Source organism: Bufo gargarizans, chromosome 3 (assembly GCF_014858855.1).
Source record: "Bufo gargarizans isolate SCDJY-AF-19 chromosome 3, ASM1485885v1, whole genome shotgun sequence".
NCBI lineage: Eukaryota > Metazoa > Chordata > Amphibia > Anura > Bufonidae > Bufo > Bufo gargarizans.
This window is the reverse complement of record NC_058082.1, coordinates 123,758,614-124,046,971: the sequence shown is the minus strand read 5'-3', so window position 1 is coordinate 124,046,971 and position 288,358 is coordinate 123,758,614. Positions and strand designations below refer to the sequence as shown.

Here is a 288,358-nt window from a genome sequence, read left to right as displayed (position 1 = left end):
GAAACGACACCATCTAGTTGCGACTTGATTTCTCTTGTTATTCTGAATGGGTTAAATTATATCTGACCTTGCTTCTCTACCATAAACTGTAGGATGATGTAATAGAAATAGCTAAAAAACAAGATAAAGAATGAAAGAAAAACAGAGCAGGAAGTGAGAACACTTAACATAGTCCTTCCCAAGGGAATCCATATCCTGCTCTCTATGGTTTCATGTGTTTTGCTGTTCGGTAAGAAGAGGCATGACAGCTATGCCTATACATAGTCACACATCAAACACAACGTCTACTTCCGTCACACTGTTGGAAAAATACAGGAACCACTACACAAAGCAGACACGTTTTATGTACTAAGAGCGGCCCCCCTACCACGTGCTCTGGTGAAATAAATTGTATTGTCCATAAGATAACAGGAAGAGTACACACAAAACAGTTCATGTGTATTCTCTTATGAAATTATTTCTGTTCAGCAATTTATAATACTGACATTTAAACTTTTTGCTGCCAGGGGGTTTGCCCATTTTGTACCTCTAATAGCCAGGACAAATTTCCCAGTTTTCACATGTACAAAGAAAACTTAAATTAAAAAAATAACATTCCTACTAACTCCACATACCCATATATTTTTTGAAAGTAGAAACCCGCCACATTGTCAACATGTCAGTCGGCACTTTAAACACACATACACTTTCATGCAATTTTACTTCAAAATTAACTTCAGTTGTATTCAATAAAAAAAAAAAAATAATAAAAAAAAATAATAATATATATATATATATATACAGACGTGGACAAAATTGTTGGTACCCTTTGGTCAATGAAAGAAAAAGTCACAATGGTCACAGAAATAACTTTAATCTGACAAAAGTAATAATAAATTAAAATTCTATAAATGTTAACCAATGAAAGTCAGACATTGTTTTTCAACCATGCTTCAACAGAATTATGTAAAAAAATAAACTCATGAAACAGGCATGGACAAAAATGATGGTACCCCTAGAAAACACAGAACATAATGTGACCAAAGGGACATGTTAATTCAAGGTGTGTCCACTAATTAGCATCACAGGTGTCTACAACCTTGTAATCAGCCATTGGGCCTATATATATGGCTCCAGGTAATCACTGTGTTGTTTGGTGATATGGTGTGTACCACACTCGACATGGACCAGAGGAAGCAAAGGAAAGAGCTGTCTCAAGAGATCAGAAAGAAAATTATAGACAAGCATGTTAAAGGTAAAGGCTATAAGACCATCTCCAAGCAACTAGATGTTCCTGTGAGTACAGTTGCACATATTATTCATAAGTTTAAGATCCATGGGACTGTAGCCAACCTCCCTGGACGTGGCCGCAGGAGGAAAATTGATGACAAATCTAAGAGACGGATAATCCGAATGGTAACAAAAGAGCCTAGAAAGACTTCTAAAGAGATTCAAGGTGAACTTCATGCTCAAGGAACATCAGTGTCAGATCGCACCATCCGTCGTTGTTTGAGCCAAAGTGGACTACATGGGAGACGACCAAGGAGGACACCATTGTTGAAAACGAATCATAAAAAAGCAAGACTGGAATATGCCAAACTACATGTTGACAAGCCACAAAGCTTCTGGGAGAATGTCCTGTGGACAGATGAGACAAAAATCGAAGTTTTTGCCAAGGCACATCAGCTGTATGTTCACAGACGAAAAAATGAAGCATATCAAGAAAAGAACACTGTCCCTACTGTGAAACATGGAGGAGGCTCTGTTATGTTCTGGGGCTGCTTTGCTGCGTCTGGCACAGGGTGTCTTGAATCTGTGCAGGGTACAATGAAATCTCAAGACTATCAAGGAATTCTAGAGAGAAATGTACTAGCCAGTGTCAGAAAGCTTGGTCTCAGTCGCAGGTCATGGGTCTTGCAACAGGACAATGACCCAAAACACACCGCTAAAAACACCCAAGAATGGCTAAGAGGAAAAAATTGGACTATTCTAAAGTGGCCTTCTATGAGCCCTGACCTCAATCCTATTGAGCATCTTTGGAAGGAGCTGAAACATGCAGTCTGGAAAAGGCACCCTTCAAACCGGACACAACTGGAGCAGTTTGCTCATGAGGAGTGGGCCAAAATACCTGCTGAGAGGTGCAGATGTCTCATTGACAGTTACAGGAAGCGTTTGATTGCAGTGATTGCCTCAAAAGGTTGCGCAACAAAATATTAAGTTAGGGGTACCATCATTTTTGTCCATGCCTGTTTCATGAGTTTATTTTTTTACATAATTCTGTTGAAGCATGGTTGAAAAACAATGTCTGACTTTCATTGGTTAACATTTATAGAATTTTAATTTATTATTACTTTTGTCAGATTAAAGTTATTTCTGTGACCATTGTGACTTTTTCTTTCATTGACCAAAGGGTACCAACAATTTTGTCCACGTCTGTATATATATATATATATAATATACATACTAGTAGGTAAAAGTGTGACCCAAGTAGAAAGTTATATGTAATAAACCTCCTAAGTTCAACATTAGTAGAGTTCATGCATAGACCTAAAGTTTCTTGCACGTCATCATAAAATCACCACAACTGAAAATACCAAAAATAATCTGGAGATTTTAAAAAGTAACAAACTATAAAATACAGGGATAATAGTCCTTGAAAAGGGCATCTCCAAAATCTACTATATTTCATGAAAGCTAAAAATATAATTATATCCACCTTCAGGTAACTTTGTTGCAAAATGCAAACTAATTGTATTAAGAAATGTACAAAAACAAACATTTGCACCTAAATTCACATCTAAAACAATGTAAATATAATGTATTAAAGGGGTTGCGCAATCTTCACCCCTCCGGCCCCTCTGATATGAGCATCGGAGCATTTCATGCTCCGACGTTCTCCCTTGCCCTGTGCTGAATCGTGCAGGGCAAGGGCTTTTGTGTTTACATTAGCACATAGGTAGATGGAGGCTTCCATCCAGCAGTGTTCCCGATGACGTCAACGGCTCTGATGGGCGGCCTTTAGCGCTGCTCTAGCCGTTTTACAGGCTAGGGCAGCGCTAAAACCCGCACATCACCGGGCTCACTGCTAGGTGGAAGCGTCCGCCTAGCAGTCCCCATGGAGAGCCCGGTATATCACCGGATCTCCAAAAAATGCCTTTGCCCTGTTCGATTCAGCACAGGGAAAAGAAGAGCATCAGAGCATGAAAAGTTCCGATGCTCATATCAGGGGGACCGGAGAGGTGAAGATGGGGATATGTCCGGGTTTTAGTTCTGAACCTGGACAACCCCTTTAACTACTTAACTGTTTTGCCCGAGTCCAGCTCTGGCAGTGGGAAAAGTAGCTAACTGTTCTGCCCAGGCAGAAAATGGAGGGGGGGGGCCTGCTTTAGATGCTGCTATCTTCTTAATGGCAGCATCAAGAAACATGCAACTGGTCTTGTTTGAAAGCTAATTCTATCAGTGATATCTTCACCTATACTAAACATATTGCTGTCATTCTGGTATTGTCTAAAAGCTTGGAATGTCAGCTTTCAAACAATACAAAGCCTATATCTCAATCTGGTACCAAACCAGAGATATGAGCTCCCCCCCCCCCCCCCCCCCCCCTCCCTGTCAGTCTGCAGGAGAATGGGGGAGCAGTTGCAGAGCTGACAGGCTGCAGGAGGAGATAAAAAAACAGTAAAAATGTGACATTATCATCATTGTAGTGATCCAAATAATAAAATTATATTATTTTTACCACACAGTGATCACCATAAATTCCACAAAATAATGTAAAAATTGTTGTTTTTTGATGTTTCCCCTAAAAATAAAATAATAAAAGTTATTTAATACGCAATACATACCCCAAAATGGTTCCTAAAAAAAAAACCTACAACTAATCCTGCAAAATAAAAATAAAAAACATTTAGAAGAGAAAATTAAAAAGTTATGACTGCTAGAACACAAAGGGTGGAAATATTATTGGTCCGTAAGGCTAAAATTATTTATGTCACTAAGAGGTTAAAAATGCAACATTTCGCTCAATGCTTCATCAGGGGGTAGTGCTACCCCTGATGAAGCATTCAGCGAAACGCTCGTCGGGACGCGGAAGTTACAAATTTTACTTGTAGGTCAACCTATGTGACCATGTGGGGATCTAGGAGGTCAGGATTATCTATCCATTCGTGGTGAGGCGCTTGGCACTTTATGTGAAGATTTACTGAAACTCTATGTGGTGACTTTATATCCTATTTATGTATGACTGTTTGTTATCTCCTGTGAGGGCAATTTACTGCCTTATGTGCGTTTGCATCACCAACTGATTTTAAGCTGTATTTTATGAAGTATGTACTAATAAAGGTATTTATTATTTTCTATCCGGATTGGCCTCTTTTGTGTAAAATATTTATATGTAGCTAAAATATGTGCATGTTGAATTAACCATTTCATTGTGATTGGCATAGTTTTTCTGCAGTATGATATGTATAATGGTGATTGGATACTTTTTGTATAATGTTTTTATAAAATAAACAGGTCGTGAGCTGTTATATAGAGAAGCTTATTGAGAAGGTCTCAGATGGGTATAATATGGGTAATTTATTCCTCTGGTATTATGGACATAATACCTGAACCTTTTGCGGTTTATGAGACAATAAATTAGAGCGCCCTAATTTTGGTTCTGATGAACCACAGGAGGTCCATGTGTTGCATCCATGATATGGGCACAAAAGACCACTTGTATTACACCCGTCAACATGTAGCCATAAAGTTTTTTTTTTCTAAAACTAATTGGAAACAATTATTTAAGGCATGTTTTAGAAAGCTTTTTGTGCTAATTTAATTATTGATCTAAGTTTCTCCACTGTTTATCATCAGCAGACTAACCCTCAGAAAGCGTGAACTAGATATTAGAGCAATACCTCTGTTATTATAAGTGATGAGCGGCAGGGGCAATATTCGAATTTGCGATTATTTTCTTGAATGCGAAAATCGGCACTGTTATATGCACGTAATGCGTGCGCAATACAGGCGTGAGTCACTTTTGCTACATTTTTCAAGCTGCTAGAGGTTTCCTGAGACTGTAGGAAATGGTTGGCACGGCAGAACATTGCAATAGCTTTATATGCAGAGTGCTCCAATATATTCGCGATTGTGCAAATCGGCAATTAATGATGCGCATATTTTTGCGCAATATGTGCAACTTCACGTTTTAGCAGGTCTGACTACATATTACTGATTGGTGCATTAAGTATTGTTGTGAACTTGTGACATCACAGAACTATGTCTGTAGCATGTATGTATGGACAGCAGAACCTATCGCACTACCTAACACCCTGCAATGGAACCTGTCAGCTACACTATATCAGAATATAACCTACACTGACTATCTCCCACTAACTATCTGTATTATATATATATATATATATATATATATATATATATAAAAGCTAACTAACTATCTAATGTTATTACACAGCAAAGCACAGAGCACATCAATGTCACTGCTGTCTCTCTCAGAACTGCAAAATATTGCAGAAAATGGCTGCTGGGGAGGTTCTTATTTAGTAAGGAGTAGGCTAGGGATGTTGCTAAGCTCAGACAAAAACATTGCAGCCTTCTTATTGGCCCACAAGCAAGAAACAGGGAGGGATCATGGGTTCAGATGAAAAAAAAAATATATATAAAAATTTAGAATATTTGCGAATACGAATATATAGCACTATATTCTACATCTTTGCAAATTCTCAAAGTGGGGATATTCGCGATTAAAATTTGTGATTCGAATATTCGCTATCAACACTAGTTATTATGTCTCAGAATTACAAGATGAATGGTCTGAGTTTCTGCTGTGGGCAATGTGTGCCTATAATAATTCATGTTATGCATCCACTTAATGTCTCTCTTTTCTTCTGTAATTATAGTTTTCATGCCAAAGCATCTTCATTTACTGGTAGTGTGGGTTTTGAAATTCTGTTGCTCAGACTAAGGATCAAAATGCTAAAGTCAGTGTGGAGTAAGGTCAATGGGGCTATGGGCTCAGCTGCTCTTTGTTCTAAACGCAAGTCCAATCTCCACCACAGGCCGCATACATTCCAAGTGGCAGATAGTGTAATTGTCTATTAAGAACATCCGTCTGAGGCAACCATGTGGCAAGTTGGATCCCAGGTTCATTGGTCTAAGATACTAAGACAAATAACACCAGCCTCATTTATATAGGCTTTTCCTTAATAAACCCAGGATTAAAGGGAACCTGTCACCAGTTTTATGGTGTCTTAACTAAGGGCAACATAAATAAGTGACTGATTCTCTTAGCAAAATGCTGGGTCACTTTCTTTAATTGACCCAGTCAATCTGTCAACATCTTGTATTGAAAAGCTCCAGCTGATAATGATGAGTCATTAATATTTATGAGCTCCTGACTCTCCCCGCCCACCTGCTGCTGAGTAACAGTTTTTTTCCATCTGAATCAGCAGCAGGTGGGCAGGGGAGTGGCTATATCTCTGAATTAAATAAACGCTGGACTCACTGACATCACGCTGGACTCAAATCAGCTCATTAGCATGCGGCATGTTGCATCTTTGTGTGTATATTATGAGGTAACCATCTGTCACACCAGTAAGTGAATAAATCTAAGGCACTTTTTAGTAATGATTGTATATAATTAGTTAGATTATAATCAAATATCCACATGACAGGTTCCCTTTAAGAACTCTTCTTCCCTCCCTGAAAGGGGAAAAGGGGGGGGGGGGGGATGATGTGACAAGCAACAGGGATTTCCATGCTGCATCACCCTTACCTGTTTACCAGTATTGTTTGATACAGTTTCTATGAAATTTCTTTGCATCAGAGTCTGGATCAGGTTATTGCCTAGCTTGGTTTGGTTAATTTAGTCTGGAGTTATTGATTGGTTAGCCTTCCTTTATATGTTTATGTTTTGTATAGGTGCTAGGTATAGTGTGGGCTTTGTGCATTTATATTCAGAATCTTTGTATGTCTAGTATCCTGGTCTAGTCTATGTGTTTTTGTCAGTGTGTCTTGTGATCTGTAGTCCTTCTGCCTTTCTTTGCTAACTCCATTGAGGTGTGTTGTTTGTTGTCTTCCTGTGGTTTCTGTTTGCTGAGTTTGCGTTTTGATTTGCCTGTGGCAGTCCTGCTGGGTTATATTGCTATTCTGTTGGAGCCTTTATTTTTGTTCACCATCAATCATCTACTTTTAACATATATACCAGCGACATCTGCCTACTCCTTCATTCATTTCTTGTTATCTCTTGTGAGTTTACTTCTGTATACTTCTTGTGCTGTGGTGCCAATATTTCATGTAAACATGGTTTAACACTTTAAAGAGGACCTTTCATCGGTCCAAACATTGTGAATGTGTCATGATCTGTACAGCGGCGCCCAGGGTTTTCACTGCACGTACTATTGTATGTACTAATATCCCTGGGTGCTGCTTCGTTCTCCTGCTATGCCCTCCGGTATGTTCGGTCAGTTGGTTATAGTAGGCAGAGACTGCCCTTGTTCTCCTGGGCGTCTCCTTCTCCCAGGCTGTGAGCTCTGCGTTTCGATTGGCCAGCGCTACAGCCTGGGAGAAGGAGACGCCCAGGAGAACAAGGGCAGTCTCCTCCTACTATAACCAAGTCCCCGAAGATACCGGAGGACACAGCGGGCGAACTGAGCGGCACCCAGGGATAATAGTAAGTGCAGTGAGATCCCTGGGTGCCGCTGTATATATCATGATACTTAGTTCACAATGTTTGGACCAATGAAAGGTCCTCTTTAAGTTATTCTGGAATCAGTTTAGAAATGTAGTCCCATGTTGCTAACCCCCTATTATTCTATACTTAAACTGTGGGGCAGTCCAACTCACTGTCAACGATCACTATTGAGTAATCCAAGTCAGACCAAATATATGGTAGCTGTAACAGAATTTCCAGCTGAGTATTAGAACCCTTAAAAATAGAGATAATAGTGTAATAGTAGAGTGACTAATATTAGTCTACAGCGTGTAGATGTCATCTGTCTCATAAACAGTGTGTAGATGTCATCTGTCTCATAAACTCATCAGAATAAAATATGAAGGGAGTCTGTCACCTCCTTAAATCAATATTAACTGCAGTACCACATGAGTAGTACTGCTGACACTGACTCTGGATCACTATACTCCCCCCAATTTTCCTGTTTATCCACCGTAATACATTAGGAGGACTTATTAGGTTGCACTCAGGATGTCTTCCCCATTATGTGCACTTAGTTTGATTTAAAAACTATAATTTTAGCATCTTCTAATTAGATTGCCTAGCATACAAATCGGAACAAATAATGCAATACCTTATGAATGACTCTGTATGTGGTTTGCCCTTAATTTAACATCACACAAACAACAATAGTCAGTTCTTGATTGCTTAGCCTTTATAAAGCCAGTTTTTTTGACTGGTTGCTGGAGGTAGCGCATGCTCTGTGCATTTGTTTCCAGATTCTTAGTATCTTGTTCTAGTCCACTTTATTGTGTCAGTGTATCCTGGGACCTGTGATCTCATAGCCTTTCATTGCTATCAGCATATTTGTTGTTTATTATTTCCCTGTGCTTCTGTTATTGTCTGTTTGCCGAGTTGGATTTTTTGTCTTGGCTGTCTTGCTGGGTTGTACTTCAAAGTAGGATCAGTTTAATGTATCTTTCTTTTTGTTCATTGTCATTCATTCACTTTCAACCTGTGTGCTATGACTTGTCTACTCAATTGCCAGTCTCCCATCTCCTTCATCCGGCCATGAATATTCAGTTCTTGTCTTCTATTGGTTGGTTTATTTCAGTACATTCTTGTCTGCCAGTTTTGATATGTGTTCCTTGGAATTGTCCAGAAATGTTGTCCTACTGTCAATTCTGAAAGGGCTGGGGGTGCCAGGAGGCATGTTAATTTTTAGGGAAAGGTTCAGTCATGCTGTCTTGTTCAGTCCTGCTGTCTTGTGAACTATCCTCATCCTTGCGCTGTGAGGACCAAAGATTTACCGGGCCGGGATCAGAAATTTGTCAAATCCTGTGGTTTGAACAGGAGTTAGGGTGTCATTAGACAGCCAAACACACACTCTGGGATCGCACAGGTCATCCATACTGGACTTTTACAATAGTGACATAAAACATGGCAGTGTAGAATAGGGCCCCTTAATGACCACTGTAAAATGCATTTTTTAATCATTAAAGGCCTAATACAACTGAAATGAACAATGATTTATTATTTGCAAAAAAGAAAGAAATTGACAGTTGTCAACCATGTGAGGCTATCAGGTTATGTTACACGGTCTTGTGACATGATGCCTGGGGTTGGCTACTTTCTGGTTACTATTGAACACTGTATATTGAGCCTGTGTTGATATTATTAAGGTTTTGTCAAGTTGGCCTCATAGGGCTTAGGAGTTCAGCATGGCTGAAGGGGGATCCCTCAAAAAGTACAGTTGACATAACTGCTGGGACACCTGTTGAATTTTGAAAAAGGTGCTGTTTTGTAGAGACAGGGACACTGTGGAACTATTTTCAATCCTTATAGCAGGGTTGTATATGGACATGATGGTGTGGACCTAGTCTGACATGTCATGTTGTATTTTTAAACTTTTGCAAACTTAGCCTTAGGGCTCACAATATTTAGTGTATGTTTTAGCTTTTCAGATGGCACTCAATTTTCAACAAGTGTTGTGTTTTCCTTCCCATCTATAGATTGTTTATTCTACCCTTTACCCTTACACACTGAAACTTGTCATATTCATATTATTCACACTGAACACAAATTGTGAAATGTAAAAACTATAGATGGAGTTTAAGATTCATCAGAAACGGGTTTTGTTTTGATCGCGATCCCTATGCGGTAAAACTAACCTGTTACCTTTATTCTCTGAGTAAATGGAATTACAGCGATACTACATTTATATTGTTTTTTTTTATGTTTTACTGACCCCCATAACATACAGAGCTGTGTGGGAGCTCATTTTTTGCAGAGTGGTCTGTAGTTTTTATTGATACTATTTGGAGTGTTTATGACTTTTTGATAACTTTTTATTCAATTTTTGTGGGGGAGGTAAAGTGATGGAAAAATTATGAATTGGTCATTTTGAGGGGCTGTTTCTGCGGGTGATTTCTTACTGTACAATTGAGTTACAACCACAATATCATTTTAAAGCTGACAATCTAAGCTTTAAAATGAGATCAGGGTCATGGTGTTAGTTGCCCCCAAAAAATAAAACGGAGATACTGGTGATAGAAATGGGTCCTTGTGAGAGCTGTGTAAACCTGCATCTCTCACTCTTGACCCAATTTCTGAAGACTGCATCTTGGGTTTATGGCAGCCTGATATTAAAGGCTATGTACTACTTCGAAGGCAATTTTTTTCTGATAGCATTTTATTCATTTTGGGTTAAAAAATCTTTTTTTTCAATTGGTCTTAAGTGTTAAAAATATTGAGCCATTCTGTCACAATTAACTGTCTAGCTGTGTGAATCATACTTTTTACTTTCACTTTGTTTCAGTCATCTAACAACCCTCATCTCTAATTTACTAAGAGGTCAGAAACCCTTATTTAAGCCACATTCTTATCAGTAAGATAAGAACGGAGCTATAATGAGTGTTTATAATGTCAGAGAGCAGAGATAAGGAGTCCATCAGATGAGTTGGCTGACAGAAAAGAGAGAAAATTCAGATCCCTCTATTGAAGGATCTCAGCTCCTTACAGAAAAAGGGGCTCCATGTTTGTAATAAAGACCAATTTAAATTGTACATTTTTTTTCCGTTCAATTTTAGTTCAAAATGAGTACAATGGAATAATTTTAAAAAAAATTGCCCAGAAAGGTGTACATAGCTTTTAAAAGTTAAAACAGCCCTACCCACATCAGTGATCTCAGCTAGCATGGAAGAGGAGAAGGAGGGCCAGAGGGGGACATGCTGACAGGCTGCAGGGAGGAGAGGCATAGATTCTTTCTCCATGTATAATTGTAAATGTCATCAGGGGAGCATAACATGGATACAGAGCATCTGTAATGACCTGTACGACAAACAATACATTATTTATTGGTCACAGAAAACACAGTAAACAAAAAGGAAAAACAAAACTTGAATTGCTGTTTTCTTCTAATCTAACATACTAAAGAAAATAAAAGGCAATCAAAAATATTACTTATGAAAACTACAAATCGTCCCGTTAAAACCAATACCTAATATAATTACACAAGAATAAAAATCAATATAAGTTTTTGGATGCAGCACCACGAAAACTGATTATTGTGTAAGTAGTATATCATAAACGCTATGTACATTTAGCCCCTTCATAATCGTACTGACCAAAATAATAAAGTTAACATATTATTATAACACACAGTGAATACTATGAAATAAATACCAATAAACAATGTTGAAATTCCCTCAAATAAATTAATGAATGTTATTTAATACATTATATGAACCCCAAAATGGTTCTTATAAAAACTACAATTTGTCCCGTATAATTCAAGGTCTGTAACTAAATTAGAAAACTAAATTAAAGAAAAAAAATCAAGAATGTATGACCAGTAGAACACAGAGGGGGAAACATGTTACTGGTTCTTAAAGGCGTTATCCAACCCCTATAACCCCCCCCCCCAATACCCGGCCCCTCGTATACATTATGCTTACCTGCTCCCCGTCACACGCGTTGCTTTGAATCCATGCATTGCTCCTGCTGCATATCCCTGTCGCGTGGATCAAAACATCTGGCAACCGGGGGAGTAGCCAATAGCAGATTATGTTGTTTTGGAGTTGAGCTGTATCCGCCTCCCTTCAGGTGCACTGGGTGGGGTCGTTTGTATGAGTTTAAATTACACCCCTTCCCAGTGTCCTGTGCGGGTTATAGCTTCTATCTTGCTCAGTGGAAGGAAGGAAAGAAGGATTTGCTGTATCTGCTCTGTGACAAGATAAGTTGGTTTTGTTTTCTTGTGTGTGTTCTGTCTAGGCTGTTAGAGAGACCCCTGCCTCCTCCAGGTCTGAGGAAGCAAGCTGTCTATTTCCCCCTGTCACCATCTTAGGGATTTTAGGGAATCTTCAGCCTTAGGCACGGGGGCATGTTTATTTCCACCTCTAGGGTCTGAACGTGGGCACAGAAGTCTAGGGAGAGCTGGTAGGAATTTCTAAGGAGGTGACCTTTATCCCCAGCTTCTGGCCTAGACACTTGTTTGTGGATTTATGTTGTATTTTGTCCAGCGTAACAGCTCCCTAGCATCGTAAGCATAATGTATATGAGGGGCCTGGACATTGGGAGGGTCATTATAGGGTTTGGATCAACCCTTTAAGACTAAAATTAGTTACATCACTAAGGGGTAAAAATGCACTTTTGCCTCCTGACTTGTGCACCAATTTATAGTTATAATTGAGATATAAGTTAAAAATCTACAATGAAAAAGGGACATTTTTGGGAGGGCTTTTCCAATTTTAATATTACTGTCAGGTGGTTAAAATTGGACTGTCACGTTCCAGAGGCCAGGGCAGACCTCCGGAATGTCTTGCAAACAGGAGACAGGTAATATACAGACCAGGGACCAACAGAGTACTTTATTCAACATGTAATAAAAGAACATGACAGCAACATTTGCAGGTTAGGCAATAGCGGTAGCACTACCACAGAACCAAGTGCACCGGCAGACCAGAGGCAAAACCCAGAGGGCGAAGAGCCAGTGAGCCCCGTTCTTCACAGAGCCCCTGGTGATGGGGATGAACTGGGCCGAGGGCTCACTGGTCGCACCTCCAGGATTGCCCCAGTACACCAGAATTGCCCCTACCTGCAAAGAACCACAGACAACAGAACTGAAACCCAAGCAACCACAGGAGATGGATCAGATGACAAACGGGAACCAGCACACAAGCAGATGCCTGGACCCCATGCGGAATGGAAACATGGCGGTCACAGACAGAGCTGCACACAGACTAAAGATCCTCTGGAAAACCCAGGGGCCCTCTCATGAAGGCAGGACATACACAGGAACAGAAGCAGTAAGGCACTGCAGGACAGACATGGAAGAGACTGGATCAGAAGCAGTAGGTACTGCCAGGCTAGACATGGAACAGACTGGATCAGAAGCAGTAGGTACTGCCAGGCTAGACATAGAACAGACAGGATCAGAAGCAGTAGGCACTGCCAGGCTGAACATGGAACAGGCAGGATCGGAAGCAGTTTAGCACCGCCAAGCTATCAGACGTAGTTAGAGAATTGCTAGGCTAAACATGGAACAGAGTGGACCCAGACACAGAACAGGTACAGAAGATCAGGCAAGGCAAGGCAAGGACAATGATAAACAACATCAACAACAACATCACTTTACCAGGCAACACCACACAGAAGGGCAGATGGCAAAAACCCACTGGGTCAGCAGCAAAGGGCTACACCCAGTAAGACACAAGACAGATTGACCTCAAGCCCCACAGCTCACAAATAGAAATAGCTGCATAAAGAGGGCACCTGATAAAACACACGCAGGAACAGTTCAGGGAATGTTAACCCCACCAGAACCAGGAGTAACCAGAGCCAAAGAACAAACAATACAAGTGTCAGTTCACACCAGTCACAGAATGCTGTATGACAACCAGCATACACAGGATAACTGTAGCCAGTACGAGGTTACAGGCAGCCAGCCTACACAACCACTAGGAGTGACAGAACTGCACAGAAACAAAACGCATCCATACTCAAGTCCATGTTCACACACAAGGCCGCAGCCAGCACTCATCACAGAACCAGCATACATGGGAACACCCACAGCCAGTACACAAAGTGCATGCAGCTAGCCTGCACGGCAACAGTGACAGGAGCCACAGAGATATGGACGTGGGGAGACACAAACATAGGCAACAGTTTACACACAACACCACAGTCAGCATGCAGCCCCAAGCAACCAACATACACAGGTGTCAGCCTGCAGCCAGTACGTGAGAGAGCATGCAGCCAGCCTACAGGCCACAACTGTCACTGTGAACTGCACCGTGACATGAACTCTCAGATAATTTGCCTGTTTGGAACCGTTTTTTCCATACACCGTTTCCTTCATGAGTATCTCCATGATGTTTTTGGGAGGTCTATCAAGACACACTGGTGAGCAGGCTCAGAAGACCGTAGCTTATATCTGGTGCACTATATAAAAGATAAACCTGTCTACCCTTTGTGTATTTCCTTTTTGCCAGGTTTATTTTATGCAGTGCTTTACATTGCATTGAGTGCTTTTATCAGATACATCAACCTGTATGATGATAATAAGGATTATTGAATGTAATTGTTGTTGGGGAGGTTTTACAAAAGATGACGCAGGAGAATCTGTAATCATCAGAACTAAGCAATTGTTTTCATGGCATTTTCAAAAGTTACATTAGATTGATGGAAATGAATGACTGGACTTGCTATTATTATCCTAGAACATATTTATTTTTAATGGGTTCCAAGCAAGAGCTGAGCTGACTGCCTGTGAGCCCTGTATAGACATACTCAGCAATTTCAAGAAATAAATGTTTGATTGGAAATTAACTGACATGTTTGTATCAATACAACAACAAAAATATTTATTTCTACCGGTGGGGTGGGTGGGGGGGAATTTTTAAGGTCAACTTTGCAGGAGCCTTTATTGCCATAATTTGGTGTATATTTAAATGGTTGTGCCACTAATGACGCTTATTCCCTATCCACAGGACGTATTTAATTGCTGGGGGTCCTACTGCTCGGACCCTCAGTGATCATGAAAATGTGTCCGCAAGTGCCACTGAACTTCCCATTGAGAATTGAGCTCCTGTGCTAGGTCCACTGCTCCACTCATTTCTATGGGACTTCTTGGAGACCTGTCCCACAGAAGTAAATGGAGCAGTGTACATAGCACAGCTCCATTTTCATGGTGCAGTTCGGCAGTGCCTGTGGACCTCTGTTTTTGTGATTGCTGGTGATCCCAGGGATCAGACCCCAACTGATCAAGCACTTATTGCCTATGTGTTGGTTAGGGAATAAAGCCAGATTTACACAGCACAATTGTTGGGCCAATTATCGGGAACGAATGTTACTATGAACACTTGTTGCCTGTAATAGGCCCATGTAAATGTGCTGCCAATTATCGGGAACGAGCGTTACTATGAACACTTGTTGCTTGTAATAGGCCCAATGAACGAACAAAACACTTGTTCATTGGGTGAATTTCAATGTGAAAGTAGCCTTATGCAGCACAATAAATCATTGTTTCTGGGCAGCAGATCATGCTTTGTAAACAGTGATCTGTTGCCCAGAAATAATGAATTTCTACGAGGACAAATGAAAGTATAGTCCCTTCCTGATCAATGTCTGCTCAGTCTGAAATGTACATCTGCCATAACACTTGTTTTGACATGTGACTCCACTCTTTATGATTTCCTGATGCAATGTTGGAAGCTAAAGCCAGGAGTGAATTAACAAAAAAAAAAAAGAGAAAAAAGTGGTATCTGTACTACTTCCTTTCCTTTTATGACTTACATCTGAGAGTGTGGCCATACCCTAAGAATGAGACAATTTTTAAGTCTCAATTGACAAATCTGGATGAAATCATTTTAATCTTGCCAACTTTTCAAACCTGGAGTGGAGTAAACAAAAAAGACACAGAAGTTTTGAACAAATAAGTCCAAAATGTCACCAAGCCCTAGTTTGATCATTTCTGAAGCTAGAATTTTGGAGTGCAGAGCTTGATAAACTGCCATAATATAGTGTACAATGAAGTATGTCAAGATTAACCTAACCCTCACAGAAATCTATAGAAACTGTATTTTCCTAAGGTTATGTTCACACACGCGTTGGACTTGCACACAGATGGTGTGGATTCCATGCCTAAATCTGCATTAAAATTGTAGCACAATCCATATCCCATCCATGCAAGTGGAATATTTTCAGTGTGGATTTTTGGTGCTACCATGGAAAAAACATTAAGCAGAGGTTCAGCCCAATAATAACGGACAATGGTGCTAATCCTGGTGCATATCCACTGCAAAATAATTTTAATCTGAAGTGTGAACATGCCCTAATACACATTTTGTTTCCAGGGCACAATAGAAAAAAATTCACATTGCCATTCTACATTATCAATATTGAATAAAGAATTGCTTTATGTTCTTCATGTGAATATTATCTTCTGACTCTTTAACCAGTATTGGTGGCCTTTGCTTAGGGGAATACAGTTAGTGACTTCTGGAATTAAAAGCTAAGAATGAGTGGTGTCTGTGTCTATAACATGCCATTGTAGTATTGTCAGTGTCTGACTACGACTTATCATGTGCTTGGCTGCCTCAGCTCCAGAGGGAAACACAAAGCACCCACTGTTCTTGTGTCCTTAAACCCAATGGAGAGGAAGAGGGGGTAATAATAAAAACGCTTCAACTTTACTATCCATATCACGAGTCTCTTTGTTCTTCAGCTGCTCATAGACTTTTTTTTTTTTTTTTTTTTAAGAATTACAGGGTATTTTCCTATTCGCACTGCACTACTGCAGTAGGAGGCTTGAGGGACCTTGACACGTGGCAGATTTTGTTACAGAAATTTCTGCTACTGAAAACCAGTTCCATTCAATTTGTTGTGGAGTCAAGAGCATGAATTTCAGCAGACCCCATTCAGATGAATAGAACTGGTTATCAGTAGCAGAAATGTCTGCAACAAAATCTGCTGCATGCTAAGAAGTGACAAGGATTGTGTCAGGATCTGTTCAATGAAAAACTGATGGTTTTGGACGCAATTTGAATCCGTTATGTCTGCGACTGCGTTCAGTTTTTTGTTTTTTTTCCGTCAGGATTCCATGAGCCAGCTCACCATCCGGATCCTTTCTGTTTTGTGAATGGACAACATCTGGACTGAACCCTGACCCATTAACCACTTCCCGAAATCTGCCATACATGTGCAGCAGGCTAATGTCCACAACTGGCGATGAACATCACATAAAAGGAAATTGCTGTGGTCAGCTTATCTCCATGGCTGCTGCCATATCAAAAAGGGTTGTCTGTAGATGACAGTGGAGTAAGTAATACAAATGTGAATATCCAGTGTAGAAGACAGAGTACTTGCAGTCCCCTGAGTTTATTCACAAAACGGCGATAAAACCATGACAAAGACATATTACTTGCAACTTGGCACAAATTCTTTAAGACCTCCAACAGAGAAACCTGTAGTAGATTAGGTCTGGATGAGGGCGACTTTGATGACTTACAAACCCTCACAGACCTTAGTAGTGAGCATAATCGGATTACAGGTTCTGGACCATTTACGACACTGAGGCCCAAGAGCAAAAGAATGCCACCGCTGGCAAATTATGAACATGTCGACATCTTTTTACAGATGGTCATCAGCGACATGGAACGACTGGAACAGCTGGGTCCAAAGTCCCTTAACCTCTCCCTGACGGAGATGCAGGCGCTTACGTCATTGGAAAAGGATCGTAGTATTATAATTAAACCATCCGACAAAGGGGGTAACCTTGTTATCCTAGACTGCGATTCCTATGTCCGTATGTGCCTGGATCTCTTGAAGGATAAAGATGGATACAGGATCCTATCCGCTAATCCCACCCAGTCGTTCTTGCTTAACCTGAAACAGATTCTCGTGGATGGTCTGCAAAACAAGGTGATTAGTACCTCAGAATTTGAGTTTTTACTACCAGCAAAACCCACCATAGCCACATTCTACGGACTTCCCAAAATTCACAAAAGGGACAACCCCCTTGAAGGGTCGCCCGATCGTATCGGGGATTAACTCCTTGACCCAGAATTGTGGGGTGTATCTGGACCGGGTGTTGAGGGAGTTCGTTGTGTCCCTCCCAGCATATACGAGGGACACAATGGACTTCCTCAATAAGATTGATGCCTTGAACCTGGAACCAGACTGTATCTTGGGAAGTATTGACGTAGAGTCACTTTATAGCTCGATTCCTCACCAACACGGGCTCTCGGCCATAGGATATTATCTCCGCACGAGAGGGATACAATATAACATACACAATGAGTTTATATTACAGCTAATGGAGTTTACCTTGACCCATAACTACTTTCTATATAACTCGAGATTCTACCACCAGCTCAGGGGGACGGCTATGGGCAGTCCCTGTGCCCCAACCTATGCGAACCTCTTCCTGGGCTGGTGGGAGGATATGCATGTATTCCCGGATGTCGATGTTTGGTGGTCCAGTAACATACAGTTCTGGACCCGATACATTGACGACATATTTATCGTGTGGAAAGGTGGGCCGACAGACTTCAAAAGGTTCTTAGGTGATCTGAACATAAACGAGATAGGCTTGCGGTTCACCTCTGAACACGACCCATCCACCATTACATTCCTGGACGTTAAAGTAAGTAGGGTGGGGGATAGACTGTCGACTAATATATACAGGAAGACGACAGCTACCAACTCCCTATTACACTGGAGGAGCTACCATCCAACCCCCCTGAAACGGGGGATCCCTAGAGGTCAATACCTCAGGGTTAGAAGAAATTGCTCCAATGATGAGGCGTTTTACAATGAGGCGAGGGCCTTACAGTCTAGATTTAAAGACAGAGGGTATCCACAGTCAGTACCTAAAGATGCATTCCAACACGCAGTGACCAAAAACCGAAATGACCTGCTAGTCCCTAAAGACAAAATAACAACTGAGTCACAACCACTAAGGATCATCTCAAACTTTGATACAGCAAATGACGATATAAAACAAATCCTTAGGAAATATTGGCCAATTCTTAGAATGGACCCTGACCTCGCGGAGATAACCACTGAACACCCAGCTGTCTCATATAGACGGGGCAGAAGCTTGAGAGACCGCCTGGTTACCAGTCACTTTGTACCACCTGTTAAAACTGGTACCTGGCTGGATAGAAAACCGGTGGGTATCTTCAGATGCGGTAGTTGCAAAGCCTGTGAGTTTCTCTCAACGGCCAAAACGATCACCTGCTCAGTGACAGGTCGGTCATTCTATATCCGGGATTTCATCAACTGTAGATCAAAAGGTGTGGTCTATATCTGTCAGTGTTCCTGCCCCATGGATTACGTGGGCAAGACAATTAGGGAGCTGAGGAAAAGGATTTTGGAACACGTCAATGACATTAAAAACAGTGAGGCGACACCTGTCGCCACCCATGTTAACACCGTACATGGGGGCGACTCGAGGTCACTACGGTTTTCTGTCCTTGAGGTGATCCCTCCACCTCCACGTGGGGGTGACTGGGACAGAAGGATCCTGCAAAAAGAGAGTCAATGGATCCATAGATTTCGGTCCCAGTCCCCCGGTGGACTTAACGAAAGGTTGACCTTTTCCTGCTTCCTTTGACCCTCTCAATCAAAAGGTGCCACTAGACCCTCAATACATGAGCGCCTATGTCGTACGCATATAACTGCCCACCCGTACTTAAATCACTGACCTTCATACACACTCTTGGTACGTCCCTAATCTGTGGTTTCCCCTTTCCCCTGCCACTTTCCCTTTCCCTTTATGTATGTGTATGTATATCCCTTTTAGCGCTTGAGGCTCTGGTGATCCGAGTTGTCCCTTTAACTGGACCTGGTGCGAAAAGCGCCGAAATTTGATTATCAAAAACACAGGATTGTTAATGGATTCACTGTGTATATTTTTGTTTCCCCTGATGCATCTTCACAGGGTTAAACTGACACATAATTATATTGATATCATCACATACATAACTGTATGCCCTTACCCTATCCCTTTGTTCCCCTAAATACCCAGCGAGTATATGACCTTGATAAATATATATACGGGTGTAGTCACTATGTACTACTTACTTAATGTTCTCCAGATTTTCATATGTGGTAATATATATAATCAATAATAAAATGGAGATCAACCTTATCCTGTATGTAAGGGATGTTGCATTATAAACAAACTGACCCTGGTATATGAAAATATCAATATCAATCCCTGCTTTATCTGTAGTTTGAGGTAGCAGGCTAATGTCCTGTAACATATACATCTATTCTCACATCAGTGGAGAGCGAGCCGGATGCGGTCCATTCACCGGAAGCATCTTGCGCTCCACATGTATTAAGAGTGACGAATACAAACCGGAAGTAGTCATGTAAATGGGCGGATGTACGCGTGCGTTCCACTGTGGAACGCACGCGCATATCACATTATCCACCCTCTAAACATGAGCGGAAGCTGCGACGGCGGGATGCATTCCATGCTGAAACGCATGCCCACACCGCCATCTGCAGTAATCAAGGACACCTTTAACTCCATTAGAGGGAACTAGTAGGCCCCTATAAAGAGGGGATGGGACAGCTAGATATTGAATCTGGACCCCACTAGGAAATACAAGGGAGGACCTGACATCATGACCACCTAAATGTGAGTAACCATCCTAGCTTGCTTATAAACCGGCTTAAGATATACGGGTACATCTGGGTTGATCTTCGAATATCTCTAATGCCTAGGTCCCATTAGCCATATCTGCGGGCTCAGACCTACACAATCAAGGACCTATCCAAGGTAGTAAGGCATTTATATGAGAGGCATATGAGGGTGGTCTCCTAGATTGTTTGGAGACATTTAAACAAATCTGTATATCTATATGTCTCACTTTGCAGCTCTATGTCATACGTGGACGCTTGTCCCATATGACAATCTGTGCCTGGCTGACATTTAATATATCGCTTAAGGACCGACATCTAAATACCTGGACTGAGTGAGTTACCCATTATTACTGTGTGACTAGCGCGGTGGTGGGTACACAATTACCAGGTGATGGGTTAATGCCGAATACAACCATACATATATATTTTTTGTATTCTTTTTTGCTTTCTTTTCACAGAAACCCATCTTGAAGTCATACACCCGTGTATTTAATGACCGTATATAAGCGATAGAAAATATCTGATGCTCCTTTCAAACCTTCCTAATAATACTATTGCGTAAAATCAAGGGTCCAGTTCAAACTACTGCCTCTGTGGTAACAGACATCATCACACAGATGAGGATGTGAAACATTCACTGATAGAGTGGCCTCTTGATTTGGGCCTCTACTCTCTCAGTGTCACACATCGGCTACACGCTGCCGAATTGTTGCAGCCTGTTTATATTACACTATCTAATTAAATTGAGATATTCATTCACCCCCTGATGATCCCACACCGTGGGGGAAACGCGTTGGGGTTCTAAGTGTATTGGTTTGGTCCATATATCTGGGTGACCACAAACATCCTTATCACAGGGTGTTTCTTAAAAAGTTAGTCCGGTGCGGCGTGTACCTTCTGATGTTTTTATATCACTAGGGCTGTATACATGACGCACCTAATTTATGTCTGTTTTGTGTTGCTGTCCATGTAGGTCCCTCACTATATAGGCTATCCCTAACAGCGAGGGTTATATAGGAGCTGTTAGCGTTAGGCTCGAGGACAGGGAGTCCCCACCATTAGGGGCCGTCCCTGGGCATAGGGTTTTAGTACAGGGTTCATAATAGGGACACTGTCCCCGCCCATGACTAAACCTACCTAGCCACACGTGTAATGGTACCTACCATGGACATTCAGTATATGTATTGAGATATGTAAATAAATAAAATATCTAAGTAACTGTTAAACATAAGGGTTAATTCTTTAGCTGGACCATACAACTTGCAGGATAGCAGGCTGAACTGGATGGGCAGACAGGGCTGTGGAGTCGGTAGATAAATGCTCAGACTCCTCAGTTTTTTGTACTTCCGACTCCGACTCCCCGACTCCGACTCCTCTGTATTTAATATGCGAATGTATTTTATACATTCCTTGAAGGAAAGAAAGAAGTTCTTCTAAGCTCTTCTAGCACAGAGAGGTAGTTGGGCAGAAGCTGCTGCCTTCTCCTTTGTGTGCTGATCTTCTGCTGAAGATAGGGCAGTGGGAGGATCCAGGAAGGGACATTTATTTTAAAACATGATTTCCCTAGAAGAATCCCATAGTCATGTTTAAAGTTTAAGATAACAATCTGAGTTTACACGTTTTATAGCCTTAGCTGAATGACAGCAGTTTTTCCAATGGTTTACAGCTTCAGTCTTGAACTATTGACCCTCCATTCCCTTCACTTATACAAATGTCTCTAGTCCTGAAAAACACATATTTACTTAATCCCTTATCAGTGAGAGGCTAGGTAAACCATGGGCATTGTGTTCCCTGTAACATCAGAACACAACACAATGGAAAGTATATGTATTGCCACTCCTAATTGTGCATTGCGTGCCATATAGTGAAGCATATGAAAAGCATGCTTCTTCACATCACTGAACGCGTTTGTTTTGCGGTTACGTGAGGCACTGCATGCATTGGCCTTTATTCTTACAGTAGAGAAGTCATTAATTATAACTGTTTATGAATTCGGACATTTTTTGCCGACTCCGACTCCGACTCCAGGTACCCAAAATTGACTCCGACTCCACAGCCCTGTGGGCAGATGTGTTTTTTTCAGTCTTATATAAACTATGTTACTATCAATTAAATAGGGCCCTTTTACATGGACCAAGCACCAAGGCAATTATCTGGGAAAAGTTACAGATCACGCCATAACAGCACCTCTCTGACAGATTTGAAGGAAAAGCAGAAAGAACAGTCTACAGAAAGTTTGAAAACGGAAGGCTGTAAAGGACAAACAACTGAACATTTTTTTATAAAGACCAATTGGAAACCTTTCTTTTAAGGTACCGGTAATTAAATGCATTTGTGTTCGGATCGGCTATCAGAAAGGTGTCCCTAACCTATCTAACCCTATCTTCAACAAGCAGTAGAATTGTGCCGTAACTGCTGCTGTAGGGCAGCCTAAAGGGGGCCACCCCTATATGAAGTGATTGTAAGATGGCGTGGGTGGGTGGGTGAAATCAGCTGAACCGTCGTCAGCCTAGGCCTACAGGAGCCTATAAATAGCCTAGTACCCACCCAGCCTGGCCTCACAGGTGCAAGTAAGTAGCCATGTAATCAGCCTCTCCTCTCACAAATACAGCAAAATACTAGTATTTTACTTACACTTGTGTTCGGATCGGCTATCAGAAAGGTGTCCCTAACCTATCTAACCCTATCTTCAACAAGCAGTAGAATTGTGCCGTAACTGCTGCTGTAGGGCAGCCTAAAGGGGCCAAAAAGGATGGACCTTATTTAGCGTAAATATATACATACCATTACGATGCCCGCTTTGAACGCCGAAAACTCTGCTCGATGAAGGTGCGGAATATACCGTACATATCAGCGATTTCTATACACCTTACCTCTCTGTCACGTGCCGTTGTTTTAGGAGGTAGCTAAAGTTGATGTTTTGAAAGAGCGGACGGTAGTCAGAAACGATTTACCCCTATGTTGACGATCATATGAACATATTGCAAGAAGGTCTGAACCCGGGAGCTGCGGACTGAAATAACAATGGTGAATGTGATAGAAGAGTTAATGAAGTCCAACCATTCGCTAAGGGCCCTGCTCGGACACCAACTATTGCTGGTAGCAAATACTACACCTATACTTATCCCTCAGGCCACTGCTTAAATTCTTTCTTATTATTAATAAAGGACCCAAAAACTTAGAGGACCCAAAAACTTAGAAGACGTCACGTCTTCAGGCAATCACGAAATCCTGTCACGTCTACAGGTTAATAAGTCCTGTCGCGATTACGTCCCGATCCATTATCAGAGTTAAGCGGCTTATGCCATCCTCTAAGTTTTTGGGTCCTTTATTAATAATAAGAAAGAATTAAAGGCCTTATTAACCTGTAGACGTGACAGGATTTCGTAATTGCCTGAAGACGTGACAGGACTTATTAACCTGTAGACGTGACAGGATTTCGTAATTGCCTGAAGACGTGACAGGACTTATTAACCTGTAGACGTGACAGGATTTCGTAATTGCCTGAAGACGTGACAGGACTTATTAACCTGTAGACGTGACAGGATTTCGTAATTGCCTGAAGACGTGACAGGACTTATTAACCTGTAGACGTGACAGGATTTCGTAATCGCCTGTAGTCGTGACAGGACTTATTAACTGCCAGGCGCGAGAGACCCTAATGGCGGGGCCAGGCGTCTGCGAGGGAAGAAATGTAACCTGAAGGAAAGCAGCTATGTTCATTAGGAGAACGGTATCAGAGCGGTGTACTGACTGCCCCCGAAAAAATACTGAGTAACCATGATGTAGCAATGAAAAGAAAATGCGGCCTTAAGTGGAAGCCGAAGTGATGTATGAACAGGTGGGAGAATGCAGCTCTGGATGTGAGTAGTGCCTGAAACATGGTATGGGCCCAGCCGTGAGCATGAAAAGCACTGTATAACGCAGCTGTGAATGCAATCTGAGATAACAGGGGATCAATGTTATGCAACAGCAACTCATGAACGCAGCTCTAGTGGTGAACAGAGCATAAATTGTAAATGCAGACACATGGACATAGCTATGAAGGTAACACCCCCACATAATGCTTGCAGGCTTTTTTTTTTCTTTTTTCCGGGATGGTCACCACAGCACCACCAAAAAAGGGAAACAAAAACAAAACATAAACGTGTATGAACATGAACCTTGAAGCAACGACAATAAGGCAACATATAATGCACCTATACCCCAGCGCAGAACCGCTGACACATGCGTGCCCATAACATACAGTTTATAGATAAACCACTCTTACCTATAGGAGCATCAGAACTCAAATGCGGGCGCCTCGACTGATCTGCGTGGGTCCCCACATGCAGACCCCTGGTATACATACCCCAACTCCTTGCATGTTTGGCATTAGCTACGGATGTGCCCCTGCATGTTAAAACACACATTATTATTTTTTTTTTTAATAGAGGAAACCTGCGACCATACCTACACCAGGCGCCTGCTAGGCCAACAACTATAAGCAATGACCCCCAACAAGCCCCTAGACAGCCGAGCATTCCCTAGACCGTTAGCACCCCGCTCTGCTTTGAACCAGAGTACTGCGCATCGCATGCCGCCCTGTAGGCACCATGCCATCAAATGCAACACCACAGCATTTTTTTTTTTTTTTTTTCCTTACCAAAAACACAGCATGCATGACTTGAACCAACTAACAACCCTCATACAACCGTTTAGCGCCCGACTTTGCTACATCTCAGAGCGCTACATGTCGCGGACCGCAGCGTTGGTCCCGTGCAAACCACTCCGATCCTACCGTGAATACCAGCGCCCTGCTAAGACATTCTGCCATCGCCCAGCCGTAAGGAGCCTCCACACCATGCTGCTGTATCCTAGAGCTGACTCACAGGTAGTGAAATCAGCTGAACCGTCGTCAGCCTAGGCCTACAGGAGCCTATAAATAGCCTAGTACCCACCCAGCCTGGCCTCACAGGTGCAAGTAAGTAGCCATGTAATCAGCCTCTCCTCTCACAAATACAGCAAAATACTAGTATTTTACTTACACTAATAAAGAAATGCCCCCAAAGATGTCAATAGCCTTTAAACATCAAATTAGAGGACCCCTTGGTGCAAGAGACCAGAAGAAAACAACATAGTAGAGTAGATCTTCTTGTTTATTCAAAGCAGTAAATTCAACAACGCATTTCAGTTGCTTAAGTCTACTTTCACACTGGCGTTTTGGCTTTCCGTTTGGGAGATCCGTACAGGGCTCTCACAAGCGGTCCAAAACAGTTCAGTTTGCATTCTAATGCATGGCAATACATGCCATATATGTGCCAAATACATAAATATTATCTAAAGCAGAAACACCTAACAATAATAAACACCACAAACCCAGAGAGTGGAGGTAAATGGCCATGGCCTGTTTATTAGCCGAAATAACAAATTTAACTTTAAACTCACAACATGAGCCTAGTCATAAACTCAAACTTTTTTTTTACATATAAACTTTTTTTTTACATATAAACTATATGTTTAACAAAACCAACAACCTGAGGGTTGGCGGGCGGGTCACGAATTATCCAGCTCCACGGGCAGGATGTAGATAACAGGCACCCTGACCCGTGAAGCATGACTTCTTATAGCCTAGACCCCTCCCGACCAACCAATCATAATATTGTCTCCAGGGTTCGGGCAAACTTACCCGGACCCTGGGGATAAAATAGGCCAGATAAACTGACTAATCAAACAGCCGATCACCGGGCAGAGCAAATTCTGCCCAGAGATCTTGAAAACGGCAAGAAGAATTTCCCTTCAAAACGTCAGGCTAATAATAGCCAGACCGTCACTGGGCAGAAAAACCTTCTCACCCAGTGAAGGTCAAAAGGAGGTCAGCAGGCAATGTCAGTATTGCCATGTTTCCCCCTACTAAATGTCTGGGGGCTATTCATGGCAATACATGCCATATATGTGCCAAATACATAAATATTATCTAAAGCAGAAACACATAACAATAATAAAAAACACACACCCAGAGAGTGGAGGTAAATGGCCATGGCCTGTTTATTAAATGAAATAACGACTTTAACTTTAAACTCACAACATGAGCCTAGTCATAAACTCAGACCCCACTAGATATTAACTGTACATCCGAGTCCATCCCATCACAGGATGACTATTAAAATCACCCACCAGTCCCGAGCCACTTCAACAAAGAGGCAAGGGCCCCACCCCACCTACAGCTAATTCCACCATAGCCTGTAGGTTCAAATTAAAAATGTAATAACCGACATCTGATAAATGCACATCATCACAAAAAAATAGCCCAGCCTCTCCACTCTCTAGGTCAACGTGCCTGAAGGAAAAATCCCATAACGAAGGCATAAAACATGCCATAGTACGGTTAATGCGTTTTCTAACTTTGTCCTTAAAGGGAACCTGTCACCGGGATTTTGTGTATAGAGCTGAGGTCATAGGTTGCTAGATGGCCACTAGCAAATCCGCAATACCCAGTCCCCATAGCTCTGTGTGCTTTTATCAAAAAACCGATTAGATACATATGCTAATTAAAATCATCTCACATACAGGACTCATCTCAGGTTAATTTGCATATGTATCAAATCATTTTTTTGACACAATAAAAGCACACAGAGCTATGGGGACTGGGTATTGCGGCTGTGCTAGCGGCCATCTAGCAGCCCATGTCCTCAGCTCTATACACAAAATCCAGGTGTCAGGTTCCCTTTAAATCTCTGGACCGGAGACAACTTCCAACACCTCCTAGAAATTATCTCCGAAAAAAATCTATTTCGTGTGGGAAAAAAACTATCTCAACTCCACCACTGAATTCTTCATACGAAAAAATCAACTGCATGGTATCCTCCCGATCTATATCGTTGCCAGTGATGGCCAGTTCACAGTGTTCGCTGACGAACACATGTGATCTGCCATCTTTATTCCAAAGCCTGGCGATGCAGAGGTAAGTCCTTACCTGTGCCTGCGCCGCGAGCCGCTCTGAAACACATGCGGTCACCGGGAGCAGGCAGTTCCGAGAACAGCCTTCATCGGGCTGTTTTCGGAACTGCCTGCTTCCGGTGACCGGATGTGTTTCAGAGCGTCTCGCGGCGCAGGCACAGGTAAGGACTTACCTCTGCATCGCCAGGCTTGGGAATAAAGATGGCAGATCGCATGTGTTCGTCGGCGAACACTGGGAACTGGCCATCACTGATCGTTGCCACCTAGATAAACTATTATAATATCCGGGGAAGAAAGAAAATCATGCAATTGAAGTACCAGATCTAACAAACCTGACCACTGAAGACCTCGCACTCCGGCCCAATGAATCTTGACAGCTCCTTCGGGTAGTGATAAGTTTAGTCCATAACAACGCTCTGCAGCACTCCTATTTTCCCAGTGTACAAAGGAGTGACCCAGAAATCAGACCGAATAACCTGCAATGACTAATAAAAAGAAACATTAATCAATTAGCAACTGTGGTCTCACATACAGCAGGTATCTCTTAGAAGATCATCTACCAATGTGCTTGATTACAGACTAATGCAGGCCCGCTTGAGCATCTGCCGTCTCTGCCCCAATTCGAAATTTCATCCTTTTAAACCCCTAGATAACACTGCTCTAAATTGAAATTGAGATAAAAGGAGATAAATCTCGATGCACCAGAAAAAAGGAATCATTCCCTCTTGGACGACACGCTAAATAGCTCCTCACGGCATTGACAGGGCAGATACCTTTTTCTGAAATAGAACCAATTTTCAAATGACAACCAACCCCAAATTGATCCATTTTCGACTTATTTATGAAAATGAACACTGAAGACTTTTTAAATAAAACATTCTTAAATGCTAAACCTGCATCCTTACCGCGGGACCGGGGTAATAACTCACCAATTCTTAAGGCTGCAAAAAACATAACAATAAAAGCTGTCACATAACAGTGATTCAAACTGATTAAAACAAACCGAACCTGTGACGCTACATAACTTGAATAATAGATCCAGAGAAATAGGACATCTACCATCTGGCAAATACCCCACAGATTTGTAGCCCTTTAACAGCTGTCTGATCAAGAACAATTCAGATGACGATCTTGAACCAAACAATTTAAGAAAAAATGAGACACCAGCTAAAATCCTACACACTGAGCTGTATGCCAGCTTCTCCTCAAACAAACTTGAACAAAAGGCTAGCGCCACAGAATCATTAACCACCAAAGGAGATAATGGCAGATTACACACAAAACGATCCCAACGTAGCCATGATGCCATTTAGCTCTTCCAGGTAGATACTTCAACCGAACGACTCAGCAGATCCAGAGCTACGTCCAAATTAACCTCCACAGGTGTTCCGGACAAGGACTCCTGCAAACATCTGCCGACGGAACCAAGCTGTGAAAGCGGCGCATCTGTAAGCGGGATAAGGCATCAGCGACATCATTATAAATTCCTGGAATATGCACTACCTTAATCTAAATGTTCAATTTCAAGCACATTTAAATCAGATGTCTTAAAGCTTTACCACTAATGGATTCTTAGATGAAAAACAATTGATTGCGAACATAACGCCCTTATTATCCGTGTGTAAGTGAATACGTTTATTCTGAAAGAATCGACCCCATAGAGCTAAAGCGACTACAACCGGAAAAAGTTCTAATAACATCATATTAGACAAAACTGCATTATTAACCCATGATTCATGCCAGGCCTCTGCGCACCAATGCCCATTCCAAAAAGCACCAAAACCAACACTTCCAGCTGCATCAGTAAACAAATTCAACTGGGGAGCATCTACAAAGTCCTCCTGCCACAGTGACCGACCATTAAAATCTTTTAAGAAGTCCAGCCAAACTAACAAATCATCTTTTATATCCTTATCTAAAGCAACATGAAAGCTAGGATTACGGAAACCAGCAATTTTTAGGCTACTTTCACACTTGCGTTCGGAGCGGATCCGTCTGGTGTCTGCACAGACGGATCTGCTCCTATAATGCAGACGATGGGATCAGAACGGATCCGTCTGCATTATATTTCAGAAAAAATTCTAAGTGTGAAAGTTAGTCAGACGGATCCGTCCAGACTTTACATTGAAAGTCAATGGGGGACGGATCAGTTTGAAATTGAGCCATATTGTGTCAACTTCAAACGGATCCGTCCCCATTGACTTACATTGTAAGTCTGGACGGATCCGTTTGGCTCCGCACGGCAAGGCGGACACCCGAACGCTGCAAGCAGCGTTCGGGTGTCCGCCTGCTGAGCAGAGGCCAAACGGTGCCAGACTGAGGCATTCTGAGCAGATTCGCAATCCACTCAGAATGCATTGAGGCCGTACGGATGCGTTCGGGGCCGCTTAAGAGAGCCTTCAAACGGAAATCACAAGCGGAGCCCCAAACGCAAGTGTGACAGTAGCCTTAGCGACAACTGCCTACAAAATATGCATCCCATAGGCATAACTCTACAACAGAACGTCAATAAACCTAATAATGACTGAATCTCCTTAACAGTAACCGAACGACTAGACAAAAACCCATTTATCAAACCAACTGCTCTCTGAATCTTCTCCACAGGTAACCTAACTTCCCCACCCTAGAATAAATAATAATACCTAAATATTCAATACAACACGTAGGGAAAACTGTTTTTTCAATGGCCATAGGAACGCCAAACTCAGAACAAACGGAAAAGAAACCTGCCAACACATCAAAACAAGCTGAATCCTCTGCAGGACCAAAAAACAAGTCGTCGTCCAAATAATAAACGATACCCCCTTTCATAACACTCACGGATACAACCCATTCCAAAAAGGTTGAAAATGCTTCAAAATAGAAACAAGAAATTGAACACCCCATGGGAAGACATTTATCAAAATAAAAACGGTTTTGAAAATGAAAACCCAATGAGTTAAAAGCCACCGGGTGTATGGGCAGAAGCCGAAATGCTGACTTGATGTCTGCTTTCGCCATCAAAGCCCCCACACCAAAGGATTTCATCAAAGAGATTGCCGAGTCAAATGTAGAGTAACACACCCTAGACAGAGAAGTATCAATCTCATCATTTAACGAATTTCCAAAAGGATAAGACAGATGATGTAGAAACATAGAATGTGTCGGCAGATAAGAACCATTTGGCCCATCTAGTCTGCCCAATATATCTGAATCCTATGAATAGTCCCTGGCCCTATCTTATATGAAGGATAGCCTTATGCCTATCCCATGCATGCTTAAACTCCTTCACAGGCATCCTCAAACTGTGGCACTCCAGCTGTTGTAAAACTACAACTCCCACAATGCCCTGCTGTAGGCTGATAACTGTAGGCTGTTCGGGCATGCTGGGAGTTGTAGTTTTGCAACAGCTGGAGGGCCGCAGTTTGAGGATGCCTGTCCTAAAGGAATTAGGTTCCTTTTTAGGCACCACCCCCAGAGGAGACAAATGGAAATTCTGAAAGGGTGGCTCCTCAAATGGACCAGCCACTCTACCTGGAGTAATTTCAGCATTCTACTTGTCAGCTACTACTTGAGGAAACTGACTCACTGACAGCAAATTCTTTACCTTCATGCAACCTTGACCTGAAAATGGCGGTAAAATAAAACCTTCGGAAAAAACTGAAATTAACAGATCAGCTATCTGACAATTTAGAAACCTGCCTAACCAAGGCAGCATTTTCATTAGTCTTACCGGCATCAATGCTTTTAGGAAGAAACTCCTTAGCCGTCCGTTGAGACGGCAAGCTAGCCTTCTTAAAGCATTCTAACATAGGGTGGCTCGCCCCACAAAAAGCACACTCATGCTTGTATTTACAGCTGGCGGGCCATTTACAATGCGATTCATTAAATGCAAAACATAAACCGCGTTTCATCAAACCAGTACTGGAGGATCCCTTTTGACTAACCGCCGGCGACTTTTGGGGAACCAACAGATGGAGTCATAAGCCCACATCCTTAGTACCCCACCGCAACTGAGGATACACTGCCATTTTTTGTCTAAAGTTCTCATCATATTGGTACCATCCGAAATCTCCAAAACTTTTGTAAGCCTCCAACACAATATCTACATGTTGAAACAAACCGGAACATTTCTCCGGCTGCTTCTCTCCCAACACTCTGGCAACCCTCCGATTTCTTCTCCCTGCGCTCCATCTTAGAAACAAACTCCTTAGAGGCAGGGAGGAGAGATACAATATCTATAAATTCACCATTCCATATCTTTTCCCTAATGGCAGCAGACAGGTGGAAACCAAGAGGAGAAAAAGCACATGGCAACACTTCCTTAAAGCAGCTTTCTGCTATACCCTTTGATCTACTCAATACAGGCATAGACAAAGGTTCTATTACATTGTCAGCCTCACCAGCCACCAAACCGTCATCTGCAAGCCAAGCAGAAGAAACATTAGGGACCAAGGGCTCACAAACTGCAGCTTGAGGAGGGGGAAGGGGAGGGGGTTGAGAGATTAGACCCTCAAGAGAGGATAGAACTTTAGAGAGAGAGGAAATGACAGGGACAAGCTGGGAAACAGACCACTCACCAGACTGTTGACCGGATGTAGGTAAGGGTGCTGCAGCAGCTTTGGTGATGTTCTCCGACGATCCTGCAGTGGTTTCTTCAGCCCAGCCAGGGGAAGGCTGGCAATGTAGCGGTCCTCCAGCAGGTCCCTCCGCACCCCGAGACCCACGCCCATGGGGGAGTTAGAAACCTGCATCGCCGCACTGCTTGATCTGGCCGAACCAGGAACATGTCGCCTCCTAGATGACGTTGATGCCTCTTTCCTCCTCGCGATATCCGGGGCCGAACTCCCGTTCCCGTGAGAATTCAGCCGCGCCTGCACAGAGGGAAAAAAACGATTTTTCTGTCTTCTGTTCCTCTCACGAGAACCCGACTCCAGCGCTGCATCGTCTGCTCCCAGATGATGAGGAACTTCAGCCATCGCTCCCACAGATGCGCCACCAATGAACTTTTGGGCCTCCGCTGACACAGTCACACTCGAGGGGGGCTCCGAGACAGCTGGCAGGACCGGACCACAGACGCGCAGTAGGCAATCTCTAATCCAGGATGGGGCCCCTTCTTCCGCGGCACGGGTGGCTAATTCTTTCAGCAAAGCTTTCATCTCAGGTACGGACCCAGGTTCCATAGATTCCGGCACTAATTATCCAGCTCCACGGGGAGGATGTAGATAACAGGCACCCTGACCCGTGGAGCATGACTTCTTATAGCCTAGACCCCTCCCGACCAGCCAATCATAATATTGTCTCCAGGGTTCTGGCAAACTTACCCGGACCCTGGGGATAAAATAGGCCAGATAAACTGAGTAATCAAACAGCCGATCACCGGACAGAGCAAATTCTTGAAAAAAGGTCTGGAAGAATTTCCCTCCAAAACGTCAGGCTAATAATAGCCAGACCGTCACTGGGCAGAAAAACCTTCTCACCCAGTGAGGGTCAAAAGGAGGTCAGCAGGCAATGTCAGTATTGCCATGTTTCCCTCTCCTCAATGTCCGGGGGCTATTCATTCTGAACGGAAAAGGATCTGCTCAGAATGCAGTTTGTATCAGTTCAGTCTCCATTCCGCTTTGGAGATGGACACCAAAACACTGCTTGTCCGTCTTATGAAACTGATCCGTCTTGAACACCATTGAACGTCAATGGAGGACGGCTCCATTTTCTCTTGTGCCAGATTGTGTCATTGAAAACAGATCCGTCCCTAATGACTTACATTGTGTGCCAGGATGGATCAGTTTTCACTGACACAATCTGGCACAATAGAAAACGGAGCCGTCCTCTATTGACTTTCAATGGTGTTCAAGACGGATCTGTCTTGGCTATGTTAAAGATAATACAAACTGATCCATTCTGAACAGATGGAGATGGTGATCCATGACGGATCTGCACAAAATGCGAGTGTGAAAGTAGCCTAACAAGCAGTGGAATGATACAAATATATATACACAAAAGATACACAAAAAAAAAACAAGACTCAAGGGGGGTGAAGGTGAGAACAACTGAAGGAGAGAACACCCCCTGGACAATGGATGATGTGGATAAAACCAGAAAAACTTGATGGCTGATGATTTGTGCCAATGCTGGAAAAAGGAGGACATAATAGAAGTTATAGAGAGTTAGAAAATGAGAAATGCAGCAGAGATAAGTAAAAGCAAAGGGGGTACTACATGATCACATTAATATGTCATGTGGTCTGGTCAGGTGCTTGAGTTAGCCAAGGCCATCAGCTGGGCCGTTGCGACGGCAACAGGAAGTTCTGCCCATAGTTGAGCCCGGCTTGCCATTGCTTGGTGACGGCGCCGGGTCAATTGACCACGCCTGGGGCCATTACCATAGCAACAGTAAGCTATACTCGGTCACGTGATCACAGAGGGAGTCACGTGATTGGGAGGAGTGTGGCCAGGACCGGAGGTGCAGTTGGGTTTCCATAAAAACCAGACACTGATACAACCACTGCTGTAAAGTAAATGAATGAAGGGGCGGATTCCTTTAAGAAAGACACTTACATAAGGAAGGATATGTATGTCTACATATAAGCATATATATACACATACATACAAAAATAAAAGCAAATTTAGAAAAAGTGTGTATGCGGGTTGTATAAGATCATAAATGCTAAAAGCCAATCATAGAAACAGGATGGGGAAGGAGGGGGACCCTGAGGTCAGAGATTGATTTTGAATACCTCATTAAGACCATATGGATTCTGAGAATTATGTCTGGAAATCCAGTACATTTCACATCTTCTTATATTTTGTACAGATCGGTTCAGTAGGTTGGACCCTAACTCCAGAAAAACACCCGTCATGGTGATTGACGGCATGTCTGGAAATATTATGATGTAGACATATTTTCTTAACCTTTGATCTGTGTTTGGGGAGTCTAATTCTCAAAATCTGTATGGTGCGCCCACATGCTGGAGGCCACATGAGCATTTTAAAATTTAAATAATGTTGGCTGAGCCGCAATCAACTCTGTTTTTGATGTGAAAAACCTCCCCACCCCATTGCGGTTGTTTTTGAAGGTGGTGGTTACTCGAATAGTTTGGCAACATAGACATTTGGGTAGACGACATCTGAAACTACCATGTGGTTGTTGTTCGTTCGCCAGGAACAAAAAGGAGGTAGGGTTTTGCCGGGGAAAAGGCTTTTATTTGCTTGGGGCCAATATGTGTTTTTTTTGTTTGGGAAGGATTTTGCCCAAAATTGGATCCTTTTTGAGGATATGCCAATGTTTGGACAGGACAGTTCTCACAATGTTATGGTTGCTACTGTAGGTAGCAATTCAATTTAGGCCATACGGTTTTTCCTTATTTGTCGTCGTTTTTTTTGGGTAGGAGACAGCCGGCCAAGGTAAGGTCTTTGGCCTTTTTAAAGGCTCCATTTATCACTCCTTGAGGGTAACCTTTCTCTTGAAATCTGGACCATAGAATATTGCCTTATTCCAGAAAATCCTGATCTGATCAGCAATTCTGCCTTACTCTTCTAAATGGACCATAGGGAATGTTTAAAGAAAACAGAAGTATTGAGCAGCTCTCACCTGCCAGGGATTCCACTGGTATAGCACGGAAAAGCTCCTTCACCCGAATCAGGAGAAATACGGAAGTATAGAGGAAAAGAGATTTTGTCCAGCTTGTACTTGTGGTAATCCAAGGCTTCTTTATTGAAAATTCAGTATAAAATCCAGGTACAGAAAGCAGAGTCTACATGTTTCGGGCACAATGCAATCTTAGCCCTTACTCATGACTGTTTCAGATACACTGTGAGTTACTTTTGTAGAGAGGAGGGGGAGGGTCTCTCACCTGAGATAATCAGGCTGAAAATTCAGCTGAAAATTCAACCCCTCCCTTCTACAAATGTGTACATAGGTAAAAACATGCCAAAAAGACAATTCATATGGTCCACAAAATAATACATATAAGGCTACTTTCACACTAGCGCTTGATCGGATTCGTTCTAAGCGGATCCGATCATATCAATGCGGACGGAGGCTCCGTTCAGTACGGATCCGTCTGCATTAATAACTTAGAAAAATTTCTAAGTGCGCAAGATGCCTGAGCGGATCCGTTCAGACTCCCAACGCAAAGCCAATGGGGGACGGATCCGCCCGAAGACTGAGCCATATGGTGTCATCCTCAAGCGGATCCGCCCCCACCGACCTACACTGCAAGTCCGAACGGATCCGCTCGCCTCCGCACGGCCAGGCGGACAGCCGAACGCTGCAAGCAGCAGAATTTTCAGCAGAATTTTCAGCCTGATTATCTCAGGTGAGAGACCCTCCCCCTCCTCTCTACAAAAGTAACTCACAGTGTATCTGAAACAGTCATGAGTAAGGGCTAAGACTGCATTGTGCCCGAAACATGTAGACTCTGCTTTCTGTACCTGGATTTTATACTGAATTTTCAATAAAGAAGCCTTGGATTACCACAAGTGCAAGCTGGACAAAATCTCTTTTCCTCTATAGGGAATGTTTAGTTTCCACAGTTTGTGGTGTGAGCTAGCATAATCCAAATAGCTATTGCAGTCTACTTAAAAAAATAAAATAAATGTTCCAATTTGGAAATCTCAAGATCTAAATATTCAATCTTGTGATTATTAGAAGTACCGGTAAAGCTAATGCCCCAATCATTCTGATTCAAATGGTTAATAAAGTTGTCAATAAATGAAGTGTCTCCTTTCCAGATGAAAATAAGATCATCTATATATCGACGATAGAAAACAATGTTGTTGGCCCAGTATTCGGATTGGTAGATAAAATTATCCTCATACCTTCCCATAAACAGATTTGCAAAACTGGGCGAAAAATGTATGCCCATAGTGGTCCCCCCTGTTTGAAGGTATAGTTAGTCTTGAAATGTGTAAAGATTTTGTGACAGGATGAATCTGATACTATTTAGGATGAATTCCCTTTGTTCAGGGGATCTTCTTATAAAAAGTGCGAGGTGCGCTCTGCCAAGATTATGTCCGGTATTGTAATATAATGCTGTAACATCAAGTGTGAGCCAGTAGTAGTTGTCTTTCCATTCCAGATCTTTGAGGGCCTATACAGGGAGTGCAGAATTATTAGGCAAATAAGTATTTTGACCACATCATCCTCTTTATGCATGTTGTCTTACTCCAAGCTGTATAGGCTCGAAAGCCTACTACCAATTAAGCATACTAGGTGATGTGCATCTCTGTAATGAGAAGGGGTGTGGTCTAATGACATCAACACCCTATATCAGGTGTGCATAATTATTAGGCAACTTCCTTTCCTTTGGCAAAATGGGTCAAAAGAAGGACTTGACAGGCTCAGAAAAGTCAAAAATAGTGAGATATCTTGCAGAGGGATGCAGCACTCTTAAAATTGCAAAGCTTCTGAAGCGTGATCATCGAACAATCAAGCGTTTCATTCAAAATAGTCAACAGGGTCGCAAGAAGCGTGTGGAAAATCTAAGGCGCAAAATAACTGCCCATGAACTGAGAAAAGTCAAGCGTGCAGCTGCCAAGATGCCACTTGCCACCAGTTTGGCCATATTTCAGAGCTGCAACATCACTGGAGTGCCCAAAAGCACAAGGTGTGCAATACTCAGAGACATGGCCAAGGTAAGAAAGGCTGAAAGACGACCACCACTGAACAAGATACACAAGCTGAAACGTCAAGACTGGGCCAAGAAATATCTCAAGACTGATTTTTCTAAGGTTTTATGGACTGATGAAATGAGAGTGAGTCTTGATGGGCCAGATGGATGGGCCCGTGGCTGGATTGGTAAAGGGCAGAGAGCTCCAGTCCGACTCAGACGCCAGCAAGGTGGAGGTGGAGTACTGGTTTGGGCTGGTATCATCAAAGATGAGCTTGTGGGGCCTTTTCGGGTTGAGGATGGAGTCAAGCTCAACTCCCAGTCCTACTGCCAGTTTCTGGAAGACACCTTCTTCAAGCAGTGGTACAGGAAGAAGTCTGCATCCTTCAAGAAAAACATGATTTTCATGCAGGACAATGCTCCATCACACGCGTCCAAGTACTCCACAGCGTGGCTGGCAAGAAAGGGTATAAAAGAAGAAAATCTAATGACATGGCCTCCTTGTTCACCTGATCTGAACCCCATTGAGAACCTGTGGTCCATCATCAAATGTGAGATTTACAAGGAGGGAAAACAGTACACCTCTCTGAACAGTGTCTGGGAGGCTGTGGTTGCTGCTGCACGCAATGTTGATGGTGAACAGATCAAAACACTGACAGAATCCATGGATGGCAGGCTTTTGAGTGTCCTTGCAAAGAAAGGTGGCTATATTGGTCACTGATTTGTTTTTGTTTTGTTTTTGAATGCCAGAAATGTATATTTGTGAATGTTGAGATGTTATATTGGTTTCACTGGTAAAAATAAATAATTGAAATGGGTATATATTTGTTTTTTGTTAAGTTGCCTAATAATTATGCACAGTAATAGTCACCTGCACACACAGATATCCCCCTAAAATAGCTAAAACTAAAAACAAACTAAAAACTACTTCCAAAAATATTCAGCTTTGATATTAATGAGTTTTTTGGGTTCATTGAGAACATGGTTGTTGTTCAATAATAAAATTAATCCTCAAAAATACAACTTGCCTAATAATTCTGCACTCCCTGTATGAGAGATGTAGAGTCCCTCAAATGTGATGGTAAACACAAAACATATTTCTGTAACAGGATGTTGATGTCGCCTTAACACCTTATTGTGCCGGGATGAGATGGCTCGTCCTCAAACGCCCGCACTTAGCGCTCTCGTCCTGGAGTCGTTCCTCCCCCCGCGTGCGGTCCCCCCGGTCAGCAGCAGAGATCCGGCGGTTACTGACCGCCAGATCCCTGCTGCATCCACCAACATCGGCGATAACGCCGATGCCGGTGGATTAACCCCTCATATGCCGCGGTCAGCGTTGACCGCGGCATATGGGAGGTTTGCGCTCCCTCACCTGATGCATCATGTCCCCGCTGTGCTGTGGCGGGGACTTGATCGTTGCCATAGCAGCCCCAAGCCATTCCGAGGCTTGGGGCCTGTTATCTACGGAAGCCTAAGAGGCCCAGCCCCCAGGCTGGGTCTCCTAGGCAACTGTTAGCGTCTTACAGTGTAAGACACTAACAGTTCAATACAGAACAATACAGATGTATTGTGCTGTATTGAAACAAGGATCAGACCCTGTCCCATAGTGCAATGTTTCCCAACCAGTGTGCCTCCAGCTGTTACAAAACTACAACTCCCAGCATGCCCTCACAGCCAAATGCTGTCCGGGCATGCTGGGAGTTGTGGTTTTGCAACAGGCACACTGGTTGGGAAACACTGCCATAGTGGGACAAAAAATAAAGTGAAAGAAAAAAAGCGTCATTTTCCAAAAAAAAGTAAAAAAATGGCAAAAAAAAAAGTAGGGAAAAGAAATATAGACATATTAGGTATAGTTGCGTCCGTATGGACCAGCTCTATAAACATATCACATGACCTAATCCCTCAGATGAACACCGTAAAAAATAAAAACTGTGCTAAATAAACAATTTTTTGGTCACCTTACATCACAAAAAGTACAACAGCAAGCAATCAAAAAGGCGTACGCCCATCAAAATAGTACCAATTTAACAGTCACCTCATCCCGCAAAAAATGAGCCCCTACTTGAGACAATCGCCTAAAAATCTAAAAAAATATGGCTCAGAATATGGAAACACTAAAACATTTTTTTTTTGTTTTAAAAAAGCTGTTATTGTGTAAAACTTCCATAAATAAAAACAAGTGTACATATTAGGTATCGCCGCGTCCGTATCGACCGGCTCTAAAAATATCACATGACCTAACCCATGACCTAAAATATAGAATAAAATTCACACATCTTTAACACAACTCCAGGCAGATAATATCAACCGCATGGTATGAAGTGTGAGTCCAGACTAAATAGGGTAGCAATAATGACCACAAGCTGCACCTGGGACAAGAGGTGTGGTCATTACTAACAACATTGCAACAAGTGAAAACAGAGAGACTGTCAGATAACCTCACGTGCTGCCACTCTCTCAGATCTTCTAACCTCTGCCATAGGAGGGACCGTGACATTAGCATACAGGGTGGCAAAAGTTAACAGCGGGGGAACGGAGCAGCCGTTCTGAAAAAAAAAAATAACCCCAAAAACAGCTTGACATCTACTAATCATGCCCTACACTGCCAGGTAGTAATTTTGGAACATCAAGACTGGTGAAAGGTCTTTTTAAGGCTATTTAAACTCAGCTCAGAGTCTCATAGCCATTGCCTAGTGTTCAAGGTACAACCCCTTACTGGCTCCTATCCATTTGCTATTGTGCATTATACTGATATTGTCTCCTGGCCTCGTGTTTATTCTGCCCAGTACTTCTTGTGCTCCCTGACTTTGCTCCTATTTTAGCTCGCCTGGCACTGTTGTGCTCATCCAGCCCTAACCCGTGGCTTACCTGTGACAATGTTTCAGGATTATCCCTAGGCCTGACAACCCCTGCCCACCTTCCTGTTTACAAACCAGGGCTAGTTCCTGACCTCACTACTGTCTCAGAACCATAATGGATAATCAGAGACTACTCCACAGTCTGTGACCTGGTGATTCTTTACAGCAATCCCTATACCAGGGTTAAAGGATGAATACCAGGGAATCCCTTAGACTCCACACCTCAGTTGAGCCAGTGCCAATCAGATTGTGAAGTTAAGGTCCACTGCCACTACTATCCAGTCCGTCAACTATAAGAAGACACCAGTATTATAAATGGTAAGCTTAGGTAGGGGTCTGTTACAGATTTTGCATTTGAGTGGAGTGATAGAAACTTATTCGCTAGAAACTAATTTTGAATTCAATATTATATGGCTCCCTCTACTGGTAAAAACTATTACATGTGAGCAACTAATAATTTTTTTTATAGAAAGAGAATCTGTCATGGAGGTACAAGCTGCAGAATTTACGTAGCTTGTACCTCAGTGACTTGGGAGTTGTGGTCTAGACTACAATTGCACTTGCGCATGTTGGCACGCTGAACATTTAGAGCGCAGTGCACAAGTCCAGTGGTGAAGGCACTTTAACAATGGTGTAATCATTTCCAGGCAGGAAATGTCATACTTGGATTTTTAGGGGGAGCAGCATATCCTCAGTCATGGAGGGACAAGCTGCATGACTATTTGTTTCCTGCACATGTGCCCTGAATTTCTACTCAAAATTACTTAGGGGGTTTTCAAGACTCCGTAGATTTATCTGGAAAGATGGCATGGCAAGAATTAATACATCACCCCCATAGACATAAAAGTATTACGAATATTAAAGGGGTTGTCAAGGTTAAATAAAAATGTGCCCGTACCACTAAATGCTAAAAAAAAAGTTAATACTGTATACTCATGTGTTCCTCCTCCACTGTTTTCTGCGCTGCAGCTCCGATCCCCCTCTTGTTTGTATACAAGGTTGCAGCAGTGACATAAAAGTATGCTTCAGTTGATGCTGCAGTTAATCACTGGCCTCAGCTGTTTTTTGCCATATACCACTGAGGACAGTGATTGGCTGCAGTGGTCACATGCTGTGTACCTCTATGTCAGCGTTGGTTGCAGCTTTGCATGCAAACACCAGGAGGAGGACCAAAGCTGCTACCCTGAGAACAGCGGAGGAGGAACAGATGAAAATATGATGATTTAAGAGAAACCGGTGAGTATATGATAATTTTTTCATATGATAACATTTAGTGGCATGTGGGAAATTCTGTGAAATACAGTATTCATCCAAGTATGCCACTATGCATTATGGGGATGTGAAGAGGGATAGTTGGCGGTTTAATTTAAACTCGGCAATCATATGTTGCTTGACATTCTACTTGCTCATACGTCTCAATAATAACTTTGGCGCTGCTTTTATGATAATTGAACCACCCTCCCCTCCTGTTCTACAAGCCTATTGTACCCTTTGGATGATGTTCCTGTCCATAATGTTGCTTCAAATGGAGAGACATGCATCTACAACATAACCATACCTCCTCCTCTGAAACACAGTGTGCCCATCAGGTTAATGGCTACAACTGCGCGTGGTGGTTTAAGGTCAGTAATGGGCACATGACTTGGTGATTACAGTCTCTTAAGCTTACAGAGCGAGTCTCAGGAACAGTTCACATAAGGCCTCATGCTTGGCACTCTCTCGGTCTCTGATAACACTCTCAGGATGGCAGACCCAATTAACATCAGCAGTCCAGTTCAGGTTCAGACTGAAAATGGTCTGCAACCAAACAGGGCCCAACGCCTTGCAATAGATCTCTGCTCACAGCTAGTGTCAGCCCCGTGTGCAACTGTCTTGCACTTTACAGCACCCTCTTCTCCCGGCAAAGAAGCGGTGCTCTCTTTTACTTTTACTGCTGTCCTTCGGTGTCAGCTGCAGACTCCTCACAGCCCTCACTCTCTTGCTTATGTCCTGGCATCAGAAACTGCACACGCAGTAGGTGCACACCCAACATGGCTCTGCTCTGTGATGCCAAAACACTGCTATCTACAAAATCAGCTCCTCCCTACATGTGAAACTAAGCCACACACTTCACTAATGATCCTATAGAAATTAATGAGATTGCTGCGCCACTCACAAGAAATCCAGCAGTGTGGTATTTCTATTGACTGGCACGGCGGTCCCATTCATTTCAACTGAATCATCGCTACTCTGCAATCCTGCCATGTAGCTGTACCCTAAGGACCTGCTAATCTAGTCATGTGACAGGTCCTACACACAGGTACCATAACAGCATCAAAATAGTAAGGTCCATAAATATTGGGACATCGACACAATTCTAACATTTTTGGCTCTATAAACCACAATGGATTTGAAATGAAACGAACAAGATGTGCTTTAACCGCAGACTGTCAGCTTTAATTTGAGGTATTTACATCCAAATCAGGTGTAGGAACGGTGTAGGAATTACATATGTGCCTCCCACTTGTTAAGGGACCAAAAGAAATGGGGCAATTGGATTCTCAGCTGTTCCATGGCCAGGTGTGTGTTATTCCCTCATTATCCCAATTACAATGAGCAGATAAAAGGTCCAGAGTTCATTTCAAGTCTGCTATTTGCATTTGGAATCTGTTGCTGTCAACTCTCAAGATGAGATCCAAAGAGCTGTCTCTATCAGTGAAGCAAGCCATCATTAGGCTGAAAAAACGAAACAAACCCATCAGAGAGATAGCAAAAACATTTGGAATGCACCGATGATCTCAGCAACACCAAAAGACCTGGAAGACCACTAAAAACAACTGTGGTGGATGACCGAAGAATTCTTTCCCTGGTCAAGAAAACACCTTTCACAACAGTGGGCCAGATCAAGAACACTCCCCAGGAGGTAGGTGTATGTGTGTCAAAGTCAACAATCAAGAGAAGACTTCAGCAGAGTGAATATAGTGGCGTCACCACAAGATGTAAACCATTGGTGAGCCTCAAAAACAGGAAGACCAGATTAGAGTTTGCCAAACGACATCTAAAAAAGCCTTCACAGTTCTGGAACAACATCCTATGGACAGATGAGACCAAGATCAACTTGTACCATAGTGATGGGAAAAAAAGAGTATGGAGAAGGAAAGGAACTGCTCATGATCCTAAGCATACCACCTCATCAATGAAGCATGGTGGTGGTAGTGTCATGGCGTGGGCATGTATGGCTGCCAATGGAACTAGTTCTCTTGCATTTATTGATGATGTGACTGCTGACAAAAGCAGCAGGATGAATTCTGAAGTATTTTGGGCAATATTATCTGCTGATATTCAGCCAAATGCTTCAGAACTCATTGGAAGGCGCTTCACAGTGCAGATGGACAATGACCCAACGCATACTGCAAAAGCAACCAAAGAGTTTTTTAAGGGAAAGAAGTGGAATGTTATGCAATGGCCAAGTCAATCACCTGACCTGAATCCGATTGAGCATGCATTTCACTTACTGAAGGCAAAACTGAAGGGAAAATGCCCCAAGAACAATCAGGAACTGAAGATAGCTGCAGTAGAGGCCTGGCAGAGCATCACCAGGGATGAAACTCAGCGTCTGGTGATGTCTATGCGTTCCAGACTTCAGGCTGCAATTGACTGCAAAGGATTTCCAACCAAATATTAAAAAATGAAAGTTTGAGTTATGATTATTATTCTGTCCCATTACTTTTGGTTCCTTAACTTAAGTGGGAGGCACATATGCAAACTGTTGTAATTCCTACACCATTCACCTGATTTAGATGTAAATGCCCTCAAATTAAAGCTGACAGTCTGCAGTTAAAGCATATCTTGTTCATTCCATTTTAAATTCATTGTGGTGGTGTATACAGCCAAAAATGATAGAATTGTGTTGATGTCCCAATATTTATGGACCCAACTGTAATTCACACAATGCAAGACAACCAGGTGGAAAGCAGCTCAGTCCAGTGCTGGCAGTTATCATCACACCCTGATACGTACAGTAAGCTTCACTGGTGTATCAAACAGTGAACAGAAATAAGGGTCATATGACGGGTGTTGTCAATGCCTTACTACAGGGATGCATAACTTTCGGTGCATAGGTGTCATGCCATCTGATAATAGACTTGATAATAGACTTAAAAAGTGAAAAAAACATTTAAAAAATAAAGTTTCCCCCCAAAAACTTAAGTTTCAAGTATAAATAAACAAAAACGTCATTTTCCCCAAATAAAGTAAAAAAATTTGTAAAAAAAAAAAAGAAAAAAAAAAAGACATATTAGGAATCGCCGTGTGCGTATCGACCGGCTCTATAAACATATCACATGACCTAACCCCTCAGATGAACACCGTAAAAAATAAAAACGGTGCTAAATAAACAATTTTTTTGTCACCTTACATCACAAAAAGTAGAACAGCAAGCCATCAAAAAGGCGTATGCCTACCAAAATAGTACCAATCTAACCGTCACCTCACCCCGCAAAAAATGAGCCCCTACCTAAGACAATCGCACAAAAAACTATGGCTCAGAATATGGAGACATTAAAACATCATTTTTTTTGTTTTAAAAAAGCTGTCATTGTGTAAAAGTTACATAAATAAAAAGAATACATATTAGGTATCGCTCTATAAAAATATCATATGACCTAACCCCTCAGGTGAACACCGTAAAAAAAAAAAAAGGTGTAAAAAAAGCTATTTTTTTGTCACCTTACATCATAAAAAGTGTAATAGCAAGCGATCAAAAAGTCATATGTACCCCAAAATAGTGCCAATCAAACCGTCATCTCATTCTGCAAAAAATTAGACCCTACAGGTCCTTCTCAAAAAATTAGCATATTGTGATAAAGTTCATTATTTTCTGTAATGTGTGCGATAAACATTAGACTTTCATATATTTTAGATTCATTACACACAACTGAAGTAGTTCAAGCCTTTTATTGTTTTAATATTGATGATTTTGGCATACAGCTCATGAAAACCCCAAATTCCTATCTAAAAAAATTAGCATATTTCATCCGACCAATAAAAGAAAAGTGTTTTTAATACAAAAAAAGTCAACCTTCAAATAATTATGTTCAGTTATGCACTCAATACTTCGGGAATCACCCTGTGGTACTGCTGAGGTGTTATGGAGGCCCAGGAAGCTTCGATAGCGGCCTTAAGCTCATCCAGAGTGTTGGGTCTTGCATCTCTCAACTTTCTCTTCCCAATATCCCACAGATTCTCTATGGGGTTCAGGTCAGGAGAGTTGGCAGGCCAATTGAGCACAGTAATATCATGGTCAGTAAACCATTTACCAGTTTTGGCACTGTGAGCAGGTGCCAGGTCGTGCTGAAAAATGAAATCTTCATCTCCATAAAGCTTTTCAGCAGATGGAAGCATGAAGTGCTCCAAAATCTCCTGATAGCTAGCTGCATTGACCCTGCCCTTGATAAAACACAGTGGACCAGCAGCTGACATGGCACCCCAGACCATCACTGACTGTGGGTACTTGACACTGGACTTCAGGCATTTTGGCATTTCCCTCTCCCCAGTCTTCCTCCAGACTCTGGCACCTTGATTTCCGAATGACATGCAAAATTTGCTTTCATCCGAAAAAAGTACTTTGGACCACTGAGCAACAGTCCAGTGCTGCTTCTCTGTAGCCCAGGTCAGGCACTTCTGCCGCTGTTTCTGGTTCAAAAGTGGCTTGACCTGGGGAATGCGGCACCTGTAGCCCATTTCCTGCACACGCCTGTACACGGTGGCTCTGGATGTATCGACTCCAGACTCAGTCCACTGCTTCCGCAGGTCCCCCAAGGTCTGGAATCGGTCCTTCTCCACAATCTTCCTCAGGGTCCGGTCACCTCTTCTCGTTGTGCAGCGTTTTCTGCCACACTTTTTCCTTCCCACAGACTTCCCACTGAGGTGCCATGATACAGCACTCTGGGAACACCCTATTCGTTCAGAAATTTCTTTCTGTGTCTTACCCTCTTGCTTGAGGGTGTCAATGATGGCCTTCTGGACAGCAGTCAGGTCGGCAGTCTTACCCATGATTGCGGTTTTGAGTAATGAACCAGGCTGGGAGTTTTTAAAAGCCTCAGGAATCTTTTGCAGGTGTTTACAGTTAGTTAGTTGATTCAGATGATTAGGTTAATAGCTCGTTTAGAGAACCTTTTCATGATATGCTAATTTTTTGAGATAGGAATTTTGGGTTTTCATGAGCTGTATGCCAAAATCATCAATATTAAAACAATAAAAGGCTTGAACTACTTCAGTTGTGTGTAATGAATCTAAAATATATGAAAGTCTAATGTTTATCAGTACATTACAGAAAATAATGAACTTTATCACAATATGCTAATTTTTTTAGAAGGACCTGTACCTAAGATAATCGCCTAAAGACTGAAAAAACTATGGCTCTCAGAATATGGAGACACTAAAACATGTTTTTTTGCTTTTTTTTAATGAAATTATTGTGTAAAACTTACATAAATAAAAAAATGTATACATATTAGGTATCGCCGCGTCCGTAATAACCTGCTCTATAAAAATATCACATGACCTAACCTGTCAGAAGAATGTTGTAAACAACAAAAAATAAAAACAGTGCCAAAACAGCTATTTCTTGTTACCTTGCCTCACAAAAAGTGTAATATAGAACAACCAAAAATCATATGTACCCTAAACTAGTACCAACAAAATCCACCCTATCCCGAAGTTTCTAAAATGGGGTCACTTTTTGGGAGTTTCTACTCTAGGTGTACATAAGGGGGGCCTTCAAATAGGACATGGTGTCAAAAAACCAGTCCAGCAAAATCTGCCTTCCAAAAACCGTTTCGTTCTGCGCTCTGCCGTGTGCCTGTACAGCGGTTTACAACCACATATGGGGTGTTTCTGTAAACAACAGAATCAGGGCCATAAATATTGAGTTTTGTTTGGCTGTTAACCCTTGCTTTGTAACTGGAAAAAAATTATAAAAATGGAAAATCCGCCCAAAAAGTGAAATTTTGAAATTGTATCTCTATTTTCCATCGATTCTTGTGGAACACCTAAAGGGTTAACGTTTGTAAAATCAGTTTTGAATACCTTGAGGGGTGTAGTTTCTAGAATGGGGTCATTTTTTGGTGGTTTCTATTATGTAAACCTCACAAAGTAACTTCAGACCTGAACTGGTCTTTAACCACCTCAGCCCCCCTAGCTTAAACACCCTTAATGACCAGACCACTTTTTACAATTCTGCACTACACTACATTCACCGTTTATTGCTCGGTCATGCAACTTACCACCCAAATGAATTTTACCACCTTTTCTTCTCACTAATAGAGCTTTCATTTGGTGGTATTTCATTGCTGCTGACATTTTTACTTTTTTTGTTATTAATCGACATCTATATATAAATTTTTCTCTAAATGTATTGTTCTACATGTCTTTGATTTAAAAAAAATGTTTAGGTTAAAAAATGAAATGGTTTGGGTAAACGTTATAGCGTTTACAAACTATGGTACAAAAATGTGAATTTCCGCTTTTTGAAGCAGCTCTGACTTTCTGAGCACCTGTCATGTTTCCTGAGGTTCTACAATGCCCAGACAGTAGAAAAAACCCACAAATGACCCCATTTCGGAAAGTAGATACCATTCGCTGATGGGCATAGTGAGTTCATAGAACTTTTTATTTTTTGTCACAAGTTAGCGGAAAATGATGATGATTTTTTTTTTTCCTTACAAAGTCTCATATTCCACTAACTTGTGACAAAATATAAACTTCCATAAACTCACTATGCCCATCACGAAATACCTTGGGGTATCTTCTTTCCAAAATGGGGTCACTTGTGGGGTAGTTATACTGCCCTGGCATTTTAGGGGCCCTAATGTGTGAGAAGTAGTTTGAAATCAAAATGTGTAAAAAATGCCCTGTGAAATCCTAAAGGTGCTCTTTGGAATGTGGGCCCCTTTGCCCACCTAGGCTGCAAAAAAGTGTCACACATGTGGTATCGCCGTACTAAGGAGAAGTTGGGCAATGTGTTTTGGGGTGTCATTTTACATATACCCATGCTGGGTGAGATAAATATCTCAGTCAAATGCCAACTTTGTATAAAAAAAAAAAAGGGAAAAGTTGTCTTTTGCCGAAATATTTCTCTCACTCAGCATGGGTATATGTAAAATGACACTCCAAAACACATTGCCCAACTTCTCCTTAGTACGGCGATACCACATGTGTGACACTTTTTTGCAGCCTAGGTGGGCAAAGGGGCCCACATTCCAAAGAGCACCTTTAGGATTTCACAGGGCATTTTTTACACATTTTGATTTCAAACTACGTCTCACGCATTAGGGCCCCTAAAAAGCCAGGGCAGTATAACACATTTTTCCCCTATAAGACGCACCGGCCCATAAGACGCACCTAGGTTTTTGGGGAGGAAAATAAGAAAAAATAAATTTCTAACCAAAAGGTGTGCTTTTGGTGGGTTTGGAACTAATGGTGGTCTGTGGATGGCACTATTACTGGGGATCTGTGAAGGACACTGTTATGGGGGGGATCTGTGGATGACGGACACTGTTATGGGGGGATCTGCGGATGACGGACACTGTTATGGGGGGATCTGTGGATGACGGACACTGTTATGGGGGGATCTGTGGATGACGGACACTGTTATGGGGGGATCTGTGGATGACGGACACTGTTATGGGGGATCTGTGGATGACGGACACTGTTATGGGGGGATATGTGGATGACGGACACTGTTACGGGTGGGATCTGTGGATGACGGACACTGTTACAGGGGGGATCTGTGGATGATGGACACTGTTACAGGGGGGATCTGAGGCCGGCGGACACTGTTACAGGGGGGATCTGTGGCTGGCCGACACTGTTACAGGGGGGGATCTGTGGCTGGCCGACACTGTTACAGGGGGGGATCTGTGGCTGGCACTGTTACAGGGGGGATCTGTGGCTGGCACTGTTACAGGGGGGATCTGTGGCTGGCACTGTTACAGGGGGGATCTGTGGCTGGCACTGTTACGGGGGGGATCTGTGGCTGGCACTGTTACAGGGGTGGATCTGTGGATGGCACTGTTACAGGGGGGATCTGTGGATTGCACTGTTACAGGGGGGATCTGTGGATGGGACTGTTATATATGTGCCATCCACAGACCCCCCAGCCCATAACAGTGCCATCCACAGACCTCCCCCCCTTAACTGTGTCATCCACGGATCAGCCCCCCCAGTATACAAATATAAAATGTCTTATTCAATTAAAATTTATTACATATGCCCCCTCACTCCTAAATTCCTAATAGTACCTTACATCCTATTCCTAATAGGTTCTGTACAATGCCGGGAGGCAGGCCGGGCGGCTGGCGCGTCACTCACTGACGTCACTGGCTTGTGCCGCCTGCTTCATTCATAAAGTAGGCGGCGCAGGCACGTGACATCAGGGAGTCACGCTGCCGCCCGCCCGGCCTGCCTGCTTTCTACAGAACCTATTAGGAATAGGATGTAAGGTACTATTAGGAATTTAGGAGTGAGGGGGCATATGTAATAAATTTTTTATTGAATAAGACATTTTATATTACTATACTGAAGCGGCAGGGCGGGGCTATAGTACACTGACTGCACCGCCCCGCCGCTATTCCCGGCCCCCAGCTCCTCCTCCCAGTCCCTCCCCAGTCCCCGCTCGCTCATACATCGCATCCAGCTATGTTAAACTGTTAGCATTCGCCCCATAAGACGCAGGGGCATTTCCCCCCCATTTTTTTGGGGGGGAAAGTGCGTCTTATGGGGCGAAAAATACGGTACCCCACAAGTGACCCCATTTTGGAAAGAAGACACCCCAAGGTATTCCGTGAGGGGCATGGCGAGTTCCTAGAATTTTTTTGGGTCAAAAGTTAGTGGAATATGAAACTTTGTAAGAAAAAAAAAATCATCATTTTCCGCTAACTTGTGACAAAAAATAAAAAATTCTAGGAACTCGCCATGCCCCTCACGGAATACCTTGGGGTGTCTTCTTTCCAAAATGGGGTCACTTGTGGGGTAGTTATACTTCCCTGGCTTTTTAGGGGCCCTAATGCGTGAGAAGTAGTTTGAAATCAAAATGTGTAAAAAATGCCCTGTGAAATCCTAAAGGTGCTCTTTGGAATGTGGGCCCCTTTGCGCATGTAGGCTGCAAAAAAGTGTCACACATCTGGTATCGCTGTACTCAGGAGAAGTTGGGGAATGTGTTTTGGGGTGTCATTTTACATATACCCATGCTGGGTGAGAGAAATATCTCGGCAAAAGACAACTTTTCCCATTTTTTTTATACAAAGTTGGCATTTGACCAAGATATTTATCTCACCCAGCATGGGTATATGTAAAAAGACACCCCAAAACACATTGCCCTACTTCTCCTGAGTACGGCGATACCACATGTGTGACACTTTTTTGCAGCCTACATGCGCAAAGGGGCCCAAATTCCTTTCAGGAGGGCATTTTTAGACATTTGGATTCCAGACTTCTTCTCATGCTTTAGGGCCCCTAAAATGCCAGGGCAGTATAAATACCCCACATGTGACCTCATTTTGGAAAGAAGACACCCCAAGGTATTCAATGAGGGGCATGGCGAGTTCATAGAAGATTTTTTTTTGGGCACAAGTTAGCGGAAATTGATTTTTATTTTGTTTTTTCTCACAAAGTCTCCCTTTCCGCTAACTTGGGACAAAAAGTTAAATCTTTCATGGACTCAATATGCCCCTCAGCGAATACCTTGGGGTGTCTTCTTTCCGAAATGGGGTCACATGTGGGGTGCCTGGCATTTTAGGGGCCCTAAAGCGTGAGAAGAAGTCTGGAATATAAATGTCTAAAAAATTTAAGCATTTGGATTCCGTGAGGGGTATGATGAGTTCATGTGAGATTTTATTTTTTTGACACAAGTTAGTGGAATATGAGACTTTGTAAGAAAAAACAAAAACCAAAAAAATCTATTTCCGCTAACTTGTGCCAAAAAAATTTCTAAATGGAGCCTTACAGGGGGGTGATCAATGACAGGGGGCTGGATCAGGGAGTCTATATGGGGTGATCACCCCCCTGTAAGGCTCCATTAAGACGTCCGTATGTGTTTTGCGGATCCGATCCATGGATCCGTAAAACACATACGGACGTCTGAATGGAGCCTTACAGGGGGGTGATCAATGACAGGGGGTGAGCAATGACGGGGGGTGATCAGGGAGTCTATATGGGGTGATCACCCCCCCTGTCATTGATCACCCCCCGTAAGGCTCCATTCAGACGTCCGTATGTGTTTTGCGGATCCGATCCATGGATCCGTAAAACACATACGGACGTCTGAATAGAGCCTAACAGGGGGGGGTGATCAATGACAGGGGGGTGATCAGGGAGTCTATATGGGGTGATCAGGGGTTAATAAGTGACGGGGGGGGGGTGTAGCGTAGTGTGGTGCTTGGTGCTACTTTACTGAGCTGCCTGTGTCCTCTGGTGGTCGATCCAAGCAAAAGGGACCACCAGAGGACCAGGTAGCAGGTATATTAGACGCTGTTATCAAAACAGCGTCTAATATACCTGTTAAGGGTTAGAAAAATCGCATCTACAGCATGCCAGAGAACGATCGCCGCTGGCAGGCTGTAGATCCACTCTCTTACCTTCCGATCCTGTGAACGTGTGCGCGCGTTCACAGGAAGTCTCGCGAGATGACGCATAGATGCGTCACTCTGCCTGGGACAGCCGCCTCCAGGACCGCGATCCTGCGTTAGGCGGTCCGGAGGCGGTTAAAAAGTTGGTTTTTGAAAATTTCGGAGAAATTTCAAGATTTACTTCTAAACTTCTAAGCCTTGTAACGTCCCCCAAAAAAAATGTCTTTCCCCAAATGATCCTAACATGAAGTAGCCATATGGGGAATGTAAAGTAATAACTATTTCTGTAGGTATTACTATGTATTATAGAATTTGAGAAATTGAAACTAATTTTTTTTTGCAAATTTGGTATTTTTCTTATAGATAAAAAATATTTTTTTTTACTCCATTTTACCAGTGTCATGAAGTACAATATGTGACGAAAAAAAAAATATATATATTTGCAGGGTCCTGAAGGGGTTAAGGTTTATTTTTGGACCTTGGGATTGCTTCCGTCTGACAATGTGGCCCCCAGGGTACACCAAAGGTTGTGTACCTCTGCCTTAGTCAGTCCATGCTGCTTGGATGTATAGCACAAGACCAGTGATTGCCATGTAAATTTACGCGAAGTCATCAGTGTAGGACAAGTAGATACTCAGTTGTTAGCACCGATGCCTTCCAGCACTGGGATCCTGGGTTCAAATCCGTCTAAGGGCAACATTGTCATGATGATTCTATGGTTGTGTGGGTTTCCCCATACCTCCAAAAATATGCTAATTGGCTTCTTTTGAAATTGAGCCTAGTGGGTTAGGCCTACATGGCAGCCACTGACCTCCCTGCGCCTTTAGTCCCTAAGCGTATTACAAACGGCTGCCGTTTTTTTTTATTTGCTACTGTCAGGGTACAACCACGCTGCATGGTCGTCCTGTGGTTATGACGTGGCTTTACAAGCTGCAGCGGGTTCTAATTAAATTAATGAGGGCTGCACTGTTTAGTGCAGTCCTAATTGGTGTAAAGGGATTTTCCGAAACTTGAAATACTGATGACCAATCCTCTGGTCCGGTCATCAGTACCTGATCGGTAGGAGTTCAACAACCGGAATCCCCACCGATCAGCTGTTTGAGATGGCAGGGTCACTCGCAGAAGTGCCATAGCCTTCTCTTAGCTTTTCCTAGGACAAGTGACATCACGCTCATCAGTCACGTGGCCTAGGCGCAGATCAGCTTCAATAAAGTGAATGGGGCTGAGCGCGATACCAAGCACAGTCGCAATACAATGTACGGTGCAGTGCTTAGTAAGCAGAGAGAAGGCCGTGGTGCTCACAGGAGTGCCGGTGCCTTCTCAAACAACTGATTGGCGGGGCCCCGGGTATGAGATCCCCCCACCAATCAGATACAAAGGATAGGTCATCAGTCGTAAAATCTCAGAAAACACTTTTTACAAACATGGCATCCGCTGTTTCAAAAAGCAGACACCCGCGAATAATGACTGTGACCGGCAATAATGCCGATTGCGGTCATTAAAGTCTTTAGATGCTGTGATAAGTGAGATCTCGTCATCTAAAGGGTGAAAAATCCAGAAGCCCTCACTTCCAGACTTCTAATTATTTCAATGCGCTGGGTATCACTGAAGAGACCCAGGGCATTTAAACCGCAATTCTTATTTTGGCCAGAAGGTGGCAGGCCAATATGAGAAATGAGCAATTCTGAACAATTATTGGATATAAAAAATCCATGATTGTTTAGAATGAAAAAAAAATTAGATTTTGTAGGCTCAAATACGAGCTTCAAAATCATATAAAAAGTAAAAAATAAATAAAAATATATATAAAAAAATTAAAAATAATATAAAAGTTTAAATCACCACCCTTTTTGTAGAATGAAAAAAAGAAATACATAAATAACATAAAATATAAACATCATGGGTATCACCGCGACCGCAAATAACCGTATTATTAAAGTATAAAAATATTTTTCCAATACGTCGGATGGCATAACTGAAAAATGGGTCAAAATGGCCAATTTGCCATTTCTTCATAGCTTCTCTTACCCCCAAAAATGTCATAAAATGTGATCAAAAGTCACACACTCCAAAATAGTATCAATAAAAACTACAGATTGACCTGCAAAAAATGAACCCCCACACAGCTCATTAGATATGACTATAAAAAGTTATGAGGGTCAGAATTTGGTGATGTAAAAAAAAAAAAAATTTTCTCAAAATTTACATTTATTTTACACTACTTAGACATAAAATCCTATACATATGTGGTATCGTTACTAGGGATGAGCGAATAACGGATCTGTCCAGTTTACGTTATGCAGGGCAGACCTCTCCTGCATAACATAAACTGGACGGATCAGTCATGCAGGCCATAGACTTCTATTATGACGGAATGAATAAGGAAATGCCTCTAAAGGCATTCTGTTATGAAATTGCGTTATGGTCCGTGTTATCGCAATCCATAGCGCAATTCTGTAAATACCACAACACGAACCCGCACACCAACTTCAAAATATGAAATTCGCACATCCCTTAGGCTGGGTTCACACCTGAGCGCTTCTCAAACGCGCGTTTTACGCGCGTTTTTATGCGCGTTTTTTGTAATAGTAAACGCGCGTTTGTGTGATTGACTGCAGTGTCCTATGGCCACAAACGCGCGTCAAAACACCCCAAAGAAGCTCAAGTACTTGATTATGCGTCGGGCGTTTTACAGCGCGAGCGTACGCGCTGTAAAACGCCCAGGTGAGAACCATTCCCATAGGGAAGCATTGGTTTTCATGTGTTGAGCGTTTTACAGTGCGTTTGAACGCGCTGTAAAACGCTCAGGTGTGAACCCAGCCTAATCGTTGTAATTGGGGATGAGCGAATCGACTTCAGATGAAACATCCAAAGTCGATTCGCATAATACTCCGTACAGTATTAGAATGTATTGTCTCAGATGAGCTGAAGCTATTACTTTTGGGAATTCTCGTGAGACTTTGCATAATAACTTCATAAATCAATTTCTACTGTAAAAAAAGATTTCCCTGAACTCGGGTTCAGTTCCAAGGTAGTAGGTACCACCAAGGAACCTGAGTTCGGGAAATGTTTTTTACAGTAGACATTAATTTATGAAGTTATTATGCAAAGTCTCGTGAGAATTCCAAACAGTAATAACTTCGGCTCATTTGAGCCAATACATTCTAATATTTTACGGAGCGCTCGATCCATACAGTATTTAAAAGAAGTATTATGCAAATCGACTTTGGACGTTTCATCCGAAGTCGATTCGCTCATCCCTAGTTCTAATCATACTGACCCAGAGAATAAAGGGCACATATCAGTTTTGCCGCAAACGGAACACCGTGGGAACAAAACCCGTAAAACGGTGGAGGAATTGAGTTTTTTTTTTCCAATTTTACCCCATTTGGAAATTTTTCTTCCCACTACATTGTATGCCATAATAAATGGTGGTATTAGAAAGTACAACTCATACAGCTATGTGAAGAAAAATAAAAAAGTTATGGCTCAAGGAAAATAGGAAAGAAAAATGAAAACTAAAAAACCTCCGGTATCCTAAGGGTTAAAGGGGTTGTCTCACTTCAGCAAGTGGCATTTATCATGTAGAAAAAGTTAATACAAGGCACTTACTAATGTGTTGTTATTACCCATATTGCTTTCTTTGCTTGGCTGGATTAATTTTTCTATCACATTATACACTGCTTGTATCCATGGTTACAGACCACCCTGCAGTCCATCAATCAGTGGTGGTCGTGCTTGCACACTATAAATGCAACTTACTGAAGTGAGACAACTTCTTTAAAGGGGTTGTCCAGGTTCACAGCTGAACCCGGACATCATACCCTTATTTTCACCCAGGCAGTCCCCCTGAGGCTAGCATCGGAGCATCTCATGCTCCAATGCTCTCCCTTGCCCTGCGCTAGATCGCGCCGGGCACCGGCTCTTTTGTTTTCAATAACACACTGCCAGGCGGAAACTTCCACCCGGCAGTGTGTTCGGTGACGTCACCGGCTCTGAGGGGCGGGCTTTAGCTCTGCCCTAGCCGTTTTACTGGCCAGGGCACCGCTAAATCCCGCCCATCAGTGCCGGTGACGTCACCGGGCTTCCTGTCAGCCCCATGGACAGCCCTGGTACGTCACCGGATCTCCAAAAAATGCCTTTTTCCTGCGCGATTTAGCGTAGGGCAAAGGAGAGCATCGGAGCAAGAACTGCTCCAATGCTCCTGTCTGGGGGGCTGCCGGGGTGAAAATGGAGGTAAGTCCGGGTTCAGATAACCCCTTTAAGTAGTGCCCACGGCAGCCCTTATCGCTGTGTCACAACTGCACCCTGTGGCCATACTATTATGGTAATCTCACCCAGTCTATCAGTTTTCTCCCTCCTTACAAGCCCTGCACCCATGTCTCCTGGAACAGTTATTTTTGCCTCTGAGGTTCCATTTTACTGACAGCAAGCAGAGCTCTTAGAAAGGTGAGAAATAATGAACACACTGCACTCGTGGTTATGGCTCTCCGCTACCACACAGATATCAGCTGAGCAACCTCCGCCCCTGCCTTCCAGGGTTCCAGCATCTCCACGGAGCAAAAGTCAGTTACAGACGTGATGACGTCACTCGTGACGCTGCCGTTTTACTTACGTCGGTCCCGGAAGTGATGTCGGGCAGAGTGTGTCTGGTTAACAGCAGCTCGCAGTGACCGGGGGGAACGGGCCGGCTGTTATCGGTGACCCTCGCCCTCACTTCGGAGCCGCCTGGCTGGGTAAGGGTGACCCACCCATATGTGATGTACACCGGGCCACCGTCGTACGTTACATGGAGCGGTACCGTGTGCAGGAGCTTGTGCTGACACCATGGCTGATGACAGTCCCTGCCTTCTCATGTATGAGTCATAGGAATCCGGGATCTCCTGACCGGGGCCTGAGCTATAATGCCACAGATATAGGGACCAGATCCCAACCTGTGGAGGTGATGCCAGGGCAGCCAGTCACATGGTAGCTTCAGGCTCTAGGGCACCCTTCTGCAGATGCTGTGGAACTGCAACTCCCAGCATGCACTTTTACCTGGCTGTTCCAGTAACTCATATAGAAGTAGGATTCTGGGAGTTGTCTGGGGGGCTAGAAGTTGCTAATCTTTTGCTCTAACACAGGGGTCAGCAACCTTTTGGTGCTCCAGCTGTTGTGAAACTACAACTTCCAGCATGCTCCATTTATTTGTGTGAGAATTCTGAGAAGAGCAAAGGAAGTATGCATGCTGGGAGTTGTAGTTTCACATACTTGATAGGTATTGTGCTGCCCCTTAGCAGCCACTGTCTTATTGTTCCTGTGGTTCAGAAGTGACATTTGATGAACTGTCCTGGATATAATGGCCGGCTATTATAGCATGTTATTATATTATATATATTGTTATTGGGCACTGGTGGCGAACCTATGGCATGATGCCAGGGGCAGCACTCACAGCCCTTTCTGTGGGCACCCGCACCCTGGATAAAGTCTATGGTGTACCAACGTGCCTTAGACTTCTCCTGCCATTCTTCAGCGCAGGCGCACTATGGACAGCGCAGGCAGCGCACTGAATGCAGGCAGGCTATTATAGCTAAGTGATAAAATACATGGAGGATATACTATACTGGACTGTAGTATTCAGGTTACGTTGCCGTGTTGGCACTTTGCGATAAATATGTGGGTTTTGGGTTACGGTTTGGGCACTCGGTCTATAAAAGGTTTGCCATCACTGTTAGGGCTCATGCACACGACCGTTGTTGTTTTGCGGTCCGTTTTTAACGGATCTGTTGTTCCATATCTAAGTTCCGAAAAATATGTATGACATACGGATGTGTTCCGTGTGCGTTCGGTATTTTTTTGCGGACCCATTGACTTGAATGGGGCCTCGGGCCGTGATTTGCGGACAATAAAAGGACATGCACTACTTTTTTGCGGAACAGAAATACGGAAACGGAATGTACATGGAGTAACTTCCGTTGTTTTTGCAGACCCCTTGTAGTGAACAGTTCCGCATACGGTCCGCAAAAAGAGCGGAAGCGGAAAGAAAGTATGTTCGTGTGCTTGATCCCTTATAGGGTGTTATGTCGTCACAGTATGTTAACCTATATGATATAGCAGAGTTGTTCCTGCGTCGCCTCCAATTATAACCAATAATCTCTCGCCTGCTGCTGCCATGTGACTGTAGCAGTGATGTGGATGACATGTAAGGCTACACTTGAAGGCCGTTTCCCAGTTTTGGCTCCAAAAAACTATAGGGTAAGAGTTATGAGACTCTATAAAGAAAAACTGTCTTTGTTGCCAATAGCAACTAATCCCAGCACTGCTTTCATTTGTTATTGTATAGGAGCTGCGTCGTCATTGGTTGCTATGGGCAAGAAAGTTTTTCTTTTAGACAGTTTTCACGGGCAGGAACGAGCATTTGCAGGAACGTTTGCCCTGTCTAAATCCACTTTAAGATTATTGATTGATTGTCAACAGCACATCACACGGTGTAAACATGGAACTGTATGGAAACGAAGAATCACAATAGCGATCATTCATCCCCATACAGAGGGGATGGTTAACTAAAGCTGAACAGGCGGCAATGATCAGGAATAGGGATGAGCGAATCGACTTCGGATGAAACATCCGAAGCAGGAGCTCCGTACAGTATTAGAATGTATTGGCTCCGATGAGCTGAAGTTATTGCTTCGTGAAGTCGTGCGAGACTTTGCACAATAACTTCATTAATTTGTTCTGTAAAATGGTTTGTGAATTGTTTTTACATTATACAAATTAATTTATGAAGTTATTGCGCGTAGTACTTTGAGTCTTCGCGAAGCAATAACTTTGGCTCATCTGAGCCAATACTTTCTAATACTGTACTGAGCTCCTGCTCCGTACAGTATTAGGCCTCATGCACATGACCGTTTTTTTTTTTAAGGTCCGCAAAAACGGGGCCAGTAGGTCCGTGATCCGTGACCGTTTTTTCATCCGTGGGTCTTCCTTGTTTTTTGGAGGATCCACGGACATGAAAAATGAAAAAAAAAATCGAAGTCAAGTTTGCCATTGAAATGATAGGAAAAAACGGACACAGATCACGGACACGGATGACAATCTTGTGTGCATCCGTGACTTTTCACGGACCCATTGACTTGAATTGGTCCGTGAACCGTTGGCCGTGAAAAAAATAGGACAGGTCATATTTTTTTCACGGCCAGGAAACACGGATCACGGATGCGGCTGCCAAACGGTGCATTTTACGATTTTTCCACGGACCCATTGAAAGTCAATGGGTCCGCGAAAATAAACGGAAAACGGCACAACGGCCACGGATGCACACAACGGTCGTGTGCATCAGGCCTTAGAACAAAGTTTTACGCGAATCGGATGTTTCATCTGATTTGCTTACCCCTAATCAGGAACAAACTCCTTCATTCCTGATCAGTGCCTGCTAGTGTGCAATGCATTGTGAAGTAAAGACACATGACAAGATGGTAAACTGAATGTTGTCCTATCTGTATGGGGGTTTGACAGTTTCTGCATTGTGGTCATGAGGGAAAGCAGTCCTTGCTCTTTTAGGCCTCATGCACACGACCGTTGTTGTGGTCCGCATCCAAGCCGCAGTATTTGCTTCCTGGATGCGGACCCATTCACTCCAATGGAGCTGCAAAAGATGCGGCCAGCACTCTGTATGCTGTCCGCATCCGTTGCTCCGTTCCGTGGTCCGCCCAAAAAAATATAACCTGTCCTATTCTTGTCCGTTTTGCGGACAAGAATAGGCAGTTATATTAATGGCTGTCCACGCCGTTCTGCACACAGACTCCATCCATGTTTTGCGGATCCGCAATTTGCGGACTGCAAAACACACAACTGTCGTGTGCATGAGGCCTTAGGCTGCGTTCACTTGTAGGTTTTTAGTGGTGTCTTTGATCATTAGGTGGCCTCTTATTGTCAAAGACATAGCCTACTTTAGCTCTTGGCATTATACACAGGAATTACTCCATAAAGGAGACACTAGGGGTGAGACACTGTGTGAAAAACATCCCAGAAAGGCCGAATGCACACGGCCGTGGTACCCCGGCCTGGCATCCTGCTGACAGCAGGAGCGCACGGCGTCATCGGTTGCTATGACGCAGTGCGCTTCATGCCGCCGCTGCAGTACAGTAATACACTCGTATGATCTATACGTGACAAAAACTGCTTGCGCTTATTCTGGCTTTTTTTTAATTTTTTAACCTGTAAACTAAATTCGGGTGTCGTTATGCAGATTATAAAACACATAGCCATTTATTGCCTATTTTAGGAAATCTGCAGAGATCTGAGTAAATTCCGTCCTGGAGCCATAATTCCCAGCCTCATAAGTCAGTAGGGGCTGCCATGTAGTCTCCATTGGCCTATGTGGATGGACTACTGCTCTGGTATAGGGAAATTATGCTGTTACAGTAGAGAGAAACCTGGGGGTGCAAACACCATTAACGGAATACACGTGCTATTTGCCGTAGATTGCGTTAGGTCGGTGTGATGGTGACAGTATATTGTGACCTGCACAGCTAGGGTTACACCATCTGTCTGTATAGGAAGTTGTGCAGTTAGTGAAGAGTCAATGCAGAATAAGGCTAGTGTTCGCTAGGCAAAAAGGGGCATACACACTGTTAGGGCTACTTTCACACTAGCGTTCGGGGCTCCGCTTGTGAGTTACGTTTAAAGGCTCTCACAAGCTGCCCCGAACGCATCCGTCCAGCCCTAATGCATTCTGAGTGGATGCGGATCTGCTCAGAATGCATCAGTCTGGCGGCGTTTGGGCTCCGCTCCGCTCAGCAGGCGGACACCCGAACGCTGCTTGCAGCGTTCAGGTGTCCGCCTGGCCGTGCGGAGGCAGACGGATCCGTCCAGACTTACAATGTAAGTCAATGGGGACGGATCCGTTTGAAGGTGACACAATATGGTGCAATTTTCAAACGGATCCGTCCCCCATTGACTTTCAATGTAAAGTCTGGACGGATCCGTCTGCGGCTACTTTCACACGTAGAATTTATTTAACAATATAATGCAGACGGATCCGCTCTGAACGAATCCATCGTCTGCATTATATGAGCGGATCCGTCTCAGATGGATCCGCTCTGAACGCAAGTGTGAAAGTAGCCTTAAATGTCACGTGACATTCCTGTCACACCAATGTCGCGTGCCATTTTTTTATAATGATAGTGAGTTTGCACTGCGGCGTGCAACATGGCGGTTATACAAAAATCCAACTTTGGATTTTTTGCTACTGTTGTGTCACAGTGGCAGCATGTCGCAATGCGACACAATTGACTGTCATAAAAAGTTGCACGACTTTTCTGCAACTAGAAGTACTAGCCCTATAGCCTAAATCTGTTGCCCTTTAATACAAATGTGGTGTTTTCATAGAAACATAGAATGTGTCGGCAGATGAGAACCATTTGGCCCATCTAGTCTGCCCAATATACTGAATACTATGGATAGCCCCTGGCCCTATCTTATATGAAGGATGGCCTTATGCCTATCCCATGCATGCTTAAACTCCTTCACTGTATTTGCAGCTACCACTTCTGCAGGAAGGCTATTCCATGCATCCACTACTCTCTCAGTAAAGTAATACTTCCTGATATTACTTTTAAACCTTTGCCCCTCTAATTTAAAACTATGTCCTCTTGTAGCAGTTTTTCTTCTTTAAAATAATCTCTCCTCTTTTACCTTGTTGATTCCCTTTTATGTATTTAAAAGTTTCTATCATATCCCCTCTGTCTCATCTTTCTTCCAAGCTATACATGTTAAGGTCCTTTAATCTTTCCTGGTAAGTTTTTATCCTGCAATCCATGTACCAGTTTAGTAGCTCTTCTCTGAACTCTCTCCAAAGTATCAATATCCTTCTGGAGATATGGTCTCCAGTACTGAGCACAATACTCCAAATGAGGTCTCACTAGTGCTCTGTAGAGCGGCATGAGCACCTCCCTCTTTCTACTGGTAATGCCTCTCCCTATACACCCAAGCATTCTGCTAGCATTTCCTGCTGCTCTATGACATTGTCTGCCTACCTTTTAAGTCTTCTGAAATAATGATCCCTAAATCCCGTTCCTCAGATACTGAGGTTAGGACTGAATCATTGATTTTATGTTCTGCTCTTGGGTTTTTACGTCCCATGTGCATTATTTTGCACTTATCAACATTACATTTTAGTTGCCAGATTTTTGACCATTCATCTAGTATTCCTAACTTTTCCATTTGGTGTATCCCTCCAGGAACATCAACCCTGTTACAAATCTTTGTGTCATCAGCAAAAAGACACACCTAACCATCGAGGCCTCCTGCAGTTTCGCTAATAAAGATATTAAACAATATGGGTCCCAGAACAGATCCCTGAGGTACCCCACTGGTAAAAAGACCATGGTCTGAATTAGAGTTGTTGCGATACCAATTTTTTGATTCGGTTTCGATACCATGAAAAAGTATTGCGATACTCGATACCATTCGATACCACGCGAAAAAAATAAACAAAAAAAGCCACGTGCATTCCTCATTTTTAAAAATGGCGAATCGCGCAGTTTTTATTTTATTTTTTCTGTTCCGGCGTTCACCACCTAGATTTTTTAATATATTTTAATAGTTTGGACTTTTCTGACGTGGCGATGTAATATGTTTATTATTTATATATTTTATATGTGAAATTGGGAAAAGGGGGTGATTTATACTTCATATTTTAGTGTTTTTTGTTTGTTTTTTTTTACACTTTTTATTTAATAACTATTTCCCCCTTAGGGGCTAGAACCTGGGATCTTTCATCCCTTTTCCTATTCAGCCTGATAGATCTCTATCAGGGTGAATAGGACTTCACACTGTCCCTGCTGCTCTGTGCCTTGTGCACACAGCATCAGGGATGTTACCATGGCAACCAGGGCTTCTGTAGCGTCCTGGCTGCCATGGTAACCGATCGGAGCCCCAGGCTTACACAGCTGGGGCTCCGATCAGAAGCTGCCACTGCACCACCAATGGCTAAAAACCACAAACATGGCTGAGGATCTGGTGGATATGCTGTGGACCCCCTTTTACTGAAGCGCTGCGGATTTTCCATTTGGATTTGCATACAAAAATATGCAGCTGATTATAGTAGGAGAAAGTGAGTAAGATTTATGCAAAGCCATCTGCATACATTTTTAAATCCACAGCCTGTCCATTTCTGACAGGATTGTTGCAGATTTTTCTCCATTAGAAGGGGTGGCACGTCACTAGGATATACAACCAATGTCCTCTGGAACGGGACCCCCAAAGAGAACTAGAGCGCACTGCGCGGCGTGCTCTCCGCTCTCTTCTGTGGGAGATCCAAGAACAGCAGAGTGCTCCAACCATGCCCATCTCCTCCGTTCACCTCTATAGGACTGCCGGAAATATTTTCGGAACTTCCACAGAAGTGAATCGAGGGTGGCTGCACCTGTCCGCTTCGCTTTCGTTCATTTTGTGAGCCCCGTTTTAGAAGTAGGTGGCATATCCTCAGCAATCCTAAAATGTTTCACATTTTGCTGAATTACCCATGCAGCCACAGCAAAAGTCCTAAATAAATAAAAATAGCTATACTGCCCTCCCTTCATCCCATGCCAGTCTCTGTACAACCTGATTTCCTGAGAGGACATTGCAGACAGCCTGGTTATACAAAGACTGGCACAGGACCTGGTACAGTATGTCAGGTAGTGACAGAGGAGGGGTATACTGCTTCATGTTCACCAGGAGCTGGAGCCGAAACCCAAAAGCAAATCTGCTCAATTTCCGCTGCTTTGGGCGCACTCAAGGGTAAGTCTGCTGTGAATCTTACTGCATTTCTGCAGCGAAACCCATGGAAACCGGCAGCAAAACCCACCGCTGATTTTACCATTTGCGCTGCAAAGTGTGAAATTCACAGCAGGGGGAGAGGGGCGGCAATGAGAAGAGAGGGGCGGCAATGAGAAGAGAGGGGCGGAGGAGGGGCGGGCGCACTGCGCCACCAATGATAGGATTATTTCCACACAGAGCGGCGCCCAGCTATGTCCCAGCACTCACCATTAGTCCTGGGCGCCGCTCCGTTCGCCTGCAGTGCTCCATTACTGTCTCCTGCTCCACATGCTGCTGATTACTATCGGAGTGATGGGAGGAGACATCAGATTCACTAGTGGGCGTTCCTTCTCCCTGGCTGTAGCGCTGTCCAATCGCAGCGCAGGGAGAAGGAACGCCCACTAGTGAAGCTGATGTCTCCTCCCATCGCTCCGATAGTAATCAGCAGCATGTGGAGCAGGAGAGGAGACAGTAATGGAGCACTGCAGGCGAACAGTGCGGCGCCCAGGACTAATGGTGAGTGCTGGGGCATCGCTGGGCGCCGCTCTGTGTGGAAATAATCCTATCATTGGTGGCGCAGTGCGCCCGCCCCTCCTCCGCCCCTCTCTTCTCATTGCCGCCCCTCCTCCGCCCCTCGCTTCTCATTGGTGGCAGCGGCAGCAGCACAGGGGCAGGGAGGACAGCTTCCTTCTCCCCGTGCTGCTGAGAGAGAACATGAGCGCGCCGATAGCAGCGCGCTCATGTTCAGAGATACTAGACTGCGCAGAAGCGCAGCCCAGTATCGAAAAAACGGAAATCCCGGTATCGTATCGATACCGGGACAAAAGTATCGATTGGGTATCGAAATTTCGATACCCGCAACAACCCTAGTCTGAATATACTCCATTGACTACAACCCTCTGTCTGTCCCTCAGCCACTGCCTAATCCATTCAACAATATGGGAGTCCAAGCACAAAGACTTAAATATATTGATAAGCCTTCTATGTGGGACAGTATCAAAAGCCTTACTAAAGTCTAGATAAGCAATGTCTACTGCACCTCCTCCATCTATTATTTTAGTCACCCGATCAAAAAAATCAATAAGATTAGTTTGACATGATCTCCCTGAAGTAAACCCATGTTGTTTTTCATCTTTCAATCCATGGGATTTAGATGTTCCACAATCCTCTCCTTAAGTATGGTTTCCATTAATTTCCCCACTATTGATGTCAGGCTTACTGGCCTATAGTTGCCCGATTCCTCCCTACTACCTTTCTTGTGAATGGGCACAACATTTGCTAATTTCCTATCTTTTGGGACGACTCCTGTTACCAGTGATTGGTTAAATAAATCTGTTAATGGTTTTGCTAATAGACCGCTAAGCTCTTTTAATTGCTTTAGGTGTATCTCATCAGGCCCCTGTGACTTATTTGTATTAATTTTAGACAGCTGAATTAGAACCTCTTCCTCTGTAAAGACACATGCATCAAAATATTCATTAGTCTTCCTCCCTAACTGAGGTCCTTTTCCTTCTTTTTTCTTTGTAAAAACTGAACAGAAGTATTCATTGAGGCAGTCAGCTAGTTCTTTATCTTCTTCCATATACCTTCCTTCTTTTGTTTTTAATTTGGTAATTCCTTGTTTTAGTTTCCTTTTTTCATTTATGTATCTGAAGAATGCCTTATCGCCTTTTTTCACTGACTGAGCTAATTTCTTTTCTGCCTGTGCTTTAGAAGCTCTTATAACTTGTTTGGCCTCTCTGCCTAATCTTATAAATTAGCCTGTCATCCTTTTTTTTTTTTTTTTTTTTTAATATTACTAAATGCTATATTTTAGTTTTTAATGATTTTTGCCACTTCTGCTGAGTACCACAGTGGTCTCTTCCTTTTTCTGCTTTTACTGACAAGCCTGATGCAATTATCTGTTGCCTTCAATAGTGCCACTTTTAAGTAGTCCCATTTCTCCTGGACTCCAATGAAACTGTTCCAATCTGATAAGGACTCGTATACCACTAAACTAATTTTAGAAAAGTAATTTTTTCTAAAATCTTAAACTTTTATTTTTGTGAGGTGTGAATCAGTCACTGTACTTATAGTAAATCACACTGACTGGTGATCACTAGATCCCAAGCTTTCCCCTACAGTAATATCAGATACCAAATTCCCATTTGTGAATACTAAATCTAAAATGGCCTCCATCCGGTTTGGCTCCTCAGACTACTTGCTGTAGAGATAATCCCAGTAGGGAATTTAGAATATCTGTACACCTGGCAGATACTCATCTAATTCTTTGACTTGGCCAGGTGGTCTGTATATCACACCTACACGAGTTACCTTATGATTATCAAGCTGTAACGTAACCCAAACTGACTCTAAATTGGTCTTGCTTACTTGTAAAGGAGTTTTGAATAGATCTAAATGTCTGCAAGGCTGTCAGTAAAATAACAAAGAATAATAATAATAAAAATACTTATATATATATATATATAATATTTAATCAGGACTAAAGGAATGCTGGGTGGCCAGACGTTAAAGAGCTTCTGCTCTATTTCTGGTTAGCATTTATGTTGTTGTGGACTGAATCTCCAGTGTAAGGGCTCTTTCACACCTGCGTTCTTTTCTTCCGGCATAGAGTTCCGTCGTCGGTGCTCTATGCCGGAAGAATCCTGATTCAGTTTTATCCTAATGCATTCTGAATGGAGTAAAATCCGTTCAGGATGTCTTCAGTTCAGGACCGGAACGTTTTTTGGCCGGAGAAAATACCGCAGCATGCTGCGCTTTTTGCTCCAGCCAAAAATCCTGAAGACTTGCTGCAAGGCCGGATCCGGAATTAATGCCCATTGAAAGGCATTGATCTGGATCCGACGTTTAGACTTTTCTGAATGGTTACCATGGCTGCCGGGACGCTAAAGTCTTGGCAGCCATGGTAAAGTGTAGTGGGGAGCGGGGGAGCAGTATACTTACCATCCGTGCGGCTCCCCGGGCGCTCCAGAGTGACGTCAGGGCGCCCCACGCACATGGATGACGTGATCGCATGGCACATCATCCATGCGCATGGGGCGCTCTGACGTCACTCTGGAGCGCCCCGGGAGCCGCACGGACTGTAAGTATACCGCTCCCTGCTCCTACTATGGCAACCAGGACTTTAATTGTGTCCTGGTTGCCATAGTAACACTGAAAGCATTTTGAAGACGGATCCGTCTTCAAAAGCTTTCAGTACACTTGCGTTTTTCCGGATCCGGCGTGTAATTCCGGCAAGTGGAGTACACGCCGGATCCGGACAACGCAAATGTGAAAGAGGCCTAAGCTGTGTAGATGTTCTTCTTACTAAGCTCTCTGAAACACAGCCAGAGAGTGGTGAACAGTGGGGGGCACCACCAGTATATCTTTATCCTGAGCACCTTGTTTAGGCAAGTGTGCATGTTCCCTTTCAGTATGCAACATCTCACCATTCATGGAGATAGTAAACAAGCTGGTCTTGCAAAACCAAAAGCCCTCATACAGCTTCGTCGAGTATAAAATAAAAAAGTTATGGCTTTTAGAAGATGTCACTGATATTTTTATTTTTTTCAATCAAGTATCTTGCTGATGATAACTTTCTGATTCTTGTTTGTCAGGCAGGATAAAAGGAGAACAATGACTGCAGTAACCTAGCATCCTTTGTGCCCCATTGATGGGACATAAATAAAAAGATGGAGAGGCAAATAAGAGCAGAGAGTCATGGACTTTCCACCCCAGGACACCCTCATTGCAATAAATCGCATGAAAGGGATGGCGCACACCTATCCAAACCAGGAAATAACTGTGGCCTTTCTGCTTCTGGAAATACAAGACATGCAGGTAAACACACTGGTGATGGCTCACCAGGCAACGAATCAGGGGTGTTTAGAAACCATCAGTTTGTTGTGCCTAAGCCTGGTTGCTTCCATGGTTCTGATGGAGCTCCACAACATAGTGAAGCGACTGGAGAGGTATGGACTAAAGAATTTTTCTCTGTTAAAGCATCTGGATACAATATAAGTGAAGACTTATGTGAAGGTCAAAACTCACCACAAGTTGCCACCTCTAGTGGTGAGTGTATTAGTAATAGTACTGGATCCGTTGGTGGCACATACTCCGATATTGGTGACCGTACCTGGAGTCAGAACTGCCACCATTTTTCTTGTTACCAGCAGCAGTCTTTGAATGAGGAAGGAGGCGAAGATGAATATTCTGGGAGACTAGCAGAGGATGATCCTTACAAAGGAGTAGGTGGAAGAAGAGGTCGTAGAGGAAAAACCCAGAACAGTTCAAGGGATAATTCTAAAAAGGATGGTCGACAAGCTCCTTTTAGCGGCAAGCACAAAGTAAATCGCAAGAAAAATCATGTGGATGGGAGACACCAGCTGAGATCCCTCATTCCTCAGCCATTGCTTCAGTTTTCAAACTATTGTATTCGCGTGCTCATCGATTTGGTGCTGTTTATTGGTGAATATGTGGAGTCGCTTGGCATGCTCTTGTATATCAGAGTTTGGCAACCTGCCCATGACGTGGGCAGTTTAAAAAGTCAATTCTTTGCCTTTGGAATCTGGGTTAAACACCGCACTAAAGATTTTTGGGTCCTTGTTTGCTATAGTGGAGCATGGATTTTCCGTGTGCTTAAGATGTTGTGCGCTCTGCTCTTCCTGCTGCTTATGCTTTCAGTGCGCTGGGCTCGACTTTGCTGGCAGTATATTAAGAAAAAGGTGGACAGAGTTGAAAAAGATAAAAATTGGAGATCTTGGATTTCTACTAACCTGCATACAATCTGGGCCTTAGTAACACAAAACAGGACCTGTAAACGTTTAGTCAGTCTGCTCAGAAGATGGACAGGAAAGTTATGGCCTTCCAGGTTAGCTACACAAAAAGAGTCTACATGGGCCTCCGCGGGATCACCTAGTACAGGAGGCCGCTTCCAGCCTAGGCATGAAGTGGAGCGATTGCTTTCTATGGTTGATATTCCAGAGGAGGATTTAAATCCATTTCACGTGTTGGGAGTGGACATGGGCGCTAGTGATGTAGAGCTTAAAAAAGCTTACCGGCAGTTGGCTGTATTGGTGAGTACTTACCTATGCTGTAGATTCCTTAAAGGGATTCTGTCACCTCGTTTTCGGTTATAGAGCTGCGGACATGCACGGCTAGATCGCCGCTAGCATGTCCGCAATATACCGGTCCTATAGGGCTGTGTCCTTTTATTTTGTTTAAAAAATGATTTGAGAGATATGTAAATGAGCCTTGTAAGGGGCTGTACGAACCTTCCTGGTGCCCAGCACCGCCTATGTCCTCCGAATCTCCTCCTCTAGTCACAGTTAGATTGCCGTAATCTCGCGATGCGCAAGTTCCTTCCCTAAAAGGACACAGCCCTATAGGACCGGTATATTGCGGACATGCTAGCGGCGATCTAGCCGTGCATGTCCGCAGCTCTGTAACCAAAACGAGGTGACAGAATCCCTTTAATGTGTGAGGACAGTGATAACTTTTGTTAAAGAGATATTTTAGCTTTTAAAGGGCATCTGTCAGTAGATTTGTACCTATGAAACTGGCTGACCTGTTAAATGTGCGCTTGGCAGCTGAAGGCATCTGTGTTGGTCCCATGTGCATATGTGCCGCATTGCTGAGAAAAAGTGCGTGAGGGCGTTGCCGTTACTCCAAGGGGCTCCGCTCTCTCTGCAACGGACGCCCACACTCTTCTTGGATTGACAGGGCCAGGCTGTGAAAGTCATTACGCCTGACCCTGTCAATCAAAATGGAGAGGGTGTGGCAGTTGCAGAGAGAGCAGAGCCTCTAGGAGTAATGGCAAAGCCCCAATTGCTGGTAAAACATCATTTTTCTCAGCAATGTAGACACATATGAACATGGCACCTACTTATATGCGCTCGGCTGCCAAGTGCACATGTAACAGATCAGCCAGTTTAATAAGTACAAATCTGCTGACAGATGCCCTTTAAAGAATCTGGCTCCAATTTTGACATTACCAACATGTCCTTACCTTTAGGGCTCATGCACACGACCGTATGGCTTTTTCAGTGTTTTGAGGTCAGTTTTTTACAGATCCGTTGTGTTTACTTTCCGTTTTTCCGTATGCCATATACAGTAATTACATGGAAAAAATTGGGCTGGGCATAACATTTTCAATACATGGTTCCGCAAAAACGGAACGGATACGGAAGATATACGGATGCATTTCCGTATGTGTTGCGTTTTTTTTTTTTTTTTTTTGAGGACCCATTGACTTGAATGGAGCCAAGCACTGTGATTTGCGGACAAGAATAGGACATGTTCTATCTTTTCACGGTACGGAAATACTGAAATGCGCACGGAGACACTTCAGTTTTTTTTGCTGAACCATTAAAATTCATGGTTCAGTATATGTACCGCATACTGAACGCAAAATACTGTCATGTGCATGAGCCCTAAGAGTATGGCATGCGGACACTGCGGGTTTGCCGTGGATTTTACGGGTGAAATCTGCAGTACAAATTCACATGCTGTGCATGTAAAATTCACACCACAAGTCAATTTACGCTTCAGATTTTTCATCGCTGTGTGGCTGAGATTTGCTAAAATTTCATCTACTTTGTTGGTACTGTAGTGCCCTGCTGATTTACCACCCGCAAATCCATGAACCCAAATCTGCAGCATGGATGTACCCGAAAATCTCACAGATCATCTTGTGGGCCCTTACTGGTGTCTGTGTTTACAATGGTTCAGCAATGACTTGTCAGATCACGAATGTGTAAATAGACAAACCATATTTAAAGGGGTTTTCCGCCATTAAACGTGTTGGCATATTGCTAGGAGATGCAGATCCAGGCCGGGGTCCCTTCCAGCCCTTTGAATGATTCTATAGATTTTCTCTGCACATCGGTGCTCCTGTGCTGCTGTGAAGGAAATGACAACTTGGCCTCATTCGCTTAAAGGGATTTTCGGGAGTTCAGTATTGATGGTCTATCCTCAGGCTAGATCATCAATAACTGATTGGTAGGTGTCTGAAACCCAGCACCTCCACCGTTCAGCTGTTTGAAAGGGCTGTGGCAGTCTGGTGGGCGCTGTAGCCTCCTCACAGCAAGGTATATTGGATATGCTTTGTATTGGAACCCAAGTCCATTTGCTTGAATGGGACTGAGCTAAACATAGACCATGTAACTGATGAACTTGACGTCACTGGCCTAGGAAGAGACAGCGGTGCTCACCGGATTGCTGCTGCCTTTTCAAGCAGCTGATCGTCGGGGGTGCCACTAGTTTGGCCACCAACAATCAGATATGAATGTCCTATCCTGAAAATAGGCCATTAATATTGAACTCCTGAAAAACTCCTTTAAATGTTGCTGTTCAGTTCCCAGTACAGTAGGGGGAAGGAGTGCTGCTGTGCAGAGATACATTAGGGGCCAGTGCTCTTTGTTCAGGTGCTAGTTGGGGGTCCTAGAAATCAGGCCCCCAACAATGATGATGCCTTATTGTAGAGAGGAGTGAATTAATTCTAATGACTAAATTCTTCTCATCAGCAGGACATCTTCATCTGTGGAAGCTGGCCCCTAGGTGAAGGAGTGCCCACCTCCCGCTAGATTGACAGAGCTGGACATGTAGCCCGGTCCTGATAATTCTCTGCGTGTGCCACTGCTCCGATTAGCAGAACAAGGGTAGATCCTCTGCTTTGGAGCTACGATGGTGCCTGCGCAGACGCTGCTCTGAACCAGAGCCTCGGGCTTTGCTCTGCATTTTGGAGCAGCAGCGCAGGCACAAAATTTGCAGGCAGCTGGGCGCTTCTTCAACTGCGGGCACAGCTTCCACTGGTGAAGAGGTCGTGAGACTGATGCCACTGTGAGTTTTGACTACTGCTTCCCTTCAAAACACCATTGATTCTAAACCATATGTGTAACCATCTAAACAGAAAACACCCAAAAAGCCAAACTACAGAAATGTAAATTATAATATTTATTGAATTCCATATAATGAAAAGTATAATACAATCACAGAGATACGGTTAAAACCAGATCCCATATAGCAGCATGTGGCAAGTCACACATAAAACATACAGCGATCTATGCTGATCAAAGAACACCACCTGTAAAAGCAGGGCTGTGGAGTCGGTAGATAAATGCTCCGACTCCTCAGTTTTTTGTACTTCCGACTCCGACTTTGACTCTCCGACTCCTCTGTATTTAATATGCGAATGTATTTTATACATTCCTTGAAGGAAAGAAAGAAGTTCTTCTAAGCTCTTCTAGCACAGAGAGGTAGTTGGGCAGAAGCTGCTGCCTTCTCCTTTGTGTGCTGATCTTCTGCTGAAGACAGGGCAGTGGGAGGATCCAGGAAGGGACATTTATTTTAAAACATGATTTCCCTAGAAGAATCCCATAGTCATGTTTAAAGTTTAAGATAACATTCTGAGTTTACACGTTTTATAGCCTTAGCTGAATGACAGCAGTTTTTCCAATGGTTTACAGCAGGGATGTCAAACTCGTGGCCCTCCAGCTGTTGCAAAACTACAACTCCCATCATGCCTGGGCATACTACAGCTATCAGGGAATGATAGGAGTTGTAGTTTTGCAACATCTGGAGGGCCATGAGTTTGACATCCAGTCTTGAACTATTGACCCTCCATTCCCTTCACTTATACAAGTGTCTCTAGTCCTGCAAAACACATATTTACTTAATCCCTTATCAGTGAGAGGCTAGGTAAACCATGGGCATTGTGTTCCCTGTAACATCAGAACACAACACAATGGAAAGTATATGTATTGCCACTCCTAATTGTGCATTGCGTGCCATATAGTGAAGCATATGAAAAGCATGCTTCTTCACATCACTGAACGCGTTTGTTTTGCGGTTACGTGAGACACTGCATGGATTTGCCCTATATTCTTACAGTAGAGAAGTAATTAATTATAACTGTTTATGAATTCGGACATTTAAACTTGCTTTTTTATTTTTTTATTCCAATTTAAATTTAGTAGGAGTCGGAGTCGGTTCATTTTTTGCCGACTCCGACTCCAGGTACCCAAAATTGACTCCTCGACTCCGACTCCACAGCCCTGTGTAAAAGTCCACTAATCAGAAGGGCCCATATCCATCAGTGCACTAATCCTGACCTCCAGCAACGCCCCCGACGTACGTTTCTCCCAACGGCTTCTTCCAGGGGCGTGCTCTGCTTCCCTTCAGTAGCAGAGACTATGCTGGAGCTTGTTCATGGATGTCAGAACCGGGATTGGGGATAGTTATTTATTACCTATGCTTAGGTTAGGGGATAAATGTTCTGTTCCTCCTCATAGTATGACCACATTAAGGACTAGTTCACACTTAAAAGTTTTGGTCAGTATTTGATCAGTGATTTCCATCAGTGATTGGGAGCCAAAAGCAGGAGTGGGTCAAGAACACAGAACAGGTGCAAATTTTGTCATTACACTTTCTCTGTGTGGGCTCCATTCCTGGTTTTGGCCGAGACCAAATCTGTGAATTGTAAACTAAACCGAAGGAGTTTAAATGGAGTAGTAGTCACAGCCTCTCCATTCAGTGTCCATACGGCTGAGTACACTTTGACTGTTTGTCTACCCATAGACAATGAATGGAGCTGCAGGGTGTTCCTCGACCACAATTTCATTCAGACTCCTAGCCAGTGTGTTCTGTGAGGCGGAACAACGGCTTGGGACCTCCATTTTAGTGATCATGGTGGTCCCAGCGGTGAGTTCTTTAACTAGCTTGTGATATGAACCACAGCACTTGTAGAAATTGGGACGTTTTTGTCATGGCATTAATTCAGGTCTAAATATTGTAATTGTACGTGTACTACACTAGTATGAAATCTCCTTTCATGTATCAATGGGTGTTTTAAAAAAAAAATCTTGACAGGTTCATCCAGACAAGAACAATCACCCTCGTGCAGAAGAAGCTTTTAAGGTTTTACGTGCTGCTTGGGATACTGTCAGTAACCCGGATAAAAGAAAAGAATATGAACTGTAAGTGATGATCTCTTACAAGACCTTTATAATAATGTGCTACCACTGCTTGATACATAGTGACTTTGATGTAAATGGTTTTGGTCTGACATCTGCCCTGCAGTAGGCAAACCATAAATTTAAATTAAATTCCGACACAATGGCGTTGGACACAAGGTTTGTGACTTTTTTACCCGGTACAAAAAGGCCCTATAATATGGTCTGTTACGGTATTACAGTCTGTCAGCGGGAGGCTGGGTGCTTTCAGCACCAAAAGAGACCTGCCTCCTGCTAACAGACTAAAAAAAAAAATTGACTTTTATCGGTATGCGGTACAATCTATATTGTAAGTGTGGATGTAAAAAAGCAATGTGTGACTTGTGTTTCACCTTGATCAGAAGTCCATGTGTATCCAGTACTGTATTGAGGGACTGGTCTCTGGAAACCTGCCCTAAATGTATTCATACACATACTAGCAATGTTGTTAAGATGCTAATGCTGTATTGTGTAGTGCTCGCCTCCTCAACGTGTTTCGCAGGTTCTGCGGCATCATCAGGGGAGTGGGACATAAGCAAAATATTGCGTATAAGGGGCTTCCAGGATTAAAATATTGATAACCTCTGCACAGGTCATCAATATTTCATTTGTAGGGGGTCGAATTCCTGGCCCCCTCACCACTGACTCTTCCTATGGCAGTGATGTCGCGTGCATATAAGTGTAGAAGATTGACGGCACAAAAAGATCTCCTGGTCCATCTAGTTTGCCCTTTATATTATTTCTTATCTTAGTATAGACGTGTTTATCCCTGGAACTACCCTTCCCTCCTAAATCTAATTTATACCTTTTCACATATTTAAAGGTGTCAGTCATGTCCCCCTTTCCCATGTTTCCTCAAAGCTATACATATTAAGTTCTTTAAGTCTATCCTGGTATGTTTTATGCTTAAATGGGTTGTCTCAGCATGGACAATGGGGGCATATTGCTAGGATATGCCCTCATTGTCTTATAGGTGCTGGTCCCACCGTTGGCACCCTCACCTATATCGAGAACGGAGCCCTGCAAAGTGGTGGCCGGAGGACTCCGGTCCAGCCACCACCAAGCCGGCCCCCTATAGAAGTGAATGGGAGTGTACCGCGCATGCGCTACCCCTGCTCCCATTCATTTCTATGGGGCCGACGGAAATAGCTGAGCCAGCGCTTGGCTATTTTCGCTGGCCCCATCGAAAGTGAATGTAGGGAGACTGCGCATGCGCAGTTCGCCGTCCTTCACACGCGGGGCTTCGTTCTCGATATAGATCTGGGTCCCAGCGGTGGGACCCACGCCTATAAGACAATGGGGGCATATCCTAGGGATATGCCCCCATTGTCCATGATGAGACAACCCCCTTTAAGACTCTTGAGAAGGAATAAGATTGCGCAGGCTAAGTGAATAAATATATTTATTAAGTGTGATTTAAACATAAGGTAAAACGGACAAATCACATACAGAGTAGTAAAAATTAAATAATCATCAGTGGCATACACATACAATATTGGGAAACTCTGAGTCTGCCATGTTGTAGCACATGGCCGACACCGACACCCCCAGGTGTTATAGATAAGGATATCAATTCATCCTACCTGGATGATTTCTTCAATGGAGTGCCGGTTAGATGTCTGTGTGCAGGCAAGTTTATATCCTTTCAGCCCTTCCTCCCAAAGTCCAGTGTGCAGCATGCATGTCTCTGAGATAACCACTCAGGAATCTGGCCTAGCACAACGGGGGTTGGGTATGCTATCTAACTATTATTACACAGAGTAAAAGTTCATATAAAAGGGGACAGAACCAATCGGTTCTTAAAGTACCCTTACAACACAGACCATCAACCATTTCTAGATCCTTCTCTTCTGAAGTCCTGCCAAAATGATAGTCAGATAGAGGGTTCTTTCTCCCCAAGTGCGTTATTTTACATTTGAACTGCAGTTTCTCTCTCGCTCTATAATATATATACTGTGTGTGTGTGTGTGTGTGTATATGTAATATATATATATATATATATATCTCTATATATATATCTCCTTATTACACAATTCAATAGGATGTCTATATGTACCTATATTGTAAGCAAAGAAAACATACTGTATTTTGCTGTACTCCAAGAACCCAACATAATTCAGCTAATGGAAAGATTTCCCCTAAATCTGACACCGGGCTATGAAAGGGTTTATCTTTGTTTCTTATGTTTCTTTCCAGGAAGCGAATGTCAGAAACGGAGTTGGCCAAGTCAATGAATGAATTTCTTACCAAGCTGCAAGACGATCTAAAAGAGGCAATGAACAGTATGATGTGCAGCAAGTGTCAGGGGAAGCACAGGTACCATGCAGTCAAGCTACTTAAAACGCATTTGGCTTGTAGGATTATTGCATTTTTTTTTTTTTCCATAACACAAGCTCAGATTCTTAGGATTTTTATTTATTTATTTTGGGGGGGGGGGGGGGCTTTCCCATGGGGCTTAAAAATGGCAGAAAAAAAAACCCATGCTATAAGTGTTAGAAAATAAAAGCCACCAACAGTGGCTGTCGTAAAAAAAATATTTTAGTCAAATTTTTTTGCTCATTTTTAAAAATGCTGAAAAAGTAGTAGTGTAGTGAGTGTGAATGTGCCTTTAAGTAGCTGCAAGGAATGTTTTTCTTCAGTTCACTAAGTACATAAAAAAAATGCAGAGTTGTTAGGATCTTCTTAAAGAGTAACAGAAGACCAAAATCTAAAGCCTTTCTAAAATATTTATAATGGAAAATATAAAACTGACATTGTCAGCTTTCCAACAAGGCCCGGGCCATATCTCTAGCTGCTACCCAGCCTGAGAAATGGAGCATTAAAGCAGCCCTCCCCCTTCAGCTAGCTGTGATTTCAGCCAGCCTGGACGAGAGGAGGGCAGTTGGGGAACTGACATCCTAAAAAAGGATACGTTTTGTATAGTCATAGTGACCCACCGAATAAAGTTATCGAGTTATAAATAACACAGTGAACACCGTAAAAATAAATCCAACAAAATCATCCTAAAATTGCTGTTTTTATCTTTATCCCTAAAAATGTTAATAATATATATACCTGAAAATGGTTCCTAAAAAAAAAAAATAACAACTCAAAATTCAAGAACTCATACTAAATTGAGGAATAAATAAAAAAAAGTTATGACTGCTGGAACACAGAAAATATTACTGGTCCTAAAATTACTTATGTCAATAAGTGGTTAAAAATACACTTGTGTCTCCTGAGCTGTGCACGAACTAGATTTACTTCAGACATAAATTCAAAATCTACAATTAAAAAGTGACATTTTTGGGAGTGTTTTTGCACTTTTAATGTGTCAGAGTTAAAGGGGTATTCCCATCACAGACAATGGGGACATATTGCTAGGATATGCCCCTATTGTCTGATAGGTGTGGGTCCCACCTCTGAGACTCACCTACAACGAGAACGGAGCGGAGAGAGTTGTGGCTGGAGGACCCCGGCCTCCACCAAGCACTGCTCCTATACAAGTGAATTGGAGCGCACCGCACATGCGCTGCCCCCGCTGCCATTCATTTCTATGGGGCCTACGGAAATGGCCGAGCCAGTGCTCTGCTATTTTCGGCGGCCCCATGGAAATGAATGGAGGTTGGCTAGGAATGCGCAGTGTGCCCTCCACAACTTTCCCCGCTTTGTTCTCCTAGCGATATGCCCCCATTGCCTGTGTTGGCAAAACCCCTTTAAAGTCCTTGCCGTAACATGAAAATGTCTCATATAGATGTGCTATATGTAAAAGCGCCTTGTCCTTGAGGACGGAGCTGATCAGGGTTTTTAAGATGGACTGGAAATCATTTAAGTTCCCACTTCATGTATCTTTCTGATGCAGGAGATTTGAAATGGACCGGGATGCTGCCAATGCCCGTTACTGTGCTGAATGTGGAAAAATGCATCCTGCAGAAGAGGGAGATTTCTGGGCAGAATCAAGTATGCTGGGACTCAAGATCACCTATTTTGCGATGATGCAGGGCAAAGTGTTTGATATAACGGGTAATGAAATGGAGAATGGTGATGCCATTGACATAGATTACATATTATTAACTTTCGCATAACTGGTGTCAAACTGGTTTATCAGTCCCTTTTCTCATTCTGTAAGTCACACGCAGCCACTGTGGTGAAGGCAATAGCTGTCCTAGGCCGATTACAGTACAGCTGTTAACATCACTCCTTTTCTCCTCATTTAGAGTGGGCGGGATGCCAACGTGTGGGAATCTCGCCAGACACTCATCGGGTTCCATATCACATTTCATTTGGTTCAAGAAATCCTCCAACCGCAGGACGACAAAGGTTTGGACTACATATATCTATATATTTTTTATGCCTTATTCACGCAGTCAGTGTTTGGTCAGTGATTTCCATCAGTGATTTTGAGCCAAAACCAAGTGCTGGTCCAAAACACACAACAGGTGCAGATCTTTCCCTTCTACCTTATGTCTGTGGAGGCTCCAATCCTTGTTTCGGCTCACAATCACTGATGGAAATCACTGACCAAAACACTGACGTATGAATAAGGTTTTAGAGTTATGGAGAGCAGCTAAAGCATCCAGTAGATGGTTTTAAAGGAAATCTGTCACATGGATTATCACTAATAAGGTAAAACAATTCCCATGTAGAACAAAACGCCTCCTCCGCTGTTGTACCTTCCATTCGGCAAAATCATCTTTGTATGATATGCAAATTAGGCAGTAAGGTGCCCAGAGGGGCGTTATTTTCTTTCAACGGTACTCAGGAACGCCCCATTCGAAAGGGCAGGCCCGCCCTCCAGCAGAGCCCAAGCAGGCCTTTCCTGGGCTGAGACTCCACGCCTCTATCAGCACTGTTGACGCGCCCCCCTTCCCTGGTACGTCACTGACGAGAGGTAACGCCGCCCACAATTGCCTTCAGCTTCTCAGAGACAGAAAATAATGCCCCTCTGGGCACCTTACTGCCTAATTTGCATATCATACAAAGATGATTTTTTTCCAAATGGAAGGTACATCAGCGGAGGAGGTGTTTTGTTCTACATGGCAATAATTTGACTTTATTAGTGATAATCCATGTGACAGATTTCCTTTAAGTCTGTGTGCAGAATCTGCCGCTGCTTCGCCAGCGGAAAAATTTTTGCCCTACATAATCTACATTCAAAACGGCATCAACTGCGTATAGTTCACTTCAGTGTAAAAAGCTTGACTGTGTGCACAGGGAGTTTCCACCACCAAAAAAGACATTTATTTAATCAGGTAATAATAACCTGTTTTAGTAGTGTTTTATAATGAGGGGGTTTCTGGGATTTCAGAGTAAATGTTTAATATACTTCGGCTACTTTAGGAGCCTAAAAAAAAAAAAAAAATCCATCACCCATTGACTTCCAATGTATTTAGCGACGGATCAGTTTTTTTTCCGTTTTGATTTCACCCAACCGCATCCATAACAGAACGGATGCATCCTGATGTGCAAAGTCATAACGGATCTGTTTAATTCCGTCATAGAGATCGTCTGCCGCATCTCAATACCGGAATGAACTATGCAAGTATGAAAGTAGCTTTAAGGGGGGATTGTGCTGAAGTGAGACAACCCCCTTTAAATTAAAATTTGGGCAGCCCTCTAATTAATTATATGCTGCTGTCATATAGGGCAATATATATTGTCAGCTAGGTTCACTTTAAAGGGGTTGGGCCAGGTATTAAAGTTGTCCCCAATCCACAGGATAGGGGATAACTAACTGATTACTGGGGGTTGTCCATGTGTCCTGCTCCTCCATTTATTCTTTATGGGACTGCTGGAGATGGCCACGCTTGGATATTTCCAGAAGTCCCATAGATTCATAATCAAAATGGTCACAATTTAATTTCTAAGATGCTTATCATTCCATCCACCAAACAGCGCTCACCTTCTTTTTATGTTGGAATACAGCTGCCATTTATGAACTTTCTGTCTTTCACTCTAGAGCTCCATCAGAAAGCACTCCGCCCTCTATGGCTGATGTACAGAATCTTTTGAACAGAATATTTCAAGGCTCTCCTGGTCAGATGCCCAATGGGAACATCTTCACACCGCCCCAACAGCCGCCGCAACAGGGAGCTCAGTCTCCTCCCGCACCATCTAAACCTGACACTGCATCTAAAAGCGAAACAAAGGCAAAGCGAAAGAAAAAAATGAGGCGCCCCGTACAGAGATGAGTCCAAACCCTAAATGTGTTGTCTGGGGTAAAGACATTAGGCGCACAACTTTCTTCAAACTATGAAGTGTCTAGTGTTTCAAGTCAGACTGCTGTACACTGACGGGAACCAAGCTGTCAAGGGCTTTACACAGCATTCAAATGAAAATGTCTTCTTTAATTTTTATTCTCCAGTTGCATTGGGGACCACAGAAGCTTTCCCTCCCTTTAACACGTCACAGATTTTATTTTATTTTTTTTTAAATAAAAATAAACATAATCTTCCCATCATACCAAAGATACCTGATGTAGACCTCTTTCTGGAGAGAGTGGGACATTGCTGTACGTGTAGTCTATGGGGGGGGAATGGACTCCCTGTAGAATGTGGGGGCGTACAGCTGTGCAAGAATCCCTAGCTCTTCTAGGTTTACACAGAGGAACTTGGACGCTACAGTGGTTTTGCTTTGGTTACCCTTTTGCCATGTTATCGAATTTGCTGTGAATTATATCAAACCCCATGAAAGCAAAGGAGCTGACACTTTTTTTTTTTTTTCTTTTCTTTTTTTCTTATCGACATGGAAGTTAATACAGGGGCAGACATTCTACCGATTTTCTCAATTTTCTTTTCCTGTAGTCTTTCTGTTCTGCTTTATTATGTAACCATTGCATTGGTCTGCTTGCTCCATTAGAACTCACATATGACCATACAGGTATAACAGAATTAAAGCACTTGAGGGAGTTTTCCGACATAAGGTTTTAGATCAATGGAGTGCTGCAATTAGGATGGGGGCTGGTCTTGAGAATGAGGGTATTCTATTCCTGCCTGTTATTCACTGGAGAGGAGCCCACGGGGCTTATTTGTATTCAGCGTGAGTTAAAGAAGTAATGCAGGATTTTGCTATTATTAGCTTATCTTCACATTAGGCCATCAATAATATATTGGTGGGTGTCCGACACCCTGTACCACCACTGATCAACTGTTCCTGAGTAGGTTTGGCACCGGAACTCCATTATACAGCTCCATCCTTCGTATAGTGGGGAGAGCTTGTTACTCCATCCACTGCACAATGGACGGAGCTCTATGTGGTTCCAGCTCAGACTTCTGCCACCCGAGCTACTCTGATACAGCTGATTGGCAGTGGTGAGGGTTGTCGCCTCTCTCCAATCTAATATTCATGGCTTATCCTGAGGAATACCAAAACCGCCTATGGATAACAGTGGAGAAAAAGCTGATATTTCTCGATCATATCATTGGGGGGGGGGGGGACACAGGACCGTGGGTATAGCTTGCTGCTGCCACTAGGAGGCGACACTAGGCTGAAAAGTGATAACTCCTCCCCTGCCGGCTATACCCCCCTCCAGCCTGGAGAGAGCATATACGTTTTTAGCTTGGTGTCGTAGGAGGCAGACCACCCTGCTTTATCAGGGCGAATAACTTTTCTTAGAATTTTTTCTTCTTTTTTTTTTTTTTATCTTTTTCCCTTTTAGGTAGGGGAAACGGAGGCGCCTACCCCTCTGCCTATCCCGAGAGCTAGACCGGTGTCGGAATCCCTCACCACTTGACCTCCTCAAGAAGCAAAAGTGGACCAGGGCAGCCCAGCTCCCCTGCTTCCCGCCAACCAAGGGGTCATCTGGATCCGGCGAGACCCACCGCCATTCCAGTCTCCTACCACTTCGGGTGCCAACTGCTGAAGAGGTGACCCTGTTGGTAATCTGAGGAGGGGTGAAGAGAAGAGGATGAAGATGGGGTTAGTAGTCCAGACTGGGTGAGTATCAGCCCTCTCCACTACGGTTTTTAGGAGCGAATACAGTGAGTGTTCTTTATGTGTAAAACTTTAAGGGTTATCCTATCTTGTTCCTTAGGCCCTGCGGCCTACGCCATTTTCCCTGAAGGGGTTAAGGGGTTAGTTCCAGGGGGGGGGGGGAGAAGAATCAGTTATTCGGACTCTGACATGAATCCGGTTCAATCTTCCAAGATTGCGTCCATGCTAGCCAGCAGTACTGGTTGTATGCATTACCCCCTTCCTTAGGCGGCATTTGCACTACTACTGGATACAGTACTTACCTTTATGTATTACCTCCTTCCATAGGAAGTGCCAGTCATAGGCGTTCACCCTTCTGTAGGTGGCGGAATTGCAGTTCCACTGGGTACAGTACTGTCCATATGCATTAGCCTCTTTCATAGGTGGCGTTATGGCATTATCACTGGTTGCAGTGTTTACCGTATGCATTACCCCCTTACATAGGTGGAGGAATTGCACTTCCCACCGGGTACAGGACTCGTCACATGCATTACCCCTTTCCGTAGGTGGTTTACTTGCACTACCTCGGGATACAGTACTTGCCATATATGTTTCTCCCCTTCATAGGTGGAGTGATTGCACTGCCACTGAGTGCAGTGATCACCGTAGGCATTACCCCCCTCCATAGGTGGTGCAATAACACTACCGTTGGATACGGTTCTGACTATCGCGCTACCCCTTCCTTAAATGGAGGATTGCACTACCATGCTTTCTGTGGCATTGCCCCCTTCCACAAGTGATCCGTTAACGGGGGAATCGCTAAGCATCTTTGCAAATCAGAATAATTTTTATTGATTATCAATAAAGTTATTAACAAAATAAAGATTTGTATACAATAACAAGATCCGATCAGTCTATCCATCAACTTCCCAACAACATAATGGACCCATCACTATAGTAACATTGGCGTAATATAAGTTACATAGACAGAAACTTGATATTATAAAGATACAGGACGTTACAAAAAAAATGATGCTAAATAAGTACTTAACATCCTACCAACCCCCCCCCCCCTTACTTGATCCTGCAGAGAGACAAATCATTATTATTTATTAATCATATCTCAAAAAGGCCGTTTCAATAAGAACTGATACTAAAGTGAGTATGCGACCTTCCCCAGTAGACTTTACATGCTATACGCCACGACACTAGATGCCTTTGCTTCCTTCACAGGTGGGCCATGGCAACAGTCGGTACCTGCTGGTACCTTGTACTCTTAATCTAGTGGTATATGGATACTGTCACTGAATACTGTGGCTACTTCCATATTGTATCCTTCTTTTGTTCCGGCGCTGGTTGGAGGTGCAAGTATGTCGACCTTTGTTCTCTCAGGGGGGTCACCCAGCAACACTTATGTGTCCTAGAGACCGCACATCCCCATGGGCCTCCACCGTTCAGGTCGGTCATGGTATTGGTCCTCGACAACATGCAGTGCTCATGCCATTACACAGAATATTGTGATTACGATCCAGCGAGCCGAATGTTGCACTAACTCTGTATTCTTTGTCCACCTCTCCTCCTTATCTAGGTGAGGGTGTTATGCTGGAACTCTGGATTAGCTACTACAGCGTGTTCTCCTCCACAGGGAAAGTTTTCACGCTAGGGCTACCCTGGCACTGCTTCGGCGGTTGCTCCTTTTCAGGTTGAGTGTTTAAGGTTAGCTCTACTTAACTGGGACAGCATGGTACCATGACTTCTACTGGATGTTCTCAGGCCTCCCCCTCAGTTTTACGCTGGCGGAGCATGCTGTAGTTCCTACAGTACAAGGGGTATTTGCGTCACCACTACATACTAGGGTTCCTACTGCACAGCTCCTTCGTCAGGTGACGGATTCTTCTAACACTGGTATCGGTGGCCTCTACGGTGTGGCCTCCTCCTCAGCTGGAGTATGGCGTTAGCATTACTCTTGTGGCTTCCATTGTATGGCCTACTCCTCGGGCGGAGTATTGCATTACCACTAGATTCTGTACAGCGCCAGTCTCAGATGGGAATGGGCTTTAGCCCTGGCCGCTTACTGGTTTACACTACCGATAATTGACCGTTGCTCTGACAACTGTTGTCCTTCTGTTGTCAACTCTGGCTTTGCGATGGCGTAATTGCCATAGCTGATCAGCACCTACCTTTTGGTGCGCTCTACTGGGTAGTTTAGTCCCTGCGGCACTCGTCTACCACTAGATTGCCGTTATAAGCGGGATTTGGGTGCTAATAGTTGATGCCATGACGCCATCGGTGCTACCTCTCTTCAGATATGAATAATATCTACGTCACCTCAAGCCGATGGTGGTCATTCCTCTCACTGCTCATTCTGGGGGTGGACTACGAGTCTCCCCACGCTGGGCAGAGCGGGTGTCTGTCACGCCTTGCCACCGCTGGTAGGGGTTTCGTTCCTGGAACGGAACACCCTTTTCTTTTTCTGTCCCTCCTCGAGCTGGATGGCTGACCACCTTCCCCTTCTGTCTAGCTGACCAGTAGCCATGGGTTGTATGGCTCTGGAATCCCATCTCAGTTTTTTCCACATGACCACGTCGTAATCGCACTCCACCCGGCAAGAGTATTTCTCTCATCTTGGTCCTACTTATCTGCCCTTCCAGGCAGGGTTGCCACATTGTCAATATATGGTCACTGATGGGGCTTCCCATCACCGGTGATGCCCACATCGGCTTTAATTCTACCTTTCTCCGAGGTATTGGTTCTATGGCCTGCAGTTGGGCATGCCTGGCTCAGGCTTTTTTGTGTTTTTTCAAGCAGCGTCTCTCGCTAGAAGTCTCACCGAAAGCCTCTACGGCTCTAGGGGCATTGGTCTACCAATTTACCGCTTCCTAGGGGTCATTTTCTTGACCAGAGGAGGATCCTGCGGACCTGGATCTTTGGTTCTGCTTCCACAGTTGCGGCCAGGAGCAGGCTTCGTCCAAACGACCTGTAGGTCGTTTGGCGTTTCAGTGAGGAACAGTTCCTCCCTCTGGGACGTCGTCTTCTCCTTTTTATTTCTGGGAAGACTGCATTCCGGGTGGCGGGATCATTCAACTGGCGTTTTTCGGAGTTGATAGCGCCTTCTTGTACGTACATTTGTCTTTTGTCATGAACATAAGGTAGTGCTCCGCCAAGTATCCTCTTTCTTTGCAGAAGGTAGTCGCCGCCTTCCACGTTATCACAGACATGTGTTTCTCTTCTTTCTCCCTCGCATTATAGAGAGCGAGCTCTCCATCAGCCATGTGATTTGGCCTCTGAGGTTTGCTTGTCCATGACTAGCGCTTACCGCCGTATGGACTTTTACCTTTCCTGGAGGTCCTTGTCAAAGCTTGACGGCCTCCAAGGGATGTTTTCCAGGTATATCTGTTTAACAGTTGCTTGGGCATTCCGCTCCCGGGGTAAGGCACCGCCCAGCGGAGTTATGGCACACCCGACCGGAGGTTGGCACTTCTCGGGCTCATCTCCTCCATGCATCAGCTTTCCAGTTGTAGAAGGCAGTGTCTTGGTCTTCCGGGCACACGTTCACCAAGTTTTACCGGGTGCCTTCCTAGGCATCGGCGGATGCTGCTTCGGGCAGCAAGGTCTTGCAGGAGGCAGTGGATTACACATCCTCGAGGGCGTTTTCTCCATTAGTGTGTGATTTCCCTTTTTTTTTTTTTTATTTCCATTTCCCTCCTCGTGGACTGCTTTAGGACGTCCCACGGTCCTGTGTCCCCCAATGATGCGAGCGAGAAAACTAGATTTTTGTGAACGCTCACCTGTAAAATCTCTATCTCGCTTAGTTCATTAGGGGAAACAGCTCCCACCCAGTGATTTCTGTTTGCCGCAAATGATGGCGGTTGGTGGGACAGAATGGTCCCCAGTTCTGGTTCGGTCCGACTGGCATTTGTCAGTTATTGGTTGTTTACCGTATGGTTTTTCTCCTACTCCTATTGTTTAGGCACAAACTGATATACTCTCTCCAGGCTGGAGGGGGTATAGCCGGCAGGGGAGGAGTTATCACTTTTCAGCCATTGTCGCCTCCTAGTGGCAGCAAGCAGCTATACCCACGGTCCTGTGTCCCCCAATGAACTAAGCGAGAAAGAGATATTACAGTTGAGTTCACAAAAATCTTGTTTTTACGCTCATCCTGAAGAAACCTCTTTTAAGGCCCCTTTCACACGAGTGAGTATTCCGCACGGGTGCAATGCATGATGCGAACGAATTGCGCCCGCACAGTATCCGGACCAATTCATTTCAATGGGTCTGTGTACATGAGCTTTGGTTTTCACGCATCACTTGTGCGTTGCGTGATAATTGCAGCATGTTCTGTATTCTGCAATTTGCACGGAACGCTATCCCCACAGAAGGGAATGGGGCTGTGTGAAAATCCCATCCGCAAGCAAGTGCGGATGCGATGCGTTTTTCACGGATGGTTGCTAAGAGATGTTTGTATACATTCAGTTTTTTATCACTCACTTGCAAAACACATTAAATCGCATTGCACCCGCGTGATAAAAACTGAACTCGATCGCATACAAAACTGAATGAACTTGCTTGCGAAATCGCGCATTTTTCATTGAACGCATCGGGATCTATTCCGCTCACTCTTGACTGCAAGGGGCCTAAGATCTTTTAACAGAAAACCTCCTTAAAGGGGTGCTCCAGGAATGATTTAAAATGTCTGCCAGCATCCTGTCCCAGAATGTGAGCAGAACCGGTTGCCACCACTTTCAGAGCTGCCTGTGGGGTGAGGAGGGGGGGGGGGGGGCTTCACTACACATTGGATACACTACATATTGGTGAGTTTTCCTGTTGGGCTGCCATGATGACATATCGTAGGCAGGATCACATCATTACCATCTATTGTAGAGCAGTGTAGTGAGGACCCCCTAGGCAGCTCTGCAAGTTGTGGCAACCAGTTGCTCACATTCTAGGACAGATTGCTGGCGGACATTTAAAAAAATTCTTTGAGAACCCCTCTAAAAGGAAAAATTGCAAATACTTTTGTAGCACAATATACCATGTAACATCCTTCCAGGATTCTGCTGGACAAAACCTCAACTTGAGGGTTTCTAGAGAACCCTTAAACGGTAAGAACCGATTACATATATAATAATAAGCAGTGATGAGCGGCAGGGGCTATATTTGTAGAATATTCGTCATATATTCGAGATTTAATTGAATGTGAAAAAACGGCGATGTAAAAATTGCGTAATGCGAATTCATAACGCGAAATAAAGGCGTGGGTCACTTTAGCTACATTTTCCAAGCTGCTAGAAGTCTCCTGAGACTGGAGGAAATGGTTGGCACGGCAGAACATTACAATAGCTTTATATGCAGATAGAGTCAAGTGCTCCAATATATTCGCGATTGCGCTAATCGGCAGTGATTAGAATATTTTCTCTCACTACGTGCAACTTCACATTTTAGCAGGTCTGACTACAGATCAATGATTGGTGCACTAAGTATTGTTGTGAACTTGACATTGCTTACTTCTCATTGGCCCACAAGCAAGAAAAAGGGAGGAATCGTGTTCAGATGGGAAAAAATTACAAATATTCGCTAAAACAAATATATATCACTATATTCTAAATATTCGCGAATTCTCGAAGTGGCGATATTCACGATAAATATTCGCTATTCGAATATTCGTGCTCAACACTACTAATAAGCAAGTAATAGTGTTTGGCATCTTTGCCATGACATGTCTACTGTAAGCTATCGTTTTGACAGTCACTTTTTTTATCTTCTGTTTTTGTTCTGTTAACTTAGGCACATCCAGTAAGAAAGCCGTCCCAAGCTCCATTGTAACAGTATTTAATGTTAGGGATACAATTTGTGGCTGCTCTGTCTTTTTATTTTCACCTGGGATAGCCATTCCTATATTGATCCCACTGTATAGCAAATTTCAGCAGGAACGGTTTATAGGACAATCAAATTTAACAGCTTTTTTTTTTTTTCTGAATATTTTAATATTTTCTGATTGTAAAAGTGTGATAACTCTCTGCCCAGAGGCTCATCCTAAGGCCTTATGCACACGACCGTTGTTTGGGTCCGCTATCGGCGGCTCGGATGTGGACCCATTCACTTCAATGGGGCCGCAAAAGATGCGGACAGCACGCCATGTGCTGTCTACATCCGTGGCTCTGCTAAAAAAAATATACCATGTCCTATTCTAGTCTGCGCTTTGTGGACAAGAATAGGCATTTATATTGCCGGCGCCCTTTCCGCAAATTGCAACACGGGCGGCTTCAGTTTTTTGCGGATCCGCGGTTTGCGGACCGCAAAAAAAGGAACGGTCGTGTGCATGAGGCCTAATACTGTAGGGATTGTGTTTTGTGGGACATAAGTAATTTTAGCACTGAGTTATAGTTCACTTGTTTTTCATCTGCTGCTGCTGCTGTTAAATTGTATATAGGCATTGTCTAACTCAGGATAATGTTATATGTTACTGTAATGGTTAAAGGGGTTGTCGAGGCTACAGATATTGGTTGCCTATCCTTAAGATAGGTCCTCAATATCACTTCGGTAGGGGTCCGGCCCTCCATGATCAGCTGTTTTCGGGCAGCCGCTGCATTGTGATGAGGTAATGCAACTCCATTCCCTTTTAAGTGAGTTGGATCTGGGCTGCGTCACGCTGGCGGCTGAAACTACAAAATGTACAACGCCTTCTGTTTCCGTCCGTACACTGTATAGTTTCCTGCACCATGGCTGCCCTGAAACAGCTGATTGGTGGGTGTAAGGACCACCGCTGATCTGATATTGAAGACCTATGCTGAGAATAAGTCATCCATATCTGTAGTTTCGGACAACCCATCTAAATAAAAAAGCATATATTAGAGGTATTTAACGCACCATTAAATCAGAGGTATAGAACATATATATGGATTTGCATTTACTCTTTATATTCCATGACTGAACGAGTGCAGCAAACCTGGCAGATATATGAAGTGGAGCAGTCGTCCATAGAAACCAATCCCATTCCAGATCTCGCTTCTGAAATTGAAAGGCTCAAAATGTGATACTATGGGTAACTCCTTCACATTTCCTGTGCACCAGTTTTGATTAACTATACCGGTTGAAATTGCCTACATTTATAACTTCATAGCCATTTCCTACTGCTCAATTGTGCTTTGAAACAAATAAGACCAGAATGTGCACCTTCTGCCAATCAAGAGTCCAGTTGCCACTTGGTTTTTCTCATCAATTTACGTTGGGGATTGAAACAGCCCGAGTGCTGCTAAGCTGCCTTTTTGTTAGGGCTCATGCACACCAACATGTGCAGCCCGTGCCCATATTGCTGCCCACATTCACTTGAATGGGTCCGTAATCCGCAAGATACAGAGCAGTGCGGAGTGCAGGCACTATGCACTATGGAGCGCCTTCAGCCTTCGGTCTGTGCTTCTGCACCGCTAAAAAATAGAAAATGTTTCTATTTCAGACTGAATCTTGGTTCCGCACACGGCCGGTACCTGTGCATTCTATATCGCTATTAGCGGTCTGCAGCACGGGTGTGGGGCGCACACGTTTGTGTGCATGAGCCCTAAAGCTACATTCACACAACCGTATCCGGCACTTTTGGCAGGCCCCATTGTAAAAATGCCTGTTCTTGTCCACAAAACGGACAAGAATAGGACATGTTCTGTAATTTGCGGCAAAGCTGCACGGATGTGGACCTAGAAATGGATGGGTCCGCGTGGGATCAGCCAAAAATATGGTTGTGCTAATGTAGCTTTAATTTGCTGTCGGCACAATCTGCCGGTCCAGCTTTGTTTTGCAGTTACATCTGACAGTCTGGTTCATAGGAATTAGGGCTCATACACACAAATGTATTTTCTTTCCGTATCGTTTTTTTATTGTGGACCGTATATGGAACCATTCATTTCAATGGTTCCGCAAAAAAAAAAAACGGAAGGTACTCCTTGTGCATTCCGTTTCCGTTCCGCAAAAAAATGTCCTATTATTGTCCACATTACGGACAAGGATAGTACCGTTCTATTAGGGTCCAGCTGTTCTGTTCCACAAAATACGTAATGCACTTAGACGTCATCCGTATTTTTTGCGGACTGCAAAATACATACGGTCGTGTGCATGAGGCTTTATACTGCATTACAACCAACTCTACTCAGGTCTTCTGCTAAAGGCTAAATTGCCACTTAACTGAGTGCACAGAAGGGGCAAAGTACCTTGGCGGCCTTCCTTATCTCTACTGCACTATTCCTCTGCAAAAAATTAATACATGTAGGCTGAGTACCTCTTTAGATCCTTGTAAAAAATCCGAAGAAAAAACCCATCCCTTAGAATGCAGCTTGTTCTCAGTGTGTTTACTTGTAGCTCCAAACAATGAAGGAACAGGTAATGTGTATCAGAAATGTGCAGTATGGGTTGACCTCCGGGATTGAGGGGTTAAAATGGTCTTGTATAATATTTTGTTAAATTAAAACTTTTATGCTTTGATGAATATTTGGCTTTGTTTCTTGATCTTGGTGACTTGCTGAGTGTGGGCTGGAAGACTTGTAGACTTGCATATTATATTTCTGCAGTTGGTCCAGTATGGCCCAGATCTACTAATGTATCTGCGCCAAAAAGCTGTCTAAGGGCTCTTTCACATCTGCGTTATTGTCTTCCGGCATAGAGTTCCGTCGTCGGGGCTCTATGCCGGAAGAATACTGATCAGGATTATCCTAATGCATTCTGAATGGACAGTCCGTCCTTCAGGATGCATCAGGATGTCTTCCGTTCCGGAACGGAACGTTTTTTGGCCGCAGCAAATAGCGCAGCATGCTGCGCTTTTTGCTCCGGCCAAAAATCCGGAACACTTGCCGCAAGGCCGGATCCGGAATGAATGCCCATTGAAAGGCATTGATCCGGATCCGGCCTTAAGCTAAACGTCGTTTCGGCGCATTGCCGGATGCAACGTTTAGCTTTTTCTCAATGGTTACCATGGCTGCCGGGACGCTAAAGTCCTGGCAGCCATGGTAAAGTGTAGTGGGGAGCGGGGAGCAGCATACTTACCATCCGTGCGGCTCCCGGGGCGCTCCAGAGTGACGTCTCATGGATCACATGATCCATGCGCATGGGGCGCCGCGCGGACTGTAAGTATGCCGCTCCCCACTACTACTATGGCAACCAGGACTTTAATAGCGTCCTGGGTGCCATAGTAACACTGAAAGCATTTTGAAGACGGATCCGTCTTCAAATGCTTTCAGTACACTTGCGTTTTTCTGGATCCGGCGTGTAATTCCGGCAAGTGGAGTACACGCCGGATCCGGACAACGCAAGTGTGAAAGAGGCCTAAAAAGTAGCACAAAATGGCATAGCTAAAGTTTCTACACTTTTTTTTTTTTTTTTTTTTTTTTTCTGTGATGCTTGAAAAAAAAAAGGTGTGGGACTTAACAGAAGTGGGCTGGATCCATCAGGAAAGAGGCGAGGCCTAAGATCCGCCATTTTGCACCAACATTTTGGCACAATTCTGGTGTAAAAATCTGTTGACAACCAATAGTTGTCATAGAAATGTGTCTGTCTCTGCATCACATTTATCATCCAGCCCGAGCCCCTGTGATAACTCTAGAGCAGGTCTAGATAGCCGCTCTAAACTTGCGCCATTTACAGACTTAGGCCTAGATTTACTATGTTCACATGCCTGTTGTTCTGCCGTTCCGTGCATTGGGGGGCGCAAATTAAAGCCCCCCCCCCCAATGCACGGAACAGCTGAACAATGGGACACTATCTGTGCGGCTGCCGCGATGGAACATGTTCTATTGTTTTGCAGTGCGGAGGCATGTACAGAAAAACCACGGAAGCACTAAAACTACAACTCCCACAATGCCCTGCTGTAGGCTGTCCAGGCATGCTGGGAGTTGTAGTTTTGCAACAGCTGGAGGGCCGCAGTTTGAGGATGCCTGCTGTAGTCCTTCCGTGGAGTTTCATGCCTCCGTTCCGCACCGACCTTCCGGATTCACTTGAATGGGTCCACATCCGTGATGCAGGGTGCACACGGCCGGTGCCCACATATTGCGCATGAGCCCTTAGGCTTCATTTTACCAGCTGTATTATGGATCTGAGCTGTAAACTTAAAGCCAAACGCCATCATGTAAAATCTTTACCAAAAGAGGTTTGGAAAAGAATTCACTGCCATAATAGGTAGTCCATTCCCATTTTTGTCCTAAATATTGCCTTAATACAGATGTATGAATGCAACCTTAGGTCTCATTGACCTGCCTGTAATGCCGCTCCAGCTTGGCAGCTATATTTTGGCTCCAGTTCAAATGAACCAAACATAATTTACCATAGAACCCTATGGTGATCTTCAGTTTACATTAAAGGGGGATTCCAGTTAGAAAAAAAACATATCCCCTATACACAGGATAGGGGATACCACTGGGGCACCCACTGATCATGAGAATGGGGGCCCCCCATACTCCATGGAGCCACCCCTGAAATGAACAGAGCAGCTGGTTGGAATGTACTCTGCTCTCCTATAGAAATGGATAGGGGACAATTGTTCTAACTGAAATACCCCTTTAACCACAGAAGGTGGATCTTGCAGCTATTATATAGGCATTAAGATGTGGTTGAATTATGGCGCTCTGTCTGCAACTCTGAAATCCACTTCCAATGATTAGGTGTCTTACATGGGGCTCGTAAAGCTCCCATTGTCTGTACTCGTCTGACTTTTGAATCTCATCCTTGAGATTGATGTTGCTACAGAGTGATCATAAGGGCTGGCTGCCTTTTTTTATTTTTGTAACACACACTTGTTACTAAGGCCTCCTACAGGTGCTTGCCCAGAAAGCACATAACGCCTCTTGTACACGACCATATCCATATTTCATGTGCAAAATGCAGAGGCGTTCAGTGTAGGGCTGCAGTAAACGATTATTTCAGGAATCAAGTATTCTACCGATTAATCGAGTACTCTAATAATAAAAAATGAATTAATAGACTCCCTGCCATCAGTCCCCAACACCCTTCATTCCCAGCCCAAGTGCATCAGCTCCACTATCCCCCAGCTTGCCCCAACCCCAGTACTTACCTTTCCTGTAGGGGGACCCCTCCATCTTCTTCTGCCCGCACCGGACTATAGTCCTGACGTCACACAGTGTCGGGTCATAGTGCACGCATATGTGCAATATGTCCTGACGATGTATCAGGGCTTAAAGTGCGGTGCCGGCCGGTGACCACGGAGCAGTAAGTAATAGCAAGTGCTTCACTCCTGCTCCGTGGCCACATGTGCTGTCCGCATCTTTTCCAGTCCGATTGTAGTGAATGCAATCTGTAGTTTTTGGTTGTGTGCATGAGCCCTTATAGGAACTCAGGTAAGCTGTTAGGACTGTGCCCCGTCTATACCCCCGATTTAGGTCATATGAGCATCATCGAGGAGGAGTCCTCCACTTGGGACCCCTGTGTGGTTGATAGTGGAAGCAAAAAAATCAAAAACTCAGTTGCACTAATTGGAATTTATTTGCCTACAATGTCCAAACATTATCTCTGACATATACATTATATACACATATAGATCAAGCCCTAGAAGTGATCATTGAAAAAGGAAAAACCATCGGTTATGTCACCTTCCCAAATCTAAGAGTAAGATATTGTAAGCATCATTAGCCACACTTTGCATGCATTGATCTCTGACATGCCTTGTTTCCACATATTATGCTCTTCCCATTTTATGTATCACGTTTGGTCAAATTAAGAGCCTGACATCATTCACATGGATACATTTACATTCCGAGTGTGGTCCCTATATATTTTTTTTTATTGCAGAGAGCTGATCCCATCAAAGACCAGTAGGAAAACCTGTCAACTGGAAAAAGCTTCCCTATCCCATTTTTAGCAAAAAAAAAAAAAATCCAGATCCTACACAAGCCAATAATAAAGGCCAGTGTCACACTCATGTGAAATGACCTGCACCTCTACTGAACTGGCCTCACCATAGGATTCTATGGAGATGCAGAACATCAATGCGCTGGCTCTCGTGCGTATCTTACTGTGTGATTCCAAACTAATTGATCAGGACGTGCTAAAAATTCAGGCTTGTACTATAATTCTCATTTGCTGATTTTCAGATATTCTCTCTTTCAAGTAAATGACTATCGCCACATTCAAGCCCCCTTATTGAATTGCCCATCTAGGAGCTATAATTTTCCCTAAAAAAAAAATAATTAAAAAGTGTGCATACAACCTGATAAGTCAAATATTTTGATCTAATTAGGACAATCAATTACACGACAGCAATGGGAAAGGCCAGGATTTTACTCCTGTATATTCATGTTGGTAATGTGTGTGCCATCACTGTACTGAATAGTGCTCCAGAACTTCTGTGTGATATGGTGAAGATAAATTACTGTTCTGTAGGCTTCATGCACACAGCCACATGCTCGCCGTCAGCGGCGGCACCGCATGCACTACTTTTTTTGTGGAGGCAGACAGATCCGTACTTCACCACACCTTCTGGATTGAGGCCCCATTCAAGTGAATAAGTAATACCATGCGCACAGGGCTGGTGATCGTATACTGTGGACACTGTTTGTGGGCTAAATATGGGAATGGACCTGCTACGGCCGTGTGCATGAGGCCTTAAAGAGGTTCTCTACTCAAAGATAAAGATTCTTTGGTTTATGCTATGAGCTGGAGATCTGATTATGGTCATTTTTTCAAGCCCGCACAAATGTCAATCATCGGTGATTTTACTCGGCCAGATTACTATGATCATTAGTTTCCCATTTAGTTTGGCTACTGTTCGGCAGCACATCCTGTCCACACGGTGTGTGCTAAACGACTATTTTTGCTGCTGCCTGAAAGATCTGACAAGCTCATTTTTCAGGAGACACATATACATAGGGCAGTGATTGGGAATGAGTAGCCCCAATCGTCAGCCTGAGGACAGGCTAGGGGACAAGCTGTCTCTGAAAACCGCATTAATAAGACTTGAGTAATTATGGACACAAATAGTTGAAAGACAGATTTTATACTTGACCATCATTCGAAAGTTATATGCAAACTATTGATTAGTTATATAGCTGACAGTAGACCACTGCCCTCCAATAATGTGATCTGTCAAGTCAAATTTTTTCCGGCTGAACCTACATTGGCTGATTGGACCCAATCATTTCCCACTTAGCACAAGACCGTTATGTTGGTTTAGATTTTATTTAAACTATCCTTCTGCTCTGCCAGTTAAAGGAAACCTGTCATCACCTTTATGCTGCCCATACTAACGGCAGCATAAAGTACAGACGGGCGAGTTGATTTCAGCGGTTTGTCATTGATAAGTTAAAAGTAAGTGGTTGCCGAGAACCAACATCACAATCATTGCATACTGGGCCTGGAAAAGAGTCACATCTCCTGAGAAGAGTCCTGGTTATTGAGTGACACACCGCTGAAATCAGCATTTCTGTCACTAATTTATGCTGCGCTCAAGTCAGCATAGAGTCGATGACAGGTTCCCTTTAAGTCTGCCATGTTGATGGTCCAACCGCACATGCATACAATTAGCCATATTCTACCAGATACTAATCTCATGAGTATGGCTGGCTTAAAGGGGTTATTCACAAATGCAAACAATATACGCACACCAGCCCAGTGAATCTTGTATCATGGTTACGGACCAATGAATGACTTGAATGGGTCCACAAGATACGGAGCAGAAGAGAGGGACGGATTGGAAGCACTTCCGTGGGCTTTTTGGTCTATGCCTCTGCACTGCAAAAAGATAGGCCCTATATTGCGGATCGCTGACCCATTCAAGTCAACGGGTCCACGCCGCAATGCGGGATTCACACGGCCAGTGCCCATGCATTGCAGACCACAGCACGGGTGGCCTACGGTCATGTGAATGGGCTCTTACACCTTTCTGTGTACAAGCTATTTAGGCTACACTGCAATGAGCTCTTGTTAACCCCTTCCTCCCCTGCATAGACAACAGATAGAGCCCCAGAGATACATATATGGTTTGTAATGCCCCCAGGTTCCTTCTCCACTCTCTAGAGAGTTATATTTTTATTTTAAATTTTGAAGTAGGAACAAATGAATGAAAGGTGAATGGACCACGTCACCTGCATCTCTATGAGATCACTACACATTGAGGTGAGGGGTACAGGGAAGCTACTGGGCATGTTGGTCTACCACTGAATGCAGGAGAAGGTGGACCAGAAGGAAAGACAGCAGGGGGTGCTACAAGAGAGTAAAATGTATTGTACATAAAGACTGAACACATGTCTAATGCAATAATACTTCTTTTGAAATGCCCGGTATTACTTTTTGCGAGATAACTCCTTTAAATCTAGCAACCAGAATGTGAGGATCCTATAAACCAGGGATGGCCAACCTGCAGCTCTCCAGCTGTTGCAAAACTACAACTCCCAGCGTGCTCAGCAGGGCATGGTGGAGGGAAACCGAAGCTAGAACCGATCCCATAGTTTTCTATGGGATTGTTCATATTCATCCGTTACATCACTGAAGAACCTGCATGTCAAATGGCGCCTGACAGAAAGATGCTACATGTAGCAGTCATATCTGTGCATATATATCAGTTGTGTCCAGCTCCCAGCCTGAAGTAGCTGGGCGGACACAGCCGATATATGTGAAAGGGCCATTATGGGCATGCTGAGGTACTGAATATCTGTAGAATGTATTAAAATATTCAAGGAAAGAGACCTGATCCTGATTTCTAGTATTGGGGGGAGGAAACAACAAAAAAAAAAAAAAAACTGAAGAGGTGGAAAACCTGGATAACGACTAAAATTCAGCTACAATATTGAAATACCGGCACGTGGTTTCACATGAGGTATATTTACTACTTAGTGATATACACTGAACAGGCTACTGTAGTGTCTAGGATTCCTTTGTTACTATTTCTATATGTAAAAGGTACTAACATTAGAAACTGCATATGGCTATCTAAGTGCTACACCGCTTCGTAGATCCCTATGTATACGTTTCTTATCTATGGACATTGCTACAGATTCTGTGGATAGGGGCCCTGACATCAGGCGCTACCTTATAAATAGCCAAGCATGCAATCTAAAATTTGCCATGACGTAGTTTCTAATAGGCAAGGTCAAAAGCCTAGTTTACAGGAATGTATGGATTTACGGTTTCCAATTTTCATTTTTTTTCCCTGTAAATCTCTGTACAACATGGTGGAAAATAATAATGTCAAACTAGTTCAACTTTAATGAAAATTAAAAGAGAAAACACATTTAATACTTAACATAAGGGGCTGTTGATTTCAACCTTAATTTATAGCAAATCATCTTTGTGTGTACAGCAAGCACTGCTGTATATCAGGCAGTTACTAAGCTCACTCATCTTACTTCAACGAAACCAAATAAATCCCCCCTCGTTATATCCAAAATGTCATTTTGCAGTAATAAGGTGTGTGTACGCTCATTTGATTATCCTTCTCTCTGAATCTTGAAGCATCACAGTATAAAACGTGTCAGACACAATATCATTCAGCCGGGTGTCCGCAGCTTCGTAATGAGAATAATGTCCCCGACTTATTTCATGCAGAACATGAATTGTGTGACAGGCAGCAGGTGGAGATTCCCATCAAACATCTTCAGTACTTGTTAATTCCAAAAATCCGTACTCCATGGAATTGGGGGAGCTTGGGAAGCAGGACGCTGAGCAACGATAAGGTGTTGATAAGGAAATGGACAGCATCATATTTGGTGTAAAAGCTGGCAAGAAGGTATCTGGTGGAAAGAAAGGACAGGGGTGGATTAATTCACTCATACATCTACATGTAAAAAAATAAAATTAAAATAAATAAATGCGGATACAATCAGCTTTGATGCATTTTTTCACACGTGTCAGAGGTCTCCCAATTTTTTTTTTCTGGAACAGTAAAAATACTCCTCTTACTATTTTTGAAGAGTATTTTTAGCCAATAAGGCGTACAAAAGCTGCAGTAATACAAATACATGATACGTAGGCCTACATAATGTTAAGGGCTTGTTCACATCTGCGTTGGAGGCTCTGTTCGATTCTACCATCACAGATTCTGTCAAAGAGACCGGACAAAAAAAGACTTGCATGCATGACTTTTTTTTCTTCTGGTAAAAAGACAAGATCCCAAACAATAACCAATAACGAAACTCTTTGCTGTACCAGCAACATCGCCGCGCCGCCTGTGCTTTTCACAGTGTGCCCTGCCATGATTGGCAGGGGAAAGTCTGACACGTATTGGTACGTGTCAGACTTTTTTCAGAGGGTAAAATGGCCTTAACAGGCGTCTACAAGCATTATTGGGACCTCTGTGCATGAAATAAAACTGAAGAATAACAACCATTCACTTATATGGAGCCAGAGCTGCGTGAAAAGTGCACACTATATAAGATCCTGTGATTTTTCCTGAATGCAGATATTACACGTGAAAAAGGTGTGCAAAGACCCATTTTTAATGAATGGGTTAGGATTCAGTCCAGATGCTGTGTATTCGTTACACGCATCATATCCGAGCGGAAAACTTGCTCATGGGAAATTAGCCTAAAAGGTCCTTGCACACATGCTCATTTATTAGTTTTTTAGAGCACCTAAGTTTTTTTTAGCGTTTTTTTTTTGTGTGGTGTCTTTCCTAAGTGGCTGTGTGAACTTATGGGGGTCTTTTAAAAGTAATTTTTAAGTTACTTTTCTTTCTGGTTTTGCACCAAAATCATGAATTGGTGCAGGCTGGGGTGAAATGTGGCTGTGGCTCTGTAAATGGCAGTAGGCCAAAGGGTTATCTGGCATTCTGTGCAACTAGCTCCAATAGTAAATACATAACAATCATGTACTTTCCACGCTCATTTTCAAAGTGGCATGAGGTGGTGTCGCTCACCAAAATTTGCAAGATTTAGCAGAAAAAGTTGCACATAATATATTATCTCTGGCGAAACAGTCTTAATAAATGTCCCCTATGCCCCCCCCCCATAGTAAAAGATTTAAAAATACCCGATTAAAAAAAAAAAAAAAATCCAATATGTTCCATTTTTAAAATGGTTTTCGGATCGGTGTTCTGTAGATTTTAATATTTTCCCTTATAACATGGTTATAAGATAAAATAATAGCATTCTTAATACAGAATGCTTAGCAAAATGTCCATTGAGGGGTTAAAAATAATAAACAAATTTAACTCACCCCATCCACTTGGTCGCGTAGCGGATCTCTTCTTTCTTCAGGACCTGGCTAAAGGACCTTTGATGACGTCACTGCGCTCATCACATGGTCCATCACCATGGTGATTTGACATCACTGCGCTCATCACATGGTCCATCACCATGGTGATTTGACATCACTGCGCTCATCACATGGTCCATCACCATGGTGATGGACCATGTGATGAGCGCAGTGAAGTCATCAAAAGGTCCTTTAGCCAGGTCCTGAAGAAAGTAGAAAGAAGAGATCCGCTACGCGACCAAGTGGAGGGGGTGAGTTAAATTTGTTTATTATTTTTAACCCCTCAATGGACATTTTACTAAGCATTCTATATTAAGAATGCTATTATTTTCCCTTATAACCATGTTATAAGGGAAAATAATAAAGATCAGGTCCACATCCCGATAGTCTCCTAGCAACCATGTGTGAAAATCGCACCGCATCCGCACTTGCTTGCGATTTTCACGCAGCCCCATTAATTTCTGCCATGTTTTCATCCGCGCACGGGGAGAAGCAGCAGCAGTGGCAGAGGGAGTCAGGCAAGTAGATTCAGTGTGAGGGGCCTGGGCATATGAGGGACATTTTTTAGTTTCAGTCTATCTGCAGAGCATCTTAAGGCCCCTTTACACAGGCCAATATTGCAGGAGATTTCCTGGGAAGGACGCTTTCCTTCCCAGCAATCGCCTGCTTGTCAGTGGAGGAGACTGCAGCATTTAGGCTACTTTCACACTAGCGTTCGATCGGATCCGTTCTGAACGGATCCGATCATATTAATGCAGACGGAGGCTCCGTTCAGTACGGATCCGCCTGCATTAATAACTTAGAAAAAATTCTAAGTGTGAAAGTAGCCTGAGCGGATCCGTTCAGACTTTCAATGTAAAGTCAATGGGGGACAGATCCGCTTGAAGATTGAGCCATATGGTGACATCTTCAAGCGGATCCGTTCCCATTGACTTACATTGTAAATCTGAACGGATCCGCTCGCCTCCGCACGGCCAGGCGGACAGCTGAACACTGCAAGCAGCGTTCAGCTGTCCGCCTGTCCGTGCGGAGGCGAGTGGAGCGGAGGCTGAACGCCGCCAGACTGATGCAGTCTGAGCGGATCCGCATCCATTCAGACTGCATCAGGGCTGGACGGAGGCGTTCGGGTCCGCTCGTGAGCTCCTTCAAACGGAGCTCACGAGCGGACCGACGAACGCTAGTGTGAAACTAGCCTTACACACAGTGACCTCCTCTACAGTATGAGAAGGAGTGATCACTAATACCATCATTCTTCCCCATACAGACTTATTGTTTGCCGGCAGCAGAGCATGTTTACACAGCGCCATCTGCAAACAATGATTCAGGTGACCGCATGAATTATGCGTTTCACTTGTTCATCGGGTAGTTGACAGCACCTTTACACCACCAGATAATCGCTAACGAGTGTTCCTTTACTTTCAGTTTCACAGTAAATCAAGATTGATTGAAATGTACCACATGATCAGCAGTGATCCAAAAGACAGATAAAACAAGGAGGGTTCAGAGTCCCAGTTGCCCAGGGAATGAAGTGTTTATGGACATTGTTCGCTGTCATAAATGCAGATGTTCAGAGGCCACGACTGAGAAGTATTCTGGGGCATTCGGTAAAAAGTGATCATTATAATGCTGTAGAATCAAAAGACAACATTGAGTCCACATATGGGTTTTACTGCAAATCTCTGTGGGTTTCAACTAGATTGTTAACCCCGTAAGGACTGCAACAAATCGTTTTGCGTTTTAGTTTTTACTTTCTACTATCGTTGAGTGAATCGGGTTCGGACTGCTCTATCTGAATCAGATTTGTTTCAAAACTTTGTTTATAATATGTGCTCTGTACCACAGTAAAATGTATGGGCTCTGCTGAGACCTTCTTCTAGCCACAAATAGAGTGAGACTTACTTAGTCTTGTGCCTGTGATGTTACAGTTCGGTTCTGTACATACATTACCGTTTCAAAATCCGAAGCCATCAGTATACTTATGGCTATACCAAAATTTGTATAGTTTTATTAGGATTTAACCATTTAAAAATAAAAGCTTTTCAAAGCATAAAAATTATCTTTGCATCGCCATATTCTGACATCTTTAACTTTTTTTTTTTATATTTCCACCGGTGTGAGGGCTTGTTTTATTTTTTGCAGGACAAGCTGTAGTTCTTGGTAACATTTTAGGGCGAGTACAACTTGTTGATCACTTTTTATTCAACTTTTCATTCGCTGTGCAGGAAAAATATTTAAATTTTTTTATTTCCAGACATGGTGATACCTTTTATATTTGTTTATTTTTTTTTTTTTATAAAACTGGGAAAGGGAACCATTTTTTTTTTTTATTTAGTCCCTTAGGGGACTTGTACATGCGATCTTCTGATCTCTTGTTCCATAGACTGCAATAGAATATTACTGTAGTCTACGGGGTTCCGACAGGCTGTCTGCAGGCAGTTTGCTATGACAGTCTTGTGAACCTTCACAGCACCCCATTCTGTCATAACAACTGATCCGTGCGATTTTGTTGTGGACTTGTGGGGTCTCTGATCAGAAGGAGCCCCCACCCTCTGTCTAACCCCACAGATGCCTTGGTTGCTACTGACAGCAGCATCTGAAGGGTTAAATGACCAGGATGATCATCATCTATTCAGATCACTGATAGTGGTTGCCAGCTGTATTATACAGCCATTTATGGAGTGAGCTCAGTGTGTGAGCCCGCTCCATGCATCCCCTGCAAGCTATGTACGGTATTAATTATTAAAGGAAATGTGTCACCAAAAATGTTATCTACCAGTTAAAACCAGATAGTAACACATTTCCTTTTATTTTCTAATTATAGGATTTCTTCATTCTATTTCCTGAGTATGATTATGGGGGGCAACCATCTTGCCTGAGCTGTTCTCAACAGCATTTAGGGGTCATTGTACAAGGCAAGAATAGATAAGCAATTACCTATTGTAAATGGTGGATCCTGTCTTATCTATACACAAAGGCGATATCAGTACAGGCAGGATTAGAATGACAGATAAGGAGGAAACTGCAGTAAAGTGATTTGTACAAACCAAGAAGTGGCACAATTTCTATTAAAGGGCAGTGCTCCAGACAAAAAATAAAGAAAAAATACCTAGTAGCCATTGGCTCCTGAACTGAAAAATTTAGGAGCCAAATCAAATTTTTAGTCGCCAAATCGAAACCAAAATTTTGGTATCGTGACAACGCTACACCGATCAGATCGGCATAGGGTTGTTTTGATACCAAAATTTTGATTCGCTTTCGTCACTATAAAAAAGTATTGCGATACTCAATACCGCGCAAAAAAATAAAAACAAAACAAACAACACCAAAAAAAAAAAGCTGCGTGCATTTCGCATTTTATGAAACATTCGACCCATAATAGAACAGTCCTATCCTATTTTTTGGGATGACAAGGTGACAAAAAAATGGCGAATGCTCACCGCATAGGATATATTTTTTTAATAATTTAATAGTTTGGACAGCGCTATGTAATATGTTTATTTATTTATTGTTTATATATTTTATATGTAATTGGAAAAGGGGGGATTTAAACTTAATATTTTAGGGTACTAGTGTTTTTCTTTTCCGGCACAGAGTTCAGTCCTAGGGGCTCAATATCGGAAAAGAACTGATCAGGCATATCCCCATGCATTCTGAATAGAGAGTAATCCGTTCAGGATGCATCAGGAGGTCTTCAGTTCAGTCATTTTGACCGATCAGGCAAAAGATAAAACCGCAGCATGCTACGGTTTTATCTCCGGCGAAAAAAACTGAAGATTTGCCTGAATGCCGGATCCAGCATTTTTTCCCATAGGAATGTATTAGTGCCGGATCTGGCATTCAAAATACCGGAACGCACCCGCACTAAATCCGGACCCATTCATTTCTATGGGGCTGTGCACATGAGGGGTGATTTTCACACATCACTTGTGCGTTGCATGAAAATCGCAGCATGCTCTATATTGTGCGTTTTTCACGCAACGCAGGCCCCATAGAAGTAATTGGGGCTGCGTGAAAATCGCAAGCAAGTGCGGATGCGGTGCGATTTTTACTCATGGTTGCTAGGATGAAATTATAACATGGTTCTAAGGGAAAACAATAGCATTCTTTAATACAGAATGCATAGTAGAAGGTCAATATAATTAACATTGATGGCACAGCGCGCTCCCCCCCCCCCCCCCCAGTATGATAAACATTGGTGGCGCAGTGCGCCCTCCCCCCCCCCAATGTAAGAAGCATTGGTGGCGCAGTGCGCCCCCAACACCCCAGTATAATAAACATCGGTGGTGCAGTGTGCCCCCCTCAATATAATAAACATTGGTGGTGCAGTGCGCAACCCCCCCCACCCAACACCCCAGTATAATAAAAATTGGGGGGGCGCAGTGTTACCCCCTCAATATAATAAACATTGGTGGCGCAGTGTGCACCCCCCAGTATAAAACATTGGTGGCGCAGTGTGCACCCCCCCAGTATAAAACATTGGTGGCACAGTGTGCACCCCCCCCAGTATAAAACATTGGTGGCGCAGTGTGCACCCCCCCAGTATAAAACATTGGTGGCGCAGTGTGCACCCCCCACAGTATAAAACATTGGTGGCGCAGTGTGCACCCCCCCAATATAATAAACATTGGTGGCGCAGTGGGCAGTGCCAATGAGGGTTAAAAAAAATAAAAAAAAATATTAACTCACCTCCTCCAATTGATCGTCTCCTGTTCTTTCTTCAGGACCTGTCAAAGGACCTGTGGTGACATCACTGTGCACATCACATGATACATCACATGATTCATCACCATGGTAATGGACCATGTGATGAGCTCAGTGACATCACCACAGGTCCTGAAGAAAGAACAGGAGACCGGCAGCTACGCGATCAACTGGAGGAGGAGAGTTAATTTTTTTAACCCTCATTGGCACTTCCCACTGAGCCACCAATGTTTCTTATACTGGGGGGGGGGGGGGGGGGCACTGTACAGGGAGTCTAAGAAAGAATCGAATGAGTCACTAAGTCAGATCTTTAGTTCTTTTCACCTTGTGACTCATTTGATTCTTTCTCCCTGTACTTGTCAGTGACTCAGAGCTGCTAGTGCTTGCCTCAGCTCTGATTGATTGGTTGGTGGGCGGGGAGGGGAGGGGCTAGCAGAAGCAGCTTCCACTCTAGGATCAGATTACACTGCTCCCGAGTCCCTCCCCTCCCTGCTGCCAGCGTCTCTGCTATTGTGTGCTCTGACCGAGCTGACTCAGGCTGAGAAGAACATCGGAGGCGGGCAGAGAACCATCATCTCCTGTGCCCGTCTCTGTTCAACTGCAGAGCTGCCGCGGAGGGTCTAGTCGCAAATGGCGACAAGACTAAAAAGTCTTGTCGCCATTTGTAAATTCTAAGTCGCATTGGCGACCATTTTGGTCGCCATCTGGAGCCCTGAAGGGGTTGTCCAAGTTAATTTTTTGTTCTTCGTATGTTTCTAACTAAGGCTACTTTCACACTTGCGTTCGCAATTCCGCTCGTGAGCTCCGTTTGAAGGAGCTCACGAGCGGACGCGAACGCCTCCGTCCAGCCCTGATGCAGTCTGAATGGAGCGGATCCGCTCAGACTGCATCAGTCTGGCGGCGTTCAGCCTCCGCTCCGCTCGCCTCCGCACGGACAGGCGGACAGCTGAACGCTGCTTGCAGCGTTCAGCTGTCCGCCTGGCCGTGCGGATCCGTTCAGACTTACAATGTAAGTCAATGGGAACGGATCCGCTTGAAGATGAGCCCATATGGCTCAATCTTCAAGCGGATTCGTCCCCCATTGAATTTACATTGAAAGTCTGAACGGATCCGCTCAGGCTACTTGCGAACTTAGAAATTTTTCTAAGTTATTAATGCAGACGGATCCGTACTGAACGGAGCCTCCGTCTGCATTAATATGATCAAGCGCAAGTGTGAAAGTAGCCTAAGCAAATGTGAGGGTTTTCAATTCACTTCCTTCATCTACAGTGGCCCTGTTCTCCTAGTTTGCTGAGGGTCACGTGACCTGTGATGTCAGCTTCTTCCCTGCTCTGATAACATTCCATGCACAAGCCTGAAGAGCAGGTCTGCCTGTGAAGGCTGTGCACGCCCCCTGCACTGCCCGACATGCTGGCCACGCCCCTGCACTGACAATCTGCTGGTTGAGCCGTCTTTCCTGCGTCTCCCCTCCCACTGGATTCTTCAGCAAGGTATAACCCCTTCTTCCATCAGCAGCACAGACTTAGTGCAGGAGGCTTTGCCTCAGGGTTTCCTCTTCTCCAGGCACTGAAGAGACAAATGCTGTGCACACGATCTTCCCTCCCTCCTCACCCTGCAAACACAGAGCTGACAAAGAACAGAAGAGTTCTCTCCTCTGTACTCTTCTGCTGGCTGTGAGGAAGTGTCTGCAGAACATTGCACAAAAACAGATAGGGGGAATCTGTGTATCAGCAATGTGATTGTACTGTACGGCTGGGACTTTTAGCCCCACACATATAACATGAGTATCCCAGCAGTAAGACTGCAGACAGGGCAGCAATTTTATTTACTCCCTTTTCAGAACAGGAGGAGGGGAAAGCAGTATGACACCCACAAATATTCATGAGGAAAACGTCAGATTGTTGTTATACGCCCCAACAGCTCTGCAACTGCATGTCAACAAAGGGCCAGAACAGAAGTAGGGAAATGAGGAAACTTGGCTTAGCTTATCTATATATTACTATTAGATTTGCAGTGCTTAACAGTTTACCACCAGTGAAAAATACGCTAAAAGCGGTTCATAACATGTTATGCCACTATATTTACTATTGTGTAACCTGCAAAACCAGCTCAAACCAAGACACAGGGCCAAAGCATAGTAGTACAAGCATTCCACATACTCCGCTCAGTGCTTCTCCAGAGGAGGACTACATCAATAGCAAATAAAAAAAATATGAATATATATATATATATATATTTTTCATATCTGTACTGTATAGTGACTGTGCTTGCTATTGCAGCTCAGCCCCATTCACTTCTATGCTCATAGGCCATGAACGTGACATCAAATGGCCTAGGGAAAACTGCGAGAAGGCTGCAGCGCTACTGCGAGCGCCAGTGCCTTCTCAAACAGCCGATTAGTGTAATCCATTCACATTACAATGGGAAAAAATCAATGTCAGATAGGGCAAACTGCGGTTTAGAAAAAACCACAGCATGCCCTCAAGGCCATTCATTTTTCTTCTTTGTAAGTCAGTAAGGTTTTACAAAACTGAAACACCCACATGCATTGTACTATATCTTATGAAGAGTTCCACCATGGATATCTGTAACCCAGTACAAACCTTGGGAATGTGACCATAGAGGAAGGCTCCCAATGTTAAAGGGAACCTGTCATGTGGATATTTGATTATAATCTAACTAATTATATACAATCATTAACTACTAAAAAGTACCCTAGATGTATTCACTTACTGGTGTGACAGATGGTTACCTCATAATATACACACAAAAGATGCCGCATGCTAATGAGCCGATTTGAGTCCAGCGTGATGTCATCGAGTCCAGTGTATATTTAATTCAGAGCTATAGCCACTCCCCTGCCCACCTGCTGCTGATTCATATGGAAATGAACTGTCATTCAGCAGCAGGTGGGCGGGGAAAGTCAGGACTCATCATTATCAGCTGGAGCTTTTCAATACAAGATGTGGGCAGATTGACTGGGTCAATTAAAGAAAGTGACCCTTCAATTTGCTAAGAGAATCAGTCACTTATTTATGTTGCCCTTAGTTAGAACACCATAAAACTGGTGACAGGTTCCCTTTAAACAGATATCAGTCAAATTAAGAAGTGACTCCAGCAATAGCAACTAGCCAAATGGATCCCGTTTTCACTAGATTTAAAAACAATGTTAAGATCATTGGAGAGGCAAATCATTTATTCTGAATGATAATGCTCATTTCTATTCATCATGAAGCAGTTCATTTGGGTGGAGTCCACTAAAGCCCTTCCATATGAAGCTCAGCTAGCTATTGTATGACCTTGTTCTGTGCTTTGTACCTCAGTTGGCACAGGTACTGCCTTGGTGACAGGCTACGTGCAGCTGGGCAATGTTATTACTTTGTCACTTCTCTTATGTCCTCTAGGCCTTATTCACATTTCAGTTTTTTTAGGATAGTATTATATCCGCATTATCCAAGGACAGCACACGTACACATGCATTGCTTTGGTGATGCAGACCAAACATGTCTATCGGAGTCTATGAAAAGCCACTTACACCACTGGCATCCGTATTCTCTCAGAGATTCATTGACGACTGATTATAGACACTGAATAGCATCCACGGAATACGGATGACACACAGGGCAAAAAAAAACAAAAAAAAACACACACCACGATTATTCACGGACATCTTCTCAGAAATATTTTCCATGGATGTCAAACAGACACAGAAATGTGAACGAGACCTTAGGACTGTATCTGTTCTTCTGTCACTGTTTGCTGATGTTAATTTCTTTGAATATTTATTTTTCTTATGTTTACTACTTACTTCGACTGTAAAGTTCATAAAAAAAAATAATTAAAAAACAGTGTATGCATGACTGTTACAGCCAATCATTGGCCTCAGTGGTATACAGCAGTGTCTGGCTGCAGTGGTCACATCTGTATACAGACCTGCCAACGCTGCAGCCAAGTACACAGAACGCATTGGAGCGAAGAAGTCCTAACTTCGCTTTGATGCCCTTATGGCAGAACATACAAAGTACTAAGCAATAGCCAGTGCCAGGCTTAGAGTGCATCAGGTCTGGATAGGTTCTGATCAGACAGGCATCATGGCTTTCGTTTTTAGGCCTCTTTCACAAGAGCAATACAGATTGCGTCAGGATCTGTTCAGTGTTCAAAAACTGATAGTTTAGCATGCAAGGCTACTTTCACACTCACATTTTGGGCGGATCTGTAATGGATCTGCAAAAACAGATCTGTTACAATAAAACGGCATGCATCCGTCATGAACAGATTCGTTTGTATTATCTGTAACATAGCCAAGACAGATCCGTCATGAACTCCATTGAAAGTCAATAGGAGACGGATCAGTTTTCTATTGTGCCAGAGAAAACAGATCCGTCCCCATTAACTTACATTGTGTGCCAGGACGGATCCGTTTGGCTCCACTTCGTCAGGCGGACAGCAAAATGCTGCAGGCAGTGTTTTTGGTGTCCGCCTCCAGAGCGGAATGGTGACTGAACGGAGGCAAACTGATGAATTCTGAGCGGATCCTTTTCCATTCAGAATGCATTAAGGCAAAACTGATCCGTTTGACAGACCTCACAAACGGAAAGCAAAAACGCGAGTGTAAAAGTAGGCCAAGTTGAATCTGCACTGTCTGCGATTGCGTTCAGCGTTTCAGTTTTTTCCATCAGGATTGCATCGGTTTTACACATGCGTGAAGAAAAACTAAAGAACACACCTGGATGAAAAAACTTTTAGAAATTAGCCTTAAAATCTCCATTATAGATATGAGAGCTCTTGGTTCTGGTAATTATAATTTTATTTCATGTAATGCCCGCAGCCAGCCTCCTTAAGGCCTCTTTCACACGGGCGTCATGTTTTTTGCCCGGATAAGAGGCGGGTGCGTTGCGGGAAAATGCACGATTTTTCCGCGCGAGTGCAAAACATTGTCATGCGTTTTGCACTCGCGTGAGAAAAATCACGCATGTTTGGTACCCAGACCCGAACTTCTTCACAGAAGTTCGGGCTTGGGATTGATGTTCTGAAGATTGTATTATTTTCCCTTATAACATGGTTATAAGGGAAAATAATAGCATTCTGGATACAGAATGCTTAGTATAATAGTGCTGGAAGGGTTAAAAATAATAAAAAAAAGTTAACTCACCTTCTCCTCTTGTTAGCGTAGATCCCGATCTGTTCTTTAGCTGTGGACTGAATGACCTGTGGTGACGTCAGATCACATGCTCCAATCACATGGTCCATCACCATGGTGATGGAGCATGTGATCTGACGTCATCAAAGGTCCTTTAGCCCACAGATAAAGAACAGACCGGCATCTACGCGAAAAAGAGGAGAAGGTGAGTTAACTTTTTTTATTATTTTTAACCCTTCCAGCACTATTATACTATGCATTCTGTATTCAGAATGCTATTATTTTCCCTTATAACCATGTTATAAGGGAAAATAATACAGTGAATAGACTGTCACCTAGCAACCATGCGTGAAAATCGCACCGCATCCGCACTTGCTTGCGGATGCATGCGATTTTCACGCAACCCCATTCATTTCTATAGGGCCTGCGTTACGTGAAAAACGCACAAAGAGGAGCATGCTGCGATTTTCACGCAAAGCACAAGTGATGCGTGAAAATCACCGCTCGTGTGCACAGCCCCATAGAAATGAATGGGTCAGGATTCAGTGCGGGTGCAGTGCGTTCACCGCACGCATCGCACCCGCACGGAAAACTCGCCCGTGTGAAAGGGGCCTAAAAAAAATATAGTGTCATACTTACCTGCTCTACTCCGACCCTTTACTCTGCCATCTCCATCTTCTGGTCACATCTAGCTGGCCATGGTCACGTAAACGCCAGCAAATGACTGGCTTCAGCAGTGACACGCTACTTGTGACCACATCACTGCTGAGAGCAGTCATTGGCTGGAGTGGTGTGTGTGACCATGCCCATCTGGATGTGTGGGGACCAGAAGATGGAGACAGCGGATGAGCACAGCACTGGGGAAAATATGCATAAAATATAATTTATTCCTGGAAGACCTCTTTAACCACTTCAGCCAATCATTAGTAACAGGAGTCATCCCGGAAGATTGGAAATTGGCAAATGTCGTGCCCATTCACAAGAAAGGTAGTAGGGAGGAATCGAGCAACTATAGACCAGTGAGTCTGACATCAATAGTAGGCAAATTAATGGAAACCCTATTAAAGGATAGGATTGTGGAACATCTAAAATCCCATGGATTGCAAGATGAAAAACAGCATGGGTTTACTTCAGGGAGATCATGTCAAACAAATCTTATAGATTTTTTTGACTGGGTGACTAAAATAATAGACGGTGGAGGTGCAGTAGACATTGCATATCTAGATTTTAGTAAGGCTTTTGACACTGTCCCACATAGAAGACTTATCAATAAACTGCAGTCATTGAGCATGGACTCCCATATTGTTGAGTGGATTAGGCAGTGGCTGAGGGACAGACAACAGAGGGTTGTAGTCAATGGAGAACATTCAAAACAAGGTCATGTTACCAGTGGGATTCCACAGGGATCTGTACTGGGACCAATTTTGTTTAATATCTTCATAAGTGATATTGCAAAAGGCCTCGATGGTAAGGTTTGTCTTTTTGCTGATGACACAAAGATATGTAACAGGGTTGATGTTCCTGGAGGGAAACGCCAAATGGAAAAGGACTTAGGAAAACTAGAAGAATGGTCAGAACTCTGGCAACTGAAATTTAATGTGGATAAGTGCAAGATAATGCACCTGGGGCGTAAAAACCCAAGGGCAGAATATAGAATATTCGACACAGTCCTGACCTCAGTATCTGAGGAAAGGGATTTAGGAGTAATTATTTCAGAAGACTTAAAGGTGGGAAGACAATGTAATAAAGCAGCACGAAATGCAAGCAGAATGCTTGGATGTATAGGGAGAGGTATAAGCAGTAGAAAGAGTGAAGTGCTTATGCCGCTGTACAGAACACTGGTGAGACCTCACTTGGAGTATTGTGCGCAGTACTGGAGGCCATATCTCCAGAAGGATATAGATACTCTAGAGAGAGTTCAGAGAAGAGCTACTAAACTGGTACATGGATTGCAGGATAAAACTTACCAGGAAAGGTTAAAAGACCTTAATATGTATAGCTTGGAAGAAAGAAGAGACCGAGGGGATATGATAGAAACTTTTAAATACATAAAGGGAATCAACTCGGTAAAGGAGGAGAGCATATTTAAAAGAAGAAAAACTACCACAAGAGGACACAGTTTTAAATTAGAGGGGCAAAGGTTTAAAAGTAATATAAGGAAGTATTACTTTACTGAGAGGGTAGTGGATGCATGGAATAGCCTTCCTGCAGAAGTGGTAGCTGCAAATACAGTGAAGGAGTTTAAGCATGCATGGGATAGGCATAAGGCCATCCTTCATATAAGATAGGGCCGGGGCTATTCATAGGATTCAGATATATTGGGCAGACTAGATGGGCCAAATGGTTCTTATCTGCCGACACATTCTATGTTTCTATGTTTCTATGTAAGCCCTGCTAGCTGAAACCCCCTTCATGACCAGAGCACTTTTAACCCTGGGTTCACACCTAAGCGTTCCTCAAACGCGCGTTTTACGCGCGTTTTTATGCGCGTTTTTTGTAATAGTAAACGCGCGTTTGACGCGCGTTTGTGTCATTGACTGCAGTGTCCTATGGTCACAAACGCGCGTCAAAACGCCCCAAAGAAGCTCAAGTACTTGTTTGAGCGTCGGGCGTTTTACAGCGCGTTCGTACGCGCTGTAAAACGCCCAGGTGTGAACCCTTCCCATAGGGAAGCATTGGTTTTCATGTCTTAAGCGTTTTACAGCGCGTTTGAACGCGCTGTAAAACGCTCAGGTGTGAACCCAGGGTTACACTTCGGCACTACACTCCTTTCACCGTTTATCGCTCGGTCATGCAACTTACCACCCAAATGAATTTTACCTCCTTTTCTTCTCACTAATAGAGCTTTCATTTGGTGGTATTTTATTGCTGCTGACATTTTTACTTTTTTTGTTATTAATCAAAATGTAACAATTTTTTTGCAAAAAAATGACATTTTTCACTTTCAGCTGTAAAATTTTGCAAAAAAAAAAAAAAAAGACATCCATATATAAATTTTTCGCCAAATTTATTGTTCTACATGTCTTTGATAAAAAAAAAAATGTTTGGGCAAAAAAAAAAAAATGGTTTGGGTAAAAGTTATAGCGTTTACAAACTATGGTACAAAAATGTGAATTTCCGCTTTTTGAAGCAGCTCTGATTTTCTGAGCACCTGTCACGATTCCTGAGGTTCTACAATGCCCAGACAGTAGAAAAAACCCACAAATGACCCCATTTCGGAAAGTAGACACCCTAAGGTATTCGCTGATGGGCATAGTGAGTTCATAGAACTTTTTATTTTTTGTCACAAGTTAGCGGAAAATGATGATGATTTTTTTATTTTATTTTTTTCTTACAAAGTCTCATATTCCACTAACTTGCGACAAAAAATAAAAAATTCTAGGAACTCACCATGCCCCTCACAGAATACCTTGGGGTGTCTTCTTTCCAAAATGGGGTCACTTGTGGCGTAGTTATACTGCCCTGGCAATTTAGGGGCCCAAATGTGTGAGAAGAACACTGCAATCAAAATGTGTAAAAAATGACCGGTGAAATCCGAAAGGTGCACTTTGGAATATGTGCCCCTTTGCCCACCTTGGCAGCAAAAAAGTGTCACACATCTGGTATCGCCGTACTCAAGAGAAGTTGGGGAATGTGTTTTGGGGTGTCATTTTACATATACCCATGCTGGGTGAGAGAAATATCTTGGCAAAAGACAACTTTTCCCATTTTTTTATACAAAGTTGGCATTTGACCAAGATATTTTTCTCACCCAGCATGGGTATATGTAAAATGACACCCCAAAACACATTCCCCAACTTCTCCTGAGTACGGCGATACCAGATGTGTCACACTTTTTTGCTGCCAAGGTGGGAAAAGGGGCACATATTCCAAAGTGCACCTTTCGGGTTTCGCAGGCCATTTTTTACACATTTTGATTGCAAAGTACTTCTCACACATTTGGGCCCCTAAATTGCCAGGGCAGTATAACTACGCCACAAGTGACCCCATTTTGGAAAGAAGACACCCCAAGGTATTCCGTGAGGGGCACTGCGAGTTCCTAGAATTTTTTTTTTTTTTTGTAACAAGTTAGCGGAAAATGATGATATTTTTTTTTTTCTCTTTTTTCCTTACAAAGTCTCATATTCCACTAACTTGCGACAAAAAATAAAAAATTCTAGGAACTCGCCATGCCCCTCACGGAATACCTTGGGGTGTCTTCTTTCCAAAATGGGGTCACTTGTGGCGTAGTTATACTGCCCTGGCAATTTAGGGGCCCAAATGTGTGAGAAGAACACTGCAATCAAAATGTGTAAAAAATGACCGGTGAAATCCGAAAGGTGCACTTTGGAATATGTGCCCCTTTGCCCACCTTGGCAGCAAAAAAGTGTCACACATCTGGTATCGCCGTACTCAAGAGAAGTTGGGGAATGTGTTTTGGGGTGTCATTTTACATATACCCATGCTGGGTGAGAGAAATATCTTGGCAAAAGACAACTTTTCCCATTTTCTTTTATACAAAGTTGGCATTTGACCAAGATATTTTTTTCACCCAGCATGGGTATATGTAAAATGACACCCCAAAACACATTCCCCAACTTCTTCTGAGTACGGCGATACCAGATGTGTCACACTTTTTTGCAGCCTAGATGCGCAAAGGTGCCCAAATTCCTTTTAGGAGGGCATTTTTAGACATTTGGATCCCAGACTTCTTCTCACGCTTTAGGGCCCCTAAAAAGCCAGGGCAGTATAAATACCCCACATGTGACCCCACTTTGGAAAGAAGACACCCCAAGGTATCCAATGAGGGGCCTGGCAAGTTCATAGAAAAAAAAATTTCCGCATAAGTTAGTGGAAATAGATTTTTTTTAATTTTTTTTCTCACAAAGTCTCACTTTCCGCTAACTTAGGACAAAAATTTAAATCTTTCATGGACTCAATATGCCCCTCAGCAAATACCTTGGGGTGTCTTCTTTCCAAAATGGGGTCAGTTGTGGGGTGTTTGTACTGCCCTGGCATTTGAGGGTCTCCGCAATCATTACATGTATGGCCAGCATTAGGAGTTTCTGCTATTCTCCTTATATTGAGCATACAGGTAATGAGATTTTTTTTTCCGTTCAGCCTCAGGGCTGAAAGAAAAAAAATGAACGGCACAGATTTCTTCATTCGCATCGATCAATGTGGATGAAAAAATCTCTGCCAAAAAAAAAAAAAAGGGAGGGGAAAGGCGTCTGCCAGGACATAGGAGCTCCGCCCTACATCCATACCCACTTAGCTCGTATGCCCTGGCAAACCAGATTTCTCCATTCACATCAATCGATGTGGATGAATAAATCATTGCCGGGATTTTTATATATATACAAAGTGTTTGCCAAAGCATAGGAACGCCGCCTCCTCCTCAGCTCGTATGCCTTGGCAAACGTATCTGTTACTGCAGAGTAGAAATCTTGTCTTGCAGCGCCGCATACACTGACTTGCGTGTAATCTGACAGCAGCGCAATGCTTCTGTCAGAATGCACATCAGTGCTGCAGCTAATCGATCGGTTGGTCCACCTGGAAGGTAAAAAAAAAAAAAAAAAAAAAAGAAAAAAACAGGCCGCAACGCAATAATTTTATTAACTTTGCAACAGAACATATAAACTTTAACTTTTTTAACTGAACATTAACCTTTTTGCTTACTGGTGTTTTTTTTGTTTTGTTTTTTTACCTTTATAGAACAAACCTCTCCTTCCCCATGGGTCAATGTGCAAAGCGCAAATAGCCCAAAGATGTGGCGAAGTGCGTTATGCACTTTGTCCCATGTGAAAGGAGACGTTTGCAGCAGCAGTGAGTGAATGGGCCCTAATAGCCCTGTGTGCCTGTCCTGGTGAGATGATCCCTATGCTAATAGTGTACCTGTGTGTGGTACTTCCGGAAACACTCTCCAAAGCATAGGGCAGGGTGGTCAGGACAGTCAGGACAGAAATAGCGGGTGTCACGCCTTATTCCACTCCTGCTACAGACACGACATCTTTTTCGGGGTGACGGTTGGGTTGAGGTACCAGGAACGACATTGGGGAAATGTCGCTCGTGTAGACGGCTAACTACACTGGTGGATGGGGCCACGGAACCTCCTGGGTACAGGAGGTTCTCGATGATCTCTTCCTGAAATTTGAGTAAGGATCCAGTTCTTCCAGCCTTACTGTAGAGAACAAAACTATTATACAGAGCCAATTGAATTAAATATACAGACACCTTCTTATACCAGCGTCTGGTTCTGCGGGAAACTAAATACGGAGACAACATCTGGTCATTGAAGTCCACCCCTCCCATGTGAAGGTTATAGTCGTGGACTGAGAGGAGCTTTTCAATGACACGGGTTGCTCGCTCAATTAGTATTGTCGTGTCTGCGTGAATGGAGGAGAGCATGTAAACGTCACGCTTGTCTCTCCATTTCACCGCGAGCAGTTCTTCGTTACACAAGGCAGCCCTCTCCCCCCTTGCAAGACGGGTGCTAACGAGCCGTTGGGGGAAGCCCGCGCGACTAGTTCGCGCGGTACCACAGGCGCCAATCCGTTCTAGAAACAAATGCCTAAAGAGGGCCACACTTGTGTAAAAATTGTCCACATAAAGATGGTACCCCTTGCCGAATAAGGGTGACACCAAGTCCCAAACTGTCTTCCCACTGCTCCCCAGGTAGTCAGGGCAACCGATCGGCTCCAGGGTCTGATCTTTTCCCTCATAGATCCGAAATTTGTGGGTATAGCCTGTGGCCCTTTCACAGAGCTTATACAATTTGACCCCATACCGGGCGCGCTTGCTTGGGATGTATTGTTTGAAGCCAAGGCGCCCGGTAAAATGTATCAGGGACTCGTCTATGCAGATGTTTTGCTCTGGGGTATACAAATCTGCAAATTTCAGGTTGAAATGGTCTATGAGGGGCCGAATTTTGTGGAGCCGGTCAAAAGCAGGGTGGCCTCTGGGACGGGAGGTGCTGTTATCACTAAAGTGCAGGAAACGCAGGATGGTCTCAAATCGTGTCCTGGACATAGCAGCAGAGAACATGGGCATGTGATGAATCGGGTTCGTGGACCAATATGACCGCAATTCATGCTTTTTAGTCAGGCCCATGTTGAGGAGGAGGCCCAGAAAAGTTTTAATTTCGGAAACTTGGACGGGTTTCCACCGGAAAGGCTGGGCATAATAGCTTCCCGGGTTAGCGGTTATAAATTGTGTGGCATACCTGTTTGTTTCGGCCACAACTAAGTCTAAGAGCTCCGCAGTCAAGAACAGCTCAAAAAATCCCAGGGCCGAACCGATCTGAGCTGTCTCAACCCGAACTCCAGACTGGGCAGTGAAAGGGAAAACTACAGGTGCGGCTGAAGTTGGGGACTGCCAATCAGGGTTTGCCAGCACCTCTGGGATTCTAGGGGCTCTACGGGCACGTCTTTGCGGTGGCTGCGACGGTGTCACTACTGCACGTGCCACCGTACCAGCTTCAACTGCCCTTCTGGTGCTCGCTACTTCACCAGGTTGTACGGCAGTGCTGGTACTAGGTCCAGGAAGGGCTGGGCTGCTGGTGTATGCCTCACCACGTAATCCGACAGCACCAGCCCCACTCTGCTGCTCTTGAAGCGGATCCTGCGCAACCTGCGGTCTAGCGACACGGGGCCGGGTACGCCTGGTGCTATCAGGGACCTCAGCCTCCTCGTCCGAACTTTGGGTCAGAGAGCCACTGCTTTCTACAGGTTCGTATTCTGACCCGCTGGATTCATCAGATGAGGGTTCCCACTCCTCATCCGACTGGGTCAGAAGCCTGTAGGCCTCTTCAGAAGAATACCCCCTGTTAGACATTTGGGCAACTAAATTTAGGGGTATTCCCTGAGACTACCCAAGAAAAAAAAGCAAGCCTGTCTTACAAAGGGGAGGCTAGCGAAGTACCGGAGGCCGCTGCGGTTGATAAAAAATATCAAAACTGATTTTTGTAATCGCCGCAGTGCGTGTAAAGTGAATGTGCAGCGATCAAAAAAAAATATTTTTTTGTCACTGCGGTGGGGCGGGCGTGGGCGAACGCACGTGTGGGCGACCGATCAGGCCTGATCGGGCAAACACTGCGTTTTGGGTGGAGGGAGAACTAAAGTGACACTAATACAATTATAGATCTGACTGTGATCAGTTTTGATCACTTCCAGATACTATAAAAGTACAAATGCTGATTAGCGATACGCTAATCAGCGAATAACGGACTGCGGTGCGGTGGGCTGGGCGCTAACCGATCCCTAAACTACCTAACCAAGGGGCCTAAACTATACCTAAAACCTAACGGTCAATACCAGTGAAAAAAAAAAAAAAGGGACAGTTTGCACTGATCACTTTTTTCCTTTCACTAGTGATTGACAGGGGCGATCAAAGGGGTGATCAAAGGGTTAATTGGGGTTCAGGGGGGTGATCTGGACCTATGTGTAGTGTTGGTGGGTACTCACTGTGTAGCCTGCTCCTCTGCTGGATCCAACCGACGAAAGGAACCAGCAGAGGAGCAGGCAGCCATATAACAGATCATATTTACAAATATGATCTGTTATCTGGCGCTCCGATTGGATTTTTTAAAAATCATCAGCTTGCCAGCCGCGATCATTGGCTGGCAAGCTGATGACGATTTACTCCCTGACGAAATGCCGGCCCGAACTGCGCATGCGCGGGCCGGCATAGCGCGTCATCTCGCGTCTCGCGAGATGACGCGTATATGCGTGACTCTGCGCAGCGCTGCCGCCTCCGGACCGCACATCTGCATTAGGCGGTCCGGAGGCGGTTAAAGATGCACCAAATCTATCACACAATGTTCAACATCTGATAGATTTGGCACAAATATGGCAATACAGACCCAAGAAAAACGGAGTTAAAAATCCCCCATCATGAAAGATTCCTCCCTATGCCTTCAGGCATTCTTAAGTATTCAAACTGCAGAATTGGTGTTCAAATTAAATTAAAAATTCTAAAGCCTGCCCAAAAAGTGTGCAAATAAACTTTCCATAGCAATGTAACATGGCAGAGGCGGCAACTCCCCGCTGTGGCCATGTGATGAGGTGACAATGTAGACAACATGTCATCAAGTCAGGATCTGAACACTGCAGTGGTGGAGATATCTATAGCTGGTGATATCATATTTTTCGCCTCATAAGACGTATTTTTTCCCCCCAAAAGTGGGGCGCTGCCATAATGGATACGCTCATTAGTACCAGGGGAGGGTAAGCAGTGAAGGCTCTATACTCACCGCTTCCTAGTCCTCAGCTGTGCAGTGGCTGCGCACAGCGTGAGGGCGCTCTGTGACCTCACGCTGTGCGCACCAGTTCACAGCACAGCTGACAGCAGGAGGAAGGATATCGCGGTTGGTGAGGAGCAGCGGCGTCCAGGAGCAGGAGAGATAAGTGGGCTTTTTATTTTATAAAACATGAGGCAATATGGGGCTGATATTAGACAGCGGGGGGCTCTTATCTGAGGTCTGATTGGGGGTCATTCACATTGGGGTCTGATCTGAGGTCTTGTTGGGGTTTTATTAACATTGGAGGTCTGAAATATTTTTCCTCCTCTAAAACCTAGGTGCGTCTTATGGGCCGGTGCATCTTACAGGGCGAAAAATACGGTATATCATCAATATCCAACATAAATCAGAACATCCAAATAGGGAAAGAACAAGCATTTTAAAACCAATACTTACAAAACAATTGGTGTGATGGTGAGAAACTTGCGGGAAGAGGTAAACTGGATGCCATAGTCCATCTGCTCCCAATGAGTAAGGAGCCGTGCTTTACCTTGGTCAGGGGTCTCAAATGGAGTGCCCTTCACTGTGTGCAGGAACAGGTACATAACCTGTGTGTAAGTCACAGAAGAAAGGTTCAATTTGTGTCATGGACACATGACCATTTAAAACACAAGTCTACTCCTTCATTACCCCTAAATGTCTACTAGTGACTGCAATTGCTCACACCAAGATGAACTGACTTGACACAGACATTTATCGTATACCACAAAGGGGTTAGTAGGCAGGGGGTAAGGATTCAGACTATGACTGGAACCACAAATGCATTTTTTTTTTTTTTTTCAGCCAAAGCTAGGAGTGGATTCAAATGGAACAGGAACTATAAAGGGAGTCAGCTAAAGTACAGAGAGGAGGGTGGGGGTGTAGGTAGCATTTGTATGCAGTCAGTACATTACCACAGCCTAGGGGTGGGAGATATGGCCTAAAATCTATATTGTGATATAATTTTAAGCATGTGCGATCTATATTGTTTTCTATATTGGGGGGCGATTAAACTTTTTTTTTTTTTACTTTTTATTTAATAACTATTAGCCGCTCCTTAAGGGCTTAGGACCCTTGTCATATTCACCCTAATAGAGCTCTATTAGGGTGAATAGGACTTTACACTCTCCCTGCTGCCCTGTGCTTTGTGCACACAACAGCACGGAGCTGACCATGGCGCCAGCCTCTCATCTGCCCCCCCAGCCTCTGATCTGCTCCCCTCCCCCAGCCTCTGATCTGCTCCCCTCCCCCAGCCTCTGATCTGCTCCCCTCCCCCAGCCTCTGATCTGCTCCCCTCCCCCCAGCCTCTGATCTGCTCCCCTCCCCCAGCCTCTGATCTGCTCCCCTCCCCCAGCCTCTGATCTGCTCCCCTCCCCCAGCCTCTGATCTGCTCCCCTCCCCCAGCCTCTGATCTGCTCCCCTCCCCCAGCCTCTGATCTGCTCCCCTCCCCCAGCCTCTGATCTGCTCCCCTCCCCCAGCCTCTGATCTGCTCCCCTCCCCCAGCCTCTGATCTGCTCCCCCTCCCCAGCCTCTGATCTGCTTTCCCCCCCCCAGCCTCTGATCTGCTTTCCCCCCCCCAGCCTCTGATCTGCTTTCCCCCCCCCAGCCTCTGATCTGCTTCCCCCCCCCCAGCCTCTGATCTGCTTCCCCCCCCCCCAGCCTCTTGATCTGCTTCCCTCCCCCCAAGCCTCTGAATCTGCTTCCCTCCCCCCAGCTCTGATCTGCTTCTCCCTCCCCCCAGCCTCTGATCTGCTTCCCCCCAGCCTTGATGCTTCCCCCCCCCCCAGCCTCTGATCTGCTCCCCTCCCCCCCAAGCCTCTGATCTGTTTCTTCCCCCACCCAGCCTCTGCTATCTGCTTCCCCCCCCCCCCAGCCCTCTGATCTGCTTCCCCCCCCCCCCAGCTCTGATCTTACTTCCCCCCCCCCCCAGGCCTCTGACCGCCCCCTCTGGTAACGCAAACCCCCCCAGTATTAACTTCATTGGTGGCAGTGGCCACAGGGTCCCCCCCCCCATCATGGTGGCAGTGGGCAGTTCCGATCGGAGTCTTAGCAGTGTAATGCTGGGGCTCCGATCGGTTACCATGGCAGCCAGGAGTCACGCTACTGAAGCCCTGGCTGCCATGGTACGTTAGCGAGCAGCATTATACTCACGCGCGCTGTTCTTTCTTCTCTAGGTCTGTGCGGCGCATTGCTAATGCTGTAAGCATTAGCAATCCGCTGCACAGACAGAAGAAGGAGTGACCGGCGGCCACGGCGCACGTGAGTATAATGCTGCTCACTAAAATACCATGGCAGCCAGGGCTTCAGTAGCGCGACTCCTGACTGCCATGGTAACCGATCGGAGCCCCAGCATTACACTGCTAAGACTCCGATCGGAACTGCCCACTGCCACCAATGATGGGGGGAGGGGAGGGGGACCCTGTGGGATATGGCCGGCACATTCATTGGTGTTCAGCGACAGCCGCGCACAGTGGGGAAGGACTCCCCTTCTCCCTCCACTGTGTCGGCCGGCTCAGGAGAAAATGGTGCGCGCAGAGAGCGCGATCATATTGCGGTCCGGCGAAAATCCATATCGTGGCCCAAATTTATATTGCATATGTCGCCTATACAACCCACCCCTACCACAGCCTCTCCTCATGAACAGCATTCCTACACAGATTTCGCTAAAAAGTTCTTATCTGTATTCAGGACCATGATCCCTGACAGGCAGAGCAGAGAGGAGGATTAGGCAGCTCTTTACCTCAGTGTTGTGAAGTAACTTCTCCTCTGTGTGTACTAATAGGACTGCGGCCATTTTATTTCCCATGATGATTGCTCCCCAAACAAAATAAGCCATTATAACTAATGAAATTGGGAATATATTTATAATAATGTAATATTTATATAAGTAATTTCAGTAAATTTTACTGATTCCCAGAGAACCACTTTAATCCTTCAACTAGAAATGGGTTCTGAAACTATATTAATTTCAATATAAAACATACTACGTAACTTACAAGATTGTGAATAACATTAGTCAAGGTCCAGACAACAGGAACGCTGAAGAAGGGAAAGCTCAAGAGGATTATGTGAAGAAAGCCTACTAGAATAATGTAGGCCAGCCATATTCCTCGACTATTCAACACCCGTGTATTGGGGTTCACCTCACTATGTGCCACCCCAACATTCATCCTAGAAGACAAAAGGAAAATAATGATCATGGCATGTTTCAATAAAAGCAAATATAACATCGAACTTTGTCGAAAAAACAAAGGCCTTCAAGTCAAAGGATGTTTCTTAGTACATAGTAAAGGAGCACTAGTGCCCATGTGGCATGCTACATTAAATGGGTTATCCAACGTCTCTAACAGCCCCCAACATGTGCTGGGCCCCTCTCAGGTAATATACTTACCCCGATCCCTGCGTCGCTCCTGGTCCCCGCACCACCACTGCCGCTTCTCCCTGTACACAGAAAAAAATATTCCAGTGTCGGGGGGGGGGCGACGACAGCCAATGGCAGGTGGGGGACGAGCCTCCCAAGCATCGCTGGTGATGCTAGGGAGGCTTGTATAAAACTGTGAGATCTGCTGGATCCTCAAAGGTAAGTAATCATATTATGCTTACTCTATGTACTTTTTATCCTCTATTACATGGTATACTTTCTATTACTTTAACCTAGATACTATACTTTATATTACATATTATACAGCTATATACATTGTATTCCAGTCATAGTCTTCTCTGCATTTTACATTTTACTTCCCTATTATCCAGTAAATAGCATTTACCGTAGTTACTTGGCTGTCTCTTCAATGCATCGTGATAAATTTGGTTGTAACAGCAGTAAAGTACCTGATCAGTGGTGGTCTGACACCAGGGACCCTCGCCGATCAGCTGTTTGAGGAGGCAACAGTGGTAGCACCACAGCCTATTTCAGCTTTTCCTAGGCTAGTGATGTCACGTTCATCAGTCACAAGGCCTAAGCGCAGCTCAGCCCCATTGAAGTGAATGGGGCCGAGCTGTGATGCCAAGCACAGCCTCTATACAAAACATACGGTGCTGTGCTACGGATCCACGGATACATGGATCGGATCCGCAAAACACATACGGACGTCTGAATTGAGCCTTACAGGGGGGGTGATCAATGACAGGGGGGTGATCACCCCCATATAGACTCCCTGATCACCCCCCTGTCATTGATCACCCCCCTGTAAGGCTCCATTCAGACATTTTTTTGGCCCAAGTTAGCGGAAATTTTTTTATTTTATTATTCCACTAAGGCCTCTTTCACACGACAGTATGTCCATTTCAGTGTTTTGCGGTCCGTTTTTCACGGATCCGTTGTTCCGTTTTTTGCTTCCGTTGTGGTTCCGTTTCCGTTCCGTTGTTCCGTTCCGTTTTTCCGTATGGCAAATACAGTATACAGTAATTTCATATAAAAAATTGGGCTGGGCATAACATTTTCAATAGATGGTTCCGCAAAAAACGGAACGGATACGGAAGACATACGGATGCATTTCCGTATGCATTCCGTTTTTTTTGCGGACCCATTGACTTTAATGGAGCCACGGAACGTGATTTGCGGCCAAATATAGGACATGTTCTATCTTTAAACGGAACGGAAAAACGGAAATACGGAAACGGAATGCACACGGAGTACATTCCGTTTTTTTTGCGGAACCATTGAAATGAATGGTTCCGTATACGGACCGCAAAAAACGGCCCGCAAAACGGAAAAGAAAAACGGTCGTGTGAAAGAGGCCTAACTTGTGTCAAAAAATAAAATCTCACATGAACTCACCATACCCCTCAAGGAATCCAAATGCGTAAATTTTTTTAGACATTTATATTCCAGACTTCTTCTCACGCTTTAGGGCCCCTAAAATGCCAGGGCAGTATAAATACCCCACGTGACCCCATTTCGGAAAGAAGACACCCCAAGGTATTCCGTGAGGGGCATATTGAGTCCATGAAAGATTGAAATTTTTGTCCCAAGTTAGCGGAAAGGGAGACTTTGTGAGAAAAAATAAAAATAAAAAAATCAAGGTCTCCCTTTCCGCTAACTTGGGACAAAAATTTCAATCTTTCATGGACTCAATATGCCCCTCACGGAATACCTTGGGGTGTCTTCTTTCCGAAATGGGGTCACGTGGGGTATTTATACTGCCCTGGCATTTTAGGGGCCCTAAAGCGCGAGAAGTCTGGAATATAAATGTCTAAAAATGTTTACGCATTTGGATTCCTTGAGGGGTATGGTGAGTTCATGTGAGATTTTATTTTTTTTGACACAAGTTAGTGGAATAAAAAATAAAAATTCTGCTAACTTGTGCCAAAAAAATAAAAAATTAAAAATTCTATGAACTCGCCCTGCCCCTCATTGAATACCTTGGGGTGTCTTCTTTCCAAAATGGGGTCACATGTGGGGTATTTATACTGCCCTGGCATTTTAGGGGCCCGAAAGCGTGAGAAGAAGTCTGGGATCCAAATGTCTAAAAATGCCCTCCTAAAAGGAATTTGGGTCGCTTTGCGCATCTAGGCTGCAAAAAAGTGTCACACATGTGGTATCGCCGTACTCAGGAGAAGTTGGGGAATGTGTTTTGGGGTGTCATTTTACATATACCCATGCTGGGCGAGATAAATATCTTGGTCAAATGCCAACTTTGTATTAAAAAAAAACAAAAAACTAAAAGTTGTCTTTTGCCAAGATATTTCTCCCACCCAGCATGGGTATATGTAAAATGACACCCCAAAACACATTCCCCAACTTCTCCCGAGTACGGCGATACCACATGTGTGACACTTTTTTGCAGCCTAGGTGGGCAAAGGGGCACACATTCCAAAGAGCACCTTTCAGATTTCACCGGTCATTTTTTACAGATTTAGATTTCAAACTAAGTCGCACGCATTTGGGCCCCTAAAATGCCAGGGCAGTATAACTACCCCACAAGTGACCCCATTTTGGAAAGAAGACACCCCCCCCCCCCCCCCAAGGTATTTCGTGATGGGCATAGTGAGTTCATGGAAGTTTTTATTTTTTGTCACAAGTTAGTGGAATAAGACTTTGTAAGAAAAAATAAATCAAAAAAATAAAAAGTTCTATGAACTGACAATGCCCATCAGTGAATACCTTAGGGTGTCTACTTTCCGAAATGGGGTCATTTGTGGGGTGTTTGTACTGTCTGGGCATTGTAGAACCTCAGGAAACATGACAGGTGCTCAGAAAGTCAGAGCTGCTTCAAAAAGTGGAAATTCACATTTTTGTACCATAGTTTGTAAACGCTATAACTTTTACCCAAACCATTTATTTTTTTTTTTACCCAAACATTTTTTTTTTTTTAATCAAAGACATGTAGAACAATAAATTTAGCGAAAAATGTATATATGGATGTTGTTTTTTTTGCAAAAGAATCGTTAAATTTCGATTAATAACAAAAAAAGTCTAAATGTCAGCAGCAATGAAATACCACCAAATGAAAGCTCTATCAGCGAGAAGAAAAGGAGGTAAAATTCATTTGGGTGCTAAGTTGCATGACCGAGCAATAAACGGTGAAAGTAGTGTAGTACAGAAGTGTAAAAAGTGGCCTGGTCATTAAGGGGGTTTCAGCTAGGGGGTTTAAAGTGGTTAAGCAGACTGTGATTGTCCATTGTTGTGACTTAGATGAAGATCAGATCACATTTTATGACCAATTTGTGCAGAAATCCATATAATTCCAAAGGGTTCACATACCTTTTCTTGCAACTGTATTTCCCCCTAGGGGTGGGCGATATGGCCTAAAATCTATATTGCGATATAATTTTAAGCACGTGCGATATGCGAGGGTGAATAGGACTTTACACTCTCCCTGCTGCCCTGTGCATAGTGCACACAACAGCAGGGAGCTGAGTCACCTCCCCCAAACAGTGCCACCCACAGATCCCCCTCCCCCAAACAGTGCCACCCACAGATCCCCCTCCCCCAAACAGTGCCACCCACAGATCCCCCTCCCCCAAACAGTGCCACCCACAGATCCCCCTCCCCAAACAGTGCCACCCACAGGAGCACATTTATAAACTAAACAGTAACTTTAATCAGCGACTCTTTACTTGTATACCTTACTCTGTCTTAGCTCCGGTAACAGCAGGCAGTGCGGGTGGGCGGCGCTCACTCACTGACATCACGCGCCTGCGCCGCCTAGTGGGAGGAGCAGGCGCGTGACGTCAGCGAGTCGCTGATTAAAGTTAAAGTTACTGTTTAGTTTATAAATGTGCTCCTGTGAGCGGCGTGGTCCTGTATATTCTAACCCCCAGGCAAGCGTCCCTGTCACCATGGGAACGCCTGGGGGTTAGAATATACCATCGGATTTGAGTTTTCACGCTCTCACTGAGATCGTGAAAACTCAATGATTTACTATCAGCCCTCCTCCTCCTTTCTCATTGGTGGTCAGCGGCAGCCGCGCACAGTGGGGAGGGAGGGACTCAGGAGAACATGGTGTGCACAGAGAGCGCGATCATATCGCGGTCCGGCGATATAGGCGATCTGCTCAAAATCCATATCGTGGCACAAATTTATATTGCATATCGCCCACCCCTATTTTTCCCCCTTAGGGGCTAGAACCTGGGATCTTTTAATCCCTTGTCCTATTAACCCTAATAGAGCTCTATTAGGGTGAATAGGACTTCACACTCTCCCTGCTGCCCTGGGCATAGTGCAAGAAGCAGCAGGGAGGTTACCATGGCAGCCAGTAGCGGATTACACTGCTGGGGCTCCGATCAGAAGCTGCCACTGCCACCAATGAGGAGGGGAGGGGATCCTGTGGCCACTGCCACTAATGAATTTAATACCGGGGGGTGGGGGGCACACTGCGCCACCAATGACTTTAATTCTGGTGAAGGGGGGGGTGGATGCACTGCGCCACCCATGATAATTAACGCTTAATACAGGAGGCGGGTGCGGCACCTGAGGAGTTAACTGCCGCTGGTCGCAGCTTCCAATCATATAGGCTGGGCACCGCCTCCTGTATTTGTATTAGACGTTAACTTTCATTGGTGGGGCAGTGCGCCCGCCCCTCCTCATTGGCAGTTGGGCACGGGGTGAGAGAGTGTGACTCCTTCTCCCTGTGCTGCTGAGGGAACAGGGCGCGCTGACAGCAGCACGCTCATGTTCTGTGATACTAGACTGCGCAGTCTAGTATTTAAAAAAAAAAATGGAAATCCCGCTATGCGCGATGGACGCATTATCAGCAAGGTTAGATGCTGATAACTTAGAAAATCATGAATATTGGCCAACAACATCGGTAAATCTGATAATCGGCCGATCCCTAATTTAAAGGGGTTGCCCCATAAACTAGTTTTCACTCTAAAGTTTATTTTCATCAAGTTCTCTAGCTTCCAATCCTCATTTGCAGTTTCTCGTATCCCCCATGCTTGAAGCCTACTTCCTGGTTTGGCATGTGACTGCTGTCCCATCATGCCTTAGGCTAGTTTCACACTAGAGTTTGTGAGATCCAACAGAACATATTCAAAATGCTCCATGTAACTGGATTTATAACAGACACAACTTGTGCTAATGTCCATCATCATTCATCCTTATGTCTGATATCCATAACTGACACTGCACATAGAGGAGTGGTTATTGAAGGGAAGGAGAAGAAGCGCTGTGAGCATGTACGTCCTGTATTGCAAGGCTTCGCTACAGGACGTCACCAACAGCAACTGAAATCAAAACTGATTTGCCACAGGACACCATGGTAGGCTAATAACCTTAGAATAAGACAGGTTTGATAAAAATGGTGGCATTTGGGGAAAGTGATGAGAGAGATCTGTTGAGTGGGATACATTTATATTCGTGGCACAACCCCTTTAAAAGTATAAATGACAAGTTCACTGCATCATTTCCCACAAATCTATACATCAGTCTGCTCAGCTCCTCCTGCTCTATAACATGCTGCCTGCAGATTGCACTGCATTTTGTGGCGACAGGATTCCTTAAAGTCTGTATTTTACCTAATTACAAAGCTAATGTTGTTCCATGCATCTAGCAGACAAAACAATCTATAAGCAGTCAATGGAGAGTGTTCAGAATACTGATGCATCAGTGCGTTCTCCTTATGTCGTCACAATTGCATCATATTCCAAAGAAGCCATCTTATGTACTTCATTCCATTAGCACTACCGATTGTTCTAGTCGGTGAATCACAGACGTGCGCTGGGAGCATTTTCCAGCACTCGTATTCATTGAGGTGGGAGCTCGATAGATATAGCCACGCGTCCTTTTTCTCTATGGCCGCAGAAAAAAATAAAAAATAATCAAAGTGTGAACTACTTTGGTCTGTTTTCTGGGCCAAAAATGTCAGTTAATGTTTATTAGTGAAAACTACAGAAAGCACAAGGACGCATTCTATGCTTGGTAGGTTATTTACAGACTGCAGGTAGGAGATGCTCTGTAAATCCCCTTTTCAGCCTAGCAGTGCATGTGAAAAATGGGTGCAACACAGACACCATCATAGATACATAGTAACATACATATAAAACACAGATCCATTCTCCACGTCTTTTCATAGATCCTTGTGATCAAGGGACTTGCAAAATATTTTTGTTGTAAAGGAAAAAAAAAAAAAAAAAAAACACACAAGTTCCTTTTTTGAACAGCCATGTAACAAAATTTGTGTTGGATGGGGCAAAGCAGAGGGGGTGTCAGGAGCAGTAACTGGGCCCCTGTCCCAGAAAATTTACTAACATTTACGCCATAAATGTTGGTTAAAAACAACTCCAGCCAGAAGCGCACTCCTTGTCATAAATTAGCCAAATCTTAAGACAGTGTGTGTGTGTGTGTGTGTGTGTGTGTGTGTGTGTGTGTGGGGGGGGGAATCTAGATCTGGCGTAATATCCGGTGTTAGTAAATGACCCCCAATATTTATTTTCCAAGCTCATTCTTCTTCAGTGAAATGGTTGTGCTCTTTGGCTGAGCATATCCTTTATTGTTCAGTGAAATTCAACTTGGGGTCCATTCACACGTCCGCAATTTCGTTCTGAATTTTGGAACCATTAATTTCTATGGGGCCGCACGATGTGAGGCCTGGCTCCGGAAATGCGGACCTGCACTTCCGTTCCCGAAAGAAAAAAAGAAAATAGAACATGTCCTATTAGGCATATTCTATTAGTGCCGGTGATGTGCGGTCCGTGTCCATGTTTTGTGGATCCGCAAAACACAATACGGACATGTGAATGGAGCCTTACCCATAGGCCACCACCAACCCTTTTCTTCTGGAGGCCAGAACAATATCTTTCTGCAGATTTGTACCTATGACACTGGCTGACCTGTTACATGTGCGTCTGGCAGCTAAAGGGAGCTGTGTTGGTCCCATGTTCATATGTGACCGCATAGCTGAGAAAAATTTAGTTTTAATATATGCAAATGAGCCTCTAGGAGCAACAGGGGTGTTGCCATTACTCCTAGAGGCTCTGCTCTCTCTGCAACTGCTGTGCCCTCTGTACTTTGATCGACAGGACCAGGTGTGATGGCTCATTTGTATACAGTAAAACATCATGTTTCTCAGCAATGCGGACACATGAACATGGGACCAACACAGATGCCTTCAGCTGCCAAGTGCACATGTAACAGGTCATAGGTACAAATCTGCTGACAGATGTCCTTTTGCCTGTTCTAAATCATTGTTATATTACCGGAATAACCTAAGTAATGGTATGAGTAAAGACAGGAGGTGATAATACTGTGTAATTCCACCAGCCTTATGGTCACAGTAGACGCGCTGTGATCCAATCGGTTGTCTTACTTTCACACTAGCGTTCGGGGCTCCGCTTGTGAGTTCCGTTTGAAGGCTCTCACAAGCGGCCCCGAACGCATCCGTACTGCCCTAATGCATTCTTAGTGGATGCGGATCCGCTCAGAATGCATCAGTCTGGCCGCGTTTGTCCTCCGCTCCGCTCAGTAGGCGGACAGCGTTCGGGTGTCTGCCTGGTCGTGCAGAGGCAAACGGATCCATCCAGACTTACAATGTAATGTCAATGGGGACGGATCCGTTTAAAGTTGATACAGTATGGCTCAATTTCGTCCCCCATTGACTTTCAATGTAAAGTCTGGACAGGATCTGTCTGAGCTACTTTCACACTTAGAATTTTTTCTAAAATATAATGCAGACGGATCTGTTCTGAACAGATCCCATCGTCTGCATTATATGAGCGGATCAGTCTGTGCAGGCCCCAGACAGATCCGCTCTGAACGCAAGAGTGAAAGTAGCGTTCCTTGTGGATTTCTACATTTTTTTTTTTTTTTCCTGTATAGGAATACAAAGTGGCCCACGGCAAACAAAAGTATTGAAGAGCATCTTTATGATTTTTTTTTTTAATATACTAATAACCTATCCTTAGCATAACGAAATCAATAGGCGTCGGGGGAGTATCCACCAGTCTGACCTCAGCTACCGACCGATACGGTATGTATACTGCGAGTGTGAACAGAGCCTAAAACGTAGTTCATAGGCACACGTCTTCATCGTTAGACATACATTCTCAGTACTGGGCCGACACTGCAGGGGACTGCCCGTCAGTAATCGCACTGAACTACAGTCACCCCAGTAAGAAGCGGCCGAATAATAGATGCACGGGCTTCGTGTCCTATTACATCCAGCTGCAGGAAGCAGCCGTGTTGCGCAGTAACCCTCAGAAGAAGATGCATTACTATGAATGATCCAGCAACACCCCTCCCCCTCCCCGAGCCCAGCGGTCGCCTTCTAATAGCCCCCTCCAGACCACAGCGGCAGCAATCACCTGTAGCTAGGGCCTCCGCCTGTCACCGGTCTCCAGGAAACGCCACCACTTCCGGTAAGAGTCTAACAGGGGCGGAGTCAACATGACGATTACAGCCTGCGAGGTGGCGCACTGACGACGTTTCACCATTGGTGTCGCCCTATGACACTTTTACCTGGCGCGGGAGGGGAAGTGACGTACATTTCATGCGCCTCACTTTTTATTGGTTGACGTAACTAAGCCACGGATCGTCGATTGGTCAAACTCACAACGCGCTTGACCTATCGCGTTGGCTGTCCTACGTCTCGTACTCGAGCGTGGTGTGTGCTAGTTGTAGCTTTTACCGTCTACGTTAGCGCTCCGCGTCTCGTCTTGCTGGGGTAGAAGCGAAGCGCCGTGGTCAAAATTCCCGCGCTTTGCTGCCGGTGTGACGTCACGCGTGCAAGGACCTATAGCAGCTCTCCTTGCTCAGGGAACCTCAACCGAGTGTGAGGTAAAAATATGGCGGAAATCATAGATATTCACAAGCTGAAGGTAAGAGTTACACTGTAAGTGAAAAGGACGACCACAATAGATGGGGAAGTGTTTTCTTGTGAATTAATGTGAGGCGTGGTGAAAGTATGGTTATTATTAAAGCACCATTCATTCCATGGTGCTGTACATATGATAAGGGGTGTATAATACAGACAACTGCACTAAGCATGAACAGGACATGATACAGAAGGAGAGAGGGCCCTGCCTGTGATTGCTTACAATCTACAAGGTATGGAGGAAGGACACCGTAGTTGCGGGTGAAGTTGGTCATGGTGGTATAGAGGCAGCAGCAGGGTCACTGGTTGTAGGCTTGTCTGAAGAGGTGGGTTTTCAGGTTTCTTATGGAGGATTCCGCTGTGGACGAGTCTGATATGTTGGGGTAGCGAGTTCCAGAGTATGGGGGATGCACGGGAGAAATCTTGGAGGCAATTGTGGGAAGAGGAGAGAAGGAGGTCTTGTAAGGATCAGAGATTGTGTGTGGAGATGTATTGGGGAAAGTAGCTCATAGATGTAGGGAAGGGACAGGTTGTGGATGGCTTTATATGTATTTTGAACTGAATTTGCTGGGCAATGGGGAGCCAGTGAAGGGATTGGCAGAGGAGTAATGGGGGGGGGGGGGTGGATTAGTTGGGCAGCAGAGTTGAGAATAGATTAAAGGGGAGCTAGATGGAAGGCCACAGAGGAGAATGTTGCAGTAGTCTAGGCGGGAGATAATGAGGGCATGTACAAGCATTTTTGCAGACTCATGATTGAGGGATGCAGGAGATATTTTGAGTTTGCAGGTGGCGGAAAGGGTTTGGATGTGCGGTCTGAAGAAGAGTGTGGAATCCAAGGTCACTCCAAGGCAGTGGATTTGGTTGACCGGGAGAGTGTGCAGCCATTGATCGTGATGGATAGGTCTGAGCAAGATGGGGGGGAGATGAGGAATTCTGTTTTAGGCCTCATTCACATCACCGTTTCTCCGGCTCTGTTGAGCAGGAGAACGGAAAGGACGGATTCTGCAGATAACTGAGCGTAACAGAGCCTAAAGACCCCATAGACTATAATGGGGTCCGTTCGGTGTCCACTCAGAACATGATTTTTGAGCGGAGACGAAAATACTGTTCTGAACGGACCCCATTATAGTCTATAGCAGTGATGGCTAACCTTGGCACTCCAGCTGTGGTGAAACTACGACCCCCCAGCATGCTCAATTTATTTCTAAACAGTTCTGAGAGCAGCCAAGCAAGGGGGGCATCTTGGGAGTTGTAGTTTTACTACAGCTGGAGTGCCAAGGTTAGCCATCACTGGTCTTTAGGCTCAGTTAGGTCTCAGTTATCTGCAGAATCCGTCCTTTCCATTCTCCTGCTCCTCAACGGAAAGGAGAAACTGTGACATGAACGAGGCCTTATCCGTGTTAGGGCTCTTTCACACCTGCGTTCTTGTCTTCCGGCATAGAGTTCCGTCGTCGGGGCTCTATGCCGGAAGAATCCTGATCAGTTTTATCCTAATGCATTCTGAATGGAGAGAAATCCGTTCAGGATGTCTTCAGTCCAGGACCGGAACGTTTTTTGGCCGGAGAAAATACCGCAGCACGCTGCGCTTCTTGCTCCGGCCAAAAATCCTGAACACTTGCCGCAAGGCCGGATCCGGAATTAATGTCCATTGAAAGGCATTGATCCGGATCCGGCCTTAAGCTAAACGTCGTTTCGGCGCATTGCTGGATCCGACGTTTAGCTTTTTCTGAATGGTTACCATGGCTGCCAGGACGCTAAAGTCCTGGCAGCCATGGTAAAGTGTAGTGGGGAGCAGTATACTTACCATCTGTGCGGCTCCTGGGGCGCTTCAGAGTGACGTCAGGGCGCCCCATCCATGCGCGGATCCACTCTGGAGCGCCCCGGGAGCCGCACGGGCTGTAAGTATACTGCTCCCCACTACTACTATGGCAACCAGGACTTTAATAGCGTCCTGGCTGCCAAAATAACACTGAACACATTTTGAAGACGGATCCGTCTTCAAATGCTTTCAGTTCACTTGCGTTTTTCCGGATCCGGCGTGTAATTCCGGCAAGTGGAGTACACGCCGGATCCGGACAACGCAAGTGTGAAAGAGGCCTTAGGGTACTTTCACACTTATGTTTTTCATTTCTGGCATAGAGTTCCGTTTTATCCCCATGCATTCTGAATGGAGAGAAATTCGTTCAGGATGCATCAGGATGTCTTCAGTTTAGTCTTTTTGACTGATCAGGAAAAAGATAAAACCGCAGCATGCTACAGTTTTATCTCTGGCCCAAAAAAACTGAACACTTGCCTTAATGTGAAAAAAAAAAAAAATTAACTTATCCGATTGTCTGTATGACAGACAGATGGATCTGTTCTTGTAATGCGTTTGTAAGGCTACTTTCACACTAGCGTTCTGCTTTCCGCTCGTGAGCTCCGTTTGAAGGAGCTCACGAGCGGAGCAGAACGCTTCCGTCCAGCCCTGATGCAGTCTGAATGGATGCGGATCCGCTCAGACTGCATCAGTCTGGCGGCATTCAGCCTCCGCTCCGCTCGCCTCCGCACGGACAGGCGGACAGCTGAACGCTGCTTGCAGCGTTCGGGTGTCCGCCTGGCCGTGCGGAGGCGTGCGGTTCCGTCCAGACTTACAATGTAAGTCAATGGGAACGGATCCGCTTGAAGATGACACCATATGGCTCAATCTTCAAGCGGATCCGTCCCCCATTGACTTTACATTGAAAGTCTGAACGGATCCGCTCAGGCATCTTGCGCACTTAGAAATTTTTCTAAGTTATTAATGCAGCCTCCGTCTGCATTAATATGATCGGATCCGTTCAGAACGGATCCGATCAAGCGCAAGTGTGAAAGTAGCCTAAGAAGGATCAGGATCCTGATCAGTCTGCCATCAGTTGGCATACGTTTTGATGGATCCGGCCTTCTGGACGGAACTGCCTTCTGGATTTCTCTGCCGCAAGTGTGAAAGTCCCCTTAAAGGGGTTGGCCACCCTAAGTATCAAAAATCCAAAGTGCCAAAACCATGAAGTTTTTCCATCACGTGACATGTACTGGCTATATATAATTTTTCTAACCTGTTCACCATGGCACGCTTCCTGGGAGGAGCAAGTAAAAAGTGAAAATCCCAGCATGCATTGCAGCAAGCATGTTCAGAGGAGCAGTCACATAACATACCCGCCCACCTGTGTTTCCATAGAGACAAGAGCCCCTCAGATAATATCAATAACTCAGTATCAGTGAATAACTGCTGTACAGACATAGCAATAGGAAATGCGCCCCAGTCCCAGCAGCACACAGGAATATGATGCTAATGTATCATACATTACTGGGGGGGGGGGACGGGGGACAAATTTATGTTCATTTTCGCCAATTTTCTGACTCTAAGCCAGAAATCCAAGGCAGCTCTGAGCTGTCATAGATTTCTGTTGAGGTGCATGGACTAAAGTGTGTTAAAGTTATGAGCACTTAAAGTGACACTGGTCAGATTTGCAAAAAATGGCCAAGTCCTTAAGGTGAAATAGGGCTGAGTCCTTAAGGGGTTAATGCCCAGATAACGAATGGTTTGCGTAGCTAAGTGTGAATAAACGTCACTGAATTTGCACAAGACCGGAGTGCTGCCATTTTTTTGATAATTCTAATTTTACAGGAAGATTTTGAAAATAATTCGCTATCATTCGAGAGAGAAGCAGGAGTTCACTTTTAGTTGCATTAACTTTGAATCCAGACGCATTTCCAAACTCTGTTAGTTTATGCAACAGGGGAAGTAGGTCCCTGCGTGGTTTTGCTAAGAAAACTAGCAAATCGTCTGCATATAATGCATGCTTTATCTCCATGGAGCCTACTTTAATCCCTTCTACATCCCTGGTATTACTTAGGTAACCGGACAGCGGTTCTAGGGCAATGTTGAAAAATAATGGTGACAGGGGACAACCTTGTCTTGTTCCTTTACTTATAGAAAAAGCCGGTGAAAGGTATCCCGGGGTATGTATCCTAGCCGAAGGGTTTGTATATAACACCCACAAGTAAGACCTAAAATTTCCCATTAACCCTAACTTATCTAAGACTCTATCCATCCATCCCCAGCTCACATTGTCAAACGCTTTCTCGGCGTCTATCGCCAATAGGGCTGGGGATGGATGCATATTCGTCCTCATCTTGACCTCGTCTAACACCGCCAAGACCTTTCGGATGTTTGTAACTGCCGAGCGGCCTTTTACAAAACCCACTTGAGTCTGAAATGATCTTGGGGAGAATGTTCGCAAGTCTCTCTGCTAAAATCTTTGAAAGAATCTCAATATCTTTATTAATTAACGATATCTTCCGGGTGTGGCGAATTCCACATGTCTGCTGGAGGAGAGTTCCATGATGGTGATTGCTTTTGTCGCGTAGAAACATTGAGTTGAACTCCTTTGCTATTTTCACTTGACTTCTCTTGCAATTCCTTGGCCTCTTCTGGGCAGGTGTAAATATCTGCATGACCATCTGTGCAAAAAATCTTTTATGGTTGCTGGATACATTAGCGCAAATTTTCTTTTCTGCTGATATAACATAGAACATATCTGTGAGAAAGCTCTGCGATGTCTCGGGACCTCGGCTGAAAGATCGCCGAAAATCAGTATGCGAAGACCCTTTAATTAAAGATCTTTGGACCTGCTCTTGTAAAGACGTAATATTTCAGCTTTATCAGAATAGTCCAAATTTCTCACGATGACTTGCCTTTGCCTCAGGGGTCTGCGATTGTCATCCACTCCTCGGGTGTCCGACAATTCTCTTGCCGGTCCCACCTTATGTGCTCTCTCGACTTTGCAGATCGTCTGGAGTCCTAGTGCTGCAGGTAAGTCCCGCTCACAAATGAGGTGCAGCTCCTTCCCAGAGACTGATTCAGGGAGACAGATTATATGGACATTATTCCTCCTGGGTCGATTTTCTCCCATAATCTCCTATTTTCTGTAGTCACCTTTTGGAACTGATGCTGTAAGGTTTGTACCTCCATTTGTAATGATTGGTGGTTCTCCACCACATCTAGGCATTCTGTATTTCGTGCCACTTCTCCCTGCAATGCTGCGAAGGATGCCGCCAGCGTTGTGTATATAGACTCCTGCAGGTCGGGTAAGATGCGGTTAGCCACTTCCAGGGCCAGTTTTATATAATAGACCCGAGGTGCCTGGTCTTCAGCACCTTCTGCTCCAACATCTTGGCTGCTGGCAAGCTGAGGAGTCATCTCCCGCCGGTAGTATCACAGCAGGTTCCGCCATCTTTGGTACATCAACATCTGCCTTAGCTCCATTTGGCTGCGCTTTCGCTCTGGATTTGCTCCCCATCGCCTGTAAATACCGATCCATGTGATGTCTCCGTTAATGGAGTGTTTTCTGGCTGGTTAGCAGAGTAGTAGCGTGAGGATATGTAGGGTTTTTGAGCGGTAGGAGACAGAGCAGCGCTCACTCGCCACTTACCATGCTGGCTCCGGAAGTCCTCTTTATAGTTTTAATAAGCGCTAACAGAGTGGCCAACCCCTTTAAGTTTAACCCCTTATGGATTGGGCTCATCTTCACCTTAAGGACCAGGCCATTTTTTGTAAATCTGACCAGTTTCACTTTGTGTGAATAACTTTAAAACGCTTTTACTTATCCATAGTTATTTCTTTACATTCCCCATATGTCTACTTCATGTTTTGGGAATGCCATTTTATTTTTTGGGGACGTTACAAGGCTTAGTACTTTAGAAGCAAATCTTTAAGGACTAATTCAGGTCTGAAGTCACTTTGTGAGGCTTACATAATAGAAACCACCCAAAAAGGACCCCATTCTAGAAACTACACCCCTTAAGGTATTCAAAACTGATTTTACAAACGTTGTTTACCCTTTAGATGTTCCATAAGAGTTATTGGCACTGGAGACTTGGAAGGTCTTATATGTCCTTTGGCCAAACTCTCGGTAATATACTCTCTCATGGCCAGTCTTTCAGGTTCAGAAAGGTTATACAATCTAGATTTAGGCAACTTGGCTAAAGGAATTAGATTGATAGGACAATCCTATTCCCGATGTAGAGGTAAATCTTGGCGTCCACTCTCAGAAAACATGTTGGCAAACTGATATAAAAGAGGGTAAATTCTTGGTAGTTACAACAGAAAATGATGTTTTAAGACAACTGTCAATGCAATAATCACCCCAATCCAGAATCTGCCTGGCTTGCCAATCGATAGTTGGATTGTGCTTGCTAAGGCTACTTTCACACTCGCGTCTGGTGTGTGTCCGTCATGGATCTGCACAGACTGATCCGTTCAGACAATACAACCGTCTGCATCCGTTCAGAACCGATCCGTTTTGTTTTATCTTTAACATAGTCGAGACGGATCCATCTTGAACACCATTAAAAGTCATGGATCCGTTTTCTATTATGCCAGATTGTGTCGGAGATCCGTCCCCGTTGACTTACATTGTGTGTCAGAATGGATCCGTTTTGGTTTTTGGCAGCGTTTTGGTGTCCGCCTCCAAAGCAGAATGGAGAGGGAACGGAGGCAAACTGAGGCATTCTGAGCGGATCCTTTTTGATTCAGAATGCATTAGGGCAAAACTGATCAGTTTTGGACCGCTTATAAGAGCCCTGAATGGATCTCTCAAACGGAAAGTCTAAACGCCAGTGTGAAAGTAGCCTTAGCCACGGTAAACCCAGAACCATCGGTGCAGGGAGACCTTCCAACATAAAACACAAGGGAAATTCTTGATGAGTCACCCACTCTTAATCTGATATCATGCACCACTTGAGACAGACACTTCTGAGCAAGAGGTGCAGAATCTATAGCGAATATGGTAAAGTCCCCCCCCCCCCCCCCCAAATACACTTGGTGACAACCCGTGCATACAGATAAACTGAGCATCAATCGGGTTTACCCCTGCCCCACTGTTGAGAAAACACCTCAATCCCCACAGTCTTGGACTCTAGCGCCACCTCAGCGGTCAGGAGAAATCGGGTACTACCAGTAAAAGACAAATGCACAATTTATGACTCTCCTCTCACTCCTCCAAGAGTCAAATTAGTTAAATGTCTTTCTCTCCTTGTCCCCTTTTTCCGCAGGAAAAAACACTCCCTTCCTATTACCAGTAGCTCCCCCTAACTGCATGGGTTTGTCTCCTGAACCAAACCCACGAGTTTTTTTTTTTTTCTTCTTTCTTCTCTCTCTCACTGGGAGGTCCGATCCAGGTCATCATAGATGAGACCTAAAGCTCTGAAAAATTCAACCACCGATCGGAGGGACTGTGATCCGGTCGGCAGAGAAAAAGCCCAATACTGTGCGTCCCCTTTGAGCAACAAAATAATCTCGTCCAGTCTCTGACTCTCATCCCCAGATGAGTGTGGATGTAGCTTTAAAATAAAATTTGCACGCTTCCTGAACCGAATGAAATTATCACTCCCCCCCCCCCCCCCGATAATCTATCCAGGAGGGCAACTTTAGGTTCAGGACAGGCCTGGTAACGACCACTAGGATCAGCCGCCTGTGGTCTCTGAATCTGTGAGATGTTTGTGCGGAGGTCAGCTACCTCCAGAGACAGCCCTTGCAGCTGTCCAGCCAGTGCAGCGATGGCATACATGGCTGTACGATACAGACAAACAAAAATGACAGTTATTCTGAGGTTTATAGTGTCACAGATGTGGTGTGGGTGGGAAACTCCACACCGAGCACAGGAGGAAAGGGGACAGGAACTAGGCCTGGAAACTAGGGTAAAGGAGAAGGTCACCTCCGAGAACAACCCTAATTAAAGTTCTGACTACCTATCAGTATGAACTGACCTTGATGGTAGGAATATCACGGGAACACGGGAACCTAGAGCCCTAATCCACCCTGTGGGGCCCTGGTATAGTGACAGGACTTGAGACAACCTATTCCTCCACCAGAAGGATTAACTGGAGTCTCCCTCAGGCCTAGCTGCAAAAGACAGGGAAGCACAACAAACAAAATACAAATAGGGAAGACGACACTTAACTTAACGTGGAGCAAAGGCAGTATTGAGTATCGCAATACTTTTTTATGGTACCGAAACCGAATCAAAATTTTGGCATCGAAACAACCCTACTCGGCAGTGTTGCTGGTGATGTCAGCAGCACTAACGGGTAGGCTTTAGCGCAGCCCTAGCCTGTAAAACGGCCTGCCCATCAGTGCTGGGGAAGTCACTGGCCACACAGCTAGTTGGAAGTCCACACCTAGCAGTGTGAAAAAATATAAACAGTCCTTGCTGTCACGAACTATGGATCCGATCGCTCCGGATCCCACAGCTGTGACGTAGTGGTCTGTGACTGAGTCTGCGCACACACAGAGACCTCACGTGACCAGGGTATTACCATCCGGCTAACACCCGCCACTGCACTTCGGTAACTGCCACCACGTGGGTTCCCGGTCCACGAGCCGACTATCCGGGTCATTCACTATCACACAGATCAGTGGATGAACCGGATATCACTTACTGACCAACCGCAGTCAATCACCCTCAGCTACAATTCCTAAATGCAATTTAACTAACTACCTGGTAACGTCTCTTCAAAGGCAAGGTACGTTGTTCAGCAGCTTAGAATATGGAAGACTTGGCCATTTAGATTTTATAATCTTTAATAAGAGGTAAAAAGCAGTGCATACAAGTCTAATGAAAATGACTATAAATCTACAGAATAATAACTATAAATAATCACGACAGTTCAAATGAAAGGGAAAAAGATGAAAGAATACTTTTTCTCTGGAGGGGTTTCAGATGGTCGTTCATATGTCCTTTTTGAATCCTGGCAAACCCCTTTTCAGTATGTATCAGGGGAGACCCTCAAAGTTCTTCTGATACAGGGATATGTCCAATTAAGTGTCTGGTGATGTTCCATGGGTCTCTCTCCTCTGTCCTTGTGCACAGATTTTTATGAACTCTCCCATGGGCAGGAGACTTACTCCTGTCAGCCAATGGCAGCAGAGTGACTGTGAGGCCTAGGGATTGGCCTCCAAGTGTTTTATGACCCCATCAAAGTTCAGTTCCTACAATGAGGATTATACTTAAGCTCGTATCTCCCTGATACATTGGCATATTTTTATACAGAATACATATTTGCGATCCTTATTTATTTACATACAGAATGAGACCACACACGGTAATGCTGGGACCTGTAGTTCTTCTACCACCCATAGGTCAGCTACAGAATCACATCCTCTAGTCATATTTGATACCCAATTAACCACAATACTCTGTAGAGCCTGGATCTGGTGTCAGAAAGGGCATAAGTTGATTCATAAATGAAATATGAAAGTGGACTGGTTTTATGCCCAGAGCTAATTAAGGGCTATTAGCTCTCCTCAAACCAGACCTGGAAATTAATGACGTCACGCTCCAGCCAGGCTTGACAGCGAGCTGATCTTATCTTAAAGGACAGGATGAGCTGGGCCTGGTATAGCCTTTATGACCTTTTATAGCTGGCCTCAGAGTAGTGGTAATAAAAAGTGTCCATCTATATCATAGGTGACCCAGGCTTCAGGAAGATGAGAGTTCAGTTGTTTTTTTTTTTTAAATATGCCAGAAGCATATAAGATGGCTACCCAGAGGAATTATGCATGCATGCCGACACACTTGCCCTGCGCAATCCAGGACAGTGCATTGGAGCATGAAGGAGGGGAGGGGTGGAAATGGGGATATGTCCAGGTTCAGCTCTGAACCCGGACAAACTCTTTAATGCTATTGCCTTCTCCTATGTTCAGTCCTGAGTATTATGCAGTGGATAGAAGAAGTAGCATTGATGCACTACAGCTATGCCACTGGACCCAGCGATCATGTTTGGTATTCTCGAGCAGAGCTGCCAGGTGTCGGGTGGAAAATTGCAAAAGAGAACAAAAAAGGGGGATAAATGTCCCCCAGAGACATTGGAGACATTATATAATAAAAATAAAGAAAATTACAAATGAGAGGAAATGGTTGCCCCTTTCACAAAAAATGTATATGAAAACAAAATGGGGAACCAATTGTAATTTTTTCATGTCAGTTTTCATATTTAAAAAAATAAAGAGCTATAGTTTGAAAATAAAATGAGTATTTCCCCAAATAAAACTAGACAGGAAAGTGTAAAAAAAAAAATAGTTTACAAGGAGCCCTTTGTGACACACCAAAAACTCACACAAACTATTTTGGAAGTCCAACAACCATAAATTAAAGGGCATCTTTAATTTAGGGCTAAATCCAGTTATAGAGCATTTTGAATATGAGGAGATAGAAAACGAACTGGTTAGTGTCACGTGTCCTGCTGATGTCAGGACAACCCTCACTGCCGCAAGGCATGATGGGGCAGCTGTCACATGACAAACCAGGAAGTAGGATTTAATCATGGGGGATACGAGAAAACTGCAATTAAGGTAAATTAGAAGAAAACACAATCCAAGGAGAAATGGGAGCTAGAGTAATTGATGAAAAAAAAACTTTAGACTGAAAACTAATTTATGGCACAACCCCTTTAAATCTCTGCTATTTCAGGCCTCTTTATTCGCAGGTGTTATACACATCCCCGCCGGTGGTGCGCAGCCCTATCCAGCTGTGATGGATACAGTTAACTCCGGCAGTCTGTTCCTTTGCCATATTTGAACATGGCTGAACACAGGGAATGCTATCATTGATAACCCCTCCCACGTGAACAATGAAGCAACAGAGAGGAGAACTTTAAATGTATAAATTACCAGTTTTATTGAATCTTTCCCCACAAAACTATATATCATTCTGCTCAGCTCCTCCTGCTCTATAACATGCTGCCTGCAGATTACACTGCGTTTTGTGATGACAGCTCCTCTTTAATAGGGCATCTGTCAGCAGATTTGTACCTATGGCTGACCTGTTACATATGTGCTTGGCAGCTGAAGGCATCTGTGTTGGTCCCAATGTCAGTCATAGCGCAGCAGCAGGGCAGTGTGTGGCATAGGACTTCTTGCTGGCTTTGGCAGGTCAGTACTCTAAAAGTACTGAATGCTGTCACAGGAGTGACAGACCACTGAAACGAGTGGGTATTTCTCTACACTATGCTGCCCTCAGTAAGGGCTTATATGGGAGGTGACAGGTTTCCTTTAAAGCTCTTTAGTTTAGTGCAGCTGGCATGTGGCTGTTCTTCATGTTGTAAATTGTAAGACACATTTTCTGTTGTCTGGCCTGGCTAAAGTTAGAATCAGCCATGAGTCATGCAGATCAAGTGTCCCCAGGTATACCCCACCACACAACTACACTTTAAAAAAAATAAAATAAAAAATGACTACAGCATTTGCATTAGTAGGTTCCCTCCTGCTTACTTTCATCTCCTTTAAATTTTTCTGGGTGAAGCAGATATTGTGTAGAATATGTAATGTAATGCGTTTTGTAAGCACAAAACCTATTAGGCGTGGTAGTACAAATGTACAGTGTTGAATGAATGTCGTGCTCACGCTAGGCAAACCTTATGTGATGAATGATAAGAATGTTGCTTCTGTCCCCCTTTATCTGTAAGGGACCTTATTTATAAAGCAGCCATAATTACCCATATAATTACTGCAAACTGGGGATGCTAAAATCAAAACAAAAAAGTATTTATTAAGTATCAATTAAAATGGGGAAGGATATGTTAAACACACACTAATATATAAATATAGTCGCTGGTTTAGATGTGGGGTACGGCTATTGAGCCAAGGTAAAAAGACTTAACAAAGCTGCCTAATTCCCCAGGAGCAAAGGGCTGCACAATATGTGCCAATGATACTAGGCAACAGAATCTACTGGGTATCATAATAAAACCCAGTGTGAACACTAGTGCCATCGCGCTGCCTCTACACACGAGGAGGGTAGCGCCATGCTGCTCTGATATCTCTATATAGTTCACACTGTGTTTTTGCTGTAGGGCTCCTGAGGAATTATTAGAATGAGAAACACGTCGAGCCATGGCAAGGGGAGCAAGAGCATAGTTAGTATTTAAAATTAGCATTTAGCGGCAACTATTGTAACAGTAACCCTTCGCTGACTAAGTAGGGTGTTTGGCTGGACTCCGGTTGCATGTATAAGGAGCAAGACTGGAATGCCCAGCATTCTATGCAATACACTGATAAGATACAGTGTGTCATAGATTTATATACTGTAGCCAGTCATTTGAATATAGGCTACTGCAGCATAGCTGGGTTTTATGATACCCAGTAGATGCTGTTGCCTAGTATCATTAGTACATATTGTGTAGCCCTTTGCTCTTGGGGAAATGGGCAGCTTGGTTAAGCGTTTTTACCTTGGCTCAGTAGCTGTACCCCACATCTGTACCAGTGACTATATTTATATATTAGTGTGTGTTTAACATATTGTTATGGTCCCTCCTGGGACAGAGGTTAGAAGATCTGAGAGACTGATGGCACGTTATCTGACAGCCTATCTGTTTTCACTTGTTGCAGTGTTGTTGTTGGTAATGACCACACCTCTTCTCTCAGGTGTAGCTTGTGGTCATTACTGCTCCTCTATTTAGTCTGGACTTACACTTCATACCATGTGGTTGATATTCTCTGCCTGGAGTTGGAAGAGCTGGTGTGTGGTCCTCATCAGAATTCCTGCTCATCCATTTTCTATTTAAGATAAGTGTACTTCCCTTTTGTATTTTGTTGTTCCTATTTGCTCGTTGTTTACTAGGCCTCAGAAAGACGCTGGTTCGTTCATCTGGGAAGGAACGAACCAGTAGTCTCAGACCCTGTCACTACTCCTAGGGATATTCAGGATTACTAGGGCCTAGGTTTCCAGTGTATGAACATTCCCACCTTCAGGGTCTATTCATACTGACAGGAGTCAGGGCTAGGTTTAGGGTTTTCTAGGTTGTGACCTTTTCCCTAGCCGAGAGGCCTAGTTTCTGGTCATTTTCCTTCTGTTGTCATTCTTGACACATCCTTTCCTATTTTAATTTCAATTGATACTTAATAAAGACTTTTTTTGTTTTGATTTTAGCATCCCCAGTTTGCAGTAATTATATATTAAACGGTGACACTAACTTAGTTTGGCTAATTAAGCCTAGTGTTAGCCATAATTACCCAGCATAAAAAGCTAATCACAAATGCTGTCATTGATCGTAAAGGTAGTCTGTCACTTCCACAATCAATTTCAGGGTAGATGCCATAATACATTGCCATAACACTCTTGTGAAAATCCGGTCCTTTAATCCTGAGGAATACATCTTTTTACTATAAATATTTTATATAAATGTATTTTATTTTATGCAAATTAGGTTTTGCTGCGCTGTGTGTGTGTGTGTGTGTGTGTGTGGGCGGCACTGTTTTGTTTGTGACATCGCTCTGCCATAATGCTGTCTATTGCGCCCCCCCCCCCCCCCCCATCTTGTTTGAGAGTCTCTGAGATTTCGTAGTCTAGTTGCAATGATGGAGGGGAAGCCTGGCGCGCTGAACAGAGCAGCCATGCCCAGTGTGCACTGAAAACCTTCTTTGCCTAAAAATATAATTACGCATTCCTCAGGTTTAGAGGACTGAATTTTCACAAGAAAGAAATTATTTTTCAGAGCCTTTTCTCTAGATGACAGTATGCTTACTTTGAAACTGGTTTTGAAGATGACAGACTCCTTTTTAAGAATCTTGGTGCTCATTTTATTTGGACATACAACAGTATCTGTAAATGCGGCTTGTTGCTACATTCACGATGCCTAGGGCACAGTTCTCAGATTGCTCATATGTGGTCTAATGATATTTCTATTTAAAGGGGTTGTGCAGCTCTAGTATATTGATGACCTATCCTCAGGATAGGTCTTCAATATCAGAACGGCGACCTCCACCAAATAGCTGTGAAGAGACCAGTGCACTCGTGTGAGCACTGCAGCCTCCACACTGTTTAACTGCACAATGTATAACCAGCGCAGAGTCTTCTTCAGACAGCTGATCTTACGGGTGTCGGAAGTCAGACCCCTGCCCAACTATTAACCTATCCTGAGGATAGCTCAGCAGTAGACTAGCACTGCACATAATCTTTAAAGATGACCTGTTGCCACTCCTGACATGCCCATTTTAATAGCTTCATGTGTTCCTCTTGTAATAACAATTCTGGAGCATCTATTCTTATGGCTCTATATCCTGCCATTCCTTTATTATTTCTACTAGAAGTTATGAATGAATTGCTAGTAGTCTGCAGTAAGGGTACAGAGGGGTGGTAACCAGGTTTGGGGGGGGGGGGGGGTGCAGGATACACCCTTGTAGATGCTCCAGAATTATTACATGGGGAACGCATGAAGCTATTTAGGCATGTCGGGAGTGGTGACAGGTCCCTTCTAAAGGCTATGTAGACCTTTTGGGGGAAATGTATTTTTTATTTGTTAATCATTGCATTGTACTACTTTTGAGCTAAAAAAAAATTCAATTGGTCTTTATTACTAATACGGAGTCCTTTTTTCTGTACAGAGCAGACATGCTCTAGTAGCTACCTGTGGATTTTCTGTCTTTTCCTTTATCTGGGGAACAGACAGACTCCTGCTCTCTGACATTATAAGCACTCATAGCTCTGTTCTTATCTCTTAGTAGTTTAGAAATGTGGGTAATTGGATGACCGGCTAAGTGAAAGTACCAGTCACACAGGTACAAAAACAGTTAACCCTTTGTGACAAAATGACTCAATATTTTTAATAAAGGCCACTTGAAAATAAATTTTTTAGCCAAAAATGTGTAATATGCAACCATAAACAAAAATTGCCTCTAAAGGTGTACATAGCCTTTAATCTCTTGGGGACACATGACGTACCGGTTTCTCATGATGTCCTGGTACTTAAGGACACATGATATACCGGTACATCATGTGTATTTCCGATCACCTCCGAGCGTCAGGCGGTGGTCAAAAACTGGGTGCCTGCTGAAATCAATCAACAGGCACCCTGGGACAATGCAGACCTGCGGTTTGCAGCCCCTTCGGAAGTTTCTGATTCCTTCGATCCGTGACCGCGATCATCCGCCCGCCCCCTCTCTGACACTGCTTGAAACGGCTGACAACCGTGCTCACAGATGTCAGCCGTTTAACCCCTTTCATGCCGTGGTCCATAGGGACCGCTGTACGGAAGGAGTTAACGGGGAGGGAGCTCCCTCCCTCTCCCATCAGGGGCTGCTGTGCCATTTCAGCCCCCGATTCTTGACGGGGTCACAGAGGGAGGGGGCCTCCCTCCCCATCACCCGCTGCTTTGTTGTGGCAGCGGGCGATGGTTACCATGGCAACCGGACGCCTTCACAGGCTTCTGGCTTGCCATGGTAAGGCCAAGTCTGATCAGACTTCTGCTAAAGGCAGAAGTCTGATCAGACGAAGTGTAAACTGAAAATACAGTACAATAGTGTACTGTATTATACAGACATCAGACCCACTGGATCTTCAAGAACCAATTGGGTCTGGGTAAAAAAAAGCACATTTATCAATGATTAAAAATAAAAAAATAAAAATGTTCTACGCATATTAGGTATCTGTAATAACCTGCTCTATAAAAATATATATAAAAAATTGTCACCTTACATCACAAAAGGTGTAATAGCAAGCGATTAAAAAGTCATGCGCACCCCAAAATAGTGCCAATCAAACCGTTATCTCCTCCCGAAAAAAAATGAGCCCGTACACAATAGTCACCCAAAAAAATAAATACAATTATGGCTTTCAGAATGTGGAGACACTAAAGAATCTTTATTTTTTATGTAAAACTGAAACAATAGAAATGGTCATATTTTGGTATTGTCGCGTCCATGACAACATGCCCTAAAAAATACCACATGATCTAACCTGTCGGGTGAATGTTGTAAATAACAAAAAATAAAAACTGTGCCAAAACAGCTATTTCTTGTTACCTTGCCTCACAAAGAGCAACCAAAAATCATATGTACCCTAAAATAGTACCAACAAAACTGCCACCCTATCCCGTAGTTTCCAAAATGGGGTCACATTTTTGGAGTTTCTACTCTAGGGGTGCGTCAGGGGGTTTCAAATGGGACATGGTGTCAAAAAACCAGTCCAGCAAAATCTGCCTTCCAAAAACCATATGGCATTCCTTTCCTTCTGCGCCCTGCCGTGTGCCCGTACAGCAATTTACGACCACATATGGGGTGTTTCTGTAAACTACAGAATAAGGGCTATAAATATTGAGTTTTGTTTGGCTGTTAACCCTTGCTTTATAACTGGAAAAAATAGCTTCAAATGGAAAATCTACCAAGAAAGTGAAATTTTATCTCTATTTTTCCCTTAATTCTTGCGGAACACCTAAAGGGTTAACAAAGTTTTTGTAAAAATCGGTTTTGAATATCTTGAGGGGTGTAGTTTGTAATTTTTGTGTGGTTTCTATTATGTAAGCCTCACAAAGTAACTTCGGACCTGAACTGGTACTGAAAAAGTGGGTTTTAGAAATGTCCTGAAAAGTTTCAAGATTTTCTTCTAAACTTCTAAGCCTTATAACATCCCCCAAAAATAAAATGGCATTTACAAAATGATCCAAACATAAAGTAGACATATGGGGAATGTAAAGTAGTAACTATTTTTGGAGGTACAGTACATACCAAAAGTTTGGACACACCTTCTCATTCAAAGAGTTTTCTTTATTTTCATGACTATGAAAATTGTAGATTCACACTGAAGGCATCAAAACTATGAATTAACACGTGGAATTATATACATAACAAAAAAGTGTGAAACTGAAAATATGTCATATTCTAGGTTCTTCAAAGTAGCCACCTTTTGCTTTGATTACTGCTTTGCACACTCTTGGCATTCTCTTGATGAGCTTCAAGAGGTAGTCACCTGAAATGGTCTTCCAACAGTCTTGAAGGAGTTCCCAGAGATGCTTAGCACTTGTTGGCCCTTTTTGCCTTCACTCTGCGGTCCAGCTCACCCCAAACCATCTCGATTGGGTTCAGGTCCGGTGACTGTGGAGGCCAGGTCATCATCAATCCTCAACAGTGTCACCAGCAAAGCACCATCACACCTCATCCTCCATGCTTCACGGTGGGAACCAGGCATGTAGAGGTCATCCATTCACCTTTTCTGCGTCGCACAAAGACACGGTGGTTGGAACCAAAGATCTCAAATTTGGACTCATCAGACCAAAGCACAGATTTCCACTGGTCTAATGTCCGTTCCTTGTGTTCTTTAGCCCAAACAAGTCTCTTCTGCTTGTTGCCTGTCTTTAGCAGTGGTTTCCTAGCAGATATTCTACCATGAAGGCCTGCTTCACCCAGTCTCCTCTTAACAGTTGTTCTAGAGATGTGTCTGCTGCTAGAACTCTGTGGTATTGACCTGGTCTCTAATCTGAACTGCTGTTAACCTGCGATTTCTGAGGCTGGTGACTCGGATGAACTTATCCTCCGCAGCAGAGGTGACTCTTGGTCTTCCTTTCCTGGGGCGGTCCACATGTGAGCCAGTTTCTTTGTAGCGCTTGATGGTTTTTGTGACTGCACTTGGACACTTTCAAAGTTTTCCCAATTTTTCAGACTGACTGGCCTTCATTTCTTAAAGTAATGATGGCCACTCGTTTTTCTTTACTTAGCTGCTTTTTTATTGCCATAATACTAACAGTCTATTCAGTAGGACTATCAGCTGTGTATCCACCTGACTTCTCCACAACGCAACTGATGGTCCCAACCCCATTTATAAAAGGCAAGAAATTCCACTTATTAAACCTGACAGGGCACATCTGAAGTGAAAACCATTTCAGGTGACTACCTCTTAAAGCTAATCAAGAGAATGCCAAGAGTGTGCAAAGCAGTAATCAAAGCAAAAAGGTGGTTACTTTGAAGAACCTACAATATGACATTTTCAGTTGTTTCACACTTTTTTGTTATGTATATAATTCCACATGTGTTAATTCATAGTTTTGATGCCTTCAGTGTGAATCTACAATTTTCATAGTCATGAAAATAAAGAAAACTCTTTGAATGAGAAGGTGTGTCCAAACTTTTGGTCTGTGTATCTATATATATATATATATATATATATATATATATATATATATATATATATATATATATATATATATATATATATATATATATATATATATATAGAGATACACAGACCAAAAGTTTGGACACACCTTCTCATTCAAAGAGTTTTCTTTATTTTCATGACTATGAAAATTGTAGATTCACACTGAAGGCATCAAAACTATGAATTAACACATGTGGAATTATATACATAACAAAAAAGTGTGAAACAACTGAAAATGTCATATTGTAGGTTCTTCAAAGTAACCACCTTTTTGCTTTGATTACTGCTTTGCACACTCTTGGCATTCTCTTGATGAGCTTTAAGAGGTAGTCACCTGAAATGGTTTTCACTTCAGATGTGCCCTGTCAGGTTTAATAAGTGGAATTTCTTGCCTTTTATAAATGGGGTTGGGACCATCAGTTGCGTTGTGGAGAAGTCAGGTGGATACACAGCTGATAGTCCTACTGAATAGACTGTTAGAATTAGTATTATGGCAAGAAAAAAAGCAGCAAAGTAAAATAAAAACGAGTGGCCATCATTACTTTAGGAAATGAAGGTCAGTCAGTCTGAAAAATTGGGAAAACTTTGAAAGTGTCCCCAAGTGCAGTCACAAAAACCATCAAGCGCTACAAAGAAACTGGCTCACATGCGGACCGCCCCAGGAAAGGAAGACCAAGAGTCACCTCTGCTGCGGAGGATAAGGTCATCCGAGTCACCAGCCTCAGAAATCGCAGGTTAACAGCAGCTCAGATTAGAGACCAGGTCAATGCCACACAGAGTTCTAGCAGCAGACACATCTCTAGAACAACTGTTAAGAGGAGACTGGGTGAAGCAGGCCTTCATGGTAGAATATCTGCTAGGAAACCACTGCTAAGGACAGGCAACAAGCAGAAGAGACTTGTTTGGACTAAAGAACACAAGGAATGGACATAGACCAGTGGAAATCTGTGCTTTGGTCTGATGAGTCCAAATTTGAGATCTTTGGTTCCAACCACCGTGTCTTTGTGCGATGCAGAAAAGGTGAACAGATGGACTCTACATGCCTGGTTCCCAACGTGAAGCATGGAGGAGGAGGTGTGATGGTGTGGGGGTGCTTTGCTGGTGACACTGTTGGGGATATATTCAAAATTGAAGGCATACTGAACCAGCATGGCTACCACAGCATCTTGCAGCGGCATGCAATTCCATCCAGTTTGCGTTTAGTTGGACCATCATTTATTTTTCAACAGGACAATGACCCCAAACACACCTCCAGGCTGTGTAAAGGCTATTTGACCATGAAGGAGAGTGATGGGGTGCTGCACCAGATGACCTGGCCTCCAGTCACCGGACCTGAACCCAATCGAGATGGTTTGGGGTGAGCTGGATCGCAGAGTGAAGGCAAACAAGTTCTAAGCATCTCTGGGAACTCCTTAAAGACTGTTGGAAGACCATTTCAGGTGACTACCTCTTGAAGCTCATCAAGAGAATGCCAAGAGTGTGCAAAGCAGTAATCAAAGCAAAAGGTGGCTACTTTGAAGAACCTAGAATATGACATTTTCAGTTGTTTCACACTTTTTTGTTATGTATATAATTCCACATGTGTTAATTCATAGTTTTGATGCCTTCAGTGTGAATCTACAATTTTCATGGTCATGAAAATAAATAAAACTGTTTGAATGAGAAGGTGTGTGTGTATATGTGTGTGTGTGTGTGTATATATGTGTGTGTATAGATATAGAGATATAGATATAGATAGATAGATATATAGATATATATATAGATAGATAGATATAGAGATATATATATATATATATATATATATATATATATATATATAATATATATATATATATATATATATATATATATATATTTATTATATAATTTCTCTCTCTTGATCAGCACCAATTCACAATGGTAGTCACGGGTGCTATGTCCCAGGGTGTAACTCCTTACCCAAAAATATAGAAGGAAACGGACAGCACTTTCAATAGAAAACCCTGATTTATTCAGCGACACTGGCACAGTGAGGCAACATTTCGGCTCGAACACAAAGCCTTGAGAGAGGCTCTGTGTTTGAGCCGAAATGTTGCCTCACTGTGGCTGAATAAATTACGGTTTTTTATTGGAAGTGCTGTGTGTGTGTATATGTGTGTGTGTGTGTGTATATATATATATATATGTATGTATGTGTGTGTGTGTGTATATATATATATATATATATATATATGTGTAGCTGTATGACAGCTTAAAATCCTATGTCCTTGCATCAGCATAGCAGCTAGTGATATGAGCCATTCTAAGCTTTAAATCAAGACCTGGTTGGCTTTGCAGTACCGTACCAGAGATACACCTGAAATCTGGTCAGAATTGAGAGTTGCAGGTGTATTCAGTTCACACTAGGACTAGTTTCTAACAGCTCTCTCAGGCATTATTGCGGCTAGATTAGATCTGCTTTTAAAATGACCTGAGATATTCTAGGTTAAAATCGGCCTAGTGGAGCAGTGGGGGAAGAGGAGAGAATTAGATCCTTTTCTCCCTGTGTAACTGTACATGATCGCAGGGGAGGGTAACATGGACTTCTGTGCATTTTAACAATCGGAGCATACCTGCTTACTCATGTAATCACCCCTCTGTGCCTATTTGGGCCACTTATTGATGCCATGACCCAGATGTTTACTAGCATCTGGATCAGATTCGTCATCATTGGTCGCACCAGGCACTTGTACCCCATACTTATAAATATCAAGAAAGTTTACATCCTACACGGCTCCTACCTTGTCCATACCCAATCTTCAGAATAAAATATACTAACACTTTCCCTAATTAAAACTTTTCCTTCCCCTAAAGGAACTTGGTCCCATAAGTAATGTGTTACCTTCTTCCTCGGATGGGTTAAACTGTTCTAGTTTACCAATCCAAGTACAATGATATTATGTTCCACTTTAACAATTATTTTTGTTATTTTTGCAGCTTGCGGAACTCAAGCAGGAATGTCTGGCCCGTGGTTTGGATGTGAAGGGTAACAAGAGTGACCTGGTGAACAGACTTCAGACGTACCTAGAGGAACACGGTTGGCAAAAGCTCAGATTTTGACTTTTTGAATTTTTTATTCTTTCTTGGAATGGTTGTGACTTTAACCCCTGACATTACAAACAGGAGCGTGGCCTCCCATTGAGATCAAAGAGAGGCAGGCTCTGTCCAGGCTTTTTGCCACTGCTGCATCTACGCCAAAATTCTGGCTTCCGGATGCTGTGTTAATGGAACTTAAATTGATTCTGTCACCAGGATTATACCTATAGAGGTGTTCTTATGTGCAGTTAGGTCTCTAGCCCCCATCGCCCTGCCACACCCCTTCTCCTGGAGCCCATTATTCAAAAATACCCTCCTTCCAGCCCCAAAGACACTGCCCAGAATTGCCGTAATCCTGCGCATGGACACGTGCATTACCTGAGGCTACTGCTGCCAAAGATCATGCGGGAGCCTACATGCAGTGTCTGTGCACGAGATTACTGCGCTTCTGGGCAGTATTGGATGTGAAGCGGTGCTAGACTCCAACAGTAATAGGGACAGCCCCTTGGGCTCCTTAGGAAGGACATTAGCATATCAATAACATCTTTTTTTATTTATTTTTTATACACTGATTGATGGCAGTAGCACAAATATATTTAAAACATGCTGAAGAAGACCTAACTGCACATATGAATGCCTCAATAGGTATAATCCTGGTGACAGAATCCCCTTATGGCCTCATGCACACGGCTGTTGTGCAGTCGTTATGTGCATTGGGGTCCTCAATTTGCAGTCCCCAATGCACGGGCAACGTCCGTGTGGCGGCCGGAACGGATCGAAACCCATTCAACTTTAATGATTCCGTGATCTGTCTGCACCGAAAAAAAATTGAACATGTTCTATTTTTTTTGCGGTGCGGAGGCACGGACAGAAACACCACAGAAGCACCGCAGCTCCGGATTCCGAATCAGTTCAAGTGAACAGGTCTGCATCCGTGATGGGGGAAGCACACGGCCTGTGCCCGCGTATTGCGGTTCTGCTGTTTGCGGGCCGCAATACGGCCACGGTCAGGCAATGGTCGTGTGCATGAGGCTGAAGGGCTCATTTACACCATTCGCTAGTTAAACTGATCAGCTTAATTAAATAACCTATAAATACCTGGCAGTGTAGGAAATACTGATGACCTGATATAGTTTATTATTTTATATGCGCTGCTCCTTTTCCCCACTGTGCCCCCCATTCTGGTTTCCCGCATTGTATGTAAATCCTTACCATCGGTACAGGGAGAAGACTAGTAAAGCAGACTCTCTATAGTGTGCTGCTCCTAGTCACCTCTATGTGCATCCAGCAACTGATCAGAGGAAGAGCACGCACTGCTATATGTACCACCTTTGATAGGAAGGGCAAAAGTGCACAGAAACGCTACTCCCAAGATAAAATAGGAGCGCATTCACACTTGAAGGTGCCACTCCCTCAAGTAGATACTACAAACTAAGCAAAAATCACAGAAAAAAGATAAAAAATATCCTGCATGATATGATAGATGGGCATCTACATTCAGGAGAGCAGACCCTGCACATAGTGTGCTTTTCCTAGTTACCTCTGCTTGCGTCTATTGTGTTAGTGCATTATTATCAGTTTTCCAGTTTTAGGCATGGACATCTGCATATTTTTTTATCAGATCATGCAGGATGTTTTGATCTTCTTTTTTTAATCTTTTTTCTTAACATGGTGAACGTCATAAATTTAAAGTTCAAAAAATGGTGGTTGAATTGCTTTTATTTTTCTATTACTGCATCAAAATTAAGTACCCTTGAGCATACCTGGTCTAAAGTATCTATATATCAACTTGGCAGCAAACAGTTATTGTAAAGCAACGTAAAAAAAAAAAAAAAAAAGCCTTTATCCAAGCCTTTTTAAATGAAGATCGCGACCACTAGAACATTTCCATTTTCTAACTTTTTGCATATAATTTTTTTGTACTGCAGCTGAAGAGGAGCCCAATGAAGAAGATGTCTTAGGAGATGAAACAGAGGTAATTATATTGTCAATATAAATATCTAGTGCTATATGGATTTGCATTATTAACATATTTAAACATCGGGGAGATAGTGTGGTCTTACATTTAGCTTAGCAAAGTTTTCTGTAGGGTCAATCATCAACATTACTCCCAGGCGCTTCCTGTGTGTGTGTTTGTTTTTTTTTTTTTTCTGTATGGTGGAACCAGGACAATGGAAGACTACAGCTTAGTACACTGTGTAGTGGCTATGCCTGGGTACTACAGCACCAGGCACAGTATTAAACGCCCACACTTGACCTGGATTGGGCAGAATATGCAGCAATTTATTTATTTTATTAATTATAATGATTCACTTGGGCAGATTTAACATAGCTCGATGACTTGCACTAGGCTATGAGAACCAGGCACACTGTCAGATTCTGCGTCTGATTTTATGATGAGGTCTATGCCTTGTGATAAATTTGGTGCAGCATCTGGCAGTCTGTGGGCCTGAACTGTGGAGAGATGGCACTTGCGCGAAAATATCTGTGCAAGTGCCGTTAAAAAGGTCACAAACGTGCTTCACTTCACAAAAATTGAGTATTCCAATTATTAATGTGGTCCATTGTGTTATTTGGTGCATCTTGCTAGACATGTTAGACCCTTTTCCTTATACGACATGGTTGGCTTACGTCAAAGCAGTGTTCTGCACATTTTAAGGCCCCTTTCACACGGGTGAGTTTTCCGCCCGGATGCAATGCATGAGGTGAACGCATTGCACCCGCACTGAATTCTGACCCATTAATTTCAATAGTGCTGAGTACATGAGTGATGTTTTTCATGCATCACTTGTGCGTTGCGTGAAAATCGCAGCATGTTCTATATTCTGCGTTTTTCACGCAATGCAGGCTCCGAAATCAATGGGGCTGCGTGAAAATCTCATAGCATCCGCACGATTTTCACGCATGGTTGCTAAGGAGACGAGAGACCCGGGTCCCCATTTACTTTATTTTCCATTATTACATGGTTATAATGGAAAATAATAGCATTCTTTAATACAGAATGCAAAGTGAAATGTCACTTGAGGGCTGAAAAATAATAAAAACATTACTCCCCTCATCCACTTGATCGCGCAGCCGGGATCCTCTTTTTTGTTCTTCTAGAAGGCCCTGAAAAAGGACCTTCGCTAAGGTCATTGCGCTCACCATGTGGTAAGCGCGGTGACGTCAGCACAGGACATGCTGAATGAAGATAGAAGGTCCTTCTATCTTTCCGCAAGACCTGTGCTGGTCAGTGAAGGTCCATTTGCAGGTCCTTCAAGAAGAACAAAAAAGAGGATCCCGGCTGCGTGATCAAGTGGATAAGGGGAGTAATGTTTTTATTATTTTTCAACCCTCAAGTGACATTTCACTTTGCAGTCTGTATTAAAGAATGCTATTATTTTCCATTATAACCATGTTATAATGAAAAATAAAATCTACAGAACACCTAACCCGAACTTCAGTGAAGAAGTCCATGTTCGGGTCTGGGTACCACATTCAGTTTTTTTCTCACGAGCGTGCAAAATGCATTGTACTCGCGCTGAAAAAACTGAACGACGGAACGCATTCACAGACAAAACTGACTGCAATTGCATGCCTACTCGCACAGGTGGTTATGGGGGTGGTTATGCTTTAGCTGCTCATATGTCTGGTTTGGTACCATCTTATGGGCTTGGTTTTGTTTGAAAGCTGGCATTCCAAGCTTTCATACAATACCTATATGACAGCAGTATCTTCAGTACATGGGAAGATATCACTGTTAAAAATCGGGATGCAGTGAATACAGTTGAAAGTAAAAGCTGGTTTTATCTGCAATTTAGTCCGAACTCGATTTCTCATCTGTTGCTTGGACTAATGCTGTCATTTTGGTCTTGTATGAAAGCTAACAGTTAGGTACTTTTCCCACAGCCTGAGCTTGGGCAGAACAGTTTGGTGGTTAACGGGATTGTTTCTAGCAGACCTTCTCAGCATGCCCAGACTTGCTCATGCTTGATTTCTGATGCTTGGTTCCGGCTGCTTGTCTCCCCTGCTGCCTCTGCAGATCGACTGTCTCCCCGCTTCAATATCCAGTTTGACGAACATCATGTGGCCACTGCAGCCAATGACATGATGCATTGACATGATTGTTTGCAAAGGAACCCCAGTTAAGGGGGAAACAACCCGCTATGGGGCATTATACATTGGCAAAGCTAATCTGGGTCTCCTAAGACAGAGAAGCTCTGCTGTGTCTGAGACATCGCCCGGCATAGCTGCTTCCTCCATTCGCTGCATTGAGCACTATGTACAGAAGAGTGGAAAGCAAAAGGTCAGTGACAACCAAGGACCCTGAGGTCTTCTGTTGTCTCCTCTGGGTCCTTGGTTGTCACTGACAACTGTAGTCCTAACCTGTTCCTGCCAGAGTGCAACAACAGCTGTTTTAATCCTGAGAAACCAAAAAACTGGCATAAAGTGCTGTGTATGACACCACCTGGATTTATAAGCCTAAAAGCCGTGCATGCATATGGGATATGGATTTTGTGTTTTGGTGTGTGTGTGTGTGTGTGTGTGTATGTGTGTTTTTACAGTTTAGAGAGACTTTTTGCTTGAATCTGTGATCCAGTTTTGTGGCATAGAAAAAAGGTGCAATATAAGGCATGTGCCATATTTGCGCAGTCATTTGTGACTTTTTCACCCTGCGCAGATGGGGCAGGGTGAAGCAGTAGGGCTGTAGACAGATTTACTGCACCTAAACCCAGAAAGTAGCTTGTGCGCCTGTTAATAAATTTGACACATTTTATTCTAATGCATTTCCCTTTAAGAGTATTGTATGAAACACTAGTCTTGATAAATCCCCCTCATAGTGTTTCCATCCCTTGTCTTATTTAATCTGGTTTTCCTGCTTGCTTTAACATTCATTAGGTTATGCATGCCATATATATTGATGACCTATCGTCGGGTCAGGTCATCAGTATCGACCAGGTGTTTGAATAGGAGCCAGCGCTGCTTCCTGATCATTACACTACGTGTCGTCTCCTGTGAAGTGATGGCGTAGTGTAATTGCACGTACTTGCTCCATTTAAGTGACTAGAGTGCGTACTTATTACACTTCATTTCCAAGACGACAGGCAGTGTAAGGCCTCATGCACACGACCGTTGTTTGCATCTGTGGCCGTTGTGCCGTTTTCCGTTCCTTTTTTTTTTTTTTTTCGCGGACCCATTGACTTTCAATGGGTCCGTGGAAAAATCGGAAAATGCACCGTTTTGCAGCCGAGACCGTGATCTGTGTATCCTGTCCGTCAAAAAAATAGGACCTGTCCTATTTCCCATATCATCACCATGACGGCCACAAGGAGATTGACCCATGACCTCTGTGGGGGCAGGAAACAGAGAAGAGGTTAAATTGCCCCCTCCCACCACCGCACCTCAGTGTTCCTGTCCCCACTGTGGCCAGGGTCAGAGAAGAGTCTCCCTGCGGCCGGCAGGGAGATGAAGATAGGATTTCGGTTTTATTATTTTTCTTAGTCTCCAGGGGCCTCCTGGTTACCTGAGGGCCGTCGGAGCTCCCCCAGTCTGCCGGCGGCCGTGTGCTCATGCTGGGCTGGGGGGTATCGGGAGGACTCGCTCCGGCTGGTCTGGAGCCTCCTCCCGGGCCGCAATCTTCCTCCTCCTCCTCCCCTGTGGGTCGGGCTGGTGGCGGCCGGCGTGTGCGCACGCCGAAGTCGGTGACGTCACTTCCGGGTTCGGACGCAACCCGGAAGTAAAGCGCAGGAGCAGAGCAGTTTGAATAAAAGGCGGGAACAGCCATAGGACGCTAATCTGAGGTCTGTGAGTACTGCAGCTGCATTTTACGTCACAAAAATGTCAGGTCCTGAGGTACAAACTGTTATGGAGCTTGATGCCCCCCTCTGCCTCCTGTAAGTATCCCTCTGGGGGTCCGCTTGTCTTATGGCACTGTATTTTTGCTAAGCCTTATTTCTGATACCGCTATTTACATATCTGTTTCAGGCTAAAGAGGCGCAAAAAAAGTTTAAAAAAATCTCCTCGCTGCATCTCTTGTGCAAGGAAACTGCCTGACGAATATGGAAAGAAGCTTTGTAAAGCATGTATTTCTGATGTGATCCAGCAGGAACAATCGTCCCTTATGGAAAATATCAGATCGGTGGTTCAGGAAGAAATCCGGGCCGCTAGAGTTGCTCCGTCTGATCCCCAGGATGAGCCTTCTCGCAAGCGTCCGCGTTCCAGGATTATTTCCTCCGGATCCGAGGATGCTGGCGATAAAGCTTCTACTTCCACGCAGTGGGAGGATGATCCATCTCTCTCTGAGGGGGAAATATACGAAAATAATAGGAAGTTTTATTTTTCCTCGGAGGAGATGAGTGACTTGCTAAAGGCAGTCAGAGCGACAATGGGGATTGAAGAGACCCCTAGGTCCGTTTAGGGTTGTTGCGGGTATCGAAATTTCGATACCCAATCGATACTTTTGTCCCGGTATCGACACGATACCGGGATTTCCGTTTTTTCGATACTGGGCTGCGCTTCTGCGCAGCCTAGTATCTTTGAACATGAGCGCGCTACTGCCGGCGCTCTCATGTTCTCTCAGCAGCTGTCCTCTTCCTCCCTCCCCCCTGTGCTGCTGCCGCTGGCACCAATGAGAAGAGGGGGGCGGGCGCACTGCGCCACCAATGAGAAGAGAGGGGCGGAGGAGGGGTGGGCGCACTGAGCCACCAATGATAGGACTATTCCCATTTCCCACACAGAGCGGCGCCCAGCGATGTCTCAGCACTCACCATTAGTCCTGGGCGCCGCTCTGTTCGCCCGCAGTGCCCCATTACTGTCTCCTCTCCTGCTCCACATGCTGATTACTATCGGAGCGATGGGAGGAGACATCAGCTTTACTAGTGGGCGTTCCTTCTCCCTGCGCTGCGATTGGACAGCGCTACAGCCAGGAAGAAGGAATGCCCACTAGTGAAGCTGATGTCTCCTCCCATTGCTCCGATAGTAATCAGCATTCAGCAGCATGTGGAGCAGGAGAGGAGACAGTAATGGGGCGCTGCGGGCGAACGGAGCGGCGCCCAGGACTAATGGTGAGTGCTGAGACATCGCTGGGCGCCGCTCTGTGTAGCCTAATAGTGAAAATCCGGACCCATATAGTAGTCAGTCTTTAACACAATACAGGGGGCGGGTGCCGGCAGCAGAATCGCATTACCGGCACCCTGCCCCTGACAGGGAGCTGCGATCAGAGGCAGTTAACCCCTCAGGTGCGGCACCTAAGGGGTTAACTGCCGCTGATCTGCCAGTACCCGCCTCCTGTATAAAGGGGTAATTATCATTGGTGGTGCAGTGTGCCCCCCCTCAACCCCCCATCCCATTAAAATCATTGGTGGCACAGTGCGCCGGCCCCTCTCAACCCCCCAGTATTAAAATCATTGGTGGCAGTGGCCACAGGGACCTCTCCCCTCCCCCTCACTGGTGGTGTAGTGGCAGCTTCTGATCGGAGCCCCAGCTGTGTAATCCTGGGGCTCCGATCGGTTACCATGGCAGCCAGGACGCTACAGAAGCCCTGGTTGCCATGGTAACATCCCTGATGCTGTGTGCACAAGGCACAGAGCAGCAGGGACAGTGTGAAGTACTATTCACCCTGATAGAGATCTATCAGGCTGAATAGGACAAGGTATGAAAGATCCCAGGTTCTAGCCCCTAAGGCTACTTTCACACTTGCGTTCAGAGCGGATCCGTCTGAAACGGATCCGCTCATATAATGCAGACGGTGGACCCGTTCAGAACGGATCCGTCTGCATTATATTGTAAAAAAAAATTCTAAGTGTGAAAGTAGCTTCAGACGGATCCGTCCAGACTTTTACATTGAAAGTCAATGGGGGACGGATCCATTTGAAGATTGAGCCATATTGTGTCATCTTCAAACGGATCCGCCCCCATTGACTTCCATTGTAAGTCTGGACGGATCCGCTTTCCTCCGCACGGCCAGGCGGACACCTGAACGCTGCCAGACTGATGCATTCTGAGCGGATCCGCATCCACTCAGAATGTATTGGTGCTGGACGGATGCGTTCGGGACCGCTTGTGAGCCCCTTCAAACGGAACTCACAAGCGGACACCCGAATGCTAGTGTGAAAGTAGCCTAAGGGGGGAAATGGTTATTAAATAAAAAGTGTAAAAAAATAAATTAAAAAAAAGTAAAACCCCCCCCCCCACCAAAATATGAAGTATAAATCACCCCCTTTTCCCAATTTCACATATAAAATATATAAATAATAAACATATTACATATCGCCACGTCAGAAAAGTCCAAACTATTAAAATATTTAAAAAAAAATCTAGGTGGTGAACGCCGAAACAGAAAAAAACTAATAAAAACTGCGTGATTCGCCATTTTTAAAAATGTGTAATGCACGTGGCTTTTTTGGTTTATTTTTTTTTTTGCCTGTTATCGAATGGTATAGAGTATCGCAATACTTTTTCATGGTATCGAAACCGAATCAAAAATTTGGTATCGCAACAACTCTAGGTCCGTTTCCATTCAGGACGAAATGTTTGGGGGACTCAAGGTGAAAAAATCCAAGGTCTTCCCCATAAACGAACACATTAGACAAATGATTCTGGAGGAATGGTCAGAACCAGAAAAACGATTGGGGATTTCCAAAGAATTTAAAAATCGATTATTATTCGACCCCTCTCAGTCTAAGCTGTTTGACGGGACCCCTAAAGTTGACGTGCAGGTGGCGAAGGTTAACAAAAAAACTGCCCTGCCGTTTGAGGATGCTGCCCAATTGAAGGATGCTATGGAGCGGAAGGCAGATGCCCTTTTAAGGAAAGCTTGGGAGGCCTCCATGTTTAACATCAAGACCAACATTGCGGCAACGTCTGTAGCCAGGTCTATGTACCTATGGTTAGGGGAACTTGAGAACCACCTAAGCAGTAAGACCTCCAGGGAAGAAATCCTGCAGTCCATCCCGCTACTTAAATCAGCTACAGGGTTCCTGGCAGATGCATCGGCTGAATCTATTAGATTCTGTGCTAGGGAGGCAGGGCTTTCCAATGCGGCTCGTCGGACTTTGTGGATGAAGTCCTGGTCGGGCGATAGAATCTCTAAACTAAAGTTAATATCTATCCCCTTTTCAGGAGAATATGTATTTGGGCCGGTCCTAGACGAGATACTTGAGAAGGCGGCCGACAAGAAAAAGGGATTCCCAGAGGAAAGGTTCTTTAGGGAGAACCAGTCCTTTCGGTCCTACGGCGGACAAAACAAGTCTGTTAGAGGGAAAGGCAAGTCAGGCCGCTGGTCTTATCCCAAAGGGGGTAGAGGAAGGGGCTTCCTTCTCAAGCCCCAATCCAAATCTGAGGACAAACAATGACGCCATTGTAGGGGGGAGACTGAAGGATTTCCTGGGTCCATGGTCACTAACATCTTCAGGAGGAGAGAACCGTGGTAATATTGATCGCTCCGTTCTGGCCAAAGAGAAGTTGGTTCGCTTCTCTATTAAAGCTAGCAATAGACGAACCAGTGAGACTCCCACTCAGGGGGGACATCCTATACCAGGGTCCTTTGCTACATCCGGAGTTCCTGAAGCTCACGGCTTGGATCCTGAGGTCTCCCTCTTAAAGTCTCAGGGCCTGTCAGACCAGGTTATAGCCACCCTGAGATGTTCTAGGAAAAAAGTTACTTCCGCGATATACCTGAAGGTCTGGAAGAGATTCTGCTCATGGTCGGGCGAGGAGAATCCAAATTCTGTGGGGCCCAATACCCAGAAAATTCTGGAATTTCTACAAAGGGGCCTGGACATGGGCCTCTCTCCATCCACCTTAAAGGTTCAAATTTCGCTTAGGTCCCGCAGCCCAACCTGGGACTTAAATTTAGTTCTCAACAATCTTATGTGTTCCCCATTTGAGCCATTGGAGGATTGTTCAATTAAGTTGCTTTCATTCAAAACTGCCTTTCTTATAGCAATTTCCTCTGCCAAGAGACTGGGAGAGATTCAGGCTCTCTCCATTAGGGAACCATACCTTACCATCACTGAGGATAAGATTGTGCTTAAACTAGACCCAGGTTTCCTGCCAAAGGTGGCCTCAGACCGCAACAGAGGCCAGGAGATCCTACTTCCATCCTTCTTCAACAATCCCAAGGATCAGGAGGAAGAGAAATTTAATTTCCTTGATGTTAGGCGTACAGTCATTAGATACTTGGAAGCCACTAGGGACTTCAGGAAGTCTGACAGTCTGCTTGTCCAATTTGCTGGAAGGAATAAGGGATCCAGGGCCTCAAAATCCTCCATTGCAAGATGGATTAAGGACACTATTACCTTATGTTATAAGAATCAGAATCTGGATCCTCCTTCCAATATTAGAGCTCACTCTACCAGAGCTGTATCCACTACCTTTGCTGAAAGAACAGGGGCCTCCCTGGATGATATATGCAGGGCCGCCTCCTGGTCTAGTATTCACACATTTGTGAAACATTACCGTTTGGACTTGTCTGGAACCTCTGGCCTCTCCTTTGGTCAGAAGGTTCTCCAAGCGGTTGCCCCCACCCATAAAAAATAATTTTATAACTCTCCTTGTGGCCGTCATGGTGATGATATGGGAGAACCGGAATTAGACTTACCGGTAATTCAGTTTCCATGAAATCACCATGACGGCCCATACATTCCCCCCCCTTCTTTTGTTGAAATGTTTTCACCGGTATTTTTCTGGTATGGTGTAATACTGGGAAATACTAGGACACTTCTGGCACTTGATATCTTTGGAACACTGAGGTGCGGTGGTGGGAGGGGGCAATTTAACCTCTTCTCTGTTTCCTGCCCCCACAGAGGTCATGGGTCAATCTCCTTGTGGCCGTCATGGTGATTTCATGGAAACTGAATTACCGGTAAGTCTAATTCTGTTTTTTTTGACGGACAACGGTTCACGGACCCATTCAAGTCAATGGGTCCGTGAAAGAACGCGGATGCACACAAGATTGGCATCCGTGGCCATAGGTTACTTTCATACAGACGGATCCGAAGATCCGTCTGCATAAAAGCTTTTTCAGAGCTGAGTTTTCACTTTGTGAAAACTCAGATGCGACAGTATATTCTAACACAGAGGCGTTCCCATAGTGATGGGGACGCTTCAGGTTAGAATATACTAAAAGAACTGTGTACATGACTGCCCCCTGCTGTTTGGCAGGTGCTGCCAGGCAGCAGGGGGCAAACCCCCCCCCCCCGCTCCCCTGTAGTTACCACATTGGCCTACTGGTAAGTGACAGGTCTGTGCGGTGCATTGCCTAATGATCTGTCACTTACCAGTAGGAGGAGCTCCCGGCCGGACACAGACATCGCAGCTCGCAGGTAAGTATGATGCTTCTACAAATTGCTAAGTAACCATGGCAATCCGGACTGCAGTAGCGTCCCGGTTGCCATGGTTACCGATCGGAGCCCCAGTGATTAAACTGGGACTCTGATCGGTACTCTCCACTGGCCACCAACGAGTTAACTGTATGGCCCGCACTACCCTTTAAAGTACTGGGCACATTTTTTGCATTTTTCTTTCTTTTTTGTTTTACTCCTGGTCTGCCAAGAGCCCTAACTTTTTTTTTTTTAATTTCTGTTTACATAGGCTAGTTGTGTTTTTTTTTTTTTTCTATTATGCATTTTATTTAGGGTACTTTCACACTTGCGTTTTTCTTTTCCGTCACAGGGGCTCTATACCGGAAAAGAACTGATCAGTTTTATTTCCATGCATTCAGAATGGAGAGTAATCCGTTCGGGATGCATCAGGATGTCTTCAGTTCAGTCGTTTTGACTGATCAGGAAAAGAGAAAACCGCAGCATGCTACGGTTTTCTCTCCGGCGAAAAAAACTTAAGACTTGCCTGAACCGGATCATCTGTCATTTTTTCCCATAGGAATGTATTAGCGCCGGATCCGGCATTCGGAATGCCGGATCCGTCGTTCCAGCATGCGCAGATCGGTAAAAATGAGAAAAAATGTACAAGACGGATCCGTCGGTCCGCATGACAAGCGGAGAGACTCATCCGCATCCGGATCCGTCTCTCAAATGCTTTCAGTCAGCGGCGGATCCGGCGGCCAGTTCCAACAACGGAACTGCCCGCCGGATCACACTGCAGCAAGTGTGAAAGTAGCCTAACTATATATTGTATTGGAAAATAAAATCTGTTGGGTAAAAATTAAAGAAAAACTGTTTTGTTTTGGTGTTCACTGAGCGATAAAGTTGGCTTTGATCTTATTCTGTGGGTCAATACAATTATGACACTACCAAATTTATGTAGTTTTACTACTTAAGAAAAAAATTGAAATCTTTGGAAAAAAAATATTTGCTTTGTCATATTCTGACACCCATCATTTTAGAAAATATTTCTGTCTACAATAACTTTTCATCCCTTTTGGTATTTACTGCACAGAAAGAAAAAAAAAATATATATTTTTTTTAATTGTTTGGATATTCTCAAACGCCTTGATGCCAATGATGTTTTTTTTTGTTTTGTATATGTTAAATTGGGAAAAGGGGTTATTTGAACTTACATTTTTATTTAATATTTTTTTTGTCATTTTTAGTTCCCTTAGGGGACTTGAACATGCAATCATCTGCTTGCTTGTACCAAAGACTGCAGTAGAATACTATCAACATCATAAGGGCTCATTCACACGAAGGTGGTTTGGTTCCGCATTGGCTCGGGTGCGAACCCATTCACTTAAATGGGGCCGCAAAAGAGGCGGACAGCACTCTGTGTACTGTCCGCATCGGTTGCTCCATTCTGTGGCCCTGCAAAAATGTAATCCTGTCCTATTCTTGTCCGCTTTGCGGATAAGAATAGGCATTTCTAGAAAGGGCCGTCCGTTCCGCAAATTGCGGAAGGCACACGGGCAGCATCCGTGTTTTTTCAGATCCGCAGTTTGCGGCCCGCAAAATACGGCATGTTCGTGTGAACAAGCCCTAAATCAGATACTCCTTATTGAAGGGAATCTGTCAAGTTGAACATGGTGTTTGAACTGCAGGCACCATGTTATAGCGCGGGTGGAGCTGAGCAGATTGATAGTTTTATGGGAATAATTTTAGTATAACTTTATACATTTAAATTCCTGCATGTTCTGGGCTTTGACGTTGAGGAGGTGGTCCTATCAGTGACTGACAGCCTTCCCTCTATAACTGTGGACCTCACAGTTCTGGACTTCAAAACCCAGAATGAGCAGGAATTTGCATTAATGAATTACAAGTTTTACTGAATCTTTTCCCATAAAACTATACACTGGTCAGACGCCGCGTTCAACGTGACAGGTTCCCTTTAAACAAGATACTTGTATACTATATAACTATAGTTGTTGCGATACCAAATTTTTTATTCTATTTCGATACCATAAAAAAGTATTGCGATACAAGATACCTAGCGAAAAAATAAACCAAAAAAGCCACGTGCATTCCTCATGGGAAAAAAATGGCGATTCGCACATTTTTTTTTTTTTAACTATATATACTTTTTATTCAATAACTATTAATTGGGCCTTAAGGCTAAAATAGAATATTATTGGGCCTTTAAGACTAAAATTATGTCACTAAGGGGTTAAAAATGCAATTGTGTCCCCTGAGATGTGTGTGCGGCAACAAGATTTACTGCAGACACACGTAAAAAATTTACAATTAGAAAAGTGACATTTTTGGGAGGGTTTTTCCAATTTTAATGTGACTGTTAGGCCTCTTGCACACAGCTGTTGTGCGGCCGTTCTGTGCATTGGGGACTGCAATTTGCAGTCCCCAAAGCACGGGCCTCATCCGTGCGGCAGCCGCAACGGGTCCAGACCCATTCAACTTTAATGGATCTGTGATCTGTCCGCACCGTAAAAAATAGAACAAGTGAATGGGTCCACATCCATGATGCGGGCCACGGCAGTGTGCATGAGGCCTTAGAGTTTAAAGCCCAGTACCAAGGGATGTATGTGTAAAGCACTTGTGTTTGGGAGGCCTCCAAACTCTTCACTGGAGAAACCAGTTGGGCTTGTTAGATTTCAAGTACCCAATCCTATTGATCTTATTCCTCTCCATTCCTACTGGGCTAAGCAGGCATGTTTATGAGAGAATCGGTTGTAATAGCTATCTTACGGCCAGCTTTCGTTAAACCATAAACTCAAAATACTGACACCTGAAGAATGTGCCAGGTACCATAACGCTGGGTTCAGACCTGAGCGTTCTGAAACGAGCGCTCTGTATGCTCGATTGTACGGGCGTTTACAATCGCGCATATAGAGACAGGCGTGCACACATTGTCGCGCGTTCCCGAATATCTGTGCGGGAACGCGCGACAAACGCCCAAAAAAAAGCTCAAGCACTTGTTTGAGCGTCGGGCGTTTTACAGCGCGATCGTACGCGCTGTAAAACGCCCAGGTGAGAACCATTCCCCTAGGGAATCATTGGTTCTTGCCTGTTGTGCATTTTATAGCGCGTAGGAACGCGCTGTAAAACGCTCAGTTGTGAACCCAGCCTTAAGGTGGAGGAAGCGTGTGCCAAAACACACATTGAAGGGTGTGGCGGGCGATATTTCTGGCTGTTTACAGACATGTCTCACACTTGTCAGTGTAGGTTTTTACAATGAATACTGGTGCTTTTGAAAATGGTTTGGAAGAGTATACACAGCCTACTTTTATTGGAAAAAGGTTCGGACTGCAGACAGGCCTGTTCAGTACCCAGACTCTTCTTCAAAGCCTTGCTGTTGCTATATATTCAGTATGTGGTTTAGCACAGTCTTGCTGAAATATGTAAGTCTTTCCCTGAAAGAGATGTGTGGATGGGTGCATATGTTCAGCATTGATGGTGCCTTTCAAAATGTATAAGCTGCAAATGCTATAGGCACTAATGCAACCCTGTACCATCAGAGATGCAGGCATTTGAACTGAGTGCTGAAAACAGGCTGGATGGTCCCTCTCCTCCAGAGTCTGCAAAACAATGCAGCCATGGCTTCCATAAAGAATTAAAAATTTTGATTCGGCAGAACAGTTTCCCCATTTTGCCTCAGCCCATTTTAAATGAGCTTTGACACAGAGAAGACGGTGGAGTTTTTGTAATCATGTTGACATATGGCTTCTTTTTTGCATTTGTGTATTGCACGTGGGTGCTATGCGTTCACACGTTGCACCTGCGTAGAAAACTCACTTGTGTCAAAGGGACCTAACATACTCTTTTTATACCCAGTCATGTGACTTAGTTACAAAGTGCTCCTCCAGCTGCTTTTTATTAGTATCACTTATTTCTCGCCCATTTTCCTTGGGGGACACAGACCTTGGGTATAGCTCAGCTCCCTAGGAGGCGTGACACTAAGTAAAACTGTTAAGCCCCTCCTCCATCAGCTATACCCTCAGCCTGGAGATAGAGGCTACCAGTTTTAGCTTAGTGTCCAAGGAGGCAAGACACTCCCTGCTACTGCAGGGCTGTTTTCTCCTTGTTATTTTTACTTTTTCTTCTAATTTTGTTATTTTATTTTTTCCTAGGGATACCAGAGACGCATTTGACCTCTCTGCTCTCCCGGGGTTGAGCTGCGCCAGTGCCAACTTATCTGCACTGCTGCCTCCCCCACAGAAGCAATAGGAGGATCTGGGCAGCAATGGCTCCCCTACATCCCGCCAGCTAGGGGGTCGCCCGCACGCCAAGCCCCTCTTCCAGCTTCCTGCCACTGCGGTGCCAGTGGCTGAAGGGGCGACCCTGCTGGAAAGGACTGAGGGTGAAGACGTCGCACGGTGAGATGGCTATTCCAGCCCATACCCCGTCCCTATCTGCAGCATCTACCCCTCTGGGTAAGGGGGGCACCCGTGGTCGCTCATTCTGAGCGCTCATCTGCAGGACAATGCAGCACAGCAGCATCCTCAGCACCCCCACGCTTTTCCCCCCCACGCTGCTATCTTTCTCCCCCCCCCTCCCCCTCATCGGGGCTGACTCCATTTTTCTCTTCTCTCTCTCCCCCTTCCCGCCGAGAACGGGGGGCGGGGCTTAGCGGTCCCGGCAGGGGCGGGGCTTCCGCGCGTCATTTTGGGGGCGGAGCTACGTTCTCCTTCACAGGAGACATTTCAAGCGCTGGAGGGGGCGGAGCTTGTTCCCCGCGCTTTCTGCTGAGGTTTCCCGCGCTTCCTCACTCCTGACAGGAAGCTGGGACACGGTGGGGGACTCTAACCTCCTGTGTACATCGCTCGGCTTCTGTGGGCGCTCTCTGCTGCTCACTGCTGTTCACTGCTTCTCTGCTGCTGCTGATCTGGGCCATCTCCTGACGTTCTTCTGAGGCACTGGTAGGACAGTTAACCCTCTCCTAACCCTCCTGGTCATAGCTGCTATAACCCTTTGTGGTCTCTATATTAGAGTACAACCACACTTCAGCATGTCAGATCCCACAGGTGCCCCCAAACCCTGGTACCATGCCTGTACCGCCTGTAAGGAACTTTTTCCGCGTGGGCAATCTGAGCCGCATTGCCTTGCATGTCAGGCCCCGGTGCAGGGCCCGCTTCCCGCTGCGCCCCCCGGTGCCTCTGAACCCCCTGACTGGGCTAGGTCTCTGTCTCAGGCGGTGGAAAGCCTTACACACGTAGTGGGCCGTCTCGTGGATAGACCGCCTCTCCCGCAGGCTGCCACAATCCCTGTCGCACCCGCTGGGACTACCGTTTCTGCCGCCCCCACTGGTTCCCTGCCTCCCAGCGAATCTTCCAGGGCCCGGCATACTCAGAAACGTTCAAGGGTTGAGCGCACATCTTCTCCAGATGCTTCGCTCTCTCCGCCATGCGTGCGAGCTCAGTCAAGTCTATCCTCTCAAAGGAATACGCTTTCTGAGGGAGAACTGGCGGATTCGGACGTGGACATGGACTCAGAGCTTCCGTCCAAATTGGCGTCCGCGGTGGGGCATCTTGTCACTAGCATCCGTGATACCTTTCAGCTACACGATGACCCCCCCAGCTCTGAACAGGCCGGCGTGTCCTTTCTCCGCCCCAAACAGGCCTCCAAGGTTTTTCCCATACACGCAGATTTTTCTTCTGTGGTATCCAAGGCTTGGACTCGGCCTAACGTCCGCTTTATTACACCCAAAAAGCTGGACATTTGTTATCCCTTTCCAGCGGATTCTGTGACCACGTGGACATCCCCGCCTAAGGTTGATCCTCCCGTGGCTCGCCTGTCCAAAAGCACTACTATTCCTGTACAGGACGGATCTTCCCTCCAGTCTGTTGAGGACCGTCGTACGGAATCCCTCTCCAAGGCCATATTTACTGCCTCTGGTTCGGCCCTTAGACCGGTCTTTGCCTCCGCCTGGGTTGGCAAAGCGGTCTCTGAATGGGGTTTGCAACTGGAACGGGAGTTAGGGTCGGACGTCCCTGTTCAGGACCTCCGTTCCTTAGCCCAACTAATTGTTCAGGCCGGAAAATTCGTCTGTGAGGCCTCCCTTGATGCGGGTGCCCTCATTGCCCGTTCCTCTGCCCTGGCAGTTTCTGTCAGGAGGGAACTCTGGCTGAAGGTTTGGGCGGCGGACGCCGCTTCCAAACGCTCTTTGGCCGGCCTACCATTCACGGGTTCCCGCCTGTTCGGAACCCGTCTGGACGAACTTATATCAGAGGCCACGGGTGGGAAGAGTACTCACCTCCCCCAGTCCAGGCCAATGGGCGCCCCCCGTGGTCGCGCTGGTTCGTCCCGTTTTCGGTCCTTTCGCAAGCCCACCGGGTCTAGACCCGCGGCCAGTTCTTCTTCCTCTGGCCCAGCCCAGGATAGACGCAAGAAGCCGTTTTTTCGGACGCAACCTACCTGGCGCAAGTCCCAGCCTGCACGGGCTCCCACAGGCCAGCAGCCCTCTGCCTGAAGGTGCGCCCCCACCCACCCGGGTGGGGGGCCTCCTTCTCCTATTCAGGAACGTATGGCGGGCCCACATCTCAGACGCATGGGCGCTCGAGATTGTATCTTGCGGATACAAAATCGAATTTGCGTCCATTCCGCCAGACCGTTTCTTCCGATCCCGTCCTCCGCGAGATCCCGTACGAGTGGCCGCCTTCTTCGCGGCCATTCACTCTCTAATGGACAAGGGTGTCGTCGCCCCCGTGCCTCCGACGGAAAGGTTCAGGGGGTTCTACTCGAACCTCTTTGTGGTTCCCAAGAAGGAAGGCTCAGTGCGTCCGATCTTGGACCTAAAACGCCTGAACCGTTTTCTCCGACTGCAGAGATTCCGGATGGAGTCTCTCAGGTCCGCAGTGGCCTCCCTGGAAAGAGGGGATTTCATGGCCTCAATCGACATTCAGGATGCATACCTCCACGTTCCGGTTGCTCCATGTCATCACCGCTTCCTGCGCTTTGCGGTGGGGGACGATCACTTCCAATTCGTCGCCCTTCCCTTTGGTCTGGCGACTGCTCCTCGAGTGTTCACCAAGGTCCTGGCCCCTGTCTTGGCCCTTCTACGTTCAAGAAGTGTTTTTCTTCTCCCATACTTGGACGACATCCTGGTCAAGGCACCCTCCTTCTCTCAGACATCCCGCAGTGTGGAACTCACTCTGGAGACCCTGACGCGGTTCGGTTGGATTATCAACCACCCCAAATCTTCCCTTACCCCCTCCAGACGGCTGATCTTCCTGGGGATGCTCCTGGATACAGAGTTGGCGGAGGTCCGCCTTCCGTCGGACAAGCGTCTGGCCCTTCGCGGGTCGGTTCGCAGTCTCCTCCGTCATCACCGCCCTTCCCTCAGATCCAGCATGCGGTTGTTGGGAAAGATGGTTGCCTGTTTCGAAGCGGTGCCGTTCGCACAATTCCGATCCCGCACCTTTCAGAGGGCAATTCTGTCGGCCTGGGACAAATCACTGAGGAGTCTGGACAAGACCTTTCTTCTGCCTCCCCTGGCTCGAGCTTCCCTCGGCTGGTGGTTGCATATCCCTCTAAGGGGGAAGTCCTTCCTTCCACTGAACTGGCTGGTGATTACCACAGATGCCAGCTTACGGGGGTGGGGGGGGGGTTTTCCCTCCCCGGTCCGTCCAGGGCGTTTGGTCTCTATCGGAGTCCAGACTTCCAATCAATATTCTGGAACTGAGGGCGATTCTTCTGTCCCTCAGACACTGGACCCATCTGCTGAGGGCCACCCTGTTCGGATCCAATCGGACAATGCCACGGCTGTGGCATACATAAACCATCAGGGAGGCACTCGCAGCGATGCAAGAGGTGACCCTCATTCTCCTCTGGGCGGAGACGCACGTGCCGGCCTTATCTGCGATTTACATCCCGGGGGTGGACAACTGGGCGGCGGATTTCCTCAGCCGGTCCACCATCGACCCGGGAGAATGGTCCCTGCACCCAGAGGTGTTCGAAGCCCTTTGTCTTCGCTGGGGTCGCCCCGACGTGGACCTCATGGCCTCCAAATTCAACCACAAGGTCCCCCTATACCTGGCCAGGGCACGGGACCCGAAGGCATACGGCGCCGACGCGCTCGTCCTTCCGTGGCGCGAATTCTCCCTTCTGTACGTCTTTCCTCCTTTTCCCCTCCTGCCACGGGTTCTTCGGAGGATCGCGGCAGAGGGCGTCCCCGCGATTCTAATCGCCCCGGATTGGCCCCGCCGGTCTTGGTACGCCGACCTAATGTTGCTGTTGGCAGACGCACCGTGGCCACTGCCCTCCAGGGAAGACCTTCTCTCTCAGGGACCGATCTTCCACGAGCATTTAGGCTCGCTACGTTTGACGGCGTGGCTATTGAGACCGCCGTCTTAACGCGACGGGGTTTCTCCGCGGACGTAGTCCGCACCATGATCCGGGCTCGTAAGCCCGTATCCTCTAGGATCTACTATCGGGTTTGGAGGTCCTATCTGGGGTTCTGTGAGTCCCGGAGCATCCCACCTCTCCGGTTTTCTCTTCCCACAATCCTGTCCTTCCTCCAGTCGGGTCTGGACCTGGGGCTGTGCCTCAGTTCTCTGAAGGGTCAGATTTCGGCGCTGTCTATTCTTCTCCAGCGTCCCCTGGCCCCTCTAGGGCCAATTAAGACCTTTTTACAAGGGGTGGCTCACTCTGTTCCGCCGTACCGCCCTCCAGTTCCTTCCTGGGACCTGAATGTGGTGCTCTCGGCGCTCCAATCAGCCCCCTTCGAGCCTTTACGGGAGGTCTCCCTTCGCCTTCTGTCCTGCAAGGTCATCTTTCTTGTGGCCGTCACGTCTCTCCGACGGGTGTCGGAGTTAGCGGCTCTTTCTTGCTCCGAACCTTTCCTGATCTTCCACCAGGATAAGGTTGTGCTTCGGCCTGTCCCGACTTTCCTGCCAAAGGTGGTCTCCGCCTTTCACATCAATGAGGACATCGTCCTTCCGTCGCTCTGTCCCTCTCCTTCCCACCCCAGAGAACGGGAACTGCACCGTCTGGATGTGGTCAGGGCGTTGAGGATTTACTTGGAGGTCACCGGGTCCTTTCGGCGCACGGACTCCCTGTTTGTGGTTCCGGAGGGTTCGCGCAAAGGGTTGGCGGTCTCCAAGGTGGCTATTGCCCGTTTCATTAAACTGGCGGTGTCTGAGGCTTATCGAGCCAAGGGCAGACCTCCGCCTTTTGGCGTCACTGCTCATTCCACCAGAGCAGTCGGAGCTTCCTGGGCGCAGAGGCATCGGGCCTCGGCTGAACAGTTGTGCAAAGCAGCCACTTGGTCCTCTCTGCACACTTTCACAAAGTTCTATAGGGTGCATACGCATGCATCAGCGGATGCTGCGTTGGGCCGCCTGGTTTTGCAGGCAGCGGTTTCCTGATGCTCTGGTGGTGTTCCGCCTTGGGTTTGTGGTCCCTCCCTTCTTGGACTGCTCTTGAACGTCCCAAGGTCTGTGTCCCCCAAGGAAAATGGGCGAGAAAAGGAGATTTTTGTATAACTTACCAGTTAAATCTCTTTCTCGCTCTTCCTTGGGGGACACAGCACCCACCCTTCTGTGTTTGGTTACAGGGTTATGGTCTGGCGCCCCGTTGGGTTGCTGGCTGGTTGTTTCCGTTATTGGTTGTTATCCTTTCACTACTTGGACACGCAACTGGTAGCCTCTATCTCCAGGCTGAGGGTATAGCTGATGGAGGAGGGGCTTAACAGTTTTACTTAGTGTCACGCCTCCTAGGGAGCTGAGCTATACCCAAGGTCTGTGTCCCCCAAGGAAGAGCGAGAAAGAGATTTAACTGGTAAGTTATACAAAAATCTCCTTTTTTCCAGCCTTTTGCTGCCCCGTCCCAATTTTTTTCAGATGCATTGCTGCTGTCAAATCTGACATCTCACTTTATGTGGTAATAACTTTGGAACGCCTTTACTTATCCAAGTCATTCAGAGATTTTCTCGTGACACATTGTACTTCATGATAGTCATAAATTTGAGTCAATATATTTCACCTTTTTATTTATGGGGAAAAAAAATTTACCCAAAATTTTGAAAAATTTGCAGTTTTCTAAATTTCAATTTCTCTGCCTTTTAAAACAGAAAGTGACCCCTCATAAAATATTTATTACTTAACATTCCCCATATGTCTCCTTTTATGTTGGCATTATTTTGGAAATGTCATAAAAAAAATTTTTTTATAGAAGTTTAGAAGCAATTCTTCAAATTTTTACAAAAATTGCAAAAACCCAATTCTTAAGGACCGGTTCAGGTATGAAGTCACTTTGTGGGGCCTACATAGTGGATACCCCCATAAATGACCCCATTGTAGAAACTACACCCCTCAAGTTACTTTAAATCGATTTTACAGACTTTGTTAACCCTTTAGGCGTTCCACAAGAATTAAAGGAAAATGGAGATGAAATTTTTAAATTTCACTTTTTTTTGAAGATTTTCCATTTTAATCCAATTTTTTCTTTAACACATCGATGGTTAACAACCAAACAAAACTCTATATTTATAACCCAGATTCTGCGGTTTACAGAAACACCCCACATGTGGTCATAAACTGCTGAATGGGCACACGGCAGGGCGCAGAAGAAAAGGAACTCAAAATGGTTTTTAGATGCCATGTCCCATTTGAGGCCCCCCTGATGCTCCCTTACACCTGAAACTCCCAATAAGTCACCCCATTGTGGAAACTAGAGTATGAGGTGCCAGTTTTATTGTTTTTGGGTACATATGATTTTTTGATCATTCATTATAACACTTTATGGGCCAAGGTGACCCAAAAATTGGTTGTTTTAGCACTGTTTTTTTTATTTATTTTACCACGTTCACCTGAGGGGTTCGGTCAAGTGATATTTTTATAGAGCAGATCATTACGGATGTGGCGATACCTAATATGTATACTTTTTCTTATTTAAGTTTTACACAATAATGGCATTTTTGAAACAAAAAAAATTGTTTTAATGTGTCCCTGTTCTGAGAGCGATTATTTTTATTTTATTTTTTAGAGTGTTTATCGGACTGGGTCGATTATGTGATATATTTATAGAGCCGATATGGTTTGGAAAAATGGAATAAAAACAGTAAAAAAATAAATAAAAATCAATCAACCTTTTCTGTTAGTGTCCCTTTTAAAAGCAAATTCAGATATGGAGTTATTTACTATATTCTATATAGTGGTCTTCATAATTACTGTGAAATGACATCTGAAAGCATATTTTATTTATTTTTAAAGGGGTTATCCGAGACTAACAAATGCCCCCCAACCCCATATGCCTGGGCTCCTCACACTGATTCTACTTAGGCTACTTTCACACTCACGTTTGGTGCGGATCCGTCTTGTATCTGCACAGACTGATCCTCACCAATAATGCGACCGCTTGTATCCGTTCATAACAGATCCGTTTGCATTATTCATTCAAAAAAAAGTAAATGGGGGACTGATCTGTTTTTAATTGCACCATATTGTTTCAGTGAAAAACGGATCTGTCCCCATTGACTTACATTGTAAGTCGAGACGGATCAGTTTGGCTCCGCGTAGTCAGGCGGTCACCAAAACGCTCCAAGCTGCGTTTTAGTGACCATCTAAAAAGCGCAACTGAGACCAAACGCAGTCAAATTGATGCATTCTGAACGGATCCTTATCTATTCAGAATGCATTGGGGCTTAACTGATCCCGTTTTGGGCTGCTTTTGAGAGCCCTGAAACGGATCTCGCAAGCGGACCCAGAAACGCCCGTCTGAAAGTATCCTTACTTGCGACCCCCCCCTTCCCCGGGCTGATCCTGGTCCCCACACGTCCGCAGCTGCTTCTCTCCATGCTCGGATGAAAACCTTCGGTGTCGTGGGTGGTGCAGCCATTGGCTGATGGGGACGAGCCTTTCTAGCGTCGCCCGCGTCACCTCCTGCCATTGGCTGCTCCCCACCGACAATGGATGTTTTCATCCATGCACGGGGAGAAGTGGCTGCGGCCGTGCATGGATTTTTGTTATTCTCGGATAACACCTTTTAACACATTTACCATGTCTACTAGTTCCAAAATATATTAGTTTTGTTAGCGCTTTGTAGTTAACTTTCTAGAATAATTGTAGTAGAGGCTCTTTTTCCTAGACCTTCTGATAAAGAACATGTAACATGTTGCTGTATCACATGCTTGTTTATGAATGTATCCTTATAGGAGTTTACTTCAGCTTAGCTTTCATTTGTGTGAGATGTACTTAATTTTCACTGTGCTCCTGTAGCAACAAAATCTTGCGTGAGTATCACTCGTAGGTCCATTATTATAAAGAAGTTAAAGTAAAAGGTGATTTGTTTTTTTGCAGGAAGAAGAACAGAAACCAGTTGAAGTTCCTCTTAAGGAGGATGAACCTTCTGTTACACCAGAAGAAAAGTGAGTTATGTTGATGCATTTTCTCACATGAAAAACTTGTATTTTTGAGAAGTGTTGCTCAGACCATCTCCTTTTGTTATGATTTATGTGCTCAGTAGACTAGACTTGGTGGGCTTTTGCCGGACTTGGATATTGATGACCCATCCTCGGGACAGGTAACATCAGATTGGTGAGGTCCAGCGACCCTAACTGATCAGTAGTTTTGGGCTGCTGCTGGTGCTCTTCATGGTGTCATTTCTGGCACTGGTGTAGCTCGGCTCATATTCACTTGAATGGGGCTGAGCTGCAGTACACCAGCATGACAACTATGCAGTTTCATGGAGCCTTCACCTTCTGGTTTCATCCACTGAATAATTTCTGGCAGCTACCTGAAACGGCTAATCAATGGGATGTCTGACCCCCATGGATCTGATATCCTCCTGAGAATAGGTCATCGGTATCTAAATTGCAGAAAAACCCCTTTTGGTTGATACACGTCTTATGTTTATGTCCAACTTTACCCTCTATGGCAGGTGCAGGATCATCCAAGGTCAGTAGCATAGATGTTGTCTATATTGTATGGGGCAGCATGTTTGCATGTCTAAGCCTTACTTTGGTAAGAAAATACTGTATTTTCCGACACCATAAGATGCACCATCCCGCACCCCTAGCATCATCACCACCACCACCATCATAAAAAGGGGAGAGGGGATTAAAGTGAGTCTTATGAGGTAAATTCTAGGGAGCGCTTCCAAATTCACAGTAGGACTGGGAGTGGTGAATACAGCACTCCCTTGTGTTGCTGTACTCACTGCTCCCTGGTCATCTTCTGACGTCACTATGACCTAACGCTGTGCAATGTCAGGTCACAGTGCACGGAGGTGTCAGTAAAAGGCCAGGGAGCGGTGAGTACAGTAAGAGCGTGCTGGATCTGAGACCGTCAGTGCTGTCCAGAGCAGGAGGGGTGAGTTAATTTATTAATTTTATGTCTGATCTGAGGGCTGATGAAGATTTATTTTTTTACCTCTTTTCCTCCTCTAAAATCTAGGTGCTTATGATGTTAGAAATCCGGTAGATGGTTATCGATTTATCAAGTCTTGAAATTTTATGTACTTATCACTTTATTTTAAATATTTTATATTTAAGTAGTTTTCTTGCTCTGTACAGCTCTTGACCTATGCACAGTAGTCTCATTCAACAGATTATGCTTCCTTGCTTAAGTGGTTAGTTGATGGACTATTCTCAGAAAGTACCAACTTGTCGAACTCTTCTAGGGATAGACCACTAATGTTAAAGGGACTCTGTCACCAGTTTCTAACCCCCCCCCCTTTTATAACTATGGTTCTCTCCATGGTCCCCTTCTCATTACAAAGCTGTTGTTATAAGTTAAATCCGCCGTGTAGTTTTCATAAAAATCGCTTTTATCTAACCTGTCAATCTTCAGGATAAGGTGCCCAGGGCGTTTCTGATGGTCTGAATCTGCCGCTCTTCGCCGCCGCCGTTGGTGCCCAGCTCCTCCCATGATCCTTTCAGCGCCACCTCGATGTAATGCAATCCGCCTCCGGCTCTCCTCAGTGCCCCCTCCTCCTTTTCAAAGATCTCGCGCGTGCGCACAGGCGGCAGTGCTTGTCTTATGTGGAGGCTGAACTAAGCGATCGCACATTCGCGCGCGCGCATGCGCACTTCGCTCCACGAGGCAGAATCTAAACGTCCGCACGGGCGCATCAGGCACAGGCCTGTGCGCACGCGCGAGATCTTTGAAAAGGAGGAGGGGGCACTGAGGAGAGCCGGAGGCGGATTGCATTACATCGAGGTGGCGCTGAAAGGATCATGGGAGGAGCTGGGCACCAACGGCGGCGGCGAAGAGCGGCAGATTCAGACCATCAGAAACGCCCTGGGCACCTTATCCTGAAGATTGACAGGTTAGATAAAAGCGATTTTTATGAAAACTACACGGCGGATTTAACTTATAACAACAGCTTTGTAATGAGAAGGGGACCATGGAGAGAACCATAGTTATAAAAGGGGGGGTTAGAAACTGGTGACAGAGTCCCTTTAAGTTACATAGTCCCAGCACACTTTGGAGAACATTCATCATTTAGTCGTGTAATTGCTTGATGGGAAAAGCTTTTTAGCCCAGGAAATGTGAGTATGTGAACCTCAACTGCAGTGTGCTATTTCAGATTTATACATATTTTATATTTATTAAGTACTGAAGTTGAATGAGATTTGTTCTCGGAATATTAAGCTGTGTTTAGAGCTGGTGAAGGCAGGGAAGAATATCACTATGTAATCCACATCATTTCTTAATTTACTATGTTATAAGGAGCAGAGAATGGATTAGATGCTAGAATGTTGTGTGTTTTTTATTCGTCCTCAGATAAACTTGTGGCTTAAGCTATAGATGTTTGCCCTGTCTTTCTGTTTTATTTGTATGAAAAGGGCTTAGCTCCTGCAGCAGGGTATCTACCTAACAATTCTCTTTACCCTTTATTCTTTCCCTTTCATGAGGCCGTTTCCCATGCAGATTACAAAGGATCTTTTCAGATAAACTTTCATCGTAATCTTCTCTAATGTGTATTCTGATGTCACTAAGAAAGGATTAGCTGACATGTAAATTAATGTTTTGTGCTTTTTATATCTAGGAGTAAAATACTGGTTTATAATGTGAGCTGCATACAGATAAATGAAGACGCGCATGGCTCTGTGCATTATGATGTAAAAATCTGTTAAATAAATATTTCACTGGATGGGGTCCATGAATCGTTCAGGATTTTGTTATAGCATGTGATTTAAAATGAATAGACACCAGTTGAAGGTGACGTTTTGCCACACAGGATGGCAGTCGACACAGCGCTGATGTGCATAACTGAGCAGATGCTTCCAGCTATGCAAATTGCAAGCTGCCCAGGGCTGGACTTAACATCTGGCTCTTAAGCTGGGCTGTCAGTGTAGAAAAGGCCCACCGGTTGTTGCCATTGTTTCTATACCTTCAATCCCAAAAATGTTGTGGGATGGTCAGTATTTGTGTCAAGTGTATAGAAAGGTTAAGCCTTTATTTTTTTTTTTTAATCTAGCAAGTTTAAACTCCCTACAGTTACATGCACATTTGCACCGCAATTCTGGTATTCTGTTCTGGAATACTGGATCCTTCTATAGTATAATGAGGCCCAGCAGGAATACCAGCATTTTGCCGGACCAAATAACCTGGCATAGTAACATAGTTTATACCTCTCCTGCTCTGGACGGCACCATCCGTCGCAGATCCAGCACGCTCTTCCTGCATTCAATGCCACCTGGCCTTTTGCCAATGCCTCACTGCACTGTGACCTGACGTTGCACAGCATCAGTTCATAGTGTACGCTTTTGCTATGCAATGTCAGGTCACTGCATAGCACACCGCAGTAGACGACCAGGGAGCAGTGAGTACAGCCAACACAAGACATACATCCAGTTCAGCCGATTATACTTCAAATTTGATCCAGAGATAGGCAAGAAGCCCCATTAAGGTAGAAGCCAATTTTCCTCATTTAAGGGGAACGACTCCAGTCAGGCAGTCAGAATACCGCATGCAGTGGTATTTCGTCCAGCCTGGATTTACACATTGTAGTAGCTTGATATGTCGCAAAACAGCATGTTTGTTCTGGTCTCACCTGTTTAAAAAAAATAAGTTGCTTCAACATATAACCCTGCCCTAATGTAAGTGAATTTTTCAGTACTATAGTTTATACATGGAAATAGCTAGCAACTCTTATCTCCATAATGCACCAAGAAAGGTTAGCGGCTAATTGCCAGGCAGCTTAATAAGAGCAGTAATACCATTCACACAGATGGAAGCTGATTTGTACAAATTCTTAATATTTTAATTCGGGCCCTTTTCTACGGGCGATTGATTGAGAAAATGACTGTTAGTTCGTACTTCATTATTGTCCCGTGTAAACCTGTCCGCAGATCGCCAGACAATTGACCAATGGCATTTGTCATTCATCACTTGTGTGGATGTTAAAACCTTTGTAGAAAGGCGTCTGCTGCCGACAAGAATGAAACTGTATGGATTTAAATGATTGCATTCAGTTTTTGATCACATACAGTCACATTGTAAAACGCTATGGCATATGTTGCGGCCATATAGATAAAGATTATTACATGTAATTGGCTTTAAATGAATGCCAATGTCTTTATCTATGTTGTCAGTTGGTACTAGTTACTTGCAGGAAATCTACCCATGTGAAAGCACCCTTATGTGACATGTTCATACTGCAGGATCCAACACCTACCAGACATGTAAAGTATATCCTTTGGAAATATGTGCGGATTTGAGGGCATGTAAAATCCACAAGAAACACATTCTGATATTCTTGCTGGATTTAGGCCACTTCGCAGGATATAATGTTTGCTGCATCGTTATGGGGCCTTCACAAGTGTTGAAATAAAAAGATTTTAAGGTTTATTTTTATTTTATTTTTTTGCTATAAGTAAAGAACACATCCAGACAAAAAAAAATGCTACTGTTAAATGAATTAGAATCTTCTCCATTACAAAAAATAGGGACAAAAATCTGCCACCATGTCAGTGCCTCAAAGTGAGAATATATTGAAAGTTACTGCTAGAATGTATTTAACCTAACAAATATAAGGAGATGCCTCTTAGAAATAAGATTTATATTAGTTTTTCAACAGTCCATTGTTCTTAGAATACAGAAACCAATATACCCTATGTACACTTTCATTCTGGTTGTGATGGCTAAACCCAGGGGGGTACCTCAGTCTTTGCTGGAGTTGTATTTATTTTCTATATATGTTTTATGTTGCATAGTCTTTTACAGCTGATTAGTTTACTTGTATAAAGGTTGCTGCATTGTGGTGGCGTTCCTTCATGCAGATGCAGTGAGCTTTATTTAGGGCAATAGAACACTTTCCCAGTATTATGAAGTAATGCAGTGCTATCCACACAAATCCTGGGTGTCTTCTTTCCTCCAGTAGATGGCAGTATATACTTACTCTTTGTAAATTGCATTCAGTAGTGAAACTTCTGTCTTTCTGTCTGATCTTCCTGTAAGCCTTATTAAAGCTGGCACTTTTGGACAGCTATGCAGATAATCTGAAGGCAATTGTATGCATCTTTAATGTGTTTACCTAATAGACCTGAATATCCTTGCCAGGTTTGTAATTTTATATGGTTATATAGTTCTCATATTAAGTGATATTTCTGTTATATCTGTGCTAAACCTTTTGAAAGTGTGTAAGTAAAATCTGAGAGCCTTAGAAAACACAAATCGGAGTAAACCATTTTCTGCTAGAAAATGTAATTTGCAGTTTTTAAAAACTGTCCATAGGTCTCAACATCAACAAATATGTGACTCTCCTTCCAGGGGCAAGGGTGAGAAATCTCTGCCCCTACACTCCCATGTACCATTTACTTCCATGGAAAGGTAAAATAGTGCTGCTGTTTAGTGTGACTACAAAGCAACGTGTTATGCAAAGTATAGCTTTTAAGGTAATCCACCCCATAACAGCGATGTCCTGTCAACTAACCAAATCCCCCCCCCCCCCCCCCCCATTATGATGATATTGGAAAATGATTTGGCTCATACTGAAATTGTTTGAGGGAGGTTGTTCTGGCCTTAACAAGCACACGAATGCTGCTTCCATTCTGTGCCTTTTCCCTGTATAGGCAATGATACTTGAATTCCAGCTTTCTGCAGGTGAACTGAGAAGGTGATGGATAATGGGTCTTTCTGAATTAGCAGGTCTTAAAGACATACATGGTGGTCTCGCTGTAGAATTGTTTGGAGTGGGCATATTGTTCTGTGACCTAATGTAGCATTGACTAAACTAGGGATATAAAGAAAACTGCATGTTTTACACCTTTTGATGAGCCCTAAAACATACAGCAAGTATTGACTTCTCTGGGGTGTGTGGAATGGCACGTCCTGTCCTCTGACCCCACTGTGCTTCCTGTGAAAGTTGTTAAACCATTTACTGTCCCATGGGAAAACCTCTTCCAGGATTCGGGAACAAAAGCATTGCAGCGTTCCCCCTGAGCAAGCACCTCTGTCTTTATGGGGCTCTTAAGATCCACACTTTATGGGAGAAAGGCTTTTTAAGGGCTGACACCACTTGACTTTCTTTTCCCTTGAAACCCTGGGAACTTCCTACAAGGAAAATGTTCTCGTGCCATGGCCATTGGGACAAGTGTGACGCTTTCATCACCCTGACTATAAATAAAGTTATTGCCCATTAAATGGGTTTCCTCTGGGAAATGCAATGCGTCTTATTTATGATAACTTGTACAAAAGAAAGAGTAGTTGTCCATAACTTATAGATCAGATCACAAGTTTCAATTTCTAAATGACAGGAGGGATCTGCGTGTGGCACCCCACATACAGGATTTCAAAAATGGTCCAAATTGAGGATTACCAATGCTTTGTTCATAAAGAGGGGAATGATCATTATTAAATATACTCCATCAGTCTGGATGCAGCTAATGGGATGGCCAGCTTTTTGCCTGGACATAGATTTGGCCTGTCAGCGCCTCAAATTTTCATAGTTGCGTATATAAATCCTGTGTTTTGGTAACAGGAGATGCATTCGTTTAAGTTGCTTTTTCTTCTTGCTAGCATTAACAAGTCATGTATATACAAGTAACGTATGTAAAGCTACTTGTATGAAACTCTGGTCCATTTACATACATTCCTACTGATGAAAATGCCATTTTTAGATTATAACCCTGTGTAGATCTTAGTGTTCATATTATATATTTTTTATTTTTTTTGCCAGAAAAGAAGATGAGAAGAAGTTGGTGAAAATAACTGGTTCAATTTCTGAAGTGGATGTAAGATATTTTTAATGTCATTCATAAGTTGTGCCATGTCAAATAGCCAGCATTCTGTTAAAATGCAGCTTTGTGGTTTAATAAATGTATATGTTTGTGTGTTTTTAGTGTAATTAGTTACATACTTTAGCTAAGGCTACTTTTACGCTAGCGTTTTGGCTTTCCGTTTCTGAGATCCGTTCAGGGCTCACACAAGTGGTCCAAAACGGATCAGTTTTGCCCTAATGCATTCTGAACGGAAAAGGATCCGGTCAGAATGCATCAGTTTGCCTCCGTTTAGTCACCATTCCGCTCCGGAGGCGGACACCAAAACACTGTCCGCCTGACGAAGTGGAGCCAAACAGATCCGTCCTGACATACAATGTAAGTCAATGGGGATGGATCCGTTTTCTCGTTTTTGCAGATCCATGATGGATCCGCAAAAAACGCTAGTGTGAAAGTAGCCTTCCATAGAGCACTTTTTGATATGTTAGTTTTTCATTTGATGCAGGTTGTTGAGAATCCCATTTATTGATCAGTGGCTCAGTAATCTCCATTTTTGTGAGAGCTGAACACAATTGGTTATCTTTTGGCAATCTGTAGCTAAGGCCATGTTCGCATCTGTGGCAAGCTGGCCAAAATCCAGCAGTTATGCTGGAAAGTGGCGGGATCTACCTCATTACGGCTAATAAGGGTCCGGCGGTGAACTATAGAATTCGGCAATGCCAGATCCAGCAACACAAGAGCAGCCTGTCGGAGATGCGAACAAAGCATTATTGGCAGATGTATTACAGAAAATAACAATGTCCTATTTCCTTTACAGAGACTTCAGAAAAGAGCTGAGAAGTTCAGTGTTCCTGCTAGTGAAGACAGCAAGAAAGCTGCCCGTGCCATACGGTAACTAGTATTATAAATTTACTCTTCTACTGATCTCTAAATAAAGCTTGGATTTTACTTGTATCTGTTTGAATGCTAGATAATTTCTTACGTGGTAATTAGTATTATGTTTTAGGTATATTTTATTCCCATAGGTGAAAGAATATTCAGCTGAATGAAGATTCAGTATTGCACTACTTTTATGTTGCCTCTTTTCTCATATTTTGTTTTTGTTTTTTTCCCCCCAATTTCAAGGTTTGGCCTTCCATCTACTGAGCAGAAAGGTGAGTGGTCTGCAGTAAGTGTTTAGTACCACCATTATGACCATGGTGGAACTTGTAGATGTAATATTGATTAATAGCAAATGGTTTCTTTAATTGCATTTTTAGTGTTGGATTATTTAATATTTGTCAGTTCAGTAACTTTATCAATGGTACTTTTTAGGCCAGATCACAGCAGTGAAAACCACGGTAAGCTTTTATTTTTTTTATATAACCGTTTTATACAAGAACAAAGTACATGGTTAGAATCTATAATTTCTTTGTCTCACACTGAAGTTTGTAGTAATTTAGGATGGTAGTGTTGCTAGTTTAATTATTTATTCCTGCTATCACTTCAAACATCTGTCAGGAGACTGAGAGAAGATGAAATCAGTGAAATATCTTGATAAAATTTATGGATACTCAATAACATACTAGATGAAACATTAAATACTCAATTGCAGCAAATTTTACACTGACACATGACACTCAACACCACAAAAAAACATTGAAAAGTCAAGTTTGCTATGTTTTATTTAACATGCTAAAGGGGTTGTGTTCTCAGCATAGGTCATCAGTATCCGGTCGGTTGGTGTCTGACTTCCAGAACCATCGGTTATAAGCTCTGAGTGCTGCAGCTCCTTCCTAGGCCAGGGATGTTACATTCATCGGTTACATGGCCTATGTGCAACTTGGTCCCATTCAAGTGAATTGAGTAGTGCTGCAGTACTGATCACAGCTACTATCCAGTGAGTGACAATGTTCTTGGTAAGCTTCTAGGAGGTCACAACACTAACCAGTGCCCCAAACGGCTGATCAGAGGGGTGCTGGGTGTCAGACCCCCACTGATCACTGTTAGGATAGGTCATCAGAATGAAACACCCACACAACCCCTTTATGCATCAATTTAACATTTGCTACATATTTAATACATTCACATTAATTTGGATATTCTAGCAGTTAGTGGAAGATTTTTTATTTCCAAGCAGAATAGCTTGAGACTTTTTTGTTTGTTTTGTTAGGTAAACCTGGACAAGCTGAAAGAGAGGGCTCAAAGATTTGGCCTCAGTGTGTCACCCGTCACAAAGAAGGTAAGTCTTGTGCATATGTCTAAAGGATACCGCTCGTCAGAACTGTGCCCTGTGCTGCCTACACACTCTCAGGCTGTTAAAGAGAATCTGTTGCCGCAACATGTTGTGCAGTCTCCAGACAGGAGGAGCTGAGAAGATTATTGTATAGATTTGTGGCAAAAGATTCAGTAAAACTTGTAAACTTATACGAACAAAAAAGGACCAAAAAATTATATCAAATGATGATCAGTAGTATACACTTAAGTATTGAGTATCTTAATTAAATGTGCTCAGTTAAAAATACCTTTAATTTCATAAATGGGTAATAGACAATAGCCCTAGGGAAAATCGCGTACACAGACTAACACGCTGTGTTAGCTCAATCACCAGGCGGCGTGCGCTCGGTCCAAGTCCCCATCAGTATATATCACTCTGATGTGGAAACGTATATCTGGACCTTAATCATATGGGAGCTAAGTGTCCTTCGTTTTTTTCTTTTATCCACTATCTATGCTGCACATCTTTATTACTACCCCCTGATGAGCCGCTGTTGCAGTAGAAATGTGTCGGGGTCTGTGTTATATATATATATATATATATATATATATATATATATATATATATATATATATATATATATATATATAAAAATTTAATCAGCCTAACCTATGATATGGGATATAGGGCTATTCTAGGGGTTTAATAGATTGTAAACTTATACATTTAAATCTCTGCTGTTTCTCAGGATGGCTTATTCCGCTGCCAACAGTGATTGGTATACAGAAATGGCTGTCAGTTACTGGTGAGATCACCCTTGTACAACTGAACTCAGAAAAAGGGGAGACCTAAGGCCCATTCACACGACCATATATTTAATTCTGCATCCGTTCCGCAATTTTGCAGAATGGATGCGGACCCATACATTTCAATGGGGCCACAAAAGATGCGGGCAGCATCCGAACTTCTGTTCCGTGGCCCTGCAAAAAATAAATAAAGTAGAAGCGTGTCCTTTTCTTGTCTGCAGTTGCGAATAAGAATAGACATTTCTATAATGGGGCTGGCTGGTAGCCATGTTTTGTGGACCGGAAAAAACGAATACAGTTGTCTGAACGAGCCCTTAAATGTGTAAAATTACAAGTTATACTGAATTTTTATCCCCCACAAACTGTATATCAATCTTCTAGACTCCTCCATAACATGCTGCCTTGCCTGCATTTTGTGGTAGCTGGTTCTCTTTTGGTTATGTTGTATGTGAGAAAATCATACTGTTTATTTCACCTTGCAGTTATTTGATATTAATCAGTCTCCACAATAATGTGGAAATGCATTTTCTGATGCTGTAGGAAAGATTAGATATGTAATCCAAGGTTGGCAAGATTCTATTTGACAGCTGTGTACATGACTTGAAGTCAATAATTGCTGTAAGACAATATTGCTATCAACTTTATTTTATTTTTCCTGCCTCTACTAGAAATGCAGAGAAGGGTACTGTAATCAGTAGATTCCATTGCTGCACTCCTTGCACCTCTGCTGTACCATGATAAACCACATTGTTACACAAATGGAAGGGGATCCCTGCTCCAGGGCATTTACAGCTTAATGGTGCTGTGGTATTCCCATTCTATGCAGCATAAAATAATTTCATGTAAACCCGTTGTGTACTTTTTCCTTAGGGAAGGGTGCTTTTTTAATCTAACACTCCTTAGCTGTTATGTGTGTGGATATCTAGCCCTCCCAGGTGCGCGCTCATCTGTCACACATTCATCTGATCGCCTACTCAAGCAATTCCACCTCAAGCAAAATAGACTTTGCACTAAAGTGTTAGCCTGCAATAAGCTGCATTTATGAGGGTCCTTAACTGCTTTTGTTCTGCATTGTGCTTGGTATATTCACACCTCCCTGTTGGAATGGTTATTGCTGCTTTTTAATAAATGTAAGGAAACTCCCCCTTTATTTATAGCTCTTTTTGGCATTCTCCTATTTACTTCCAAATTTACTCTGGACATTTTAGCAGTCTTTTTAGAATGCTCTGCAGAGATTTATTGAGAAAAGGTTTTGTTTTTAGCAAAAAACTCACTTATACTTGCTATGTGTAATGCAAATGGCAATGTATCAGTCAGCAGCAACTAGTTTTTAAGTGGTGGTTTTGGTTCAGTCTACCTGTTGCACTGATACCTACCTTTTATATTATATCTGCATTGCGACTAGCAATAGTAAAGGTTTTCCAAAAACACCCCATGCACTATACCAACATTTGAAGTTAATTTATCCTGTTTGTAAACTGCTTGCATTATGTATCTCCTTTTACACAGCTCTCCTGTTTAACCATTTCCTATTTATTTGAACACCTGTCCATTTTCACCCAGCATCAGTGCTCATAGTTGGGCTGAAATACACTCTGGACTAATGTGCAGCACTATCATAATGGAGAGGACTCCTGTGCGTGCACACAGCTCTCCTGACAATTTATTTTAGTGCTGCTTTAACCGCCTATCACGTTAATATTGGAAAAACCCTGCCAAAAATGTCACTTTATTGTAGATTTTTAATGTGTCTGCAGTAGGGTTGTCACGATGCCAAAATTTTGATTCAATCTCGATACCATAAAGTTTTGCGATATTCGATACCACGCGGAAAAAAATAAACCACCAAAAAAGCAGCGTGCATTCCTCATTTTATGGAATATCCAGCCCATAATAGAACATACCCGGCCTCTGACAGGGCGCTGCGATACCGTCAATTAACCCCTCAGGTACTGCACCTGAGGGGTTAATTGACTGGGAACGCTGTGCCCTGTTTTTGAGGCCGGGTATGTGATAATGTGTTTAATTGCATTCATTGGTGGTGCAGTGGCCACAGCCCCTCCCCTCCCCAGTACTAATCTTCCAGTGGTGGCAGCAGCGGCACAGTGGGATGGGAGAGACTCCCTCCTTCTCCACTGCCGCTGAGAAGAAAATGGCGCGCGCTGAGAGCGGCGTGTGTCATGTTCTCTAACAGACACTAGGCTGTGCAGCAGCACAGCTTAGTATCGTTAACTAGTAAAACCCGGTATCGTATCTATTGGGTATCAATACTTCGATACCTGGTGCAACTCTAGTCTGCAGCAAATCTTTTTGGCACATAACTCGGGGGACACTATTGCATGTTTGACCTCTTAGTGACACAATTCATTTAAGCCTTAAGGACCAATAATAATTCCCCCCTTTTGTGTTCTAGCACAGTGCTCCAGACTAAAAAAAAAAATTATCAAGGAGCCATTGGCTCCTAACTTGAAAAATTTAGGAGCCAAATGAAATTTTTGTTGTCAAATTTAAAATACATATAATATAGCTTGGATGCTAAGGAGCATGGGGTTTTCTAAGCTACAGTCCACTCAGTTTTCCACCTATCTCTAGAACAGGGCCCCCAAAATTAAGAAGAGAGCACCACGCAATCACGGAAGGAGCTCTCTCTGCTATTTCCTGAAGTCCCATAGAAGTGAATGGACAGTGAACTACGCAAGCATGATTACCTCTCCATTCACCTCTATGGAAGTTCCAGGAAGTTTTGGCACTCCCATAAAAGTTAATACAGGGTGGGTGTGCATACATGGTGTGCCCTCGTTCACTTTGGGTGCCGTACCTATCCTATGCCACCAAAGTTCGAGATGGGCCAACCCCTTTAAAAGGGTATCCTGGTAATCTGATAATCCACAGGATAGTTTTATATTTCTGACCACTGGAACTGCCCTATACCCTGAAATGATTGGAGAGACTGGTGGAGCATGCGCCTTGGCACTACATTTATTCTCTATGCGACCGCCAGAAATAGCCAAGCACTGTCCTCAGCTATCCCAAGCAGTCCAATAGAGAATGAATAGGGGGGCAGGCAGGTGGGCAGGCAGTCTGTGACTGGGCACATTACCCCCATGGCTTCTCTATAATAAGGTATACAGTAGTTAGTGACTGCACATCTGTACAGACATGGAGCTGGGCTTGTGATGGAAAAGAAGGGCAATGACATACTTCAGAGTGGAGGCTCTCCACACAAGCCCCGTCCACCCATCGGCGACAGCCTATCGCAATGCAGGAGTGCCAGATTAGCCAATCAGTGTGCAGAATCCAAAGTCTTTCACCTGCATGTGACTGGACACCTGATTGGAGGATGAGGTTTGTTGCTATTCTGGCCAGGCTGGCGATGGAGATTCGATGTGTGAAGCGCAATGTTTGATAAAAGAGCAGTGGAAGGTCTAGGAGCAAATGGCGACAAGACTTAAAAGTCTTGTCGCCATTTTGCAATTCTAAGTCTTATTTGGTGACCATTTTGGTCGCCATCTGGAGCCTTGTAGCAATCAAACTTTTAAATTTTTTCTTCAAAATTTTTATTTTCCGGTATTAGTTGTAGGTTTTGTAAGAACCATTTTGGGGTGTATATATAGAATATTAAATAACGTTTATTAATTTTTTTTTGAGGGGGGGGATAATTTTTTTTTTTAACGTTATTTTGTGGAATTTATTTATGGCGTTCACTGTGTGGTAAAAATAACATAATTATGTGGGTCTGTGCAGTGATGCCACATTTCTATATATGATTTACTATTTTTCCTTTCCTCCTGCAGCCTGTCTGCTCTGCAACTGCTCAGTTTTCCTCCTCCAGACTGAGATGAGCAGCTAAAGCAGCCACATCTCTGGTTTGGTACCAGCTAGAGATATGGGCTTTGTATTGAAAGCTTTCAAACAATGCCAAAATGACAGCAATATCTTCAGTACATGGGAAGATATCACTGTTGGAAATCAGGATGCAGTGAATACAGCTGAAGGTAAAAGTAAAAGCTTTTACCCGCAATTATTCTCAACTCTATTTTTAACAGTGATATCTCCTGTTTAGCCTGGAATGCCAACTTTCAAACAAGACCAGATGCATGCTTCTTGCTGCTACCATTAAGGAGAGATCAGCAGCTAAATCAGCGGTCCCATCCCCTGTACACTTCTGCTCGAGCTGAGCTTTGGGCAGAACAATTAGGTGGTTAAGGGCTGATGGTGGGAGAAAGGAGGATAGTAGGAAAATAAAAATGGCTTTCTTGACCTCTTGGGGTGAATTTATCTTGAGGGGAAAATTTGAAGTCCGTTTTGCTAGAGTCTGTAATGGAGTACATAATGGTTACATGTATCAAATGTCTCATGTTACTACATACATTGGTCTTATCCTTATACTTTATGCTTTTTTTTTTTTTTCTGGTCTAGAGAAGCTCCTCCGGTTTTCCTACTCCACCCTCCTCCTGAAGTGAGATTGTGACTTTTTTTTGCGTCTTTTTATTTATTTTTTAAAGTCTCAATGATACATCTGGAGTGAAACTCATTACATAGCTAGCCACACCCACTTTCCCACCCACATTACCAAACTGGAGTTGGTGGTGTAAAAATGCAAAAAGTTGCAAATTGTTTTTGCAAGTGTGTGCAAAAAGTCTTGCATTCTGGAGTGAAGACATGTTAAATCGAGGCCCTTATCTGTAGTACAACTCGTATAGTGACAGATTCCCTTGAAGCCAGTGTGTACCAGCGGTACTTACTGAAATATAAGATTTTAGAAAGCATTGTGCCTTTTTCTTATCATTGCAGGGCCCCGCTGCATACCTAGAAATCTGTTTTAGAGCAGCCCTTTCGAACCTGCAAGTTTCCAACCTCTCCATCTCTCCCCCTTTTTAATTCTTCTTAATGAGGGCATATTTTAAATGTGGTCCCTGCGGAATTGTGGTCACTCATTGCGGAAGATTAGCTGCCCCAAGCTGGCAGGCAAAATATTTGATGACGTTTTTTTGTGGCAGGCGAGAGGCAGAGGTCAGCAGTCCTGCGGGGATAATGTGTGTGTACAAAATATCTACAGAAGCGGGTGGGGGATAGAGAAGAATGGGTATGATTGTTTCAGGTTCACATACGTGCTCAATTCTCATTTTTATGATTATTTTTTTACCTGCTTCATTTCTGCAGCACTAGGAAATTTTGATTTTAAGATCTTAGTGTGTTACTCCATTCCTCTTACATAATAATTCTTACAACCAGGTGTTGTAGGCATATAATGCACTATTGTCATATTTCCATTAGTCTTGCACCTTTTAGTAGTAACTGTAATACTTGTCTCAGGTGCCCAGAAAAACAGTTCTTCCTTCATTTTGTTTTTAATAGGTTTATCATATTTGCAATGTGTGTGAAGTTCCTAAATTAAGGATATAAATTGTAAAAGCCTTTGACTGTAGCATTTGGGATTCCGTTGAGGCAAGGACTTTAATATAACACCCCCCACCCCAAGTGTTTTTATACTGTGTAAGGCCATCCAATGTGAAATAGATAGACTATGATGGGGTTTATCAGTAGCCAGGCATTATACGGAACAAAATATTGCAGCCTGCTGTGCCGTTTTGTCCCCTATTTTTTGACTAAATCTGCAATGGAGGCTCCTAATAAAGTCTGTGACACAGATGTGATGTATACTTTAAAAGATTAAACCATACGGCGCTCCATAGTGAAGGACTATCAGACATGCAGGGTAAGTTTTCAGATAATTAAAGTTTAATAGTTACAGCAAGCGGGTGTCGGCAGCCGCCTCCTGTATCTGATTCTGTATTAAACTTTAATTATCTTCATTGGTGGCGCAGTGGCCTCAGCCCCTCCCTTCCTCCGCCCCTCACCTTTTATTGGTGGCAGCAGCAGCACAGTGGGAAGGGAGAGACTGCTTCTTTCTCCCCTGTGCTGCTGAGGGAACATGCCACACGCTGACAGCAGCAGTGTGCCATGTTCTGAGATAGTAGGCTGTGCAGTAGCGCAGCCTAGTATCGCTAAAAGGCAAATCCTGGAATCGATACCGGTACAAAAGGATCGATTGGGTATCAATAATTCAATACCGGGTGCAACCCTAATTGGAATTACAGGGGTTTTATCTTTTTATATTTTCCATCCTTCTGATCTGGCAGAACAAAAAATAAAAATAAAAAAATGATCCTGAAAAACAAATGAATCCTGTGCATCATTATGCACATTTGGCATCAGTTTGAGCCATTTCCGTCAGATCCGTTAGTTTAGATATAAAAAAAAAAGCATGTCTGATGGAAATGGCAAATGTGCATAATGATGCACAGGATTTATTTATTACATGATCCGTTATTTTTTTCTTATGTTCTTGTGACTGATCAGAAGAGCAAAAAAATAACTGTGAGGTGAACTCCCCCTTATGTGGATGCTGCCATAAGATTACTATAGCCTGGGTGCATTACCCTACATTTATTAATATTAAAATTCATCCATGTTCTTGCCCATACTGCCAGTTTATCCTGTAGTAATTGACATTGAACCTGGGTCTTTACTATCCTACACAGTTTTGTCTCATCAGCAAAACTGATATATATATCTCTAGTCCTGTCCACAGGCTCATTAAAGAGGACCTTTCATCCGCTCCTGACATGCCTGTTTTAGTAGCTACTTGCATTCCCCATGTAGTAACAATTCTGGAGCTTCTATTCTTATGACTCTATGTTGTGCCATGCCTTTATTATTTCTACTAGAAGGTTTGAATGAATTGCTAGCAGTCTGCAGTAAGAGTACAGAGGGTGTATTCCTGGCAGCACTGCCTGGATAGTCAGACTGTGCAGGGACACGCCCAGAGATCGCAATAACTAAATAAATAAAAATACCTGTTAGACTTTTCCCTGCCATTCATGAGCGCAAGGTGTGTTGTGAATGGCACTGGCAGCGCAGCGATGCTGCTTGTGCCGGAAATTACTAATAACAAAGCTCCTTACAGTAAGAAGCGTTATTTGGTTTGGGTGGGCTGTCAGACCATTCAGCACATCTTTCCAATCTTTTCTCACACCATTCTGAAGCAGCGGCATGTGATCTAACTACATGAACTCACCATCTGCATGGGGCAGCTCTAACAGCAGGTGCTGCCCACACTACAGCATCAGGGGCACCCTGCACAGGATCTAAAGCAGTCCCTGCTCTCTGGCACCACTACCAGTAAGCATGGCTGCTCTGTGCCTTTAGCTGCTGCTCAGGGTGAGCTTACTGTGGGCGAGAAGAGGGCCTAGTGCTAATGGAGTCTCAGAGCACCAGAGATACCTGTAACCCGAAGGCTGTTGCTGCCTACTCATTCTTTTTGCCAGGGGTGCCTTCAGTTTTATGGCTGACCTGTCTGACTTGTATCTTAAATACCAGTGATAAAGAGAAGATACATTATATTGGACTGTACTTTATCACTTTGCTATAATTGTCTGATTTTCTTTAGACTAGTAATGGTTCCTCTGCATAAATATCAACCTCTTAGGGCACGTTCATATTGCCAGTATTTATTTCTGTTCTTTTCCATTATATGGGCAGAACAACAAAAGTAACAGATATGCTGGATCAGGCATATAACCGACCTCAACAGAGCTGAACAAACCAAATTAACTAGAAGTTTGTTCAGTCTCCATTCCGAATCTTGTTTTTTTACCAGGCAAAAAAGTCCTGCATTTAAGGCTTAGGGTGGGTTCACGCTAGCGTTAGGGATTCCATTATGGCTTTCCGTTATAACCTAGTTATAATGGAAAATAACGGAATCCATAAGATGGACAGATCCTTTCTTCTGCCCATAGACTTGTATTATGACGGAATGCAAAACGGAAGCCTTTAAGAGGCATTCCGTTTGCTTTCCGTCCTAATAGAATTCTATGGGAATCAAAACTGATCCTGTCTGGGTTCCGTTATGCTTTCCCATGGACTTCTATTAGGACGGAAAGCAAATGGAATGCCTTTTTGTAAAGGCTTCCGTTTTGCATTCTGTCTGGGCTTACCGTTATTTTCCGTTATAACAGCCATAACTGAATCCCTAACGCTAGTGTGAACATACCCTTATTTGTCTGGTGTTTGACATTGTGACTGAGGCACCAAAATAATCCTCAAAAATGGTAAGGAGTATTTTTACTCTTTACCCCCTGTATCCTTACTGCAGGCTGCTAGCAATTCAGTCATAAACTTTTGGTAGAAATAGGCAGGACATACAGCCATAAGAATAGTTGCTTCATAGTTATTACATGGGGAATGCATGTAGCTATTTAAAACAGACATGTCAGGAGAGGTGATGGGTCATCTTTAATAAAGAGAATTTGGCCCCACACAGATCCATTTGTTGACAGACTGCTGACTTTAGCCCATTTAGAATAATTCTGTTTTCTGTCCCATAACCAATTTTTTACCCATGTGCATATTTTGTCCTCTAGTCACTGCATTTGTAGCTTCAGAACAAGACTGTTGTGTGGTACAGTATCAAATGCTTTTGTAAAATCCAGCTACCATATCTTCCACATGACCAACATCCAGATTTGGACTTGCTCATAAAAACCCAGCATGTTGGTTAGGCACAACCTGTTTTGCATGAATTCAGAGCGATAATCGGCTATTAATTTTTTCACCAACGTTTTTCTCCAACTCATCTTAGATTCCGTTCAAATATTCTACATAGCTCAGATGTCAAATTAACAGTTGGTAGTTACATGCTTCCATCTTTTTACCTTTTCTTAAAAAATCATACAACATATTCTGTCCTCAAGGCCTGCTGGCAAGAGAGTCTAATACAGACATTTGGAGCCCTCTCTGTGGGCACCCACACCCTGGATAAAGTCTATGGTGTACCAATATTCCTTAGACGTCTCCTGCCATTTATCAGCGCAAGGCGCACTATGAACAGCACAGGCAGCACACTAAATGCAGGCAGGCTATTATAGCTTAAATGATAAAGTACATAGAAGATATACTATACTGGTATTCAGGTTACATTGCCGTGTTGGCACTTTGCAATAAATAAGTGGGTTGTAGGGTTGCAGTTTGGGCATTCGGTCTGTAAAAAGTTCGCCATCACTGGTCTATGATGATGGGATACAGTGGTCTATCCATTACTGAGCTTGGTTCCCTCTATACCCATGGATGAATACCATCTGGGCCAGGGGTTTGATCGATATTTAATTTGCAGAGATAGAACTTCAATTCTTGTGTTTAATATCGTGAAATTTGACAGAACCTCAATTATTGTATTGTTTGGTACACTTAAGATATCAAAGCATTATTGCCTGTCAGTTTCAAACTGACCGCAATCTTTTAGGCTTAGTGGGCATAGAGAAACTAATCGTGGTTTCCACCAAAATTCGAAATGTCCCTTTGAGGTTGGTTCACAGCTTCTTTCAGGCCCCCACAACTACCACATGGCTGGGTACCAATCGATCTCTCAGGTTGCGTCCCCTGCGATATGTAATTAGAGGTGCATCCTCGATAAGATGGCCCACATCGGGGTCAGATTTTAAAACTGCCCCAATATCCTGTGAGGGGCTCTTACAGTTTCATGTGCCTCATCGTATGTGTCAATGATGCACATCTTTTGTTCCGTCTCAGATGGTTTCGGTATTAATAATCTGTTCCGATCCAATGCCAGGGAATGCTGATAAGCCCTAGCTAATACATATTGCGGGTTTCTCCTGTTTCTGAATCTTCCCTGAAGATCCTTGTGGGCCGCCTGAAAATCGAACATCCTAGAGCAATTTCAACGCAACCTGAGAAACTGTCCTTGGGGATGCCTTTCTTCAAGGACACAGGATGACAGCTGTCCCACCGCAGGAGGCTGTTGGTAGCCGTCCCTTTGCGCAATAGGCGTGTACCCACATTGCCATCCTGGTCCTTGAAGATGGTTAAATCCCAAAAAGTTATCTGATGCGCCTGAATTTCAGACGTAAAAAATAGTCCCAACGTGTTTTTGTTAGGTCAGCGACGAAGTTACTGAACTCCGATCTGCTTACTGACCACAAAATGAGGAAATCATCGATATAACGTAACCACAGATCTAATTTTAGAGAGTTCTAAAAAAGATTGATTTTAGGCAATCCCTTACAATGTTATTTTTGTCAGTGATTTGTTAGTGGGCATAGAGCCATAGTTGGCTTGGAATTTTGTTAGGCCCCTACCTGCCATGGGGCCCGATCGTGACAGTGGGAGCCCCATATCACTGCCTAAATGCTGTGGTCGGTATTGACAGTACTATTTAGGGTTAAATGGTTGGGATCTGAGTTTTATCAGTTAATGGCAAGTTCTCGCGCTGATTGTGCAATCACCATGGTGTAACACTGTGATGGGGGCTTAAAAGGCATCTGTCAGCAGATTTGCACATATAAAAACACCTGGCAGCTGAAGGCATCTGTGTTGGTCCCATGTTCATATGTGCCCGCATTGCTGTGAAAAATTAGCCTTTAGGAGCAATGAGGGCATTGCCATAACATCTAGAGGCTCTGCTCTCTCTGCAGCTGCTGTGCCCTCTGCACTTTGACAGGACCAAGTGTCCTGTCAAAAACACAGATTTTGCAGCAGTTGCAGAGAGGGCAGAGCCTCTAGGAGTAATGGCAATGCCCCTGTTGCACCTAGAGGCTCATTTGCATATATTTAAACAAAATTTGTCTCGGCAATGCCTTCAGCTGACAGGTGTACATGTAACGGGTCAGCCGGTTTCATATGTACAAATCTGATAACAGATGCCCTTTAACCCCTTCAACCACCATTACGTCGCGGTGGTTGAGGTGATGTATGGTGTGGGTTGCTGCAGATAGCCTGTTCCATATGTGACGGGTGCATGCTGTACTGAACCCCCGTCATTTAACCCCCTCAGGTTCTACCATCAGTGCTTATCACCGCACTTGTGAGGCAAGGCAGAGCGATGTGGCTCCACCTGCCTTCCGATCTTGGCCCCCACAGGGAAATTGCAGGACTCCGGTCTGTTACCATGGCAGCCTCGATGCTTGTGTGAAGTCTTCCAGGCCTGCCATAAGTTCCCTGCTCCTCTGTGCACAAAGCACAGCGCCATGGGGAGTATGTGAATATCCTATTCACCCTAATGAATCTCTATTAAGGTGAATAGGACAAGGGATCAAAAGATTCTAGCCCCTCTAAGGGGGCTAATAGTTATATAAATAAAATGTGATATATATTTTTTTTAAATGTAAAGTTTAAATCACCCCCTTTACCTATTTTACATATAAAAATATAACTATCAAAGTAGACATCAGGTATCAGCCGCATCTGAAAATTGTCTGAATTCTGGACTTTCATTGCAAATGACTTTTACTGTTTTTATTAATATAATCATAATCATAATCACTTATCATAGAAACATTGGAGACTGTAATGATGAGCCAGGTTATCACAGTTGGGATCAAAGGTGTTGATTCTTCTCACTCGCTGTTTGCTCACTAGATAGAGTTGCAAGATAATCATGGACGGTTTAAGTGAACACTACGATGTATAGATGACCAGCTGGGGTTGTAGAAATGTAACCACGGCATCTGAGAGTGCTAAAAACCAGGAGCTGCACGCTTTACGGCCTAAGCCTCCTTCTCTTCGCTAGGATCAGGGAGGACAGCCTGTACTAGTAATAGGCCTAAGCCTGTACTAGGCTTCCAGGCTGATTACTAGTATATTCCAAGGCTGGCCTGCAGGTGGCAGCACTGCATTTGATTATACTGAATTCAGTATTTTATAATACATAGATATGGATTATAGAACACAAGATGCAATCAAATGATTGCACGTTATAGTTACCTAGGGTAACTTGATTTTATTTTTTTAAGTTTTAAATGCCCATACTATTAATTTTAACTATTTAATTCATATGGTCGAATTGTTTCACCATTTATTTTTCTTCACCTCCCATAAAAATGGAATAAAAAGCAATCAAAGTCGTACTCACTCCAAAATGTTACCAATAAAAACTACTCAGCTGATTTTTATTTTTTTGCGGAATGATCTGTAAATATAACTACAAAAAAACATGTTATTGGGGTCAGACTATGGGGAAGAAAGTTTAGTTTTTTTTATTTATTTTATTTTTTCAGTATTAAAACACAAGAATAACTTTATACATGTGGTATTGCCGTAATTGTACTGACCTGGAGAATGAAGGTAACAGGTCATTTTTACCACATTGGGAACACTTTAAAAACAAAACCCATAAGACTGGTGGAAATGCGTGTGTGTTTGTTTTTTTGTTTTGTTTTTTTCCTCTCTCTCTTCTCCCCCAGCTTCCTACTACATTGTATGCATTAGTAAGTGGTGCTAGTCCAACCTGTCCTACAAGAAGTAAGCCATAATCCAGCTATTTAAATGTAAAAATATATATGTATAATTATAACACCTGGAAGTGAAAAAAATGGAAATCTCAAAACAGAAAATCGCTGGGGGGCTGAAGGGGTTAATCAGATTGTTCTGGTGTAGAAGCAGCCTGCATTTGCATCGCTCACATTTTCCTTAGCGAACACCCCCTATGCATATCTGTTTTGAGATTAAATTAATTTAAAAGGAAATCTTAGAGTTAAGTCCATTTGGTTCGATTTTTACTTAAACTTTTACCCCAAAATCTTGGAATGGGGAGCCTGACCTTATTCCAAAAGGTCACCTGGTTCTTCTTTATCTATCCCTGCTGTGAGACAAAACTTGCCTTTATGGCTGGCACACATACATCTTATCTCATCAACCTCCCCCCTCTATTCTGGTTCAATGAGCGTTTTGATGAGCCATTCAGCCTATTCTCCAGCCACCAACCTCACTTGTCAGCGCATAGTGGTGTAAATAAAACATAGAGGTGCACCGCATTACATGTAGCTAGCCCTTCGCTTGCAAGCCTTTTTTATCACCTCCATGGAAACGATCCCAAGGTTGCTTCCTATAAAAGCTGCTCCCCCAAAGATCAGTCATTGCTGTCATCTAGTGACATGTGTCCAGCATATGCCGTGCGGTATGTAGAACAATGCCTTGCAGGAGCAGTCATGCACGCTGCATATCAAATGCAAAGAGCAACTAAGGTGAACTGTGCCACTTCTGCCATCAATGGCTAGAGCACTCCACAGCTGAACCAGTTTATAACAAAATCTCAATGTTAATATCCTGGTGCAGCTTATTCGCAATGCGCCCTTATTTTCTGTAGTTATCCCGGTAAATCAGTAGGTTATACATTGGAACATGTTCCAGTTTATGGTGTTTTCCAGTACTTTTTTAATCATGGCCTATCCACAGGCCATCTATACCAGATCTTGGTCATCTAACTTCTGTCTCCTGTGAATAAGCTGTTTGAAGGAGCCTTCCTCTTTTCTTGAATCTACACTTGGAAGAGGTGCAAGTTTTCCTTTACACTTTTTCTCTGTGCAGGTTCTACTTCTGGTTTTGTGTTCGAAACACTGACCAAATTGTGACGGTGTTATGGGCTCGTTCAGATGGCCGTATGCTGTCCGCACAAATGTTGATCAGTTTTTTGTTTTTTTTCAGAGTAGATGCAGACTTGTTCACTTCTGTAGGGCCTTTTTTATTCCTTTCTTTCTACAACTCCGCAAAAAAATATAAAATATGTCCTATACTTGTCAGTGAAAATCAGGACATTGCCCCATTGAAGTTTATGGTTCCGGAGAAATGCGGAATGCAATCCGTTTTTTTGCTGACATGCAGAACTGTCCACCAAAAAACTATCTTTTTATTTTTATTTTATTTTTATTTTATTTTTATTTTTTGACAGCTGTTTTGCTTAATCTGTCATTTAACTAGTTTGGCTGCGTTGTTTGTGCTTTAAGGTAGTATAATTCATTGTAGGTGAACCTGCAGTCCTATGTAAGACCAAGCATTGTGTGCCATGTTATCACACCGAATTGTCTGGTTTACTGATCTGGCTCTCCTACATTTATATAGACATTTTTAGTGAATAGTGTTTAAGACCTCATTCACACATAGGATGGCAGGCCGGGTTTCATGGACCCTGAAAATCCACATAAGTGCACAAACGCACGGTGTTATTGGCTGCTATGACGCCGTGCGCTTAATGCCGCTGTACAGTAATACAATTGTATGATCTCTAAAAGTATATTACTGTACAGCGGCAGCACGAAGCGCACGGCGACATAGCAACCAATAACACCGTGCACTCAACAGAACGGCAGGCCGTGAAAATCCACGTGTGTGAATGAGGCCTAATTTTGTTGTACTTTGAGGGTTCTTCCACGTCGCGCCAATGCTTCACTTTGCATTCGGCTAAACGGCTTTAAAAAAAAATCAACTTTTTTGTTTGTTTGTTTTCTACTGCATCCAATACTCGGCACCCTAAGGCCACCTGCACATAGTGTGGATTATGTGTGGTTTTTCTGCACTGATTTTTATGTGGAAAAAACTGTATGTGTGCATTCCCACGACCGCGTGTATTTTGCGAATGTTGTCCGTATTGCATGGGTCCGTGTCCGATCCACAAAAAATGCTGATTGGATGCAGACCAAAAAGACATTTGTGTGAAAGAGTGCATTCACACAACCGTATGTATTTTGCGGTCCCCAAAAAATATGGTTGGTGTCTATGCAATGTCAATGTTGCATCATTTTATTTCCAAATCTTTTTTTTTTTTTTGTGTGGATCCATTGTAACAATGCCTATGCTAAACAGACAAGAATAGGCTTATTATTTTTTAGAGTGCTAGCCACATTATTTTTTTTAGGACTCCTTGAAATTAATAGGTCTGCATTCAATCCACAAAATACAGATGAGGCCCGATAGAGTACAGGCTCCGTGAATGAGATTCTCATGTAAGCGTTGCAGGTCTTTTTACTGTGGTGAAATTTTTTAATCCGCAGCATGTAAATTGTGCGTTTCTGTATTTTATATAATGTAGTTTTCCCCCATAGACTTCAATGGAGTTGTTGCCATAACCAGAAAATGTGCACAGCAAAAACTGCACAAAAACATACAAACGCAATCATTTGTACAGATTTATGTGCATTTTTTTTTTTTTTTTATGCACATCCAGGTAGCTTTAAGGTGTGAGTACATGTTCAATAATTCATCAGGTTTTCTGATGCAGTCTTGAAGCTAAAATCAGGTGTTGACAGTAAAGGGAGAAAAGGTTGACAGAACAGATACTACTTCTCTCTTCTGAATCAACTCCTGATTTTAGCTTCAAAATTGCATCTGAAAACATGAACGTGTGATGGCTCCTTTTAAAGTACATGTAGTCTGGTTATCATAATTCTGATGTAATGAAATAAAATGCCCTTGCCAGTCAAGGACACCAGTAATTTATATAAATGCAAATTGTCCACCCCACCCTACCAACAAAGGCAGATATCTTTCGGTCGACTAGACATCCCTGCTGCTCTAATCGCAGGGTCTAATGTGGCTTTCAAATGGCTCTCAGTCCACGCTCCGTTGCTTCTTTTCTCCTACATGCAGAGGTCTAATCCAGAATGCGTTTCGCCTCCCCTTCAGCACCCTTACTACTTAAAGGTTCAGTAAAGCTTTCTCTACATTACAAGCAAACTATGCTTTTGTTATTTTAAATAAATTGCGTGTCATTGTATGTTGCTTGACTATAAAGCACTACATATACCACTATAAATCTCCATTTAAAAAGTATGTTTTTGCCATGAATTGGACTTCCATGTTCTGCTTTCTTATGGGCATGTAAGGAGGAGTTATTGTGTTCATCATGACAATTAATGCTGTCAAAGTGACATCTCAACTACATAATTCTCCCTTCTTGCTCTTTTCATATATTCTTTATAGACTACTCGGTCTGTAACTTGCAAGATTACGTTTTCACAATACTCGGTAAAATGAATGATTGACTTATTTTTAGGTAATAAGGAACTAGCTATACAGATACTAACTTACATATAGTAACCTACTGATTTTAAGACGAGGCTATATTTTTTATGTAGTGGCCAGACAATTGATTTAAGGTTCTCAAGGATTGCATATATTTTGATTTTAATAAACACTAGACTCTACATTTCACTGTAACAGTTCAGTTCCTGTATCAAAGGCTTCCAAGTTACACTTGGGAACCATATTTTTACAGTTTCTCCCAAAAGCAGCCATCCCCAAATAAGATTATTTTAGGGTCTGACCTGTATTAAGAATTCCCTACTTTACAATTATGACCTGACATTCGCCGTCAGAGCTCTTGGACAACAATTGAATAACCCCTGAATGACCCATTATGGATATATCCACCGCCGTCGCTGACATTTCCGTCTTGGGCTCTGCTCATTGTCCCCATTCGGTCTCGGAGAAAGCTGTGCTGTATTACACAGCGGAGCTCTTATCCCCCGCTGCATCTGCTGAGATCAGAGCTAGCTCCAACCACAGCAGACGTCCACCAATATGATATTGATGATATAGCCCATCAATATAAAAATCTCTTAAGAGGCACTCCCTGAAAAAAAATTCCCCCATTTGTAAACATTCTGTATAATTGACTGTAACAAACTTGCATATTGATTTGATTAAAAGGTCCTTTTACACAGACCAATGCACACGCAATCATAAAGGGCAAGCATTCATACAAATGCTCATTCCCAGTAATTGCCCTGATCCTTGGCCTCTGTAAAAGCGTCTTTGTCAGATCATGAGACCTCTGAGACTTCCTTGATCCCGCACCTACACCAAGAACAGAGTCCTGAAAGTTGTGGAGAGCGTACTGCACATGCGCAGCCGCCCTTCATTCAGTTCTATGGGGCTGCTGAAAATAGATATTTCAGTCAGCCCCATAGAAATGAATGTAAGCAGTGGCTGCGCAAGTGCGGTGCGCTCCCATTCCCTTTTGTGGGGAGAGTGCTTGGCGGTGGTCGGAGCCCAGAAAACCTGGGTTCCTCTGGCCACACCTTCCCCTATCAGTCAATGGGGGCATATCCTAGCGATATGCCCCTATGGTCTGAGATGGGATGACCCCTTTAAATTGTCTGTTTTACAGACCAAAAACTCTGTGTGGATTAAAGTGGACCTTTCATCAGAAAATAGTGTGTTAAATTCTTATACGACCTTATGGGGCCGCTCTCACTGATATCGGCCGCTACGCTCTCATTTGCATATGAGGCGACAAAGTTATATGCGCTCACTGCCAGGGAGAGCATAACCGTGCGCACCAGAACTTAGAGAACAACTCCTACTATAACTTTGTTTCCTCATTTGCATATGAGGCGACGAAATTAACGGAGCGCGTAGCTGCTGAGCGGAGGGGTCCATTTGGAAAATGTCCAGACATCCGTGAGAGCAGCCCCATAAGGTCGTATAAGAATTTAACATATTTTCTGATGAAAGGTCCGGTTTAAGCTTATATTAGGACTGAAACGATTACTCTATTGAATCAAGTAATTCGACACAAAATTCTTTTGCGTCATGTGACCACGGAGCGGGAGTGAAGCGCTTGCTACTACTTACCATTCCTCCTCACGCTGTATGACGTCAGGATGACAGTGCAGCTCGTGGAGTGGCGCCCCTACAGGAGAGGTAAGTATTTTATTTCACTGGCGCTGGGGACATGGCTAGAAGGGGGAGATGGTGGCACTGAGGGGGCAACTGATGGCACTTGGGGGGAGCCTGATGGTATGAGCAGCTGATGAGTTTTTATAAAGAAAAACGTTCTTTTAATTTTTAATTTTTTTTTTGTATTCGAGTACTTGATTCATCTTTGTATTAATCGATAGATTACGTTATTATAATCGATAGCTGCAGCCGTAGTTTGTGTGTGTATATGTGTGTGTGTGTGTGTGTGTATATGTATAGATATATATATATATATATATATATATATATATATATAGTGTATTCTCTAAAGAAAAGAAAAAAATAATAGTTGAAGATTTAGTTCTCCAAATTTCTGCTACCTTATGACGCCACTTGCATTACTCCATAGTGAATAGTCATAGTGTGGTTGAGGTCATAACACCTACTGTAGCATAGGTACCAGCTTTCTTTCTGTTGAGCTTAGCTGGTTTTCTGTGCCAGTATCTCCATTCATTAAACAGGAATGTGACTGAAACTTATAAATATAACCCCCATTGATATTTGTATTTGGTTTTTGTGATGGGAAAAACTGATGTTTCTTTCATTTATTTTTTCATAACATCCTCAGCAAAACATGTTTCTCTGCAAGATCTTTATGGGCAGGTAATTGTTACTGAAAAACATGGATCCCTCCTGTTCAGCCACCTCATTTTGACTTACAGGAAGGACAATGCTTAATCCTTAACATCTTGTTGATGTATTATATAATAATGAATTGAAGGGGTAATCGGAAAAGATAAAATAGTGATCATAAAGCAAGAATGCTGTTAAAGGGGTTGTCCCACAAAAAATATTCTACAGTTTTCAAACCAGCATCTGGATCTGAATTCTTTTGTAGTTGCATGTAATTAAAAATTTTGCATAAATACTGAGTTATTCAATAAAATGTATCTGAATAGCGCCACCTTTTGTTTGTTCTTTTTTCTTATTTCTTTGTCCTGCTAACTGATGAGGTCGCATATGCTCAGTTTCATCCTTCAACTGCCTCCTGAGCTGTGATAGGGAGAGCATGGACACGCCCCCTAAATCAGCAGCAGAAAAGACACGCCCCTTGAACGGTCTGCTTGATATAAATCTAGCACAGCAATGTATGTGGAGATCTCTGGATCCATGTGACCTACAGGGTTGGTTCGTGTATTACATGATGTCTGATTTTCATTTTTTTAAGTTACTCATGTGATAACCCTTTTAAAATAATAAAACCTCCTGTGTTCCAGCGCCACGTCTCTGATGCTTGCTGCTACTACAGCCATGGCAACATATTCTTGGTTGCGGTGATGGTCCCTCACTGGCATGAGGCAGCTAAGGCTGACTGCAGCAGTCATGTGTGGTATACAGGCACATCAATGCTGCAGTTGTATGGAAAGCCCAGCTCAGAGTATCGGGGCTGTGGTGCTTGGCTTCGGCCTGTATCATTTTGAAAAAAAATAAAATAATCTATCCATGTCTTGTTCTACAACACAGGAAAAAGAGCGCAGTCAGCTCCCCAAAAAGGATTCTTTAATTCTTATCAATAGTGATACAATTCCAAGTACATGCGACTTTTCCGCTGTTCACCAGCCTTCCACATCGCAAAATAAAACAGACCCTTTATTTTGTTTCATTATTATTAATAATAATAATTTATTATTATTTTTGTCTGGGTAAATTTAAGACAAAAAAATTCTATACTTTTCAACACGCTGGGAACAAAGTCCAGTGGCTCCATGACCCCGTAAATATGGGTGAGCCTGTGCCACTAGTCTTGTATTTGCCATCAAAATGGCATTGCTTTTAGGGTTTTGTTATTACAGCATGCACCATGCAGGAAAAATGGCATGTTATTATATTATTATTATTATTATTATTATTATTATTATTATTATAATTATTATTATTATTATAATTATTATTATTTTTTTTTATAAAAACACTCAAAACATTTTTTAAGAAACAACTTTTTTTTTTTTTATATCCGGAGAGAGTGTATGTATATATAAATATTAGGGCTGCAGCTAACGATTATTTGAATAATCGATTAGTTGCCGATTAATTTCTACGATTAATCGATTAATCGGGAAAAACGACAAAATTACAAAACAGAGGTTTATATGATCTTACTTGAAAAATTATGTTCAAAGGCCATATTAAAACAAATTGTGGACGACACTTATGGGGGATCTGTGGACGACACTTATGGGGGATCTGTGGACGACACTTATGGGGGATCTGTGGACGACACTTATGGGGGATCTGTGGACGACACTTATGGGGGATCTGTGGACGACACTTATGGGGGGATCTGTGGACGACACTTATGGGGGGATCTGTGGACGACACTTATGGGGGATCTGTGGACGACACTTATGGGGGGATCTGTGGACGACACTTATGGGGGGATCTGTGGACGACACTTATGGGGGGATCTGTGGACGACACTTATGGGGGGATCTGTGGACGACACTTATGGGGGGATCTGTGGACGACACTTATGGGGGGATCTGTGGACGACACTTATGGGGGTATCTGTGGACGACACTTATGGGGGGATCTGTGGACGGCGTTTATGGGGGATCTGTGGACGACACTATTATGGGGGATCTGTGGACGGCGTTTATGGGGGATCTGTGGACGACACTATTATGGGGGATCTGTGGACGACACTATTATGGGGGATCTGTGGACGACACTATTATGGGGGATCTGTGGACGGCGTAGTTATGGAGAGGGGGATATGTGCACTGTTATGGGCATAACAGTGCACAGATCCCTTTCCTCATAACAGTGCACAGACCCCCCTTCCCATAGCAGTGCCATACACAGACCCCCCCTCCTCCCCATAGCAGTGCTATAGACAGATCCTCCCCCCTCCCCATAGCAGTGCTATACACAGACCCCCCTTCCCCCTAACAGCCCCGGCGCTTGCATCTTTATTTTACCTTTTTACAATGACGCTCCCGCTCCTGTAACAGCCAGGCAGAGCGGACGGCGGCGTAACGTCACTCAATCACGTGACGCGCCTGCTCCGCCCACTTCATGAATGAAGGAGGCGGAGCAGGCGCGTCACGTGATTGAGTGACGTTACGCCGCCGTCCGCTCTGCCTGGCTGTTACAGGAGCGGGAGCGTCATTGTAAAAAGGTAAAATAAAGATGCAGCGCCCGCCCGCCCGAATAGCAACGAATCGGCGATTATTCGATAACTGGATTCGTCGACAACGAATCCAGTTATCGAATATAATCGATTACATCGATTAATCGTTGCAGCCCTAATAAATATATACACACACACTTCCTATTTTTTTTAATTTTTTTATGGTTGTCATTTGTGGAAAAAGAGGTGATTTTTTTATTTATTTTATTTTATATAAAACAAGGTCTGATTGCTTTTCCAGTGTATTACGATGCATACTGTATTGTAATGCATTGTGCCTGTCAGTTTCACCCTCAGCCTGTGGCTAGGTCTCATAGGCTTCTGTAGCTGACAGACCCAGAGGCCTTTTGTTGCTATGGCTGACTCTGCTTAAGGAAGATTTTTTTTTTTCTCCAAGCAAACGTATTTTGAGTTGGGCAATCAGTCTAGTGAACTGCTAGCTCACATCGTTGGGCAGAGCCAGGCATCCCCCGCTATACTACGCATTAAAGCATTGGATGGACAGATACTTTCAGATCCAGAGGCATTAGCAGGTAGGTTCCAAGAATACTATAGAGATCTTTATGGATGATGTCCTGCACTATTTTGAGGATCTAGAGTTCTCTACTTTGTCGCAAGAGGCAATGGCCAGCCTAGAAGCGCCCATAACTGCCTTGGAAATACAAGAGTCTATTTTACAGCTGGCGAGGGGTAAGGCCTCTGGTCCCGATGGACTGCCTTTCGAAGTCTGTTAAATACTCTGCCCACATTATTCAACTTCTGCTTAAAATGTACAATGATGCTTTCCGAGATGGATGCTTCCCGCCATCGATGTATGACGCAACCATAGTAGTGCTTTTGAAACCTGGCAAGGAGCCGGACGAGTGCGGGTCATATCGTCCGATATCCTTACTAAACATGGACTATAAGGTTATAGCAAAGATATTGGCCGTGCGTCTTGGTAGGGTGGCCACCACCTTGGTACATCCAGACCAATCTGGATTTATGCCTGGTAGGTCCACCACTGACAATATCAGAAGGGTACAGGTGGTGACCCAATTTGGTCTTCAGAAACAGGAGAAATGGCCTTTGGCGTCATTAGACACGGCAAAGGCATTCGACTCTGTTGAATGGCCATATTTATTCCAGGTGCTCAGGAAGTTTGGTTTTGGTCCCAAGTTCAGACGTTGGGTGGAATTATTATATAAAAGTCCCAAAGCAGGTGTATTGGTGAATGGGTTACTGTCAGACAGCTTTTGCCTGAGGAGAGGAAGTAGACAGGGTTGCCCCCTATCGCCTTTACTATTTGCTTTAGCCATAGAGCCACTGGCCATGCGTATTAGGGCGGACCCACAATATCACGGCACCCAAATAGGAGAACAGGAGGATAAGGTGGGATTATGCGCCGATGATATGGTGCTTTTTATGTCACGAACAGAGTACACACTCCCCAGGGCAATCGCCACAATTGAATTATTTAGCCGGTTCTCGGGACTGCGGATAAACTGGTCCAAATCAACTCTATGCCCTTTATACCAACTGGAGGACACGTTCGACTCAGGAGAGTTGCCCATTGTGCATAGCTATAAGTATTTAGGTGTGCATATCACCAAAAATGTCACGTCCTTCCATATACTGAACATCCAGCCTTTCCTAGCCTGTATGTACCAGGGAGGATCAATCTGATAAAATTGATTGTCCTGCCGAAATGCCTATAGATTTTACAGCATGCGTCATATGCAGTTCCAAAAAAGTTCTTTCAGTACCTCGCCTCTCTGATGTCACCCTTTATCTGGGGCGCAAATAGACCCAATCTTTCGATAACTAGTCTATCCCGTTTTAAAAAGGAAGGGGGCATGTCCTTGCCCAATGTGTATCTATATTATTTAGCTGGGCAGTTGAGGAACATCAAAACTTCGTTGTCAACGGGAGGTGGCCTCTGTAGACGAGAGGCAGCTGGCTGATTGTCTGGGTATTGCCAATTTATGGCCTGTGTTAGAACAACCTAGCCTATTCTCTCGTAAGCTACTACCAATTCATAGGGTGGCTGTCCAGGTTTGGAAAGCTAGTAGGAGACTACATAATATAGAGCAGGACTTGCTGGAAACCCCTATTTGGGATAACCCCATGTTTCCTGATCTACTATCGATGCGAGAAGGGACGTTCTGGAAGGAACATGGGCCCTGCAGACCCATTACAGGGATACCCCAATCTTACTGTCCAACTTTCCAATGATTGGAGTTATTCGATCCCAAGGACCACGTGGTTTGATCTCAGTATTGTATACCCACCTCCTAGATGTTAAGCTAAAAGGTGCCCCAATTCAAGCATTAGGTAGATGGAAGGCTAAAATCCCAGACTTAACTAATGAAGATGAGGAAGATATCCTAGAATCCCCCCACACTAGTGTCACCTGCCATAAACAATAAGTTTATCCAAGTTTGCATAATACATCAGAGCTACCTGACCCCGCTAAGGCTGCATAGAATGGGTAGGCTTACCCACTCCGAGTGTCATAGATGTACGTCAGTGGATGCTGACTTTTGGCATCTTATTCTGGAATGCCCCTATGTACATGCATTCTGGGAAGGGGTGGTCAAGCTACTCACTGATCTCTTTAGGTTGTGTAGTACTATTACACCCGAAGATTTGTCTCTTTGGAATATTGGATGAGACTATTTACTCACATCATGTTAGGATACTCCTGAGGGAAGTATTGTTCCTGGCGCGGAAGGCGATCTCCATGAGGTGGATGGGTGATGGACCTCCCACCTTGGCACAATGGAAACAACTAGTCAACTCTATCATACCATATGAGAACATAGTCTTCATAAATAGGGGTTGCATGCCTAAATTTCAAAAGGTATGGGGGATATGGTGCGCTTCTCCGAGTACTGCTTATTCAGCTCATCGATTATCTGAGGCATTAAGGGCAGAACAGGCTGAACAGCAGTGATTCTGATGTATGAGGGGGACCCGAACAGAACGTAATGAACTGGACCAGCTGGGACCGGTATACAATGTCTGTGTAGTTCCTTTTTTCCAGGTGACCTTTTTCTTGATGTACTAACGCAAATGTGAAGATACAGCACAGGTGTTTATTGTTTATAGTTTTTTTATTTTTTGCATTTATAATGCACATGTCGTATGTACGTCTCTTCTGGATGCCGCTGATGTACATCTAATATTGGATCTTGTACCTAGACTGTCATTATTTGCTTTGTGTGTTCAATAAAGCGAATAATAAAAAAAAAAAAAAAACAGCAGATCATTTTCTGATCATGCATTACCATTTAGGCTACTTTCACACTAGCGTTCGTCGGTCCGCTCGTGAGCTCCGTTTGAAGGGGCTCACGAGCGGACCCGAACGCTTCCGTCCAGCCCTGTCTACTTCCTCTCCTCAGGCAAAAGCTGTCTGACAGTAACCCATTCACCAATACACCTGCTTTGGGACTTTTATATAATAATTCCACCCAACGTCTGAACTTGGGACCAAAACCAAACTTCCTGAGCACCTGGAATAAATATGGCCATTCAACAGAGTCGAATGCCTTTGCCGTGTCTAATGACGCCAAAGCCCATTTCTCCTGTTTCTGAAGACCAAACTGGGTCACCACCTGTACTCTTCTGATATTGTCAGTGGTGGACCTACCAGGCATAAATCCAGATTGGTCTGGATGTACCAAGGTGGTGGCCACCCTACCAAGACGCACGGCCAATATCTTTGCTATAACCTTATAGTCCATGTTTAGTAAGGATATCGGACGATATGACCCGCACTCGTCCGGCTCCTTGCCAGGTTTCAAAAGCACTACTATGGTTGCGTCATACATCGATGGCGGGAAGCATCCATCTCGGAAAGCATCATTGTACATTTTAAGCAGAAGTTGAATGGCTGAATGGATGCGGATCCGCTCAGACTGCATCAGTCTGGCGGCGTTCAGCCTCCGCACGGACAGGCGGACAGCTAAACGCTGCTTGCAGCGTTCAGGTGTCCGCCTGGCCGTGCGGAGGCGTGCGGATCCGTCCAGACTTACAATGTAAGTCAATGGGGACGGATCCGTTTGAAGATGCTACAATATGGCTCAGTCTTCAAGCGGATCCGTCCCCAATTGACTTTACATTGAAAGTCTGGACGGATCCGTCCGAGGCTATTTTCACACTTAGCTTTTATATGCTAATATAATGCAGACGGATCCGTTCTGAACGGAGCCTCCGTCTGCATTATTATGATCGGATCCGTTCAGAACGGATCCGATCGAACGCTAGTGTGAAAGTAGCCTTAAATGTATAAATTACATGTTGTCAATCTGCTCAGCTCTCCTGCTGTGTAACAAGCTAGCTGCAGATTGCACTGCGTTTCGCAGCTACAGGTCTTTAACTACTGTTAATTTGAGTGAAGCTCCAAATAAGAGCAGCGTCTTTCCTCAATCTTGTAAATGCAGGATATCAGAGACTTTAAGTCCATAATGGAAGTGGGCATATTCCTGCTCAAACACATTGTGCTCATAGAAGGGGTTAATGTGTATATGTTCATCTCTTGTTTATTTAGGTTTTTATTTGAAAGAGGTTAAGCACCTTATTTTTCACACTGAAAAGCATGGGGAGGAAGGAGTGTATACAGTGAGGAACAGAAGTATTTGAACACCCTGCGATTTTTGCAAGTTCTCCCACTTAGAAATCATGGAGGGGTCTGAAATTCACATTGTAGGTGCATTCCCACTCTGAGACAGAAGTGAAAAAAAATCAGGAAATCTGATTGTATGACTTTTTTTTTTTAAAGATTTTGTCTTGCACTCCTGAACATAAGTATTTGATCACGTGAGAAACGGCAAGAATTCTGTCTCTCGAAGACCTGTTACTGTGCCTTTTAAAAAGTCCACCTCTACGTCACTCATTAATCTAACTTAGTAGCACCTGTCTGAGCTCTTTAAAGAGGTGAAATTGTGGACCTCCACAAGGCTGGAAAGGGCTATGGGGCAAATGCCAAGCAGCTTGGTGAAAATAGATCAACTGTTGGAACAATTGTTGGAAAATGGAAGAGGCTGAAGACGACTGTCAGTCTCCCTTGGACTGGGGATCCATGCAAGATCTCGCCTCGTGGGGTATCACTGATGATAAGAAAGGTGAGGAATCGGCCCAGAACTACAAGGGAGGAGCTGGTCAATGACATGAGAGCTGGGACCACAGTTTGTCCCTGTCGGTAGAACACTACGCCGTCATGGTTTCAAATCATGCATTGCACGGAAGGTTCCCCTGCTTAAGTCAGTACATGTCCAGGCACGTCTGAAGTTTGCCAGTGACCATCTGGATGATCCAGAAGCGGCATGGGAGAAAGTCATGTGGTCAGATGAGACCAAAGTAGAACTTTTTGGTCTAAACTAGACTCGTCGTGTTTGGAGGAAAAAGGATGAGTTGCATCTCAAGAACACCATCCCTACTGTGAAGCATGGGAGTGGTAACATCATGCTTTGGGGGTGCTTTTTTGCGAAGGGGACAGGAGGACTGCACTGTATTAAAGGGATTCTGTCATGAGATTTGAGCCCTATAAGCTAAACATATGGCCATGTCCATACTAATAACATGAATCCTAAACTGCCCTTATCAAACCTGCTTGTGGATCTATTAGCCCAAAAACAGGTTTTTATAAGCTGTCACTCACCTACCTAAGGTGTCCAAGGGGTTTTACGTTAATCCAGGGTGCCCGCCCGCAGCCCTCGCCGTCTGGTGCCCAGCACCGCCTTCCTCAGCGCCGCCTCCACAATCCTCACATCCCTCTGCTAGATCCGGCGCCTGCGCACTAGGCTCAGCCTGATGCGCCGCGGGCTCCTGGGGGGGATTGCCTTCCCTTTTGTCAGGGCATTGAAGATGGGTTGTGGCTGGGCCTTCCAACATGACAACGACCCGAAGCACACAGACAGGATAACCAAGGAAGCATATCAAGGTTCTGGAGTAGCCTAGCCAGTCTCCAGACCGAAATCCAATAGAACATCTTTTGGAGGGAGCTGAAACTCCATGTTGCTCAACGACAGCCCCGAAACCTGACAGATCTAGAGGAGATTTGTGTGGAGGAGTGGGCCAAAATCCCTGTTGCAGTGTGTGCAAACCTGGTCAGGAACTACAGGAAACGTTTGACCTCTGTAATTACAAACCAAGGCTTCGGTACCAAATATCAACACTGATTTTCTAGGGTGTTCAAATACTTAGGTTCAGCAGTGCAAGACAAATGCATTCTTTAAAAATCATACAATGTGATTTCCTGAATTTTTTTATTTTTTTCAATTCTGTCTCAGGGTGGGAATGCACCTACAATGTGAATTTCAGACCCCTCCATGATTTCCAAGTGGGAGAACTTGCAAAATTGCAGGGTGTTCAAATACTTCTGTTCCTCATTGTACGTGTAAACAGAGCAATCCGGATGAGTCTAATCTGACCGCAGCGAGACTTCCTTAATTCGACAAGGCTCATAGTTGGTGGTGCAGAGGTACTGACTTGGTATACACCCCTGCAAGGGAAGGAAAGCAGTGGGAATTTGACTGTCTGCCATCCTGCATATGCCTTGAGCCAAGAGATCTCCACTGCCTGTTGAGTAGGTCATAAAGATGGTTTAGCTGTCTGTGAATACCCACCTACAGTATAACCGATGACTGATTACACAATACCTATGTACTTATTAAAGTGTTTCATATCTTCTTCAATAATGCGGTGTTCTCCTTGGGCCTTATGATGCTCTTGGCACAAGGTTTACCTGTGAAATTGAAGTCGTGAAAACTCAAATAAATCTAGAGAACCAGTTATACTTTTAATTAATAAAACATGTATTTTACTTAGTAAACCTCTAATGCTATAAAACTTCATAAATTATCCCTGTATTGTTCTTGTGCTGGTGCTGTACATTGAGTATGAATAGACATATTCTGCTCCTGGTGACTATCCTTATTATAAAATCAGTGCCTTCTGGACATTTATTTACTGTTTCTGGTTTCCCTTCCTTAAAGGGGTTGTCTCCCTTCAGTAAATGGCACTTATGTAGAGAAAGTTTAATACAAGGCACTTACTAATGTATTGGGATTGGCCATATTGCCTCCTTTGCTGGCTGGATTTATTATTCCATCGCATTATACACTGCCAGGACAGGAGATGCTGCCCATGCATGTCTGTGTGTTCCCAGAGTCTCAGCCACCAGAGAGGTCAACATTTTTTTCCCTATAGTGTGCAAGCACGACCACCACTGCTGGATTGCAGGGTGATTGTAACCACGGGATACAAGCCATGCATAGTATGATGGAAAAATTAATCAAGCCAGCAAAGGAGGCAATATGGACAAACACAATACATTAGTAAGTGCCTTGTACAGTACTCCAGACAAAAAAAATAATAAAATCAGGATCCATTGGCTCCTAAACTGAAAAATTTTAGTCGCCAAATTAAAAGACAAATAGACTTGGAGAAGATGAGATGCAGCTCACAATAATGAGCCAGCACTACATACATCTTGCATCCAGTGACATCTCCTGTCAAGTAGATTCTCTTTACTTTAAGAGATTTTAAAATTTTTCCATCAACCTCTCCATCCTGTTGTCCCAACAATGTCATCCTGCTGCCATTCCCAATACTGTGCCCGTGGTGCTCCCCAATGCGCATAGTAATTACTCTCCCACAGTAGAAATATGCTCCACAGTAGTAATTTCCCCCCATACTGTCCTCTAGTGCCCCCTTGTGGCGAGTAATGTCCCCCCAGTGCCCCCCTTGTGGTAAGTAATGTCCCCCCAGTGCCCCCCTTATGGCGAGTAATGTGCCCCCAGTGCACCCCTTATGGCCAGTAATGTTGGCACTTAAATAAAAAAAAAGCTGATATCTTATACTAACCTGTGTCCTTTCGCTGGCGCTCACTAGCTGCTGGTACGGCCCGGGATGGTGCGATGCAGATGCGCACACCTCACTGCTGCGCGTCCCGACACGGGCAAGTGTGATCATCATGCCCGCCTGCGCTGGGATTTCACTACCGAAATAGACCAGGTCTGTTTTGGCAGTGCAATCCCAACGCAGACGGGTGTGATGACCTCATCACGCCCGCCTGTGTCATCACGCAATATTCAGCTACGGTGCGGCAGCCCTTGTAACAAATGGCGACAAGGCTAAATAGTCTTGTCACAATCTGCAAATTTTAAGGCGCATTGGCGACCGTTTTGGTCGCCATCTGGCGCGCTGTTGTATTAACTTTCTCTACATGAAAAATGCCATTTGCTAATTATGTGTTCTTGCATAGCAAGACCACATACTGTTATCTCACATATATATTATTATTCTTATTCTTATTCTTATTATAGCCAAATTTGCCACCCTAACTCCTCCCACAGTTTTTACACTACATAGACAACAATTTACCAAAACGTGCAGATTGTTCCCGATTGGATTGCTATTACTTTGTGGAGCGATCCCACCCCCGTGGCGGGCCCCGGAAGCCCCCTTTTTTCCCATAGACTTTGACAGGGTACATTTTCAAATCGCTCCCACTCGCCAGCCATTGATGCTAAAGTCACCAAACTTGGGTCACTTAGTCATGGAGTTAACCCGAAAATTTTGGGCACATTTCGGGGACCCCAAAAAGTGGGCGCGGCCACACAGAACCAATCAAAATTTCCCCATTGACTATAATGAGACCTTCAAATTGCTACTCCTCCCACATTTTTAGGAGTACAAATTCCAAACTTTGCAGACTTGGTCGGCACCCACCCGAGTAACTTGCTTGTGCTTTGTTACACGATCCCACCCTCCGGGCCCCTGGGACAGGGCCCCCAAAATCCACGTTTTCCCCATTGACTTTGACAGGGACAATTTTCAAATCGCTCCCAGTCGCACAGATTTTAAATTAAAGTCACCAAACTTGGGTCACTTAGTCATGGGGTCAACGCGCAATTTGTTAGAACATTTCGGAGACCCGAAAATGTGGGCGGGGCCACACAGAACCAATCAAATTCTCCCCATTGACTACAATGAGACGTTCAAATTGGTACTCCTCCCACAGATTTAGGAGTATCAATACCGAACTTTGCACTCTTGGTCGGCACATACCCGAGGATCTTGCTTGTGCTTTGTTAACCGATCCCACCCTCCGGGCCCCTGGGGCGGGCCCCCGAAAACCTATTTTTTTCTCCCATAGAGTTTTATTGGAAAAATGCAAACGTTTGTCACTCATACAGCTTCGGAGTGAAACTCACCAAACTTGGGTCACTTAGTCATGGGGTCAACCTGAAAGTTTCTGTCACATCTTGGGGACATTAAAAAGTGGGCGGAGCTACAAACAACCAATCAGATTTTCCCTATTGTCTTCAATGAGAAAATTTTTAATTGCTGCCATTTCAACATTGTTAATGGCAGGGTTGCTAAACTTAATATATTCGGTTAATAGGTGACTAGAATTCAAATGTTTTAAAGGTGGCGGAGTCTACAACGGCCAATCAAATTTCAGCTATATGTTTTAATGGGAAAATGTAAAACTGCCGCTGCTCTTAGACTGTTAATGGCAGGATCCCCAAACTTGGTACAGTTGGACAATTTAGGATTAGGATTAAAATTCAGAAAAGTGGGCGGGGCCAAAAACAACCAATCAGATTTCTTTGATTGATTTCAATGGGAAAATTAAAAAATGCAGAAAATTGAAAAATGCTGCCATTATTGATGTCAGGGCCTTCAAATCTCTGAAATCAGGTCATAGATTACTTTGAAAAAGTGGGCGGAGCCAACAACAACAGATTTTCCCTATTGACTTTAATTATAAACCTTTAAATTGCTATCATTCTCACAGTATTTAAGCCAGAACTTGGCACCGTAGGTCATTTGGTGACTGGGGTCAAAAAAAAAAAAAAAAGTGGGCGGGGTCTACAACGGCCAATCAAATTTCAGCCATTTGTTTAAATGGGAAAAATTCAAACTGCCGCTGCTCTTAGACTGTTAATGGCAGGGTTCTGAAACTTGGCACAGTTGGTCACTGGAGGACTGTGCCAATGTATATCTCGTTTTGGGGACGCTAAAAAGTGGGCGGAGCCACAAACAACGAATCAGATTTTCCCTATTGACTTCAATAAGAAACCTTTAAACAGCTGTCATTCTCACAGTATTTAAGCCACAGCACCCAAATTCGGCAGGGTGGGTCAGTGTGAGACAAAGGTAAAAATTTATAGAAGTGGGCGGAGTCTACACTCCACCCAATTACTCCGCCCACTCCAGTTGTAAGCTACTGGTGGAGGCAAGAACACATCACACAATTTCCCCAGAAATTGTACCTTTTCTAGTTGTGACAATTTATTTGATCTTTGAAGAACCCAAGGACCTTGGAGAGATTTAATAATGTACTAATTTACTTCCCTAAATTAGGCTACTTTCACACTGGTGTTTCTGGGTCTGCTTGTGAGATCCGTTTCAGGGCTCACAAGCAGCCCAAAACGGATCAGTTCAGCCCCCATGTATTCTGAATGGATAAGGATCCGTGTGGTAAGAACTTTGGAATGCTTTTATTTATCCAAGCGATTCCAAGTTTGTTTTTTTCAAGACACATTGTACCTCATGACAGTGGTAGATTTCAGTTGATATGTTTTACCTTTTATTTCAAAAAACAAAATTGACAGAAAATTTGGGGAAAAAAATAATTTCAAAATCTTTCTTTTTTTCTTTTAGAACAGATTAGTCCTACTATATGTCTGCTTTGCCAGAATTATTAAATAAATGTCATTTTATATTTTAGGACATTAGAAAGCTTTGATTTTAGAAGCAATCTTAGAAACCATGCATAAATGACTTATGAAACTGCACACCTCAAATTATTCAAAACTTATTTTAGAAAATGTGTTAACTCTTTAGCTGTTCCACAGGAATTAAAGCAAAATCGTTTTAAGGGGCTGATCACTTTTACAATGTGTTACAATACAATGCATTGTAACTGTCAGTATTAGGGCTTGTTTACACGACCGTGTGCTGCGGATCGCAAATTGAATGGGGTCCACGATCCGTACGTTCTGCAAAAAGATAGAACAAGTTCTATTTTTTATTTTATTTTTTTGCTGAACGGATCCCACGCGCAAGTACTCTGTAGTGCTTCCGTGCGGTTCCGTTCTGCACTGCATCTCCGGATTTGCGTTCAAGTGAATGGGCCGGATCCCATTACAGTCAATGGGGTCCTTTAGTGAACGGCGGTATCCATTTAATGGCAATGTGAACCTACCCTAAGGCTAGTTTCACACTAGCAGCAAACAGTTCCTCTAACGGAAACTGCTGCAGGAGTCAATGCTCCAGTGGGGAAATGTAGTATCTAGCTATGCTGTTCCTCTACCTGAACTGTTTAGTCAAGTGACATCATTCTCGCCATAATTCTTTATCCTTTTTAGACTTGTTTTTAATTTAGATTTTCCTTATATTTTTTCATCAGTGTGCTCTCACACATCTCCAGTCCCTACCTCAATCTAGTTATTTTACTATAAAGTATCTACCACAAGAATGCTGTCCTCATATTCCATATGATATTTTGTGAGCCCAGTCCGGACAATAAATTTGGGTAGCTCAGTCTGAATTTTTTTGATGGCTCTCTAAAAGAGTCAGACATTAAGGATTAATTTTATTTATTTATTTTGTGAGGGGTTATGTTCAATTCAACTGGAACCAAAGCAATATTAAGGGGCATTTTAAGTTAAGTAAATTTTCAGTGCATCTGCAGACAGTTCCTTCTTGCTTCAGTGACTCTATCAAAGCTGCAATGACATCTTGTTTTGTTGCCCTATACTTTTCTATTACTTGGGGAGAGCAGGACAAACGCACCTTTTGTGGAGCTTAGCTCATCAGTAGTGTGACTATCAAATTTTATTCTGCCAGATTTTGCTCTGAGAAGTGCTAAGGGCTTCACTGTGAATGCTCTCTACTCTCGGCTGTCGCTCAGAGGAGAGGAGGGACTGTAATGCAGTTCACTGCATTACAGTCCCTCCTTTCCTCTCTGAGTGACAGCTGTAGCTGCCTCCTGGTTTGATGCTCCAGCCGTCATTCAGAGCAGATGAAAGGGTCTGTGAAGCAGCGCAATGCAGAGATCACTTAACAGTGAAACCCCACCACCAGGCACTTGCTGAAGCAAAATCATGCAGAATAAAAGTTCATATTCTCACTACGTTTGATGTGGTGGGTTCCTACTGCTTTGCCCAACCTAGTGATTTTTGGTTTGAGATTTTGTTTTTCACTTCCCCAGAGTTAGAACTTATTTATTTTATCATTCACATAGCCTTATGAGGGCTTATTTTTTGCGGGACAAGTTGTACTTTCTAATGGCACCTATTACAGTTGGATACAATGTAGTGGTAAGCAGTGGGGGGGGGGGGGGGTTCCCAAATGGGAAACTGTCTTTGGAGTGTGAATTATGAACCTTCTATAGAAAGGAGATGCCCTAGCTTCTGAGTGAAATGTATCTTGCTGTGCAGCTGGTTTGCAAAATTAATTCACAGCACATGGTGCAAAGTGAAAAATGCAATTCACAGATATGCCATATCAGTGCCCAGTGCATGCCAATGTTGAGAGCATCTTGGATCTTTATCCTGGACATTCAACAGGCCTGAAGACTAAACGAGCTCCATAAAATAATAAATGGAAACGCCACCCCTTTTTTTTTTTGTGAGATAAATTGCCATCATCTTTTTACTATTTTGCAGTATATACGACTAAAAGGAAGTAACTCTGCCTGCTTTTGGGGTTTTATTGTGGCGTACTCTGTACAGGAAAGATGACCTTTATTCTGCTGTGGAGTATAATTACAAAGATCTTATTTTTTTTTTTTTTTTTTTTTTTTTTTGGTGGTGCTGGGCCTCATAGGCATATGTAGCTTGCATGCCCTGAGGCTTTTGTACGGCCTTTTGGCTACTATAGCCACATTTGGCACCCCACAATCGCATCACAGTGACCCGAGGGGTTCAGAGAGGGAGCTTCCTCTGTAAACCCCGTAGATGCAGTGGGCAGCATCGACCACAGCATCTAAGGGGTTAATCCACCAGCATCAGAGTTTTCAGCGATGCTGGCAGATACAGCAGGGGCCAGCTATCTGTAACAGCCAGCCCCCTGCCCTTGAGCGTGTGAGCACCACTCCTGTGCCAATGCAGTCCACGCACTGTAATGGTATAGCACGAGTAATTCTAGCTGTGTGGTATGCCAAAGGTCTGGAATTGTTTTAAAGAGATTGGAAACTGCAAGATGGGACTAAGCGCTTGTCCTTGATGGCTGGGTTTATGAAAACAGCCCAGCAGGCTGGAGCTCAGCTGTGGTCACACAGGAAGGTAATGAATTGTCTTGCGGCACTATTTATTTGGATTCCCTACCATCATGTTGTAGCTATTTGTTCTTTTTAATCGTGATTAATAAAAATTGACAATTGTACTAAAAAATAATTTTCACTACTTTTTTTTGTTGGGAAGAGATATAGTTGTTGAGTGTTCCTGTGAGGTTTGGCGAGGTTATTGCAGGATCTTTTTTGGTTCTTTTTTGGTTCTATCTGCAAGATAGGACTAAGCTCTTGCCCCTGGTGGCTGGGCTTATGAAAACAGCCCAGCAGGCTGGAGCTCAGCTGTTTCCTTAACACCTGTTTTGTAGTGAGAGTGCTGTGCAAACAGTGGAGCACCAATCCACTCTGCAGATTCCATAAGTCCGGCTTTTAGTCCTATCTCTCTGTGGAACAAGCGGTATGGGAGAACTCATTTAAAGAGGAATAAAACCCCCCAAAAAAATACAATTAATACATGACAGACAGAGCTCAGCAGTGCAGAGAAGAGGTGAAGGACCTTCAAGCACCTGTATAATGTCATGATGTGGGCGGAGCTCCTGTGCTGTAGGTCAGTGGTAGTGCGAGAGCTTAGTCACTAGAGAGGAAGATCTGATAGTTTTCTGACAGAACACATTTTTCTCACTGACTGTCGTTACAAACTGTTATCTGGGTTATATTTGTACATATTTGAATAGGGAGGATGATTTATCTTGGTAGATTTAGTATACTGTAGTCTTGCTTGGCTTTCCCACTATTTCGTGGGGAGGGAAATGTATCCTCTCATTTAGCATTCTACAGTCTATTACAGTTGTACATGGTGGTAACCCAGCTTTCCCATGGCCTTGAAGGGCAAATTTGCTTAGCTGTGGCACTATTTAGGAATGGGGAGTGGTATTTATTTTGGTAGATTTAGTATCCTATAGTTATTACAGTTCCACATGGTTGTAACCAAATCTATTTTGTACTTTATTTTTAACTAGGAGATTCATTCCAACAAAATGGCCACTCATACTATGTAGACAAAAGTTATCAAGAGTAAACCCAGCCCCCTCCGTCTATACTTCTTGGCTCACGTGCACTAGCATCAGAGCGGAAGAGGGATTGGGTAGTTGACATGCCTGAAACCTGAGAAAACAATGCACTGCTTTTTGTTATATTTGTCATGGTTTGCAACTGATACCTGACAAAACCTTCTTTTCTTATTTATTTTTTTGAGTTTGGACTCTGACCTTAGGTCCTCTTTAAAGAGGACCTTTCACCGATTGACATTGTGAACTAAGTATACAGACATGGAGAGCGGTGCCCGGGGATCTCACTGCACTTACTATTATCCCTGGGCGCTGCTCCGTTCTCCCGCTACGCTCTCCGGTCACAAAGTTATAGTAGGCAGAAATTTCAGTCACTAAGTTATGGTAGGCGGAGTCTGCCCTTGTTCTGTTCTAGCGCTGGCCAATCGCAGCGCAGATTTCACAGCCTGGGAGGTTATTTTCTCCCAGGCTGTGAGCTCTGCAATGCGATTGGCCAGCGCTACAGCAGAACAAGGGCAGACTCCGCCTACCATAACTTTGTGACTGGAGATACCGGAGGGCATAGCAGGATAACGGAGCGGCGCCCAGGGCTAATAGTAAGTGCAGTGAGATCCCCGGGCACCGCTCTACACGTTTGTATTCTTAGTTCAGTGTCATAATCGTGAAAGGTCCTCTTTAAGTATAAAGCAGTTTTATTTATTATGAGCTGCTGTTTACCTTTGCATAAATTATTTTAGTTTGTTTATTTTAAAATGCTTGTTTCTTATAAGATGGTAATGAAGCGTTGCTTGTTCTTTGCCTTTTGTCTGCTTGAAATATTTCCTTAGTCATTCTTTATGTGTTGACCCCACAGCTTACTGGGATTTTTGTATACTTTTGCTACTTGTGATCTGTTTTTAATGACTTATGACATGTCATTTTATTTCTGTTGCTTAACTAGCCTTGATGTGACACATGCTTCATAACTAGAGATGTTTTTTCTTGGTTATCTCTGCCATATGCACTTTCTATATTCATTTTTGGAAGAATGGAAGGTTTTGTTGAGCGAACATGTATTTAACAGGAAAAAGTAACCTGTACTCACATGGATAAAAGCTACCGGCCAGAGGAATAGCGTGGAGAGAGAGAGAGAGTACCAAAAAGAAAAGCCATCTGACACTTCATTGAGGGAGGTCACTGTCCCTAGCAGCTGCATGTTGCACATGGGTGTACTTGAGCATAACCTGGGGCAGAAACAGGGAAAGGGTGAAGTATAGTGGGAGAGAGGATTTGATAAATGCCTGGCCTGCTGGCTTTTGGATAGGGGTAATTTGGCTCAGATGGGCTTCAGCAGCCCATGAATCAAAAGCTGTCAGTATAAGACTAAAGATGGAGTGAGGAGCATTGTAAGTGTGCCTCTTTGTGACCCCAGCTGGTCTAGAGGTCAAAAGGATTGATAATTCAGAATGCTTGATTTAGTGGAGTAGTCAGGAGTGCATGCTGAAAGGTAGAGAGAAGTCTTATAAATGGTGTGTTCATACGCATGAAAAATACAGCATGGAGGCATGGTGACATGTCCTTATCTGTTAACACATTCATCAGTGACACTTTCTGTACAAACTGTATATCATTTTCAATTTTGCTTTGACGCCACGTTAACTTGTTGATTAACATCAGCATTTCAAGGCAGCTTTGTGTTTTCCTAGACACTTGTTAGACTCTAAGAAATGTCTGTTATATAGAATCATACCAGCTCTGTACTCGCATTTGTATCAGATATCTTAGGCTGGGTTCACACCTGAGCGTTTTACAGCGCGTTCCTACGCGCTGTAAAACGCTCAACAAGGAGAAACCAATGATTCCCTATGGGAATGGTTCACACTTGGGCGTTTTACAGCGCGTACGATCGCGCTGTAAAACGCCCGACGCTCCAAAAAGTACATGAGCGACTTTTGGGGCGTTTGTGGCCATAGGACACTGTAGTGAATCACACAAACGCGCGTCAAACGCGCGTTTACTATTACAAAAACGCGCGTCAAAAACGCGCGTAAAACGCGCGTTTGCGCAACGCTCAAGTGTGAACCCAGCCTTGGGCTACTTTCACACTGGCGTTTCTGGGTCCGCTTGTGAGATCCATTTCAGGGCTCTGACAAGCGACCCAAAACGGGTCAGTTCAGCCCCAATGCATTCTGAATGGATAAGGATCTGTTCAGAATGCATCAATTTGGCTGCGTTTGGTCTCCGTTGCATTTTTTAGACTGTCACTAAAACGCATCTTGCAGCGTTTTGGTGACCGTCTGTCGATGCAGAGTCAAACGGATCTGTCATGACTTACAATGTAAGTCAATGGTGACGGATCCGTTTTTCACTGACACAATATGGTGCAATTGAAAACGGATCCGTTCCACATTGACTTTCAATGTAAGTCAAGACGGATCCGTTTTGACTTGGATATTTAAAAAAAAAAAAAGTATAATGCAAATGGATCCGTTATAAACGGAAACAAGCATTTGCATTATCGGTGTGGATCCGTCTGTGCAGATGAAAGACAGATCCGCACCAAACGCAAGTGTGAAAGTAGCCTTAGAATAATGATAAATGTTTGCTATTACTAGTGGATGTAAACCATAGTAGTGGGTAAAGGGTTACTTTTGGTGCAAAGATCATGTATTCTTTAGAGTGGTGTTTCTCAACTCCAGTTCTCAAGGAAAACCTGAGGATCATAATTTTGTTTCCTTAATTCGGTAATGGTGTATTAGTCAGGGAAAGCCTGGTGGTAAAACATGTAGGCTTAGTGTGGTAGCTACACTTATTGGCCTATATATTGTCCTTATTTTTAGTCTGTGTTGGACAACTGTTAGGACTTATGTATATCAAGGCATACTTCGTGGTAGTGGACAGATCATATGAGATTATTTGTGTATGCCCTCTTAATGTGGATATAATTATTACTAGCCTTGTTCCAGTGGTCCCTCGCTTATTTTTTTTCACCAATGTTGCATGGGCTCTTTCTCAGTTTTTTAATATGATGATTAAATAACATTGTTTTATGGCTATTTTGGACTATAAATGATTTTTGGGTATACACAATTATTTTGTAAGAGTTGTTTGATGCATGTGGCCTTAATAGGTCAGGTAATATAGGCGTACAAAAATAGTCGTTTTTCAAGCTGAGTAACATTATAATAACATTTGTCAGTTTAAGTCTACGGTCACACAACCGTATCAGTTTTCTGGTCTGCAAATTGCGTATCGGCAAAATACAAATGTGGTCCGTGTGCATCCCTCACTTCTCGTGGTCCCCCTTGTAAAAATGCCTATTCTTGTCCACAAAACAGACAGGATTAGGACTTGTCCTATAATTAGCTACACAGATGCGGGCAGCACACAGATGGGATTTTTTGCGGACATAGAAATTAATGGGTTCTCGTGCAATTTGCAAAAAATGCGGATGAGTTGTGAAATGACTGTAATGACTCATTTTTCGTACGTGTTTTTAATTTGTTTCTACTGTATTACAAATGTACTTGTCTTCAGAGTTTAATCATATTTTCCCATTTTTCTGTCCAACAGGGTGAAGATGATGAGAAACTTAAGAAGAGAAAAGAGCGTTTTGGCATAGTTACTAACTCTGCTTCTGTTACTGATGATGTTGAGGTAAACCTGGCATAAGTAGGAATTTGATGATTTTGTAAAAAAAAATGTATGTTCTGACTTCAAAATATAATTGAAGCCCTGTAAGTTGAAGGTGTTGTCCATAATATTTTAAAATCTCTAACAAGCCTCCCCATTGCTCCTTTCACCGGTGCTATCCTGTGCGCCACTGGTCTGGTGGTCCTGCTGCTGCCTGTTTACAATACGTGACCACTGCAGCCAATTATTTTGTCTTTATTTATGCAAGTACTTTTTTCTATTTTATTGTACAAATCTTGTTCCCCATAAGGTCATATGAGACATTTGGGGACATACTAACTTGACAGTTTTTTGTATTACTGATTTATCCTGTAACTGGGACTAACATTGGGCCAATGTCCCAGTTACAGGATAAATATAGCCTCCGGAGCAGCCCACCAGAGCTGATTTGGGTCTCCTTACACCCAGAAACTCCTGCAGTCACTCGGCAATCACATGATTGCTGTGACGGCAGGAGGAAGCATTACGGCTATTTCCTGATCTGTATACTGTATGACGCTCCTTGAACGATGGGTAAGCTTGGGACAGTAATAATCCTCTGCCTTCTTTTTGAGGAGTCCGTCTGTTATTGACAACTATTCTGCAGCTGTACGATCTCTGTGCAGCTGCAAACTCAGCAAGGACATAAGTTGTCCAGCTGTCCACAAATGAGTTCATTTAGACTTTTTTTTTATATCTATATTTTTTTACTGTAACAATTTTTTTTCACCTGTAAAATATTATTATAAAGAAACTATCAATATGCATTAGCTTTGTAAGCATAAAAAAAACATTCTCAATATAATAGGGATATGGACTTTTATTGTGGGTTATTGTGTAAGGAAAAAAAAAATCTTAGTCTATTCCAAGATTCAAACCTGGTATTTCTACATGCAAACCTGAGCACTTACTATGTAGCTATAGTATTACCACAGAAGAATGTTTTTTTCTATGCTTAGAGAGCTAACGCATTACTGGTTTTATTATAATTATACATTTTGCTTGTGAATAAAGCTGTAATATATGTATTAGCTTTCTAAGCATACCTCAATGTGGTACAGATGCAGTAAGTAGTGTGTATAATATGTACATGCTAGGACACTGCACTGCCCTCATCATGCTGATGTCTAGCCCTGTTAATCAAGAGGAGGGGGGAGCTTGGGGCGCACAGGGGGTGTTACAATCATAGTTACATAGTTAATACGGTTGAAAAAAAAGACATAAGTCCATGAAGTTCAACCAAGGGATGAATGGGGGGAATTGGGGCATGAATCCAAGAAGGAAGTGAGACTCAGATTTCTACACGTTTTCATATGCATTAATGTAATTTACTTTTAAAAAGGGTTTAGATGAATTCTTAAAACTGCCCACTCACTGTTCCTTCTGTGACCACGTCCTGAGGCAGTCTATTCCACAGATTCACAGTTCTTACAGTAAGGCCTCATGCACACAACAGTATTTTTTTCACTGTCCGCAAAACGGGATTCTGTTGGTCCGTGATCCATGACCATTTTTTGTCCGTGGGTCTTCCTTGATTTTTGGAGGATCCACGGACATGAAAAAAAGCCGTTTTGGTGTCCGCCTGGCCGTGCGGAGCCAAATGGATCCGTCCTGAATTAAAATGCAAGTCAATGGGGACGGATCCGTTTGACGTTGACACAATATGGTGCAATTGCAAACTGATCCGTCCCCATTGACTTTCAATGTAAAGTCTGGAGTCCCTTTTATACCATCGGATCAGAGTTTTCTCCAATCTGATGGTATATTTTAACTTGAAGCGTCCCCATCACCATGGGAACGCCTCTGTTAGAATATACTGTCGGATATGAGTTACATCGTGAAAACTCAAATCCTACAGTATATTCTAACACAGAGGCGTTCCTATGGCGATGCGGACGCTTCTAGTTAGAATATACCACAAACTGTGTACATGACTGCTGCCTGGCAGCACCCGATCTCTTACAGGGGGCCGTGATCAGCACAATTAACCCCTGCCAGGCAGCAGAGGGCAGACCCCCCCTCCCCAGTTTGAATATCATTGGTGGCCAGTGCGGGCCCCCCCCCCTCCCTCCCTCTATTGTATTAATAACATTGGTGGCACAGTGTGTGGCCTCCCCCGGCACCCCCTCCCTCTATTGTAATAAGAACATTGGTGGCCAATGTTATTAATACGATGGGGGGGGGGCACTGGCCACCAATGAAATTTAAACTGGGGAGGGAGGGGGGGTCTGCCCCCTGCTGCCTGGCAGCCCCGGATCTCTTACAGGGAGCTATGATACGCACAATTAACCCCTTCAGGTGCAGCACCTGAGGGGTTAATTGTACGGATCACAGCCCCCTGTAAGAGAGAGAGTGCTGCCAGGCAGCAGGGGGCAGTCATGTACACAGTTCGTTGTATATTCTAACTAGAAGCGTCCCCATCACTATGGGAACGCCTCTGTGTTAGAATATACTGTCGGATCTGAGTTTTCACGAAAAAGCTTTTATGCAGACGGATCTTCGGATCCGTCTGTATGAAAGTAACCTACGGCCACGGATCACAGACACGGATGCCAATCTTGTGTGCATCCGTGTTCTTTCACGTACCCATTGACTTGAATGGGTCCGTGAACCGTTGCCCGTCAAAAAAATAGGACAGGTCCTATTTTTTTGACGGACAAGATACACGGATCACGGAGGCGGATGACAAACGGTGCATTTCCCGAGTTTTCAACGGACCCATTGAAAGTCAATGGGTCCGCCGAAAATCACGGAAAATGGAACAACGGTCGTGTGCATGAGGCCTAAAGAAGCTTTGATGCTTCTGGAGACTTTACTTTTTCTTCTCCAGTCAGAGGCAGTGCCCTCTTGTCTTTTGAGGGCATTTGACTTGGAACAGATTTTCACCAAATTTTTTGAATGGCCCACCTATATATTTGTATAGGTTAATCGTGCCCCCCCCCCCCCCCCCCCCTTAGACGTCTCATCTCAAGACTAAATAAATTGAATTATTTTAATTTTTCTTCATAACTAAGACCCTCCATGCCCTTTATCAGTTTAGTCGCTCTCCTCTGTAATTTTTCCAGCTGCAGAGCTCCAAGTATTCAGCCTAACCCCTGGTACTCCAAAATGCTAATTTGCATATGAATAAAAGCACAGATATCTCTGCAGCTGTTTAGCATAGACACAAAAGTATTGTTTAATCAGCATGATGAGCCCTATCTTTAAGTTATAATCTTTACTTTAGCCATTCAGCATGTGTTGGAGTATGGCTTTACTTTCTTGCCTCGTTATTGACCTGGGCATGAACTGGTATACCCATCATTTGACATGTGATGGTGGTTAATCTTGGAACGCCACTTTTTAGCAACCAACATTGTAAGGTGACAGTATTTACTGCCAAATTGGCAATAAACTACAGCATCCCCTATCAACTCATAGCTTTAGGAAAAAATTGGAAAGACTTCTTTAATGAATACTAAGGGCAAGACGATTAATTGTTGTCTAGAATGATGATTGTTCTCCACACTACCTCAGCAAGGGTATTGCCACAGTTGGGACATGGTGGTTGTGCAGGCCGCATGGGACCATCTTAACTGACTAGAACTGAATTTGTTCTTTATTCATTAATAGCCGTGTGTTTTTTGGGTTACCATGCAACCAACAGGAATGATCCCCTGATAAACAGTTCTGTTCTCACCAGTTGATATTGAACCCACGGCAGCTTGTGCAAGTACACAGTACTCTGCCCCATGGCACCTGCGTTCCAGCTGCTGGATGTTAACGCAGTGTGGACATAGCCCCACACTTGGGACCCCTGTTTGATATTTGAGCATGTTGCAGTGCCTCTGTTCTAGGTTCTTATGTGAGAGTATATTTCTTATAATGGATAAGACGTTTTAGTAGCCATAATCTAAGCATGTAATACAAGGAGAGTATTTCTGAAACAGGCTCATCAACCTGTCATGTGTCATAACCCAGATGCGTTAAGAATTGAGCTTTGTAGATGCGCCTAACAAACCAGGAAAAATACTGGTGCTTTTCATTGCTGTAGCAATAAGAATGGAGATTCTCCTTTTTATCTTTGTCATTGTTCTAGATAGCTTAAAAAAAAGAAGTTTAAAATATATCTTGTTCCTTTTTTACTTTTAACAGTTTGTTTCTGATTTTTAGCATTGTCTAAGCATTTCACTGGAGGTATGATGTAATGCGAAGGAGAAATGTGTATTTTGTATGAACCTCTGCAGGTGTAAATACTTGACAAACTTGCAGTAATTGAGTAAATGTATTCTGTAGTTACCTATTGGATTGAAGATTCTAATGTGCAGCTCAGCACAGCTGGAAGTAGAGTATGTGTTGGCAATGTAGCTCATGCATTGGCTTGTAAATCTTTGGAATGTGGGGTCAAATATGCACTTTTCATGACTCCTGGTTACCTTACACAAAAATGTAAGGGTTTCTGTCAGAAGTGTGAACTCTGTGCCACAGAGGCCATGTGCCTCCTAACAGCCTCAGGTGGGGGAAGGCTGGCCAATTAGCCCCTATCGTGGGTCAAAGGGCACGTTGGAGCTGCGAAAGGTGGGGGATGTCAGAACAGGAAGCAGTGTCCATAAAGCGCTGTATGCCAGCTGTGTATTACCTCCAACTTCTTTACTGCTGCTTTCAAATGGTCTGTGTACGTTAATGAAGAGGAGCAGCCAATGTATTTTTCTATGGAGAACAAAGATAACGAACCCTTACTCTGCAAAATATAGAGATCTCTATAAGCTGAGTGGACAGGCAACAGTTGTATGTAGTATTTTTCCACATTTCACATTTTTTCTTTTCATTCCAGGCAAAGAAGAGGAAAAGATCAGAACGGTTTGGCATTGTCTAGCACACCAACTTCCACTTACAGATTTGTTTTGTTGTGCATCGCAAAAAGTATGAAAGAATCGCCTTTTTTTTTTTGTTTTGTTTTTTAACTTTTTAGGATGGGGGGGGGGGGCATGGGGCATTTAATAAACCAAACCCAAGATGATTCCTATTCTGGTGTGTTTCTTTAAGCTGCTATGCATAGGTAATGCACTGTACAGTATATTTTGGTGCTAATTGATATAGTAAATTTACATAGTATTTTAAGACTTCATTCAGTCTACTGCACAAGAACACGATTACTATTTATTTTGAAGCCAAATTGTACTTGTATTTTTTTTATATTCAGTGACTTTCTGTATGAAGTATAGGTACCTTGTTGCTATTCCTCCTTTGAGTATATGATGGCATTCAGGAGGAGGATGTTAACAATGCTTTTCTATTTCAGTGTTGGAAGTAGGCTGGCACTAATTACAAATGGACTTTTTATACATCTGGGAATTCATTGCTTTACAACACTGACCTCATTCAAGCTTTATCCCGCATTCTTCCCCTTCATCCACACACCCTTAGGCCTAATGCTGAATGCTTTATTGCTTCAACTCCAGATTGTCACAACTACAGGTTTCATTCTCCTGAAGTTCTAAAATCTTCCTAAACTATTGCAACCTGTCCAATTATGATCTCAGTCCATTTAGGAATAGATTTTCACATAGGAATATGGAACTCGCCAGCAGTTCTTTTCTTCTCTACTTTCTCCTTGTACATATGATTAGGAAGCGTTTCTATTTTGTTTTTATTTCTATTTTGTTACCAAAATTTTCATATTTTATTAAATATTATCTCTCTCCGTACAGGGTCATATTCTCTGCCCTTTGTCCCCTCTAGCCAATCCTACGTGTCTGAAAAACACCTAGAAAATAAAAAATAACACGCACTCACTCATTGGCAAAAAAAACACACACCAAGGAGAAGTTGTTGGGATCAAATGAAACTTTATATGATATATGTCACTACAATATTAAAACAAAAAGACCAGCTTATTGCACAGGCAATGTGCCTGTACTGGATGGCAGGGAGCGGAAAAATTGCTGCATCAGGAAGGGGTTAAAGTTGCAGTCCAGGTTTCTCATTCACGACACCAATGCAAAGGAAGGCAACAGTTGCTAGCTGTCAATGGCAGGACACATAATGTGTGCCATGACCCCAAATTTCCTTCTGCTAGGTGCAAGGAAATTGTCCAACCAGAAACAGGTGTGTAATGAAGGTGTCACCTGTGTCTGGATGATAGGCACTGAAACGGAGAGGTATTCATGCTTGTCTGCAAATCAAATGATCCTCTATTGATGGTATGTCTGGGCCGTCCATAGCCTGTTCGTTGTGGGTTTTTGCTCTCACATAACCACTGCTCCTTACACCTCCTAACAGCTAGGTCAGAAAAACCTAGATGGTGGTCAGTTTGTCAAAACAAAAATCTTGCTTCTCAGTCCAGTTATGTGCCTCCTCTCAAAGTCTCTCAACTGGGAAAAATGTCTTTGAGTGTGTTTTAGAGCAATACTAGCAGTCAATGACCTCTTACCAAGAGGTACACTACCCAAAAGTATTCTCTGAGAAGCTATTTTACAAGACTGTCTAATCAGTCCACACTTGTAATCATTTACTTATCTGTGAGACATAACAGAAGGCTGAGTTTTGAAGCAATGTGACATTTCTACCTGGGTGCTTTTTTTATTATTATTTTGTCAGTGTGTATGTATGTACAGGTGAAACTCAAAAAATTAGAATATCGTGCAAAACTCTTCACAAATTTTAATTTTGTGAAAAGGTTCACTGTTCTAGGCTCAGTGTCACCCTCTAGTCAGCTAATTAATCCATACCCCCTGAGCAAAGGGTACCTCAAAATTGAGACTTTGTCGTTTCATAAGCTGTAAGCCATAATCATCCAAATTATAACAAATAAAGGCTTGAAATATCTCGCTTTGCATGTAATGAGTCTATCTCCTATGTTTCACCTTTTTTATGTTGCATTACTGAAATTAATGAACTTTGCACGATATTCTAATTTTTTGCGTTTCACCTGTATGTGTGTGTGTGTGTGTACATAATTTTTACCCACATTATCACCTTGCCGATGCAGGACGAGCATGCTCGTCCTAACTCTCCGGTACTTCCCTGCAGGCAAGAATGCTTGTCCTAATGCATTAACTGGCCATTACCCACACATGTCGTTGATTTGCTGCAGGGGCCGGGTTGTTACTGACAGCCTGGCCCCTGCTGTATCTGCCAACATCTGTAAAAACACTAATGCTGGCAGATTAACCCCCTCTATGCCATGATTAGCGCTGACTGCAGCATGTAGGAGGTTCGCAGAGGGAGGGGGCTCCTTCTCTCACCCCATCAGGTCCCCATGCTCTGGTGGTGGGGTTTCGATGGTTGCCATGGCATCCCCAAGCTTTGCAAAGAGCCCACCAGGCTGGGTCTCTTAAGCGAATGGTCAGTGTAATACACACAGTCAATGCAGTACAATACAACATGTATCGTACTGCAGTGAAACAGTGGTCCAACCCTTAAATGTTCCATAGTCCAAAAGTGTTTTTAAACAATACATTTCAAGTAAAAAAATAAAAAAAATTGAAAAGCACCCTTTCCATTTGTGTTGCAGAAAAAAAAATAAATACATATTGGGAATCGTCAAATCAATAACCTCCTTGTATAAGAATAGCGCATTATCTTCCCCGTCAGATGAACGCCGTAAAGTTTCAAAACATTTTTATTAATTTTTTTGGTCACCATGCCTTACAAAAAGCGTAATAACGATCAATCAAAAATTACCACAAAGTGGTACCTCAACTCAGTACAAAAAAAATGAGCCCCAACAGAAGACAATTGGCAGAAAAAGGCGACACAAATACTTTGTGTAAAAGTGGAACACCGTAAAAATAAAAAACTATATAAAATTGGTAGCTCTGTAATCGTACTGACAAGCAGAATAAAGATAACGTGTCATTTTTTCCTGCACGGTGTTCACTGCAATAGCAAAACCTAAAAAGCAATGTCTTTATCCTGCTTCCCAAAAATCTGCAGAATCAGGGCAATAAATATTGTAGTTTGTTTTGCTGTTAACTCTTGCTACTTTACTGGAAAAAATGGATTAAAATGTAAAAAAGTGAAATTGTGCCTCCATTTCCTTTTAATTCTTGCGAAGGGTTAACAAAGTTTGTAAAATCAGTTTTGAATAACTTCAGGAGTGTAGTTTGTAAAATGGGATCATTTATTGGTGGTTGCTACTACATTAGCCAGACAGTGACTTGAAAACTGAATTGGTAATTAAAGTGGGTTTTGGACATTTTCTTAAATTTTAAAAATTTAAAGCCTTCTAAAGTCCTGAAAGTACAAAATGACATTTGCAAAATGATGCCAACATAAAGTAAACATATGAAAAATTTGAATTTTCCAAATTTCTAATTTTTTTAAATTTCATGTATATTTTTACTTTATTTATTAAAAAAAAGGTGAAACGTATCGATTTTACCACTATTGTGAAACACAATGTGTCACGAGAAAACAGTATCAGCATTTATAAGTAAAAGTGCTCCAAAGTAATACACACAAAGTGATTTGCTAAAAAAAAAACTACCTGGTCCTTAAGGTGAAAAAATGGCTGGGGTTAAAAAAAAGCAAGTTATTTGTGCGCCAGAAGAGTGGACTTTTTCACCACAGGTGAAAATTTTTATGGATCAGCAGTAGTGAATCATCAATTTCTGCAAACGAATAACCAAATAATGCCTAGGTAATTGGCTGAAATAGTAAAAAGAATATATATATGGTGTGAAGGAAAAATTAGTTTTGTATATAGTGAATTTTTAGATACTTTTTTTTTTTTTGTATTGATTATTAACATAACTATTTTCTGTCCTCATCTGTGGTTGTAAGACCTCTTTGGTTTGTGTTGGTTATATCAGTTCACCATAAGGCAAATGCAGTGCACAAAAATTCTATTAAAGGGTCAGTCGTGGTTGTCGTGGCCTTTACTATTGATGATCTATCCTCTGGATAGATCATCAATATGCGATAGGCGGGGGTTCGATACCTGGCACCTCCACCGATCAGTTGTATGAGGAGACGGCGAGTGCAGTGCTTACGTGACGTGTCTCTTCCTGTCCGATGCTGCTGTCTACGGCAAAGACCGTAGGCAGCAGCGGACAGGAAGGACAATGGCACGTAAGCACTGCATGCACCATATTCTTATACAGCTGATTGGCAGGGGTGTCTGATCCTGAAGATAGGTCATCAACAGTAAAAGCCCAGACAACCCCTTTGAGAGTGCTTGAATGGTGCTGCTGTTTTCTTTTCAATGCTTGTATGATTTCCCAATACCAGTATTTTTTTATTTAATTTTTTTATTTTTATTCCCCCCCCCCCCCCTTTCCATCTTATGCCGCTTGCTTTTAGGCCCCTTACCTACCCCAACCAGTAGTATTTTTATTTTTTTCCCCACAAGTTTTGCTTGCTTCTGCTTATATAAAATCTTGCGTTTAATAGATTCCAAACAAAGGAAATATAAGACATGCTAAAGTCTGTTCTGGCAACATAACATTATTGGACTGAATGCTCAATAAATTAGCTAAATAAACTAACATCCTTCTAAAGTAATGCATTCCATTATGTTTCCATTGGCAAGCAGGAAGTCTGTATGAAAGTGCATACGACCTCTACTTTTACCATGCTGTTAACATTTTTGATTATTACTGTTAGATTCTTAACATGTTTGAGATTAGAAAAAAGGGTCTGCTTTATTGAAACAGTGCAGCTCTCCTCCATTCATACAAATGGAACGGAGCTGCTATATTTGGTAGCAAACTCTCCTTTTTTTTCTGATCTTTTCCATTCATTTTAAATACAAAATACAGTAAGTTCCCTGAGACTGTTACTGAATTTTCTGGGCCCAGAGCTGAATATCAGAGATTCACTGGAGAATTAACATGAGGAATATTTAAAGTATGTTTTGCAGGATTTTCCGTTGCCATAATTTGTGGCAAAGTTATCAAAAGTGCATCTTTAAGCCTAATTCTTCTATCTTGGGATGTTACTCCGTTTAATATGCAACTGTAGTAAAATTGCAACTTAAAAAAAAAAAATCAGGCTTAATACCTTAACGCCCCAGGACGAGATGGCTCGTCCTCAAACGCCGGCACTTGGCACTCGAGGACGTGCGCTCTCTTCCTGGAGTCGTTCCTCCCCCCCCGCGTGCGGTCCCCCCCGGTCAGCAGCAGAGATCCAGCAGTTACTGACCGCCGGTTCCCTGCTGCATCCACCAGCCTCAGCGATAACGCAGATGCCAGTGAATTAACCCCTCATATGCCGCGGTCAGCGCTGACCGCGGCATATGGGAGGTTTGCGCTCCCTCACCTGATGGATCGGGTCCCCGCTGTGCTGTGGCGGGGACTCTATCTTTGCCATGGCATCCCCAAGCCATTCCGAGGCTTGGGGCCTGTTAACTATGGAAGCCTAAGAGGCCCAGCCCCCCCAGGCTGGGTCTCCTAGGCAACTGTTAGCGTATTACAGTGTAAGACACGAACAGTTCAATACAGATGTATTGTGCTGTATTGAAACAAGGATCAGACCCTGTAATGTTGTGGGAAAAAAAATAAAGTGAAAAAAATTAAGTTTAGAAAATTAAGTTTCAAGTAAAAAAAAAAGCGTAATTTTCCAGAAAGAAAGTGAAAAAAAAAAAAGGGGGAAAGACATATAGACATATTAGGTATCGTTGCGTCCGTATCGACCAGCTCTATAAACATATCACATGACCTAATCCCTCAGATGAACACCGTAAAAAATAAAAACTGTGCTAAATAAACAATTTTTTGGTCACCTTACATCACAAAAAGTTCAACAGCAAGCAATCAAAATAGTACTAATCTAACAGTCGCCTCATCCCGCAAAAAATGAGCCCCTACTTGAGACAATCGCCTAAAAAATAAAAAAAAGGTCTCAGAATATGGAGACACTAAAACATATTTTCTTTTTTTTGTTTAAAAAAAGCTGTTATTGTGTAAAACTTACATAAATAAAAAAAAAGTATACATATTAGGTATCGCCGCCTCCGTATCGACTGGCTCTATAAAAATATCACATGACCTAACCCCTCAGGTGAACACCATAAAAAATAAAAACTGTGCTAAATAAACCATTTTTGGTCACCTTACATCACAAAACGTGTAATAGCAAGCGATCAAAAAGTCATATTCACCCCAAAATAGTGCCAATCACACCACCATCTCATCCCGCTAAAATTGAGACCCTACCTAAGATAATAGCCCAAAAACTGAAAAAACTATGGCTCTGACTATGAAGACACTAAAACATGATTTTTTTTGTTTTGTTTCTAAAATGAAATCATTGTGTAAAACTTACCTAATATGTATACAATCTTTTTATTTATGTATTGCCGCGTCCGTGACAACCTGCTCTATTAAAATACCACATGATCTAACCTGTCAGATGAATATTGTAAATCAAATTTAAAAAATACGGTGCCAAAACGGCTATTTCTTGTTACCTTGCCTCACAAAAAGTGTAATATAGAGCAACCAAAAATCATATGTACCCTAAACTAGTACCAACAGAACTTCCACCCTATCCCGTAGTTTCTAAAATGGCGTCACTTTTTTGGAGTTTCTACTCTAGGCGTGTGCCAGTACAGCAGTTTGCGACCACATATGGGGTGTTTCTGTAAACTACAGAATCAGGGCCAATAATAATTAGTTTTGTTTGGCTGTTAACCCTTGCTTTTTAACTGGAAAAAAAAAATATTAAAATGGAAAATCTGGCCAAAAAGTGAAATTTTGAAATTGTATCTCTATTTTCCATTAATTCTTGTGGAACACCTAAAAGGTTAATAATGTTTACAAAATCAGTTTTGAATACCTTGAGGGGTGGTGTAGTTTCTAGAATGGGGTCATTTTTGGGTGGTTTATATTATGTAAGCTTCACAAAGTGACTTCAGACCTGAACTGGTCATCTTTCACTTTCGGTTGTAACATTTTTCAATTAAAACTACATTTCTATATCAATTTTTCTCAAAAGTTATAGCGTTTACAAACTATGGTGCAAAAATGTGAATTTCCGCATTTTGAAGCAGCTCTGACTTTCTGAGCACCGGTCATGTTTCCTGAGGTTCTACAATGCCCAGACAGTAGAAACACCCCACAAATGACCCCATTTCGGAAAGTTGACACCCTAAGGTATGAGAAGTAGTTTGGAATCCAAATTCGTAAAAATGCCCTGTGAAATCCTGAAAGTACTCATTGGAAATTGGGCCCCTTTGCGCATCTTGGCTGCAAAAATGTGTTACACATTTGGTATCGTTGTACTCGGAAGAAGTAGAGCAATGTGTTTTGGGGTGTGAGAAATATCTCTCTAAAAGTCAACTTTTCCTGGTGGTGGAACAATCTTTTTCTCCTTGTATACTACAAATTGCGGCTGTTCTCACACCCAAAATGCTTTTATTGTGTAAAAGTAGCAAAACAAAAAAAAAAAATATATAAAATCTCTGTAATTGTACTGATGAGAACAATAAACTTAACATTTCTTTTTTTCAACACTGTGCAGTGTATCCAAAAAGCAATATAAGAATCCCTACCTTTTCCTTATCTTGCTACCCAAAAAGCAAAATAATAAAAAAAAATGTTATGTACCCCAAAATAGAACCAATGATAGTGACAACCTATTCAGCAAAAAATAAGTTCTCACACAGTTCCATTGAGAAAAAAAGTATGCTTCTCAGAAAATGGCTTTACTGGTACCCCTAGGCCAATCTACTAAAATCTGCAGTCCAAAAGGTGATCTTTCCCTTCTGAACCCTGCAGAATACCCAAAAAGCATTTTAAATCTACATTTATGGTATTTCTGTACCCAGCCTAACAATTTAAGGACCTGGTGTGTCTGAGATGGCATTTCAGTGCACAGTATGCTGTGCCCAGCTTGTACCATGTCTGTGAAAAACTTGCATTTTGCATGCTCCCCTATTTATTAATTTCTGCAAAATACTTGTGGTCTCAAAATGTGTGATCTCTTCACCCGTTGATAAATAGCTTCAGGGATAAAGTTTCCAAAATCAGATCACTTATTGGGAGTTTCCACTATACCATTGCCACGCGCCTGGCAGAGAGGAAAGGATAGCAGTGTTGATGGTGGCACTGACTGCAGGAGCAACTACAATTGTGCTCCCCGGGCCGTGCAGTGATAGTCAAATCCTTTCTTCCAATGATTCTGGGCCCTCTGCCTGGTGATATTGGAGGTGCCCTTAGTGTTAGGGGTGCAAGCATGGGTCCCACAGAAGGGTCATGGAATGCAGTTATGGCGGTGCAGTAATGAGACTGGTTTAAGTGCAACATATCCACTGTACTTTACTAAGGCAGTTTGTAGATGGTTCACACTGTACACACCTGAAGAGATTGACCAAGACTGGTGTTCCACCTGCACTACAGTGAGATTTGCCTAATTTATTAAGAGGCAGATGCCACTTATTAAATTAGTCACATCTCTGGCATTTCGTGCAACATTAACTCAAGTCTATGCCCTCTAGAAGCTGACGCAGACTGTAGCTATAACTTATGCCAGTTTGTCATATGTTATAGTAAATCGTATGGGCAACACTAAGCCCCGCCACCTTTTCTCACCAGCTTTGAAAAGTGGTGGGAACCTTTTAAAAGTAACATTAAGACATGCCCCATAACATGTGCCTTTTTTTATCCCACAATAGTGGCATAAAACCTTTTGATAAGTTCCCCCCCCCCCCCCCCCCCCAAAAAAAATGGGCACTGTCTTTACAGTCTCCAAATGCAAGTTCCCAAGATTGTGTATAGCAGGCATCCTCAAACTACGGCCCTCCAGCTGTTGTAAAACTACAACGCCCACAATGCCCTGCTGTAGGCTGATACCTGTAGGCTGTTCGGGCATGCTGGGAGTTGTAGTTTTGCAACAGCTGGAGGGCCGCAGTTTGAGGATGCCTGGTGTAGAGGATGCAGTAGGACAAGTAAAAGTTCCCTCTGTGTCTCTGCCTATATAACCTGCACAAACTTGTCCCCCCTCTCTCAACAATTCTGTTTATATCTGTTCACAAATATGACACTGCAATGCTCAACTCTATTTTGTCTTATTTAATCATTATTTCCGTGGTACCTACTGCGGGTTCAGACGCCAGCCCGTGTCTTAGGTGTGGTAGGTTTTCTGAGACATTTAATTTTACTAAATTGCAGTGAAGTCAAAATAGGCATATCTGTGTTGGCTTTCACTGGCTTGTATTTCTCAGCACTCTCCCTTGTAAATGGTCGCTGTGCACTCTCAAGTTTAGTTGTTTTTTTTTTCCCCTCTCAGAGGCTGTCTGTCTTGTTCTATTGAGCTGGTATCTCCCTAATTAGCTCTGCTGCTTCTCAGCTAACTTTCCTTGATATTTTTACTACTACTTCACACTCCCACTGCTCACTACACAGGAGCTTCTGTAAAGAGTTGTTTGTTTGTCCATCATTCTCGATGAGGACCTTGACTGATAGAGCTTCGGCCATTAGCGATGTATCCTTAGGGCTCTTTCACACTTGCGTTGTCCGGATCCGTCGTGTACTCCATTTGCCGGAATTACACGCCGGATCCGGAGAAACGCGAGTGAACTGAAAGCATATGAAGACGGATCCATCTTCAAAATGCGTTCTGTGTTACTATGGCAGCCAGGACACTATTGCCATCCATGCGGCTCCCGGGACGCTCCAGAATGACGTCACTACTCCCCACTACACTTTACCATGGCTGCCAGGACTTTAGCGTCCCGGCAGCCATGGTAACCATTCAGAAAAAGCTAAACGTCGGATCCGGCAATGCGCCGAAACAACGTTTAGCTTAAGGCCGGATCCGGATTAATGCCTTTCAATGGGCATTAATTCCGGATCCGGCCTTGTGGCAAGTGTTCAGGATTTTTGGCCGGAGCAAAAAGCGCAGCATGCTGCGGTATTTTCTCCGGCCAAAAAACGTTCCGGTCCTGAACTGAAGACATCCTGATTGCATCCTGAACGGATTTCTCTCCATTCAGAATGCATGGGAATAAGTCGATCAGGATTCTTCCGGCATAGAGCCCCGATGACGGAACTCTATGCCGGAAGAAAAGAACGCAAGTGTTTAAGAACCCTTAAATGGCTAATAAGGCCTATGTTAGCATAAAATATTTTGTTACATACTGAACAGACAAATATGGATGTTTTTGTTTCAGCATTTGCAGTTTTATGTTTACAAAGTGTTCGCTTCTCCTGTGGTAGGATTGTCCTTCTTCATTCGTTAGTCTGGCAACTCTGATGGATCAGGGAACACCATGTATAACGATCATGCGCCAGAGATTTCCACAAGGTGATGTTGATATCCAGGGACTTAAGAGAGGCTTTCAGTGCATCTTTGTATCGCTTCTTTTGCCCCCCATGCGATCGCTTAACTTTGGACAGCTCAACATAGAAGATCTGTCTAGGGATGCGATGGTCTGGCATCCTTACGACGTGGCCTACCCAGCGCATCTGGGCTTTCATCAATAAGGTGTAAACTGATGATAAGCCTGCTCTGGAGAGGACTTCTGTATCTGGCAACTTATCCTGCCACTGGTTCCTCATGATTCTACAAAGGCAAGTCATGTGAAAGTGGTTCAGCTGTCTAGCATGTCTTCTGTATACTGTCCAGGTCTCGCTAGGATACATCAGGGTGGTTAACACTACAGCCTCGTAGATTTTCAGCTTTCTAGCAAGGCTTATTCCACGGCAGTCCCACGCAATGGTCCGCAGTCTGCTAAATGCAGAACTTGCCTTTGCAATTCTGCAGTTGACCTCAATGTCAATTGTCACTGCACGAGGAGGGTACTGTCAAGATACATATATTTGTCTGCTGCATGCAGATTCTGTCCTTTCCCTGTGATGGTAGGTTCTTTTATATTGGGCTTTCGGAGCTGGCTGGTACATTACTTTGGTTTTCTTCGCGTTAATGATGAGGCCAAAGTTGTCACATGCTGCTGTGAATTTGTCCATATCGGCTTGCATTTCCTGCTCTGATTTCGCATTAAGGGCAAAATTGTCAGGAAAGAATAACTCCCAAAGCACAGTCTTTTACCTTGGTGACGGCCTGGAGTCTTCGTAAGTTGAACAGTTTCCCATCGGTTCTATACCTCAGATTGATTCCCAGTGAACTGTTGTGAAAGGCATCTGACAGCATGGCTGAAAACATTATGCTGAACAGGGTTGGTGCGAGCACGCACCCTTGTTTCACGCCATTTGTGACAGGGATGGCCTCTGAAGATTCGCCATTGCTCAAAACCTGAGCCACCATGCCATGTTGGCTCGGCATCCAAACTTTGACATAATGCGCTATAAGCCTTCGCGACTGTGTCAAAAGCTTTGGTATGATCTATAAAGGTGGTGTATAGTTCACGATTTTGCTCCTGACATTTCTCCTGAAGCTGTCGAGCTGCAACTATCATGTCCATCGTGCCACGCTCGTTGCGAAAACCACACTGTGTCTCAGGTAGCAGACCCCGTTCCAGATGATCAGTCAGACTATTCGGCAACATTTGTGCCAAGATCTTGCCTGCAGTTGAATAAAAAGTGATATTCCTCTATAATTATCGCAGATTTGTCTATTTCCTTTCCCTTTATAAAGGTATACGATGGACGCATCTTTCAGTTCCTGAGGTATGGAACCTTGATTCCAGAAAGACTGGAACAATTGGGTGAGTTTTTCAACAAGCACTGCACCACTGGCCTTATAGACTTCTGCCGGAATTCCAACAGATCCTGGTGTCTTACCGCTGGACAGTTGACTGATGGCCTGTAAGGTTTCCGCTTCTGATGGTGGGACATCCAGGCTATAGTTGATATCCACCTGAGGTATTCTGTCAATTGCCTCATTATTGATGGTAGATGGGCGGTTCAGCACAGAGTGGAAATGTTCAGCCCAACACTGTAGAATCTGTGTTTTCTCAGGCTGGCTTCACACCTGAGCGTTTTACAGCGCGTTCCTACGTGCTGTAAAATGCTCAACAGGCAAGAACCAATGATTCCCTGTGGGAATGGTTCTCACCTGAGTGTTTTACAGCGAGTACGATCACGCTGTAAAATGCCCGACGCCCCAAGAAGTACATGAGCTTCTTTGGGGCGTCTTGTCGCGCGTTCCCGTACATATACTTAAGCGGGAACGCGCGACAATGGGCATTCGCTTGTCTCTGTATGCGCGATTGAAAACGCCCGTACAATCGCGCATACAGAGCGCTCCATCGCGAACGCTCAGGTCTGAACCCAGCGTCGGTGTTGTACCATTCGAATCCAGTAGAGGAGAGCTTTCTGAAGACTGAGGTCCATACAGGAATCTGATGGCTTCATAGAAACGTTTGGTATCGTTTCTATCAGCAAACTTCTGAAATTCATCTGCTTTGGCACTCAGCCATGAGGACGGGTCATTTTGATGAGCATGGTGAAGGCAATGTTTTTCGGCTAGCAAGGCCTCAATCTCTTCATCGCTTTCCCTCAAACCAGGCCCGCTGTTTCCTGCATGTGGGTCCGAGAGCCTTAAGTGAACACAAATGCAAGATGTTCCGGAAGCATTCCTAGTCCTTCTCAGCACTTTCCTGCATTTGCAGTTTCGTGAGGTGATTTTCAAGATTTTTTACGAATGAGGCTGCAATATTGGGATTTACCAATGTAGTGACATTGATATTCATCACAGCTCTGTTTCCCTGTGGCTGCTTCTTAGGTTTGATGTGAATATTTAGTTTAGAAACCATGAGTCTATGGTCAGTCCAGCACTCAGCATGGCCTTAGTTACTTTACATCCTGTATATCTTTCCTCCGCACTATGACATAATCAATTAGATGCCAGTGCTTGGAGCATAGGTGCATCCAGGACGTTCTTTTGCAAATAGGTAGGCAGAAGATAGTGTTAGTAATCACCAAGTCATGAGTAGCATGTCTTCAATAGTAACAGACCATTGCTGTTGCATGTGCTGATTCAGTTTTTTCCAATGACGCCATCCCATGTAGAGTGATTGAATCCCACTCTCACATTAAAATCACTAAGAATCATTCTGTCAGTGCGCTTCACAGATGAAAGTAGGGCATAGAGATCATTATAAAACTTGTCCTTTTACTTCATCAGGATGTGTCATTGTGGGTGCATAGGCACTGATCATCGTAGCTTGTTTTCCACGTAGTAATGGAAGTTGCAGTGACATGCGCTGATCGTTTACACCCTTAGGAATATTGGCAAGTTGGCAAACAAGATGATTTTTAACCGCAAAGCCAACTACACATTCGCGACGTTGGTCACTGCCACGTTCACACCAAAAGAATGTGTAGCCACCTCATGTTTCTGTGAGTTGACCTTCGTTTGCTAAGCGAGTTTCACACAGGGCCGCAATGTCGAACCTAGCGAATGCTCTCTAGCTACCAGAGTTGCTGTTCTTTTGTCTCATCTTGGGTTTTGTATTTTTTGTTTTCGACCGCATGAAATGGGATTCCCTCCAGCCGCGGTAAGCTGGACAGGGTTTAGGGCACCTTTTCTAGACCCTTCCTCATACTACGGAAGGCTGCTCAGTCACTAGATTCCGAATCCAGCTGTCGCTTCGTCAGGATGAAGACCACTAGACCTGAGCCGCCTGTGTGCAGGTCCACGTCCACTGCTCCCAGTGATTCCACACCTGCTGCTTCATCGCTTGCCTACCACCACAGGACTTTGAACTAGTTGAGATGTCAAGACTTGCGTGTGATTTCGATTTAAGTGAGAGGTGTGCAGAGTCGGCCTCACTCTCTCTTCCCAGATTACATCTTGCTCCAATGGCAGGACAGAAGTCGAGACTGTTGGAGATGGGCTGGGCGCAGTGAATGACCAGGGAATCTTTCGTGTCTTGCCGTGCTCTTAACATATCGCATCGCTTGCAGATCCTGCATTCATGACCACTGGTCCTATTTAGTAGCACTAATCTGCTCACTCTGCCAGACTCTGTTTTCACATGCTTGGGATAGATAAATCCCTCTGTTGCCAAAGGTCAATGACCTGATGGCTACTCTCAACCTGGTTTAGCCAGCCTGTCAAAGCTGTTGGCCGGGGAGTGGTCACTGCACATGTTACAGCTGCTAGGAGCTACAGATGTGAGCTGTCAGGTGGGGACCAAAGGTGTACGAGCTACCCTGAAAAGTGCACGACATGCCCTTCACCAGAGGTACTAGCCCTCCCTAGATACCCCTGACACCTGGAAAGAGTAGGGTGAAGCTAGCCCACACCTAGTAACTGAGACTGAACTGGCTAATTAACCTCTTACTCCCCTGTACTTTGCTATATAAAGCTTTTGGTTTACACAGTGCAAAATACAGTGACATTACATTTACCATTGTTGTAGGACACTGCAGGGTACCTCATGGTCTCTGCAAATAGGATATACAGATGTAGTAGGGTTACTTAGTGTGACTGTTAGGTACAGTTGTAGCAGAGTTAAGTCAGTTATAACACTTTAACTAGATATGATAACTGACCAAGTGTGACTGTTAACTGAGCTACAGCTGTAGCACCAAAAAAAAAAAAAAAAAAACATTCCAGCAAAGTCGCACTCCAAAAGCCAAATGGCGCTGTTTCCCTTCTGAGCCCTGCCATGTATGCATACAGCAGAATAAATCCATCTTTATGGCATTTTTGTACCCAGTAGAACCCACCTATTAATTCAGGAAGTGTGCTTTGAGTCTCAGATGGGCATGACCTAAGCACATCATTGTGTCTCAGATGATATGACCTGGGCACTGAAATGCAATTTCTGTAGAAAAAACTGCATTTTTCATTTTGCATGGTCCACTTCACATTAATTCCTGCAAAATATTGGGTATGTCTAAATGCTCACTCCTCCCCTTTAATACTTGAAGGACGAAGTTTCTAAAATGGTGTCACATCTTGAATGTTCTTAGTTATTATTGTACCCCAGAGCCACTACAGTTGTCAGCACTAGATGCATAACTCCTCACAAGCGGTGTTCTTTTGTTCCTGGGCCCTCTCATACATTCAGGCAAAATATTAGGGCTACATGTAGGGTGTTTCTAAAACCAGGAAGCACAGCATAAGAGGTTTTACTTTTCACACTGGCATATGCTGGGCACAACATATTAGGCCCTGGAATTGCATAGCTGTGGAAAATTTGCAGTTTTCACTTTCTGCCAGCTGCAGTGTATTCATTTTTTTTTCTTTATATCATTGTATGTAACAGCGGCTGCTGTGCGCCGCTGTTCCCTTGCTTACCACCGCAGTCCTGGGTGCCTTGTTCAGCAGTGATCTGCTGTCAGATCAGGCTCTGTCCTTTTGTAGGTATTGTTTGTTCTGGCATCCGCTCCACAGTTTCCTTTCAGCCCTGGTCACAGCATGCTTGCTGCTTGTTCCCTGCGTCACTTCATGTGCTTCATGGTTTCGATAATGTGACCTCACTGACCAATCCTAGCCCTCCTGCAAGTATATAAGTGGCTCAGCCCCCTTCCCAGATGCTTGAGCGTCAAGGTCATAGTGTTTTGCAAAGGTTGCTGATGGCTCTGCTCTGTTCCTGGACTCTGCTACCTGCTTGAGCCCTCCCTGCTTGCCTTGACTCTCCTGTTGCCGATCCGGCTTGCCTGACCTGTTCCTGTACTGCCTGATTTGACTTTGCCTCTGCCTCATCCTTCAGTCCTGCACTGTTGCTCCTGGGTCCTAGTCTGCCTGGACCAGCTGGCTGGTGTGCCAATCCTCCTCAAGAGGTAGCAACCTGGTGTTCCCCTCGGGAAAGTCTATCCCCCACCATCAGGGGTACTGTGAAGAATGAGGGGTTCACTTAGACAGCGCCTTTATAGGAGGTAGGACATGTGGCACAGTGAGTTCACACCCGCTGGTTTATGACATTGTGCTTAGTCCTATAAATGTTATCCCAATTGATCTGATGTTATTTATGTGGCTTATCCAGATCCTTATAAAATAAAAATCATGGAAAATAATGCACAATAGATGAAAACATTTATATATGGACTAAGCCCTCTCTGATAAAATCTGAGACTCTCAGCCAATATATTTTGATCAAAACACATCTTTGTCCGCCTACCCGCGCCAAGGTGGTCTCAGTCAAGCAGGTCCTACTCCAAACCTACCTATGCCGTTAGGCATCAACATTCGGTAATGCAGACCCTGCACATATAGTGTGCTGCTCCTAGGTACCTCTGTGTGCACCAAGCAACCAATGAGAGGAGGAGCACGCACAGCTATATGTACCACTTAATCAAGCTCACCTATGGGCTAGGTGGGGAAAAAGTGTACAAAAATAATGCTCCCCTGATACTAGGAGATGATTCACACTTGAGAATGCCACTCCTTTAAGAGCACAACTTTTATTTTAAAAAAATCACAAAAAAAGATACAAAACATCCTGCGCGACATTTTTAAAGAAAAAATCAAGGAAAATAATGCATAATACAATAGATGCAAATGTTATATATGGACTAAGCCCTCACTCTGATATGATAAAATTTGAGACTCTCAGCCAATCTATTTTGATCAAAACACATCTGTGCCCCCTACCCACTCCAAGGTAGGTAGATAGACCCTTAGCTCTGTTTGTTTACCACACATAGCATCTCTTCTCATGTGTCTTACTTGATTGATTGAATAATGAGCTAAATTACCACTAGTTCTATGATCACACTCCCTATAAATGTAGACACAATCTAAAGCCTCATTCACACATCAGTGATTTCCATCAGTGATTCTGAGCCAAAACCAGGATTGGAGCCTCCACAGACATAAGGTATAAGGGAAAGATCTGCCCCTCTTCTGTGTTTTGACCTGCATCTGGTTTTGGCTCAAAATCACTGATGGAAATCACTGACACTGAATGAGGCAAGGGAAGGAAATGTAGGCGTCAAGCACAAACAAACCAAAAGCACCATCTTTGCCAAGGTTCCACATTGCCTAAGCGTCTGGCAGTTAGACGGGGCAGGAGATAGGGATGCTATGTGAGCTACTCAAACAAATTTACACACCGCTCAGGTATGTTACAGTATTCTTTCACGGGGTTCACTGCCTCTGTTCTCATTGTTGCTGCTGTCTACCTTCAAACTCATCCACAACTTCCCTTTGTCCCTTCTCTCCATATCAGTCCCTCCCTCCTCCCCTGACCCATGTTCAGTTCACATACACTTTTTTTTATCCTCCTACATTACCCTAACCCATCTTCCTCCATGGTGCAGCATAAAAAAACAGCCTCACAAATCACTGATCCACCTGCTGTCTCTTTCTGTTCTGCTACTAGCTGCAGGTGATATTTCACCAAACCCAGGCCCTCCCTCAATTGCTAATTTCAGCATAAACTCCTCTGCCACCCACACAAACCCTAAAATGGTATCAGTATTTCCTGTACATCTTCTCCAGTCTCTTTTTAACTGTATGCTCTGTAATGCACGGTCGGTCTGCAACAAATTGTCCAAAAACCACAACTTCTTCCCCTAACAATCAAACTTGCTGGCCCTTACAGAAACATGGCTTAAACATTCTGACGCTGCTTCCCCTGCCTTTGGTGGACTTTACTTTCCCATACCCCCAGACCTGATGACATGGTGGAGGAGTAGGCACACCACTTTCTCCACAGTTCACATTTCTTGTGTTTCCCCTGTACACTCTCACATTTCCCTCTTTTCAGATCCATAGCATCAGACTCTTCCTCCCTTTCCCCCTGTGAGTTGCTGTTGTCTATCGTCCCCCAGGCTCCCCCTACCAATTCCTGGATTACTTTTCTGTCTGGGTTCATCACTTCCTATATTCCAACTCTTTTTATGGGTGATTTTAATATCCCCATTGATGATCCTATTTCCCATATCAGCCTCTCACTTTCTATAATATCATCTCTTGGCATCTCACAACTTACTTCCTCTGACAATCACGAAGAGTTGATCACTTGATCTAGTCTTCCATTTCTGCTCAGTCTCAAACTTTATTAACTCATCCTTCCCACTTTTTGACTACAATCTTCTTTCCTTTTACTATTAAAATATCTCACTCTTCTCACAACATTCCTACTATTCATACTTAGAAACCTACACACCATTAACTGCCAGATACTCATTGACACCCCACAGTTAGCTCTTACCCCAATCTCTTCCCTCTTCTGTCCAGACCTGGCTGCCAATCATTACAACTATACCATCAAAACCACCCTTGATGAGAAGCTCCAATATCAATCCAACACAGAACACAGCAACCCTGGCACACACCTGAAACACGTTTTCACCAGCAGTGTTCCAGGTATGCAGAACACTTATAGAAAAAAAATCACGAATATCAGGAGACTTCCTCATTATAAATTTAGGCTTAAAGTCTACAATTCAGCCCTCAACAAACAAAACTACTTCACCTCTGTCATCTCCTTACTCTCAAATAACCCAAAATGACTGACAGTTTTCATTCCCTTCTAAGTTCACGTACCCATCACTGACCTCTGTGCTGATGACATGGCCATTTACTTCTGAGACAAGATTGGTAACATCGGCAGGAATTAATCTCCCCGTCCCCAATCAATTCCAACCCTCCTCCCTCCCACACTTCCACCTGCTTTCTCTCCTCTTTTGATCCTATAACAGATGAAGTCTTCTTCTCGACCCATGACCTGCAGCTGTGATCCTACTCCCTCACCCCTTCTTCAGTCCCCCTCTCCCACCTTACTACAATATTTAACCTCTCTGTCTGTTCTAGTATCTTTCCGTCCTCTTTCAGACATTCTGTTATAACCCCGCTATTGAAAAAAACATCTCTTGACTCGTCTACTCTCGCTTGAGAAGCTATCTTTCTTCAAAATCTCTTCTTGACCCCTTACAATCTGCCTTTTTCCTTCACTCTACAGAAACTGCCCTTACTAAAGTGTCTAACGATCTCCTGACAGCAAAAAGGAATGGCAACTATTCTCTACTGATTCTTCTGGATCTCTCTGCAACATTTGGTACTGTAGGCCACAGACGACTCCTCAACATGCTCCACTCAATTAGCATAAAGGACACTGCTTTCTCCTGGTTTATAAATAAAGATTATCATTATTATAAAGACCCAATTCCCAGACAATCCAATGAGCTCATAACAGACGCCACACATCTTGGATCTGCTCACCAAGCCTACTCAAAAAGCCATGGTATTTAATGTCTAAAATAAATACTACTGATACTCCTGAGGCCCAGGCTAAATGGAAGGACCAGATACCAAATATGTGACCATAAATGGTGCAATGTTATAGTCACATATGACTGTCTGTCTCTCCTGCTACTAACAAGCTTACACAGTTAAAAGTGTTATCTGAGATTTTGATACTGATGGCCCATCCTCAGGATAGATCATCAATATCAGATTGGCAGGGGTCCGATGCCCAGCACCCACGCCGATCAGCTGTTTGTTGCCTCTACCTAGGCCAGTGCTATCACATTCATCAGTCATGCGGCCTAAGCCCTGCTCCATCCTATTCAAGTTAATGGAGCTAAGCTGACATACCAAGCACAGCCACTATCGAATCGGATTGCACTGTGCTTGGTAAGCTGCAAAGAGGCCACAGCACTCACCAGAGCACAGTGACCTGCTCAAACATCTGACTGTTGGTAGTCCCAGGTGTCGGACCCCCACCAATCTGATATTGATGGTCCTTCCTGGGAATAGTTCATAAATATCAGACTCTTGGAAAAATCCCTTTAAATTTCGCTTACCAGGCATACCGAACACTCAGCAGGCTTTATAAGCTGGGTTCTTTAACTACTGCTGACTGTTCCAGATGACTCCCAAAGATGGATGGCTAATAAACTGCCTTCAATGGAAACCCGTTTTTCTAATAACATTTTCCCTTATAAAAGAGTACTATACCAAAATCATAAATAAAGATATATATATATATATATATATATATATATATATATATATATATATATATAATCTCTATGTATGTATGTTGAATCTTAAACAGCATAGATGGGACAACTCTATTTTGAGGTATAATAATCATAATGTTTACCCTTTTTTGAATATACATTTGTATTACGCTGTCCCAGTAATGACCTGTAGATGTGTGCTGGTCCTTTATGCTGTAACCTCCATTATGCACAGCTGCTACTGATTTTGAGAATTTTCGTCTTACCTGTATGATATGTAAATGTTAAACTGCTAACTCTGTAACCTTTTGGCTTCTGTGTGCTTCAGAGTCTGCCTCGATGCCTTAAAAGATAAGACATGTCCTGTCTCCCATTAAAGTCAGTGAGTCCACACTACGATGAGGAGTGCACACAGCCAGTTCCCATGGTGGCAGCAAAATGGGCACAGCCATCTCATGGTCGTGTGCATGCAGCCTTTTCCTGAGTGGTAGGGAAAAAAAGAGCAAGTAGTAAACAGATGTTAATTTAGATATGCAGAAACCTCAAAATCTATACAAAAATATCCAATTGGCAGGTAAATTGTAGATTTTCATGGTGTTATCCCCTTAATGACCACCAATACCATTTTTTATGGCGGTCATTACAGGGCTTTTTTGTTTTCAAAATTGCCATGCTTCTACGCAGTGCCTAGAATAAGCACTGCACGGATCTCCCATGCAGCAAGAGCCCATTTAACTCCTTAGATGCCGTGGTCATTAGAGACGGTGGCATCTAAGCGGGTTAGAGAAAGGGGTCTCCCTTTGTTAGGGATTGGCACCCCTGAGTGAAATCACAGAGTGCCAATGTGTTAGCATGGCAGCCGGGTGTCTAATGAAGGCCTGCTGTGCTTCTCTGGTGCAGCCCAATAGTGCCTGTCAGTTTAGTATTGACCGTATAATACACTGTACTGCATAAGCAGAAGATCAACTCTCAAAATCCCCTTGTGAGAATAATAAGTGTAAAATAAATGTTTTATTTAATATATATATATATATATATATATATTTATACACAGAGAGAGAGAGAGAGAGAGAGAAAAAATAAAAATACCTACACCTTTTCCACTGAAAATCTTTTCAATGGAAAAATTGCAGTCCACATATTTGGTATTGCCATGTCCGTAACAATCTGCACTGTATAATTATCATGCAATTTATCCTGTATGGTGAACACTAAAAAAAAAAAAGGCAGAATTGCTGTTTTTCGCTAATTTACCATTCCAAAGAATGGAACAAAATGGTAATGTACGCCAAAATGATACCAATGAAAATTACAAGTAGTCCTTCATAAATCAAGCCCCCACACAGCCCCATAGAAAGAAAATTAAAAAAAAGTTATAATACTTGGGATGCAAAATCTTTTTCTTAAAAAAAAGGAGGGGTGTTATTGTGCAAAAGTAGTAAAACTTAAAATCTTAAGACTTAAACTTGAAACCTAAGCTATACATATTTGGTATTGTGAACCAAAGAATAAAGTTATTGTTTTATTTATGCTAAGTGAAAGACACTGCCTTTTTAAATTTTAGATATTTCATGTTCTGTCTTTGGACTCTCAAATAACATTCTTCCAATCCCAAACTCAATAAGATTTGGCTTTTAACTTTAGTTCGTATTTATAGTTTAATGGCTGAATGAAGTTGCTGATATTGCATGAAACCAGCATTGGAAATGTCAAAATCACTGGTCATCCGTTCAAAAGACTTAAGATAATTTGTCATTTTCGGATAGTAGTTATTCCAGCTTTTTATCAATATACAGGTCCCTCAAGTGTGTAGCATTCTTAGAGCCTCCAGAAAGGAAAGAATACATTAAACTTCGGGAATCCCAATGAACCATTAAATGCACCAAAAAACTTTATGGAGTATCTGCAATGTTGGAAAAGAGCTAGTTCTTGATACATTAGTCTCCAATGCATTCATAACATTTCTCACTGCTAAATATTTAGAGGAGTACATGATTATTACCACAAGGGATCCATGAAGCCTACACTCCCAGTTGATCAACTAATTGAAAAATAGCAAAAGGGAGGTAGAACTGCCCAATCTCTCTGATGTTTTATGTTCTGCAGTTTTCCCATACTTATTGTGCCCCATTTACTTCACCAGATTAAAGGGGTTATCCAATATCATAAACTGTCTCCCCATGTGCAAGGCCCCTCACAGGGAATATACTTACCTAGATCCTTGTTACCTGCGCTGCTCCATGTCCACACACACCGCCGCTGCTGCTGCTGCTTCTTCTCCCCATGCACGGATGAAAACATCTAGTCGGGGGGGGGGGGTTGTGAGCCACGGGTGATGCTAGGGAGGCTTGTCCCCATCCCCGCCTGCCATTGGTTACTCCCATTCCCCCCCCGACACCAGATGTTTTCATCCGTGCATGGGGATAAGCAGGAGCGGTGGTGCGGGGACCAGGAAAGGAGTGGGGCAGGGGGCGCGGACCCAGGTAAGTATATTCCCTGTGAGGGGCCCGGCACATGGCAGGACAGTTTGATATTGGATAACTCCTTTAAGACTTCATTCGCATCTGTATCACAAGCTATTAGGTGAATCCGTTGTAGATTCTGTCAAAATTATGGGACACAATGGTGCGACATTCTTTCAATTTTGTCCAGTAAAATGCTGGACTTTCGGACAGAAATCCGATACATCTACGGCTCTGTTTGTCTTTTGGAATAACATTGATGTGAATCCAAATTTAATCAAGTCTTCCAAAGACTTAAAAATTGCCCTGTTGCTCATAACTGGAGAATTTATAAAGATTTGTAACATCTGTAGCCACCAAGCGATATTCAATAATGCTTTATGGTCAGCTATACTATAATTCGCTTTACACCAGATTTTAATTTTCTCACAAAATTTATTAGGGGGGAATTTTTTCGCTTTTTGAAAGCTTTAACCCTTGAAACATGAATTCCCAAATATTTTAAATGGATTTCACAGATCAATAATCCACGTTGACATGGAGGGGGCATGAAGTAGAAACAGTACAGACTTCTTTATGTATAATAACTCCTGTAAGCTTATTATTATTATTTAAGCACCATTCATTCCATAGCGCTGTACATATGATAAGCGGTGCACATACATAACAGACAATTGTACTAATCATAAACAAGATGAGTTACAAACTGGTACAGAAGGAGAGAGGGCCCTGCCCGTGAGGGCTTACAATCTACATGGTATGGGAGAAGGACACAGTAGGTGCGGGTTGAGTTGGTCATGGCGGTATAGAGGCAGCAGGGTCATTGGTTGTAGGCTTGTCTGAAGAGGTGGGTTTTCAGGTTTCTTTTGAAGGATTCCACTGTAGGTGAGAGTCTGATATGTTGGGGTAGCGAGTTCCAGAGTATGGGGGATGCACGGGAGAAATCTTGGAGTCGATTGTGGGAAGAGGCGATAAGAGGAGAGGAGAGGAGAGAAGGAGGTCTTGTGAGGATCGGAGAGTGCGTGTGGGGATGTATCGGGAAAGTAGCTCAGAGATGTAGGGAGGGGACAGGTTATGGACGGCCTTGTATGTGTTTGTCAGTACTTTGAAGTGGATTCGTTGGGCAATGGGGAGCCAGTGAAGGGATTGGCAGAGGGGAGAGGCAGAGGAGTAATAAGGTGAGAGGTGGATTAGTCGGGCAGCGGAGTTGAGGATAGATTGGAGGGGTGCGAGGGTGCTAGATGGAAGGCCACAGAGGAGAATGTTGCAGTAGTCTAGGCGGGAGATAATGAGGGCATGTACGAGCAAGCTTACCAAATAACATTTTTTCGTTTTTGCGTTTTCTTTTCAGAACACTTAAGGAAATCATATAGTCATTAACATATATTATTTTTCAGAATGATATCCATACTACAAACGTCTAATTTTCTCATTTTTACAGAACAGTTCTGCCAAAGATTCAATAGCCCACATCAAGAAGCCGGGAGACAGTCCTGTCTTGTTCCCCTCTTCAAAGGATATACATCAGAGACAATAAAATAGACATCCATTTTACAAAATTTTCCCCAAATATAAATTTCTTCAAGATGTTTACTGTATTGCGGTGCTTTCTTTACTATCTTGTCTCTGTTGTGTGCCAACCAAATATTTTAAATTGCAAATCCAATATGTCCAATGTTAAAGACAAAACCAAAGGACCTAATTTCCCAGAGCAAGATTAAGCTGTTTCAGGGAACACCTGTACTTATGTTTTATACTTTCTGATGAATGATATTTTAATCCCTGTAATGGACACCAGATTCCAAACTTTCCAGTCCTCCCTTGACCTTATAGTCTCTGGGATAACGGAGCACACTGAAAGACTTTGTGTTGCTGAACAGTGCATATATGACCGGAAAGGGTCACCTATACAATCATCTTTCTTATTTATTGTTTTTCTTACTGAGAAATTAGACTCTATTTTTTTTTTTTTTTTTTTTTTTTTAATACCGTATGGACCAACACTGCACTTAATTTTTTAAGCTACTTGATTTATAAGCCAGTAGTTAAGATGGTTATATATCAAAATTCTTTGACATCTTGTACAGTTCAGAAATATTAACTTACTGTCTCTGACCATACCCCAGCTCTTCCTATATTTGGAATAGCGTCTCTTGATCCCCTCGAGGTGGCGATTTCCAGCATATCTTTTTTTATTCAGATGAGTTTGAAATTTCTAAAGACTGGTTGATACAACTTTGTGGAGGACAACCATAAACACCTTGGGGACATCGATTTGTTCTGGCCTACTGGAAAAGCTGTGCTTAGAGGACATACTGTAGTGCGTATGTCTCTAGAAAACAGAAACAATTCTTGACTGCTGAAACTTTGGTCAATGTCACCTCCATGTACAGTAATCTCAAACAAGCATGTGCGCTGACAGTGAAATAGGCTTATCTAGCAGCCAGATGGGCATTGGAGGTTTCTTTACATAAACAGTATTCAACAGAAATTCTTCAGAGGAATATATATATATATATATATATATATATATATATATATTCGGAAAAGGACAGCAACTCCAATAATACCAAAAATGATTATTTATTGGGCCACAGTGGCACAGTGAGGCGACGTTTCGGCTCAAAATCCAGAGCCTTTCTCAAGCAACAAAACACAAGTGAAAGTGCACATTATAAATAGGTGTACATAGTTATAAAAATGACAATAATCAATAATCGCAATTAGTGTATAAATCAATGAATAAATGCATACATAATAGTTTCAAAAGTGGCAATATGTAAAGACAGATCAGTGATACATTGTTATATTCACAATCTGCAACAAAGTAATGTAAACTAATTTAATACAAAATATAAATAGAAGTGGCACCAATATATATCAGCTGCTTCAAATATCTTTAATCCCATTAACTAAAAAACAAGGAGGAGTAAGAAGGATCAATGGTGACCTACCACAGGGTCAGCGTGTATCCACATGTCCGCAATGGCCACAGTTGGCGTCTAACCTGATGGAATGCGCAGGCGTCAAGATCTGTCCCGGCAGGTTCGCGTCATACTACGCCTAATTGCGGCGTCCCACGTCACTACCTGCACCACGGAGTACAGAGTCTCCATTACTTTCCAATGCGCATGCTCACAACGCTGCGACCGCAGACACGCCATATTTGATACTGGACGATTGCCCATCATTAATTAATACATATACTATGTGGCTAATCTGAAGGCAAAACGAGGGATCCACGCAACCCTGTCAAGGGATCATGGTATCCTTACAGTGGGCGTGCGATAAGCGCTCGATCGACACCCCGTACCGATCGCGCAACAAGTGCCGCCCCAATAACGCCTCCTAAAGATGCCATATATAGGGTTCTCCTTATAAGTATGTACTATATGAAAGATTTGTGGGATGTATCGGAACACAGCCCGACCCCAATACGCAATTCAATCCAAGTATAGCCAAATTATGGGCACAGTCAAAATGTGGAACACGGTGTATCTCAATGTGGCAGGACAGCATAGTCATATGACTATGCTGTCCTGCCACATTGAGATACACCGTGTTCCACATTTTGACTGTGCCCATAATTTGGCTATACTTATACTTGGATTGAATTGCGTATTGGGGTCGGGCTGTGTTCCGATACATCCCACAAATCTTTCATATAGTACATACTTATAAGGAGAACCCTATATATGGCATCTTTAGGAGGCGTTATTGGGGCGGCACTTGTTGCGCGATCGGTACGGGGTGTCGATCGAGCGCTTATCGCACGCCCACTGTAGGGATACCATGATCCCTTCACAGGGTTGCGTGGATCCCTCGTTTTGCCTTCAGATTAGCCACATAGTATATGTATTAATTAATGATGGGCAATCGTCCAGTATCAAATATGGCGTGTCTGCGGTCGCAGCGTTGTGAGCATGCGCATTGGAAAGTAATGGAGACTCTGTACTCCGTGGCGCAGGTAGTGACGTGGGGCGCTGCAATTAGACGTAGTATGACGCGAACCTGCCGGGACGGATCTTGACGCCTGCGCATTCCATCAGGTTAGACGCCAACTGTGGCCATTGCGGACATGTGGATACACGCTGACCCTGTGGTAGGTCACCATTGATCCTTCTTACTCCTCCTTGTTTTTTAGTTAATGGGATTAAAGATATTTGAAGCAGCTGATATATATTGGTGCCACTTATATTTATATTTTGTATTAAATTAGTTTACATTACTTTGTTGCAGATTGTGAATATAACAATGTATCATTGGATCTGTCTTTACATATTGCCACTTTTGAAACTATTATGTATGCATTTATTTATTGATTTATACACTAATTGCGATTATTGATTAATGTCATTTTTATAACTATGTACACCTATTTATAATGTGCACTTTCACTTGTGTTTTGTTGCTTGAGAAAGGCTCTGGATTTTGAGCCGAAACGTCGCCTCACTGTGCCACTGTGGCCCAATAAATAATCATTTTTGGTATTATTGGAGTTGCTGTCCTTTTCCGATTATATACAAGGGTAAGCAGTGAAATTCCCTGGACATAGCACCCGCTTTTATGGTGTGAATTGGTGCTGCCAAACGTTTATTTTTTTATATATATATATATATATATATATAAATTTTATTCAGATAGGTTTTTATTCTTTTTTCAGAGGTAAAAATAGAACATGAACATTATTGCACATACATGTTACAATATGAGATGCACATAATCCTTATTAATGGATGCATATTGTCAAATCAATATCACGTTATGCATATCAGTGCAAGATATTAAGAATATTTCTATCAATGAAGGATGATTCTTATCATAATCAATTTACTCTCATATCCATCAACACCCCACCGCTCCCTCGGCAATGAGACGGGCATGGCATCAACCATATATTTGATACCCATAGGGTAACCATCACTCCTTGAGTGTCAAACCAGCTTACCCAACATGTGAGCCCTCCTATGTTAACTTACATGTACATGCATGAGCACGTGTACACATAACACTATCGTACCTTTTGTATATGTCAATTCCATAGTGAGAAGTTTAGTTATATTGCATCAGTCCTATATTCCACCCATTTGTCCCAGATTTTGTTAAACTTTTCCAGGCATTGTCTCTTGAGATACACCCCTTTTTCTAGGCGAAGGATATCGGTCATTCTGTTCAAGAATTCTGGCCTCGATGTGGCCTGAGGTCTAAGCCAGTATTTAGCAATCAATTTTCTAGCCTGGAAAAGCAGACGCTGCACTCCCAGACGGTAATGACAGTTTTTAATGTCCAGTATTCCCAGTACACATGTCCTCGGATTAGCCGACATCTCAAAATTGTAAGCGTCTTTGATAATTGCCAGAACATCAGTCCAGAAGTTCTTAAGTACTGCGCAATCCCAGAACATGGGAAGCAGTACTCACTCTACACTGAGGACAGGATGCATCAGGTCTAACTCCTATCTTGAACAGAAATGCTGGACTCCTATATACCCTGTGAACTAGGAACAATTGGGACATGCGTTGACCTTCACAGAGCGATAGAGGTGTCCGTGCCAATATCAACTTCCGTTGCTCTTCTGATATTGGTCCAACCTTCCCCCTCCCATTTATACGTAACCCCTAGTATATCTTGTTTCACTGATTTCACGAATAGATTCCTATAAATGGACGTGTCGTAGCTGCAAAAACTGATAAAAGGCCGTGTGAGGAAGGGCAATGTAACGGGGCGCCAAAGGCGCACTCAGTCTCCCATCAGCCGCAGACCTGCTGTTTAGCTTCGGGAGCGCAGATCTGCGTTCAGCCTCATTCCCAGGGCGGCTTTGCTAGCTGGGAGGCTCCCTGCTCCTAGGTCTGCCTTGAGCGCCGAGCTGATCACTTGGTGCTCGACTTGCCTGTCTGTCCGTCACATGACCCTCACTCCCTACTATATATACAGGCAACCTGCTGGCTACCCTCTCATTGGCTTCCGCTTCCCTGCTGTCTCTATCTCTCTGCTTGCACTTACTCAGGTCAGGGACTGTCGCCCAGTTGCACCCCATCACCTAGGGCAGGTGGTGAAAGTAGGCAGGGACAGGGGACTGGGTGGCAGCTCAGGGGGTGCACCTCTGCTCTATCTTTATACCCATGATGCTACCCCGTGACAGGCAAACTCATTTCTAAGTTGCTTAAAAGACTTGAACTCGTCGTCTTTTTTCAGCTGATGTAAGAATTTCACACCTCTATGTTCCCAAGGCGAAAATCCTTCTAAGCGAAATATTTCAGGTAACTGGGGATTCTTCCACACAGGAGATACTTGGGTGAAGTCCTGTCCAGACAGTAGTACAACACCTCTGCCAGACTTCATATATCATACTGAGTGTAGGGTATTCCACTATCTTATCAGAGAGACCACTATTTTCCAGCAAAGTTACCAACAAGTCATGGTCGATGATATAGGCTATCAGTCGGGCAGACGCAATATCCCCAGGGATCCTTCCCCACCCCCTCAGCTGCTGCAGCTGTGAAGATCGATAATATAACCATGGGTTAGGGATAGAGAGCCCCCCTGCATCTTTTCCTCTCTGCAACGTATCCAGTCGTATTCTAGCAGATTTTTTGCACCAAATTAGACTTCTAAATAGTCTATCTATTCTAAGGAAAATCCGGCGAGGTATCCTTACAGCGGAATTATGCAGGATATAAATGAGTTTTGAAATAAGAATAATTTTAAGGAGATTACTCCTGCCTATTTCTGACATTGGGAGTTTACACCACGCTTTAATTTTTCAGACATAATTCCCAGGAGTGGCTCTATATTATTTTTCAAGTATTGCCCCAGATTCGTCGAGACTGCTATTCCCAGATATTTGAATTGTTTAGCAATCTGCAGCTGAGTGGACCGAAGGGAGAAATTATCAGGGGACACATCTAACGGCAACAGAGTACAGTAGATTTATCCCAATTAATGCGAAGACCAGACCTGTCACCAAGATCCTTTATGAGGGACATAATAGGGCCTAGCGACTTTTCAACATTCCCAACATATATAAGCATGTTGTCAGCATACAGAGACACCCACTCTTCCCCAGCTCCCATAGGAAATCCTATAATTTTGTCTGAAGTATGGAGCATGCATGCCAAGGGCTCAATCGCAATGGTGAATAAGAGAGGTGATAGTGGGCACCCCTGACGCGTTCCCCTGCCCAGCTTAAATGCCTCTGATATCCTTCCATTAGCTCTAATCCTAGCTGTGGGCCCTCAGTATAGTAACTGAACCCAAGATATAAAGGTTTCCCCAAAGCCCATGACTCGCAGCACTGCCCAAAGATAGCTCCATGCTACACTATCAAAGGCTTTGGCCACATCTATGATAAGTATAGCTCTTTCTCCATCCGATTCTACCCTCCTTTGAATATTAAGAAAAAGTCTTCTAAGATTGACCGAAGTGGATTTATCAGGCATGAATCCTGCTTGATCTCTATGTACAGGTCCTTCTAAAAAAATTAGCATATTGTGATAAAGTTCATTATTTTCTGTAATGTACTGAGAAACATTAGACTTTCATATATTTTAGATTCATTACACACCAACTGAAGTAGTTCAAGCCATTTATTGTTTTAATATTGATGATTTTGGCATACAGCTCATGAAAACCCAAATTTCCTATCTCCAAAAATTAGCATATTTCATCCGACCAATAAAAAAAAAGTGTTTTTAATACAAAAAAAAGTCAACCTTCAAATAATTATGTTCAGTTATGCACTCAATACTTGGTCGGGAATCCTTTTGCAGAAATGACTGCTTCAATGCGGCGTGGCATGGAGGCAATCAGCCTGTGGCACTGCTGAGGTGTTATGGAGGCCCAGGATGCTTTGATAGCGGCCTTAAGCTCATCCAGAGTGTTGGGTCTTGCGTCTCTCAACTTTCTCTTCCCAATATCCCACAGATTCTCTATGGGGTTCAGGTCAGGAGAGTTGGCAGGCCAATTGAGCACAGTAATACCATGGTCAGTAAACCATTTACCAGTGGTTTTGGCACTGTGAGCAGATGCCAGGTCGTGCTGAAAAATGAAATCTTCATCTCCATAAAGCTTTTCAGCAGATGGAAGCATGAAGTGCTCCAAAATCTCCTGATAGCTAGCTGCATTGACCCTGCCCTTGATAAAACACAGTGGACCAACACCAGCAGCTGACATGGCACCCCAGACCATCACTGACTGTGGGTACTTGACACTGGACTTCAGGCATTTTGGCATTTCGCTCTCCCCAGTCTTCCACCAGACTCTGGCACCTTGATTTCCGAATGACATGCAAAATTTGCTTTCATCCGAACAAAGTACTTTGGACCACTGAGCAACAGTCCAGTGCTGCTTCTCTGTAGCCCAGGTCAGGCGCTTCTGCCGCTGTTTCTGGTTCAAAAGTGGCTTGACCTGGGGAATGCGGCACCTGTAGCCCATTTCCTGCACACGCCTGTACACGGTGGCTCTGGATGTTTCTACTCCAGACTCAGTCCACTGCTTCCGCAGGTCCCCCAAGGTCTGGAATCGGTCCTTCTCCACAATCTTCCTCAGGGTCCGGTCACCTCTTCTCGTTGTGCAGCGTTTTCTGCCACACTTTTTCCTTCCCACAGACTTCCCACTGAGGTGCCTTGATACAGCACTCTGGGAACAGCCTATTCGTTCAGAAATTTCTTTCTGTGTCTTACCCTCTTGCTTGAGGGTGTCAATGATGGCCTTCTGGACAGCAGTCAGGTCGGCAGTCTTACCCATGATTGCGGTTTTGAGTAATGAACCAGGCTGGGAGTTTTTAAAAGCCTCAGGAATCTTTTGCAGGTGTTTAGAGTTAATTAGTTGATTCAGATGATTAGGTTAATAGCTTGTTTAGAGAACCTTTTCATGATATGCTAATTTTTTTAGATATGAATTTGGGGTTTTCATGAGCTGTATGCCAAAATCACCAATATTAAAACAATAAAAGGCTTGAACTACTTCAGTTGGTGTGTAATGAATCTAAAATATATGAAAGTCTAATGTTTATCAGTACATTACAGAAAATAATGAACTTTATCACAATATGCTAATTTTTTGAGAAGGACCTGTATAATGTTCAAGATGACCGTTTGTAGCCGGTTGAGGAAGGAATAAATATTTTTGATAGTCTTAGCTTCCTTGATGTGCCCCTTCCACTCGAGCACTAAAGGTCCTTCCTAACAATCTGCTGCTGGCTGGTGGAGGAGACCGCTGCATTGACATGTAGAGATCTCCTCCAGAGTATGGGGAGGACCCATTGCTAATACCATAACTCTTCCCCATACTGACTCATTTTTGCTGGCAGCCGATCGTCTTCACGCAGCACGATCTGACACCGCCAAATATTAGTTATCAAGCATTCCTATGAAAGCTCAGTAGCGATTATCTTTAGGATTCTTGGCCTGTGTAAGGGACCCTTTAGATAGTATGAGTAGACAACCTGGGCAGACTGTGACACACCCTACTCAGGTGTGACATCTTTAAAAACAGAGCAGAGAGTGGCCCCATTAAATGATGCATTTGATTTTTGAAAGACTCTAAGCCCCCAAGACTTATCCTTAAAAATGTGATGTATTTAATGCTCTTATTTCCATGGACAGGGTCATTTGTCCCTTAAAGAGCCTCTGTCAGCCTGGTCAACCCTATTAAACTAGGAATATTGACTGGTACGGTTGGTCTAATGGTGCTTGCATTGTGTCTTACTTAGTAATTGGTGCTCCATTCCCCTAAGAATGCACGATTTTGCTAATGTGCTGTGGCCAATATGCAGCAATTCGTTGGTGGCAGTGCAGATTTTGCTGAAGGGTGCAAGCGCTGTGTGGGGAGGAGTGAATACCTACTGAGCTGGAAGTAATTCCATTAATTCTTGATTCTGTAATTGGGGTGAAATTGCGACCTGATAGTACAGATTTTGGAGTATTCACGTTCTTTTATACATAAGTAATCCTTGATTCCTAGGTGAAATTGCTGGCTGATACTAATGATTTGGAGGTGTTCACGTTCTTTTATACATAAGTTAAATCTATGAATCCTTGATTCTGTAATTGGGCTGAAATTGCAGCCTGATACTACTGATTTTGGGGTGTTCACGTTCTTTTATACATAAGTAATCATTGATTCCTAGGTGAAATTGCTGGCTGATACTAATGATTTGGAGGTGTTCACGTTCTTTTATACATAAGTTAAATCCATTAATCCTTGTTTCTGTAATTGGGCTGAAATTGCAGCCTGATACTACTGATTTTGGCTTGTTCACGTTCTTTTATGCATAAGTAATCCTTGATTAATCCTTGATTCTAGGATGAAATTGCTGGCTGATACTACTAATTTGGGGGTGTTCACGTTCTTTTATACATAAGTAAATCCATTAATCCTTGATTCTGTAATTAGGGTGAAATTGTAGTCTGATACTTCTGATTTTGGGGTGTTCACGTTCTATTATACATAAGTAATCCTTGATTCTGGGGTGAAATTGCTGGCTGATACTACTGATTTGGGGGTGTTCACGTTCTTTTATACATAAGTAAATCCATTATTCTGTGATTGGGGTGAAATTGCAGCCTTATACTACTGATCTGTTTATTCTTCCTTGTTGTCGGCAACATCGTTAGCGATCAATAATAGACTGTATGGGCATTAAACAACAATACACATCAATACACATCAATTAACCTGATTGAGTGCCTACTGAATTTCCAATGCAGGCAGTTGCTTCTATACCTCTTAGTAAATTCCACTGTCTTTAGGCAACTGATCGATGGATGGCACCTAGCCGCCATTATTTCTTTAAAAAAAGCCATCCTTGCCTTGTACTGTCATGTGGAGAAGAATGGAAAAGGAGGCAAAATTGTTGTATTACCAGGATACACTCTCTACCCATCTTGCCACAGCTTTCACGTAGCAGATGCATGCCGCCCATGTGTCTGACCAGGAGGCCCCATTCTGCATCCCTGCCTCTGCCAGCACCACTGTTACAAAAGTAGCAGAAGCAGCAGTACCAGCAGCAGCCAATACAGTTTGCTGAACATGTGCGTGTAAATAACAGGTGTGGGGGGGCACTCTTCAAGAGGAAACACTAGGCAGGATAGTGATTATACACTTTATTATATAAAAATATTTAAGAACATACCCCTAAAACACACATAAAATATGGTACATCAATTCATATGAACCAATTAGTGCACACTCTGTTTCAATAATACAACCGCCAGGTGGGTGTTGGTTTAGAACCTGTATTGTTATTCACAATCAGCGACGCTGTCCACAATAATGTCCAGCAACTGTAGTAAGTTGAAATCAATTGTGTCCCGTAAGTGTCCAACAAAATTGCTGTGCTGAAATCAATAGTATAGAGCATGAATATTAGTATATGACATGCGGTATTGAGCTCATAACCACGGGCATTATATCATAAGTGCACTGGACTGAACTGGCCCGACACCTACAGCTTGGTGGGCTAGTGGACGCAAACTTAGATATCTGCTCTATACTATTGATTTCTTAGATATTTTTATATAATAAAGTGTATAATCACTATCCTGCCTAGTGTTTCCTCTTGAAGAGTGCCCCCCCCTCCCCGCACCTGTTATTTACACGCACCTTTTCACTTGGTCCTGAGGGTGGGACCAGGGGGTGAGCACCTTATTCATATAGAGAGAGGGTGAGCTGCTGTATTTTTTCTATTTCACAGTTTGCTGAACATAATGGAACAATTTTTCAACTGGCGTGGCAACCTTATGCAGCCACAGCAGGATTCGCACAGCCTTAACTAACCAGGTTCACTCATACCTGGACTGTGCCCTTTCTTTTGCACATACCCTGACCCCTTCTTGGTCAGCAGATTGGACCATTGACAGAAACTGGCCCAGTTTGTCACCGGTGTACTGCATTATCCAGCCTCCAGTGTATTTTCAGACAAGTGTATTCAGTGTGGCAAGTGGCGTTATTGTGAAAAAGAGGACAAAGTTGTCCTCCACAAATGTGGGGAAAAAAGCATTAATTTGTGACTATGAATCAGGCATGGATCCTTAAGGATTTTCATGCACACCTCTGAGTGATGCCAATGAATATATCTGCCATTGCTGACAGTAACTATTTATCACCAGCCCGATAATGCTGGTTGCTTGTCCATTATTTATCATACTGTACTGCTGCTGCCCGAGACTACCACCTCTACACAGCAACACATCTTCTGCCTTCTCCGTTAGGTTTCATACTGTACTGCTGCTGTGGCAGCTACTACTGCCCCTGCTGCCATTACTACTACGATCCGTACAAAGCCACACCTCTCCTGGCTTGTCCATCTGGCTCAAAACTATACTGGTGCAGCTGCTCCATTACGCTGTAACCAGTACATACCTGTATATTTATGGCAGTGGAATTGGTGGTGATAGAATATATTGTATTGTATTATCTTTCACATAACACCAAATCTGTTGCTACTCCGCAGAAAGAGAGAAGTTTTGTACAACTTGTTCAAGCAAGCCATTGCTTCTTCCAATACCACTGTGTGTGTGTATAAATACCGGTGGACATCTTTCTCTAAAAGGGGTAATTTTGTTGACCGTTTTTTAATTTTAAAAAGTAGAAGTCTGACACTGCTGTGTGTGTTTTTAAACAGGCCATTTTCTACTACTGGCTACCATGCGTTTACCTAGAGCTATACATGTCACTGTCACTTTGACATTACTAATGCTGTCTTGGCATTAAACAGCCTGAAATGTTCAGTCCTAGGAAATCTCATGTTGTCATACATAACTTTTCTGGGCAATCTGAGCCCTTTTAATTTGGGTTGAATTATTCCTACCTGAATTAAATCTAATGACCAATTAATCTGAATCGGACTACAGAGGATTTTCAAGAAATAAGCTTATTTCTAAACCCTAATCAATAATACCAAGATAAATAATAAAGCCAAGAAAGTAGAGGACAGAATTAAAAGATTTGTGGACAGCTGGCAAGAAATACTGTATAATCAAATCCTTGGATACTAAATATTATCCAAGTTTGTCTTATCCTTCTCCACATGTTTGTAGTAACTACTTGGTTATCACCAATTTTACAGTCCGAACTGGTTAAAAAAAAATATATATATGAAATTGCTTTAATTATATCTTGGGAATCTGTCGAAAACGACCTCCTTATCAAATTGTTATGACACACAGCTGTCATTTACCTGATTAAAATGCAGTTTTTCTTTTCTTGATACAAGGCTCCGTTCCTGATTAATGATACCTTTTCCTAATATGTAAAATAGGCTTTTGATTCAATAAGGGTGTCATTATTGCTCTTGTTGCACTCAAGCTCCACTCCCCTCTGTGGCCAGCTCCTCCCTCACTGCTTTGTCACTGCTTTGTCACTGCCTGCCCTGTCAATCAAAGTAGCGAGGAAGGGGCTGGGCACAGAAAAGAGTTGAACTTTGTTGCAGCAAAAGCAATAGCAATGCGCTCATTGCACCAAAGGCCTAATTTGCATATTAAGAAAAAGGATCATAACTCGGGAACAGAGCCTCAGTTCAATAAAAGTGTATTTTAATCATGGGAATCACAGCTATATGTCTATGCAAACAGATAGATAGGAAGGTCGCTGGTGACAGATTACCTTTAATTTCACAAATCCCAGGTTGCAAACCGTAAAGTCTTTTCTTGATTTTTGTGCCATCTGAAAACTATGACCCTGATTTATCAACACAACAGTGGATATTTGAAGTTGGTCTTCAAATTTGTTCATTTGTGTTCATTTGTGTAAAAGTAAGAGTCTGTAAGCCAAATTTATGAAAGTGGCATACAGCACTTAGTGAGTTTAGCACAGGCAAATTAAGACATTCTGACTTATTTTCACCTGCCACAGCTAAGGTAGGTCAGGAGTGGAAAGCAACGGAGACACTTTTTTTAAGACTAGCCCTATGATAAATAAGCCCAAAAACCAATGTACCTCACAGGAACGCCCACAAACAGCTGGATTCCTGAAGTCAATTTAGCAGGAGCAAACAATAACTTTGGCAATAACTACAAGTAATGCAGAAAAGTTGCAATTTACTTGAAAATAACGACAAAAACAGTTTGATAAAGCAGGGCTTAAATTTTTGGCCCATCTTTTATAAGTCATAATTTTTGGACTGCTTGTTCAGAACAAGCCACTGTTTCTTCCAATACTACCATGCATGTATAAACACTGCCCCAATAAGGGATAGCTTTTGGAACTTTTACATAACATAACAAATTTAACGGTTCAGTGTGTTCTCAAATAGGTTGCTTCTTAACACCATCAACCATACATTTATCCAAAGTTATATAAATGTAACTGCCACTCTAATATTAACAACTAGTGCTGTATTTGCATTCAAGAGCTTGAGAGGGGAGAGAGAGATAGAGACAATGAAAAAAATTAAAATAAAAAAGAGAGAAGGTGCAACAGGCCCAATGTGGGAAGGCACTAGGGAAGAGGATGGGAATGGCATTCCAGAAAGTGGCACTGGTACCTACTGTGGCGGTAATTCTGCTCCAGTACACCTCAGGGGTCAAGCACATTGTGCTGCCTGAGCAGGGCAGTATACAGCTCAGGACATGGACAAAAAGAGGCCTGTGTCCTGCACCACATCCTGACAGCGGCATGGAGGTAAGTATTTGAGTTTTTTTTTTATTTTTGTTACTTTAGCAGTATGCTGTTGGGCCAAGATGCCTCCCCCGGGTGTCGTTATAATAACTGGGGAGCCCTAGAGAAACATTGGTTCTACTGGCAGCACTTAAAAGGGGCATTTTTTGTAATGGCACACATTAAAAAGGGCATTTTTTTTTTTTGTAGTGGCCCACATAAGGGGGGCGTTTTTTTATACTTGGGTTAGAGACATCTTATCCTAGCATGTGCAAAATAGAACATTGGGAGGTTGTGGGGATCATTTTATGAGAAGAGTTATCTCCTAAGAAAAGAGCACTGTCTCGCTAGTGCCACCTCTTGGGAGTGACCTCTTTTGAGTCAAAGTCTGACTTTTTAACTGTGTCAAAGGCATGTCACGCAGCCAGCCAGAATTCAAGTCTGTCTGCAGATGGATACTTGGCATGACTATTTTCCCTTGTCATGTCCCAAAGCTTGTTAAAAAGTCAGACTTTGACTTATAAGGAGCCATATCCAAAAGGTGGCGAGACATTTCTCTTTCCCTGGGAGATACCTCCATTACATGCTGTTTTTCCATGGAGCATTACCACTAAGAGGGTCATTTATTAAGTTCAACGTTTTAGACGGCGGTCTTAATAACCCCTGAGCTGGCAGTGGATCCGCCGAAGTTATGAAGCGGTGTTAGCCTCTACACAACTTAAGCGCATCCACCTCCAGATATAGGGGTTATTAAGACTGGCATTTAAAATGCCATTCTTAATAAATGGCCCCCATATACTTTAAAATTCAATTTAGGATTTTTCCTGGACTATCAGTCACCACTTTGGTGGTAGTTTCAAGTGTGTGCTTCCATTATAAGCATTCCTACTGATAAATTTTAAAGTGATGCATATCATAAAGTTTATTGTTTTTTAACTTGTGAGCTTGAAGGGACCCATTAGTAATAGTCAGAAGTCCCCTTTAAGATACCTCTGAGCATTGTCATTTTTAGAATGAGTATAAAGGCAGCAGCAAAAAATTGTGTTATCGTTATTATTAGAGATAAGCAAATAGTTGTGAGTTATGCTGTGTTGAGAGTTACTTCACATTTCAGTGGCTATTATTCTTAACCTTCCATTGCATTGGAAGAATCGATTTGATGGTTTTGAGATCTATTTTTGGAAAACGTAAAATAATCAATTTGTCCTTTGAATGCTATAGCAAATCTATGAATCAGGTCAGACAAGATCTTAATGGTCAGTTGTGACATAGACCTAGAAACTCATGTTTAGTTGTTTGAATGATTTCTTAGTCCAGTACCGTGTCTCTTGCCAGACTGTAGTCAGTTGTGTTTATGTAACATGACAACAGCACGGTCTGCATGCTACATGTGAAAGAAAATGAAGCAATAAATTGATAGGGAGCTTAGATTGTGAGCCCCATTGGGGACAGTTGGATGCGAATGTCTGTAAAGCGCTTTGGAATATAGTAGTGCTATACAAGTGCATAAAATAAATATAAAATAATAAATTGGATAATTATCGGCTTAGACAAACAGATCTGACTAAATGCTAACAATCAGACATTGTTTTTTCTCTTGCTCATTTGGTTCAGATGGGGAACAGATAATCTGATGAAAATTTATTCTGCAATAATGAATTTGTAATTGTACGAGAAGGCCATTTGTCCTGCCATCAGGGTTGTATTACTATTAACCTGCTGCTGCTGAATATTTGTAGTGCCATTGGGCAATCTATGTTTTGTGATTATTACTAATAGTACAGTTTTTGCTGCTAGCAAAAAGGCGGAATGGACAATGCATATTTATTCCCATTTGTAATAACAGTATTGTCAGAGATGGAAAAATATTTTGGAGCAGAAGGCAAATTCTATAAATGGTGGAGGCAAAGGCCTTTTAGATATACAGTATAGCATTTGCACATGGCTAATGATATAATAGGATGGAAATCCAAACACTGTAAAGATCCCATTTTTTTGTATAGTAAACTAAACCTTGATCTACATTAGTCAACCTCTTCATAAATGATTGCAATCAATTTTGGTAGCTATGACATGGAAATAAAAGGAGTATTTCTTTAGGTCAAATGAGGTCACCTCCTATATATGTATATTTTTTTTTTACAGCACAGTGTCTTTACCAGAAGTACAGTCCCCTATCAGGGGTTAACCCCAGCTATCCTTCACTATGGGGGCAAAGGGGGAGGTGAAGGAAGGGTACGTAATGGTAACAAGGGTAAACGGGATTTAGAGAAAAGAAAAAACTCCACCTAATTTATTTTTGTCTCTAGGCTGGGGCCATTCGTGACTAATTTGGACTGAATAGAAGCAGAAAAAAAATCTAAGGGCTGACAAAGAGCATAGGAAAGTGTGGGAAAGGGCCAGGGAGAAAAGGCAAGCTGTGCCCTGCGGTGTGTGAGAGTTGGTTCCACTGCCGAGAGCACAAATTTGGCATGACTTGACTTTTCGGGGACGCATTGCAAAGGGCCGGCATAGGGTCAGAGAGCTGGGAGAGAGAGAGAACAAGACAAGAATTACACAGAATAGCCATCGACACAATGTGAGAGAAGGGGGCGTGTGTGCCTTGTGTGACAAAGAAATACCCACACATGTTCAGCAAAATTACTGCCCCCCTCTTCTCCACGTCTTTCTCTCGCTTTCCTTCCTTCTCTTTTTCTCTCTCTCCCCCAGTTGGCACTTTATCACTTGGAATGTAGGGCGGTAGCTGAGACCCTTTATTTCTTTTCACTGAATTTCACAATGTAATTTTAATTTCATACAGTGTCTCTCAGGAGAAATACACGTCCTGCTTTACTGTAAGCATGAACGCTGAAAGGACAAAGGGAGGATCGCAGAGGCTGCACTGTATACTTCTGCTACAGTATTCAGGGTCTAAAGAACCTAAGTAACTCCTAATGTGCCAAGAAGATCTGTTCTATTATGTCTCATCAATGCTTTCTAAATCTGCTGATCGTTTTACCGATTTGTACTTTTGTTCTTGATAAAAATGAAGTTCTTTCCATTGTTATTATCTCTAATAACATTCCTAGATTGTTAGCAAGTTTCCTTTTGTAGCTCTACAGAATGAATTTGCTTGTAGGTTTAGGTATTTATTATACATGATTATTGTTCTTATAGCATTATCATTATTATACATACTTGACATATTTACAAAAAAAATATATATATACTGTACAAGTCTTCTAGCCTGTCATATATCTCCTTGTTCCAGGAGAGGATGGACAAACTCATTTTTCCCCTCTAACATAGATTTATTGTCCTGAAAACTGTTCTCTGCACTTTGAACTACACTGCTGTCCCTCTGTACATTGGTATTTGGCTCCTTGTTTCTCAGTTGGACTTTGTATTTTTAAGTATTCTATGACAATGCATTCCAAATGTATTAAAATATCAGCATATTGGTCTTTTATTTTCTTATCGAACATATATTATCATTTCATATTCTCATGGCTTACCTTGCATAAAACTGAATCTGATGATGATTATTATTATTTTTTTTATCAATAAATTTTTATTGAAGAAAATTGGTTTTAGCAATTATTAGACATACAGAAAGAAAAATAACAAATGTTAAATCATAAAGGATCCATACATGACTTCAATAGGATACATATGCAGCGAAAAGTGCAACTTGCATGCATTGTGGGTAATACTTTATACACCTGCTTTAAGTCTGCTTTACACATTATTCAGCCATTTCACATTATGAATATACCCGTCACAAATGCGTATGCGCAGAGAGGCTATATCAGGTATTTTGAGAGTGGCTCTGAGTGAGGGCTTGACAACCATTGTAACCACGAGTTGTGCACTGTTATTCTGGCCTTCATTGTGGATGCAAAAGTAAATTCACAGTGCATATTATGGTTAACAATTTTGAAAACTTCGCCAAGTGAAGAAGATTGTGGGTTTTTCCATTGACGTGCAATCACTGCCTCTGCTCTCCTAAGGGATGCTCTCCAATCCTATACTGAGAATTGCTAATTCTGGGGTCAGTATTCCCGTGATCCCAGTTATTTCTTCCACAATATTCTTTACTAAGGCCCAGAATCTAGATACTACCGGGCACTCCCACCACATGTGAAATGGAGATCCTATCCGGCCACATCCCCTCCAACACAGTGGAGGATAATTGGGAATGATGTGAGCCAATCTATCCAGCGTTAAGTACCACCTCAATTGGATTTTCCTGTTCTGCTCTGCGTGATTTATACATTTAGAACATTTCATAGACCAGTACATGGCATCTGTCCACTCTCTCAGAGAGAATTCCTTTCCAAACTCAGCCTCTCACCTTAGCATAAAGGGTTTTTTGTTATCTGTATCTATACTCATCAGGTGTGCATACCAAAAGGAGAGGCTGGATCTGGAGCGTCCTTTCCCTCCTAGTAACTTTCCTAGTGGATCATTTACATCCACTATTTCCTCCAATTTAAGAGGGATGAGGAAGTGACGTATCTGCAAGAATTGGTAGAAAACCTGATTAGGTAAATTATAAGAGGTGTGTAACGTCTTGAAGGTACGTAGGGTGGATTGATCATATAAGCTCCCGAGATTATCAATTACACAATTTAACCACCCTGTGACTTGAAGTGTAGGAATGTGATATTCTATGGCCATGAAAGGGATATGTTTCTTTTCCAGGGGTAAAGGGGCTCTATTTTTGAATAATTGTGCCCATGCGAACATGGACGCTTGCATAGTTTTCAGAGACATTGCATATGAGATGGGTTTCAGCAAGTAGGCAGCCAGCAATGATTTAAGAGACCTTCTCCTAACATAGACCTCCTCTATATTGAGCCACTCCTGGGGCGAGGAAGGCTTCCACCACTCCATGGTCTGGTCCATTAGGTTGGCTAAGTAATAGTTATATAAATCTGGGACCCCTAGACCTCCTTTGTTAATAGGGGGATATAACACGTTTTTCTTTATCCTGGGGGGGGGGGGGGGGGGAGTTTCCCCATATAAAGTTAAGCATGTCACTTTGCAGTTGTTTAATATGCGATTTGGATATTTTTAAAGGTATGCACCGGAATATGAGGAGGAGAAGTAGGTTATTGGTGGCTCACCTGATCAATACAATGTATAGGTGCTCTGGTTTTGGACTGATTCACCCAATCAGAAGGGAGGTTTATAATAATGAAAATGTATATTGAAAAACCGGCACTCTACATCTATCAGTTATGCTAAGAAAACAGTGTACACAGATATGTTAGTAAAAAATATATACGTGTTTATTTGTATGGGAGTACAATAAAAATCGGGGATAAGAGGTAGGAGTTCTAAAAGATGGACTTGTAAAAATGAAAAAATTTATCAAAATAAAAATAAAAATCACAGTTTGCAGAAATGAGGATGTACACTAAAAATGTGTGCATACAATGAGGTGATAGGACAATGCAGTGGTTGTCCGATGATGATTATCACCTGTAGTGAGATTAATAAGTCATTATGTCCATTTGTATATAGTTCATAAAGAGAAGGAAGGGTTTTTTATCTTCTGTGTCGCTGATGGTCACATAGGAAAAATATATGATATATATATAGTAGCGAAGGGATAAAAGGATAAAAAGTATATATATATATATATATATATATGTGGCGTGTCAGTCGGGCGCTGCACTTACTGTGGCGTCCTACACATTGGAAAAAGGCTGCGCCCTGACTGTTACCTTCTTTATCAGGTGTAGATGTCCTGGCTGTCGGAGCATCCCTGTTGCTCTCTGCAGTATCTGTTTCCCGGTCTTTTGGCGTTCCACGTGGGTGTGACGTCACTTCTCTGGCATCTCACGTGTTTCTGTCGGACTTGGTCTGTGGGCTTTTCGCTTATGGTCTATTTCAATCCAGAAGGGTCCGATGTAGATAAATATTTGGAAGCGCTTCCAGAGTAAAAGTTTCTTGCAGGTTTTTAGAGGGGAGTCACCAGACGCGTTTCGAAGGTCTTAGCTGCCTTCTTCATCAGTGGTAGCCCTCTGACTGCCATTATGTTGTCTTTTATACTGCTTCTGGATCTTTCAAAGACCTGGACTGGGTCACTTTTACTATGGTCCGAACTCTTTGAGTGTAGTAGTTGCATCGAAAGTCTGGATAGTATCCGATTTTTGGATCTGGATTTTTCGGGGGTTGGCTTGATTATTGTATAGTAACTGATGGGGTCTGTTTTTTTTTCTTTTTTTTTTAAAAAAAGGGTTGGATGGAGTCCGGTATTTTTAATTGGGATCTAGATATTTTATGTTCTCTGTGGTATTTTATGTTTGACCGCTGTATTCATTGGGTGTCTTCCTTTACTTGTGTTTGTTCTGCTGTGGACGGTGTGGGATTTTACTGGTTATTGCTTTGATCCTTAGTTCTACGGTACTGTTGCGTCATCTATCGGTGGTGCATTTTTATTTTTGTATTTGTTTTCTGGGCCTGTTAAGGGACCCTGATTTGGGTTCTATAATTTTTGTGTTGTCTCTGGTGTCGCTACGTTTTTTCAGTGATTGGTCTCTGGTTTGGTCGTAGTTCTGTAGTTTGTGGTTTTTCCTGTGGTGCTGTTGTGTTTTCTACCGATGGTGCATTTATATTTTTGAGCATATTTGATATCTAGGGGGACTTATGTGGTTTTTGTTTTTATTTTTATTTTTATTTTGCGGTAATACTGCGTTTTTTGGTTGGTGTTCTTCCTGCGGTACTTTTGCGTATTTCTTTCTAGTGTGTGTTGTGGAAAGTGTTCTGAGGAGTGTTGTGTGAAGTGGTGGTGTCCTATAGGGGTGTGAGGTTGGTGAGTGTGTTGGCGGGGGGTATATCTGGTGGTGGTGTTGATGGGGGGCAGTGTGAGTGGTTGGGGTGGTGTGTATTGTGGTATGTGTTGCTGGGGGAATATGTATAGAAATTTGGGGAGTATTAACATCTTAACCGCGTTTATTTTTGCGATCCACGAAAGCATTGCTTTACTGTACTTGAGGTAGTCAGTTTGCAATTCAGACCTCAGTTTTTTAAGGTTCAGTGAAAGTAGGGTAGACAATGAGTTAGTGAGTTCCACACCTAAGTACCGTATCGATTCTTTGGCCCATGCAAAAGGATACTTTATGCTTAGTACCTGATATAGACTCTCCGGCACATTGATAGGTAAGACATTCGTTTTGCTGACATTTAACTTGTAATAGGAAATTGAAGAATACTGGTTTAAGATTTGTTACTGCCTGAAGCGACTCAGAGGGGCTAGTAAGAGTCAGAATGACATCATCTGCATATAACCCAATACAGTGGGAAGTCTTCCCTACTGTGATTCCAGATATTTGCGTGCAGTTCCTTATACTCTCTGCCAATGGCTCCATCACCAATGTGAAAATCAGGGGCGATAAAGGACACCCCTGCCTAGTCCCATAGCTTGCAGGATGTGTCTTTGAAATCCAAACTTCCTAAGAGTCTGATCCAGAAACCCCCAGTGCACTCTGTCGAACGCTTTTTCAGCGTCTAGAGAAACATATAGTGGGGGCTCTGGACCATTCGGCAACCTGGATCAAATTTAACATTTTCCTAGTTCCATCCCTACATTGCCTACCCGGCACAAAGCCTACTTGGTCAGGGTGTATAAGGGCAGGGAGCACTTTATTGAGGCGGGCTGCCAAAATCTTAGTGATAAGCTTAATGTCAGCCTTCAGCAAAGAAATTGGCCTAAAATTCTCAGGGGCATCAGGAGCCTTCCCCGGCTTGGGAAGAGTGACCACAGTGGCCTGCAGCATTTCAGAGGGAATATCTCCAGAAGTCATGAAAGCATTATACAGCTTTACTAGGTAAGGCACCAGCGCTGCTTGGAATGTTTTATAATATTGAGCTGGGAATCCGTCCGGTCCCGGAGCCTTATTAGACTGGATTCTTTTTATTGTGGTAGAAATCTACATCGGAGTAATCGGCCTATTCAGAATGCACAAATCATCCTCGGATACCTTGGGGAGCTTGAGAAATTCTAGATAGGCCGAGATTCCTTCTTCAGAGGGCTGAACCATGCGACTATCTGCTCGCAAATTATAAAGGGAGGAATAATATGCCGCAAAGGCATCAGCTATTTCCTGAGGGTGCGAGTACACTTTACTGTTATATTTTAAACTAGTTATCCTAGCTGCAGCTGCTCTTCTCCTTAATCTGCGTGCCAATAATGCTCCTGCTCTATCCCCTCTGTGGTAAAAGTTTGTCTGCATACGCCTCATTCCTAATTCCTGACGATACAAGAGAATAGTCCTAAGCTCAGCTCTACATTTCTGAAGGAAGGCCAATGTGGAGGTGTTGTTGTTTAACGTATGACTACTCTCTGCAGCCTGTAGTCGACATAGGGCATCCTGAATAGCTTTATTCCTGCTCTTGTTCAATCTAGCCGCTTTTTGTAATAGGATCCCTCTCGTATAAGCTTTATGGGAAAGCCAGAGGTTATGTACATTAGTATCAGGGAGATCATTGAACGCCAAAAATTCATGTAAAGAGTCTGAAATCTGTTTAACTCTATCTGGGCATTTCAATAGATATGTGTTCAATCTTCATTGTGGACGCGGAAGATTAGGGAGTCCATCTTCAATTATAATGCTAACTGGGGCGTGGTCCGACCAAGTCGCTCCCCCAATGTCAGACCGTGCGACCCTATGCAGAAGGCCCTTGGAAACTAGGATATAATCTATGCGAGACTGGGATAAGTGCGCAGTTGATATGAACGTATAATCACGCTCCTCACTGTGCTGATACCTCCAGATATCATGAAATACAGACTCATATAAAGTCTTCTGCAGATCCACTCGACTACTCACCTGTGTAGACTTACAGTCTAACGCTGAGTTAATCGGAATATTAAAGTCTCCTCCAATCACTACTTCTCCCACCGCCACTTTCTCTACTTTATTGAACAACCTCCTGCAGAAGGCCACCTGTCTGACATTGGGGGCGTAAACAGTCACCAAAGTAAACGATTTACCATCTAGAGTACACAGTAAAATGACATATCTCCCAGCTGAGTTAGTTATGCATTTCTGCAAAGAAAAAGCAATACCAGACTTTACTCCAATAAAGACCCCTGCTTTCCTCTTTTTACACGTGTGTGAATGATGCATCACAGGGAAGCCTCTGTGTTGACATCTAAACGCATCTTTTTCCAGCAGATGTGACTCCTGAACAAAAAGCACATCACACTTAGACTTGAGGGCCTCCGACCATAGCTGCGTGCGTCTATACGGAGAATTTAGCCCATGAACATTTAAGGACAACATTTTTAACCCCATTTCTTATTTGAATACGCTCGCTGTAATGCACCACCCCGCGCCTCCATGCATAATCCCGCCAATTCCAGTAAACTAGTAGCACATGTCGCATACATTATTAGCATAGGAACCAACCTAAAAAGTAAATTAAAATACATATATAAAGGAAAGCAGTATAATAACATAATGGTCATCATAGCGTATCAAGCCTGACCAAAAAACACTGGTCAAAGACCAGAAAAAACAAGTCCAGTCGGGGCAGAGAACTACAGCTCTCCACTACGGACCAAAAACATCAAAAAAGAACAGTCATCCGTCTACTCCCTGCCGATTTAAACTCACATGTCAGGCAACGTCCCATTCCGGAGAGATCTTGTCAGACCTTGGGGCACTTTCCTTCGCCCGGATAGAGTCCCCACTAGTGAGGCCCCATTCGGACAAGTGCCGAGTCGCACAAGATCACATAATGGAAGCGCTCATTAGTATTCGCCCCATAAGACGCTGCGGCATTTTTCTACCATTTTCTGGTGGAAAAAAAAAATGTGTCTTATGGGGCGAAAAATACAGTAGTACAGGGAGTGCAGAATTATTAGGCAAGTTGTATTTTTGAGGATTAATTTTATTATTGAACAACAACCATGTTCTCAATGAACCCAAAAAACTCATTAATATCAAAGCTGAATATTTTTGGAAGTAGTTTTTAGTTTGTTTTTAGTTTTAGCTATTTTAGGGGGATATCTGTGTGTGCAGGTGACTATTACTGTACATAATTATTAGGCAACTTAACAAAAAACAAATATATACCCATTTCAATTATTTATTTTTACCAGTGAAACCAATATAACATCTCAACATTCACAAATATACATTTCTGACATTCAAAAACAAAACAAAAACAAATCAGTGACCAATATAGCCACCTTTCTTTGCAAGGACACTCAAAAGCCTTCCATCCATGGATTCTGTCAGTGTTTTGATCTGTTCACCATCAACATTGCGTGCAGCAGCAACCACAGCCTCCCAGACACTGTTCAGAGAGGTGTACTGTTTTCCCTCCTTGTAAATCTCACATTTGATGATGGACCACAGGTTCTCAATGGGGTTCAGATCAGGTGAACAAGGAGGCCATGTCATTAGATTTTCTTCTTTTATACCCTTTCTTGCCAGCCACGTTGTGGAGTACTTGGACGCGTGTGATGGAGCATTGTCCTGCATGAAAATCATGTTTTTCTTACCTTGCAGACTTCTTCCTGTACCACTGCTGAAGAAGGTGTCTTCCAGAAACTGGCAGTAGGACTGGGAGTTGAGCTTGACTCCATCCTCAAACCAAAAAGGCCCCACAAGCTCATCTTTGATGATACCAGCCCAAACCAGTACTCCACCTCCACCTTGCTGGCGTCTGAGTCGGACTGGAGCTCTCTGCCCTTTACCAATCCAGCCATCTGGCCCATCAAGACTCACTCTCATTTCATCAGTCCATAAAACCTTAGAAAAATCAGTCTTGAGATATTTCTTGGCCCAGTCTTGACGTTTCAGCTTGTGTGTCTTGTTCAGTGGTGGTCGTCTTTCAGCCTTTCTTACCTTGGCCATGTCTCTGAGTATTGCACACCTTGTGCTTTTGGGCACTCCAGTGATGTTGCAGCTCTGAAATATGGCCAAACTGGTGGCAAGTGGCATCTTGGCAGCTGCACGCTTGACTTTTCTCAGTTCATGGGCAGTTATTTTGCGCCTTGGTTTTTCCACACGCTTCTTGCGACCCTGTTGACTATTTTGAATGAAACGCTTGATTGTTCGATGATCACGCTTCAGAAGCTTTGCAATTTTAAGAGTGCTGCATCCCTCTGCAAGATATCTCACTATTTTTGACTTTTCTGAGCCTGTCAAGTCCTTCTTTTGACCCATTTTGCCAAAGGAAAGGAAGTTGCCTAATAATTATGCACACCTGATATAGGGTGTTGATGTCATTAGACCACACCCCTTCTCATTACAGAGATGCACATCACCTAATATGCTTAATTGGTAGTAGGCTTTCGAGCCTATACAGCTTGGAGTAAGACAACATGCATAAAGAGGATGATGTGGTCAAAATACTCATTTGCCTAATAATTCTGCACGTAGTGTATATACACAGCAGTATACTGATTTGTGAGGTATGAGGTATAATACAATGTGTACAGGTATATACTGTAGTATACAAAGAAGGGTACTCGTGTGATACGAGGTGTTATTTATACCTCAAATATCAGTACACTGCTGTATATACTATATCTCTGTACACACAGCATCTATTATACCTCGTATCTCATATATCAGTACAGTGCTGTGTATACTATATATCTGTGTATATACTGCATGTATTATAAAAGTAGAGATGCAGTGGATATAGCTATATAGTATACACAGCAGTGTACTGATATGTGAGGTATGAGGTATAATAGATGTATAGTATATACAGCAGTGTACTGAAATGTAAGGTGTAAGGTATGATAGAAGCAGTGTGTACAGCTATATAGTATATACAGCAGTGTACTGATATTTGTAATACAAGGTGTAATTTTTATCTAGTACCGCACATTTTAGCACACTGCTGTATATACTATGTATACCCACTGCATCTATTATACCTCTTACCACGAGACCATCAGCAACATATAACCTGTGATGTCACACCTTCTGTTACCCACTGCATTCTAGCTTCTACCGAGTATCCGAGTATTATAATACACTGTGTGTATGCTGTATTCAGGGGACACATACAAGAGGCACTATAAATAAAGAGGGCACATATAACAGGCACTATACATAAATGGGGCAAATATAAGAGGTGCTATACATAAAAGGGCATATATAAGAGGCACTGTATATAAAGGGGGGAAATATTAGAGGCACTATAGATTAAGGGGGCACATATAAGAGGTGCTATGCATAAAAGGGCACATACAAGAGGCAGTATACATAAAGGGGTACATAGAAGAGGCACTTTACATAACGTGGGGAACATAGAAGATGGAGTATACATACAGGGGGCACATATAAGAACCACAATACATAACGGGGCACATACTGTATATGAGGTGCTATACATAAGGGGGGCACATATAAGAGGCACTATACATAAAGGGGGCACGTATCAGAGGTACTATACGTAAAGGGGACACATATGAGGTGCTATACATAAAGGGGCACTTAAAAGGGCACATATAAGTGGCACTATTTATAAGGGGCACCAAGCATGTGCCAATATATACATGGAGCACATAGCATGTGGCACTAGCATTAGGAGCACTGTGTGTGGCACTATAAACAGAGGGCACAGGGCATATGACACTATAATCAGAGGGCACATAGTGTGTGGCACTGTATATAGAGGGCACAGAGCATGTGGCACTATATTCAGAGGGCACATAGCATGTGGCACTGTATAAAGAGGGCATGGAGCATGTGGCACTTTATGCAGAGGGCACAGAGCATGTGGCACTATATGAAGAGGGCACAGAGCATTTGGAACTATATACAGAGGGCACAGAGCATGTGGCACTACCATCCATTGGGGGCCCTGTGTATAATATTAATGCTGCTGTTATATCCAGGGTACAGCATGTGGCACTAAGATGATTTTTTTGTTAGTATGCAGGGTGCCAATGTGTTAGTAGGGCAGAATCGTGGCCAGGAAATCTCATCATGGTGGCCTGAACCAGAAAGGGAAGAACTCAGGAGGAGACGTCACCTGTAAGTCACTAAATGGAAATTATTATTCTGCTACTGACTTTGTATGATGAGTGTTGTAGTCACCTTGATAATCTATAGCTGATGATGGGTGGTAGCATGCTATTTTGTGAAACAACTCCCAGCCTTCCTTTACTGTTGTTCAGGCCATACTGGGAGCTGTAGTTTTACACTGTACAAGCGTATAAGGCTGACCTGACTCAACTGGTATCTGTACTGATTTTAAAATTTTAGTGATGTATATACCGTATGTAATGCACATGGTAATGGTGCTGTATTTATGCAGTGAACTTTGTTCTAGTGCTGTATTTGTGTTATGGGTTTGGTTCTGGTGCCATATGTATGTAGTGAACATGGTTCTGGTGCTGTATTTGGACCTTAAATAGTGTGCCAACTGAACAGCAGTCAACTCCACTTGTTCAGTTCACTACTACACAGTGCTGTCCTCTCTATAGTAGAAGTTATTGTATTCTCTAACACTTGTTTCTAGCTTTGACCTCTGATGTGTGCATCAAATGACGAGGTCCATCTAGGAACTTCTGTGTAACTTGTTAGACAAGTAATGTGCTACACAGTATTTGGAAATTATAGGCCTAACCCCTGCATTTGTCCCTGCATTGTGGTGTACAATGGTTACACAGTGCAATATTTTCACATATACAGCACATCTCACACAAATTCAGTGCAGTTTCTCTCCTACATTCCTGCAGTGTCCAATCAACATCCTTTCTGCAAGTCTATTATTTTGATAGTATCTTGTAAATCCTTTAGCTTTCAACACTGCCTGAATCCTTCTGGGCATGCTCTCGATCAGATTTAAGCATGTCTTAACTGAAATCTTATCCCAGGTTTCTTCCACTCGTTTCCAATGTTGATGTATGCTTGTTGACTCACTTGGGTACAAATACAGCTTTTTCTTCAACTCTACCCACAAGTGTTCTATTGGATTAGGGTCTGGGGACTGTGGGGCCCAATCCAGCACCTCTACGTCATTGTCATTAAGCCAATTTTTGCAAATCTCGAGATATGCTTCGGGTCATTGTCCTGCTTCAACACTATGTTGTCCTTTTTATACCCATAGTCAGTGTTGGACTGGGCTGTCAAGGGCCCACCAGTAAAATTTATTTTGGGGGCAATATGGATACTTTGAAATACTACTTGCTCAATCAGCAGAAAGAAGCTACAAGATGATTGATTATAGGGTCCTTGCAGCAACTTTGAGAAGGCAGGTCCCTGGAAATGGAGGATACTGTTTGTCCTGCCTCTTTACCTAGTCATCTCAGCCACATGAACGTGTCTAGAATAATAAACTGGGTGGTTTCTTAATATTCTACCCAGTTTTTTTATATGAACTTAGGCTGGTTGAGGTGTTGTACACTGCCTATCTATATGTAGTGCAGTAAGTCTACTGTGGTATGTGCCACTTGTGCAGGGGGTGAATGACAAAGGGCCCACCTGGCTCAGGGGCCCACTGGGGGATTCACCTGTACCTCTGTGGGCTAATCCGAGCCTCCCCATAGTACTTGAGTGTACGAAGTTACTCGTCTTGTAGGATACTCGCAAATAGCTCAGCACTAAGACCACCATCAATCCTGCTCAAGTATCCAATACCTTTGGCTGTGCAACAAACCCATATCATAAGGCTTCCTCCATCGAACTTGACAGTTCCTTCAATTTCTCGATCTCTTAGCTCCCTTTTCCCTTGTTTCTTCCAGACCCATTTGCACCCGTCAGAGCGCAGTCTATTGAGTTTCTCCTCATTGCTCTAAATCACCCATTTCCAATTTTCTACTGTCCACTGTTCGTACTTTTTTGCAAACTCGAGCCGAGGCTTTTTATGACTATATTGAAGTTAAAGGGAGGCTTTGACCTAAATTCACCATTATTGAACACTAACATCAGGATCTCCATTACATTCTCCATATTAGAATGCTACCTTCCATATTGCTGTCCATCACAGTTTTTCAGAAAAACACTTTTATTCAATATGTTAATTAGCTTCTGAAGGTGCCCAGGGGTGGCGTTCATGCGGCCGTTGCCCAGGTACCTTGTCGCTTTTCATACGAAACCCCTCCTCTTTCATCGCCCTAGGTTCTTCTGATTACGTCCTCCTCTTAGTGAGAAATCCAGCGCCGTTCAACAGATTCGCCTCGCCTGCGCACTTCATTCCCCCGTATATCCCGATCTATCCGGCTTTGTGCCTCTGCCCATAATAGGGAATGAAGTGCGCCTGAGCGGCGAATCTGTTGAACGGCGCTGGCGCTGGATTTCTCACTAAGAGGAGGACGTAATCAGAACCTTGGGCAGGCCAGAGGGGTGAAAGAGGAGGGGTTTCGTATGAAAAGCGCCAAGGTGCCCCTGGGCACCTTCAGAAGCTAAATAACATATTGAATTAATGTCTCTTTCTGAGAAAATCAGAGATTGACAGCAATATGGAAGGTAGCATTCTAATATGAGGAATGTAATGGAGATCCTGATGTTAGTGTTCTATAATGGTGATTTTAGGTGAAAGACTCCCTTAAGGCTTCTTCACCTTTTTGGGCCATTGTTGACCTTTTGCCAGTCAGTATACATGTTACACATGGCATAAGATACAAAGCTTTTATCCCACAGTGGTGCATACAATACAATGCTGGCTTCCCCCAGATCATAAGGAACATCAATATGTGAGTATCTTACAAGACTAGCTACTTCATACACTAAAGTACTATGGGTATGAAAAGGACAGCACAGTGTTCAAGCAGGACAACGACCCAAAGCATACATTGAGATTTGTGAAGATTGGTTGAATGGCAATGAAGTAGAGGTGCTGGATTGGCCTCCACAGTCCCTAGACCTCAGGCCAATTGAACACCTGTGGTTAGAGTTGAAGAAAAAGTTGTATTCGTACCCAAGTGAGTTTATCAGTATGCACCAACATTGTGAACACGTAGAAGAGACATGGGAACAGATTTTGGTCAAAACATGCTTGAATCTGATCGAGAAGGATTCAGGCAGTGTTGAAAGCCAAAGGTGGATGTACAAAATACAAACAAATGAATAAAAATGAATCATTTTAAATTTTAGGAGTATAACAGTAAAACTGCAGTTACATGACAAGAATCTGCATAACTAATCATATGTTAAATAGTTGCAAGTCCAATTTATGTAGGAGATAGCTAGGATGGTTGCCTATAAAATGATGGTAGCCTCACGCTCGAAGCTGTAGTGGATGGTGAGATATGGAGCCTGAAAGTCAAACGTTCTAAACATTGTTACCCTTTTGCTCATCAGTTGTATCAATCACATTACTGGCATTTCCACAGCAAATAGTCACATAACAGTTCAAATGGGTGTTATTGCCACCATCAGGTCAATGACCTATCCAACCCAATGGAACAGGAAGAAGGAGTGAGACTACGATACCTGAAACAGTCAGACAGGACCATTATTTCTAATCTCAGACAGAATTAAAGGCCACCAGCATAGAAGTCACATCTCCAGCATTTGTCTGGTAGGGATGAGTCCATCTTCAATAATCACCACTGATATAGCAAGTTTCAAGACATTTTGAGATGCTTGGTACACTCTGAAATGATAGCTGAAAAATCTGTCCTGTTAAATATTCAGTAACATTTATGGAAATTATTGATAAGTAAAAGGTCAGTTAAAAACAAAAGCAATAATTGAAGATGTCATTTGACTCTAAGGATTGCTGACACAAATGTGTCTATTGACATTACTTTATTATACTGTATATCATATAGTAATTGAATAAACACACCTATTAAAAAAAAAGTTTATCACATAATAAAAGTGTCAATTTAATTTAGTTTATAGCAATGAGCTGCTCAGAACTATAATACTAATTATTTGGGGCTGGGCTTGACTGTGGATCTTATGACCAGAACTAACATTATAATAGGGGTGTTTGAAATCATATTACTTATGTACTGGCTGAAGTGTGTAATGCTGTAATACTTAAATAATTTGAAGTTACCCATTAACTGAGAATTAAAACATCATAGACAGTAAAACAAAAGCAGTCACACTATAGTCACAAAGTGCGAGGTAACTCTGTACTCACAAGCAGGAAATGTCTACAGTACTGGGAGACGCTTGGGTGAATAACATATTAGATGGCTCACCTTGCTTTCTGGTCAATTAATGGCTTTATTTTCTGGACAATTTGGATGCAAATCACAGATGTCCAGAACTGTTTATGGTCAAATTGGAAAACAAAATAAGTCTATAGCTCAGATGCTAATAGAATATATAAATGGCATTCATTGCGACCTTTAAAATGATCACTATGATCTCCATAACCTGTACAAGCTCTTTCAGCTTCATAAAAAACCATGGACTACGGATCAAAGTCCGCTTTTTTTAGGAACTGTCTGTGAATTTACAGACATTGAGTAATACTGCAAAGTGGTACAAGTAACTGTAGCCGAACAGTGATCTGGGAGAAGGTTCCTATTACAATAGAGCACTGATGGGTAACCTCCAGCACTACAGCTGTGGTAAAACTACGACTCCCAAGATGTACCATTGCTTGGCTGTTCTCAGAACTCCATAGAAATGAATGGTGTATGCTGGGAATCATAGTTTCAACACAGTTGGAGTGCTGGAGGTTGGACATTACTGCAATAGAGTGTCCTGCGTAAGAGACTGATACCAGTACCAGGTCCAGATCTTTTAAGACTGTATATTTTTCAAAAAATCCAGTGTATGACTTTTATGTACCTAGCTAGTCAACATTCTTTATGATTGTATTTGATGACAAATGTGAATGCCTTCCCTATATCAGCATTATAATATAATATGGGCAATATATGCACCATAGTCTTATAAAAAAAAAAAGAAAAGCAACACATAAGGGAGACACATTGGCATTTCAAAACCTCTACACCCCAAATTACTTTATGAAAATCCCCCTTGTTGATTTCTTAAAGGGGGTTGTCTGGGATAGAAAAAAAAAATTAACTCACTTTTAATAGCTGATTAATTTTTATGTATTTTTTCCACTTCTGCAGGGCTCCGACGGTCCCCCACTGATTGAAGTAACGGAGTCAGGGGCACACCAAATAGTATACGGAGTGCAAGGGGCGGTAAAAAAGAACATTAAACAATATCACCTGACCCAAGAGAGAGTCACCAGAACCACCCCATAGATGCACATCCGACAATAAATCAGTATCAAAAATATATAAAGTTTATTAGACACACCAACAGGCACATTAATTTTTTTTATACAATTAGAACAAAGTGCAGTATGCAATAAATAATATATAACCAGCAGATACAGGTCCACTGAGTTGCCCCACCATAGGCATATATGTTATAAACCAGCATATAAAAATTCAATATAGAGCATAAAGCAAATATAACATAAGGTAAGACCTCTGGAAATGCAGACAGACCTGAATGGGGTCAAAATGAAAAAGCCAAACCTACATGAGCAGCTGGTTCAGTGGACCTAGAAAAATGAGAAAGCGCCCAACGCGTATCGCCGGAGCAATCCGGCTTCCTCAGGGGTAAAGAGCCAAATGCTGGGGCATCACCTTATATGGAGTAATGAGTAGAGTTCAAATAACATTCACCTGTGCAGCAACAAATTAATAAATGCCATGTACAGACGTGCAGGACGAGGCATGACCGGAAACCCGAAGTAGAAAGTCCACATAGTTAGCAGGTGGAACCAATATGCGTTCCATCTGTCAAATCGCAGCCATACATTAGAAATAGCAGGGGATCCGATGCCACCATACACTCTATTGACATAAAGTAGGCACATGTATAAAGAACAATATTATTATTAATAGGAGCCCCAATGTAGAAGCGGACACTCAGCAGAGTGTCCGAATATTCAGCACTCCGGCACCGGATGTGAGGAGCACATGACCGGATGCCACAATGGACCGCATGGTGGAACGCATCGTGCGCTCCACTGTAAGTGGTGGAGCGCACGGTCCGCTCGTCACACGAAGGAGGAAAAGGAGGAGGGATGGAGCGAGAGGGAGGACCTGGGCAATGTCTGAAACAGAGGGAAAATACACAAGGACCTATTGAATGGGGGGGCAAAGTCATGAATACACTCAATGTATTACACTATATTATTATACGATAGAGTGGGGGTCGATATGATGTGGTGATGTCATGCCTGAGATGGGGGCATGTTGTTAGACATATCCAATTGCAATGGTAAATATATAAGGATATGGATAATGATAATGAATATGAGTGAATATTAAATAAAAGAAAATAAGCCATGATGATATCAATAAAAAAAATAATATAATAATAATAAAAAATAAAAATAAATAAAAATAAAATATAAAAAGTACATAATCAAAAATAATCAAAAATAATAAATAAATGAGTAATAAATAAAGAATGATAATGATGACAGTGATGAGTATACAAGAAATATATACACATCCTGTGTACAGAATATTAAAACACAATTAGGTGACTATATGCATGGATGTTATGGCCATAACAACAATGATATAAACCCCTACAGGATATGCTGATGAGATAGTCATACATTTTTTTATATATATAAAAAATATATAAAGAATTAAAGAGTGTCATGATGAGGACCATATTCTCAGGTCCAGCCATGTATCAAACCTGAAAAGGAAAAGTGTGGAAAAAAGGCAAAAATACGCTAATGTGGGAAAGACCACAAGTGTGAAAGTGAAAAGAATAGTGAAAAGAAATGTGCACCATCGTGTGTGAGAAAAAATGAAAAGTGAAGAGGACCTGTAGGAAATAAATTAATTAATTAGCAAATAAATACATGCAGAAATAACCGGATCAAAAGATCCACATATACCACTGGGTCAACCAATAGTACCCAATTCAGCTAAATCTGTAATCACAGAATTGAACCCCCATATCTGCATTAGATCACCAACATCAATCGACTGCTGACAAAACAACTCATCAATATGTATATGGGTTAGCTGGTGCCCAACCCTAGTGGGGTAATTGAACCCACTCTATAATAACCACCATTACTCAATATTAATAGATAAGGGTTAACCACCCAGTTATATAAGATTCAAATATAAAACCCCAGAATTTAGTTGTAAAAGCCCGTGAACGTAGGTTCTTCATTTAGTCCCTGTGGGGCCACCGTGTCCAAATTGAAAATCCATTTAGATTCCAAGCGTAGTAGTTGGGAAGAAGATGACCCTACCCTCACATTGGTGCGTGCCATGTCAAGGCCAGCAATCCTAAGTCCAGAGGTGATACAGTGGTGGCAATCCAAAAAGTGCGCAGCAACTGAAGTCAGCGGTTTTTTAGCCTGGGTCCGATCTCGACTGGCCAAGGTAATGTTAGATAGATGCTGTTGAATACATTTCCGTTACTCCTGACCAGTCTGGCCCACATATATTTTTCCACATTCGCAGATGAGTGCATAGATAACATTCCTAGTCCGGCAATTGATGTAGTGACCCAAAGGAATTGCAGCCGGATGCCTGCAAGTGGAGAAGGAGTCAGTACAGATCATATATTGACAAACATTGCAGTTCCCGCACGGATATGTCCCGTGCATCCTAACACCCTTCCCCAGCCCCTGTGTGGGCCTCTGGAAATGACTACGTACCAATTTGTCTTGTAGATTTGGGGCTCTCCGTGCAACGATCTTGGGACTTAAGTTGACATAGCCACTCAGTTTAGGGTCCGCCAATAGGAGGTGCCAGTGTGCATTCAGTATTGTATACAAATCACGCCATTGGTTGTTGTATTTGGTGATAAGGTGGACTTGAGTGTTTCGAGGCTTGGATTTTGGTTTCAGCAATTCCAGGCGATCCGCCACTTTTGCAGTTTCAAATGCCCCTGAGATTACCTTCCTGGGATAACCCCATGCACGGAATCTAGTGGTCAGATCACAGGCGGCCTCCTTGAAGTCAGAAGTGGTAGTGCAGTTGCGGCGTAATCTCAAAAATTGTCCCTTAGGGATCCCTTTACGTAGGTGGGCCGGATAAAAACTGTCAAAGTGTAACAGGCTGTTAGTTGCCGTTTCCTTACGGAATAGTGATGTTCGTATACCCTGATCATCTAAGTTCAGTCGTAGGTCCAGAAAGTCAGCAGTGGTGTCCGAGATCCTATAGGTGAGGGAAATATTAAACAAGTTGGTATTTAACAGACGGACAAATTCTGTGCATTGTTCCACTGTGCCCTGCCAGAAAATCAAGAGATCGTCAATATAACAAAACCATGCGAGGACATGTTCGTTATACATGGCCATGGGGTACACCTGTACATCCCTCCTCCTTTTCCTCCTCCGTGTGACGAGCAGACCGTGCGCTCCACCACTTACAGTGGCTCCACAATGCGTTCCACCATGCAGTCCATTGCGGCATCCGGCTTCCGGTCATGTGCTCCTCACATCCTGTGCCGGAGTGCTGAATATTCGGACACTCTGCCGTGTGTCCGCTTCTACATTGGGGATCCTATTAATAATATTGTTTTTTATACATGTGCCTACTTTATGTCAATAGAGTGTATGGTGCCATCGGATCCCCTGCTATTTTTAATGTATGGCTGCAATTTGACAGGTGGAACGCATATGCGTTCCACCTGCTAACTATGTGGACTTCCGGTTTCCGGTCATGCCTCGTCCTGCACGTCTGTACATGGCGTTTATTGATTGAATTGAGGTGAATGTTATTTGAACTCTACTCATTACTCCATATAAGGTGATGCCCCAGCATTTGGCTCTTTACCCCTGAGGAAGCCGGATTGCTCCGGCGATACGTGTTGGGCGCTTTCTCATTTTTCCAGGTCTACTGAACCAGCTGCTCATGTAGGTTTGGCTTTTTCATTTTGACCCCATTCAGGTCTGTCTGCATTTCCAGAGGTCTTACCTTATGTTATATTTGCTTTATGCTCTATATTGAATTTTTATATGCTGGTTTATAACATATATGCCTATGGTGAGGCAACTCAGTGGACCTGTATGTGCTGGTTACATATTATTTATTGCATACCGCACTTTGTTCTAATTGTATACAATTTTTTAATGTGTCTGTTGGTGTGTCTAATAAACTTTATATATTTTTGATACTGATTTATTGTCGGATGTGCATCTATGGGGTGGTTCTGGTGACTCTCTCTTGGGTCAGGTGATATTGTTTAAGGTTCCCCACTGATTGTTACATAAATGTTTATGTGTGCGGTAACTTCTTGCTGCACTGGCTTCTGGGTCCTAGAGCAGCATCACGTGATTTCACCTCCTCCGTGCATCCGCCCCCTGATTCATATTCCGCTTATTTCTCCAGAACCAATTTGCCTGTAATTTACATTGGAGGCATTTACTATGCTAAATAGCATAGTGCTCTGCCTTCTTCATTGATAAGAAAGCGCACTGCCTGGTGACGTCACCGGGGCAGAGGGGCGTGGCTTAGCGCGGTGTGTTGCCGCCTAGTTACCGCCATCTGATAAAGGTAGCACAGGCATGTATGTAATATTTTGGTGACTGTTGTACACTTACACCAATGTCCCCAATTCCAGACAACCCCTTTAATGAGATATCACAAAACATGATTAATTGAAATGTATCAATTAAGCTAGAAGAACTTGACTCAGATTCTCTAAATTCTCCAGTAAATCAAATGCTCTTTGGGTGCTCTTATTTTAGTATTGTCCTAAACAATCACTGCTTTTCAATCATTATTTTGCTCTATGGATATCAATGTGAAAAGAATTTCTTCTGATTGTTCAAGTGATGAAGACATGGGCCCCATTACTATCTTTAGAATAATTTTATTACAAAATAGTTAAAGGGGTTGTCTCACTTCAGCAAGTGACTTTTATCATGTAGACAACGTTAAAACAAGCCACTTACTAATGTATTGTTATTGTCCATATTGCCTCCTTTGCTGGCTTGATTCATTTTTCCATCACATCATACACTTCTTGTTTCCATAGTTACGACCACCCTGCAATCCAGCAGCAGTGGCCATGCTTGCACACTATAGAAAAAAGTGTTGGGCTTTCTGGTGGCTGGGACTGTGGGAGCTCACATAGGCTGGTGCTTTTTTCTATAGTCCTGCCACTGATGGATTGCAGGATGGTCGTAAACATGGAAACAAGCAGCATATAGTGTGATGGAAAAATTAATCCAGACAGCAAAGGAAGCAATATCGATAATAACAATACATCAGTACCGTATTTTTCGCCCTAAAAGATGCACGGTCCATAAGACGCATCGGTCCATAAAACGCACCTAGTTTTAGAGGACAATAAGAAAAAAATATTTTTCATTAGTTCTCAGATCATGGCCAGCAATCAGACCCCCAATGTTACTCAGACCTCATCAGACCCCCAATGTTAATAAGCCCCTTAATCAGACCTTAGGTCAGACCCCCATGCCTCAGATCAGCCTCCCATGCCATTTATGAGCCCCCAGTGCCATTTATTATGCCTCTAGTGGCATTTATTATGCCCCCAGTAAACAAATACCTTATCCATTTGATCGCATAGAGGCTGCAGCGGCCATCTTGATTGAAGACACATCTCGTGCTGTGACGTGATGGTGTTATGCAGTATCTTCAATCAAGATTGCCGCCGAGGCCTCTTTGCGCACAAATGGAAGGAAAATTGATTAGTTACCACAATGTTGTCACGGCAAGTGGGGATAAGAGGAACACCAAGTAAACAAACAGCAACAGGTAAACAGACCAAGCCCCAAAGCTAGGGAGGAAGGAATGGTAACCTTCTAACAATCCCTGAGCCTCTACCAAGTCCTGATGGTGAACGAACTCATACGCTGGAACCTAAGCCCTGCTGACACTGTAGCAAACCCTAACTTAGGGAGCGGGGAATGAGTCAGCCAGTCCCTTCCACGTGAAGGGACCAGTGTCTCCCTAAGACCTAGAAACAACACACGCACAAAGGAGAAAACAGGAGGACTTAGTTTGAGATGAGCGGGAAGTAGAGGATCCGCAAACAACCAGTATAGAATTCCAGAAGGAAAATACC

The 288,358-nt window shown here is 43.3% G+C and overlaps 3 protein-coding genes across 4 annotated transcripts; 2 read left to right on the top strand and 1 right to left on the bottom strand.

Moving 5' to 3' along the window:
- The first annotated feature begins 55,925 nt into the window (after positions 1–55,925).
- DNAJC14 (DnaJ heat shock protein family (Hsp40) member C14) lies at positions 55,926–80,483 on the top strand. 2 transcript variants are annotated; one of them, XM_044285981.1, is made up of 7 exons: positions 55,926–56,039; positions 66,681–68,138; positions 72,931–73,037; positions 75,249–75,368; positions 76,894–77,054; positions 77,249–77,351; positions 78,991–80,483. In XM_044285981.1, exons 2-7 carry the CDS (start codon positions 66,756–66,758, stop codon positions 79,220–79,222), a joined length of 2,106 nt encoding a protein of 701 aa, XP_044141916.1. In that variant the 5' UTR covers positions 55,926–56,039; positions 66,681–66,755; the 3' UTR covers positions 79,223–80,483. The 2 variants fall into 2 exon arrangements, with proteins under 2 accessions (XP_044141916.1, XP_044141917.1); XM_044285982.1 differs by having other exon boundaries at positions 66,681–66,903; positions 78,991–80,482.
- Positions 80,484–96,116: 15,633 nt separating this feature from the next.
- On the bottom strand, positions 96,117–129,086 carry ORMDL2 (ORMDL sphingolipid biosynthesis regulator 2). The gene is made up of 4 exons (XM_044284093.1): positions 128,964–129,086; positions 120,215–120,389; positions 117,635–117,786; positions 96,117–96,658 (listed from the first exon to the last, which is right to left on the bottom strand). Exons 2-4 carry the CDS (start codon positions 120,386–120,388, stop codon positions 96,523–96,525), a joined length of 462 nt encoding a protein of 153 aa, XP_044140028.1. The 5' UTR covers position 120,389; positions 128,964–129,086; the 3' UTR covers positions 96,117–96,522.
- An 83-nt stretch (positions 129,087–129,169) lies between these two features.
- Positions 129,170–227,552, top strand: LOC122930598 (SAP domain containing ribonucleoprotein). The gene is made up of 11 exons (XM_044284092.1): positions 129,170–129,476; positions 150,370–150,469; positions 152,397–152,443; positions 174,086–174,153; positions 180,912–180,966; positions 181,769–181,842; positions 182,077–182,105; positions 182,266–182,291; positions 183,104–183,172; positions 222,485–222,568; positions 227,397–227,552. The coding sequence occupies exons 1-11, from the start codon at positions 129,444–129,446 to the stop codon at positions 227,436–227,438; spliced, it is 627 nt and encodes a 208-aa protein (XP_044140027.1). The 5' UTR covers positions 129,170–129,443; the 3' UTR covers positions 227,439–227,552.
- The last annotated feature ends 60,806 nt before the right edge of the window (positions 227,553–288,358 follow it).

Excerpts from the sequence above, each read along its gene's own strand:
- DNAJC14 (XM_044285981.1), top strand. The coding sequence starts at position 66,756 with ATGGAGAGGCAAATAAGAGCAGAGAGTCATGGACTTTCCACCCCAGGA. Across the intron at positions 68,139-72,930 it reads ACCGGCAGTTGGCTGTATTG|GTTCATCCAGACAAGAACAA; the intron begins GTGAGTACTTAC and ends AAATCTTGACAG. Across the intron at positions 77,352-78,990 it reads CCAACCGCAGGACGACAAAG|AGCTCCATCAGAAAGCACTC; the intron begins GTTTGGACTACA and ends CTTTCACTCTAG.
- ORMDL2 (XM_044284093.1), bottom strand. The coding sequence starts at position 120,388 with ATGAATGTTGGGGTGGCACATAGTGAGGTGAACCCCAATACACGGGTG. Across the intron at positions 117,787-120,214 it reads CTAATGTTATTCACAATCTT|GTTATGTACCTGTTCCTGCA; the intron begins GTAAGTTACGTA and ends ACTTACACACAG. Across the intron at positions 96,659-117,634 it reads ACCATCACACCAATTGTTTT|ATACCTTCTTGCCAGCTTTT; the intron begins GTAAGTATTGGT and ends TCTTTCCACCAG.
- LOC122930598 (XM_044284092.1), top strand. The coding sequence starts at position 129,444 with ATGGCGGAAATCATAGATATTCACAAGCTGAAG. Across the intron at positions 152,444-174,085 it reads TCTTAGGAGATGAAACAGAG|GAAGAAGAACAGAAACCAGT; the intron begins GTAATTATATTG and ends GTTTTTTTGCAG. Across the intron at positions 180,967-181,768 it reads GTTCAATTTCTGAAGTGGAT|AGACTTCAGAAAAGAGCTGA; the intron begins GTAAGATATTTT and ends TTTCCTTTACAG.